The sequence below is a fragment of the Mixophyes fleayi genome, chromosome 6 (genome assembly GCF_038048845.1).
Source record: "Mixophyes fleayi isolate aMixFle1 chromosome 6, aMixFle1.hap1, whole genome shotgun sequence".
Classification (NCBI taxonomy): domain Eukaryota; kingdom Metazoa; phylum Chordata; class Amphibia; order Anura; family Limnodynastidae; genus Mixophyes; species Mixophyes fleayi.
The window spans coordinates 170,341,621-170,580,513 of NC_134407.1; the positions used below are offsets into that span (position 1 = coordinate 170,341,621).

Sequence of the window (238,893 nt, forward strand, 5' to 3'; positions counted from 1 at the left end):
AAATAATTGCTCAAAATTCGTGACAGCTCTGTCGTAAAATGAGGTACAAATTCCACGGGGAAGGCCATTACCGGCAATTGCATCAAAGTACAGAGACTTCTGTAATGGTGGATTCCAGTGGGGATGAGTTAGTATTGTGTGAGGATAACGTGCACACCAATGAGGGTGAGGATTAGGGTGAGGATGATAACAGTGTAGATTGCAGGTGCTGGGATCTAGATGAGAGGAGGGAGGTAGTTGATGCTGGTATGCTTATTAATATTTGGGTAGAATTGCATGTTGGCAATTTTATGTTTTTCTACAGTAAACTTTCACCTTTATTAGAGAGGTGTTTTTTTTTCTTTAAAAAGGTAATAGCTTTTTTTTTACAATTTTGTTTCCATGACTTAAAACCACTATGCGCATGAACATAGGCTTTAGCAGATGACGTAGAGGGATTAGTACCATCATGACTGGTACCAGCAGCTGCTTGGTGCTCCTGGTCTTCTATGGATTGTGACTGGAGAGTGACAAGAACACTGTTACCTCTGTTTCTGTATGACCAATGGCACTGAGATTGGAGAGTCACAAAAACAATGTGACTGGAGAGTGACAAGAACACAGCAACCCTTGTTTCTGTGTGACCAATAGCACTAAGACTGGAGAGTGTCAAGAACACCACAACCCCTCCTTTTTCTGTATGAGCAATGGCACAGTGCAATGTCACTGGAGACTAATAAGAACGGTGCCACCCCTCCTGTTTCTATATGAGCAATGGCACAGAGCAATGTTACTGGAGACTTATAAGAACACTGCCACACCTACTGTTTTTTTATGTATGAGCAATGGCACACAGCTATGTCACTGGAGAGGAGACTGATAAGAGGAACACTGCCTTCCCTCCTTTTTCAGTGTGAGCTATAGCACAGTACAATGTCACTGGAGACTGCCAAGAACGCTGCTACCCCTTCTGTGTCTGTCTGTGAAATGACGCCGGATCTCCATTGAGGGCGGTACTTATAGAATCCAAAACTCGCAAGATCCGATGACGCAATGATGATGCAACAATGACGATTTACCTCATTTTCAGTTCAGAGGGAGTGCGAAAGTACTAAGCTGAGCCGTCACGGTACTTGGATCTACAATATTCGGGTGGGCTCGGTTTTCGGAAAACTGAGTTCGAGCATCTCTAATTGTCAGTGATGAGCTGGGAGAGTGGTGCTGGGCTATAATGTCAGTGCTCGGCATCAGACTCTGAGACCGCAGGGTGCCGGAGTTGTCTCTCTCCCCCACCACTTACCTGCTAAGGTAAGATGCAATGGGGCACTGCCTCCAAAGGGGGTTGGGGCGCTCCCTAGGTTGCTCCAAGTGTATTGAAGTATAAAAACACCCAAAAGAAAATTATTTACTAATTTTCTATTTACTAATTATTTATTTTGTGCTGTCAGAGAAATACAGGTGTGTCTCCAATATTTGTGTATCCAAGCCTATAATAACTGGTCTGCTATTTCTTTCGACAACCCAATAAAACAGATAAGTGTGTTTTTTGTAGCTGGAGTGATGTAAAAGCACAAAAAAAACAAAACATGGAAGAGTGTCCATGAATTTTACATGAGCAAAAAATGTTGAGTGAAAAAATATTGAGTTTTGCCAAAACTTTTTGGAGCACTGGCGCACAAAGGCTAACTGAAATTACAAATGCTACAAATGGATAGACAACTGTTGTTAGGCTTTGAGTAAAAATAATTCCACACATAAGAGGTGGATTTTTTGGTCTTATGCCCAGGCATGACAATGGCTTTCTTCTGCACCAGTAGAACTGCTTCCACTGGTGCATAACTTACACAAACAACATCATCCTCATCAACATGCTCATTTGTGCCATCATCAGCTACACAAATATCCCCCTCATCCTGTTGCAATTCTAAAGTGACATAATCAATTTGTGTTTCACCGGCTACACTTGGGCTGCTCATCCACACTTCTGCAGAAATGCTAAAAGGAGGCTTCTTTATGGGTACAGTATCAGAAACGTCAGGCTTACACGGTAAGCTCGTGGATAGACTCTCCTTAGGGATTTGTGTCATTTTTGAATCTGAACATACATTTTCCGCTAATGCCTTACTGTTTCCTTCCAGCTCGGCTTTTACACATAAAAGTAGTTGGCCACCACTTTTTGAGTCAGAATGACAAAGTGTGAAGATACCAGGATTATCTGGCCCAATGCTACCCACTTCACGCTTGTTGGCCACCCATGGGTGCCTTTCTATTCCAGGAAAGTCTACCCAGTAGGATTTGTATAGTCACTCAGGCAAATGCAGTTAGAAAGTAAACCAATACATTTATTGTAATAACATCAATCACTAGATTATTATGTACCCACAGAAAATAAATGCTAGGCAGCTTTATCACATTATCAATCCCTTACCCCTCTAGCTTAAGGAGCTAGAGTCAACTGGATGTCCTGACATGACGACAAGAAGATCTGCAGATTTATTTCACTGGTAGAGAACGACAACTCTAAAAACCAGCCACCCTGCAGCTTCCAGTCCCAGAGTGAATATCTTCCCTACCCCCCCTGGAGTGGCTCCTTATATCTAGGGTCAAATTTCCACAGTCCTTTCCCTCAGCAAACCCTTGGGTCTCTCTCTCTTTAAACATTGGTAGGTCCTGGATCAGAGGGTTGGAGGGGGAAGTGGAGCTGAGCCGTGCTTCCACAGAAGCCCCCTGCTGGGATGCAGACAAAACGTCTGGAATAGTCCATGGAGAACAATGGATACTAATTGGCTTCCCTCACCTCCAAAGATAGGGTAGCAGTCAGAGCTTCCTAAGATTAACCCCTTACACTACTTTGTGGTGTCACAGGGTCCCCAGCTGTTCCATGTTTCCTGTAGAGGAAGGAGGGGGAGAATGAATGCAGCTCAGCCCCCTCACCTGTATCCTGGTCACCACCTGATTTTTACCCATAACCCACTTGGCTTCACTTTAAGGACAATGAATAACAACCTCACTGCCACATCATCAATATACAATACACAATATATATATTTACAATGAGCAACAATATCCCCTTATCCACAAGTAATTAGACACTGCAGTTGTAGTCTGTTGAGCTGGGGAATAAAAGCAAGGGCTATAAAAGTATTTGCTATAATCCACATCATGTGAGAAACAAGAAACCGGATGGTTACAGTGTTATCACACTTGTTTCATCACAAAAGTTATTGCTTGGTCATGACTGACCTTACAAGAAGATGCCTCAATGACAGTTGCTGAACTAGCACTCATAGAGAAAAGCGAAGGGCTTATTCTTTCCTCGTCACTGTGCATGAAACTTGGCTTGTTGAAAATTTAATTTTTTGTGCAGTTAACTTTGCCTGTATTACAGGTCTTTTTTTCTTTACCAAGGTAAAAGGTGTTTTTTTTAGATTTTTGTTTCCCTGCACTTTAACATAGGCTTTAGCAGATGACACAGTCTGATTACAATAATCATGAATGGTGCCAGCAGCTGATTGGTGATCCTGGTCTTCTCTGTACTGCTGTGAATCCCTTTTGATAACACAGTACAATGTGACTGCAGATTTTGAAGAACACTAACAGCCCTATTATTTCTATTTCAGTAATGACAATTAGCATGGAGCAATGGCACGTAGACTGTAGACTGGCAACAACACTGGCACCTCTCTTGTTTCTGTGTGAGTTATAATAACACAGGACAATGTGACTGCAGATTTTGAAAAACACTGACAGCCCTATTATTTCTATTTCAGCAATGACAATTAGCAATGGAGCAATGGCACGCAGACTGTAGCCTGGCAACAACACTGGGACCTCTACTGTGTCTGTGTGAGCTATAACTCAGTAGAATGTCACTGTAGACTTTTAAGAAAACAGCCACCCCTCCTCTTTCTGTTTTAGATATGACACTGCCCAACTGCACTGGAGACTGCCGCGAACCATGCTACCCCTTTTGTGTTTCTTTGTGAAATGGTGCCAGATCTCCGTGGAGGGCACTTCGATGTCAGCCTTGGCCAGGGCCGGACTGGGACTAAGAATCAGCCCTGGCATTTAAATTACACAGGCCCACCTGAGGCCCAGTAGGAAAGAAATTGTGTGCCGCCGCACAGCGGCGGCGCCGAAAAGGGCGTGGCCACATTGTGGTGTGGGTGTGGCCAACATGGGGCATTGATACATACATTATAATAAAACATTACATTTATCACACCCTCCCATCCACATCACGCCATCTCCCCAGACACATTATGACACCCCCAGCCCACTGTACTTATCTATGCTTCTGGTGCTGCTGACATCCATCAGCATAGAGTGAGCAGGGAAGCTCTTAGTCTCACGAGATTACCACATCTTGTGAGACTTAGAGCTCCTCGGCTTGCTCTGCTGGCTGTGTCCTGTCCAGGGACTGGGAGCAGCTATCCGCTCATTCCTCCTAACCAGAGCTGGATTAACGCTCGGTGGGCACGGGGTATTTAAGACAGGGGGTCCCTATTATGTAACATGGTTATCATATTAGACAAAATGTTAGACAAATACACAGGCAATACTGTGTGCAATACTGTTAGTTGCACGCAGCTTTGCCTTCACAAGCAGTACAGTGTGAAGTGGGACTTACCTCCCAACTGTCCTTGTAGTCGGACCAAATCTCACTAAACGAGACAGTCACCAAAATTTGGGAATTCCCCACCAGTGTTCTTGTCACTTTCACCACCTGTGGCTGCTGGTGTCTTTAGTAGCTGCTTGTCTGGATCCTCGAATGCTGGAGGCCCTATTTTGAAAAAAAAAATGGGTACATGTAATTTAGAAACCTCCAACCAGCCCTGGGGGTAAATGTATCATACCCCGGTTTTCTCAACTCGCGGGAGATCGTAGTCTTCGCAGCTTAAATTTAAAGCGGCGCTGCCTTGTAAAGGGAGGTTTCCCTTTACAAGGCAGCGCCGCTTTAAATTTAAGCTGCGAAGATGCCGATCTCCCGCGAGTTGAGAAAACCGGGGTATGACACATTTACCCCCCGGTGTTTAATCAATGCAACCCATGTTTTATAATTAGGCCTCCCTCCAGACTAAACATTAAAATACTAGCATTCACGTTTAATAAACCTATATACCTCCCTCCAAACAACCCCAACAATAAATTAAATCGCATTTACGTTTAAGAAATATACCTATTTCCCACAACCATCACTGTCATTAAATAATTCCTATTCACATTTAAAAATAGACGTTATTTTTTTCCCAAACAGCCCCACTTTCAATTAATAGCCCCCAAAACATATTATGCCACAATAGTGCCCCAGTTCGTACAATAGTACGCCCAAATGATATTTGTCTCTTATTTCCCCCCCCAGTGGCATACTGTTTCTTATTATTCCCCCCTTCCCCGAGTGGCATACTGTCATGTCTCTTATCCCCCCCCCAGTGGCATACTGTCATGTCTCTTATTCCCCCCCCAGTGGCATACTGTTTCTTATTATCCCCCCCCCCAAGTGGCATACTGTCTTGTGTCTCATTTCCCCCCCCAGTGACATACTGTTTCTTATTATTCCCCCCCCCCCTCCCCGAGTGACATACTGTCATGTCTCTTATTCCCTCCCCTTCCAGTGGCATACTGTTTCTTATTATCCCCCCCCCCCCAGTGGCATACTGTCTTGTCTCTTATTTCCCCCACCGTGGCATCCTTTCACTTCTCCCCATTTTCTATGTACAATCCTCCTCCCCCCCTTTATTGTACTCACCTGCATGTCTCTACTCGTTTCCGCTGTCGTCTGCCTTTTTCTGCTGTCCGCTCCTCTGACAGCTGCAGGACCCGGCCAGGACATGTAGCGCTGCGCGCGACACATTTCCTCTGGTGGCTGGTTCCTGGGGAGGAGCCAGCCACCAGGAAGCCTCAGTGACAGGCTGTACGACTCTGACTGCCCTGGACGCGATCATGTGAGTATACAAATGCTCACATGATCGCTGCGCAGGGGAACGGACCGGCCCAACTGACCATCGGCCCTTCTGGCAAATGCCAGAAGTGCCAGATGGCCAGTCCGCCCCTGGCCTTGGCACACTACAGCAATGCAAAATCTTCAAAAACTTTCCCGTAAAGCAGAACGTCACTGGCGTAGATTTCGCACCTCTAATGACTTCTTCACATATACTTCTATCTACTGCTCATATCGAAATGCTCTGGACACTGCAAACCAAACATACTTCCAATCTCTTATCTATGCTCAGGCTTCTAACTCCAAACGCCTTTTTAACACATTTAAATCTCTTCTCAATCCTCCAACCCCAAACCCTCCGTCTACTATCAGTGCCCAGGATCTTGCTTCCTATTTCAAGGACAAGATTGATAAGATCAGACTAGAATTGGTACCCTCTCATTTGACCCAACAAATGAAGAGGAAATTTCTACTCTCTTCTTATCCTCCTACTCTAACTCTTGTCCTCTTTATCCTATTCCCTCGCAAATTGGTAGATCCCTGTCTCCTGTGCTCATTTCACCTCAAACTAAAAGCTGCAATCTCTCGCTCTTTACTCGTATCTTTCCATCACTTTACAAGCACGCAGTGATTACTCCGATTCCAAAAAAACAAGATTCTGACCCAAACTCTCTCAAATTACCATCCCATCTCTCAGCTGCCGTGCCCCTTCAAGTTTATAGAGAGACTTGTCTACACTCGCCTCACACACTTCCTTTCCGCAAACAACCTGTTGGATCCCCTTCAATCTGGCTTTCGTTCTCAACACTCCACAGAGACTGCGCTGACTAAGGTTGTCAATGATCTGATCACTGCTAAAACTAGACGCCATTACTTTCTCCTAATTCTCCTGGATCTCCCGGCTGCATTTGACACCGTTGACCACTTTCTTCCCATACAAACGCTGCAATCCCTAGGACTTCAAGACACTGTTCTATCCTGGTCCTCATCCTACCTTTCTAATCGCTCATTCACTGTTAATTTCTCTTGGGCCACCTCTGCTCCGCTTCCATTATCAGTTGGAGTACCGCAAGGCTCAGTGCTAGGTCCTCTGCTGTTCTCTATCTATACCGCTTCTCTTGGAAATCTAATAATTTCCTTTGGATTTCAGTATCATCTCTATGCGGATGATACACAAATTTATCTATCCTCTCCTGATCTCTCGACATCTGTGTTGTCCCGTGTAACTGACTGTCTTTCTGCCATATTGTCTTGGATGTCCTCTCGCCGACTGAAACTTAATCTTTCTAAAACAGAGTTACTAATATTCCCACCCACCAACAAGAGCAAACCTGACATTTCTATCTCTGTTGATAACATGACCATAAATCCCAACCCACTCGCTAGCTGCCTAGGTGTAATCCTTGACTCACACCTATCCTTTATTTCCCCCATTGACTCTATATCTAAATCATGTTACATACATCTAAAAAACATTTCCAAAATTCGCACATATCTCACACAAGACACTGCAAAAACCTTAATTAATGCACTTATCATTTCCCGCATTGACTATTGCAATTACCTCCTTACTGGTCTTCCCCAAAACAGACTCAAACTACTACAATCTATTTTGCATGCTGCGGCAAGATTGATTTTCCTTGCAAATCGTTATTCCTCTGTTGAATCACTCTGTATGTCTCTACACTGGTTGCCTGTTTTCTAATATAAAATACTTTTACTAACCTACAAGGCCATCAACAAAGCTGCACCAACATACAACTCCTCTCTTGTCTCAAAATATCTCCCAACTCGGCAACTTCGTTCTTCACAAGATCTGCGTCTCTCATCCACACTCATTACATCCTCCCATTCCCGGTTACAGGACTTTTTTTTGGGCTGCATCCACTCTATGGAATTCTCTCTCTCGCACATTAAGACTCTCCTCTGGTCTACAAACTTTCAAGCGTTCTCTGAAAACTCACCTTTTCAGACAAGCTTATAATATTCCTCAACCACCCTCTTAACCTCACTACATTACCGTATTACCTCCCATTATACAACTACCCCTTGACCAACATTGTTGTGTGACAGGATCATTTAGCTTATGAGTCACTTTTACCTTTGCAGTCTGGCTGGGCCGACTGCAAATGTAGACTTAACCTCATGTTTCAAACTCCCATTGTCCAATAGATTGTAAGTTTGCGAGCAGGGCCTTCTCACCTCTTTGTCTGTTTTACCCAGTTTGTTTATTAGTTTACTATGTTTGTCCCCAATTGTAAAGCGCTACGGAATATGTTGGCGCTATATAAATAAATGATGATGATGATGAGGGTGGTACTTAAAGAATCCAAATCTCACGAGATCCGATTACGCAACAATGACAGTTTTCCTGGTTTTCACTTCCGAGGGCACGCAAAAGTACTGAGCCGGTTCAGCTCGTTACTCGGATCGGCGAAGTTCGGGTGGGTTTGAGCATCTCTAGTATTAACAGACTGACAAAAGGATCAATAGAGCCCTGCTATCTAATCACACAGTAATGTTAGTTTGATGGTCAGAAGGTTGTATGAGAATTAAAAGAGAATATATCTTAGTTTAGATTGAATTCTGTAGAAGGATGGTAATCAGGTAGAATAGCCTAGGGAGGTTAAGAAGGTGGTTTGGAATTTAATAAGCTTGATTAAAGAGGTGAGTTTTCAAGGAATACTTGAAGGCTAGAGGTAAGTCTTGACACAAGTGATGAGTGTGGATGAGAAGTGCAGAACTTGGGCAGAGCAGAGTGGTTGAGTTGGGTGATATTTTGAGACAAGATAACAGATATGTGTTGCTTCAGTTTTATTATGTTAAATTAGATTGTGAAAAGTATAGATAACCAATGAAAGGACTGATAGAGCAGTAGTAGCAGATTGTTTTGCAAGGAGAATTAGTCTAGCTGCTGCATTACAATAGATTATATGGGTGTAAGTCTGGTTAGGGGAAGACCAATTAGAAGGGAATTGCAATAGTTAATGTGGAAGATTATGAATATATGATTGTTTGCAGTGTCTTGTGAGAGATACATGGGTATTCTACAAATGTTTCTTAAATGTATTTAACACCGTCTTTTATTTTTAATTAACAGGTTGGATATGGGGAATAAAGGCCAGTTCCATATCAAGGATAACAGAATTAGCGGTGTTAACTTCTGCTGAGGTGTTCTGAAAAATATATTGCTTATCTCTTGCTGGATGATTCTGGATGGCTAGTACAAATATATGCAATGATGTTAATTATCAGCAGCACAATATTTCTATAATTAATTAATAGAAATCTTAAATATATGGTAAATGCTTTCATTAATAAGACATTATTCTCTCTTGTGTATCTGACTGTATTACACAACATAATGTATTAAAACAGACTTTTGTTACATTATTAGAGTGTGTACAAATAGAGTAATACCACTTCTGCTTAGAGTACAATGCAGAAGTGGTATTCAATGCATTGAATCCAACTAACACATACTGTACACCATCAGTCATACATAAACACACTAGCACGCCTGGTGAAGGTACTACTCTTTTTTAATTCTTAAAATTGCAATAACTTTCCGACTTTGCATTCTTGAATGTGTCTTTTCTTCTATGCGCCATATTGTACCTGCCCACGTATACAAAATAATTTTAAGGAGATTGCGCAAGCAACATCCAGAAGGGGGCATATCCTGCTCTGCTCAACAGAACATGTTTAGCACCACCCATGCGCGTATCTAGTACCGCCAGGGGCGCAGTTTGCCTCCAGAGGGAGTTTGTAAATGGAGGGCACACCTCCAGAGCCTCTATAGTAGAGAAGAGTTGAAGGGATGTTTCTTTTAGTTTACTCTTTTATTTACCATGGGTTACACAGGTTAGGGATATAGTGGCCCCTTTGGTGGAACAGTGGTACTGCAAGCTGGATACATCTGAAAAAAAATATATAGAAAAGGGATGGGCGCAAGTAAACCTAATAAACAATATGGTTCCAATTATTATAGTTGATAAAGTTGCAGCTGTCAAATCAGGCTCTGTAACCTGTGCATCAAAAAAGAAAAGAAAAGAAAAGAGAGCGTTAAACTTAAAAACAACAATAATATAAAATAAATATAAACATTTAATATAATATCTGAATATACAAACCCAAAATCAAACAATTGACATCCAGATGAAAACTAAAAAAATATGGGATATAAATCCCAGTTGGTAAAAGAATTGCAATAGGAATAAAACTTAGTAGCTCAGTCCAGCTCCCTACATAAATTTAAAGCCACTTTCAAAAAACAAAACGAATGCATGACTAATGTGGTTGCAATAAATGGATTCAATAAGCAACTAAGACATCAAACATCAGACAATAACTTGAGGATAATTGTCAGGAGCTGCGGCGGCCTCGGGCAACGCCGCAACTCACTTCCTGCTTCAGTGAACGTCCTGGCCGTCTCCATGACGACCGGGGTGTCACTTCTGGTTTCTCGGGCCCGACCGTTGCCATGGCAATGGCCGGACGCCGAGAGTAGCAAGTGGTGCGCCCCGGCAAGTTAAACAGCCGGGCGCATGCGCTAGGATAGCCTGCGGGCTAATTAATGTCAGTAAGCCTAACCTGTGATGCATTTCAGGGCTAAGCCCTGATTGGCCAAAGTCTGTATATAAGGCAGGGAGGGCTTAGCCTCCCTGCCGGTTATAGCGTTCAGTTGCATGTCAGCTAGCCTGCTCCTGTATCCTGTTGGTGACAACCTGTGGATTGACTTCTTGTGTATGACCCCTTGCCTGGATTTGGACCCTGCCTGTGTTTCTTGTGACCCCGACCTCTGGCGTGTTTACCGACCTACCTGTTTGCTCGTGACCCTTGACCTCGGCTTGTTTACTGGATCTGCTGTCTGCTGCCGGCCCTTGACCCTTGCCTGGACTTCACTCCGCTTTCCTGGGTTCTCCCTAGTAGGTACGCACTTTACGACCCTCTGGTAGTCTGCGGACAAGTCTGTCCCCACCACTAGGGGCTCTAGTGAACACCTGACTGGCAGAGCAGACTCAGGGTTGTACTGTACCGGCTAGAGGGGTTCCTAACAATAAGATGGAGAGATTCAAATAAGCACAGCTATGTGTGCACCTGATAGTAATTCCATGGAATAAATATCTCTCAAAGACACATTGGTATGTCAGTGAAATATTAGTGGAGGAGTATAAGTCTGTTTCACATTGTATTAATGAAGAAATAGTCAAAGTATCACCACCATCTCATGGCTAAGGAACAAATTAAACACAGCTACGTGTGCATCCAATTAAGGAAAAAGGAACAGATCTCAAAGGTACACTTGCCAGTCGTTGAAAATGGAACTGCTCCGTTCCTCCAAATATCCAGTGATATATGTAAATATGCCGTGTCGATGTATGTCCAATATCAAAGGATCGAAAACTGATGATGCAAAAATAACCCCGGGGTTAAAAGAAGGTGATCCGCACCAATCTCCAACTAGGATTAGAAAAAACCGATGCGTTTCTCGGCACTCTCACGGCCGTTTTATCAGAGGTATGAGGCATTATGCTATAAATAGCCGACTCCCATAATCACATGTGGCACGATTCACCAATAGAATGTCCGGTGGTCACACGATGCTAAGCGACCAATCTGAATAGATTCCCATTCATAATTATCGAAGACACGATCCACTTATAGCTGACAGTTCTGCCTTCGGGATCAACATTGTCAAAATGACTCAAACAAACAAATATATAAATAAAATAATTCATTGAATCACAAAAAAGAAGGCAATAAGCCCCGAATAAAACAAAATCATAACCCATATTTGGCTTAAACTAAAATAGACTCAACTCTCAATTTATATATAATAAAGTAATATACACATAACCATTGATGCAATAAATAATGATGTAAATGCTTAAACAAAATAAAGAATAAATAGAAATAGAAATAGTAAGAAAAAAGGGGAAAAGAAAGACTCAAAAGCTCTCTACATCGAAATTGAAGATAGCTTCATTAAATAAAATAACAATACAATAACTCGCATGCCGAATAATTAAATAATAAAAAAATAATGAAAATATAAAATAAATAAATAATAAAAATAAAAATTGAAATGAAAATTATAATAAAAAAACTAAAAAATATATAAATTAAACCTTGTTAACTAAAGTAATTCAATAGTATCAACTCTATAGTATCATTAAGACCTTGTGGGGTCAACATCATAAGTCTAAAGATCCAAAGGCCTCCCGTTTGCATAATAAGTGAAACCTATCACACCTCATGGTGGTACTAACTTGTTCAATTGCCCTGAATTTTAAACCCGTGAGGAGACCCCCTTGACACACATTGATATGATTAGAAAGATGGTGAGATCGAACATTTTTAAGTATATTACGGCGATGTTCCTGAAAACGCACCCCCACAGATCTAATCATACGTACTACATACTGAATCCCACATTTGCAGTTGATCACATATATGACATATGTAGATTGGCAATCCAATGATTTATTGATTGGAAATCTTTCACCTGTTGCGAAAGATTCAAAATTAGTACACTGATGATCAGCAAACACACGCGTAATACATTTAAGTTTGCCACATCTAAAAAAACCTTGTATCTACCTAACCACCTTTTAGTCTTCAGCTTGATAGGAGATAATGTAGAGACCAAATCAGAATTCCTGAAGAAACTTAGCACTAATCTTTCCTTTAGGTTTTTCGATCTCCTAAATAACATAATATTGTTCTTCTTAATTAAAGGACCAATAAATTCATCTAGCTCCAATAATGCTGCATTTTTCTTCACAATAGATTTGATTTCACCAGCAAGGCTGTTGCATTGGGTAACAAGAACAAGTGATTTGTCCACACCACGTTTAGATGAATGTAAAAATAAATTCGATCTATCAATCTTTTCCATTTCAACAAGAGCCTTATCCAGAATATATCTGGGATAACCCTGTTCAAGAAATGATTTATAAAGTTTAACAGAACAGGTTTTGTAATCATTAACATCTGAACAATTTCTCTTAAGACTGATAAATTAGCCCTTAGGAATGTTATCACGCCAGGGCTTATAGAGGCGGCTCTTATAATGTAGAAAATGTATTTCATTAATCAATCAACTTCTTTAAAATAGTTCTCTGTCACAATTACGTCCTGAATATTTTTTAAAGTAACATCTAAATAATTGATAGTATTGGGATGATGGATGCTGGTAAATTTCAAGCCCAAGTCATTCGAATTAAGGTGAGAAATAAACAATGAAACAGAGTGAGGGTCCCCATCCAAAATGAAAAAAAGGTCATCTATGTATCTGCCATAGAGGACCAGGTTCGCCCCAAAGCTTGAATCTCATATGAATTGCTCCTCAAAAAGCCCCATATAGAGATTAGCATAGCTCGGTGCGAACCTGGTCCCCATGGCTGTGCCCAACACGTGTAAATAAACCCGGGAATCAAATAAAAAATAATTGTGGTTCTAAATGAAGTTAATAGATGACAATATAAATTCACATAGCGCTGGATCACTATCATGGTTTCTTGTCAAAAAATATCTCACTGCTTCCAAACCCAACTCGTGAGGTATATTGGAATAGAGTGATTCAACATCACAAGTAGGAAAGATATAATTAGATTTCCAACTAACATTTTGAATAAGTTTTAGAAAATTGGTAGTGTCTTTGATATGTGACCTTAATTTCATAACAAATGGTTGAAGATGAAAATCAACAAAAAAAAGACATTACTAGTAAGAGGACCCACTCCCGAAATTATAGGTCTCCCAGGAGGTGAGAAAATGGACTTGTGAATCTTAGGGAGGTGGTAGTACATAGGTATCACCGGGTATTGAGAAAATAAGAACGAGAATGTTGCTTTGGATATAATCCCTTCAAATAGAGCTGTGTCCAACAAATGTTTTAATTCTCGCTGGAATCGCAATGTCGGATCCCCAGAGAGTAACATGTAAAAACGCTCATTATCTAATTGTCTCATGACTTTCTTATAATAATCTGACTTATCCTGAATTACAACACCACCGCCTTTATCGGCTGGTTTGATTATAATTGTAGAATCTTTTATTAGACATTGAAGGGCAATTCTCTCTTGACTAGTTAATTTATCTCTGATAGGTTCACACGATGACTTCTCAAAACTTTCCTAAAATCTTCCATAGTGCTCTTGTAGAAACTATCAATAAAAGGACCTTTATGCTGAAAAGGATAAAAATTTGACTTTGTTTTGAACATCCTGTCTGGTACTGAATTGAAATCATACAAATCTAGTACAGATAAGGAGCCTGCAGTATCACTTTCAGCTCCTAAAGATTACAATTTTGCCAATGCCACTTGATCATCATTATCCAAAATAATCGGAACGGGATCATGCTTAGTTTTCTTTATAGCCTTGGAAGCAAAATAGCGCTTCCTACTTAGGGTCCTGATATGTTTATTGAGGTCCACAAATAAATTGAATAAATTCGGTATTGATGCCGGGGCAAATTTTAAGGCCTTTTGTAAAAGTTTAAATTCTGACTGTGATAACATCTTAGAAGACAAATTGAAAACACCCTTGCCAGTTATATAACAGTGATGAACTGTGTTAGTGGCGCTTCACTCGGGTATGCCGCCCTGCCTGTATCAGTGAAGTGTCACCAAACACTTCATATAACATAACAATATAACAATATCAATACATACATTTGGCGCTGCCTTCACACACACTGGGAAGGATCAGCATTACCTCTGAGGGCTTGAAAACTTCCATTGTGAAGTAAGCGCATACCCTAAGGGGGATTCAGTTTGGAGTGGAAACACGGGTGTTGTGTGCAGTAGCTTCATCCACACACGGGTTTTGATTCTAGTGGGATAATACAGATTGGACAATTTGTGCTTATGATCTGCACCATTAGTTTTTTCTTGTATTATATATCCTCTTAGCCCAGAGACCTGAAACCTGAACATAGAATTCATATGTGCATTTATCATCCTTTCCAGTGTGTGTGAAGGCAGCGCCAAATGTATGTATTGATATTGTTACCCTTGCCAGTTACTTGCGACTCATGTCTCTTATTTGATTTGAAGAGCCCTCCTCTGAATCCTCTAGCTCTTCTTCTCTTAGTCTTTTGGGCGTGTGTATATCTGAGCCTAGTGCTCCTTGAGCATAAGTAAGAGGATGAAGAGGATTCCACTAATATTTCACTGACATACCAATGTGTCTTTGAGAGATATTTATTCCATGGAATTACTATCAGGTGCACACATAGCTGTGCTTATTTGGATCTCTCCGTCTTATTCTCAAGTTATTGTCTGATGTTTGATGTCTTAGTTGCTTATTGGATCTATTGCAACCACATTAGTTATGCATTCGTTTTGTTTTTTGAAAGTGGCTTTCAATTTATGTATGGAGCTGGACTGAGCTATTAAGTTTTATTCCTATTGCAGTTCTTTTACCAACTGGGATTTATATCTCATATTTTTTTATTTTTCATATGAATGTCAATTGTTTGATTTTGAGTTTGTATATTCAGATATTATATTAAATGTTTGTATTTATTTTATATTATTGTTGTTTTTAAGTTTAGCGCTCTCTTTTCTTTTCTTTGATTTTTGGATACATATAAAGCCAAAGTCCAACATAGTACTTGGTAGACAGGAGCTGCAGGAGACAAGCAGCGTCTACAAGGGAGATGCTGCAGAGCAGCTGGAGGCAGATCATGACAGCACAATTCTAAACTCAAAGTGCCGTGTGTGCGACTCCAGAGCTGCTGGTTGGCCACCGCTGCCCTAGATTCTTCATACAGCTCTTCCAGGAGGACAATCTAAGTAGCTTAAGCTTTTAAATCTTAGGGGCAACAATTCCTATACCACTCTAAATATGGGCTTCTAAATTTATCAAAACAGTTATTTTCTCCAAAGTCTTATACAGGTAATACTCTTTTTGAGTATTACTAGGTTTAAACTAACCTTCTTTTCTTTGCCCAATTATGAAACATGATTCGGCACAATGTACAATATGGCATTGGACACACCTTAGTGAAATTAAAGTTTGTAGAATATTTTATTAATTACATTGCAGGGTAAGTAAATATATTGGGGGAATGTATACTACCAAATTAACACAGAAGTCTGATTATCTTTAGACATATATGCCATTTTGCCTCCCAACAAGCAAAGCGATGTACCCACATTCCTCATACATGTTAAGCAAACCTCCACACATTCTAACACAGTGATGGGCAAACCAGTCCTCAAGGGCCATCCTAAGATTTCTGTCTGTAGAAACAGGTTGGATAATTACTGACCCAGCCAAATAGATTAACTCAGCTGTGCATGATTAAAGAAATCCTAAAAACATGAACTGGTGATGGCCCTTGAGGACTGGTTTGCCCATCACTGTTCTAACAGATCTCACTAAGTGCCATCAGATTTCGTTACATGCCCATCAGCCTCTCACATGCCCCTTACTTACCTGTCATATCTCCCACACTGGAGTCCACGCAGAGAAAGGAGGAAGGGCACGCTACATGCACTACTGCTCCTTCCCTGATTGGATTGCCTGTCATAACGTGACCTCCCTGCGTTATACAGAGGAGGTCACATGATGTAGCTGCTCTCAGTCAGCTGAGCTATCAGATGTTCACAAATCTGTGACTGTCAACACGCGGAGTATTGTGCTTGGGTGATACTCCTGGCCAGCCGTCAGGAGCCACAATTCTAAACTTAAAGTGCCACGTGTGACTCAAGAGATGCTGGTTGGCCGAGATTTTCCATATAGCTCTTTCATGGGGGACAATCTCAGTAGCTTAAGCTTTTAACTCCTTGTGGCAACAATACCTATGCCACTCTAAATATGGGCTTCTAAATTTATCAAAATAGTTCTTTTCTCCAAGTCTTATACAAGTAATACTCTTTTGCAGTATTACCAGGTTTAAACTAACTTTCTTTTTTTGCCCAATTATGAAACATAATTCAGCACAATGTACAATATGGCATTAGACACACCTTTAGTGAAATTAAAGTTTGTAGAATATTTTATTAATTGCATTGCAGGGTAAGTAAATATATTGGATAAATGTATACCGTTTATCACAGAACTCTAATAAACTTTAGACAGCAACATTATTGTTTTTTCACACCCAATCCCTTCTATTGGGTTGGGTGTGAAATGATGCATATAAAATAGACTCTTTTTATGACTATTTCTTTTAAATGTATTGACATCTGCTTTGAAAATATATTCTAATGCAGCTAGTACACTAAACATACCCACACTATTTTCTGTGTATTTACTGTGAACGCCACTTCCAAATCACTTTATTCTATAACAAATGCTCTCTGATACCTACTGTATAAATGCTGTTGGAATTAAATACAAATTCTGGATGCAAAAAGAGAAAATATACACATGCATAAAATTGTGAATTTGAGAGGCAAGCATGCTACTTAGATACATTTGCAACCCATTTATGGTACCTGCTGTGACAACTCCCACAGGCTGTTGATTCTTTAGATCCAGTGTATCTTCACTCTACAGGTTTCTTGCTTGAGGAAGTTTTAACACATTAACAACTGTGTACCGGGAGCATGTGTATTAAACGGGACCTGTCACTTTTTAAATATATTTTGTATAGTTTCTTTTGCACTAATGAAGTGTAAAAAAAAATCTGAATTTTTCTACACTCCCTCCGCTTTGGTGACAGCAATGAGAAACATCCCATATTGCATGAAATGCCCTGAGAGTCAGGCAGCACACAGTGTTTTGCTGACCAGCTGACATTCACCATTTAGTTTTTCTGCTTTCACTGATTATTGTAATTAGATAACTACCTGGGATCAAGCATAAACCAGTATACAGCCCAAATGAAGTCAGTGCATGTCTCCCAGGAGGAATAAGCATAAAAACTTTCAGAAAACTTACATAGTGCAAAAGGCACTACCTAAAAAAATATATAACATGTGCAGGCCCCTTTTAATAGTTTTATTCTTAATTGACTTAATATTTTCAGGAGCATGACTTTCATAGCATCATTATACTACCTTTTAGTTAGAGATGTTCATTGACCCATGTGTTTTGGTTTTGGTTTGGATCTGGATTAGCTTCGTGTTTTGGTTTTAGGTTTGGTTTTGGCAAAACCGCCCTTACGTGTTTTGGTTTTGGATCTATATTTTTTATAAAAAGTAGCTAAAATATGCTAAAATCACATAATTTTGCTCTTTTTTTTTGTTCCTACATTATTATTAACCTCAATAACACTAATTTAAAGTAATTTGCAGTCAATTTTGACCACCTTACAAATCACAATATATTTTCATACACTTTTGGACAAATACTGCAGCGACATGGCTGGATGCTAAGCGACAGAGTAATGACTCAAATACAGGGCAGTTCCTAGCACATCTAGGAAACATTGCCACACAGCAGTGGCAGAAATGAAAAGTGGTGCAAGATGGAATTTTCCTTGGATCATGAAAAACCAGTTATGGTTCATTTGATCGCTCCACTCTTTTCTTGGATAACTGTGGTAATTCTACAGCTAATACATGGACACAGTGAAGCAGGCAGTCATTTACAAGGAGCCCCTCAAAGGTGGGAAAGGAATCCCCGATATCCCCACCATGCTGCAAGCCTTCTTTGTCTGCAACTGCTTCCCCAGAACTCTTATTGAAAAGAACATTTGCTCTGCTGGGAAGTCCATGTCTCGCTTTTTCCTCCTGCCTCTTTGGAGGACCCTTGGTTGGGACAAGTGGGACAACTCCTTCCCTTACAATTGGACTACACCTTGGTTTTACCTGGATGTTGGACAATTTGTGAGGGAGCACCATCTGCATGGACTTAAACCAGAGTTAGGAAAGCTAACTAAAGACATTATGGAGTCTGTTCCAGGGCTCCCTGCTGCAACAACAAAACACGTGTGGGAGAATGTGGACTCTAAGAGGCTGACTAATAGACACAAAGACATTGCATGCACTCCCGGAACCTGTGCCGATATGTCCACTGCCCCTTCTGCATCACTAGAAGGGAAACAGCACATCATATTTTTGGGGACTGCCCCACTACACAGGCACTGTTGGATGCCTTGGAACATGAACTGAAGGACAGTGTGCCCAGAACTTGCCTTTCATACCATTCAGTATTTTATGGATTGTTTCCTGGGACCCACACCATTGGGGCAATCCAGGGGGCCTGGCACCTCATGAACTGCTTTAAGGATGCTATTTTACTTGCCAGGAATCTCCTCATCTTGAAAAGAGAGAAGAGAAAAATCCAGGACTGTCGTAGCCTGATCCACAGCCTGCTAAGAGACTATAACACCATTGACAATCCTGAGGAAGAGGAAGATGATTAATTGTCTGTTTTTTTCTTCTCCTTCTCCCCCTATGTGTCTGTTTATTCAATATAACCGTGGGCTTGGGTCTCTCCCTCCCTTACCCCCTCCAACCCATTCCAAAACCCCTGTTTGAAGTTTTGTTGAATGTCTTGCCTTAATTTATGCACCCTTCCCTATATTTGTGTTTGTCTGAATAAAGCTTTGGTCATCTGTGTGCTGCTGTGAATCCATTTTGATAAGACAGTACAGTGTGACTGCAGATTTAGAAGATCAAGCCTGCCAGCCCTAATATATGTTTAGTTCAGCAATTACAATTAGCAATGGAGCTCTCCACTTTCTTTGTAACCTTTATAACACCGTACAATTTGACTGCAAAATTTACACCAAGCCTGCCAGCACTAGTATTTGTATTTCAGCAATGACAATTAGCAATGGAGCAATGGAGCTCTCCTCTTTGTGTGTAACCTATATAACACTGTACAATTTGACTGCAAAGTCAGAAGTAAAGCCTGCCATGCCTAGTATTTGTATTTCAGCAAAGACAATTAGCAATGGAGAAATGGAGCTCTCCTCTTTGTGTGTTACCTATATAACACTGAACATTATGGGACTGCAGATTTAGAAGACCAAGCCTGCCCTATTAATTCTATTTCAGCAATGACAATTAGCAATGGAGCAATGGAGCTCCCCTCTTTGTGTGTTACCTATATAACACTGTAGAATATGATTGCAGAATTACACCAAGCCTGCCAGCCCTAGTATTTGCATTTCAGAAATGACAATTAGCAATGGAGCAATGGAGCTCTCCTGAATGTCACTGTAGACTTTGTTGAACACTGCTACCTCCTCCTCTTTCTATTCTATCTATGTTGCTGCCCAACTGCTCTACAGACTTCTGTGTCCCTCTGTGAAATGGCGCTTGATCGCCGTGGAGGCCGGTACTTATAGATTTCAAATCTCCCGAGATCTGAGATCCGACGACGTAACAATGACGTTTTGCCTCGTTTTCAATTCCGAAAGAGCGCAAAAGTACCAAGTCGGCTTGGTACTCGGATATGCTAAGTTCGGGTGTGTTAGGTTCCCGGGGAACCAAGTCTGAGCATCTCTAATTATATGTAATGTGTTTGTGTCATGATTCCCTGAATGTATAGTGCTGCGTACTATGTCAGCAGTTTAGAAATAAAAGATAATATTAATTTCTGACTTATTATCTTTATTTACAATGTATTCATGTTATTATTCACTGTTTACTTTGTTTGCATTATACTTTTATTGCTTATCTTATTTGTGTGCCACTATGGGGTCTATTTAACATAACAGGGCAGTATGGAACATTCTCTATCACCCAATTTGCTTGTGTAGATTCTACTCCAATAATGTTCCCCTTAGTTCCCAACCACTCTTTTAGCCAATCATGAGTCTCAGGGCAATATTAGCCACCAGAGAGCTGCGAAAATCCCACAGCTGAGCAATCCCACAACTGTCCGCGCGACCAGCTCGCCTATGTCCCAATGCTGTATATTTCACTTTAAATTTATCTAATTTCTTTTTTTTTTTATAAACCGACCACTATTCAACTGCAAAATATAAAGGAGTCATTTAAAATGATACTCTTTCTTCAAACAATACAATAGAAGAAACACTGCAAATAAAAATCACAAAATAATATCATATTGTTTGTCTACTGAAACATTTCAAAATTAATACTATTGTGTATGATAATATACAATTGGAATTCATGATGTATGCATTGCTTAAAGTGACATTCTCAGGAAAATATTACATATGTATCATATCTGTGTAACAGAATTACTGTATTAGCAATGTATCATCAATAAGAAAGTTTATAGTTTATTGAGCCATTATGCTCTATTATGACAAACAACTCAACAATGTGTTGGGTTTTCTTTCATCTGAAGAACTTGGCAACTCTTAGGTGATTTTATGTTATTACTCAAAGGAATAGATAGGGTTTTATAAGAGTAAAGCCCTGAGGCAACTCACGGCCGGTAGAAAGAATCTTTTATATGAACCATTATATTGTGTACTGTATAAATGTCTTGTTGAATAAATGAATGCTTGAATTGGCAATAAAAGAGTAATACTCATCACATTGTAAACATAAATAATATTATTGAAGTAAAAAGTATTCATAGGAAGTGTTCTTAATATATATATGTTGGATATGTGAAGACCATGTGGTTAATAAACTAAATTATGTGCCATTTCGTTTTATAAACTGCATAATGTTGATGCTTCTTTCTTCTGCACAATAAGCCTCTTATAACATGTCAAAGTATTTACTCTAATATTGAAGTAAGACTTGGACACCATTATGAGTTTGGCAAAATGTCACACTTTAAACTATAATTGAAAGTAGGTGGCAGAGAAGCAAATTGTGACCAGCTAAACAGACTAATACTAAAATAAAAAAGAGCAGATGGCCAACTGGCCCAGAAACCACTAAAACCAATAATAAAATCCCTTAACAATGAATGGCTGGCACTTAACCTGGCTACACAATGGCGTGTCCACACAACCAGGTCAAGGGGTCCCCCACACAAAGGACCAAGAGCCAAAGTACCTGAAGGAGGAAGTAATCTGCAACCAGTTATTTTAAGCGTCTTGTATTAGCTGCTGACCACAATGCTTTTCTGCCAACTGTGCCTAATCTCAAAGGACTCTCATTACATGCTCCCATTCCTGTTTACAGGACTTTTATCGAGCTGCACCCACTCTATGGAATTCCCTCCCTCGCACAACAAGACTTTGCTCTGGTCTACAAACCTTCAAGCGTTTCTCTGAAAACCCATCTCTTCAGGCAAGCTTATAATATTCCTCAACCGCCCTCTTACCTTCACTAGGTTACCCTATTACTACCCTTTGCACAATTTCCACAAGACAACAATCCTTTGACCACCTTGCTGTGTGACTGAATCATATAGCATACGAATCACTTTTTTCCTTCGCAATCTGGCTGGACCGAAATGCAATATGTAGACTTAACCTCATGTATCCAACTCTCATTGCCCCATAGATTGTAAGCTTCCGAACAGTGCCCTCGTACCTCTTTGTCTGTATTATTGAGTATTGTCTATTACTGTGTTTGTCCCCAGTTGTAAAGCGTTACAGAATTTGCTAGCTCTGTGTAAATAAATGATGATGATGCTGATGAAGGAGAGTGAAAGAAATTTGTAACACGCATGCATAAAACAAAATGGAGGGATTTTGTGCAGCAACGGAGGCAGGATTTTCCAAGGAGGTGAATTATATAGGGAAACCGAAAAATTTCCGATATGGATCTAATTGGCTGATGGAAAATGGACTAACAAAACTTTAGCCCTTAAGAGGTAAGTGCTTTTATCATCAGCAAACATATTGTGTTTAAGTGCGTTCGGATATGTCATATATATTTCTTTACCCATAAGATTCAAACAGGTTGTGTCACATGTCGGACCCGTGGACCTAACACTCGGGGTTCGGCACACTCATCTGCCCATGCTCCCTGAGCATCCTGCAGGTTCTGTGGCACAGCAGCTCCCTCTGATACCACTATTCTGCTTTTTAGGACTGCGCATGTGAAGACCCAGTTTTTTTTTACCTCCTCCTCCCATTCATTGGCAGACTAATTATCCCTCAGTATATTTAAGGGACCTGCTCCACAGGTAAGGTGTCTGTTCTTTGAGTCAGATCTCTCTCTAGCACTCGGACATGGCTCTGTTTGCTCTCCAGCTCCATACCTGATGCAGACTATCGCTACCTGCTTTCAGCAATTCTGCAGCTAGCCACAGTAGTCTCCATATATGCTGCAGATTATTACTCCTTGTCTCCAGCCACTCTGCAACAAACCACAGTGGTCTCCCTACCTGATGCAGATTATTACTCCTTGTCTCCAGCAACCCTGCAGCTAACCACAGTGGTTTCCATACCTCCATAGGCCATAACTCCCTGTGTTCTGGCAGACTCTACAGCCATTCCCAAGTGGTCAATACTTCTGCCAATCTCCTGTGCTCCTAAATTTCATCAGCCTTCAGACCATCAGGCCTTCTTCAATCTCTATTGGATCATCACCTTTTCCCAGCCTCTGGGTTTTTTCTATTGGTCTCATCTGGCACTCACTCAGAGGACCATGTCCTGCGAGACAGAGGCCACAAAGTCCACACCTCCTTGCTGTTGTCCCTGGCAACAACCATCTGTCTCGTTAGACTCCGCACCTCTCGGCTGAGTAGCGCCAAACCAGACAGGCTACATGAATCTGATCATCATAGTGACTGTGACAGGTCGGCATAAGACATTATGGGGCGTATTCAATTGTTTGCCGTGACCGCCGGAAAACAAGCGCGTTAAAACTATTACCGTTTATACGGTAATCACTCGCTCAATTTCAGCTCGCAGCTCCCTGAGCAGCGAGCGAGTAAATTACCGTATTAATGGTAATTACGCGCAATATTACCGTATAAACGGTAATAGTTTTCGAGCGCTCGTTTTTCGGCGGTCACGGCAAACAATTGAATACGCCCCTAAGAGTAATTGATCTGCCTAAGCAGACTGCATGGGGGAGTGGATTTACTTAGTATGCAGTTTGCAAACCACTACACATCAGTTGCAGTTTTCGGATCCAAATCGCAGGATTTACTATCTTGGGGTTTAGAGGCTAAAACCTCAAATCTCAAACTTCTGATTTTGTGAACAGCCTGTGTGGTAGTTTGCAAAACCCCTAAACGGCATGTGCCTTGTTTATATAATAAAATAAATAGTAGTACCCCCTTTATAAATGAAAATAAATAGTAGTGTCCCTTTTATGAAAGAAAATAAATAGTAATGTCCCCTTTATGAAACATTGGTTGCACTTAGCAAGGTGCATACTTACTTTCTGCTATCGTCACACGTATACAACCTACAACCTGTTTCTCTGTCCAAATTATTATTACTTTAGAACCACCCCATTCATAAAAGTTTGATATTTTCTCAAACAATTATTTTTGGTTTAGCCTCATTTATGGCTTAAATCAATCGTTAGAGTGATCGTTAGGACTGTCTTTATTGCATGTCTCACTTTTTTGTGTTTGAAGCTTTGATAACATTGGCCTTCTCTGGTGAAGCCCAACGTGAAAGCTCTAGCTGCTTTCATTAAAAGAATAGGGCAAGACCCAGAGATTTCCAGCCATAGCACAACTAGACACATGTGGCTACATAGAAAAATTGTGTAAGGTCCCACATGTACCACTCAATTGTGTTAAACTTACACATCAAACAATGACTTTTGCACAACTGGGACACATTTTTGTAAATAAGCCAATAAATTCTCTAGGGTGACTCCTTAGTTGCTGAAATGGACCCATACACCCGAATATCTGATATTTCACAATGGTAACCCTTTCTTTGACCCTCGTTAAATACTGTGCAGAAATCCAGTGCAACCCACATATGTTACTTCCACTAGTCTAAAATGTACTTGGTTGAGCAGAGCTAATATCTGATTGGTTTATATAGATTACAGCATATTATTAAATATGCCTTTATTTCTTGCAAACCCCCCAACCCCCCTCTCCCACACACATATTTTATTTAAGAAACAGCATAATTATGTTTTCTATTAGTCTTCACAGACTTGTTAGTATGCACTACACTACAATGCTGGCAGCATATTTACTTATAGTCACGTGGTTAGCCACAGGAATCCTTTAGGTCGATTTAATAAATTAAATTGTGTGTTAAAATCCCATTAGATTTATTTTGGTCCATGCATTCTACACGCATCTCATTCAGTGAAACTTAATAATAATTTACATATTTTCTGCACTCTTATTATTAAATACAACCAGTGTGGTTCAATGTCACTCAATGCTTTTGTGCAGAATAAGGTCCGGCGGCCCTACTTTTAGCAACAATTAAATTTTTTTTTTATTGAGGAACTTGAATCAGAGCAGAGATGAGCAGACAGTGTACAGGAAAGAAGGTAGATCAATTAGGGGGTCAGTGTATATTTTAAATTAGTTTATTTAGAGGGATGTATATTTAACATTTTGACTAGTACTTAATCCTCAGCAAACAACAAAATACAAGTTGGACGCATGAATGTTATTTCATATAGAGACATTTTGACACTACAGCTTCTCCTCCTCACATTATGACACTCAGGGTTGGTTCAAATGGTGGGCAGCTTCCTCAGATTGCGCTTGGCTGTGACTTCTTAGATTAGTGCCACATTCTCACGGAAAAACTTACATGGAGGAGCAGCAGCCAGCAGCTTCACATGTAAGGAGCTGCTCGCTGTTTCACCTTGATGTCTGTGGATGGCACTACGCTTTAGATAAATGTGATGCATTAAAATCTCTGGATGAGTGACATTATGTGGTCGGATTCTGTGTGAGCGGATGGGCAGGATCTTGGCGTGTCTCAGCTCTTGTCCCTCCTCCGTTGGTCACCTCCCGATCAGTGGTCAGATGGTACCCGAACCTTCCAGCAAGCTGTGACCTAGCATGGGATACTGCCCTCAGAATGTCCCAAGTGGATGACCTGGCAGGTCACATCATCTACTTCTGTACACTGTCTGACAGAAACATGGAGAGCAGGAGACATAACTTCAGAAGTGTTAGTTCTAATGTGTGCTTCCTTACATTACCTTTATAAAATGATACCAATATATCCCCCCTCTCCTGTCCCTATACACCTATACCCTCTCATAATACTAATTTGCCACTCCTCTCATGCCTCTATACAAGTATACCTCTTTCTAATACTTATCTAGTTCCCCTTAGGATGCTGAGAAGGGGGCAGCAGTGGGGTCACACACCTTTGTCAGCACTACTGGATGATCGGGACCCCAAGAAGTTACTGTACAGGGACTTGAAAATTCTTCTTGGTGGCCATGTTAACCAAATCATCTTTAAGGAATTGCGCCTCCCCAAAGAAAAAACATTGGCAGAAAGTTTTATAGTAGAAACACTACTACAGGACCATTTAAGAAAAATGTATGTTTTCCCCCTTCTTTCGCCTAGTTGTGCTTTGTCTCTGCTCAGCTCTCACTATCTCTAAACTCTGCTCTCTCTGAATATAGTTGACATTGATTCAGTTCTTTTTTCACTCTGTCATTTTCCCTTTGCTAAGCTATTGCCTTTTGCTGCTTATTCACACACTGTAGCATATTCCCTACCACACCCTGACCTACAACGGCCACTGACACCTCATACTGTTCCCTTACGGATCCCCTTCAACAAAATGGCCACCATATCCAGTAAAATAGCCTCAGACATACCCAGCCATATGTTGTAAATTGTGCTTCTTTCATACACTGTCCATAGCACACAGGGAAGTTCTTTGTGGAATATTAACTTTATATTTAACTGCTGTTAAATCAGCATACAGAAAGAACACATCTGGTATGTAACATGAACCTGAGAAGAAACTAGAAGATACCATTTACAACAGAGTACATTACTATAATACAGAGAAACAACACAATAACACATTTGGGAACTTGCAGTCCCACCAGTGTAATCACTCATGCAAAATTAAGTCTGAATTTGTTGCTATATCTCAGCACCATATATCTCTAGTGCTCAATTGGGGATCTAGGGGCGATACCACACAAGATCAGACAATAGGACTTATTAGTCCTATTGAAGTATCTTCCCTTCCACCATGATCTTTACCAACTCAGAACTAGTTGCCAGAACTACCTTGTTCAGCCAACAGGGCCAGTACTATATGATTTGAGGGTAACTGCTGACCATCAATTAAAAGTTTCTGCACTCAATAACAATCAATACAATATATATTGCACTTACACACAATTTACACAATGACTACTAGAGACATTTAACTACACAGCTATGTATTTGTGCACCATAATTCTGTGCCCAAAACACATGTCCAAACCTTATGCTGGCTCTAAGTCACTGCTTCACCACACTTTACCACACACAAGATCACCACACTTGTCTCCTGTTTAATGGGAGGAATTTGATGCTGTTAGGCTGGGAAGAACGTCTGCGGGGGAACGCCCGGCTATATGGCATTGGAGAAGACATGCTGGCGGAGTTGGCTCTCAGCTTTCTGGAAGGTGATGCCCTTTGCACTGTGTTTCTCTGCACTCCTGACCATCGGAGGACAGTCGCTGACATCTTGAAGACACTGGGTGACTTGTATGGTGACCCCTCTTCGGCTATGACGATGCGACAGCGGTTCTTCACTCGTTTTCAACGGGAGGATGAGACCATCCCACAATTTGACATTGCCCTGCAAGAGATACTAGTGGAACTCCGGAAGAAACATGACAAGGGCTTGGGAAATCCAGAACGGCTCCTGAAAACAATTTATTACTGGGCTCCGAAATGTTTTCCTTCGGAACGACCTACGGGACAGTGTTCGGATGGTGCTGGGAATATCTTTTCACCAGACGCAAGCAGATGCAGTGGCCTGGGAGATGGAGGAGGATTATTTTGGTTCATTGACTGTCACCTCGCAACAAGCTCAACTCTCCACACAGGCAGTAGTTCAGGCCGTGCATCCACTGGAGGGTTGTGTAAAGGAACTGGTTGACGTGATACGGCAGATGAAGGAAGAGATGGGCCATATGAAGCAGGAAATGGCTGAGCTTAAGGGGTTCTGCTGAAGAGAGAGACCTGAGCCCCGTAGGGAGGGGTCCCGCCAAAGGGACCCTGAAGGCCCTCGCTGTTACTAATATAGGCATCTGGGGTATCTGGCCTGGAACTGTCCCAAGGCTGTTCCCTGGTCGGCTTTAAACTAGAATCCCTTGAAGATACAGGGACCTACCACAGGGGAGTACGGACCAGAGCAGTGCATTATCAATTCGGATGAAGTAGTGGCCATCCTTCATGGTCACAATCAGGGTGACCCTGATGCTATCTGGATACAGGGTCGCAGGTCACCACCATGACCGTCGCCATGAGCAGGTCTCCACCAGGGCCTGGATCACGGTCACTGCGGCAAACAACTTTTTTGTGTGGTGTACCATCACCTTTGACCACAACCCATGTCTGCTGATCTTATTTTAACAATAGCCCTTTACAATATCAGAGCATTATCTTCTGACTTTTTTGAATATTATGATTATGCATGTATGTCTAACACGGATTTGATTTATGTTCTGGCCAGAACCATCACATATGTTTTACAATTTTGAGTTGTATTTTTAATTTTGTCAATAAAAACCACTCTTATCATATTGCACACATTAATTAACATTGCAGAAGCACACCCGATACACAACCTCTGTGCGCCCTAGAACCTTCTTCTATCTACTTTCCATTTAAGCGCGTCCCATTCCACTATTATTGCCTTATCGTGGCAAACAACCTACCCATCCTGAAAAATATTTTATATCTGCGCAAACACCAGTTAATATCGGTGATGGCTGCCAAAATGGGGACAATGTAAACGGGGGGGACCCCTCCTCCCTGGTTGAACTGTGAAGAGACCACAAGAAAAACTTGGGGTAGTCCCCATGCGCCTGTACATACAAACAATGGTAGTGAATGAGTTAATGAGTATTTAATGAAACATAAACACAATGGTGAAGTGGAGGCATAAACTTACACCTTCTAATGCTGCAATAATATAAAACAAGCACAGTAAACATTCAGCAATCCTGCTGGTATGCATAAAAGTTCCAAAGAACAGACAGCCGTCTGTTTGATACTCTTCTAATAGAAAAGTGGTTGCCAAGTCTGAAAACAATTAAAAATTCGCCATGTGTATAAGGCCCAAACAACAATGGATATTGTAATCTCGTTGACTGTAAAAAACAAGTATCCGTCCAAGGTGCACAATGAACAGTTAGTTGAAAACAATGTAAGTTGGTAATTGCTTCAAGGGTGCTAACAGCTCCGGTAAACCACACAAGGAATAGGGAACAGAGAAGGGGGTTAACTCACCCCGCTTCTGCAGGATCTAGTCCACAGGTGTCCGTATGGGGAAGCCGCTGCGAGTCTCCGTCCACGCTGTTAGACATCCAGCTGCCGAGTGAAAGTTGGTAGTTCGCGCATGCGCATGCGGTTGTGATTATCCAGTCTGTGTTAGCGTGATGCCGGCTTGTCAGTGAGAGATGTGAATGCTGTTGGTTATTGGTAAATGCGTTTAGGATAGGTATCCTACGCTTTTCACCCAATGAAGGGCTTCCTCAGGGATGTATGGGATAGAAGGACAACTTAGCCTCCTTTTATAGTTTTTAAAATGGAGTTTAACCAATGAAGGTCTTTATAGACCATATGTATTGATGAGTAGATTCTAAAATAGCAGCAAGCCTTACTTGGTATGCGTAGGCTAGTATGGAGTCAATATAGAACAAAAAATGTCAATATGTGAAAAAACATATATGAAACCAGGATGTTAAAAGGTGTATAAAGGGATTATTATGAAAATGATAAATATGGTCCAAGTTGAAAACATATATTAATTAAAGAAAACTGTTGAGCTCAAAATCAATATTTAAGCCTCGTGGTGTTAAAGTCTTTAATGTATAAATCCATTTACTTTCCTCACATGACATGGATCGGATGAAATCTCCTCCTCTCCATGGTTTTTCCACCTTACAGATGCCTAGAAATCGAAGCAATGAGGCATCCTTGTTGTGAAGGAGTGCAAAGTGATTGGAAACACTGTGTGTCTCCAAACCTTTTTGAATGTTTCTTTGATGCTCGCTAATGCGGGTATGTAGATCTCTTGCAGTCCTACCTACATACTGCTTTCCACAGGGGCACTCAAGCATGTATATCACCACCTTGGTGTCACAGGTGATTTTATCCTTTATGGTATGTGTGGCACCAGTAGCAGTTGCAGTAAATGTACAGGTGGGTTTAGTGCCCCTCATATGACTAGTCCTGCATGCTAGACATCTTGTACAGTAAAAGAAACCTTTCTTATCTTCTCCCAGCCATGTGCTAATGGGTGTCTGTCTTGTAGTAGGAATACTGCTTGTTACAAGGACATTTTTAAGGTTGTTGGCCTTCTTATAGATGAACCTAGGTTTATTGGGTAAAACCTCCCTCAATTTGTCATCACCCAGAAGGATATTCCAATGCTTGCAGACAATTTTTTCTATTTTTTTGGAATCACTACTGTATCTGGTAATGAATGAGGGGGCGTCCGATGGTTCTCCAGATTTTATTGCCTTCTTTGTTAGGAGATTCTGCCTTTCCTCCTTCCTGACTTCACCAAGAGCTTTCTCTACAGGGGTACTGTCATAGCCCCTTTGTAGGAACCTATCCTTTATAAGGTTGGCTTGGATATCATATTGTTCTATGGTGGAACAGTTCCTCCTGATTCTGGTGAATTGACCCTTGGGAATGTTTCGCAGCCAGTTAGTATGGTGGCTGCTACAGGCCGGGATGTACGAATTGCAGTCAACCTCCTTAAGGTGTGTTTTTGTTGCAACTTGGTTATCTTCAATGTAGATCTCTAAGTCTAGGAAGACAACTTTGTCTCTGATGTAGTTAGCTGTGAATCTCATATTTAGGTCATTAGTGGTAATGTAGATGGTCGGTGTGACCTGGTTGGAGATAGAGCTGTGCAGGTGGTCCCTCGGTATGAAGGGCATTGTGGTGGATGACGGCCCTGAACAATGGCATGAGCCGGTGATCCTCGGGATGAACGTCCTACGTGGATTGGACCAAGTGAAGCTGAAAGCTCAGAAATGCCACCTCCTGAAGGATAGCCTGGAGTACCTAGGGCATGTGGTGTCCAGTGAAGGGGTGCAAACTACCATTGAGAAAGTGTCGGCAGTGACGAATTGGCCTACCCGAAAACAGTGACTGAATTGCACGCTTTCCTGTTATAGGAGGTTCATAAAAGGATTCTCCAAGATAGCTGGCCCTTGTTTGGTCTGCTACAAGGGATCACCTCTGGAAAAAAGTCGGGCATCGAAGCGTGGGGTGCACCCCAGGAAATGGCCTTTTCCCAGTTGAAGGAGGAGTTAACCCGGGCCCTTATCTTGGCATACGCGGATTTCAGCAAGCCCTTCATTCTGTTTATGGATGGAAGTCATCAAGGGCTTGGTGCAGTCTTGGCTCAAATACAAGACGGCAAGGAACGGTTCTTCACTTAGGCCAGCCGTACTCTTCATGAATCAAAAAGGAATCCCGGCCAACTATGGTTCTTTTAAACTGGAGAGCCTAGCGGTTGTGTGGGGGATGACCGAAAAGTTCGCCGAATACCTGACGGCAGCTGATGTGGAGGTGGTGAAGGACAACGGTGCATTAGTAAATCTTGAGATGGCCAAGCTGGAGGCCCTGGAACAATGGTGGCGTGCTCAGTTTTCGCATCGGTTCCGCTATCATACGGAACGGAGTAACGAGATTGCTGAAGCTCTTTTCAGATTCAGTCGTTACTGTAGGGCATTCTAAAGATGAAGAGCAGAGGGGGTATACACATCTATGCAATTATTGTGCAGATTACACAATAAATGACCATTTGGCCTCATATTGCGATATTGTGTACACACCCACGATCATGTTTTATCATACCAAAACACCTCACATCGTTTGATTTGGTTTTATGAACTTCGTAAAAAAAATGATGAACGATAGAATGATGTCAGGCAAATTTGGAAGTATGTGTGCACTCATGAACGTCTGCCCAACCCTTCTGCTGATAGTTCCTCCAACAGTGTTGCCTTGTTGTCATGCAGATTTAAAGCTACAACATTGTATACTATGTGCTCTGTAGTATAAACGAAAAATGTTAGCACATGGAAATAAAGTGCCGGTTTCATAGCGAATCAATAGAAAACATTCCTTACATGCTCTTTATGTAATCTATTTGTTCCTGTATCCAAGTGTATACAACATGAAATGAAAATACATGCACAGTCACTTGTTCTCAATAAAATCTCATATATTTACTGATCTGCTATGTGTACTCCTTAAATGTTGTTTTGTCTACCTGTATGTATTGCTATATATATATATATATATATATATATATATATATATATATATATATATATATATATATTCAAAATAAAGAGGAAAAACACCACACATAGTGCAAATAATTTAAATTTATAATAGACATATATTAGTGCTGAGTGGACTTGTGCCAAGGTGTAAAGATAGTAATCTTATCTGATATATTCAGTGTTGTGAAGGACACAATCTTCATAGGCGGATGTAGCTAATCCCCAGCAGGAATAGTCCAAAGAAACTGCAAATTTGAAAGCAGAACCAAATATGGTGTAGTATGCTCAGATTCTATTGGCATCCACTCTAGATAATTATACTAAAGTCAGACTGCTCTAAAAGATCCAATTTATTCACACAACAAAAGACAAGCAGCTGCCCGTACATTTAAAACATTAAATATGCGCCTATCTGAAATCCACAATATCAGCCCAGATGATAGAATAAGGGGCGAGTTCCTGGCCAGATGTAAACATCCCAGAGCTGTCTTCAGATGGAGGAAAGCAGTCCACAAATGCTGTCGCGTTTCGTCTGAAAAGACTTTCTTAAAGAGTCATAGCGCCACTGATGATGTACAGGTTTAAATAGTTCACCATATGTTTAGTCAACTAATCCCAAGTCAAAATTCTGGATGTTCACGCTGGTGTTTCCCAGTCTCTCCTGTCTCTCAATAACACCCCCGACACGTCACTTTCGGTAATGTAACATAACGTTACTTCTGGTAATCTGAAACTTGTTTATCAGGACTAATCCTATCAGAGAGAATGCCCTATATGTCAAATTAATCACACACATCATGCAAAATCAATATACATATATTTTAAAAGTAATTATGGGGACAAAACACCAATATTCAAATCTTTAATATCTAGAACCGGTCGCCATTTTTTAGAATACCAATGAGTCGACTACTTATACTTCTAGGCTTCATTTCCTTAAAGATCATAATTTCTTATACACATTATATGACGCCATTTTGTTGAAGATATTAAATTAACATACAGCCAGAAGAAAGCTCTAATACATAATAGCGATTAAAACAATGATAATACAGACATAAATTCAATATTATAACTAAAACATATAGCCATAGAAATGTATAAAACCTACTAAATATAAATACATATACAATAATCGATTCAGGAATATTCAGACATCCAATCTGATATCTAAACACAATATACCCACTAAACATTAATAACATTATTTAATATATATATATATTAACAATAAAACTTATCTAAAAAGAGAAAAGAAAGGAGAAAAAGATAGAAAAGACAATTGATCAGTTGATTAATGGTAATCTCAAACGCCTCATTCAATCCCAAAGGTGTCAAAATATCAAGTTTATAGATCCAATACATTGCACGCCATGCAAGTTTATTGCTCAGACTGCCACCTCTCTTACCCAAAGTGACATGTTCAATCGTCTTAAACCTAAGATCATTATAAATCGCATTATGGTGTTTAATTAAATGTCTAGATACTGAAAGCAATTCAGATTTTTTCTTGATGGCTCTAACATGCTCTTGAATTCTCAGTTTTAAAGTTTTGTGTTTTTTTCTACATACTTCAGGTTACAAAGGCATTCTAAAATATATATTACTGTAGAGGTTTGGCAGTTCATCAGCTGTTTTGTTTTAAACTCATTAGATTTAGAAGAATCTGAAAACGCATGCCACTTTATCTAGAAATGTCACTTTTTTATTAACTATCTTTTTTAGCATACTTGGCGCTATAAGAGCCTTCACATTTTTTGTTCTTTTAAAGATGATATCCCAGGCCCAAGACAGGATTTATCTTTATTCTCTCCTAACGCTTATTAAGGACAAGTGTAATCTTTTTATCATCTCTCTTAAATTCTGTTATGAAAGGAATCTTATCTCTCTCTCTCTCTTATTTTTATATATTAACATATCCTTTCTCTCTGCATTCCTTGTCTTTTCCAAAGCATTATGTATTAACTGATCAGGATAGCCCGTCTTTAAATACATCTACATATATCTGTATCTGTACATCACACACATTTTTTACTGTACAATTCCTTTTAATCCGAATAAACTGTGAATACAGAATGTTATCTTTCCATTTTGTGAGGTGACATCTATTATAATTAGAGATGGATGGGCTCGGTTCCCCCGAGATCCGAATCCGTCCGAATTTAGCCTATCCGAGTACCGAGCCGAGCAGGCTCGGTACTCTCCCGCCCATTCGGAATCGAAGTCGAGGCAAAACGTCATTGTGACGTATTCGTATTTCTGAGCTTGGTTCTCGCAAGATTTGAAAAGCATAAATACCAGCCTCCACAGCAATCCATCGCCATTTGACAGAGGGAGAGAGCAGGGTTAGGTCACAGGCTATATCAGCGCAGGGACAGAGCAATAATTGGACACATTATTGTTTCTATTCTATACAATTCTAATATTAATACCAATTGTTGGAGCAGTAAGAGAGGAGGATAGAGGAGATTTTTTTTTTTCTCAATTTCTGGCACTCTAAGTGCTTTTGGGGTGTCCCTTATTCCCCATTGTTTTGCAGTAATTTTTCTGGCGGTCCAAAGTCATATTTGTCAGCAGTATCTAAAACAATATTTTACACTACAAGTGCTTTTGGGGTCTCCCATATTCCCCAGTGTTTTACAGTAATTTTTCTGGCTGTCAAAAGTCATATTTGTCAGCAGTATCTAAAACAATATTTTGCACTACAAGTGCTTTTGGGGTCTCCCATATTCCCCAGTGTTTTACACTAATTTTTCTGGCTGTCAAAAGTCATATTTGTCAGCAATATCTAAAACAATATTTTGCACTACAAGTGCTTTTGGGGTGTCCCACATTCCCCAGTGTTATACAGTAATTTTTCTGGCTGTCAAAAGTCATATTTGTCAGCAGTATCTAAAACAATATTTTGCACTACAAGTGCTTTTGGGGTGTCCCATATTCCCCAGTGTTTTACACAAATTTTTCTGGCTGTCAAAAAAAGTCATTTTTGTCAGCAGTATCTATATAAGACAATTTTTGTCACTACAAGTGCTTTGGGCTCATTAAAATGGATTCAAAGCAGTCCACATATGAGCAGAATCAGCAACCAGGGTCTGTCACCAGTCCTGATGGTAGTGTTCCCAGTACGTCACCTGGGAAAGGCGATGTAAAAGTAAATAGTCTTTTTAAATCAGTGAAAAAAACACACACCAAATTTTTTTTACCGTGTTGAAGCGAAAAAGAAGTGTAACTGAGGAAAAGTTAACTGCCGATAAATTTTTTTTTGCCAACATGCCATTCTACACACGCAGTGGCAAAGAAAGAATGAGGCCTTCGCCTTTCTCTATTAGTGGCAGATCCAAAAATGTTACAGAGCCGTCTTCTTGTATGGTCACTCGTGACCAAGCAAGACCAAGTAATTTGGAGTCTAAAAATGGTGCACAACCATTGTTACGCGTCAAAGCCGAGCTGCAAGAAAACAGTAAGGCATTAGAGGATAATGTATGCTCTGAATCAGAATGACAACAATCCCTGTGGAGAGTCCATCCACCAGAGGTATGTCTAATCGTGAGCATTTTGTTAGTGTACCCATAAAGAAGGGCCCTTTCAGCAGTTCTGCTGATATGTGCCTGAACAGCCCGAGTGTAGCCGGTGATACACCAAGTGAGGATGACACTGTGGAATTATAAGAGGATGAGGGTGAGATTTGGGTAGCCAACGAGGGCGATGATGGTGATGCGGTTGTTTGTGTAAGTCCTGCACCAGTGGCAGCAGTGTGGCACCAGTGGCAGCAGTTCTGGCATGTGAGGTTCTGGCACCAATTTGCACTTTCCAAACACAAGCAGGGATGACGCAGGTGGCAGACCACAACAGTTTGTCATCTGGGCTGGTTTGAAGGATTTGACAAAAAAATGTGTTACCTTGCCCATAACTCCAACCAAACCTACTATTAACATGCAAAGGATGGTGGGGGGCCTATCAGGGATTAAACTGTATTTTTCCTTATTTGCACTAATAAGGTTTGGGTGTAATATACACCCAAAGACGAGTGCTCAATTGCTAAGAGTCATTGATGAAGAGGAAGACAAGCAGGCTTGTCTACAGAATTTGCAGGCAAATTCTACTGTGTTATATAGGTAACACCAAAAGAGAAGAGCTCCATTGCTCCATTGCTAATTGTAATTGCTGAAATAGAAATAATAGGGCTGACAGTCTTGATCTAAATCTGCACTTACATTTTATTGTAACATAGCTCACTCAGAAACAGGAGAGATGGCAGGGTTCAGTGCTAATCTTCCTCAAACGATACTAAGGTGTTGGGGGGTAGATTGCAGGTGCTGGGATGTAGATGAGAGAAGGGAGGCAGATGATGCTGGACTGCTTGTTGTTATTTTTTTTAACCTAAGTTTCTGATTTTCCCAAAAGCTTTCCAAGAAAAATGACGCAACATGGATGAGGATCCCAGATGGTTAAGGTCCCTACCTCTACTGAGTGTGGCTTTAAAAACGCTACAAATGGGTAGACAACTATTGTCAGAATTTGTGTAAAAATAATTCCACACTTAAGAGGTGGATTTCTGGTCTTATGCCCAGGCATGACAATGGCCTTTTTCTTATCACTGGCAAGAACTGCATCAATTTTTCTTTGAAAGTATATGAAAATCATATTGTGACCTAGGAGGTGGTCAAAATTGAATGGAAATGACTGGAAATTAGTGTTGGTTAGGTTAATAATAATGTAGGTACAAAATAATACTTAAATTATGTTATTTTAGGCCAAAAAAAATTTAATTTTTTAACAAATTGCAAAACAAAACCTAACAAAACCAAAACCAAAACACGCAAGGCCGGTTTGGAAAAACCAAAACCAAAACACGACGGTAATCCAGATCCAAAACCAAAATCAAAACACGGGGGCCAGTGAGCATCTCTAATTATAATGTAGTATTGACTTTTTTTAATAAAAATATTACTTTTAATCTTTCCTTCTTCTATTTCCAAAATCAGATCCAAATATTCTAGATGATTCAGATCAGATTTTGAGGTATTTTTAATTTATTGGACCATGAGCTTTCCAGAGATGAAGTAAAACTGCTAAATAAGGGTCTATAATTTGTACTGTATTTGAGTGTATCTAATGATTTTGAACATTTTTTGGACATTAATAAGTGGAACTAATATATGTATATTAAACATTTAAATGATTTGCACTATATGTGGTGATTTTTCTCTTTATTTTGATTTTCAGATGTGACATTTGCAAACAAGTGTTATTAAGAGAAAAAGCTGCCTACTACATTTATAGAATTAAATATTGCTTTGTGTTTATTGCATTTTTCACAGATTGCATCACCTAGCGCTGAATTGTCTTATTTTTGAACTAGATAGAACCGAAGAGTCATTGGAACAGTATTCAGGAGGTGATAGTCTGCTGAGAGTTGTCACTAGATAGCAAGCTGAACCGAAGGTGGTGACAATTTGAAGAGGAGTTCCACTGAGCAGCGAACCGTAGAGTCACTGGAACAGCGAGCAGCTTTCAGGAGGTGATAAGTCTGCTGAGGGGTATCACCAGATAACATGCTGAACACAAGGTGGTGACAGACTGCAGAGAAGTTCACTGAACATTGAACTGAAGAGTTTCTTGAACAGTGAGCAGCATACAGGAGATGGAGATCTACGGACAGGTAAGTATTCAAGGTATGTGCTGGGGAGCACTGGGAACCACGTCTTGCACTTCCAAGGGAATGGACATAAATAAGAGGCACCTGGCTGCTGTGTCAGGTGTCTTAAATATACTGTACAGCAGAGGGAGCCAATTACAGCAGTGGAGCAAGGTTATAAAAGAAATCGGGTCTGTGCATCCAAGATGGCAGCCACGATCAGGAGAGCGCGGAGCTCAGTGCCGGAGGGGAGCCCTATGTGGAGCAGATAACTATGCCGGGACCCGACCATGGGTTCGGCGTGTGACAGAAGTGCTGGTATGGAACTTTCACTTTGAAATTAAAGGTCAGGTTTAGGATTTTTGATAGAGTGAAATAAATTTTAGATGCATTTTGACACTATATAGTACAATATAAAACATATTAAATGATGCAAAGCTATCCCCCCTGTGTCTAATTACCTTTCCTCTGTGTCCACATCTCCTTCATGTCTTCTTTGTGTACTTACATCTTCTCTCATATCGCCATAATATTATAATAAAACTTTCCAAAATAGCTTCCCTTGATCTTTCCCTTATCTGTTCTCCTTCTCTGTACTATGTGCCCCTGTCTTCATTGCAGGTATCCCCCTCTTAGAGGCAAACGCTGGAATATTATTAGGGGGCTTTCCAAATTTCCCCCTAAAAAATGAGGTACTTTTCACTGTGCACATGTGTGTGTGTGTGTATGTGTATATATATATATATATATATATATATATATATATATATATATATATATCTGTCCCCCCTCATCATATCTTTGTTCCCCCTCATCACACCTCTGCTCCCCCTCATCACACCTCTGTTCCCCCACATCACATCTTTGTTCTTCCTCATCACACCTCTGTTCTCCCTCATCACACCTCAGTCCTTGCTCATCACACCTCTATTCCCCTTTTAACAAAATACTTTACTTACCTTCCTATGGTCTGGTGTCCTCTTCTGTCTGCAGTTCCTCCTATCGCAGGTCCTCACTGACAGCGTCAGGACATGATGATGACATCATGCCAGACAGTCAGTGAAGAGGAGGGAGCCATATGCTCTTAGATGGAAAAAGTAAGCTAAGAGGGGGTGTTTCCAGGCTACTGGAACCCCCCCCTGCATAAGCACCTGTCTCTCTCCCTCCCAGCCTAACTACTCTACCCTGTGCCTCACATCCTGCTTCTCTTGATCCACCTTACTCCATGAACCTACCTATCAATCCCTGTTACTGCTCCTTTTATTCCCTTTCACTAGTGAATTTACATCTTTGCTCCTCCATCATCACACTGCACCCTGCTTCATCACACTGTGCCCCCTCCATCATCACACTGTGCTTCCTCCTTCATCACACTTTTGCCACTTAATCACATTGTGCCCCTTCATTACACTACTGCCCCCTTCATCACTGTGCTGCCTCTTTCATCACCCTGCTCCTCTCCGCGCTGCTCCTCACTGACAGTGTTGAGTCGTGATGATGATGTCATGCCCAACAGTCAGGGTGGAGGGTGGCGCCGCCAGCACCAAGTAAGTATTTCCAGAGTCGGTGCTCATCCCCCACCACCACCTTGCTTACCCCACTTTCCATCAGCCCTGGCTACCTGTAAGGAAGTGGGGTGAAGAAGTGGCATATCCATTGTGATGATTATTTAGTATATCTAGTGACTGATTGTTATTTTCTGTTGAATTCATGTATGACAATGTATTATGCAATCTTGTAATGTAATCTCAACGTGTGCTTTGCTAGATGACATGAGTTTGAACTTATGCAAGTGTCAATAATCTTTTGAAACTAGCCAGGCCCGGGATTGATAAGGGTCTTGGAGGAGTTTGAAACCCCAAAGTTGTAAACCATGTAGCTACTCAACAAGGAGCAGAGGTGAAAACTTAAGGTCTTGTGAACATTCTGATCTCAGGACATCCCTAGCTCACTTCGACATTTAAAAGATCAATCTGTGGTTATTGACAGCTAAAATCCAAAGGTGGGGGGTGATAGCTATGTGGAAAAAGGTTAAAATCTACTGGCTTAGACAATAGTGTGTGCATTTTTATGAGGGGTCTATCAAGACTGAAATGTCCCATGTTCCTCAATTGTGTTCTCTCACACATCAGGCATTAGCGAGTAATTAGTAATTCTGATTTTATTTCCTATTTTATTTTCTGAAACTTATTTGTGCAAAATATATTGTATGTCTTGTTATTCATTTTTGTAACTAAGCCTTGGAACCATTTATCAGATTAAATAAATTTAATCTAACGTGTTCTCCTTGATTCTTTGGGAATTTAGCAAGCCTAGGCAGGCTTATGCTGCATGTGTATGTGATTTAATTGTGAAACATTAATAAGTGGTATTGGTGAATGTAAGGAAACCATAATAAATCCTTTGTGGTGGCAAAAAAAGGTATATTCATTGCTAGGTGACTAAGGTGATGCCAGTCACGGCCAGCTGTGCAGATTGCTGTATCTGGGACAGGCTGGGCGTTCGTGACATCCATGTACACAGGGTACGACATGAATTCTCTACTGAGGTCCTATATAATTATGTCTTCAAAATATACAATTTTTTAAATATTTATTTTACATTATATATGCACATTAAATATACATCTAACCATAAATGTATGCGGTACAGCCATGATTGATGTTGTGAGGTGCTTAACAAATTTTCAGACAGAGAGGAGTCTATAAATCCAAACAAGTAAAATAAGATGGACTTAACTATATTGACAATTTAACATTTGAGCCTTCCAGCAGTATTTCCGCATACAAGCGATATAAGTTAAATCATTTTTTTCTAGCTGAACAATTTTTTTCACTTTATTAATGTTTCCCCTCAATCCGTTGATGTATTCTTGCACCTTTGTCATCTCTTTGGCTACATCGGTCCCATCCGAACTTTCGTCTGAAATGACGATGATGTCTATGTGAAGAATGGAACTGAAATGTAGTTTAGTTTCATGAGTAATAGGACACAACATTTATTTTTAACACTCAATGAAGTACTAGCATTTGCTCACCTTGGACACTGCTTGAAATCACTTTGTGCTGAAATACTGTTGTGATGGTCCATACTAACTATATCGAAATATAGACATTTTACTTGTTTATAATTGTTACTTACCTTTTTCGGCTTCTTCTTCATTGGCTATGGCTTCTGGTTGTTGTTGTATCTCATCTGTTGATGTAGATAGTTAATCATGCATTCTTCTTTCTATAAAGAGATAAGACTGTTTAGTACAAAATCATTATTGGCATAGTTAATTACATCATGAACAAGTTTTTCCCAGGTTTTAATACTCCCTTTTTTAATGTTTGTTTGTATTTTCTTTAACTTCCCTTGTTCCTTGTTTTTAAGATCAGATCATCACTTCTATATCTGGAACTTGATTCTTCTTTTTCCCAATTTGTCTCCTTATATACTAATCAATCGTTGCATTATTATTTCCTTTCTGTAATTTATTTATTTGTAATACTTTTTAAGCAATCAGAGTCATTTTGGTCCAGAATATTTTTACATCATCGCCATCTCCCTCAGACTCATTGGTTTTGCTCTTTTCCCATCATCTGCTGACAACACTTGTTCTTCTTCCCCTTCAACTCTGCCATCAATATTTCTATCTCCTTCCATATTGTGACCTTGCTGGCGATGGTCTGGCTCCTCTGTTTATATCTAGAATATTCTCTTGCAAAATTGGGCAATCAATTGGTATGGACTAATCCCGGCAGTTCTAGCAAAATAGTGGGCGACCATTCATTAAAGTATATATTTAATATCATGGTGCAGAAAAGCCCAAGTAAAGCCCTGTCATGCTGCTATCTTTTGCTTATATGACATGATATGTTTATTGAGGCATTTTAGGACTTGACGCTACAATTGCCTTGCCTTTGAGTCACCCCTGACTGCAATTAATAGATTAGTCGGATTACCCAGGAAGTTTTGTGACTCATTTTTTTTCTCACTGGAAACTAGGATGTGAAGTTCAAACAGTCCACAATAATTATTCCATCCTTGCTTTCAGGTGGCATAGTAGTTAATCAGCTACAGGGAGCAGTAAGTCATATCTCTTAAAAGACTGAATTCTCAAAACATACGCATTGTAAATTCTTTCCAGTGACTAAAAAAGGTGGACCGTCCTAATAATGTCACTACATATGACAGCTAGTTATGTGAATGTGTAGTGAGAGAAAACAGCCAAGCCTTTTTGGGACACTGATGGAGTATGGTAAGTATGTACAAACTGGACTTCTCAATAACGATGCAAACAACTTGAGATGAGTGAATATTCCATGGATCATTTCACTAACGATAAAAAAAATAATTGATTTGTAGCAACTTGTCCATTATTCCCATTCTAAGTTCTAGCACAGCGTCAATGAAAAACATATTTTGTATTTAAAAATAAACTTAAATATTTATGATTAAGTATCAAATACGAGCTGATTTTCTGTGATTCAGTTCACATGTTGACTTGGTAGCACTAAAATGGCCAAATTCCATCAATTACTGAATTATGTAATATGCTTCAGTAATCAACATGACACTTTTTATTACCAAGGTGTCACTTTTTAGGTATCGTATGTTGGCACATGTTTGTATAAGAATGAAACACAGCATAACATGGCATTTCTAGCCATATTTTAACATGTGGATTTCTGTCTAAACCTTTAAACTAAAATTTAGGCTATTATATCATTTTGCTATGTGGCATCACTAAAAAATGTTTTAGATTATTTTGTTATTAGTTTGATTAGTTGTTCAAACTCCCATGTTATACTCTTTTGACTTCTGAAACGTATGGAAATTTCCTCCTGGTGTCCAATAAATACCCTAGCCTTTAAAAATGTATAAACTGAGATACATGTTCGATTCCCGACCATAGCCTCAGCTGTCTGAAGTTTGTATGTTCTTCCTGTGTTTGCGTGGGTTTTCTCCAGTTTCCTCCCACACTCCACTGGCTGCTAACAAATTGACCCCAGTCTCTCTCTCTCTGTCTGTGTCTGTGTGTGTGTATGTTAGAGAATTTAGACTGTAAGCTCCAATGTGGCAGGGTCTGATGTGAGTGTGTTCCCTGTACAGTGCTGTGGAATTAGTGGCGCTATATAAATAGATGATGATGATGATGATGATGTGTGCTGACTTGTGTCTACGCTCTGTAGGTGTATGTGATTGTTATTATAGTTGAAACTTCTCTATTCTTTCTCTCGTGTTTTTTGAATGTTAATTTCCTCTGAATATCCTGTGTCTTCGTAAAGTGAAATGATTCATCCCTCTACTATCAGGGAGATCTGAAATCTAATATACATATACAACCAAAGTAATAATATAAGATACTGTGCAGAAGTATTGTCATAATCTGTAAAATTTGTTTTATATCGGTGGTTCTTTAAATATGACTTCTGGGTGTAAAGTTTTGCTACAGGATGAATGTTCTGGTATTTTTCTTTTAGAAGCAGAGATGCAACAAATCATTTCTCTTTAAGAGGGATTGATTGACCACTTCAGACCTCAGGAGCGTAGAAGAAGGGAAATCCCAGGAATTTTCCAGGTAATAACATTGCCTAATAATGTTGCTGGAATCCTTAGCTAAGTTATTTCATGGCAATCCACAATGCAGCTCACGGGCTTTAAAAACAGTTAGGAGAAAAGGATTGCAATAAATGATTTAAGGTCACCTGTACAGATTTGCCTTCTATAAAGCTACAGTAATATAATGCATAATAAAGATTATCTGAAAACAAGCAAAAGTGCCCCACAGAGTATATGCTGGTGGTCAAGAATATTGTCAGGATATGGAAGGAGTTTCATAGTGCGTGAAGGACATGGTCCAAATTTACTGAGTGGGTGGGCTCATGCAAAATAGTGGGTGTAGTTACCATTCTATCCAGCATATTAGTGGCATTTTCTATTCAAGACTAAATGATTGATGCTCTTCTTCATCAACAATCACCATCATTATAGTCGGTAAGTCTTGACCTCTACACACATTAATTAGGAGAGGGATCTTCAAAAAGCTGATACATTCTGCATAATGCGTAAAATCGCTCTGCGCATTCCCAGAAATGAACCATATGTTCTAAGCTGTAGCTGTAGATTTCCAGTGACTAAAAAAGTGACACAATCTTAATAATGTCAAGACATATGGCAGCTAGTGGTGAGAATGAGTGGGGTACAACTTTCTAAGGCGAAAATGCCAACACCAATAATACTGACAGTAAAATGCAGACACATTAAATAATGACAAGTAAGAAATACCTAACATTATAAACAGTGACAGATGCTAAATCCTGTCACCGTAAATACCTATATGTAAGAAATTCCAACACAATAAAATGCCGACAGTATGATTGCTGACATTGAAAATTCTGACAGTCACACTGCCTGCATTAAGGGGGCAAAGTGAGAAGGTCGACGGCTGTATAGCCGCAGGACCCCTCAGTCGTATATTGTCGAAAACAAAGGAATCATCATCAACATTTATTTATATAGCGCCAGCAAATTCCGTAGCGCTTTACAATTGGGAACAAACATTGATAAAACAATACTAGGTAATACATATACAGACAGAGAGGTAAGAGAACCCTTCTTGCAAGCTTACAATCTATAGGACAATGGGAGTTAGAGACACAAGGGCATGTGCTACATCATCTTGCACAATGGACCAGCTAGAATGCAAAGGTAAAAGTATTGAGTGGGCTGTGTGTGTTGCAACGTTGGTCAGAGGGTTATTGTCTTGCGTTAGCTGTGTAGAGGATGGTAATAGGGTAATCTAGGGAAATTAAGATGGTTGTTGAGGAATATCATAACCTTGTCTGAAGAGGTGGGTTTTCAGTGAACGCTTGAAGGTTTGAAGACTAGAGGAAAGTCTTACTGTGCTAGGGAGGGAATTCCACAAAGTGGGTGCAGCCCAGAAAAAATCCTGTAACCGAGAATGGGAGAATGTGATGAGAGTGGAGGAGAGACGTAGATCTTGTGCAGAACGGAGGTGTCAAGTGGGGAGATATTTCGAGACCAGTGAGGAAATGTATGTCGGTGCAATTTTGTTGATGGCCTTGTATGTTAGTAGAAGAATTTTATATTGGATTCGTTGAAATACAGGCAGCCAATGTAGAGACTGACACAGTGGCTCAGCAGAGGAAAAACGGTTAGTAAGAAAAATCAATCTAGCCGCTGCGTGCAAAATAGATTGTAGGGGTTCATGTCTGACTTTGGGAAGACCAGTAAGGAGGGAATTGCAATAGTCGATGCAGGAGATGATGAGTGCATGAATTAATGTTTTTGCGGTGTCTTGTGTCAGATATGTGCGTATTCTGGAAATGTTCTTTAGTTGTATGTAACATGATTTAGATATAGAGTTGATGTGGGGAATAAATGACAGTTGTGAATCAAGGATTACACCTAGGCAACGAGCTTGCAGGGTGGGATTTATGGTCATGTTATCAACAGAAATTGAAATGTCAGGCAGGAAGCTTTTGTTTTTGGGTGGGAATATTATTAATTCAGTTTTTGAAAGATTGAGTTTGAGTTGGCGAGAAGACATCCAAGATGAAATGGCAGAAAGACAGTCAGTAACGCGAGACAACACAGACGGTGAAAGATCAGGAGAGGATAGATAAATTTGTGTATCATCCGCATAGAGATGATACTGAAATCCAAAGGAGCTTATTAGTTTTCCAAGAGAAGTGGTGTAGATAGAGAATAGCAGAGGACCGAGGACTGAGCCTTGTGGTACTCCAACTGATAAAGGAAGCGGAGCAGAGGTGGATCCAAAGAAATTAACCTTGAAAGAGCGATTAGATAGGTAGGATGAAAACCAGGATAGGACAGTGCCTTCAAGACCTAGGGATTGAAGCGTTTGTATGAGGAGAGAGTGGTCAACAGTGTCAAATGCAGCAGAAAGATCCAGGAGAATTAGAAGAGAGTAATGGTTATTATTTTTTGCTGTGATCAAATCATTGACAAACTTGGTCAGCGCAGTCTCTGTGGAGTGTTGAGAGCGAAAGCCTGACTGAAGAGTGTCCAACAGGTTGTTTGCTGTAAGAAAGTATGTGAGGCGAGTGTAGGCAATTCTCTTGAGAAGCTTGGAGGGGCATGGGAGCTGGGAGATGGGGCGGTATAAAATAAAAAAAAAAGTGTGGGGTCCCCTCTTTAAAAACTATTAACCCTAGCGCTGGCAGCCTAATGCTGGTTGCAGTGAAATCAGGAAAAAAAATGTGTGGGGTTCCCCCACCAATGACAGCGTGGGAAACCCCCTTACATTAAAAATAGACCTCACATCTGTGTTTTTTTCATTAAGCGTTCCGGTGCTTGAGAAGCACAGTACATTCATCTGTAATTGTTTTTTTGTTTTTTTTCAAGCATGCTCCTGTGGAATATTTTGGGATCCTTTGGACTGAAGGCCAGAAGATGTTTCAAGCCATTTTGTAGTACAAAAAGAGTCTTTGGACCAGAAGAAAAGGAGATTATTTTCATGGACTTTTGGATATAATTTGTATTTTATTTAAAGGGTTTTATTATTTTTATTAAAGTAATGTGGTTATAATGAGGGTGTAGTGATTTATTTAACATTTTACTTAGTGGTAGGGTGTCAGGACATGGTGGTACTTGTGGTTCTCCAAGTGCCGCTATGCCCTTGCTGCCATGGGTATGCTGGTGCTTGTAGTTTTACAAGCACCAGCATGTCCAGATTGTTAATGGCAGCTGGGCTGGCTAGGACTTGTAGTTCCACAAACTAAAATTGTGTTTTCTTTATTTTTAACACTTTCTTGTGCATTATTACCCTACACCCACCACCACAGGGGTGTAGGAAGGGCTCTAGTGATTTCAGCACTGGGCTGTAAATTCTTAGAGGGGGGCCCGCATGATATTTTTGCAGACCCCACTCCCTACGGAATCCAGCCCTGTGCTGAACAGCCTGGGATTGGTTGTCATTATGGCAGGGGAATCCCCAGCTGCGTGTCCTCCTGCTAAAGTGCCATCCACCCCGGCTGGTTTGCCTAGTGCTGGTTGTGGTGAAATTGGGAAGACCCCACATTGGCTGGCAACGCTAGTGTTAATAGTGGGGGACCCCACACTTTCTTTTTATCAATCTGATTTTGACATTATACAGCCGCTGGACCCGCTTGAATTGCCCCCTTAATGCCAGCAGTGTGACTGTCGGCATTTTCAGTGTAAGCGATCACACTGTTGGCATTTTCTTGTCTCTGCATTTCTTACATATAGGTATTTACGGTGTCAGGATTTAGTACCTGTCACTGTTTATATAGTTAGGTATTTCTTACTTGTCACTATTTTATGTGTCTGGATTTTACTGTCAGTGGTATTTGTGTCGCCATTTTTCGGCATAGGAGATATAACTACAGCCTATATGAATGTGTAGTAAGAGAAAACAGCCAAGCCTTTTTGGGACACTATTGGAGTATGGAAAGTATGTACAAGCTGAACTTCTCAATAACGATGCAAACAACTTAAGATAAGTGATTGTTCCATGGATTAGTTCACTAAGTATAAAAAAATAGATGTTTTGTAGCAAATGGTTCGATTATTCCTATTCCTAGTTCTAACACAAAGTCATTTAAAAACATATTTTGTATTTTTAAATATATTTATATATTTTAAAATGATCAAATATCAAATACGAGATAACTTTCTGTTATTCAGGTCACATGTTGACTTGGTAGCACTAAAATGGCCTAAATCCATTCATTGCTGAATTATGTAATATGCTTCAGTAATCAACATGCCACTTTTTATTACCCTGTGTCACTTTTTAGGTATCGTATGTTGGCACATGCTTGTATAAGAATTAATCACAGCATAGCATAACATTTCCAGCCACATTTTAACATATGGATTTCTGCCTAAACTTCTGAACATAAATTTATTCCACTTTATCTGCCTCTGTTTTTAGATTTATATATCATATATTTTGCTATGTGGCATCACTATAAAGGCATTTTTGATTATTTTGTTGTGAATCATTGAGAAGCTCAGACCCATATTGTATGCTCTTTTTGCTTCTGAAACCTATGGAAATTTCCTCCTGGTATCCAATAAATATCCTAACCGTTCATAATGTACAAAGTGTGTGCGCTGACTTCATTCTACGCTCTGTAGGTGTATGTGATTGATATTATAGCTGAAACGTCTGTATTCTTTCTCTTGTGTTTCTTGAATGTTAATTTCCTCTGCTTATCCTGTGTCTGTGTAAAGCGAGAATATTTATCCCTCTACTATCAGAAAGATCTATAATCATATAAACATATACACCACAGTAATAATAAAAGATACTGTGCAGGAGCATTATCATTATCTGTAAAATATTGAAAAATATAATATTCACATTTGTACTAAATGGGTGGTTCTTTAAATATGACTTTTGTGTGTAAAGCTTTTATAATGAAGATTAATGCTACAGGATGAAGGTTCAGCTATTTTTCTTTTAGACATAGAGAGGCCACAAATCATTTCTCTTTAGGATGGATTGATTGACCACTTCAGGCCTCGGGTGTAGAAGAAGGGAAATCTGAGGTACTTAACATTGCAGAGTAATGTTGTTGATCATAGTGATATCTTCAGCTACGTTATTTCATGGCAAGAGCCTCTCTGCAATCCACAATGTAGCTCAAAGACTTTAAAACAACTTAGGAGAAAAGGATTATAATAAATGATTTAAGGTCACCTGTACAGATTTGCCTTCTATAAAGGTACAGTAATATAATGCATAAAAAAGATCATCTAAAAACAATCAAAAAGTGCCCCACTGAGTATATGCTGTTTTGTGACATCATTTCTCTATGTTTGTGGTGTTTGGAAGTCTTTGTATATTTTCAATAGGACAGCTGTTGTACCATTCAGTCATGTTCCCTATAGTTTTTTAAATGTGTGACTGGAAAATATTTTGGTGGTCAAGAATATTGTCAAGACAAGGAAGGAGTCCCATAGTGCATGAAGGACATGGTCCAAATTTACTGAGTGGGTGGCTCATGCAAAAATAGTGAGTGGGGTTACCATTCTATCTAGCAAATTATTATTATTATTATTATCCTTTATTTGTTAGGCGCCACAAGGTTTCTGGGGCGCCGTACACAGTACAAACAGTAGACTATACAGGGTGAAACAGTACAAAACAATAAACAAAAATAACAATACTTCAGAAACTCCAGGCTGGCTGATGCAAAAAACGGAGCAGAAGAACAGGTAGAGAGACATAAGGGAAGAGGGCCCTGCTCAAGTGAGCTTACATCCTAAGAGGGGGAAAACAGAACAGGCACAGGGGGAGCCAGATGAGGCAAGGGGGAGAGCGAGTTGAGAGTGAGTGGAGGGGTTATGTGGATGGCTGGTATGCTTTAAGGAAGAGGTGGGTTTTCAGTGCCCGTTTGAAGGAGCACAGAGTAGGAGAGAGGCGGATGGAACGAGGGAGTTCAATCCAGTGAAGGGGGGCAGCACGGGAAAAATCTTGGATTCTGGAATGGGAAAAGGTGATAAGAGTTGAGGAGAGGCTTCGATCATTGGCTGAGCGCAGGGAGCGGGCAGGAGTGTGAATCGAGCGGAGGTTGGAGATGTAAGGTGCGGTAGAGTGGGAGAGAGCCTTGTAGGTGGTGGTGAGGAGTTTGAAAAGGATTCTGTAGGGGAAGGGGAGCCAGTGTAAGGCGAGGCAGAGAGGGGTGGCAGAGGAGGAGCGGCGTGAGAGAAAGATGAGTCTCGCGGCCGCATTGAGTATAGATGGGAGAGATGGGAGTGGGGGAGGCCGGTGAGGAGGAGGTTGCAGTAATCCAGGCGGGAGATGATGAGTGCCTGGATGATAGTCTTAGTGGTATCCAGAGAGAGAAAGGGATATTGTATAGTTGGAAGCGACAGGCTTGGGCAAGAGCATGAATATGGGGGGCAAAAGAGAGAGAGGAGTCGAGGGTGACACACAGGCAGTGGAGTTGGGTGACAGAGGAGATGGTGGTGTTGTTGACGACTATAGAGAGGTCATGGTGGGATGGGAGTCTGGACGGAGGAAAGACAATGAGTTCCGTTTTAGAAATGTTGATTTTAAGAAAACGCTTGGACATCCAGGAGGAGATGGCGGAGAGGCAGTCAGATACACGAGAGAGGAGAGTGGAAGAAAGATCAGGAGAAGAGATGTAGAGTTGAATGTCGTCGGCATAAAGGTGATACTGAAGACCGAAGAAGGAGATGAGAGCACCAAGGGAGGAGGTGTAGAGCGAGAAGAGTAGAGGGCCGAGAACGGAGCCTTGCGGGACTCCTACAAGGAGGGGGTAGGGGGAGGAGAAAGAGCCGGACGTGGATACAGAGAAGGAGTGGTTAGCAAGGTATGAGGTGAACCAGGCATGGACAGATCCGGAGAGGCCGAAAGAGAGAAGAGTTTGCAGCAGGAGGGGGTGGTCCACGGTGTCAAAGGCTTTGGAGAGGTCGAGGAGGATTAGTAGGGAGAAGTGACCCTTCGATTTGGCCGATAGGAGGCCATTAGTAACCTTGGCCAGTGCAGTTTCGGTGGAGTGAAGAGGACGGTAGCCGGATTGGAGGGGGTCAAGGAGGGAAAAGACAGAGAGGTGTCTGGCGAGGCGGCTGCACACAATCCACTCAAGTAGTTTGGAGGCATAGGAGAGCAGTGAGATGGGGTCATAATTAGCGAGAGAGGTGGGGTCAAGATTGGCATTCTCCTATTCAAGGCTAAATGATTGATTTTCTTCTACTCATCAACAATCACCATCAATAGTCAGCAAGTCTTGACCTCTACACACATTAAATAGAGGAGGGATCCTCAAATTTCCAGTCTAGGTATTTTGATAAAGCATATCTAGGACCTGAATTAGTAAGGCACGTAAATGCTGATACATTCTATATTATGCCTAAAATCGTTCCGCGCGTTCCCAGAAATTAACCATACATCAGAGAATGCAGCAAAATCCAATTCATCTTCGAGTGTAAAGGACCCCTACTACAACCTACTATTTCAGGGGCGGAAGGGGTAGGGGAAAGGACGTATGCACATAGTCATAGTACAGCAAGGATGTGCCAAGCTCGAGCGCACACATCGGTATCCGATTAAAGGTTTGGTCATCTCTTAGGTATGTGATTTTCAGTCGTATCACTTGCTCCACCTACAGGACTGGTTCATGTGCCGATTAAGTAGTGATGACAGCTGTGTATGCACGTTAAAACATGTGTTTGCAATCAGGAGCAACTGTAATGTATTTTACATACAGTAGACATTAATAACATCCTAATAAATGTATTTCATGGGGGGAAAAAACTACTTTTTTATTTTTTAATGTTTTGCCATTGACTACATTGATAATAGGTGATATTAACTGAATTTTTGTTTTTATTTTTTTATTTCATTTACTACATATGTATTGGATGTATCCTTCAGTGTTTTGTCTATTAGAGCAGAGTGGACCTAGACCTGTTTTCATCAACAAACGTATCTTCAGATTGCATTTTAATGGTGTTCAAAGCATATAGGTCAGTGTAGGATCTGCATATAATGACGCTGGGATGCAGGTTTAAATGTTTTGATCAAAATATGAACTAATACCTAATGTTTTAAATTTGCTAGATACACACAGATATGCAGTGTAAAGGATAAGCGCTTATAACTTTCTTTTTGTTTTCTATACATATATTGGCATTTATATTGCTACGCAGCTGGTACCATATACAATATGGGAAATACCGAGCGCATGCTTGTTTTTTTCTCTGCTTTTGTTTCAAAAAATTGCCTTATTGTCATAGCAGCTGTCCATAAAGCCTATGTAAAGGCACATTTGGGTGTTGATCACAAGCCAGCCCTTGCTAGATGTAAGCCCATATACCTGGGAGGTTGGTGCATCTGATTTTAAATTCATTTTAATGGTGTTTAAAGCATATAGGTCAGTGTAGGATCTGCATATAATGAGGTGCCCTTGACGCTGGGATGCAGGCTTAAATGTTTGATCAAAATATGAACTAATACCTCATGTTTTCAATTTGCTAGTCATACACAGATATGCAGTGTAAAGGATAAGCGCTGGGATATGGGATATACCCAGCATGGGCTTGTTTTCCTTCTCTGGTTGTATCTTCAGATTTGCTCCTTGTTGCATATGAACATACCTATAAATGATGCAGATTGCACACATTTTGCGTTTCTTGAAGGGTGAGGCCCCAAGTTTATAAATATAGTAACTGCACTAGGCTTGGAATATAGCCACAATCCTATGCTAGAAATTAAAATAAAAAGCATCCCTCAATTATTGTGTGCAGAGTGCATCCCCCTCACTATTTCATGATTGTCAGACATTCATGTCACACAGATGTTTCCCTGAACATTTTCCAGACAGATTTTGTCCAGCAAAACACCCCATTGGCAGCCAAACATTGCTTAGTAATGGCCCCATTTGTCAGTCGTATATTGCACAAAAATATCCCCATTGTAAACCATATCTTGCAAAGATACATCCGCCTGCCCGGTCATTTAACTGAAAACTTAGCTTCCCACATCCTAGTACTGTTAACAGGTTTGTTGGTCTCCTGTCTCCAGGTTAAGAAGTCATCACTGTAACAGCAGTAGTACAGTCGAGATCAGGGGTGGCCAATCAGTCAGAGACTAAAAACCAAAAAATATCTATATATAAAGCAAAGAGCCATGCCCATTAAACCCCTCAGACTTCCCTACATGCCCATCAGATCTCCCAACATGCCATCAGACCAACCCACATTCCCTGTTACATGCTCATCAGACCTCCCACATGCCCTTTACATGTCCATCAGAATTATCCACATGCCATCAGCCATATAATACCAGGGATACCACCAATGTTTGCTTTTATTTCATAAACTGCATTACAAAAATAGCAGAGTATGAATAATTTCAAGGGGCAATGCTGCTTCATTGCAACAATTTCAAAACTGTTTCTGATTGAGCACTTTAATATAGCTCAAATAGGTAGATGAAAACACTAAAAAGTACCTGTATTGGCTTTGCTTACAGGGTTTGGATAGCCCCTGTAATTCTGCTGTCCTACAGCTCTACTGCTATTTTATGATGGCAGTTTAAGGGGTTTAATGATTCCCCTTTCCACTTTCCACTTTGTACCTTAATTCACTTAATAACATGAATTCATATTCTATGAATTAATTTTTTTTTTTTATACTGTGCTATGTTTTAGTATGAAATTATTTACACAATGGAGTTCCTAAAGTGGAAAACAAAAATAGGTTGTGAATGGGATGTGATTACTAACAACTATAATGTTAGTGGACATTATAAACTCAGATACTAATTGCTTTCTCACTTATTACTTGTTATTGTGTAATGAACAGATAGATAGGTCAATTGTATCTGCTTTTACCTTTTACTGAAAGGGCAACCAGTCCAAATGTCACTGAGCCTGTACACTGTGAATTAACTCGATAACAGAATCCTGGGGATTAAACGATCAATGATGTAGTTCTGATGCTTGTCTGAAACTTAACCCTAAAGAACAGGTTCTCATTTAAGATGACCTTTTCAGTAATTTATACGTATAACTGTAAGTGGCAACAAATCTAAAGAAGAAGAATTGCACTGAGGGACTCTAACAGATGTACAACATGACATTGAACATACAAATATCCACTTATTTAGAAGATAACTGTACGGAATTTGCATTGTTCAGCAATGGTAAAGTCAGCAATGAAATAACAGCTGACTGCGGCCTTGCCATCATCATTTGGCATCCCTTTGGCTTCTCTGATTTGTTGCTCTAGCTCAGCCAATCAAAAGAGCACTATACTTATGTCACTATTTCTTGAATCAAGAAAAACTCTTTCCATAGAAAGAATAGATACCATACAAAGGGTAATAGAAACCTTTGATATTTACATTTATTCTCATTGGTGCCACTGTACGAACACTGCTACTGAATTCTTCTGAATACTGAGGATCTTTTACTTGGTACATTAATAGTGCTTTATGCAAACTCCTTAATGTTTATTTTCTCTGCTCAGGTAACACTTTACGGGGTCTATTTATGACCCTTCGTTTTTTTCACTTGATACTTTTCAATCCTTATCTCCTTGATAAGGATTGAAAAGTAACGGCAATGTATTAAAAAACTTCTCAGGGACAGCAGTGCCGATAACATGCTGTCCCTGAGAAGTGACTCACCTGATCATCACAGTCTTTTCTCAATTTTAAAGGCTGCGGCGATCTTCTCTTTTTTTTTTCTTTTTTGTTAGTGCGCATAGACCAACCGAAAACTTGGTGCATGCGCACTAACATCCTGGAAGGCAAACAGTACGATAAGTGACAGGGAGGGATCACATGATCCCTCCACACATGCGCTGGCCAGCTCTGCTCTTCAGAGCGAAAGCTTTCAGATATGTTAATGTACGCCAGCTTCAGATGGCGTACATTAACATGCAGAAAAAGAGAAACTTTTCTGTATGAAGACTTTCATACATAGCAGTTCTGAGCACTTCCTGTAGACTGTTATGGGGAGTGCTCGATAGGAAATGCAAAGCAGCAGATATCTGAGATATCTGCTGCGATGCTTCAATAATACATAGTGATTTTCATTCCCCCCTGTGTTAAACCCCCCAAAACAACAGTTTTGGGGGGTTTAACACAGGGGGAATGTTTGATAAATAGGCCCCTACATGTCTAAATCTGGGTACCTAATACATGTACCAAAGAGGTGCAATATCGCACGTCCACTATCAAATGCACACTCTGGGGTATGTGTTCCAGCTTGGAACGTATTAACTGGAAGTGCAAGCGTTTTGGTTCCATATTTTCCTGGAAAAGGCGTTTTGCCTGTTTTCAGATATGATTTTGGTGCAAAAAATCAAGTCCTGTTTTGTATCTACTTGGAACCCCAATTCTCGAATCTGTGGGATTTCTCTGAATCCGAACCGTTCATCTTAAATAAACATATATACATATGACCAAAAATGAATGTTGTATGGGCAGGGAAGTATGTATTAAATGCCTCTGATCATGTAAACCTCAGTGAACACTGTATACGATTTTTAAATGATAGAGCTATATAGAGAGCCTGATTCATTAAGGAAAGTAAGACAGAAAAAGGTGTAAATTTGATAGGCTGCCCGTGGTCTGCCTGACAGAAAGTGTATGCTGTGTTATTGTGACGGAACAATAAAGCATTGTTTTCAGGAAGAAGTTGTCAATGTGTGCATCAGTTGAAGGTGCCTGTGTTATATGTTGTGTTTTAATTACTATGTTAATTACTTCAGTTTATATTTTCATGAAAAACGAATCACTTTCATATATTGTACCTGTAGAACTTGCATGATGGCCTCAGAGGTCTCAGGTATGATCATACCCAGAGCTTCCAGTGAAACAGTTGTGCAGCCAGTGTCCTTCCAGTGCCCAAAAATCATTGTGTAGCAACCAAAGTCTCTGCTTTGCTGATTTGGGTTTCCTTAAATGGGTGTTCTCCTTTTGTATGAGGGGATTGACAAGTTGAAGCATCTTCTTTATGTAGGATCATTCATCCGCAGGACATTCCTAAAGTCCCCAGGATTATTGTCTCGTATATCCTGGAGCAGTGGCATATGTGAAAAGGACTCTCTCCTCAGCAACCAGTCCTTTGTCCAACAACTATGATTCTTTCTTTTTCTTTACCTACGGTTATTTGTTTGTAGTGTTGTCGCCATGGCTACAAGTAAATAAGCATGAGATTGACGTTTATTTGACAGATTCATTATAAAACAAAAGATTGTTTCCTTGTGTACAGTTGTGATGGAAGTTAATCAAACGTAAAGTATACATAAAGCAAAACAAAGCAATGAATGACGATGATGCTATTTCCCTTTATGTTTTGTTTGTGTGCTTGTGTGCGCTGAGGTGCAGTACATTATTTTAATTAGATTTGCATATTGCTGGCGGGGCGGCAGATATCTCTAGGGCGTGTGCGAAGTCATGATTGTTTGAGTACATGGCTATGAGAGATGAAAATAACAGATCTAACGGTAAATTATGTAGCTGTGTATGTATGAATCTGCATGCTCATTGGGACTTTAAATTGTTGGTAAAAGCATTACAAAAATCACATCTGATGAAATATTTTATAGTGAGTACCCAGCTTAAGTCTGTACTGTTATAGTTCCTATGCGCTTGGGAAATACTATACTATTGAAGTTGCTATTATGGAGGGTGGAGGATTCCCTCCCCACAATTTTTCCATTTGGCAGCAATTTGAAAAACACATATAGACAAAGGCAACACAGATAATATTTATATGCTATATTATACATCACCAGGCTGATTGATTATTTTTATCATTAGAGATGAGCAGTTCAGATTCTGTCTGATCTGACAGATACGAGATTTGGTGTTCCGAGTGAATCAGAGTCATGACTCGTGCGCCAATTCCAGATCTCAAAATGAGGCAAAGCTTAATTTCCGGGAAAATATTGATCAAAATATAATATCAAATTATATCTTCTATATATAGCCATCTCTCATTTTCTCATGTGTCATTTTAGAATAGACAGCGTGTAGGGAGGATGTTAGCTGCAGTGACCTGCTCTGTAAATAGTGTTTAAAGTTAAACTACACAATACAGTGTTAGACAGAGTGAAAGAGGGACAGAGGACACAGTAGAACAGTTGTGATTATTGTAAAGCAGTTCTGTATGGATCAGTCTGTTACGAGCCACGGCAGTGTCCATAGCCGCCGCAGCCCGCTCTCCTCACTGTCTGGCATCCCGTCCATCTCCTTGAAGACCGGGATGTCACTTCGGGTCGACCGTTGCTAGGGCTGTTTTGCTACGGACGTCTAACCTCGGCCTGCCTCTGACCACCTGCTCCAGTCTGGACTTGAGACCCCTGGTTCCATCTGCACTGTGGCCATCTTGGATGAGCTTTTACTAATCTGAGCCTCAGTCCTGGGGGCATCTGAGTAACAAAGAGAGGAAGGCAGAGAAAGAGGCACCGTCCTGTTCATCATCTGCGTTTTTTTCTGCGTCATTGGATATGGAGGAACCTATGCAATTAGGAGCCTACAGTCTCTCTGCAGAGGAAAAAACCAGAAGATGGACTCAAGGTCTGTGCCTTTACTGTGGCATCAGAGGACATTTTTCTCCCTCCTGCCCTAACAATTTGGGAAAAGAGTTGGCCTAGGAGATAAAGAGGAGGTTCACCTAGGTCTGCAGATAATCTCCTCTAAAAATGCAGTTTTGGTTCCCACGCACATCACTTACGGTGCTCATTCTGTCAATATCTCAGCCTTTATTGATATTGGTGCCGCTGGAAATTTTCTGGACATTGGATTCGCCAAATCTTCTGGAATTCCCTAGTATCAGTACGGTTATTACTATATGTGGTATAGATGGAGGATCACTCCCAGGTGGCAAGGTCTTGTATGAGACTCCTCCTTTACACCTGACAGTGGGAACCCTTCATTTAGAAACTCTGTCTTTCTACCTTATTAATTGCCTGTCTGTACCAGTGATATTGGGGCATCCCTGACTGCGCCTTCATAATCCTGTAAGGAAGACTGTATTCACTCTCCGGTCCTGAAACCAAGGCCATGCAGGAATACATCAAGGAAAATTTACAAAAAGGCTTTATTAGGCCTTCAAAATCTCTGGTGGGAGCTGGCTGTTCCTTCTCCAAGAAGGATGGTGGACTGCGTCCCTGTATTGATTTCAGAGGTCTTAACAAAATCACTATTAAAAACACCTACCCACTTCCTCTCATCTCGTTTCTGTTTGACCAACTTCGAGGTACTACCATCTTCACCAAAATTGACCTTCGCGGGGCATACAATCTCATTCGCATCAAAGAAGGAGATGAGTGGAAAATGGCTTTCAATACCCATTCCGGCCACTAGGAGTATTTGGTTATGCCATTTGGTCTCTGTAACGCACCAGTGGTCCTCCAAGATCCATTAATGATGGTCTACGGGAATTCCTTGATCAGTTCGTTGTGTACTTGGATGACATACTGATATATTCCCATTCGCTGTCTCAGCACCGGCTCCATGTTCAGCAAGTACTCCATAAATTATGGGACCATCATTTGTTTGCCAAGCTTGAAAAATGCGAGTTTGAAGTTCATTCCTTAAATATATTATATCCTCTACCGGTTTTTATATAGACCCCAGTAAAGTTCAAGCTATTCTAGATTGGGTGTGGCCCATTAATCTGAAAGCTGTACAAAGGTTTTTGGGCTTTGCCAATTACTACCAAAGATTTATTTAAGATTTTTCTGATTTGGTGGCTCCCATTGTTGCCTTCACCAGAAAGGGGGCAGATCCTGGTAATTGGTCCTCAGAAGCTATTAATTCCTTTGAGGCTCTAAAAAAGACATTTATCTCTGCCCCTGTCTTAAGACATACTAATCCTGATCTGCCTTTCATTCTGGAGGTTGATGCCTCTGACATTGGTACGGGCGCTGTGCTCTCTCAAAAAGATCCTGGTAATCACCGACTGTTTCCTTGCGCCTTCTTCTCACACAAGTTTTCTGCTGCAGAGTCCAACTATGATGTTGGTAATCGAGAACTCTTGGCCATCAAATGGGCTTTCGAAGAATGGCATCACTCGCTGGAAGGAGCCATCCATGTCATCTCAGTCATCACTGACTATAAGAACCTTCAATATATTGAATCAGCAAAATGGCTGAATCCAAAGCAAGCCCATTGGTCATTGTTCTTTACTCGCTTTCGTTTTGTTATCAGTTATAGACCAGGATCTAAGAACACTAAGGCTGATGCTTTATCCAGAAGTTTTGTCTCTCATCATGCACCAGTTCTGAAACCACTGCAAATTAAACCACCTTCAATTATCCATGCAGGTTTAGCCCAGGACTTGGGTATAACCCTTCTCAGATTCCAAAAACTGGCTCCCTCTGAGACACCCGCAAACCGCTTATTTGTGCCGGTCCACCTTCAAAAGGCTGTCCTCACTGAGGCCCAGGACCATAAAACCGCCGGACATCCTGGTATCTGTAAAACCACATAAAATCTCTCATGCTCTGTTTGGTGGCCCACCATGTCTTCAGATGTTCGAGACTATGTCCTGTGAAATCTGTGGTAAAAAAAACAAAACCCCTAGGAACCGCCCTTCTGGTCAGCTCATACAATTATCTGTCCTACAAGACACATTTGTCTATGGATTTTATTGTTGAGCTCCCTTCTTAAGATTCATGGCTGTGATCCTATTTTTTATCCATTTGATATATTATGAGCAGTAACTTTATTTGGACTTTGAGCTCGCTCTAGTAATTCATGCTTCACATTGGACGTAGCTTAATCTTTTATATCTGCATATTTATTCATGTTTGTTATTATATATGTTTTATATGTTTGGGATGCATTGCATTTTATATATTTCAATCTTTTCAGCACCGTGCTTGATTCTCAGTCAGGTCCGGCGCTGTCACTGTTTTCTTTACTCCAACTGTTGCCTGAGTGTCTTGAAGTCGAAGAACCGGTTTAAACTAACCCATAAGAAGAGTGTTTTCGAGTATTAATCTCATATTGCTCATAACTAATGACCACTAGATGCGATCGCTACTATGTTAAAACCGGGTGAAATAAGGATTAATATGAGACCAAACTCTATATATTTTAAAGGAACTGAACCATAAATACCTTTACTGTAATATTATCTGTGTACTATTTATAAGTGTACTGTAAGTGTGAATTTAAGTATGTGTGTTGTTTACCTGTGCTATTGCGTCATTAGACGTGGCGTACTAATTGCAATCGTACAGTAAACCAATATTAATTTATTTAGTCAACTTTATACTTCCGCAACAATTATTATTGCTGATAAAAAACAATATAGTAGATGTCTGGTTTTGCGTTATTTTGTTTTTTACGTATTATGTAATGTGTTATAGATTGTTGCTGTATGTTTCTTATACACTACTGTAAATGTCATGTACAATGCTGCAGACATTTTGTGGCGCCTTATGAATAAAAGATAATAATAATAATGATTTACTATATCCTTGAAAAAGACTGTGTGTTAAAATCACTTTATAATATGTTTAAACTATCACGATATAAAAACTAGAGATGGTCACTGACCCCCGTGTTTTGGTTTTGGATTCGGTTTTGGATCTGGATTACCGTCGTGTTTTGGTTTTGGTTTTGGTTTTGCAAAACCGCCATTGCGTGTTTTGGTTTTGGTTTTGTTTGGTTTTGTTTTGCTATTTTTTTGGAAAATCCATGTTTTTGGGCCTAAATTAACCCAATTTAGTGCTCCAACTGTTTTAGAGACAAGTAATCTAATTGTTGAGGTAATAAATCATCCAAAAAACCAGTTTAATTCTTCGTTGGTAGGCCTTCATTTATTCTACACACAAAACAGATTGTCTTCCTCTCCATCTATGCATATTGGCAATGCAGCCATCGTCTTTGGATGTATATTACACCCTACACTTATAGTTAAATATGTAAAGAAATGGAAAAAGACAGTTTGCTTTCTGTCTCTATAGGCCCCCCTCAACTTTTTTAAAAAAACTAAAAATTCAGCCATTATAGACTGTACAATATTAATTAACATGGAGAAAGCCAGTTTGGTTTCTGTCTCTCTAGACCACCCTCCACTTGTATAAAATACCAAAAAATCCAGCCGTTATAGACTGTACAATATTAATTGACATGGAGAAAGCCAGTTTGGTTTCTGTCTCTCTAGGCCCCCCTCCACTTGTATAAAATACTAATAAATTCAGCCGTTATATACTGTACAATATAAATTGAAATGGACAAAGGCAGTTTGGTATCTGTCTGCATCAGATCCTCTCTCCACTAGGAGTAAAATAGAAAACTATTCAGCCGTTATATAATCTAGAATATAAATAGAAATTGAGAAAGGCAATTTGGTATCTGCATCATAATCATCAATATCATCATTAGCGCCCTCGTCGCCTACACAAATCTCCCCCTCATCTTCTTCTAATTCCAAAGTGGCATCCTTAATTTGTGTATCACCGGCTACACTCGGGCTATTAAGGCACACATCAGCAGAATGCTCACGATTAGACATCCCACTGTTGGATGGACTCTCCACAGGGATTGTTGTCATTTGTGAATCAGAGCAAATATTCTCCTGTAGTGCCTCACTGTTATCTTGCAGCTCGGCTTTGACGCGTAACAGTAGTTGTGCACCAATTGTAGGCTGGGTAACTTTTTGGGATCTGCCACTAATAGCCAAAGGTGAAGGCCTCATTCTCTCTTTGCCACTGCGTGTGTAGAATGGCATGCTTGCAATTTTTTTTTTATCGTCACTTAACTTTTGCTCAGTTACACTTCTTTTTCGCTTCAATACAGTAAATTTTTTTTTGGTTTTTGTTTTTTGCACTAATTTGGAAACACTCTGTTGTTTGACATCGCCTTGGCCAGATGACGTACTGGGAACACTAACATCAGGACTGGTGACAGAACCTGGTTGCTCATTCAGATCATATGTGGACTGCTTTGAATCCATTCTGAGCGCAAACCACTGGGGAGTGCTAAAAATTATTTGGTAGATACTGCTGACACATATGACTTTTGACAGCCAGAAATATTAATGCACAATTAGGGAGGACACCCCAAAAGCACTGAGGAGTGCTAAAAATTATTTAGTAGATACTGCTGACAGATATGACTTTTGACAGCCAGAAATATTAATGCACAATTAGGGAGGACACCACAAAAGCACTGAGGAGTGCTAAAAATTATTTGGTAGATACTGCTGACAGATATGACTTTTGACAGCCAGAAATATTTATGCACAATTAGCGCTGGGGAGTGCCAAATATTAAGAAAAAATAATAAACCTCTATCCTCCTCTCTGCACTAGCGATTTTGGTTAGAGCAATTGCAAGAACAATATTGTATTCTCTGTCCCTGCTCTAATCAGCCTATGACTACACCCTGCTCTCTCCCTCTGTCAAATGGCGATGGATTGCTGTGGAGGCTGGTATTTATGCTTTTCAAATCTTGCGAGAACCGAGCTCAGAAATACGAATACGTCACAATGACGTTTTGCCTCGACTTCGATTCCGAATGGGCGGGAGAGTACCGAGCCTGCTCGGCTCGGTACTCGGATAGGCTAAATTCGGACGGATTCGGATCTCGGGGGAACCGAGCCCGTCCATCTCTAATTATAATAGATGTCACCTCACAAAATGGAAAGATAACATTCTGTATTCACAGTTTATTCGGATTAAAAGGAATTGTACAGTAAAAAATGTGTGTGATGTACAGATACAGATATATGTAGATGTATTTAAAGACGGGCTATCTTTCTTGGCAAATGTCATCATTCACATGTTGAACCTCAGCCTCAGGCATTGAATTTAGAACAGAATTGTCATTTTTTGCAGTTGTTAGATTTGCCTTCCGTTGATGCCCGACTTTCAAATTTCCTCAACAACATTCTATGATTTCTCATAATATTCTGAAACATCAGTTGTATAAAAATTAATATTATTATTTGTTTTTGAAACTGCCTTTATAAATGACTGGAAACCGACTACACATATGCATGAGGGGGTTAGAGGCTTTATGTCACGCTTGCTCCCTCCCCCACCTCTCTCAATTCTCCATCACACCTCATTGCTCAAACCCAAAGCTCACTGTGCAATATCACACCTTACACTGCTCCCCTAGATGTTCAAACTGTTCCCCTCATGCCTTTGACCTTTCCAGCGCTCCAAATTATTTCTTCCACTACCCTAATTTATCCCAGCAACTCAATTGCCCCCACACACATACACTTACCATAATTCTACCCCAACAATCACACACGCACACAGTTACTTCAGAAAACAGTGATTCTTCATGGCTGCAGCTCCTCCTCCTCCCTATGAGTCTGACAGCTGCTGCTCAGTAAGTGTACCCCCACCCCCATGCTCAGGCATCACTTTCCCTGACAGCCCTGAGAGAGGTGGAAGGAGGCTGCAGAGAATGAGCCGGGCGCACTCCTTATAAAAACAATGCAGCCAACGCTCGGCAAAAGGTCATTGTGGCAGCAGTTGGTTCCGCCCCTAGGGCAATCTGCGCCTAATTTATGCTATTTACCTTTAAAAGCATTCAGTATATATAAATAGCTGCTGCTGCTGCTGATGATGATGATAATGGTGATGATTCAGTTGTTCATGTAAAAGCATCAAGTAAACGTTGAACATCAAACTGTCCAGTCTAGTTTCCTTATTATAAACAAACTATTCCCTTGCGAAGTTGCAAGTCACTCTGGCAAATCTCATGGGCAAGTGATGGTCTCATGTGTCTGGATGGATGCATCATGCACAGAGAGCAATAAGCGGATGTGCCGCTGTCGATTTAACCAAATAATATGATTAGGCGCTAGGTTTAAACTTTTATTACTTGGAAACTGCCAAATTAGCAAATGGACAAATGGACAAATATATAAACTGGGAACAAGAAAACAATAAGTTTCAAAATTTTGAGGCGCCCTGCCAGTTGGAGGCCTGTGGAAATTTCTCCACTAGCCCCTCCTCTGGTAGGGCCTGGACGCAAATGACACTTACCACCTGACTATGAAATGAGAGGTGGAATGAGGAGTGGAATGGGCAGACTAATGTATCCCAGTAAGGGCAATTTGACGCAAATATGACCGATTCACATCCTGGTTTTGGAATAAGTACTCTTGTTTTTAGAGATACAGTTTGGCCCCCTGCACATTTTGATCCAGAAAATTTTAGAAAGCCCCCTCCCAAACTAAAAGTAAAAAATATAGAGAGTTTATTAAAAATACATTTATAATTTTGTTTGTTACACATTTGTGTGTGTTTTATATTTAAAAAGCAAATGCATAACAATAAGAAATATTTGATAATAAAAAATGTGACAAAGGGGTTATGGAATAGTGTGGTGAAAGAATTACAATTATTTAATTGCCAGGAAACATCAGTGTTTCAGGAATAATAAGGGCAATTAAAGAAATACTCCCATGTGTGTTCAAATTTGAGTTAGTAAATTCTCATGTATAGAAAAAAGTGCAATTGCTCCAAACACAAAACAAAGCAAAAATTATATGCAATTCTGCTTAAGGGCTATTTATGTCTTGTAAGTAATTTACTACAGTATTCACATCTGAACAAATCTTGGGAAACAACTGGGATTGAACTAGAAATGCTCACTGACCCTTGTGAACTGGTTTTGGTTTTGGTTTTGGATCTGGATTAGCCTCGTGTTTTGGTTTTGGCAAAACCGCCCTCGTGTGTTTTGGTTTTGGTTTTGGATCTGTATTTTTTTTAGAAAAATTGCTAAAATATGCTAAAATCACATAATTTTGCTTTTTTTTGATCCTACATTAACATCAATAACACTAATTTCAAGTCATTTGCAGTCAATTTTGACCACCTCACAGATCACAATATTATTTTCATACACTTTAGGACAAATACTGCAGCGACCTGGCTGGATGCTAAGCGACAGAGCAATGTCTCAAACACATGGCAGTTCCTAGCACATCTAGGACACATTGGCACAGAGCAGTGTCAGAAAATAAAAGTTGTGCAAGATGGAATTGTCATTGGACCCTCGAACCCACCCTTATGTTGGATCTTAAAAAGGACATGCACACTTTAACAAACCAAGCACTTCAGCCACAAAAGTGCCACTCCTTGTGGCTGAAGTGCTTGGTTTGTTTTGCCCCCCATAAAACAAGGTAACAATGGGCTTAAGGCACCTAAGGTAACAGTGCTGTTAATGAACTCTACTGTGGCACAATGTTGTGTCATCATCCTTAGCCTCATCCTCACCCTCATCAGTGTGTACATCATCCTCACACATTATTAATTCATCACTGCTGAAACCCACCATTACAGAAGTATTTAGATGTAATTGGTGGGAAAGGCCTTCCTTGTGGAACTTGAAGTTCATTTTTATAAACATCATCTTTTCCACATTTTGAGGAAGTAGCCTCCTATGCCAATTGCTGACAAGGTTCACAGCTGTGCTGATAACTCTTTCCGAGTACACACTGGAGGGTGGGTAGCTTAGGCAGTGCAAAGCAATTTGGTACATGGGTCTCCAAATTCTCTTTTTTTCCGCCCAGTATGTCAGACCAGATGTCAAAATTTGGTGCTGAGTCATCTGCATCATCCCTGGGTCTCTTGGGAATGTTAAGTTTTTTCCTAGCAGCAGTTGAGTGAGAAATTGAAGGAGGAGACGCCGTCCTGGCACGTAACACTTGAGCTGTCATCTTGCTCACCAGGAGCTCCTTGCATCTCTTCAGATCTGGGTCAGTTGGAAACAAAGAGAAGACATAGCTCTTAAAATGAGGACCAAGCACGGTCCCCAAATTTCAAGATCCGATTTCAAGATTTTGATAACTCTTGGATCCTGGCAAAGCGAATAAAGTACTTGATCTACCAGTCTGACATACTTAGTGTAATTGCTTTGTTTAATCTCCTCCTTCAGTTTCTCAAGCTGCTTTTCCAAAAGTCTAATTAAGGGAATCACTTGACTCAGGCTAGCAGTGTCTGAACTCACTTCACAGGAGACTAATTCAAATGGTTTCAGCACCTTGCACAACACGGAAAGTATTCTCCACTGCACTTGACTAAAATACATACCTCTCCTTTCCCTGTGCCATGGCTTGTGAAGTAAGCATAAAAAGCATATACAGGGTGGAATTTCACCTTGTCACCACCTCTTGCTTTAGTTGGTGGCAGCAGGGCAAATTAAATTGCTCTTGTAGCTGCTGCAATCTCCTACACGCTGTTGCCGAATGCCTCAAATGTCCAGATATTTTACGGGACACAGACAGCATCTCCTGCACGTCCCTGACATTTTTTAAAAAGCTCTGCACCACCAAGTTTATTGTGTGAGCAAAACAGGGAATGTGATGAAATTCACCCAGCTGTAATACTCTCACAATATCCTGTGGAGAGTCCAAGCGGTATTAGCCATGTTGCAATGACATCCCTTAGTTTTTGTAACAGATTGTCAGCTGTATGCCTCTTACATCAACTATACTGGACAGTGTAGTGAGAGGAGAGCAGATCCTTGGCTACACACGCTAAATGGAGTAGACTTTGTGGTTATCAGCCCGCCTGCCATCTGCTGACTTGGACCCGCCTGGGTCGCCTCTTGTCTCCCACTGCCTGGACTCGCCTGCTGTCTCCTGCCCTCTTCCCCATCCATCCTCTACACGTGGCTCCTCTCTGACAGCCGCCGCCGTCTCTGGTACCGCTTCCTGCTCACCCTTATCCGTCCGCTGTCTCCTGCCGCCTGAGCTGCCTGTGGCTCCTGGTCACCGCCGCCTGGCCTTCCTGACAAGTTCCCTTGGACACCCACAGCCTTGGCCTGCCTTCCACGCTGCCTGCTGCCCGCTGCCGTTCCTGATCTCTGGCCCTCCTGAGGACTACAGCGACCTGTGGTAATCGGCCCTGCACTCCTCTGGACACCCGCTGCCTGAAGCTCCTGCTTCTAAGTCTCCTGGCAATCACAGACGTCACAGACTTTCTTCCAGCGACTTTGTCTCATCTCAGACTTCACAGAATTTCTCCCAGTGACTTTGTCTCATCTCCCGGGTTTGTTCTCATTCTCATTCTCCTGTTTTCACCCTAGTCCATATTGTACTGTATTTATTGTTCTCGGCTTCCTTTGTAGGCCTTATTTTTATTTTTTTCCACTTGTATTTCTTTATTTATTTCTTTATTTATTATATTTTCATATTTATTTTCTCCATTCTTTATTTTTATTTTTCGCTCTCTATTTTTATTGCATTTACTGTACTTATTTTTATTTTTCGCTCTCTGTTTTTATTGCATTTACTGTATTTATTTCTATTTGCATTTCTTATTTACTTATTTACTGTATTTAATTATTTCTATTTGCTTCTCTTATTTACTGTATTTAATTATAATTTAATTATTTCTATTTGCATTTCTTAATCTATTCCAACAGCATTTTATTTCTCCCCTGGTACTCCTCTGCTCTCCGTCTATTGGCCTTTCTTGTCTCTTTGTTCCCCGTTCACGCCTCTCTGTCTCATTTAACACGGCTTGCCTTGCCTAGCCTCTTTGCCACACCTCTCCCCACCGTCATTGTCATTGTTGGCTATTACTTTATTTAACTCACTTATCTCATTTCCTCTTGTTTACCTTCTGACTCCCCATGTCCATTGTCATTTTTGGCTATTACTTTATTTAACTCACTTATCTCAATTCCTCTTGTCTACCTTCTGACTCCCCCTGTCCTCCTCTCCCGCCCCTCTGCTTCAGACGATTCTTCGGTCCCCCCTACTTCTTCCACTCCTCCCCCACCCCTCCCTCACCTCACCATGCCTCCCTGTTCACTTGCCATACCCATACTCTCACCTCGCCCAACTTCACGCTCCTTTCCCCGCACTCCCCCGCGCACCGCTAACCTTGCCAACCTTATCCCCATCTCCCCTCTCCCCTCCCTCCCTTTCTCCTGTGCCCTCTGGAATGCTAGATCCGTCCGCAACAAACTCCCCTCTATCCATGACCTCTTCTTATCTAACTCTCTTAACCTTCTTGCCATTACCGAAACCTGGCTCACCGATTCCGACACTGCCTCCCCTGCCGCTCTCTCCTATGGCGGCCTCTCCTTCACCCACTCCGCCAGACCTGGAGACCGCCCAGGCGGAGGAGTGGGCATTCTCCTATCCTCCACCTGTACTTTCAGACTCATTCCTCCTGAACCCTCCCTCTCCTTCTCCTCTTTTGAAGTCCACTCTATCCGTCTCTTCTACCCCATCCATCTTCGCGTCTCTGTCATATACCGCCCCCCTGGGCCCTCCTCCCTTTTCCTTGACAACTTTGCTGCCTGGCTCCCACACCACCTCTCCTCTGACATCCCCTCCATTGTCCTTGGCGACTTCAATATCCCTATTGACAACCCCACCGACCCTGCTTCCGTCAAACTCCTTGCCCTTTCTTCCTCCCTTGGCCTCTCCCAATGGACCTCCTCTTCTACCCACTGTCTTGGTCACTCCCTTGACCTTGTCTTCTCCCACCGTTGCAGTCTGTCCGACTTCTCTATCTTCCCCTTTCCACTCTCGGACCACCATCTCCTCTCATTCTCTCTCTCCTCTACTCCTGCACCCCTCCCCCCACCCAAATCTACCCGGTCCAGGCTCGATCTCGACACCCTTGATCCTGCTATTCTATCCTCTTCTCTCGAAACTCTCCCCTCTCCCCTTTCCACCCTGTCCTGCCCTAATCAGGCGGCCTCCCTCTATAACCAAACCCTCTCCTCCGCCCTTGATGCGGTTGCCCCTGCCCAGCCCATCCACCTTCGCTGCTCCAATCCCCAACCCTGGCACTCCAAACTTACCCGTTTCCTCCAAAAATGCTCTCGTACTGCCGAACGCCACTGGAGAAAATCTCGCTCCCTGGCTGATTTCCTCCACTTCAAGTTTATCCTCTCCTCCTACAGCTCTGCCCTCTCGCTCGCTAAGCAATCCTTCTTTAAATCCCTCATCACCTCCCAGTCCTCCAACCCCCGCCGCCTCTTCGCTACCTTTAACACTCTCCTGTCTCCCCCACCTCCCCCCCTCCCTTCCTCCTTATCTGCCACTGACTTCACCTCCTTTTTCTCCTCTAAAATCGTGGCCATCAGACTTGAAATCTCCTCCTCCACCCACTCTTTCGCCACCCCCCCTCTCGCCCTTCTTGACCCCACCTCACTCTCTAATTACCGCCCCATTTCCCTTCTCCCATTTGCCTCCAAAATACTCGAGAGACTTGTCTGCAACCGTCTCTCCACCTACCTCTCTGAACACTCCCTCCTTGACCCTCTCCAATCAGGCTTCCGCCCCCTCCATTCCACTGAAACTGCCCTGGCTCAAGTTACGAACGATCTCCTCTCGGCTAAAGCCATGGGCCACTACTCCCTCCTGATTCTCCTCGACCTCTCAGCGGCCTTTGACACTGTTGACCACCCCCTCCTGCTTCACACCCTTCAGTCCATTGGCCTCTCCGGTACCGTCCTCTCCTGGTTCACCTCTTACCTTGCCGACCGTTCCTTCTCTGTTTCCACCTCTGATTCTCTCTCCCCTTCTTCCTCCCTTCCAGTCGGGGTCCCTCAGGGCTCTGTCCTTGGACCCTTACTATTCTCACTATACACCTCTTCTCTGGGTGCACTCATCAGCTCCTTCGGCCTCAAGTACCACCTTTATGCTGATGACACTCAACTCTACCTTTCCTCTTCTGATCTCTCTCCCTCCCTTCTTTCCAGGGTATCCGCATGCCTCTCTGCCATCTCCTCCTGGATGTCCTCTAGATTTCTTAAACTCAATCTTGCTAAAACTGAACTCATTGTCTTTCCTCCCTCTCGTACCTCCTTCCCCTCTGACCTCTCCATCACTGTTGACAACTCATCTATCTCCCCTGTTCCCCAACTCCGCTGCCTAGGTGTCATCCTCGACTCCTCTCTCTCCTTTGCCCCTCATATTCACTCTCTCGCCCAATCCTGCCGTTTCCAGCTTCGCAACATTTCCCGCATTCGGCCCTTCCTCTCCCAGGATGCCACCAAATCTCTCGTCCACTCTCTGATTATCTCCCGCTTGGACTACTGCAACCTTCTCCTTATCGGCCTCCCCCTCTCTCATCTCGCTCCCCTTAGATCTGTACTTAACGCCGCTGCTAGGCTTATTTTCCTCTCTCGCCGTTCCACCTCTGTATCCCCACTCTACCAAGCCCTTCACTGGCTCCCCTTCCCCTACAGAATCCTTTTCAAGCTCCTCACTCTGACTTACAAGGCCCTCGCCAACTCCACTGCTCCCTACATCTCTAACCTTATCTCTATTCACACTCCCTCCCGCTCACTGCGATCGTCCAACGATCGTCGCCTCTCTTCCCCTCTGATTACCTCCTCTCACGCACGTATCCAAGACTTCTCCCGCGCCGCTCCCCTCCATTGGAACAAGCTCCCCCGCTCCATCAGAACTTCCCCTAATCTGTCCTCTTTCAAACGAACATTAAAAACCCACCTTTTCCTTAAAGCCTTCCAGTCTCATGCCTAAACTCCCACCGGTCGGCTACCTCTCTTTCTCATCCCTTCTTCCCTTCTCCCCCTTCCTCCCGTCTCTCCGTCTCATCCATGTGTCTGTCTGTCTTCCCCTCCCTTTAGATTGTTCGCTCCTTTGAGCAGGGCTCTCCTACCTTCTGTTTCCATCACTTTTAACTGCGCTCTCCAGCTACTCAGCTCACCTCCTCTCAGTCCCTCTGCCCTCTGTCTCCTCTCGCTTCTCTCCACTCCCCTCAGTGACTCTCAACCTGTCATCCATGCCCACCCTCTTGGGCCATAGTTACCTGCCTGTACTCACTTTTCCCCTCCCTCCCTCTCTTTCATGCTGTGCCTGAGCCCCCAGAGTTATAGTGCTTACTGTTACTTGTACTGTGCTGTTTCACCTTGTACTGTGCCATTGTTTGTCCTTGTACGGCGCTACGGATACTTTGTGGCGCCCTATAAATAAAAATTAATAATAATAATAATAATAGTGAAGCCAGTGAAACACAGAGTAGCCTGCCTCTGACAAATGTGACGAACTTGGGTACATGCTGCTGCTGTTCCTGCTGGTGAAGGCGAATCAACAACCCAGTGGGCTGTCACAGTCAAATAATCTTTAGTTTGCCCAGTTCCGCTTGTCCACATATCTGTGGTTAAGTGTACAGTGGGTAGAATGGCATTTTGTAGCCCAATAATTACATTTTTACGAAACTGCTAGTAGAGCTGAGGAATAGCTTTTCTACTGAAATGGTGTCGTGATGGAATTTGGTAACGGGGACACATGAGCTTAAGTAACTGTCTAATACCAGCTGCATTAATAGAGGATATTGGATGCAGATCTGATACTAGCATAGTCGGCATGGCATCTGTGATCCGCTTTGCGACTGTGTGAGAGCTTTCATACTTGCTTCCTCTTGCAAAGGATTGTTTAACAGTCAATTGTTGTAAACTACTACTAGTCTTCTTCTTGGTCTGCTTCTGGGATGAAGATTCCCCTCCAGCAGCAGAAGCAGCAGCCGCAGCCACAGTAGTGGGACTAACGCTCAAGAATTATACTTAGGATTCCAGGATAGTGGAGGAGTCATTTCGCCTTAGCAACCTGGGGATATTGATGAGGACGGTGTTGTGGGTGTAGATTGGGTGTAGATTGCAGGTGATTGCAGCTGAGAGAAGGGACCTAGCTGATGATGGTCTGCTTGTTGTTATTTTTTTATCATAAGTTTCTGAGTTTCCTAACAGCTTGCCATGAAGTCGCTTCACATGGCATAACATGGATGAGGACCCTAGATGGTTAAGATCCCTACCTCGACTGACTGTGGCTTTACATGCGCAACAAATGGCTAGACAACTGTTGTCATGATTTGGGTTAAAATAATTCCACACATAAGAAGTGAATTGTTTGGTATTATGTACAGGCATGACAATGGCCTTCTTCTTATCATGTGCCAGGTTAAACAGTTAACCTGCCTGGTCTCAATATTGCCACTTTAACTTTAAATTCATTTAGGTCGCACTGACTTCAGATAGTGGTGCCAGAGAGCTGGCCAGTCGGAACGAGGTCCTGTCATCTTTCTGCCTCCATCGGATATCTGCAGAGTTGTTTAGGAGGTAAGTCTGTCAATATTGATGTAGTTGTTTCCTGAAATCATTCTTTTTTTGCAGGTCTTCTTGTCGGATTTATCGTCATCGCGGAAGCGATTACCACCGCTTTATAGACTTTGGTCCCCACGTGAGGCTCACTTAGCCAGCGCGGCCTAGCTCCCCCTTCCGACCTCGCCTGTCATCATGGAGGAATGGGGTGGATAATGATGTAACGCTCTATGCATTCCATAAGTGTTCTCATGCAAGTCCATATTTCGCAATGGACCAATATTGTTCTGTTTCAATATAAGTCCCCAGTGATTTCTGAAAGATGCTAGCACCGAAATGTTGGGTCAGATACATTTAGATGACAGTTTTTTAAAGGATATTTTCAAAGCCTGATTAAAGATTCAGGCTTATTCTTGTCTCTCCTATTTGTTTATCATCAAGCTCCCGCCCAGGATGACTCATTTACTTCAGCATTTACCATTCGAAATGTGAAAGTAATAATTAACAAGAATTGAACATAATATTTTAACAGAATACATCAAGTTAATGTTTTACTTTGCAGACTATTCCCTTGTATTTTAAAATGAATTTCAGTTTATAGCTCTCCATGATTCCCCCTCCTTGTATCCTAGGCTGCAGCCTAGTCAGCCTACTAGCTAACCAAGCCCTGGTTGTTTTCTTAAATACAATATTTGGTGAACACTTTGGTTATTTCACGATTCTGACTCAGTAACATCACTTTTTTTTTAAAAAAGAACATGCTGTAGAGGTTCTTCCCTTTATTAAACAAAGAACATTGCATATGTCATTTTTCTTTTAGTCATTATATTATCCTCATTATAGACAGTTTTTAATAACGTTATCAAAGGCACAGAAGAGGGGAAGTAACTGAACAATTCTTGTCATAATAAAATATTTCTAATGAAGTTTAGTAATAGTTAAATAAATCTAATTTTACATATCATTTTCAATATATTTTGTCTCTCTCCACAGTTTAATAAGTCTTCGCAACATGGAATACATGTAGTAAAAGTGTTGCAGTTGACTCAAAACAATAGTTTTGTGTTTTAGTTAATGAGAATAATATATAGATACATACATGTCAGTTCAGGAACTGAAAGTCTTAATGGGGACCCTGTTTATGCTCAGAACAGCAGAAGGGGACATCTGAAGCAGATGGATCGGCATCTCCTGGCCATATAACCTCTGCATCCACTGCAGTGCCTACAGTGCTATCCCTGAATGAATTTACATACATTGCTGGACATTTGATAAACATTTACAAACATTTGTGGATACATAATCATTTCTTTATCTGCCTAGATTAACAGCTTCTACATATTCATAGAATAATCTGAGACAGTATCATAGGCCAGGCGATCGGGGCATATACCCGATCCCCGGCATACTTATCCACTCCTGCCGTCCGATCAGTCCGTGCTGGGTGCCGTCATCTTTCCGGGTCTGCGCATGCGCAGACCCGACCTGTCAATTACACTGCTCCTCTCCCTATTGGTTGGAGTTTAGGCTCCAAAATTTAAAAGGCACCTCCTCCTTGTCCTCAGTGCCTGTTCTTCATGTTACATTCTATGCAGTTCTGGCTCCTGTATTCCTCTTCGCCTGAAGAGCTGACACTCTACACCAGGGTTGCCCAACCCGCGGCCCGCGGGCCGCATGTGGCCCAGCACGCCTGTAAATGTGGCCCAGAAGGAGTTTTGGTTGTGGCAAGGGGGCAGCGCGCTCTTAATGGAAAAAAAAAACCTGCAAAAAAAAAAAGTAAAGAAACTACTTACCTTGCGGTCACGTCAGCTGGTACTCCGGCTCCCTCCCTTGTCTCCTCCTCCGTGCGGCGCTCGCAGTGAATGTCGGGCGTGATATCATCACGCCCAACATCCATTGCAGAGTGCAGCACAGAGGAGACACCCGCGCGAGAAGAACAATCAGCAGCACAGAATTGGAGAAAAGAAGAGAAGAGGAAAGGAGAACAAGCCGATTAAAAGGTAAGTTAAGGGGGATTTTTTTTATTATTTCAAGGGACGCTGACAAGTAAATAAAAGTCACCTGGTCCTGGAGCATCATGGACCTTATCTCCCTGCTACATACTTCTACTTGTATTACTAATGGGGCATTTTATATTATTCTCTTTGGCCCATTATAAGTTGTTATCCCTTAACTAACATAGTGGTGTAATTAGCAAAACAGGTGACAATTTGGGGTCACAGTGGTGTATATGTCAGGTACGGCAGGCCTGGTCATGGCACCCTGATATACAATGCCTGGCTTAAATTCACTTTATTGATATTGCATCGAAACAATACAAGAAGTGATTATAGTATAATAACTAGAGAGGATTTTTTGAACAGGGTGATTGAAAGGTAAGTATAGGGGGATTTGAAAAAAAAGTGATATCTATATATGTATATATATATATATATATATATATATATATCACTTTTTTTCTCATATTTATATATGTTAATTGTTAACTATGTTTTCTATGGTTTTTTGGATGATCAGCTATCGTTATTGTTAGTGCATCTTATGTGCGACCCAAACCAACTCGTCGTCTGCCAATGTGGCCCAGGGGAAGCTAAAAGGTTGGACACCCCTGCTCTACACGCTGCAACGTATCTCAACTGTTCCTGTGTAAAATGCTGACTGCTGAACCCTATACCTGCCGCCATTCCAGTGGTAATCAGTCATCCGCAGACCTGACACTCTACAGCGCTCCTCTTCTATTCCTGCTTAACCTGCTGGCTACACGCTACAACGTATCTCCACTGTTTCAGTGTAAATTGCTGACTAATGAATTCTATACCTGCCGCCATTCCAGTGGTAAATAGTCGACCACGGAGCTGACACTCTCCTCTTGTTACTAAAAGGAGGGTACCACTGCACTAGGTATCGCTATTCCAGTGTCAAACTATAATTATAAATGTTGGAATAATTTACTGGGTGGTGCACTATTACACAAATAGCTATTATTGAAGCATGAAGAGGATAGGAAGAATTGTGTATTGGAAGGCACTCAGCGATCTTCTTGTTAAAAAGAAAAAACTTTTACTTTATTAATATACTCCAGTAAGTATATGAAAATATCAATATCAAATATCATCATATACTTACCATATTATATGGAGATTCATTCCCTTATTTAGACTGCTGTAGTATTTTAAATAAACTGATACAGTTCAAGAAATCTCAATTCAGTATTCACATACTGTTTGTTTACATGCTGATAAACGGGAAATGTAGATCCCCCAATCCTCTATCATTGGGAATGGCTAAACATAAATTCTATCAATAGGATAGGCTACTTCAACTATCAATCACGGAAATCATGAGACACGGAGTCTCCGCCTATTGTAGAGTGACACGTCAGATCAGTGGGCGTGAACAGCTGCATAAATACTCTCAATCTCCCTCATTTCTGGTTGCCTTGAAAAAGCATGTTTCGAAACGCGCGTTGGCATTTACCCTGCTGCTGCTAACATTCACTCCTTGCTACCTGCATTAACCTAAACTATTACCCACCCTTGTATGGGTCATTTAATAATCTAAATGTGTGTGTGTGTGTATGATTGCCAAACGGCACTACCGCTACTTAGTAGGTGAACTAACAGACATATCAGGTGCCTGATTGGTAGCAGTATACTAAGTGGGTGTATGCAGGACTGCACAAACGGCACTATCAATATTAGTAGGAGAACTACAGACATATCAAGCGCCTGTTTGTTAGCAGTTCAGTAGTAAATTACAGGGACAAAGGATTACTAGATTATACAACCTAATTAATACTAGTCAGAGTTCCTTTTAGCCCCAGTAATACTACTTAATAATAATATATATTAATACTCAACTTGGTGTGAGCTTATATAAACATGAGTGTTTATTAATGTGATTGTATATGGGATATACTTATATAATAAAATGCTCCTTACAGTCAAATAATCATCAGAGGTCTGAGTCAACATATAAGCTCATTACCTTATAAATTGTGTCAATTATAATCATATGACCATTGGTTCCAATCAAGATAACCATAGTACACACAGCATACATTTTCAGTTGCAATGGTATCTTAGGTAGTCAAATATAATTAGAATAGGAGTGACTATTATATACTGATTATCTTTATATATATTGATAATAAGTAGCAGGGCATAGCAATTCAATTTGCTATTTTAATTCACTTTAGTCACTTAAATATTTCGCTATTCAATTAGGAGGTATATTTTAAGTATATTAATAAAGTAAAAGTTTTTTATTTTTAACAAGAAGATCGCTGAGTGCCTTCCAATACACAATTCTTCCTATCCTCTTCACTCTCCTCTTGTTGGCTTGTTTCCCTAATATTCCGTCTAGTTGCTTCTAGATGGGCCGTGACCTGCAAGGAGGTGCAGTTAAGTCCAAACGACCTTGCGGCTGGTCCCTGATGAATACCTCCTCCTTGTTATACTTTGCGCCTTACTGGGAGTTGTATCTAGACTGCAGCTGGGTCCCGTTCATTTACCATTCCTGCTGCAGATTTGAGACCGAGGCTCGTGACAGACAGGCTGTTATGAGCCTTTAAATTATATCTATATTCTTTCAGGGAAATACTTTTCAATTCTGTGCACAGGGTACTTGCCATATCATATGTTGTGTGCTATTTTTTTTAAGTGGTTATCTGATTTTCCTCATGAAATGTTCATGTTTCCATCATTTTACTCTGGCATCTGAACATACTTAGAGGGCTATGTCACAGCTGGCTTCTATTACACCGCAGGTACTTTAGATTTTCTAGATATCTGTTTTTTGCTTGAACTGTTGTGTCAATACAGGAAAGAACGTGTTGCCATTAACTTTACTTGTGAAATTTTTCTCTGTAACCTCTACAATTATATTAAATGGTAAGTCTGACCATATAACCTGTAATGTTCTGATAACAATTACAAGTGACAGTTTCTGAAAGATGAAAGCAGAATTATCTATTTGGTTGACTGCAGAGGTTGCCTTCTATTGCTCTTTATCCCCCTCACCCCACCCCGACCCTCCCTTTCAGGTTCTTTGAATATTATATTATTTTTCTAGGAACAAACTGTGCAATTCATCAAATGTTTTTATTAGAGGGCTCGGATTGAGCTAATTCGAGCCTACCCAAACAGTGCGGATCCGACGGGATCCGAGCACTGTTCGGGTATTTCCAGCGGCCAAAAGAAATGAAAACGAGACTATGACGTCGGATCTCGCGAGACTCGGATTGCATAAATTCCCCGCTTGTGGCCGCCATCTTCAGTTGGGCTCAGATCATTGAAGAGGGAGGTTGTAGTTTGGTGCTCCTGTGTCCTGTGTCCTGTCACTCTGTCCTGCTTAATCCAGTGGCTACTTAGTCCTGTGCTCTGTCCTGCTGATCAGTCCAGTGGTGCTTTGTCCAGTGCTCTGTCCTGCTGAGTCCAGTGGTGCTTTGTCCAGTGCTCTGTCCTGCTAAGTCCAGTGGTGCTGTGTCCTGTGCTCTGTCCTGCTGAGTCCAGTGGTGCTGTGTGTGTCCTGTGCTCTGTTCTGCTAAGGCCATTGTTATTTAAAAATTATTAAAAAGTTATAAAAAAAAATAAAATATAAAAAAATTATACTAAAATAATAAAAAAAAATATAAAAAAATTATAAAAAAAGTATATAAAAATTTCTACTGCAATATATAAATACGTTCACTGTTCCTGCAGTCAAGAAATATTAGTACTGCAATATATAAATACGTTCACTGTTCCTGCAGTCAAGAAATATTAGTACTGCAATATATAAATACGTTCACTGTTCCTGCAGTCAAGAAATATTACTACTGCAATATATAAATACGTTCACTGTTCCTGCAGTCAAGAAATATTAGTACTGCAATATATAAATACGTTGACTGTTCCTGCAGTCCAGAAATATTAGTACTGCAATATTTTGCTACGTTCACTGTTCCTGCAGTCCAGAAATATTAGTACCAGAGATTAATCTATAATGGAGTACAAAAATTTGGAGGGTAAAGTAGGGAAAGATCAAGAACCACTTCCTCCTAATGCTGAAGCTGCTGCCACTAGTCATGACATAGACGATGAAATGCCATCAACGTCGTCTGCCAAGGGCGATGCCCAATCTCCTAGTAGAGGGCATGTAAAATCCAAAAAGCCAAAGTTCACTAAAATTAGCAAAAAAAGAAAATTGAAATCATCTGAGGAGAAACGTAAACTTGCCAATATGCCATTTACGACACAGAGTGGCAAGGAACGGCTTAGGTCCTGGCCCGTGATCATGACTAGTGGTTCAGCTTCACCCAAGGATCTAAGCCCTCCTCCACCCCCCCACTCTAAAAAATTTAAGAGAGTTAAGCTGTCATCAACAACACAGCAAACAAGTCTGCCTTCTAAAGAGATGGCATCACAAATCCCCAAGGCGAGTCCAAGGGTGTTGGTGGTTGCGAAGCCTGACCTTCCCATTACTGTACGGGAAGAGGTGGCTCCTTCCATCATTTGCAGCACGCCCTCTTCATATGCTGGAAGGATCACCCACAGTCCAGTTACAGATTTGGCTAAAAGGTGTGAATGTTGTACACCGGGAGGAGGATATTGATGTAGCTGGCGCTGAGGAGGAACTCGACGAGGAGGATGTTGATGTGGTTATCTTAAATGAGGCATCAGGGGGGGAAACAGTTGTTGTCCATGGGAAGAAAAAGCCCATCGTCATGCCTGGCCAGAAGACCAAGAAATCCACCTCTTCGGTCTGGAATTATTTCTATCCCAATCCGGACAACAAATGTATGGCCATATGTACCTTATGTAAAGCTCAAATAAGCAGGGGTAAGGATCTTGGCCACCTAGGGACATCCTCCCTTATATGTCACCTGAAGAACCTTCATAATTCAGTGTTTAGTTCAGGACCTGTGGCTAGGACCGCCAGCAGTCCAGGGACACCTAAATCCCTTGGTCCTGTTGTATCCACACCAGCAACACCCTCCTCGTCAATTTCCTCCACGATCTCGATCAGAGATAGTCCTGCAGTCCAGTAAAATTAGTACCAGAGATTAAACTACGTTCACTGTTCCTGCAGTCCAGAAATATTAGTACCAGAGATTAAACTACGTTCGCTGTTCCTGATTGGTTTGTTAAAGTGCGAATGTCCTATTTCAACAACATCAGGGTGGGTGGGAGGGCCCAAAGACAATTCCATCTTGCACCTCTTGCAAACTCTTGCAAACTGCCATCCTGTCTGCCACTGCAGTGCCACTCCCAGATGGGCCACGTGTTTGTGCCGCCCACTTGTGTCGCTTAGCTTAGACATCCAGCTACCTCGGTGCAACCTTTTGGACTAAAAACAATATTGTGAGGTGTGAGGTGTTCAGAATAGACTGAAAATTAGTGGAAATTAATGTTATTGAGGTTAGTAATAGTGTAGGAGTGAAAAAAAAACAAAAATATGGATTTTAGCACTTTTTATGCTTTTTTTAAAAAAAATCAGAACCCAAAACCCAAAATCAGAACCAAAACCTTTCGTGGGGTGTTTCGGCAAAACAAATCAGAACCCAAAACCTCAAGCTAATCAGAACCGAAAACCCAAAACCCAAAACACCAAAAGTGGCCGGTGCACATCCCTAGTTTTTATGTATCATATTATTCTCATTCATTGTCCTTTTTTGCCTTTGTGCAATTGGGAGCAACTTGGGATCACTTTTTCTTCAAGCAACCAATCAGCAAGCTGAAATATCATATTGTTGAAAATATGAATAAATGTTTTCCTGACTTAACATCATTTTAGTGGAGGTAATGGCTCTTGCGATTATTGATACAGGCTCTCCATGGAATTTCCTGCCAGTTTGGTCATTTACAACTAATCCAGTGTATTTTCATTAACAGTATACACCGTGCTGCATTAGTAAATAGCAATACTAATGGTATTGACTACCAATATAGCATAACTGCATGTTTCTGTTAATAAAACTGCAAAGACAAGGTCAAAGAATTAGTTACAGAGAGCAGGAGGAAAGATTGAAAGTGTTTCTTGCCCCATGTGTGTTACAGTGAAATTGAATGATAGCATTCTATGCTGTCTTCATAACCATCATCAACACAACATAGAACAATTAAGATATTCTGCTTTTACCTCGTTAGTTCAGTGTCTTTACTCGGGTAGATCATTTTGTCACTTCCGTTATGAAACAGGAGCTAATTGTTTTTGTTACTGGCTGATACCCAACTGGTATTGACAACTATCGTGAGCTCCTTTGCTGACTACTACTTAGGTCATAAGACATTGTAATGGGCTACGGGTTGCACTCCATGTTTGCTCTATTGAAGCTTTATTTGGATGGTTCTACTGTTTGGTAGTAGCACCCTTTTAGCTTCGGCATACAGTATTCACCAATGGTTAATACACTTGAGAAGGTCTGACAATCTTCTTTCATGGATTTATTTCACCAAGTAGACACTGATTTGTTTTTTTTCCACCCTTTATTTGTGTTTGCCTGCAAGGAGTTTATGGGCTCTTCTAAAGAGAGACAAAGTGTATCTGGTCATTTCATTTGGTTTGCACCATATGTGGTTGAGGATATGGTAATTCAGAGGTCTGCATATTTCTCTTTTGAGAAATCATTTTATTGGATTGGCCTTACTACTGGCCTGGGAAATCCAATGAATAGTAAACACTTTGAGGCTCGTGCCGAGTTGGACTCAAATGCGTCCAAAAAGTAAGTAATGAAAAGGTACATGTAAAAATAACCTATTTACGTCCATATGCTGAGTCATACTAATCTCAAGATACAACCAGCTACTTACACCAAGTACACCCAACCAGGTCATAAGCACATTTTTTATCATTTGTTTTAGTAGGAAAACACATTCACTATTAGGCTTGATTTAAATGAATGTATTAAAGAGTATTAAAGTCATTTAGTACAGAGAGACAATTAAGGAAGCATCAATTTTGTACTTCTCCATGACATATATATTATTGTCAGGAAAATTCCGCATTTTTACATCCCTCCTTTATTTCTTACTGATGAATGAAAATACCTCTAGATTTGACTGTCAGTAACACTGCACAATATACCAGGATGGTGGACTTCACATGTAACACTATAATTATAATTCTAATATTAGAATCTTGTCTATGAAATGTGAAAGACACATGTTTAGTTTATAATATTATTGTCTCATAATCCTAAAGTGTAGTAATGAAATTTATGTTAGTTGTTCAGTAGTTTTTGTAGAACATTTTAAAAAGATCAAAAATCTTCTTCATTAAAACCATAAATAAAACCCATTTTTGATGACTGAAATATCTCTGAGTTGTCCCTTAGATTTTTATATATATATATATATATATATATATATATATATATATTTTGCTAGACACACACAGATATGCAGTTTAAAGGATAAGCGCTGACAACTTTCTTTCTGTTTTGTATACATATATGGGCATTTATATTGCCACGCAGCTGGTACCACATACAATATGGGATATACCGAGCGCTGGCTTGTTGCCAAGCAGCTGGTACCATATATAATGTGGGATATACCGAGCGCGGGCTTATTTTTCTCTGGTTTTGTTTCATATATATATATATATATATATATATATATATATATATATATATATATATATATACACAAGTTAACCCGTGCATGATACTCATGCATTCTAGTCAAATCAAGCTACTTAAGGTGTTAAAAAGGTTCTTATCATGCATTTGGACCTAGCCCAGGCCTCCTCAGGGTAAGAGCATTACTTTCCGGCGCAAGCGCCCTTTTTAATGTGTGTTTATGAGGTAAAATGACCTCAGGAAAATGAGTTTGACCCCTCAACTCGTAAATTTAGCCTTTACTACCCCTCCCACGGGGGGATGATGGAAGTTAACTGACTTCACTATTCTAATTTTTTTGTCAAATAATGCCAGTATACCAAATTTCAGGTCAATTGGATGAGCCCTTTCTGAGAAAAAAGTTTTTTCCACACACACTAACACACGCCGCTATACATGTGTGTTCATGAGGTAAAATTACCTCACGAAAATAAGTTTGAGCCCTCAACTCGTAAATTTAGCCTTTACTACCCCTCCCACGGGGGGAAGGGGGGATGATGGAAGTTAACTGACTTCACTATTCTAATTTTTTGGTCAAATAATGTCAGTATATCAAATTTCAGGTCAATTGGATGAGCCCTTTCTGAGAAAATAGTTTTTTCCACACACACACACACACACACACACACTAACACACGCCGCTAGGCATTTACTTTTATATATTAGATAATGCTAAGAATTTAGTAGGTCAGTATATAACTCCGCCCAGCAGGTGGCGCTGCAGCTTGGTTTTTTTTTTTCACACACAGACTAACACACGCCGCTAGGCTTTTATATTATAGATATATACAATATATATATATATATATATATATATATATAATACAAGTTAACCCGTGCATGATACTCATGCATTCTAGTCAAATCAAGCTACTTAAGGTGTTAAAAAGGTTCTTGTCATGCATTCGGGACATAGCCCAGGCCTCCTCAGGGGAAGAGCGTTACTTTCTGACGCAAGCGCCCTTTTTTAACGTGGTTTTGTCCACATGTCACCACCTCATCATTTTTCTCAATCACCTCATCCTTCATCTTTATCGCCACATCTATCAAGATGTCTATCCAGACACAGGGATCTCTCTCAGCGGTCTTGAGTATCACACTCCTCTCGCTCTGTCACCCCCGGCAACCACCAACCACTCCCCACTGTCACTTCTCCTTTAAGTAATATATATATATATATTTATTTTTTTTTAAATCTTTATAAACACTTTTAACAATTAACAAATTAAATTAACAAATTAAAAACATCTTAGTATACCAAATTTCAGCCCTTTCTGAGTTTTTTTTCCCCACACACACTAAGAATTTAGTAGGTCAGTGTATAACTCCGCCCAGCAGGTGGCGCTGCAGCTTGTTTTTTTTTTTTTTCACACACGCACAGACTAACACACGCCACTAGGCTTTTATATTATTAAACCACTTATATATTATTTTTGCCTTCACATAGCTTTGCCTTAGCAATTATGCCACCGCCGAGATATTTTGTGAAGAGGTGACATTCTTATTCAGGAAGTTTTCGGTTCTCCTGAATAACTTATCTATCACAATTTACTTTAATCAGAGTTAACATAAACTACAATGTTCTCTCTTTTATAATCTATGTAGCATTTTGACTAAACTGTCGTGGGAATTAGTAAGAGCACAGACACCTGAACTTATTAAGTGTTATTTAATATGGAAAATAAATCCACAATTCTTAAGATAAAACAATTAATCAAATGACATACAAAGAAATAATGCAATGGTTTCTTGTACAATACAAAATAGTAAAATACAGAATTGATCATGTATGATCAAGTTTCTGTTACTGGGAGAAGCAAAAAATGGGACACTCTTCATATTGACTCCCCAAAAGTGAACAATTTCTTAGAGTTACACAACAGTTTTAAATCTGCTACTGGGCTCTTTAGCCCCCCTTCCTGTAATGTCAGAATTAGAGAATCTGTAAATGCAAATGAGGGTTTTATAGAAAATAACTATAATCAACGCTGGGATAGTAGTCTATGTCATTGGTATTAATTAGTAGTTGAATTCACGCAGATGAAAATAGATCACATTTACTTGTGCAACATTCAATATTTAAAAAACATTAATAATTAAAACAATATATATACATATCAGTGCACTGATGATAACCCTTGAGCTCTTGATTCAAATAAACAATATAGTCCCGTAGTAATTGTAACTAGTTCAGTTAAAGTGTTCTTTGAAAATATCTGAATTGGATAAGAAATACTTGTATTTAGCAATCCTCGGAGTAAGATCGTTGTAACAAATGATCGACAAATGGGGAAATATATCAGTCCCAACATATAAAAGTGAGATAATACTTTCTCAAACTTCTTTGGTAATTAGCCCAATAGAGATGTCTTCCTCACTTATAGGAGTATATCGGGTAAAACTGCAAACAGCAGAAAGGTATTACACAAATAGTATTAAGAGGAAAGTCATCCAAAACTGATATGAGCAGATTAAATAATGTATAAATACCGTAGGTACCTTCCATGTGTGTTAGACAGATACTAGATCCAGCATGAATCGACCTGCTGAGGTGCTTGAACTGCCGTTAGGCTGTAATCTCCAGTAACCCAGGAGGCACAAGGCACCAGATGATCAGCAAGCCGAGGAAGTGTAGTAGTCTGCAAGGCGGAGAACTCCGGGGTCCAAGTAGGCAAACAGCCAGGAGATTGGATCAGACATAGAGGTGTAACAACTGCAGGCACAGGATCTAGATATGCTACAGACTGTAGGTGTAGTATTGCTAGTGGTGCAATGGAATACAGACATAGGAGCTGGATATGCCACAGAATGTAGGTGCAGGATTGCTAGTGGTGCAATGGAATGTAACCATAGTAAAGCAGGAGGGTCAAACAAGCCAGGAGTCAAGCCCACATAGTCCACCACATCACCAGGGAGAAGGCAGAAGAGAAGTCACAACAAAGTAGGGTCTGGGTCTTAAGATGAGGTGCAACATGAAGAGCCAAGCAGAGGTCAAAACCAGGAAATCAAAGAGGGTTCATAAACAGGAAGCCCAGCAGCAGTAAAGGCAACAGAGGAATTGCTCTTTATAGGCCAGGAACAAGTGTTAATCATCCTGGAATAATGAGCTAAGCTTGGCAGGTAGGAGAACAGTCAAAGTACCACAGTGGCACCTTTGGTGGAACAAGGCAAAAGTTCAACATTGTTCTTGGCAGACAGGAGCTGCAGGAGGCAGATCGTGACAGTAACTAATGATTCTGCATTTTTATGTACAAGTAGAAATAGCAACTTTATTACTGGTTAACAGTGGAGTGCTGAGAGATTTCTCTTTATAAATTGAAATTCATTTTAAAATATAAGAGAATAGATGTTCCGAGAAACAGATGTTACTGGGTGCCAGACAAACACTTGAGGACTTCCTGTTGCCCAGAACCTTCTTTCCCACACTATCTATGCAGATCTTTGTGTACTAAATCCTACTCATAATATGTTTACTGAATTTCGTTACAGTTTACTTTTAATTGCATTTTAAATTCTCCTCTCTAATACTATAAATACTATAATACTATACTCTAAATTTAGAGTTAGGAGTAAATCCAGCTAAAAGGTGTCATTTTTGTAATTTTGTAAAACCATGTTGCTCTACTAGGGAATCTAAAATGTGCAGATCTATAGTTGTGAGGAGGAGGTTCATAGCTTGTCTGTAAACCACATTGTAAAATTATAGCTCCCCAGTATTTGTGTGCTACATGGAAAAGAATGCAGTATTTTTCCTGCATGCATAAAGAGCAAACAAATAGCATTTGCACCTCATGTGCGGCAACATGGCTTTTCAGGTGCAAATTTGCATCCATTAGCTGCTCTTAATTTTAAATGAGACCCATAGTGGGAATTGCATTATATTTACAAAATTAAAGAAATTATAATTTGCAATAAATAAACTTTGAGATAAAAGATTCCTGAATTGATTAGATGAAAGCAGAATAATTGGTCTAATGGAATGGAAGTCAATTTTACCAAACAAGACACACATATACACTCCACAACTGGTTAACATACAAATTAGAAGATATACAGTATAATAATATAAATCACAATTCAGTTCACTTCATGCAAAGTAGGTTCTCTTTAAAAAGATCCCATTGTGGAGTGAAACATTAGTGTCTATACTCATACCAAAATTGCTCATTTTTCCTTTATGATAGATACCCTATTGTTGTGTGCATGTTGAGGAACAACATTTTATGTCTCACGATGGGAAGAGCTAGGCAGATCAGGACATTTCTTGCTGCCTGCGAACCAGCTGCATTAATGTGTCCTCCTGTCTTACCGTAAAAACAAGATTTTGTTTTGCAGGATGAGATATTCACTTGAACATCAAAGGGCTGAGACTGCACACTTAGGTAAAGTTCTTGGTTTGGAGATGAATGGCAAAGCCATATTACCCCCGCAAAATTACTTGATTATAACATATACTGGGAGATGCTGTCGATTGAGTTTCAGCCACAGCTTTCAGTGGGTACACTTTGTATGGTAAAATGAATTTATATATCTGCAATTACCAATGTTGGTAAAAGATTGAATCTTAAAATTCTACTCTCATGACATTTAAAGTTTCACCTCACTATAAAAAGGTTTTTATAGGGGGTGGTACTCAAAAGGTTAAATTAAATTTTTAAATTAAAATTTTGTTAAATTTTTTAAATATTCTTTGGACAATACCTACCATATCAAAGCCATATCACTTGCATTTTGACATCAGTTCTCTGCTTTTATTAATTTGATGGCATGGGTTTGATCTGAGGACAGGGAGAAATGTCTATCTATACTATTTCACTGATGTGAGAGAAAACTCAATCTTGTTGTTTTCATAGAGAGTCATTTGTGCTCAATTATATGATTAGAGCTTGAGGTCCATCAGGAGCTGCCTGTATCTGATTAGAGGGTTTGGTATTTATTTGATATGGGGTACTGTATGGTATGTATGGGAATACATTATTTATTGACCTCCTGATGCTTTCATTGTGATGGCACGCAGAAGAAACTTGCATAACCATGCATAATCATGTAGTAATTATGCAAATACGATTGCTGTGGGATCACAGACTGCAAACAGAAGATCAGTAATTAATGTAAAAAGTATAAAGGGGCAAACTAATAGTTCAGGGTTTATTTGCAGCTTGTTATTGAGTAGCAAGGTCATAGATCTAATAAGACATAAATAAGGGGCTAACAACAGCGGTTTAGGAAAAAAAAAGCAAAAATTGTAGTTAATTAAGGGCAAACCTACCAACTTTTATTACCTCCCCATCGGTAGATTCTGGAGTGCAGGTCAGGTGTCAAGTGTGGTAAGGGGTGTGGTGATGCATCAATATAGCCCTTCCCCCCTTATTCATGTAATTTATCCCTGTCTCCACCAGGTTCCATGAAGGTGCCTGTTCTTATGGAAGCCTCCCGGGCATTTCAGGAGAGTAGGCAAGTATGAGTAAGGGGGTGTCAAGAAGTGATAATAGGTAGGACTTTCAAGTAACATTTATTTTTTTTGGCATGACAGTCTGTTGATGAAAAGCAGTCCTACAAATGGCCGAGAAAATTATTTTCATATTAAAAAGTTCCCAAAAGCAGAATGTGGACATACATCTATAAAAGCATAGGTCAGTCAAACAAAAATTATGCCTAGCACATTTGCTTCTTTTAAATGTCACAAATCACTCTTATGGGCCAATTGAATCAAGTGCGCACATTTTTGTACCCAAAATTTAATTTACCAAGCCTGATGTTTCACCCAATTCAATTTAATTACTTGTTTACCAGGCCAGGCTTGAAAAGTCTCAGGTTTGGCGAGTAAGATAGTTGGACAAAAGTTTTACATCCAACTATAAGCAGTATTTTGCCCAACGTACTGAGGAACTGCTGCCAGCTATTGTAGGACTATATGTTCCTGCAAACATTAACAGCCATTGACTGAAAGCAGCAGCATTCCCTCACTCAAAAAAACAAAATCGTGACCAAAAAAAGCTCCTCCCATGATCCACCTAAAACCATGCTACAATTTGTGCAAACCACAACCAGATCTGTCCAACGTTACCCACATTGTCATGAAACCACACTGACTTTCTGAGAGGGCATGTCCTTTTCTGATTTTGAGAACTTGGACTGTCTGGTCTGCTTGTCCTAAAAAGTTCGGTCCTCTGAATGATCCTATTGTTGTTATTATTAAATTGCCACTGACACTCATGTATCAATAGAAAAATTATATATGTGTTCTACACTTTTCTAACACAAACCTTTGTTTCCTATTCTGAAAGGGAGCAACTCTTCCATAAACACTGGACAAATAGATAGTACAAATGACAAACAGTGGATTAAGGGAGATGGTGCTTCTATTACAGAATTAAGTGAAATGGAGATATAAGAATAGATGGAATTAGACAAATGGTTTCACATATTCAGCAATAACATCTGTAGGACAATCTATTGCTGTGACAATATAAATCACTGTTAGTCAAAAGTCTTTCTGAAGAAGTGGGAAAGTGCTCACGAAACATGTAAAGATGGTGATTTTTCACTTGACCTGTGAGGACTTTTGGGGGATATCAACCCTATAACTGCAGGGTGGGGTACGGGTTTGCGATGATGATAACACCGACACACATGAGACCTACAAGAAAAACACGATTTAATCAAAAAACGACAGGTATATTAACCTACTTACCTTGAAAACGACTGTGCACATTTCCGATGGTATCAGAAGCCTGACATGACCTTCTTCAGACTGCCCAACTATCTGGCAGTACTGTGTAACGTGAGTACGCCCTTGATGCCTTTAAATTTAAAGCGGCAATGTCGGGACCCTGATTAAACAGTGTCCCTGCAGGGTTCCGATATTGCAGTTTTAAATTTAAAGGCATCAAGGGCGCACTGACGTCACACAGTACTGGCGGAGAGCTGGGCAGTCGGAAGAAGGTCCTGTCAGGCTTCTGCTGCAATCGGAGATGTGCACAGTCGTTTTCAAGGTAAGTAGGTTAATATACCTGTCGTTTTTGCATTCAGTTGTGTTTTTCTTGTAGGTCTCATGTGTGTTGGTGTTATCGTCATCAAGTAAGCAATGACCACCGTAACTGCAGACTATGAGGGAATCCAAAGGCTGTTACAGACTTTCAAAAATTCAAGTGACTCAGTGAGTGCAAAATTTAATGTTGATTTAAATATGTAAAGTGGTAATGTAATATTTTAGCATTTTTCTATTAGAATAAGGTTACTCAGGAAAAGTCCTGGAAGGTCTGAATGGTTTATAGGACATGCATTTGAGGTTTAAAGGCTTATACACAAGAGATATAACTGGTGACCCTCTCAGCCTTTTGGCTAAGATAAGATGTAAATGTCCATATATGCATGGAGCTAAAAGGCGGTGATGTGCCTTCACCTTGCCCTTTGGCCAAAAGGTCAGTTGCCTAAAACCCTGTCAGGATCTGCCTCGCTTCCTCTGCAGAATTGTGTCAGGATGCTGCTTCATCTCAGCAGCTCCTGCCTCTTGAATTGGACTTTATTATTGTGTTTCACTGAATGTGTTATCGGCAGTATCTCTGATCCACCAGAGGTGCTGCCATTGTGCTTTGCTTCTCTGTCTTTTAGGAGTTACCTTGCAGCACCAATTATCTCATGCACCTGGGTGTTCCCTATTTATACCTGCCACTCCTTGCATACCTTGCTGGTCATTGTTGTTCCATGTTGCTGTGCTGTTCCTGGGATTTCATCATATTACCTGTTTAACAGCATCAGTCGTGTTCCTGGTATTTGCTTTCTCCATCTCCCTGCATTTCTCATTCCTACACCATCTGGTTTGTACCTTCCAGCAATAAACATTGTGTGTTTCACCTTATTTTTGGCTCCTTAGCTGTGATTTCTGCATTGAAGTGTGACAGTATGACCAGCCCAAAAAATAGCTTTGGAGCCGTGTGATAGATTCTGCTTCAGATTTTTATTCCTGTGACTTTTCCTGCAATTTTTTTCATTCACTTACTCCTGCAACATGTCTGCCTTACATATCACTGAGCTAGCTCTGCTACAGACTCTACAAGCAGATATAATTTTATTATGATCTCAGCTGGCTTAGTTTTCTGCCTTACTTATGGGACAATTAAGGAAACTGTCAGATTTTGTTTCTCACAATTCAGATACTCTTGACTTGCCTCAACCAATCGTCTCTGCTCCTGAATCAGTTCAAACATCATCTTTTAATAATGCTACTATTAATTTACTGTTTACCAAGAACTATGGTAAAACAAACTTCAGATTCACAGGTGGTCCACACCCCCATCTGACCGAAGAAGAGCGGCGACGCAGAAGAACTTATAAATTATGTCTCTACTGTGCCAGTAATATACACTTTTTACAAGACTGTCCTCTCTGCAAACCACAACAGCCTACAGAACCGTCTTCTGTTACACCTCTCCTCATTCTGGATTTGTTTGCGCTTCACTTCCTGTTTCCACATTACAGCCTGTCCTGCTCCCTGGGATGAGGCCTAGCCCGTAACTTCCAGCTGCCTGTCCTGAGGCGCCAGTTTCAGCCGCCAGCCCAGAGATGCTAGTTCCAGCTGCCAGTTCAGAGGTGCCAGTCTCTGCCCCCAGTGCAGAGGTGCCGGTTCCGGCCACCAATCCAGAGGTGCCAGTTTCAGCCGCTTGTTTTGAGGTGTCAGCTTCAGCCGTTTGTCTCGAGGTGCCAGTTCCAGCTACCTGTCTCAAGATGCCAGTCTCTGTCGTCTGTCCTGAGGCACCAGTTTTGGTCACCAGTGTAGAGGTGCTAGCTCCAGTTGGCTGTCCTGAGGTGCCAGTCTCTGTAGCAGTCCAAGGGGCCAGTTCCGGCCACCAGTACAGAGGTCCCAGTTTCTGCTGCTTGTCTCAAGGTGCCAGTTGCAGTCGCTTATCTTGAGGTTCCAGTTCCAGCCGCCTGTCTCGAGATACCAGTCTCTGCCGCCTGTCTTGAAATGCCAGTTCCTGTCCCCTGTCCTGAGGTGCCAGCTCCTGTCGCCTGTCCTGCAGTGCCAGTCCCTGTCGCCTGTCCTGAGGTGCCAGCTCTTGTTGCCTGTCCTAAGGTGTCATCTCCTGTCGCCTCTCCTACCATGTGTGCCAAGTCCAAGCCATTCTTTTCCGTGTGTGCCAAGTCTGAGCCTCCCTTTGCCAAGGGTGCCAAGTCTGAGCCGTCTCTTGCCGATGGTGCCAAGACCGAGCCATCACCTTTCTTTGAGAGGCATCTATCCCAATTTAGAGCCCTTCTGTGGTTTTGTGCTTCACATATTCCCTCCATATAGAGCCTCAATAATGACCCTAAGAGACAGGTACTTTTCCTAATATCACATTTTAGAGGGGAAACTTTGGAATGGGCAAACCCATTTATTGAGACGTATCATCCCATCCTATCGGTCTTACAATCCTTTCCTGAGGCAGTAATCGGCAAGTTTGTAACATCTCCTGCTCTGCCATCTTGTGGGGCCTCTGTACATTCGGCAATATCTCATCTGGCCAAGAGATCCCACTGTGCTCCACCCAATTGGTTCAAGCTGCTGTTCCGGATAATCCTTGCAAGAAGTAAAAGCGAAAGAAGAGAGCAGGGTCTGCGGTGTCTCCACTTCCCTCTGGAATGGTCTCCATTGCCTTCCCGCCCTTGGACGAGGACTTGCATGCCGGGCCATCATAGTGGACTATGACTCAGACACTTTCAACCCCTTCTGGTAATACGAGTGTCTAAAATCCACCCTAAAGAGAGGGTGTACTGTCAGGATCTGCCTCGCTTCCTCTGCAGAATTGTGTCAGAATGCTGCTTCATCTCAGCAGCTCCTGCCTCTAGGATTGGATTGGCCTTTATTATTGTGTTTCACTGAATGTGTTAGCAGCAGTATCTCTGATTCACCAGAGGTGCTGCTATTGTGCTTTCCTTCTCTATCTTTTAGGAGTTACCTTGCAGCACCAATTATCTCCTGCACCTGCGTGTTCCTTATTTATACCTGCCACTCCGTGCTTACCTTACTGGTCATTGTTGTTCCATGTGGCTGTGCTGTTCCCTGTTGTTCCCTGCCATGCTCCTGGTTCACCCTTTCAATTGAAAATTCAGCCAGGTTAGGTTTTATCAAGTCAGCCAGCAGATAATGGGAGAAACCCTATGAGTATTGAGAAGGCGACCTCTGTATTAACCTCTGGGGTTAATTTCCTTTATATTATTCAAACCAGATGTGGGGTGAGAATTGATTTATTGAGCCAGTTTATATTGATTTGAGAAATATTTAGGATCTAAAACACTTATTAGCCAAGAAGTATTAGTAGAGCATCCAGTGAATTTTAAAAGCACATCATATTTAAAGATTTTTTTTTTTTTTTTTATATTTAGCTGATATGTCAGAAATAAAAGTTGTTTTAGGTGTTCCTTACTCCATAGTAAAAATAGAGCATTTGTGCACCTTTCAGCCCTTCTTCTAGCAATCTAATACTGTTTCTCAAAGGATCGGTAGCACCCCGTATATCTAATAACTACAAATCTAAATGATAATTCAGGATATGCTCCATATCACTAGTGCGACAGCTCTAGGCCCCTCCCCCTCTCTTATACCTATAGTTACATCGCATCACCCTTTCCCTGGGATTTCTTCATATTACCTGTTTACCTGCATCAGCCGTGTTCCTGGTATTTGTTTTCTGCATCTCCCTGCAATCCACATTCCTACACCATCTGGTGTGTACCATCCAGCAATAAACATTGTGTGTTTCACCATAATCCGGGCTCCTTAGCTGTGCTATCCGAGGTGCAGCCAAAGCTGATATTGCCTTAAAAAGCAAAATGTATGCAAATAAGTGGTGTAGGATACATTGTTTGCACAGAGTATGCACTTTAGAATTGATCACCATTTTTTTTTGGTCACACAATTTTTCACTTTCCCAAGCCTTTTGGCCAGGGCAAGGATAATTTTTTTACATTTTTTTCTGACAAACTGGGGCCTTGCAGCACTTATTTATTTATTGTACTGGGCACGTGCACATCTTTTTTGTGTTTTTATCATGTTTGTTGGGTTTGCAAGGTACAACCTCTATGGACCACCATTCTCTCCATATTCATTGGATGCCCAATTTTTGGGGAGGGCAGAAGACATCAGTATCTGAAGGAAGGCTCATACTTCCATGGGGAAAAAATGGGCCCAGTTGAACCTAGCAGCAGAGGTGGGTCTGAAGACATTTACCCCATATGTCTTTATGAATGTGGGGGTCAGGGATGTCAAGGGACATCCCTTTGCTTTGCTGAGCAGGGGTCTGAAGACACTTGTCACCCTAAGGGGTCTTTTGGCTCCAGAGGATGGGGCAGAAAGGGGCCCTATTTCTTTTGGAACAGGCTCAAAGTTCCAGCCCCCTATGCAATGTGTGTTTACAGAAGGCCCCCAGTACCTGCAAAAGATATGTCCCCTAAGAAGCATATCTAATAATGCTTCCATGTCTCCTAAACAAAAAATAAACTAAAGCTTGCCCTATCTGTTCCACCTATCCAGACTTATGTTTACAAAATGTGTAAAGAAATGGAGTATACCTGATTGTTTTCACATATTCTTTTGGTTTAATACAGAATATATTTCAGAAAGGGGATGGGATAAACTTTGTTACTGATTATTGGGAAAATATAGTAACTCTCCTGATGACATTTTGTAGGCAACACACACATCTGTACTCTGTGGAAAGGAAAAAGAACATTGTCTGCAGTGTAGAGGAGACTAGCCTGCTATAGTTAAGCTAGCTGACATTTCATTTATCCAAATGTCTGCCACAACTTGTGATAATTTGTTCCCAGAACTCTTAGTTCCTGCTGGAAAGACAAAATTCTTTTGTTTTCCACAAATGTTCAGCTAAAGTCTACTACAAGATAATTTACAATTGCAAGGTATCTTTTGCAGAAAGTGAGGGTATTACATAAGACGTATATGCGCATATTATTTAAATATTTTATCTGGTGCTGGAATAAGATATCAATGTCAGGTCAGGGCTGTAGTTAAGGCATAAAGAGCCTGATTTATTAAGGAACACAAATACCAGTATGTGTCATATTTTGCATTAAATAGCTCTGTGCATGCTCATAAATGAACTATACACAAGAAAACGTAAGTGTATGCAATTCATCTTTGAAAGCAAAGGACACTTACAACAGCCTGCAATTCCAATGACGGAATGTGGAGGGGACTGGGCGTATGCACGGAGTCAATGTAAAGTAAGGTCGTGCCAATCTTGAGCGCATGCAGCAGTGTCCGATTTAGGCATCTCTAAAGGGACACGTTTTTGAGTCATATCGCTTGTACCAGCTATTGGTCAGGTGTAAGTGCCTAGTGACGGTTACGTATGCATGCTAGAATATGTGTTTGCAATCGAGACCAACTGTAAAAATGTATTTTTAGAGTAGACATAACATCCTGATAAATGTATCTCATGGACTTTTTTTTTTTAAAATAACATTAATAACTATTTGCCTGATTCATTAGCGAACGGATCTGGGGCCTGATTCATTAAAGAACTTAAATTAAGAAGTTTCTTATTTAAGTCTCCTGGACAAAACCATGTTACAATGCAAGGGGTGAAAATTAGTTTTCTGTTTTGCACATAAGTTAAATACTGACTGTTTTTTCATGTAGCACACATGTTGTGCAATTGTAATATATTAATAAAGACACACACACACCAATTAATCTGATTCATTATACTATATTAAATAGCAAATTTAGAACAAAAAAATGTGTAATTTGCAAATTACATAAATCTCATTTAACAGTTTTAAATCGGCTTGGATTTTTTTTTTCGTATTTCAAAATTTTCCGGGAGGGTCTCTGAATTCTTGCAGAAATTTCCACCAAAGAAGTGGGTCTCGAGCCCTTATTGAGGTGGATTCGGGAGCTGTCAAAAAAAAAATTACTATATGTCTACTGGTTTTTAACAGCACACAGGAGTTAGCAGAGACGTGTACTGTTACATAACTTTCACATTACACCAATGTGTAATGAGATGCAAACTACTTATAGCAAGAGTCCAAAGGCTTTTTGTTTGCAGATTTATATATATATATATATATATATATATATATATGCACATTTCTGTCGTGGCCAGGGAAAGGGGCAGGAGTGTATTTTTTTTACAAAACTTAGTAGGCCCATCATGATGGAAACCTGTGACATTTTTAAGTATGTCTAGTTTCATTGACCATGGGTGAAATCAGGGGCTTCTTACCAGTACAATGGACGTCTAAATGTGAGTAAATAATGTAAAAGCTTTAATGTCAATACTTACCATCTACCAGGGCCTCCGCCTCTTGGCTGGCCGCACCACCTCGCCTTCCTCCACCACCTCTGTGATATTCACCTCCTCTGCTTCCAACACAGCCTCTATCACTGCCTCCACCTCCTGCTGAGGCTCCGCAACCACCTCCGTCTCCACCTCCTCCACCTGTGGATCCCCAACCGCCTCCGCCTCCTCCACCTTAGGCTCCACCACTGCCTCAACCCCCTCCTCCTCCTCCGCCTGGCGTCGGACACGATGTCTATGGTCTGTTAGAATAATTATAACATATAAGTGTATTTATTGTTCAAAGATCAATCCGGTTAACAATTATATAGATGTAGTCCATAATAATGTGATCAGACATTGTGAAACATTTATTTTGCACCACAGATAAAGAACATTTTTACAAAAAGGATATAAACATGACAGACACACACCACTTTCACATGGCCTGTAACAATGCTTGCTTTAGGCTTAGGGATGTGGACTAACTCAGTATTAGTTTACGTCACTCGCGGATTGTCTGCCTGTCATTCAACCATAGTATCCTAGCAAGGGGGAAGGGGGTGGACATTAAGCGATGCGATGTATACGCCACACTTAGCAATTAGGATGAAACATCTACACCTGGACTTGCAATTCAATGTGTATTTAGAAGCAGCTGGACTCTTCCTTCGGTCCTGCTGTTTGTGAATTATTTGTTGCAGAGACATTTGTTTGTTTGTGACTTCTAAAACATTATTGCAGTGAGTAATATTCGATATGTCTCAATAGATATTACATAGCTCTTTACTAATAGGATTTTAACTTTTTATACAACAAACAATGTAAGTGTATTTTTTAGTTTATATTAGTCATGTATTCCTGGATATACTGGTGTAAAATGCCACATTTATAGCAACAGTCTGCTAATGGGTTTCCCACACAAAACCCAGGAGTAAGCACACTGTAGCATTTTTGGGCTGAATAATTGAAATGTCTTTCATGAATAACTTTTGACCAAAAAGAACATGTTACATATCCACAGCAATGTATTGACCCTAGTCTCTCTCTCTCTCTCTCGCTCTCTCTCTCTCTCTCTCTCTCATGGAGCAGGGACTGATGTGAGTGAGTTTTCTGTACAGCGCTATATAAATAAATGATGATGATTTAAATGCAAAATATAAGTGATAATACATTTAAATAAGCCTAAATGGCTTTTTGCATACTCCAAATAACTTTAATGTGTTAGTTTATACTTGTCCACCTGCAACATTTACTAAATACACTACTTTATCTTGCTGTATTTTTCGCTGAATCCTTTATATCAACTACAGTAGGCAGAATTCCAATGCAGAGCTGAGCTGTGCCATATTCAATGAAGATGGATATATTCCACTATATCTAAATGATTTAAATATTTTGGTAAAAATCACAGAAGGGAGACATAAGGATAAAGCAACATATTAGTAATAGGTATACAAAATCAATAAGTTAAAGGTCTTCTGAAGTGGGAAAACACTGTTAATTTTATGTCAGGAACTAGAAATAATACAATTGGTGAATAGTGAAAATATCTTTGTACAACAACATATTCCATATAGACAAACCACATAATTCTCTTTTGTGTCACGCTCTTCTTCTCAGTAGTCTGGCACTGGAGTCTGTTGGGTATAATCTTTTTGCAAACCATGAAATTAGAATATGTTGATAATATTACATTTTTACATCCCCGTAAGCAATGTCATTATTGATTCAATGTTTTATTAACCATATAAAACATGTGGAAATGTTTTATTAAAAATAAGTATATTATCTTAAATCTCAATGACAAATAATTGCTTATTCATGCATTCAATAAAATAGTTTTTTAATTTTAAATTGCCTTCCGCATTATTTTCTCTTCCTCTGTATAACCAGTATAACATTATAAACAACATGACATGTAATATTATCAAGGTATACATTCCTATGTTTAATCCTTATGTAAAACTCTTTTTACCTGCCTCCATTGCCTCAGGAGATGTGACGTAATGTAACGTAAATGGTTTACAACGTGTGTAGAATACGGAGCGCGAGGTGCGCTCAGAATCCATGCCCTAATGAATGAGACCCATGATGTATGTCTAGACAGACATAAGGTAGCAGGGATTTTGAACGGCTACAGGTGTCATTATATGCTGAACAAACTGTTGTCCCTGCCATCCTGACAAAAAAATTTGACATTTGTTTCAGCTTTACTGGAGTGAAGTGTCATGTAAATACCAACCTCATCACAATAAATACAGTGGTCGAAGTAGGCTAGTATATGGTGGTATGCCTTACCTGCACTCCTCCTGCTGCCTTCATTGTAAAACTATCAAACTCCATCCCCTTACATTTCTATGCTGCTTCTAAATTTTCAATTCAACCAATTCAACCACTGTATGTATATATATATATATATATATATATATATATATATATATATATATATATATATATGTATATGTATATATATATATATATATATATATATATATATATATATATATATGTATATATATATATAAATATATATATTATATATATATATATATATATATATATATATATATACACATACATATTCTTTACTTATTGCTGTGTACATGTATTTGGTGCTTTGAAACAGCATGAATTGTTATGGCTCATTGACATGCTGTGTCCATAGAGATTGTAGATTATTATCATGCTGTTTAATGTAAAGTATTGAAGTACACTGTAAATGAAATGGTTGATAGGATATTATATGTCAGTGCAAGTAGCTCTTCACCATATAATAGTGTATAGGCTATTAATGCAGACTTTGTAGCCTGCATTTCTCAGCGATGTTCAGCACAAATAAGCAGCAAGTGGATGAGATCTGTGATGCTGTGACCAGGCTCAGGGGCAGAGAACAGATAAATTTAATATAGAGAGATTAGGAGGGAGGAGAGAATCAATGCACACAGGGAGGAGGAGGATCTACCACTACCTGAGCATTATTGCCATTCAAAAGAAGCACAAGACACAGAATAGCTGTATCTAGAGATGTGAGTGCAGCAATGCAAAAAATCTTGACTGGATAAGGGTACAAAGTATTCTATACAGTATTACAAGGATGCAAACTTCTCTACATAACAACTAATAATATGTAGTATATGAAGTTCTAGACTATAGGCTATCACTATTTTGACTTGACAGCTGAAGCTTTGGCTTTATACATTGAGTGATACATTTCAGAGAGCTGGATGGGAGCTTTGAAGTTCTTTAAAAATCATAAAGAAAAGGAAACCTAAATCTGAGGAGTCACAGAAAATAATCCACAGGAGCATAGTGTCCAGACATGGCTTTGCCATCAAACCCCTTGAGAAAAATAGGAGAAAATATTTTGTTGATTGTTTTATGGCTCTCCCCTGGAATGGTAAGTATGATATGTTTATATTTATGTGCCATTATATGGTGTGTGGGTGTTCTGTATCTGTTAACCCTTTTCTCTATGAAATGTATTTCACTCCTGCAAAACTATAATCAATTACCTTTTAGGTTACATAGTTGCGGTCCTTGTCTTCAATGTCTCTCTGACATATGTACAAACAAGTATTTTGCTTGCTCCTGCTTTTCCCTGTAACTCTTTTTAATTTTCTGAATGTATAGTATGCTTAATGGTCCGATCATTTCCAAATGCAAAACTGGAACAAACGTGATATGAAGTTTGTTTTTGACTATAATCGGGCTTCATGTTTTTATTGGGGGGGGGGGGGGGGGGGCATCAGATATGGTTATACATATAAAATCATTTTTTCACTAATCATGTTAGTCTATGAGAAACAGAGAAATGAATGCTAGGAAACTATCCATTCTGTGATTTTCAGTGGCACAAAACAGGATTTGCCTGGGAAGCCCCTATTATAATTTTGTGGGTACTGAGTGGGTTAAGTGCTTGACTTACCAACCAGCTGTCCTGGGCTTGATGGAAGCATTCTATGTATGGAAATCATTCACAGTTTGTGACAGCTCCTTGACAATCTGGCGCTCACAATAGATGAGGAAAAAAATTGACATCTTATATGACGTTAAATTTGGATCTAAATTGTAGACCCAATATATTATAATTATATGCATTCTCCTTTACAGTATTCCTGGATCCTATCATTTGTTCATCATAACTTTTTTTTAAGTGACTGTTCCATATATAGTTTAAATAGATGCTTTTTAATGTACCACCCACACACCAGTGCTGGAGAATATGTTGCTGCTTTATAAACAAACAATAATAAGTCTTGGAAGCAGTCTGATAAGACACTAAAGCTATCCAATTTACTATAGCTCAGACTTAACAACATATACCTCTCTAGCTGTTAGTGAACTACAAATACCAGCATGCTCTGCTAAGCAATAAGCTACAGAGAGCTATATAGAGGTATTAAATGCCTTGACGTTGGCAGGTAAGCTTATGGCATTGTAGTTATATTCTCCTATTTATGTATATGCTGACACATTGTAATCTATATATTGTTTGTTTTAGAGCGCCGGAATATCTTTTCTTTTGTATATGGAGGTATTGAAATGTCTGTGTATGACTGCCTATCATTTAGGAATGGCAGACACAGTGCAACAGATTGCAAAACATATTTTTCCTTGTCTTTTTTTTTTTTCAGCAATGCTATATTGGCGTACTATGTGATGACTCAGTTATGGTGGATTGGGGAATTCTCTACTTTTAATGACCATGACAAAAACTGTGCCTGGGAAAGCACTATAGTCAGAGAGAAATATGGCAGCTTATTTGTAGCCGATGTTATAATGACCTACAAGGGGTTGGACAGAGGGCCACTTTAAAGGTCTCACTAGCTTTGCCCTGTGACAAAGTGCCTGTTTTGAGTCTTGATTTGAATGCCAGCTGTGGTGGCAGTAACCAATTAAGTGAAAAACACACAGATGCAAAACTCACGTATACAGTAACTATGACAATAAGAATAGATACGGGCCAATTGTGACATAAAAGCAATTCAAAGGAAAAAGATGCAAAAGGGCAATTTTATAAACATTTTCATGAACAATGGAACCATGAACCTAAGTATGTGCTGGATGCAAAAATATCTCTCCCATTCATGAATCATCCCACTTTTATGTGAAGAGCAGGGCAAGTCATACAATTGCATCTACTGGTATATTCTTAATGTTCCATTCTTTATGACCCATACTTGAAAAAGTATTGAAAGCAACAAGTAATGTGCTTGCTCTACTGAGTATGATAAATTTCATCAGAGGTTTTCCTCCTTCATGATTCCAGAGTAGCAATTACATTCTGTCCTCTTTAGAGTGCCCATTCCTCTTGTTCCTCCACAACATCTCCCGTGGAGCTAGTCATAGCACACTTGTCGATTGCAGGAGGAATGGCAGTGTGACATTTACACCCACTCTTCTATCACTCTCTCTTCTGTCACTCTTCCAGTACAGTTACTGAAAACATGAATGGAGATAAGTAAAAGAGGGGGAGATTACTTCCCTTTCCTTCCTTGCTTTTGGACTCACGCTGCTAATATAATGGCTGCAGAATAATTGTTAATTGTATCTTACGACCCTTCCCTTTGCATTCAATGGTTCAGAGACATGATGCCGGGACTAGAGAAGGAGGAACAGGCTTGAGGGTTAAGACAATTTCACCTTGCCTTATGATAGAGGTATATCTGTGTTAGTTTAACACCTGCTCTGTGACTAAATGTATGGAATGTTCTTCGGTATATTGGTTCTGTGCAGATATTACTTAATATGTAATTTAAATATACTGTGAACCCTGGAATCTTGGTTTCATGGGTGTTATATTGATTTATGTGTAGTGTGGCCTCTCCTTCTATCTCTGGTGCAGTGCCTCCACTCAAATCGAGTCTTCTGGGTTTACAAAAGGATAGATGCTTTCACCAGGGATAAATAGAGGAATACATTTAATATGGCTAACACGGGATTTTGGACATTGTCTTAAGAAAAGTAATAAAGAGTAACAAAGGCTAAAAGCAATAAATTATAGATGTAACAGAGCAAACTGACTGTAAATATACTTTAATGAGATCACCAATGGACAATGGCAGCAGTAAAATATAATGCAATCTGCATGTCAGGATTCCCAATGTGAAGACCACAGAGAGAATGTAAATAAAATAAAGTGGTTCATTTTAAACACAGGTCACACAGGTAAAAATGATATGTAGTAAATAATAAGGCAACTAACACAAGTCCATAGAAACAGTTGAACCAGGATTCCAGTTTATCTGTAAAACAAGAGTACTACTAGATTAGTCAGAGTAAGCAGGTTTGGCTGGGAAACTGGAGACCAGGCACAACAGGATGACTGCGGGTGCGAGTTGTCAGGTTAACCAGGTTTAGCTGTGAAGCTGGAGACTCTGGTTTTCCAAGTTTGACAGGTGACTGTAGGCATATGATGTCTGGATTGCCAAATTAAGCTGAGAGGCTGAAGACTCTGGTTTTCTAAGTTTGACAGGTGACTGTGGGTATAGGATGTCTGAATTGTCAAATTAATCTGGGAAGCTGGAGACTCTTGTTTTCCAAGTTTCACAGGTGACTGCAGGTATAGGATGTCTGGAGGCACCAGATGATCCACGGGAGAATCAGACAAAAGGAGGGTCAGGCAAATAAGAGGTCAAAAGTTGAAAGATCCACAATAATAGCAGGGATTAAGAAGGAACAAGGTCAAACAAATCCAGGGTCTTGATCACAAAGAGAGGTGCAAAACGTAGGAGTAAGCACGTGTCAAATACCAGGGAGGAAGTCAGGATCAGCTCACAGGAGTTTTCACAGGGAGACCAGCGACAGTGACAATTGATGAACTGGTGATGAAATGCTGAACTGCAGCCAGGGGCAAATTGTAACATTGCAATATTAATAAGATGCTATGCGTACATACAAATAACTTCATATAGCCTGGCTCTAACTAAATAAATATTGTAACTTCCTGACAGTCTCAATCTAAGCTCACATTGCAGTTGACATTAGCATGCTGTTGGCCAGGGTTAAGTGTCTTGAAGTACTAGCAATTAGTGCATCAGTGCATTTACAGGATTTGTGGCTTTAACAGTTGGAAATCTCTAGCAAATGCGGGAGACAGACTTGGACATTATAGATAACCTTGGCTAAAGGGAAGTGGCCATGAACTTTAGAACATAAGGCCCTTGTGGAACAATATAACAGAGATGACTTGTTACTCAAGCTTAACAAGTATCCCTTCTGTCTCAGTCCTTCTCTCTATCTTCAGAAGGAACTGCATCCTGAATAGAGAATAAACGGTTGCTTTAATGGTTTCCCATTGTCTCTCCTTTACAGAACACTCTTAATCACTGGTAAAATATCTCCCACCCTCCCATTTTTGATTAAAGCATCTCCCGCATTCAGAGCAGAGATGCCCTTAATTCTCCTCCTTCTGGGCTGCATTTGTTGGTACAGCTGGACATCCTATCTCCCTCATTTAATGGTGCCAAAACTGTCTCCATCCCCAGGGCAAACACCTTCTCCATCCTCATGTCCCAAGAGCACCGGGACTCTTGGGACATGTAGTTCCTTCCTGGGCCTGCAAAGGCAGGGTTAAAAGGGTTTTTCTGTATCAAAATTATGGGTGTTGCTTTGCTCATGGTTGCAGTACTTGCACAGGGAAAATTATATTATTTTAGGGTTTGATTGGAAGTGACAGCAAGCCTCTCTATGAAACAGCCGGTGTCATCATAGTGGACAATTATTATTATTATTATTATTATTATTATTATTATCATCATCACCATCATCAACCTACTTATTTCCAGAGACTGTTTAATCATTCACATCAGTAGCTTCCCCAATTGAGCTTACAACTAACTTCTGTACCACAATATAGGCTAAACTTAGAAGATAATTAATCCACCAGGATGTATTTGAACTGAAAGAAAAAAATGAAGGACCTGTTTGGGACATGGATTGTGCATATATAAGCACAATTAGATGACTGCTCCTAGGCCCATTAGAAAACATGATTGCAGGTGTCAATGAAAAAGTACATGCTTATACTAGTCTTGGTAAATGAACCAGCACAAGTTTTAAATTAGGTTTGTTTAATGAAGTTATATAATGTATAACACTGGATGTCAGTTACAAAAACAATATACGAATAGTGAACTCCCCACTGTGAGGGATATTAGAAGTCACCATGCAAATGCAGGCTGTAAAATATATTGGTATATCGCCATGTTCTTATGTCAGAGTGTACAGAATACTGGAATAGATTTTAGAAGATATGATTGCACTATGGGCATTTTACACAAATTCAATGAGGTTTATTTACAATTGTACAAAAGTTCAAAAGTGCAGTGCCAATGCTGTTTTGTGATGTTATATGCCTACTTTTTTGCAAGGTGCACCAAATTGTATGGGAACATGCATGGATTTGCAGGTCAAAATAACCATATCCTGGGTGAGTGAAGCACGAATTTACCAACATTTGCACCCAGATAGCATTACAATTTTGTTTTACAGCACAAGGTTATTTACATGAGATAAAAGGTGGTGGGGCATATTTAAGGCAGCCGTCCCTTATTTATGAGAGAGCACACCCCTTGCAAAAGGATTTTCTACCTCCACTGAGGTCAAGATTCTTGTTTGTCGTATATTTGCAATGGGACGCATTTTTCACCTTCAGTCGACTGGAAAAGCGCATTTCTGTGGGGCACAAATTTACAAATACACAGAAGGGACACATGTAATAAAGTCAGTTCTTGTTAGGTATGCACAGAAATAATAAGGTTGTGTTGTAGTGACAAACAATATGGAGTTTATTGCAGAATAATAAGCAGACAGGAAAAGCATGAACATTTAAGTAGTGCTGGGAAGAGTAATTGGCACAATGATATGCAGGAATCACGCAATAGCATGACAGTCATTGTATAACACTGCAAATAAACAATATCTCTTGAAGTTATATTGGAATATGTTATGCAGTCTTTAGGCAAGGCAAGATGATGCAGAATGTCTCATGAATAGTTGCCACAATGAAATGCAGGAATCATGCAATAACATGACAATTATTATGTAACACTAGAATAAACAGTTGAATAGGTTGCAGATGAAGACCAGTAGACTGGAGCCATGAGATAAAACAGCAACAGAATTAAATGATCCAAAATAGGTTTCAGGAGTCCAATATGAGTAGAACCAAATCCCAGCAGATTTGTGCAACGGAATCCAAACACCATAATACAAATAACGTAGACCAAGGAAGCAGTGCAAGATCAGGAACAAACTTGGACAAACAAACAGGAGTCAAGAAGCATTCCTATCCAACTCTATCAATGGCTAAGCATGATGGCAGGAGGGGTATTTAAATAGTGCAGCTCACCCATTGGCTATTCAGGGAAGGCACACTGCAACTGCAGCTCAGACTTGATTGACAGAAAGGATGCAGAGAACAGCCAGCGGAACCCTAACAGTTCTTATGATCCCTCACTCTCATGATTAATTTAGCACACTAATGAACCTAAACTAAGCCATTTTTAGGAGCAAAATGGTAAAATTAATGGGTGGTCCTGGGGTGTTAGTAGACTGATCTTTGATCTCTTTTTGCCATGCAAATTTTCATGTGGATCCGCACAAAGGCTGATTTTTCAGTTTCAAGGACCGGAAAGGGGGCATGCTCCTTGCAATGCTCTTGGTGGATGGATAGGCACATTGACACAGATAAGGAAGAAGGATAGGTCCGCTGTAGATGAGCCTTATTGTGTGTAATTGTGATGTTCTCTTAAAACTGTTTACTCACTGAAATTCAAATGCTGTAACTGTCTTGCATTTTCTGAGCGATTTTCAGCATAACACTGGTTGCCTCTGTGAGGGGGGTGCTGTATTCTTGCGGGGGTCCATCTTCAATAGTAATAGAAGCTGCAGTGACTAGGGGCCACACCTTCATAAAGGCTGTAGCCCCATAATGAATAGCTTAGGCCTGGTTCCCCCCATGTCTGGAGGATCCTGCTCTGCGGGTTTCCCTATTAATAGTGGATTCAAACTCATGCTGTTTAGATCTGGGGCTGGTTGAGGAATTTGGAAACACATGACTGGATTTCTTACCATTTATTTACTAGCAGAGCTTCTCTCATGCATTTAAGTATCCCATTTAGTACTATGTAAACCCCATTGAGGTTGAACAAAATTTGCAAACACATGTGAACCTGTCCAGTTTATATCAACCATGGGTATACTGCATGTGAACGCATGTGAAATGCATATGCAAAGGCATAGGGCCTGATACATTAAGGAAAGCAGAAAAAAAGGAGTCAATTTGCTCCTGCACAAACCATTTTACAATGCAAGTGGTGCAAATTAGTTTTTTATTTTGCACGTAAGGAAAATACTGGCTGCTGTTTCATGTAGCACACAAATACTTGATTTGTTTTTACACTGAAATTTAAAGTTGATCTAATACATGCCCTACCCCATCTATAAATCTGTCCCCACTTTTTAAATTTACCCTCCCGCTACAAAGTAACATGATTTGACCATGGTGCAAAGTTACTCCTTTTTTTCCCTTTACTTTCCTTAATGAATCAGGCCCCTAGTGTTTATATATGTTTTCACATGTGGTTTGTTACGCCAGTGTGTAAGCGGTCTAGGTTAGGCTTTTCCAAGTTTTGTTAGATAAAATCTGTAACATAGTAACATAATAACATAGTTGATGAGGTTGAAAAAAGACACCAGTCCATCAAGTTCAGCTTATTTTGGATCTCCTGCGATCCCTCACTTATTTTTGAAATTGATCCAGATTAAGCAACCGTCAATCTGTTTCAATCTGGAAAAAGCCTTCCAGCCCCAAAATTGCAGCCCTATTTTTTCCCTATATCCCTGTATCTGTCATATACATTAAATTCTATAAAGTGAATGTCAGAATTACATATTTTAAATTGCTAATAAACCTGTTTGTTATTAAAAAGGTAATGATTCTCTTTATCTTGTTATATAATATATAGTAAACAAGCATATAGGTAAATAGTAAAAATACAATGTTTTTTTACTACAAGAGAAACACAAAATGTGAAAACCATATTTACTTTATAACAACACTATATATAGTTTTTATTTTTCATTTTAAACTGGAGGCCAGCTCTGTAGAAAAGATTCATTATGTGGCATTAATCTAAACCACTTTGCATGATTAGCATAGATCAACTATCATGTTTTTAAATTAATTTAAAATAAAAATAAACCTTACAGGATATGACTTTTAACTTAAGTAACCTTTTAGCTCACATATTTTCTCTGTCATATCTAAAAAACAGCACCTAAGTCTTGTACAGACGTATCGTGCTGAAACTTTGCTATTACTTAATTTTTCCCATTATCTCACACCACTTGCGGTCTCGTCTGACTTGTCTCACACTAGGCAGTCTTGTTGCTGCTGAATATTTGCACAGTAAGTAGGCAATCAATTTAGTCTTTTTCCATCAGGATTTCTATTTCTGTTACTGAAACCGAAAATTACAAATACAGTTACATAAGAGTTACAGATTCATATAATGAATTCAATGACACCATATAGTAATTTCTGATAATTAGAGCTCTCTCATATCAACATGGTTGGTTCATCTCATCTTTCCCTTCTATCTTTTTTCATAAGGTTCGCTCCACACACCCAGAATGTGCTCTTGTTCTTCATGTCCTAGAGCAGGAGGCTGAATGCTACAAGAGAATACAATCAGATAATGAAACGTTACTCAGCTCTGGAGGTAAAGGTCGTGTTTGTCAGAAAAACAACAAGAAGTAAAACATGTATAAAATATTTTTTTTCTATGATGGACTGCAAATTCTTTCAGTAGACACATCGGGCCTGAATCATCAACGTACGTATTCTGAGCGTAAACCGTGTTATAGGTGTTCAAGAATTCAACAAGGCACGAATCTAAAGATACATGTGCTGTTGAATTCAAGTGTAGGGTCTGCTGTGCTCTACTACAAAGGATGATGGGCTTGAGTCATTAAGGAAAGTAAGGCAAAAAATTTGTGAGTTTTCTCCTGGATAAAACCATGTTACAATGCAAGGGGTGCAAATTAGTTTATTATTTTTCACATAAGTTAAATACTGGCTGTTTTTTCATGTAGTACACAAACACTTGATAGCTTTATTTGTACACTGAAATTTAAAGTTGATCTAGGACATGCCCTACCCCAAATATAAATCTGTCCCCACATTTTAAATTTGCCTCCACCTCTAATTAGGGATGTGCACCGGCGACTTTTGAGGTCTCGTGTTTTGTGTTTTGGATCCGGATTTTCGTTATTTTTGAGGTTCGGATTTGTCTCGCAAAACACTTGACGAAAGGTCTCGGTTCGGATTTAAGGTATTGGATTCGGATTTTTTTTGAAAAAAACATAAAAAGTTTAAAAATCAAGTTTTTGGGCTTATTTTCACTCCTAGGCTATTATTAACCTCAATAACATTCAATAACAAGCATTTCCACTAATTTACAGTGTATTCTGAACACCTCACAATATAGTTATTAGTCCAAAACGTTGCAACAAGGTATCTTTCTGGACTGCGTAGAGGAGTGGGTCACCACAATATATATTAAAAACCCTGAACTTTTATGATTCGCACCAATAAATGTACCTGGACTGCGTAGAGGAGTGGGTCACCACAATATATATTAAAAACCCTGAACTTTTATGATTCGCACCAATAAATGTACCTGGACTGCGTAGAGGAGTGGGTCACCACAATATATATTAAAAACCCTGAACTTTTATGATTCGCACCAATAAATGTACCTGGACTGCCTAGAGGAGTGGGTCACCACAATATATATAATAAGAAAACCATCAACTTGTATGATTCGCACCAATAAATGTACCTGGACTGCGTAGAGGAGTGGGTCACCACAATATATTAAAAACCCTGAACTTTTATGAATCGCACCAATAAATGTACCTGGACTGCGTAGAGGAGTGGGTCACCACAATATCTTAAAAACCCTGAACTTTTATGAATCGCACCAATAAATGTACCTGGACTGCGTAGAGGAGTGGGTCACCACAATATATTAAAAACCCTGAACTTTTATGAATCGCACCAATAAATGTACCTGGACTGCGTAGAGGAGTGGGTCACCACAATATCTTAAAAACCCTGAACTTTTATGAATCGCACCAATAAATGTACCTGGACTGCGTAGAGGAGTGGGTCACCACAATATATTAAAAACCCTGAACTTTTATGAATCGCACCAATAAATGTACCTGGACTGCGTAGAGGAGTGGGTCACCACAATATCTTAAAAACCCTGAACTTTTATGAATCGCACCAATAAATGTACCTGGACTGCGTAGAGGAGTGGGTCACCACAATATATATAATAAGAAAACCATCAACTTGTTTGATTCGCACCAATAAATGTACCTGGACTGCGTAGAGGAGTGGGTCACCACAATATATTAAAAACCCTGAACTTTTATGAATCGCACCAATAAATGTACCTGGACTGCGTAGAGGAGTGGGCACTGGGCACCACAATAAAATATATAAAAAACCTTCAACAGGTCTGCATTACACTACACATACGGCTGCTCCTCCATCCTCTCCATCATATACATGTTGGAGTTTTAGCGTGTGACAACCTCTTGTTTTTGATAATGTCAGTGCATTTTGAATATTTTTCAATTTGCCCCACACCACTGAATGTACTTTATCTATGATACGCATCTATCTATCTTGACTGCGTAGTGTGGTGGCCCCGGTACACAATTTGGTACCGGGGCCACAATAAAATAAATACACCCTCCACGTGTCAGAATTCCACCAAACAAGTATCTGGACTGCGTAGTGGGGTGGCCCCGGTACCCAACTTGATACCGGGGCCACAATAAAATAAATACACCCTCCACGTGTCAGAATTCCACCAAACAAGTATCTGGACTGCGTAGTGGGGTGGCCCCGGTACCCAACTTGATACCGGGGCCACAATAAAATAAATACACCCTCCACGTGTCAGAATTCCACCAAACAAGTATCTGGACTGCGTAGTGGGGTGGCCCCGGTACCCAACTTGATACCGGGGCCACAATAAAATAAATACACCCTCCACGTGTCAGAATTCCACCAAACAAGTATCTGGACTGCGTAGTGGGGTGGCCCCGGTACCCAACTTGATACCGGGGCCACAATACCTCCTCCAAACATGCTACAGACAATTCGTCATTGAGATCCCATTAAGTATGTTAAAGACAGACAGGGTCCAAGTGTTATTAGTTGACTTTGTAAAGAAAAAAACTGTCCCTGTTGCACATAGTCGTGCAATGAAGACTTACTTTTTCATTTAAAGGCACGATCTTTCAAGTGTAGTGTTTGTAAGTCTAAGTCATATTATACTTTTGGTAAAATTGGTTTTTTTTGTTCCTCTTTATGGTAATTAATTAGTAATAGAATTAAAGTAGGAAATAGAATTAAATAGAATTAAAGTAGGAAATAGAGTGGTATAGAGTTGTAGTGTGGTATAGATAGAGTGGTCCACACAATATAATAATAAAACCCTCAACTGGTCTGAATTCCACCAAACAAGTATCTTGACTGCGTAGTGTGGTGGCCCCGGTACACAATTTGGTACCGAGGCCACAATATAATTTAAAAACCCTCCACGTGTCGGAATTCCACCAAACAAGTATCTGGACTGCATAGTGGGGTGGCCCCGGTACCCAATTTGATACCGGGGCCACAATACCTCCTCAAAACATGCTCCAGACAATTCGTCATTGACAGACCCCAGACAGACAGGGTCGTAGTGTTATTGTTTGACTTTGTAAACCCAAAAAAATGTCCCTGTTGCACTTGCACATAGTCGTGCAATGAAGACTGACTTTTTCATTTAAAGGCACGATCTTTAAAGTGTCAGAAAGAGAGAGAAGACACAGGAGAGGAGAGTTGTAGCTGGGGACCTGGGGTGGAAGCTCCCAGGCTCCCCCAGCATTGCCTGGAAGTCTGAGCGTGGTGACTGAGCCAGGGCAAGGAATGTGTGCCCTGGATGAGGGGGAGAACTCCATGCCACTATAGTGAACCCAAGAGAGAGGGGGACACTGCACATGGAAGAGGCCCTGGAGTGAGGGCTGCTACAAGAGGCATGGTAGCTGTAGTGTCAGATCCTGAGGCTGAGAGTACACAGAGTGACGTGTCAGAGCACAGGAGACATTATCCCCGCAGAGGAGGGATGAGCTGCAGTTGAGAGGTCTGCTGTTGAAATAGGACATGCACACTTTAACAAACCAATCATTTCAGCGACAGGGCCTACCAAACAACTTTGACTGAAATGATTGGTTTGTTTGGGCCCCCACACCAAAAAAGCTATTCATCTCTCCCTGTACAGACTAAACAGGCTCTACTGAGGCAAGATGTCGTCCTCATCCTCAACCTCTGATTCCTCTCTCCCTACAGTGTGTACTTCCTCCTCATCACACATTATCAATTCGTCCCCGCTGGACTCCACAACCACAGGTCCCTCTGTAGTATCTGGAGGGCAGTGCTGTACTTCATTGAGGAATTGATTATTCATTTTTATAAACATCATTTTTTCAACGTTGTGAGGAAGCAACCTCCTTCGCCGCTCACTGACCAGGTTCCCCGCTGCACTAAAAACTCTTTCCGAGTACACACTGGAGGGGGGACAACTCAGGTAAAATAGAGCCAGTTTGTACAGGGGCTTCCAAACTGCCTTTTTTTCCTGCCAGTAACAATATGGACTGTCTGACATGTCTACTTGGATGGTGTCAGCAAAGTAATCATCCACAATTTTTTCTATTGTGACAGCATCCAATGCAGCGAGAGTAGACATGTCTGCAATGGTTGGCAGGTCCTTCAGTCCGGACCAGATGTTATCAGCATCCCCGCCAGTGCCTCTTTTGGGAAAACTGAGCTTTTTCCTCGCAGCCATAGATGTGGAAGAAAATGAGGGTGGAGCTGTTGGCATGTCACGGTCCTCTTCAGAGGACAATCTCCTGACCAGCAGGTCTTTGCACCGCTGTAGATTTGTGTCCGCCGGAAACAGAGACACAACATACGCTTTAAACCGAGGATCGAGCACGGTGGCCAGAATGTATTCCTCTGACTTTAAAAGAGTGACCACCCTCGGATCCTGGCAAAGCGTACGAAGGGCTACATCCACAAGAGCTACATGCTTGCTGTAATCGCAATGGCTTACCAGCTCCTCCCTCACTTTCTCCAGCTGCTTCTGCAACAGCCTGATCAGGGGAATGACCTGACTCAAGCTGGCAGTGTCGGAACTGACTTCTCGTGTGGCAAGTTCAAATGGCTGCAGAACCTTGCACAACACGGAAATCAGTCTCCACTGCGCTTGACTCAGGCGCATCCCCACTCCTTTGCCTATGTCGTAGGTGGCTGTGTAGGCCTGAATGGCCTTTTGCTGCTCCTCCATCCTCTGCAGCATATAGAGGGTGGAGTTCCAGCGCGTCACAACCTCTTGTTTGAGGTGATGGCAGGGCAGGTTCAAGCTTTTTTGATGTGCCTCTAGTCTGCGGTAGGCACTGGCTGAATGCCGAAAGTGTCCAGCAATTTTGCGGGCCACCGCAAGCATCTCCTGCACACCCCTGTCACTCTTGAGGTAATGCTGCACCACCAAATTAATGGTGTGGGCAAAACATGGGACGTGCTGGAAATTGCCCATATTTAATGCCCGCACAATGTTACTGGCATTGTCTGACACCACAAATCCCCATGAGAGTCTAAGTGGGGTAAGCCACTGGGAGATAATTTCCCTCATTTTCTCTAATATGTTGGCAGCGTTGTGCCTCTTATTAAAGCCTGTAATGCACAATGTTGCCTGCCTTTGCATGAGCAGCCATTTTGTAGATGCTGCTACTGATGCAGCTGTTGCTGTTGCTGCGGAAGGGGATGCATCTACCCAGTGGGCTGTCACAGTCATATAGTCCTTCGTTTGCCCAGAACCACTTGTCCACATGTCCGTGGTTAAGTGGACAGTGGGTACAACCGCATTTTTAAGAGCACTGAGGACACTTGATCGTACTTCTCTGTACATTTTTGGTATCGCCTGCCTAGTGAAGTGGAATCTCGAGGGGATTTGGTACCGGGGACACAATACCTCCATCAACCCTCTAAATCCCACTCCACTGATGGCGGACACCGGGCGCACGTCTAACACCAACATTGCAGTTACAGCCGCAGTTATACGCTTTGCAATAGGGTGACTACTATCGTATTTGGTGGTCATGGCAAACGACTGTTGGACGGTCAATTGTTTGGTGAAAGACTTAGCGGTCTTACGACTTCCCCTCTGGGAAGATGACCGACTAACAGCAGCAACAGCAGCAGTGGCAGTAGTAGGCGTACCGCTGCAGGATTCCTCGGATGAATCCCGTATTGAGGAGGACTCAGTCTGGCTGGTGACTTGGGCTGCAGGACTGAATCTGATGGAGATTGTGGAGGAAGTTGACGAGGAGGGTGTTGCTGGTGTGTATCCAACTGGACCACGGGATTTAGGTGTCCCTGTACCAATGAGGGTCCTAGCCCCAGTTCCTGAACTAACCACTGAACTATGAAGGTTATTCAGGTGACGTATAAGGGAGGATGTTCCTAGGTGGGCAAGATCCTTACCCCTGCTTATTTGAGCTTTACATAAGCTACATATTGCCATACATTGGTTGTCTGGATTTGGATAAAAATAACTCCAGACCGAAGAGGTGCATTTTTTGGTCTTCTGACCAGGCATGACGATGGGCTTTTTCATCCCATGGACATCAGCTGTTTCCCCCCCTGGTGCCTCATTTACAATAACCACATCACCATCCTCATCATCAAGTTCCTCCACAGCGCCAGCTACATCATCAATAGCCTCCTCCCGAGCCACCTCTTCCCGTACAGTGATGGGAAGGTCAGGCTTGACAACCACCAACACCCTTGGACTCGCCTTGGGGATTTGTGATAATTTCTCTTTAGAAGGCAGAGTTGTTTGCTGTTTTGTTGCTGACAGCATAACTCTCTTCAATTTTTTGTAGGGGGGGGGAGGAGGAGGAGGGCTAAGATCCGTGGGTGAAGCTGAACCACTAGTCATGAACACGGGCCAGGGCCTAAGCCGTTCCTTGCCACTCCGTGTCGTAAATGGCATATTGGCAACTTTACGTTTCTCCTCAGATGATTTTAAGTTTCTCTTTTTGCTACTTTTTCTTAACTTGGGCTTTTTGGATTTTACATGCCCGGTACTACGAGATTGGGCATCGGGCTTGGAAGACGACGTTGATGGCATTTCATCGTCTATGTCATGACTAGTGGCAGCAGCTTCAGCATTAGGAGGAAGTGGGTCTTGATCTTTCCCTACTTTATCCTCCAAAGTTTTGTTCTCCATTATATGTAGCACAAGATACTGCAGAATGTGTGAACTTGGTAATATTGCAGTACCAATGGACTTATAATGCTGGATTGGTTTTGCAAATTTGGTTATAATTATTATATATATTTTTTTTTTTTAATTTTTTTTTTTTTTTTACTTTTTTTTTATTTTTTACAAACTTGGGAATAATGGGGAAATAACTATGCCCTTAGAAGCACAGAGCACAGGACACAGCACCACTGGACTGAACAGGACACGGCACAGGACCCAGCAGCACTACGGAACTCAGCAGGACAGAGCACAGGACACAGCACCACTGGACTGATACTGCAGAATGTGTAAACTTTGTAATATTGCAGTACCACTGGACTTTTACTGCTGAATGTGTGAACTTGGTAATATTGCAGTACCAATGGACTTATAATGCTGGATTGGTTTTGCAAATTTGGTTATAATTATTATATATATTTTTTTTTTTTTAATTTTTTATTTTTTTTTACTTTTTTTTTATTTTTTACAAACTTGGGAATAATGGGGAAATAACTATGCCCTTAGAAGCACAGAGCACAGAACACAGCACCACTGGACTGAACAGGACACGGCACAGGACCCAGCAGCACTACGGAACTCAGCAGGACAGAGCACAGGACACAGCACCACTGGACTGATACTGCAGAATGTGTAAACTTTGTAATATTGCAGTACCACTGGACTTTTACTGCTGAATGTGTGAACTTGGTAATATTGCAGTACCAATGGGCTTATACTGCAGGATTGGTTGTGAAAATTTTGTGGTAATTAAAAAATATTAAAGTAGTTTTTGGTATTTTATAAAAAAAACTTTTTTTTATTTTTTTAAACACAGGGGAATATTGGGGAAATAACTATGCCCTTAGAAGCACAGAGCACAGGACACAGCACCACTGGACTGAACAGGACACAGCACAGGACCCAGCAGCACCACTGACCTCAGAAGGACAGAGCACAGCACACAGCACCACTGGACTGATACTGCAGAACACAGCACAGCACAGCACAGCACAGCACAGCACAGCACAGCACAGCACTAAACAGCACAGCACAGCACAGCACTAAACAGCACAGAACTAAACAGCACAGAACTAAACAGCACAGAGGACCACCTAACACACCCTCCCTCTACCCTGATCAATGCCCGAGTGAAGATGGCGGCGACTAGCGGGGAATTTATAGGATCCGAGTATCGCGAGATCCGACAACGGGATTATGAGTCAGAGCCTCAGTTTCACTTTTGAATTTGGCGCCAATACCCGGATCTGTCTCGGATCCGACTCGGATCCGCAACGTTCGGGTGGGCTCGGATTTCAGAAATCCGAGCGCGCTCATCCCTACCTCTAATGCAACATGGTTTTGCCAAGGTGCTAAGTTACTAATTTTTTTAGCGTTACTCTCCTTAATGACCTCCTTAATGAATCATGCCTGATATGTCCAATCCCTATGTGGATTATAAATCTGCAAGAGATAGCACAGGAAAATAAAAAATATATTGAATTAATGTCACCTCGGAATAATAAAGGCATTAATAGATAAAACAGTTTTTTTTTTGTTTTTTTTTTAAAAGTGTTTTTTTTCTTTTATTATTATTTCTTTCCCCCCCATGAAATACATTTATTAGAATATTATTAATGTCTACTGAACATAAAATAAATGTTTACAGTTGCTTGTGATTGCAAGCACGCTTTAGCATGCATATGAAACTGTCATGGCTACTGATCAGGACTTAGACTAACCCAATAGCTAGTGCAAAAGATACAACATAAAAGTAAGTAATTTTGCATGCCGCATCATTCCGAGGGGGAAGATTTTCTGCAGAAAGCTGCAGACTGCTACAGCTGGTTTTACACAACTTCATGCCCAACTACTTTTGTTGGATGAGATCAAATGGGACTTGCAGAGTTGGTTGAAATTCTGGATGAATTTCAATGGTATCATCATCATCATCAACATTTATATAGCGCCACTAATTCTGCAACGCTGTACAGAGAGTCCATCACTCACATCAGTGCCTGTCCCATTGGGGCTTACAGTCTAAATTCCCTAACACACACACAGACAGACACACAGATTAGGGTCAATTTGTTAGCAGCCAATTAACCTACCAGTATGTTTTTGGAGTGTGTGAGGAAACCGGAGCACCCAGAGGAAACCCACACAAACACAGGGAGAACATACAAACTCCTCACAAATAGAGCATGGTCAGGAATTCAACTCATGACCCCATTGCTGTAAGGCAGAAGTGCTAACCACTTAGCCACCGTGCTGCCCCACATATATGACTGTATGTGTATATTATGTATGTGACTGACTTGGGCCAAGAGGTGATGCTTTGCCAGAGATGTGCTGTGGAACCTATCCCACTGGATTTACTTGAACTGGTTTCCTCACTTGTTGGACCTGCTATGGTTAAGGGGACCATGCTGCACGTATCCCACTGGAATTATTTGAACTGATTTCCTCATTTGTTGGACCTACTATCGTTGAGGGGTCGTGCTGTATTTAATCCTGTTCTGCAGAATAAATCATCCTTCTATTTTTCCTCTAATAGCGTGTCTGAGTGATTTGGGAACCATGTATCTTCACATACATAGTATCCGTATTTGGCTTTGCACACAGATTTCTGGTTGCCAGTTTGATTGCACACAGACGCTGCGGGTCCATTGATTTTGATGCTTATTTTAATGGGGAGTGGTGAGCCGTTCTGTGGCCTGAATCCTGGTGCTGCTCTGGTTTAGTGCATAACCTGCTGGTACTGAAGCTTTTCCCCATAATCGTAGCGGTGGAGCTGTGGTCATCGCGTTTAAAAGGACTTAATGCAGTATTTTGTTGTGACAACCTAGGGGTCCTGCAGTACATTAATACGCAGAGCATTTTGTCACTGCCTGCAGTCAATTTATTGTGTGATCTAGTGTTCCACCATTTAGAGCACAACATCACTTTTAAGGCAAGGATAGACAATAACAATGTGGATGCTCTTCTTCTGTTTGGCAGATTGTCGATCCGGAGAAGGTCTCGCGAAGATGTTTTTGGCCCCTTCCACCAGGAGAGCTTATTGTGCAGCCTGGCAGCAGTGGGTCCACTTCTTGGGGTTGCGGGGTTGGCACAACTCAGGTCAGAGCGCTGACATGTTTGCCTTTATTTGGCCCAAATACCAGGAAGGCGTCACTGAGACGTCCATGACTGCTTCCTTGGCGGGCATATCTTTCATGACTCGTCTACACAGGTGTGCAGATTTTACCAAAGAGTTTTTGATAACTAAAACTCTCAAGGGGTGGTCTTTGGTATGCCCAGGGGTAGAGGATGCTAGATGGCCGGTTGACACCGGGATGATTATAACTAATAATGATTATGAAGCCCTTATATTTTGCTGTGGTCAGACTCCATAGGGGGGAGCCTGCTTGTTTAATTCTAATGGGGTTCCTCTTTTCGAATTTCAATTGAAAGCAATTTTTAAGTGATCTTTAGCACACATAGTTTTAGACCCCACTCTCTGCGGCACTCACTCCTTTAGGACTAAGGCGGCTACAGCCATGGTCGAGGAGGGGTCTTCCATTACTGTAAAGATGAAAGTCAAACGCATACAAGACATAGATTAGACCAAGGAGATAATGGCTGTAAGACATGACCAGACCCTTTTACTCCTTCAGGAACCCAGGACTTTGCTGCATATTACTTTAAGCCAGGGCCTGAAGGGATTTTTTTCCTTATTTTTCCGGCCTGATTTAGGTGTTATGGGTTTTTACCTTTATACGAATTACTGTCCCCCCATCCTCCCCTCCTTCTAACTTCCCATTGGTGGTTACATTCGGCACTTCTGTGGTGGTTGCTATTGGAACATTCGTTATTTTCTGGATTTGACAGGGCATTATTTTGTTTCTTGTTCCAGGCTCACCGGTTCAGAGGATACAAATATAGGCGATAGGTCATTCTGAAGTATACTTGGCGTCCAAGCACCACTAAGAGGGACAACTTCTCCCATCCAGTAAACAGTAAATGGCTGGGTAGGAGGGGACTATGTCGGATGCCCATAATTCCTCTGTGAGCAGAGGAATAAGTGGCAGACACAGTACAACTGACATACTCGTGATTCACCTGGGGGGCAATGATTTGGGCAAAGGGAAATCCTTGGATTTGTTAATCTCCACTCGGGAGGGTCTGTGTGCCATACAGGTGCAATGGCTGCAGGTATGTCTATGATGGGAGGACCAGTATATATGCCCCTATTATGAAGACTCTCCTCAAGAAAATAAACCGGTCTGCTGGGAATATGGTCTGGTCTTTTGTTGGTGAGCCGCGTTCTTTCTGCTCGCGGCTCAGGGAGCGGCGAACAGAAAGCAGGCTTAAAATTACCATATTAATGGTATTAGCTTTAACGCCGCATTCTGAATAGAATTCCGCACTTAGTATTGGGAACAAAAGCACAAGTAAGGTTTAACAACACCACAACAAGGTGCTGTAGTTCAGATACTAAGTTATCATTATGAGACAGCACTCACTACCTATTGCAGTATAAGCTAATTACAGCCCTTCCCTCTCCCCTGATAAAGAAGGGGGTTTGAACTTACCACTCTTCCCTGCTCGTCAATGCCTTTTATAATAGGGGTATCGCTTTTCTTGTAAACTATCCGTGCAGCAAGTGGTGAAGAACAACACATAGCTGTGAAAGCGATAGCAGGTCAAACCCATAATTTAGTAAGATGATATCTAAAACAGTTGGATCTTTTATTCAGTGCATCCGTAAGCTGCAGACACTCTCAAACATCAATAATGATTTTTTTTATAGCTCAATGGAGTTTACAGATTAATCTATTGATTTTATTTTCAGCAGACTGCAAATTGGTATGCCATAGAGAGAATGAATACAATTATTAATAACATGGCTTCATATGTTTTTTTTTTTTTAAACGTTAAATGGTTCATTTAACTTTATCTTCTCTTTTACATCACAGGATGTCTGACGGAGTGGGATGGTGTTAACTGTTGGTTTGCAGCTCCATTAGGACAGGTAGTGAACTTGTACTGTCCAGAAAGCCTTCAGATGTTTCTTCAAACAAAAGGTAGGCCAGTATCATAGCTCTAGAATTCCCTCTACTTGCTTCCAGAAGGGTTTGCTTCATTTCTATATTAATATAGCCACCAGCATGTATGGTAATATATGATTTAGCGCTTTGCAGGGAAAATGTCCGCCAATGAACTGTTTATAAACAACTGAAAAAGCACATCTTATTTTAACATTAATCTTAAATGCCCTTTTGGGGCCAGCTGAAATACTGGGAGGAGTGGATGTGTATTGTATTAAGATTTTCATAGTGGAGATAGACCACTGCTTTTCACTCAAATGTTACTCTTCTATTGTATATGAAAAATACACATTCACCATCATCATCACCATTTATTTATATTGCACATACATAAAAATGTATACACAACTCTTGAAAAGAGGAATCATTGCAACACAGCAGATGTAGAAATTCCAATACAATAATTCATTTTTTTCTTCAAGTTTTGAACATGCCAGGCAAGTTCAAGACCCCCTTGTTTCAAAGAGAGGAATCTCATCTATAAGAGTGTTACATGTTTTTTAGCATAATATTCCAATAGTATTAAATTCTAACCAGTGCCACCAGATTCGCAAGTCCTTTTTATGTGGCAAATTGGAAGGAAAGTACCTGAAGTCACTCCAATAGAAATTCATACACTCATATAGATCATACGTTTTTCTTTCTTCCATGTCCAGAACTGCGCTGGGGGATCTATATGAGTTTTAGCGCAATGTGTCAAAGATACAGCTTTTATTACCCATCATATTTAAGCAGCATTTTATAAAGGCAATAAGCAAATGCACATACAAAACCCATAATAACATATAATATTAGTTCACCTAGGAACTCCTTCAGAGTGAATGTAGTCAATTTTAAACCTTGGTTGCACTGCAGGGAAGTTGGGCAAATGTAAAATGTGCAGAGGGTGGCACATAATAACTCAACTCTATGGGGCATATTCAATTAGTGGATGAACATCATGGCTATGCGTGGCTGCGCATTTTTTATTTTAATAGGGTACCACAACATGGCAGATTTCCCTTTGCAACCCTTTTGGGGGCGAAGGCAAATCCACGTTTTCGGGTCTGTTCCAGAGGCACTTCGCGTTTAATTGTATATGCCTCTTAATTGCAAAAATAAAGCTACAGCTGTATTTGTGTACTACATGAAAATTTAGTCAATTTGTTTCCTGCATGTAATAAAAACCCTTACAATTTCACCTCTAGCATTGTAATATAGTTATATAATATAATGCAAATTTGCACCCTATTGTTGGATTTGCTCCCAACTCTAAATGAGGCCCTAAATGTTCAAAGCCATGCAATTACACTCCATGGGGGGAATTCAATTGACAGCGTTGTTCGTGAGAATAACGCGGCCCTGCCCACTATTACCGTTAGTACGGTAATTTTGACGTAGATTTTTGCTTGTGGGTCACAGAACTGCGAGCAAAATTCAGCGTTGAAATTACCGTACTAATAACGGTAATACTGCGCATTAAAACAGTAGTAACGGTAATAGTGCGCGGGCCACGTTATTCTCCCGAACAGCGCGGTCAATTAAATCCCCCCCTCATGAATCATTTTTATGCAGCTTTTATAATGTGCTTGGTATGATCAAAAATCTTTTTTAGAATTATCGGGAATGAAAATACATTCCTTACCTGTGAGTACATAGGTCCCTCCTGTTCTTTCCAAAAGGAAATTGATATGTGAGGTTTCATTAATGACCTCACACTGAAATGGTGTGGTATTGATCATAAGCTGGATTTATAAAAGTTAACCCTTGTTGCCAAGTGTTTACTTTTAAAATATGGTCTCTCTATAGCAAAATTTGATAGCATGGAAGGAAGGATAGATAGACACCAATATTACATACTCCACAAATAAAAAATTGAACAGATTATAACCTCTTACATTTATTTATTATTATCTTTTATTTAAAAGGAGCCACAAGTGGTACACAGCACCATACATAGGAGGTGAACAGAATAGACATTTGCAGTAAAACAGCACACACAGACATCTATGAAAAATACATAAATACACTATACATCTCTCTCTCTATATATAAGAAGAAGTTTGTTTGTTTCAAATATGTTCCACATATTTTATGGTAAACTTGCCAAATGTTAGTATTGAAAAAGTAAACTTTTAGACCAGATTGTGATAACGCTACAATGCGACAAAGTGACAAGCAACAAATATTGAAAACATAATTTTTTGATTGTAAACAATTGTTTGACTGCTGGAAGGGAACCTCGCTACAATACGACATAACAACAACACTACAAAGCAACAAATCTAATTTTCTAAATCACATTTATGGTCTATTTACTAACTGATTGGCTAATATATAAAAACTGCTACACAATACAAATCAGACCCGCGCAACACCGGCTGACCATGCTTGTAGTTATATAAATGCCAGTCAGCCACGCATTCAAAGAGTACAAGCATAGAACATAGCATTGCAGATCAAGCAAATGACTAGACAGTGAGCATAAGTGAAAAGCAATCTCCACATAAAGTAGAGCTGTGTCCAGGAGCATAGGTTGAAGAAGCTGGGGTGGGGAAGCAGGCCTAGAGGTGTTGAGGACTGGGTAGAAAGTGTAATAGTCGAAAGAGAACACAAGGAAAAGGATCCTGCCCATGAGCGCTTACATCCTCAAGGGGGGATACCAGACTTCTTCCACTGCCACTTTCAGGCTCTCCAGCTATTATTGGCAGGGTTGCTCCTAACCCTTACAAGGGCTCCCTGCATTGTAGGCTTTTTTCTGAAGTCTTCTGGTTGGAGTTGCTCCTAGCCCTTAAAAGGGCTCCCTGCTGCCATAATCTTCTGCTCTTGACTCAGTGGTACTTCTCCGACGATGTCCTCAACTTGCCTCTCGTGGGGTCCCGGACATCCCTTACCTCACCGTCACCGGACTTCCCCCATGGAGCCAACAATACAAACAGCCATAGTGGAGCCATGATTGGCTCCCCTTTCTCTGGGCGCCCATTGGTTGGTAGCAAATCATAGCTGTTTCACCGGCGCCAGCACCGATATCTGCAATGAAGACACCGGACTGACCTGCACCAGATCCATGGACAGATAATTCCAAACTTCCTTTCTTCTGGTCTTTTCTTTGTTCTTCTACCGGCTTCTTCTTCTCTTTTCTGTCTTCGCCCTCTTCACGGGCACCTTGGCTGGATACACTCTCACAAGAGTATGGTCTCATAACTGCGACTTAGGCAGCTATGGACACAGATGCATATGTGCCGGTCATGATCTGTATTTCTTGTGGGTGCTGAAGACCTGGTGAATATATGTACACTGATGATAATAAATTAAGTAATAGTACTTAATTTATTAATGTGTCTACTATATTATATGAGGTTGTAGCCACCAATTTGTATTACTTAATTGATATTTTAATTTGGTCTGCTCAAGGAAAGGAAAATGACAGATATTTGCATGCAGTTTAAATTAATATCTAACATAATTTAACATAGGGACACTTCCACTTTATTTGTACACAGACAACAGGCTATGAATTGCTGCCTTAAAGGTCCTTTGAAGGAGTGAAAAAATGACATTTACTTCAGCTTTATATATAACTTATTTTTAGGACAGTGGATATATGAATTAGTTTCTACTGAATATTTAGAATTTAGCGACATTTATCTAATTTTTGTTCTGACTTTGTATCAGTTAATTGATCTTTTATTTTTACAACAAGTTGGCTCTATTCTTTATAGTTTTATATATTTACTATATTGCAGTTCATATACTGTATCACTGGACTGTGACCTAGGGTGAATGGGACTTCCTTTAGCAGGTCAAATTAATTTAAATTTGTGTACTTTGTCCATTCTCCCAATTTTGCAGTTACTGTACTGCATTGTGATCTATAGCAGTGCACTGGAAAACTCATTCAAATGAATGGGACAGCTCCAGGATAAATAAATAAATAAAAACAGCCCCCCTCAATCCATATCCAGCATTAGTACCTGACAGGTTTAGCTTGTCACACTATAGCAGGGAAATCTGCCCTGCTGGGCCCCCCTGCTATAATGTGATCCAGCTAAAGTCCATTTAGCACAGATCTATGACCTCTGTGGTGGCAGTGAGTGCAAAAAAACAGTAGCCAATAACGGTAGCAACAAGTCTCATGATGAAAATGCAAAGGCTTTTTCTGGCTGTCAGTAATGGATAAACATCAGATCCCTGGATTGGCAACTTTGTCTCGCCTGTGATCCCATTATAGTAGAGATGTTCGCTGACCCCCATTTTCTGATTTTGGTTTTAGATCTGGATTAACTTTGTGTTTTGGTTTTAGTTTTGGTAAAACCGCCCTTGCATGTTTTGGATTTGGTTTTGCTTTTGGATCCCTATTTTTTTCTAAAATCAATTTTTTTTTTTGTAAAATCACATAATTTTGCTTTTTTTCCCCCTACATTACTATTAACCTCAATAACACTAATTTCCAGTCATCTGCAGTCAATTTTGACCACCTCACAGGTCACAATATTATTTTCATACACTTTCGGACAAATACTGCAGCAACCTGGCTGGATGCAAAGCGACAGAGCAATGACTCAAACACACAGCAGTTCCTAGCACATCTAGGAAACATTGTCACACAGCAGTGTCAGTAAAGAAAAGGGGTGCAATAAGGAATTGTCCTTGGATCATGAAATCAGTTATGGTGCATTTGACCGCTCCACCCGTTCCTTGGATAACTGTAGTAATTCTAAAGCTAATACATGGCGACGAGCACTGGACCCCCCCCCCCCCCGCCCCCCGACATGCGTATTTTTATCAGACCCAGACCAATCCAGGGTGCCAGACAATGCACTAAAAAGAGCCATTGTAATTCACGGCAAAAAGCAAGTTTATCACTGAGCTTCAAATCAGCCCAAATTCACAAAAAATTATAATATAGTTTGGTACCTTTGACGTAAAGTGCAGATTACAAACACTTTGTGCAATACTGATGAAACAGCAGCAAAGTGGAAGGTAATACAAATACACGTCTATTTAGACATCCATGCTTACATTACTTCTGCAAGCAATGCTGTTCTTTGTTAATAAAACTGTTGTCTTTATACCGTTCAAGAAAATTAAAAATAATCCTCCACCCTTCTTTGGATGTTGATAGTTGATAGTAGGATCAGGTGGAGTTACAGCAGAGATGTCACTAATTCTGGTCAATTCCTTTACAGAAGACAAGACAAGGGGGTAAATGTATTATGGTCCGATTTTGCAAATCCAGCAATTTTCTCGGGAGAGTTGAAACTCTGAGATGTTTGAAGCTGAGATTTAATGTTGGCTGCGTGTTGTTACCTATTTATATTGTACTTGTAATATGAGGGATGGGTCTTAGGGACCCTGGTCCATTATACTGGGGTCACTGTGAGGAGTCCCTATTTTCATATTACCCTGAACTCATGATTTCAAATGGATTACAACTTTCCTGTTTGATTAGAAGACGGTAGAAGAAAGGACAAATATGTAATATACAATTGTTAAAAAGGGTGTTTTGGGGGAGTCTTTTATTATAATTATATGAAATACTGCGTGTTTGGCACTTTGGTCAGGAAGTGGTGGATTCTTAGTGTCAACCAAAACTAGCACTTGCAGAATAGAGGCATATACTCTAATGGACACCCTAGTATTGACCAATTATCCCTGCAAGATAGTTTCAGCTTAGTTGCAGGGAGTCCACAGGTTGAGACTCTCAGGTCTGTCTATTGGTGTGATGGACTGTTACTAGCAGGTTGGATGATAAAGGAAGCCTAGGGCTCAATCAAATATCAGATGAACGGTCAAACTAGCTCATGTCAGTAACACAAGAGAGCATACGAGAATATCAGAATAATGGAGCAAGGATTGAGGCTTATACTGTCACTGCAAAGTGCTCAGAGTGCTCTTTAAGTGCAAGCACTTGGTTTGAATTCTGGCACACCAATGACATCAGAGATCACCTGACTGCAGCTTCAGGAAGAGAATAAAAGAGTAAGAGAGATGCACGACTGCACCTATACATTGCAGTATGAGAGCATCACAGCGTTGACATTGATGGATTCATACGTAACAGTATTCCCCCTCATAAGTATAGATACTGAACATCTTAAAAAACGATTTATAAGGATCTTTTTTGTAAAAATATTTAAGAAGGAGGGCAGAATGGATAACGGAACCGTTGAAGGTGCGTTCTTCAGGTCCAGACTCCTTCCAATCATTGAGAAGCTCTAAAGTGCCTTTGGATACTCAGAAAATCCAGAATCTAATTGACCTCATAGTCCTCTTGTCTCTGTGCAGTAATGGAGGATGGAGGAGAACTGGAGAGAAAAAATTACCAAACGTTTCAACAAAGAAACATGAGATACGTTTCTAATGCATAGGGAAGAAGGAAGTACTAGGCAAAAGGCCTCAGGATTAACTACATCCAGAATCTTGAATAGTCTAATGAACTGTGAAGCAGACTTAATAATAGATACCTGGAGGCAGAGATTAAGGGTTGAAAGCCAAACCTTATCACCAGGAACCAACTTGGAAACACATCTCATTTTATCGACAGTTGCTTTGTAACCAAGAGATGCTTCTGTTAGTTTCCATTTGACCTGAGACCAGATATTAGGAAAAGAGGAGAGACTTAACTGCAAGAAGCTGAAACTAGTGAGATTAATGGATTCATGAGATTGATTGCTGTGGGCAATAAATTCTGTCCTGAGTAATAGATTAAACCAGTTATTCTTATAATCAAATCTGCCTTGCACCCTGTGAGCCTTGCACCGTACATTTTTGCTGATTCTGACTTTGCTCGTTTTGGACACCTGAAGCCTAATTGCTTCATTCAGTTTGAAGATCTGTTATGAACTCCAGGGTTTGTCTTTTTGAGGTAGTGGGAAGGGAGGTTAAATAAAACTTTGATAAGTTACTTGTACTTCACACAGAAGGTTCAGACTGAAGCAAAGTCCTAAATGTCCGGACAAAGTCAAGGCCACCAGTAACTCTGGGAAATTAACTCCAGGGTTTTGTTTTGATATTTTTTTTAAAAAATGCATATCCAGGAAATCAGTAGGAGTATACTCAGAATAACAATTTGGGCAGAAGATTGGATAGATGTAGGTTCTCCAATTTGGGAGACCAGAAGTTGTGATAACCAGAATGCACATTGAATCTAGTACTGGTTTGAGTTTGGAGGAAGGCTCAGAGTTGGTGGGATCAAAGGACTGTGATAATGCATCAACTTTACATTCTTTGTGCCACATCTGTAGGGGACCAGGAAATGGAATCATGACAACCATGAGAAAACAATTACCATCTTGCTTGGCTGGGGTTTAGGGTTTAAACATTGAGTGTATTGTAAATAAAGATTCCAGTGGTCGGTTTAAATAGTTACATGGAAGAGAGCACCCTCAAGCAAATGTGTCTATTCCATTAGCATTAATTTTAATGGACAAGATATGTCAGGTTGCTTTAAGATGGAAGCAGTGGCAAACGCTTCCTTTAATAGATTGAATTGCCTCAGGTGGCCAATTTGCTGGGTTAGATTATATCTGGCTTAAGGCAATGATGCAACCAGAAAAGTGTACCTTTTGATAAACTGAGGTAGTAATATTAAATTCCCATAAAGCACTGGGCACTGAGGTCAACCCTTGATTGCATTGACCTTATCAGGATCCATGTGAAGATCATATCCAGAAATTATGTAGCTAAGCAAATGAAAAAGTACTTGTTCAAAAAGACACTTCTTCAATTTACAGTGAAGATGGTGTCTTTGGACATGACTTAGGATCTCCTTAACATGATTTCTGTGACTCTCATTGTCCTGAGAGAAAATCAGGATGTCATCCAAATATACTGTACAATGGCAAGTAAGTAGGGTACATCATGAAATATTTCATTAACAACACTCTGGAAGACAGTGGGAAGGTTACACAATATAAAAGAGATTGCTAGATACTTGTAATGTTTGTTCCTGGTGTTAAATTCCATCTTCCCCTTTTGTAACGGTCTAGAGACTGTATCTGAGTTGACCGGCAAGAAGGAGAGTAGACCACTTAAGGTAAATTAATATAAGAATGATCAAATGGGTCGCTGCACAGAGAAGCAAATAAGGAAAATGATTCTGGTAAAGGTGTAGTTGAGGGAAATCTGAGATGAGTACACAAATAATGGATAACTGGATGCAGGGTATGGCAACAGCAGCAGGAACTTGACTACTGGCAGGAGCACAATAATCTGGCAAGGAAGACAGGAACAGGGAAGGCTTATAAAGGAAATCAGAGGGTCGAGCTAGAACATGCTGAAACTTACATGCTGTCACGGTCGTCTGAATTTCTTGATCCGATTCGGGACCCTTGGGACTAGCTGGAGCAGGAGTGAAACAGAACTTAGCAGCCTGGATGAACTTCTTGCTCATGTTCGTGCTGATTGTAGAATATAGCAGGGGAATTAGCAGTCTGGAAATGTAGACAGGAACACTGCACTTGTAATGCAGTCAGGAACACTGCACTTGTAATGCAGTCAGGAACACTGCACTTAGGAGTGCAGACAGGATTACTGCACTTGTAATGCAGTCAGGAACACTGCACTTGTAATGCAGTCAGGAACACTGCACTTAGGAGTGCAGACAGGATTACTGCACTTGTAATGCAGTCAGGAACACTGGAGCCAAGAACTATCCTCTGGAGAGAAGTGTGTTGTTCTGGCAATGAACAGATCACAGCAGCAGGTTTAAATAGGATGTCCCAAACAACTATTGGCTGATCAGTTCATGTGATCACAGCTTCTGAATCTGGTTGGTTTGGACTGATCACCTGACTGCATCCAAGATGGCCGCGCCCATGCAGCAGGACAGACAGTATGTGTTTGTTTACAAATGAAGGTGTGGAGAACGGGAATGCTGCAGATGACCAGAAGGGACCCAGGTAGCCGTGATATGACAGCGGCGGATGAGGTAAGTGCGGCTAAGATCCCGATTTGTGACACATGCTTCTTGTTAACAAAAAAGATGCCAGCAGCTGGAGGTGATCAAGTTATTCATTGAAAACCTCAATGAAGGTTTGAAGACTAGAGGAAAGTCTTACTGTGCGAGGGAGGGAATTCCACAAAGTGGGTGCAGCTCGGAAAAAGTCCTGTAACCGAGAATGGGAGGATGTGATGAGAGTGGAAGAGAGACGTAGATCTTGTGCAGAACGGAGGTGTCGATTTGGCAGATATTTTGAGACAAGTGAGGAAATGTATGTTGGTGCAATTTTGTTGACGGTCTTGTATGTTAGTAGAAGAATTTTATATTGGATTTGTTGAAATACAGGCAGCCAATGTAGAGACTGACAGAGTGGCTCAGCAGAGGAATAACTGTTTGCAAGGAAAATCAATCTAGCCGCTGCGTGCAAAATAGATTGCAGGGGTTCAAGTCTGACTTTGGGAAGACCAGTAAGAAGGGAATTGCAATAGTCGATGCGGGAGATGATGAGTGCATGAATTAATGTTTTTGCGGTGTCTTGTGCGAGAGATGTGCTTATTCTGGAAATGTTCTTTAGGTGTATGTAACATGATTTAGATATAGAGTTGATGTGGGGAATAAACGACAGTTGTGAGTCAAGGATTACACCTAGGCAACGAGCTTGCAGGGTGGGATTTATGTTATCAACAGAAATAAAAATGTCAGACAGGAAGCTTATGTTTTTGGGTGGGAATATTATTAATTCAGTTTTCGAAAGATTGAGTTTGAGTTGGCGAGAAAACATCCAAGATGAAATGGCAGAAAGACAGTCAGTAAATAAACCTATTTCCCTCCCTCCAAACAACCCCAGCAATAAATTAATAGTATTTAAATTTCATAAATGTACCTATTTCCTGCAACCATCACTGCCATTATATAATTCATAGGCAAATTTAATAAAGAGACCTCATTCTTCCCAAACTGACCCCCACATTCAATAGCCCCAAACCACCCCATCTTAAATTAATAGTTCCTACTATTACATTGCCTCACCATCACCCCACAAACAAAATAGCACCCAATAATTAGCCACCACTTACCTCACACACACTACATTGCCACAAGCCCCCTGTGCCATCATATACTACCACAAGCCCCTGTGCCATCGCACACACACATTACCACAAGCCCCCTGTGCCATCACACACACACACACACATTACTGTGCCCCTTCATCATGACCATGCTGTGCCTCCTTATGATCACACTATGCTCCTTCAACACAACCACACTGTGCCCCCTTATGATCACACTGTGCCCTCCATGCTGCTTTTCCCCCTTCACCCGGCCACCATTCATCACACTGTGCCATGCTGCCTCCCCCTTCATCACTCTGTGCCATGCTGCTTCCCCCTTCATCACTCTGTGCCATGCTGCTCCCCCCCTTCTTCATCACTCGGTGCCATGCTGCTTCCCCCCCCTTCATCACTGTGCCATGCTGCTCCCTCCCACTCCTTCATCACTCTGTGCCATCCTGCGCCCCTCCTTCTTCATCACTCGGTGCCTTTCTGCCCCCCCTTATTCATCACTCGGTGCCTTTCTGCTTTCCTCCCCCTTGCTTCCGTTCCTTACTTACCTTTATATTGGCTTCTTTCATCTCTTTTCTTCTCTTCTGTCTTCTGTCTTCTTGTGTGGTTCCTCTCTGCGATGCTCCTCACTGAATGTCGGGCGTGACGTGATGAAAATTATTTAGGTAACAAAAAAAAAAAAAAGCTGGCAGTGAGGGCCTGGGCCAGGCCCCTGGCGTGTCCGGCCTTGGGTAATTATTACCCCCCCCCCCCCTCTCAGTGGCCCTTACTATACCTTAAGCATACCTGGAGTCAGTAAAACATTCATAATGCCTTGCCATATGCAAGCACACAGGCATGTGTCAGGGCTGTGAGCTCTCTCACCTGCAATAAAAAGAGGATAGATAACATAGACAAACATAGAAAATTATGTTAGGTGTATCTTTGATATCTTTGTTGAAGTGAGGTCAGCGGTGAATGTAACCATGTTCTACCTGCTCATTTGAAAAATGTAGCAGATAATTGGGATTAAGTACAGAGCATTTAGAGATAGGAATATTAGGTGGAGAGTATTGTTATACTCATACTTAATAAACCTTATGGCTGAAAGGTGTTTAAGAACAAGCTCAGAAAATGCTGGCGGTAAAGTAATAGTAAGTATAGATTATAAAACAATGTTAGCAGAAGCTTCTATTATTATAATTTTAACTATTTCATACAAAGGGAAAATGCTTGTGCTACAGGATCAAGCAGTGTGCTGTAATAAGTTAAAGGACTATGTATATCTTTGTTTCTGTGTCATAAATCTGTCATCTGGTAATTATAGATATGAAGCACTAAAAAAATCTAGTTTACAGGTAAAGTTACAAAAATACTTTTTCAATGTTGTACATTAGTGAAAAAACAGTACAACCCAGTTTCCGCAATCTTTTTCAAAGAAGTTAATGAGAGTTATAGTATTGAGAAGAAAATCATTCCTATAATTATATACATATAAGACCAATAATAACAGGTAAAGGCTCAGTGATAGGTTCATTAGAAACACCCAATGTTGTAACAGTTTTATTGTTAGAGGGAGAGAGCCTAAGTTATCAGGTCTTTCATTCCTGAATATGTAACAGCGATTTCTCTTAATCGCTCAAAATAGTCTGCTACTGTCTTGTTGACAAGCATTTATGCTAGCAATTTGTGCAGCACTAGATGATGAGTCTTCCCCTCTTGCTGCTCCATCCTCTACATTATAAGTAGAGATGTTCACTGAGACCCACTATTCTGCTTTTGGTTTTATATCTGGATTAACTTCGTGTTTTGCTTTTGGTCTTGGTTTTGGCAAAACTGCCCTTGTGTGTTTTGGTTTTGGTTTTGGATCTGGATTTTTTTTTTGAAAAATTGCTAAAATCACATAATTTTGCTCTTTTTTTGTTCCTATATTATTATTAACCTCAATAACACTAATTTCAAGTCATTTCCAGTCAATTTTGACCACCTCACAGGTCACAATATTATTTTCATACACTTTCGGACAAAGACTGCAGCAACCTGGCTGGATGCTAAGCGACAGAGCAACAATACAAACACACAGCAGTTCATAGCACATCTAGGAAACTTTGAACACAGCAGTGGCAGAAAAGAAAAGTGGTGCAAGATGGAATTGTCCTTGGGCCCTCCCACCCACCATTATATAAGATATTGAAAAAGACATGTACAGTTTAACAAAGCGAGTGCTCCAGCGAGTGCAACTTTTATGGCTGAAGTGCCTGGATTGTTAGGGCCCCTAACAATGGGCTTAAGGAACCTAAGCAAACAGTGCTGTTAATGAACAAGTGACAAGTCATGCACCAGTGGAAGCAGTTCTTGCCAGTGATAAGAAGAAGATCATTGTCATGCCTGGGCATAAGTCCAAAAAATCCACCTCTTATGTGTGGTATTATTTTTACACAAATCCTGACAACAGTTGTCTAGCCATTTGTAGCGTTTGTAAAGCCACATTTAGTAGAGGTAGGGACCTTAACCATCTAGGAACCTCATCCATGTTACGCCATTTGAAGCGAGTTCATGAAAATGTTTTGTGAAAATCAGAAACTTATGCTAAAAAAATAACAACAAGCAGTCAAGCATCAGCTATGTCCCTTCTCTCATCTAGATCCCATCACCTGCAATCTACACCCCCCAACACCTTCCTCATCAATATCCTCAGTGATCAGAGTTAGTCCTGCATCCAAGTTGCTAAGGCGAGATGACTCCTCCCCTATCCAGGACTCCTCACAAAAATCCTTGAGCGTTAGGCCCACTGCAGCTGCTCCTGCTGCTGGGGGTAGATCTTCAACCCAGAAGCAGATCAAGAAGACTACTAGTAGCATACATACCGACTTTCTTCAGCTCTCTTCCGGAAGCCTGCCAGTGGAGGTGGGCGTGAGGGGGGCGGGGCGGCCAAAATTGCGTCATTTTGGCCCCACCCCCTGTAACGGCATGACGCAAACGCGCCATTTGACAGCTGGGGGCGGGGCTTAATGCCGCGATTCACCGGGAATTACGGCGTTTGGGATCTAATTCTGCCCAATTCACTAGGAAGTGGGGCACGTGAAGTGGGCAGAATTCGGGAGATTGCTACACTCACCCGGGAGTCCGGGAGACTCTCGCAAAATGCGGGAGTCTCCCGGACATTCCGGGAGAGTTGGCAAGTATGCTAGTAGTTTACATCAATTGACTGTTAAACAATCCTTTGCAAGAGGAAGCAACTTTCAACCAGTCGCACAGTGGATCACAGGCACCATGGCGACCATACTAGTATTAGATCTGCATCCAATATCCACCATTAATGCAGCAGGAATAAGACAGTTAATTGAGGTCCTGTGTCCCCATTATCAAATTCCATCTCAACACCATTTTACTAGACAAGCAATTCCTCACCTGTACCAGGGGGTTACAAAAAAGAAAATTATTTGGCTATAAAATGCCATTCTACCCACTCTACAATTAACCACAGATATGGGGACAATCGGAACTGGGAAAACTAAAGATTATATGACTGTGACAGCCCACTGGGTTGGTAAATCGCCTTCAGCAGCAGGAACAGCAGCAAAATGTAACAAACAAAGCTAGATCTTTCAGAGGCAGGCTACTCTGTGTATCATCTGCTTCACTAAGAGGCATACCGCTGACAACTTGTTTTAAACAAAAAGGGATGTCACTGCAACATGGCTTATCCAGCTTGGTCTCTCCTGAGGATATGTGATTTCTGATTACGCCACCAGCATTACAGCGGGAGGAATTCCATCACATTCCCTATTTTGCTCACACAACCAACATGGTGATACAGAACTTTTAAAAAAATGACAGTGACATGCAGGAGATGCTGTCTGTGTCCTGAAATATTTAGGGTCATTTTCAGCATTCTGCAACAGCATGTAGGAGAATGCAGCAGCTGCATGAAATAGAATTTGGGGGAATGTACTTTAGTCCATTGCAGTGGAGAATACTTTCTGTGTTGTGCAAGGTGCTGAAACCACTTGAAGTAGTCACCTGTGAAGAGAGTGCAGACACTGTTTGCTTGAGTCAAGTGATTCCCCTAATTAGACTTTTTGAAAAGCAGCTAGAAAAATTGAAAGAGGAAATGAAACAAAGCAATTCCGCTAACTATGTTGGACTTGTAGATTAAGTACTTTATTTGCTTCACCAGGATCCAAGAGTTATCAAAATTTTAAAATCGGATCATTACATTTTGCCAACTGTGCTTGATTCTATGTTTAAGAGCTATGTCTTTTCTTTCTTTCCAATATCTGACCCAGATCTCAAGAGATGCAATGAGCTCCTGGTCAGCAAGCTGACAGCTCAAGTGGTACATGACACAATGACGTCTCCTCCTTCAGCTTCTCTGGAAACTGCTGCTAGGAAAAAACGTAGTTTTCCCAAGACACCCAGTGGTGATGCAGATGAGTCAGCACAACATTTTGACATTTGATCTGGTCTAAAAGAATTGACCAAAAATCATGACAGCTCTGCCATAAATAGAACTACAAATTCCATGAGGAATGCCATTACCGACAATTACCTCAAAGTACACAGACTTTTGTGATGGTGGATTCCAGCAGATATGAATTAGTATTGTTTGAGGATGATGTACACAATGATGAGGGTGAATATGATGACAGTGTAGATTACAGATGCTGAGATCTAGCTGAGAGAAGGGATCTAGCTGATGCTGGTATGCTTGATAATATTTTAGGTAGAATGGCATGTTGGCAATTTTATGTTTTTCTACAGTAAAATTTTCACCTTTATTAGAGAGGTGTATTTTACTTTAAAAAGGTACAAGATTTTTATTTACATTTTTGTTTCCCCTACTTGAAACCACTATGCACTTGAACATAGGCTTGAGCGCATGAGGTAGAGGGATTTAGTATCATCATGACTGAGATTGGAGAGTGACAAAAACAATGTGACTGAAGACTGGAAAGTGACAAGGACACTGCCACCCCTCCTGCTTCTGTATGAGCTATGGCACAGCAGAATGTCACTGGAGACTTTTAAGAACACTGATAGCTCTAATTTTACAATTTCTGTTTCAGCACTGAACTCTGCCACCTCCCCTGTTTCTGAGTGAGCTATGGCACAGTAAAATGTGACTGGAGACTTTTGTAATACTGACAGCCCTATTATTTGAGTTTCTGTTTCAACACTAAGTAATGCCACCTTATATTGTGAGCCCTGGCATAGTACAATATGACTGCAGATTTTGAAGTACACTGTCAGTCCTATTACTTCTATTTCAGCAATGACAATTAGCAGTGGATTAATGGAGTTGTCCTGTTTGTGTGTTAGCTATATAACACAGTACAATGTGACTTTAGATTTAGAACAAGACTGCCAGCCCTATTAATTCAAATTCAGCAATGACAATTAGCAATGGAGCTGTCCTGTTTGTGTGTCAGCTATATAACACAGTACAATGTGACTGCAAAGTTAGAACAAGACTGCCAGCCCTATTAATTCTATTTCAGCAATGACAAATAGCAATGGAGCGCTCCTGTTTCTGTGTGAGCTATAACTCGTTAGAATGTCACTGGAGACTTTAAACAACACCCTCTTTCTTTTCTAGCTATGACGCTGCCCAACTGCACTAGAGACTGCCAAGAACTTTGCTACCCCTTCTGTGTCTCTCTGTGAAATGGCGCTGAATCGCCGTGGAGCGCGGTACTTATAAAATCCAAAACTCGCGAGATCCGGAGACGTAACAATGACGTTTTGCCTCGTTTTCAATTCCGAGGGCGCACGAAATTACTGAGCCAAGACAGCTTGGTACTCGGATCTGTTAAGTTTGGGTGGGCTCTTTTCCTGGGGAGGGAACCGATCATGGACATCTCTATAGGGTCATTGCCCCTTATGGGCAAGATTACTGTCACACGGCGCTTATTCGGCTTCCATAAACAAAGACTAAGGGCTAGATTTACTAAGCTGCGGGTTTGAAAAAATGGGGATGTTGCCTATAGCAACCAATCAGATTCTAGCTTTCATTTATTTAGTACCTTCTACAAAATGACAGCTAGAATCTGATTGGTTGCTATAGGCAACATCCCCACTTTTTCAAACCCGCAGCTTAGTAAATCTAGCCCTAAGACACTCACCTGTGCCTCATTAGCAGCCCTCAAACCCTTAGTCTGATCTGCACATGTGCAGACTGAGCACCTGTCTGTTGCTGGCAAGATTCCTATTGGTCTCAGGTTCTGGCTCTAAACTTGAAAAGGCACCTCCTCCCATTCCTCTGGGCCTGTTCATCAAGTTACCTGGCTGTTTAGGTTCCTACCTATTCTGTGTGCTCTCACCTGGATCGTCAGTGCCTCTGCTGTGTTGCTGTTCAAAGGCTATACTGCTCACCTGGATCGTCAGTACCTCTGCTGTGCTGCTGTTCAAAGGCTATACTGCTCAAACTGCACTTACCTCTGCTGTGTGCTGTTTGTGGGTCTGATTGCAGAACCCACCTTTGCAAATCGCGGTTCAGCCCCCGGATGCAGTGATCTATCGCCAGAACTTCAATAATCCAAGAAGGCGAATTCTCCTCAGGCTGCAGCCATTTCTTTAAAATTTTAGAAAGCTCAGCTACTTGCGCTCTGACCGGCTTTTCTTTATCATAGCACCATTGGTGATAGCGCTGGGCTCGGCCTGGCCCGGAAACTCCAACGCTAACCAATATCTCAGACGTTAGGCACAAATAATCAGAGGCCCGTTCCTCATCTAAATCCATATAAGCTCGCTGAGCTTCATCAGTCAGATATGGCGCCAACCTCTCAGCCCAATCTTTAGGAGGCCATTTTGCCCCTTTTTGCAAGTCTCTCAAAGGACACCAGATATGCTTCTACGTTATCACCTGGTGACATTTTCTGGAGAACTGGACCAGGTGGTTCATTTCTGTCATGCCTCACCTGGCTTAACTCTTTCCTTAAGAGCCTTGTGTTTTCCACCTGTGCCTCAGCAACTCGTAGCATCTGAGCTTGCTGCTGTTGCTGCGCAGGGGCCACATTCATGAGGGTTCTCAGTACTTCCTTCATGTTGACGTCTGCGCCGGTTGGGTAGAGGAAACTTGCTTCCCGGAGCATCCCACTCCTGACACCACTTGTGGCAAGAGCCCACTACTGCTGAAGCACATGCGAACAACTTCTTCTTTTTATGCAGCTTTATTGAAAGGATGGTTAAAATGTTTTTGACACTGTATGACTTTCACAGCAATTATGGAGACCCTAAACACTATCTAGACATAGACCAGCTCTCTCTCAAGACCAGACAGCTTCCCCAGCGTTGGTCTCAGTGAACAAATGACACAATCAAGCTTTTATACATGATGCTCCTCCACCAGCCTTAGCTTGATGGGCAGGGGACACACCCACCTTCTCTTTAAGAGGAAACTCCCATCACAGGCTCTGTTTGCACTAACAGACACACCCTGTCTGTTTGCTGAGAGGAAGGAGCTTCCAAATCATGTAAGTTAACCAAACTTTAAACTACACAAGTTTTTACCTGGTTTAACCTCAATCTAGGTGCATAACTGCGCCAATGTTTTATTCTGCTTGTATGCTTTCTCTACATCTTATCGGATAAATGCCTCCCTTTGTTACAATAGCAACCAATCAGATTCTAGCTATCATTTAAATAGTATATTCTAAAAAATGACAGCTAGAGTGTGATTGGTTGCAATAGGCAACATATCCACTTTTTTCAAAACTGCAGCTTGATAAATTTTCCCCTGGGACTCCTCAATATATATATATACTATACATTCATCATTCCTGCATAACCTGCGGTACAATTTTTTAACCAGAAACAGAATGTAAATGTATTCCTAAATGTATTCCTATATGTATTAATAATATTACCACCATCATCATATTCAACATTTATTTATAAGGCTCAACAAATTCAACAGCGCTGGACAGTCATTATACAAATGATATGGGTATGAGTAAACAAATAAGCACAGTAACAAAACATGGGAGTTTAAAAACACATACAAAGTGTAATTGTAAAGGTGTAAATAGACAAGTACAAGTTAAATGAAAAATTATAACAGATGTGCCAGCTGTAGGCCTATTTCCTTAGTCAGCGTTGATCTGAAACTATTTGCAAAGATTCTGACCTCCAGGTTGAACCCGCTCCTTCCTGACCTCATTCATCTTGACCAGGTGGGTTCCATCACAGGGCGTCAAGCCCCCGATAATACTAGAAGGATTATTCATCTGATTCATACGATTCATAACGATAACATTCCTTCCCTTCCCATGGCGCTTGATGTTGAAAAGGCGTTCGACTGCATCTCCTGGTCGTTCATGGAGGGGGTACTCTGATCGATGGGGTTCATGGGCAGATTTTTGAAAGGTATCTTGGCCCTCTATCATTCCCCTTCAGCCACTATTTCTGCTAATGGTCTGACCTTGATGCCCCTCCCTATTTTGAATGGCACACGCCAAGATTGCCCCCCTCCACACTTATGTTCGTTCTCATCATCGAGACACTGGCCTGCCGCTAGGATATGAGACAACCGGGAGATAGCGGATATACCTGTGAGCCCCTCTACTCATAAGATTGTGCTCTATGCTGACGACATCTTGTTGTCCATCACTCATCCCACCACTTCTGTGCCTCCCCTCTTGGTCGAGTTGGACCTATATAGCCACTTTTCAGGCTACAAGATCAACTCGGACAAGATAGAGATATTGGACTTTAATGTTTCTAACTCTGATAAGATATTCCTGGAGCGTTCCTTTCCATTTCAATGGCATCTCCAAAAAATTAAGTATCTGGGAATCTTTGTCACTAAACATTACCGGCACCTTTTTCAAGCAAACTTTCACTGTCTTTTTGACCAAATAAAGCTAGATCTCACTGCTTGGTTACACCTTTACATTTCTTGGATTGGCCGCATTAATGCCGTCAAGATGAATATCTTCCCCAGATTGCTTTATTATTTCCAGACTCTTCCCATTCGTATCCCACCCTATGGGGCATATTCAATTGTTTGAATATTCCGCCGCGTTAAAATTATTACTGTTATTATGGTAATAGTAAGCTGGATTTCAGCTCGCGGCTCAGGGATCTGCGAGCTGAAATCCAGCGAGAAAACTACCGTAATAACGTTTTCCCCCCGCGCACTATTACTGTAATAACGGTAACAGTGCGCGGAGCGTGAGATTTTCGGGTTTTTCCACAGACAATGGAATATGCCAATCGGTTTCCTCCAATTTCATATTACTAAATTAGTTTGGTCAGGTAGACTTAAAGTTCTTCAGAGATCCCAGCGGGAAGGGTACTATGTGCCTTCGTTACTCTGTAGAATCCTCCCTGACACTTCTGATCAATGCTGGTGAGGGTGCTTCCACGAAGGCACATTCCTTCATATTTAGTGGATGTGCCCAAAACTGATACATTTCTGGACCGAGATCAAACGTTTGACCCAATCAATTCTTCAGGTGGATATTCCCCTGGAGCCCAAATTCTTTCTTTTTCCTCTGGGAGCTCCCTCGTCAACCTGTCATCAGAATAAACTAATTAGGCGCATTCTCTCCACGGCTACTTGCCAAATAGCAGCAGACTGGCGGCAGCAAACTCCCCCCTCCTTGATGACCATAGTAAACAGAGTTTGGCAGACCCAGCGAATGGAGTATATGACCAGGATTATCCGCAACTTCTCGAGAGCCTTCAACAAGGTTTGGGACCATTTGGCTGTCCTTTGTCCAGGCTTGCTCACCCTTTACATAACTATTATCATTTCTTTCCCCTTTAAAGTTTTTTTACCCCTCACATTGGATCGAGCCACTTCTCCCCTCTCCCCCTATAACTATTTTCTCTCTTTCCCCCTTCTTTTACTTCTCTCCCCTCTGTACGGAAAACTCTTGGTCAGTCTTTCTTTACATATATAACTATATGGTTGACATGTTGAGTCTATTTCTATGCTGGTCGTAGACGCTGTTTGTTTATCTTGTTAATTATAATTTCTGTTTTCACGTTGTCAGTTGTAAACTATTGCTCATGTGACCTTGCAAAAATAAAAACTTTTAAAAAATTATAACAGACACACATAAAGTAAGCTAAGTACATGGGATGGGGTAGAGAGGGCCCTGCTCATGAGTGTTTCTAAACTAGAGGGAGGGTGAATTGGAGACATGAGGAAAAAGTGGGACAGAAGTGAGTATCACAGGAGGAGCAAGTAGAGGGAGTAATCAGGGAGAGTCATGGAAGAGCAGGTGGATGGAGTGATCAAGGAGTGGTCATGGAGCTAGGGCGACACAACAGAGATCCCTGAACAATACTGAGTAAAAACTAAATAGGCTGTATTTAGTAACCTTTAGTAACCACATTATAAGGAACAGTTTTATCTGTCAGGTGATGTAAATATCTGGCAGCTGATGGGTGATAGAGGGAGGTAACTGAGGCAATAGGAAATGTCTCTTATATAATGGTGATGGTGACTAGTGAAAGTATGGTGCTTTTGACCCAATGATAACTAGACCCTTAAAACATGCACCTACAGGTACATTTTGAGGAAAGATGTCATGAGCTTCTAACCTGTGTCCTACAGCTCAAATTTACAGAGAAATTCTTAGTGCTTGCTAGGCCAAAATAGATAGATCCCCCGACCAGTGATAAGGTAATCTCTGTTAGGGGAGACCTAACTGTTATTTGGGCTCCAAGCCTGTGCAATGAGTGGGTTTAATAAACCAAATAACAATGGGCTCAGCTGCAAATCTTTAGGGAGGGGCTCAAATCTCACAGTGAAACAAGGTAATATATTGAACAAATTTGATTACTGACTCATAAAATTGCAATACACTGCATTTATTTAGCTTAAGCAAACTTTCTAATGTATTTCTCTGTTGAGCCCTTAACGGTTTGCAGCTGAGCCCACGATTACACTGTTTAATAATAGCAATAATATTAGTAGTAGTAGTAATATCTGTTCATTTATATTGTGTTTATTACAATACCCTCTATTCCAGTAATCCAGTGTAGTTCATCTCAAACAATTATGTTTTTACATATAATGCCACACAACTTTTGTATTTTAAACATTCACCTTCAATATATTGTAACGTATACATCAGTGTAATTAAAAAAGTAGGTAGTGAGATTTGCAATCTGAATGCAGAGCCCAAGCTGTATCAGGATACAGTTATTCATACCTGTAGAATAGAAAACACATATTTAGATCTATGCCAAGAGAAGTGGTTTGCATTAAAATAAGGGAAACATTCCAAATGAAAATCCTCAAAATCTGGGATCTGGGAAGGCAGTATTTGGCACAATTAACAATTTCAGTGCCACATCCACAGGATTTATGGGAAAGGTCGTCCCACATGTTGACATGGCTGTAAATCTTACAGATGCAGTAAGTGTGTTCTTGGCTGTAGCCATTGGCATAAATAAGTTGTCTTTTATAGAATAGCTCCTAAGGTATGTATGTATGTAAGTATGTTTTGTGCAATGGCAATAAATGGCATTGGTCGAGTCAGCAAAAGGGCATAAATTTCAACCACAGCTTTATTATCACAGGTGCAGTAACAGCAAACACAACAATACAGAATTGAGGATAGTTAGCTATAGTACAAAAAATATTTTGCTCAACAGAGGGTAGAACATATAACAAGATAGCACACTGCACTCCTTTCTCTCAGTAGGGCTACCTTATTCTGATTTTATAAAGAGCATAAACCCACCCAGTGTGAGGAAGGGGTAGATATTGAAGAAGTTAACCCCCTCCGCGGATGTGGAAGATCCCAGCATGCTAGGCCAATCATAAGGTGTTAATGAAGCTTGCCCTACTTGTAAGTCAAATGTCAGTGAACATTAAATATAAGAGGGTAGAGTTACAGGAGAGGACTAGGCTCAATACTGACTATTATGCTAAAATAGATAAGTATAAATGCTAAATATTATAGTAAAATGGCTAAAAATAAATATTAAATATGATACTAAAAAGGTTAATTATAAATACAAAATATTATACTAATAAAAAATGGAGTATAATATGAAGAATTAATGATGAGCAGAACAGAATCCGGTTAGTCACTCAAAATTTCTTGTGCTCCCTGAAACGAAAAGTGAGGCAAAATGTCATATTCACAGTCTCCCGGAATGTCTGAGAGACTCCAGAATACTGGGTAGGTCTCCAAGACTCCCTAGTGGAGTGAACAGAATGAGGGTCTCCATGACGTGGTATATTGTCCTCTGCATCAAAATTACAAAATTGTGACAGGGGATAAAGAAAAAGTTGGCAGTACTCCTCAAGTATCTGTACACTAAGTATACTGTTATAGCAGAAGCACAGCTATAACTACTAGAAACCCATGCATAGGCCACATGGTATTATTAGACTAATCAGTAACAAATAAATGCTGGACTCCTCAGAAAGAGACAGCTGTTATCACTAGTGGCCAGAGATAATGGATGGAACCTGCTTAGCAGCAGAGCACCTCATGCTGTAGCAGAGTCAGCTTTTCCAGTCTGTAGGGAGATGTAAGCAAGGCAGATAGGTCACACTACGCTATGTATCTTAGGACTGTACTAAATATAATTTAGCCAGTGCCCATTCATTTGCAGCTATTGATAATATTTACATTATGGCTGTGGTAAGATTTTAGAGAATATAGATCCCATTAATCGGACCTGTTCTCATTTGTGAAATGTAAAATAAGATTCCACTTTCAACTGTATCCTGTTAGTACAATGCATTAGGTTTTCTTGAGATCGAAAGGGTGAGAACGTTTTAACTAGGGTTATAATTAGAGCTTGGCCTGATTTTAGGTTTAGGCTTATACTTATAAGGTTCAGGGGGATTAAGAATTTTAAGTCAAAGTTAACCTAATGTTTCTTCTTTTACATTTTTCCCATCACATTAGTCAAGTAGTTTACTTGAAGAAGAGATTCACCTCTTTGTTACAAAGTTGTTAATTAAGAAATGCTTTAATGATCTGTTCCATCCATGCTCCATTACTAGAAATTTCTGGGTCCAAGATAATACCCCTTTAGTTTCTTTACCAAACTGATTTCCAAGAACAATTTCATGCAATTGTCAATGTATTGTATTAATCTAAATGCTTGAGTTTAATTAAATTTAATATGAACTGTAACTACTAACCTACAAATTAATCTGCACCTTTTCTTTCCATAGTTGCCATCAGTAGGAACTGCACAGAAAATGGATGGAGCTCTCACTCCCCTCCATACTTGAAAGTCTGCTTCTTCAATAGTAGCAATGAGACAGAAAACAAGGCAAGTGAATGGTTTTTTTTACAGGGCCAGATAAAGAGCCACATGGGCCTGGAGCTGACAATAATGAAGGGATTATTGTAAGCAAGACCGTTCTGCTTGAGGGGGTGATGCCAGCATCATGGAGAGCATGGGTAGTGCTTCCCTCCATCCACATCCGTATGTCTCAGTCACAATAATGGATATGGGAAGGAGGCTACTTGCCTGTATTAGCACAACTAAGCTAGGAAGCATGAAGTTTAACGCATCCCCTGGTCCTGGACTCTGCAAGGTGGTATAGGTTTTGCTGAAAGTGACTCAGAGGTTTCAGTTCTACAAGACAGTCACCGGCAAAGTAGTGGAAAACAGAGAGTTGTCAGATAGTCTGAGTTCAAGCCAGCCAAGTAGCATGGTACAGAATCATAACCCAGAGAATGGTAAGGGGAAGCCAAAGGTCAAACCAGGAGGGTATGGAGCAGCAAAAGAAGAGTCCCAAGGATAGTAGCCTAGCAGGGTCTGCAGCCAAAGGAAACACTAGCAGGGAATGGGAGGTAAAGGCTGGAGCTAGGAACAAAGGTACGCTGAAGTTAGGTATAGACCTGATACTCTGGCACCCTAATGGTGCCAGACTCTGCTTTACACAGGGACCAGATGAATCTTATAGGGACTTGGCAGCTAATGACATAATTGACTCCCACCAGCCAAATACAGAATTCGTCCCGATGCCTAGTTCCGAGGACGTAGAGGCGGCCGGGAGGAACAGTTGTCCATCCCCGAGCAGCAAGCGAAATGTGGGGACGACACCTGACAGCCTCTCCTCTTTGCTTACATGATGAATGCACCCCTACTCGGTTTGTGCAGCATTTAAGGAAAATAAAGAGTGGCAAATACCTCCTAAAGCAGGGGTGGGCAAACCAGTCCTCAAGGGCCATATAACAGTTCATGTTTTTAGGATTTCTTTAATCATGCACAGCTGAGTTAATCTATTTGGCTGGGTCAGTAATTATCCCAGCTGTTTCTACAGACAGAAATCCTAAAAACATGAACTGTTATATGGCCCTTGAGGACCGGTTTGCCCACCGCTGTCCTAAAGGGTTGGGTATGATCTGTTGATGGTGAACTTGTCAAAGGTCAGACTGTCGTCACCAAAATGTGGAGACTTCGACTCCTCCACATGTTCAATGTGTCTGCATGGTTAAAATGCCTACATTGTGACTGTCGAGAGTTGCTAAAGTCGACAGTTACAATGTCGATATTCAAACGGCAATGGCATAACACAGTCAGGGCACCCGGCGGCTCAATACACATAGTAAAATGGTGGTGCTATTGCCGGTTGAAAATCGGCATTGTGATTGTCAACTTTAACAACTGTCGCCATTTTAAACATGTTGACATACTGAACCTGTCGACAGTCTGAACTTTGGCAGGTTCAGCGACGACCGATTGACTACCTCCAATTCTAAATATTTCTCATGTTCCTGGCTGAGCAGGACAGTTCCGCCAAATCTGAACTATTGGTATATAGTAACTATTGGTAAATATATATATATATATATATATATATATATATAATATATATATATATATATATATATATATATAAATATATACACATATATATATATATATATATATATATATATATATATATATATATATATATAGCATCCAGGTGCTTGGCATTCATACAGAACATGTGTACATTACCCTGTTGCCTTCCTCAGTACTTCTTGTATAGATAGCGCAATAAATAGATTCCAGTTGAGGCAGCACTAAAAGATTTAAGGCATATTGTAATTTGTATGAAAAGGGTGTATTTAACCCACTCCAACGTTTCAGTATATTACTTTCCTCACATGATGTCCTTGAGGAAAGTAATATAATGAAACGTTGGAATGAATTAAATACACCCTTTTCATTCAAACTGCAACTTGTCTTAAATCCTTGAGTGCTGCCTCACCTGGAATCTATCTATCTATCTAAATCCCTGTGGCTAAACCACTAACGATGGGCCTGATTCATTAAGGAACTTAAATTAGGAAGTTTCTTATTTAAGTCTCCTGGACAAAACCATGTTACAATGCAAGGGGTGAAAATTAGTTTTCTGTTTTGCACATAAGTTAAATACTGACTGTTTTTTCATGTAGCACACAAATACTTGATAGCTTATTTGTACACTGAAATGTAAAGTTGATATTTGTGTGCTACATGAAAAAACAGTCAGTATTTAACTTATGTGCAAAACAGAAAACTAATTTTCAATATGGTTTTGTCCAGGAGACTTAAATAGGAAATATCTTAATTTAAGTTCCTTAATGAATCAGGCCCCAGGTCTTTAATGTGGATTTAAAATTGTAATTGCCACTTGAGTCGACAGGAAAAAAGCAGAATTTGATTTTCCGTTTAACCACTGCAGAAAGTGGTATAATATGAATTAAGTAGCACATTCAGAGACAGTTTCTTTTACTAAGTCTATTTTCCTCCCACACTCCAAAAACATACTTGTAGGTTAACTGGCTGCTATAAATATTGACCCTAGTCACTCTCTCTCTCTGTCTGTGTGTGTATGTTAGGGAATTTAGACTGTAAGCTCCAATGGGGCAGGGAGTGATGTGAATGAGTTCTCTGTACAGCGCTGCAGAATCATTGGCTCTATATAAATAAATGGTGATGATGATGAGATGAGGATTTGTAACAGAAGTAACACCATGCACTTCCACTACGTACTCCGTCCATTTGTTCCAGAAGTGTTGACCCTGTGTTCTGCCTGTGGAGTATGTTTTATCCTCCTGCAATGGTTAGCTAACCCAGCAGAATCAGCTCTCTCACCTCCATAGTGTTCAGTGGAGATGACTATTTTGTATCCCAGCTGCTTACTGCCAGAGATTCAGGGACCAGCCTTTTCCCCCATCATACATGTTCTGGCAGTGAAACACTGCACACCTGTACTAGAACGGCTGCCGGTTTCAGGGGGTTTCCCAGCAATTACCAAACTGAGCTGCCCTCTTGAGCCCTTCAGACAAGCCTTCAGACAACATATAGCACTAAATTTGATGCCTCCAGTGCACCACTCATTGGTATCTGCAATTGAGGACCCAGGCTGTCACTGGTGAAATGTACTACACTACTCATGCAGATAGATGGGGTTTTAACCAGTGCCCTCCCCAGACTTACACATCAACATGCCTGTGCCTTACATGACTTGCACATTCACATGTTTGTGCCTTCCCCTCACTTGCCCACCCACAACATTTCTGCCTTCCACTGAATTCTGTACTCACATTGTTATTCCCTCACCTGGCCTGCGCACCCATACAGCTGTGCTTTCCCCTGACATGGGCACCCACACGGCTGTGCCCTCCCCTGATTTGTGCATACGCTTATGCCCTCCTCTGACTTGCGCACCCACATGGCTGTATCCTTCCCTGACTTGTACACCCACGCAGTTGTGTCCTTCCGTGACTTGTGCAACCACATGCCTGTGCCTTCCCCTGACTTGGGTACCCACTTGCTTGTGCCTTCTCCATTCTTGCAGACCCACATGTATGTGACCTTCCTTGACTTGGGCACACTCACACACCTGTGACCTCCCCTGACTTGTAAGAAAATGCAAAGAAATTTTACTTAAAATGCTCTTGGCACACAAAGACTTTCTTATACTTGTTGATTTGGACCCTCAGAGGCATTTGTATTAATGAAGCAGACTGCAAACAGTGCGTTCCACTGCAGACACAACTGTATACATGGCCTGTACGTTTATTGTTACACTGATGAAGACTACAAGATTCAGTGTAACATAAGATGTTTAAAGGTATGATTTAATACATTTTGCAAGGGATTTACTAGCATCTGTTATTACTTATCCTTCATCAGCTTTTTCATATATTTTTGTGGCCTGTTTGGTGTGCAAAGAATGATATTTGACATATGGACTGTATCAAATACTGTCTGGACATATGTCTTTACTCTAATTATTGTTCCCACTAAAAAAGCTGGTCGTTATATTTTTGAGCAGGAACACTATGAATTTGAATCAGTAATGAGTTGGATTGCTATATGTTTTTATTTCACATTGCATATTTATGATTTGTCTTAAGGTGATGATACATATGTTTTGCAGTTATATGCAGTGGGCAACTGCTCTGAATGTTGCATTCATTTTGATACTATTAGTAACATTCAATTAGTTACACTATATGCATTACTAATGTGAACAGTAAATATTTTGAATATCATTTATGTAGTAAAATCTTAGAACAATGAACATTTATGTAGTAAAATCATATAACAAGGGAAAGGACTATTTAACTCTTTGAATAAGAGTGTAAAATTGTTATACGGAACATCCTATTACAGGGGACTAAAGTATCAGCCTATGATCCCCACAGTATGGAATGCAGACTCGTCTGCTAATAATAGTATATTTTTGTGTAACTAGAAAATCATATTGAAAATAAAATTAATGTTGGTATTTTTTCTAATTAATAACTAGAATTAAATAGATGTTCTAATTAATTAATTAATTAAATGATCCTTGTCACAGATTTATCTGATAGATGTAAATTCAATTTATTGTTGATATTTCTTTTGTACAATAATAGAATTAGATTTTTATAATGATATTAAGAATTAATACAAATAATTCTTTGCGTGGTCTTTAGAGGCTATAAATTAAATGAACACTGAAATGAAAAGAAATTAAAATTAAATTAAATGCAACACATTTCTGAAATTGGGATCCCAAGCGTTGAAGCTTCTATTTTTGAGAAAAATAGCTCATAAACAGCATGATGAACCATGGTGATTTGATTTGAAATTCTGCCGCTATGGATCACAGTTATCAGATTCTGTTTATGAGTTTCCCCCTATCTCTTAAGGAATACATGGAGCGAATTGTTCCTAATTATGTTTAGTTGGGATTAGAAAAACATATGTATTTCTGGGTAGATTCACATTATGATGTAATAAATTAAATTTTTATAGTGTTCTTCAGATTTAAATTATGAAGCTAAATAAGCGTTATTCAACTTTTACAAGAGATTGGACTGGATCTACACTATGATATGGGACACAAATTGCTGGTACCAGCATAATCCTTTTTCACTGATATACATTTTGAAATAAAGTTTTATATGTTTAAAGCTAATACATGTATAGTTTTTACTTTAATTTTTAGATATACTAGGCATAGAAGGTAAAGCTAAACTGAGCAATATTTTAGGAGAAAATTGAATTGATTAAAAGTGGTGGCTCTAAAGCAGTAGGTGGGTAAAATTGAATGTGGAATTTTTAGCCCATTACATTTTGTGGAGCATTTGCAAGCTGAAAAACTAGCTGCAAAATGATTTTATATGGTTGGGTATGAACGTTGAATTGTGCACATCCTAAGAACAATAGGTTACACTTTCATTTTATTAAGACAGTGATTTCTTAATTCATCTTGCCTCAAGTAATCAGCATCAATATCAATATATCAATAAAATTGAAATAAAATAAAATTCCCTGCTCTTTTACTTTGAAAGATGAACAGAAATGATGTTTTTGCTGTAAAATGAAGTAACTTAGTGATGCTGGAGGTATACTTTCTTACATACCTTTGTAGATTGAGTCTATTAAAGTCAACCTTATTCATTTGTGTAACCCAGTGTTTCCCAACTCCAGTCCTCAGGGACCCCCAACAGTGCAGGTTTTCCAGGTCACAAGTGATATAATTAGGACCACCTGTGGATCTTTCAAAATGTGTCAGTTAGTAATGAATACACCTGTGCTCCAGCAAAGAGATATGGAAAACGTGCACTGTTAGGGAGCCCTGAGGACTGGAGTTGGGAACCAGTGGTGTAACCTATAAAAATTTGTATTAACTTATATGGATTATCCAATCGGTGCTAAGATGAGTTACAATGCCTCCGTGACATCAAGGGTTCCCTGTGAATTGAGAGACAGCATTAACCTGTATATTGATTCAGCCTACAAAATTTTCCTCCACTATGTTTAACGCACTTGTGACTTTAAGCTGTCCAAAATAAATATAGTTCATTAAATTTTTTTAGCAACTTTATTAAAATTATTGGTTTCCTAAAACGAAAGTGAGGTGGCAAGAATGGTTTTAAACTTGAATTCATGACTTCACAAAATTCACAAGTAAACTTATTTAAAGATAGTTATTAACAAATTCAAAATGTTTTCTTTATGGGCCAAATGTCTCTTTAAGTGAAAATATTGACCAAAATGCTGAGCTCTCAGTCTAAGTTCAATTTGTTACTGAAACCTGCATCATGACATTAGCTCCATATTGTGCAACGTATACTATGTGCACGTCAAAGGAAAATGTTATGTCAAATTTTACAAGCCGTAGACAGCAGTTCCCATAGTAACTCACAATATCTAATTATATTTATACTTCTTTATCCACACGGGGAAAAGATAGTGACATATGCAACAGATCTCAACATCTTTGCTACAAAAATACATTGTATGGTTAAGTGAAACAATGCACACGGTACTCACTAACTTTGTGAGTGCTGTGTTAGTTGCTGTTAAAAGAAACAACCCAAAAATGCTTCCTATACTGTCTCATGAACAGGTACAATTATATGATTGAAAAATATACAAAATAGGATACTTCACTGCCATAGTATTAGCTTTCTCCTCCTCTCTCGAAACTCTCCTCTCACCTCTTCCCTCCCTGACCAGGCGTCCTCTCTCTACAACCTTCCCCTCACTACTCCCCTTGATGCTGTTGCCCCGGCCTCCTCAATCCGCCAGCGCCGCCTCATTCCCCAACCCTGTCACTCCAACCTTACCCACTTCCTCCAAAAGTGCTCTCGCACTGCTGAACGCCTCTGGAGAAAATCTCGCTCCCTGGCCGACTTCCTCCATTTTAAATTTATCCTCACCTCATTCTGCTCCGCCCTCTCCCTTGCTAAACAATCCTTCTTTAAGTCCCTCATTTCTTCTCACCCCCCTTCCATCCCGCCTTCCCTCTCTGCCTCTGACCTCACCACCTTTTTCACTTCCAAAATCGAGGCCATCAGACTCAACATCCCGCTCTTCCCCCCCTTTTCCCGCCTCCTCCCCCCAACATCCAACCCTGGTGCTCCTTCTGCCCCACCTTGGGTGAAGAAGTTCGCTCACTTAATCTATCCTCTCCACCCTCCACTTGTCCTCTCGACCCTATCCCCTCTCGCCTCCTTCGCTCTCTCTCTTCCACTGCTTGCTCTTACCTCGCTCACCTCTTTAACCTTTCACTCTCCTCTGGAGTAGTCCCCTCCTCATTCAAACATGCTCTTATCTCTCCCATCCTCAAAAAACCTAATCTTGACCCCTCCTCCCCTGCTAACTATCGCCCTATCTCACTTCTCCCCTATGCCTCCAAATTACTTGAGAGGATTGTCTACAGCCACCTCACCAAACACCTCTCGGACTACTCCCTCCTCGACCCTCTCCAATCAGACTTCCGCCCCCTCCACTCCACTCCACTGAAACTGCCCTGGCGAAAGTTACCAACGACCTCTTATTAGCCAAATCCAAGGGTCACTTCTCCCTACTCATCCTCCTCGACCTCTCTGCAGCCTTCGACACCGTTGACCACCCCCTCCTGCTACAAACTCTTCTCTCTCTCTGCCTATCTGGGTCTGTCCTCGCCTGGTTCACCTCATACCTTGCGAACCGCTCCTTCTCTGTATCCACGTCTGGCTCTTCCTCCACCCCCTCCCCTCTCCCTGTTGGAGTCCCTCAGGGCTCTGTTCTCGGCCCTCTTCTATTTTCACTCTATACCTCCTCCCTTGATGCTCTCATCTCCTCCTTCAGTCTTCAGTATCACCTTTACGCTGATGACATCCAACTCTACATCTCCTCGCCCGATCTCTCCACCTCCCTTCTCTCTCGTGTATCCAACTGCCTCTCGGCCATCTCCTCCTGGATGTCCTCGCGCTTTCTCAAAATTAACATCTCTAAAACTGAAATAATTGTCTTTCCTCCCCCCAGGCTCCCCTTCCACTATGACCTCTCTATCACTGTCAACAACACCTCCATTTCCTCTGTCACCCAACTTCGCTGCCTGGGCGTTACCTTCGACTCCTCTCTCTCCTTTACCCCCCACATTCAATCCCTTGCCCAAGCCTGTCGCTTTCAACTTCGCAACATTGCCCGCATCCGACCTTTCCTCTCTCAGGATGCAACCAAAACCATCATTCACGCTCTCATTATCTCACGTCTCGACTACTGCAACCTCCTTCTCACCGGCCTCCCCCTCTCCCACCTCGCCCCCCTCCGCTCTATTCTGAACGTGGCTGCCAGGCTCATCTTCCTCTCTCGCCGCTCCTCCTCTGCTTCCCCTCTCTGCCTTGCCCTACACTGGCTCCCCATCCCCTATAGAATCATCTTCAAACTCCTGACCACCACATACAAGGCACTCTCCCAGTCTACTGCCCCCTACATCTCCAACCTCCTCTCCATTCACACTCCTGCCCGCTCCCTGCGCTCGGCCAATGACCGTCGTCTCTCCTCCACTCTAATCACCTCTTCCCACTCCAGAATCCAAGACTTCTCCCGAGCAGCCCCCCTTCACTGGAATGACCTCCTTCGCTCTGTCCGTCTCTCTCCCACTCTAAGCTCCTTCAAACAGGCACTAAAAACCCACCTGTTCCTCAAAGCCTACCATCCTTCCTCCTAAGCCGCTCTCCCCTCCCTCCTCCCGTCCCCTCTTGTCTCCTTTACATCGACTGGCCCCCTTTGTACCTGAGTTTTGTTCACCCTCCCTTAGGATGTAAGCTCATTTGAGCAGGGCCCTCTTCCCTCCTGCGTCCTTACCTACTCTTCTGCTCCGTCTTTTCTGCATTAGCCTGCTTGGAGCTTCCGAAGTTTTGGTATTTTTGTCTACTGCTCAGTAATATTTTACCCTGTACTGTCTATTGTTTGTGCATTGTACGGCGCTGCGGGACTCTTGTGGCGCCTAACAAATAAAGGATAATAATAATAATATTAGTGAATAAAGAAAAATGTCTTTGGGGAAAGTGGGCATTAACTATGGCGCACTAAATTACAGGACCCTTCACCAGCTCTACAGTGCGTGTTTTGCATACATGAATTTGTTGAAATTTATAGGTGCACAATTGCTAAATAAAGATAGGCTTTCCAACATCCCTGTGTGTCGAAGAAGAAAATAAGGACATTGCACAGGGCTACATTTAGGCTAAGCTGTAAGAGACTTACCTGGTCCTCGCTCCTGTTCCCCATCTCAGCTGCCGCTCTGTTCTTCCGAGCAGGTGGCATGGCTTGCGGTCATGTGACACAGGGGCAGGAAATTTGAATTCTCTTATATGTAGAACGGTCTGACACACTGCCTGTGTCAGAGCAATGACTTACCACTTGGTGTCTGGCTCCCAGTGTGTATCCTTAGGCTGCTTTCTGGTGTCTCCTGTGTATGACCTATTGGCTTGCTAGACCTCTGCTCCTGGACTTCTACCTTGCTGCCTGTGCTCCCATGTATCTGACCCAGCTATTCATATTGACTACTCTGCTGCCTGTGCTCCTGTGTATCCGACATGGATATCCATACTGACCACTTCTCTGTCTGAGCTGAAGTGTATTCAACCTGGAAACTCTTCTGTGTGCAGTGTTGCTTCAGTGTATCTGACCCGGTGTTCCACTGATTACAGCCTACGACTCTTCGGTATGTGCTGTACCATTTCAGCTTCTAACTCCTGCTTTGCCGTGTGTGTTGTACTACACTACTGCTACAGAGTCTGCTCTCCTTGGTTCAGCCTGTTCTTTTACCTACCATCTATCACCTATCACGTCAGTGGGCTGACCTAAGTGCTGCGTTATTGGTGAAGACCGGGGGGTTCTTAGGGAAGGCCAGCGCTAACACTGACTGATAGAAATATCTGTGAGACATAACATAAGCATACTGAACTGCTTTCAAATGTAGGTTTGAACCAAAAGGCTTTTAGTGGGTATATCTGATAGTCCTGAGAAGTATATGTGTTAGAGGGAAAGATTGCACTACCCATGTTCCCTCTATAATATATGCTTCCCCACCATTCTCACCCTGTCACATCTGACCCATGACTCCTGTCCCAGAAGTCAAAGTCCTGACTGTGCAGGACAATTTCAAATAAATTGGGACTGTCCCAACAGAATCAGAGCAGGTGGCCCACTGAGCTGCTTTGTCCTACCAGACAGCATTCAAACTAGAGATGCTCACTGACCCTCGTGTTTTGGTTTTGGTTTTGGTTTTGGATCTGGATTACCGTTGTGTTTTGGTTTTGGTTTTGGATCTGGATTACCGTTGTGTTTTGGTTTTGGTTTTGTTTGGTTTTGTTTTGCAATTTTGTTTAAAAATCACCTAATTTAGTGCTCCACCTGTTTCTTGGATAAGTAACTTAATTCTAAAGCTAATAAATTAGGAAGAAAACAGTTTCATCCCTGGTAGGCCAGCCTTAATTCTGCACACAAACCTGATTGTCTTCCTCTTCATCTTAGTCTATTAGCAATGCAGCCATCGTCTTTGGGAGTACATTACACCCTACACTTATAGTTACACCCTATACTTATAGTTAAATATATAAAGAAATGGACAAAGGCAGTTTGATTTCTGTCTCTATAGCCCCCCCCCCCTCCACTTGTAATTGAATAGAAAAAAAGCAGCCTGCATAGACTGAACAATATAAAAAATAAATGGACCAAGGTAGTTTGGTGGCTGTCTGCATCAGACTCCCTCTCCACTAGGAGTAAACTAGAAAACTATTCAGTCGTTATAGACTCTAGAATATAAATATAAATTGAGAAAGGCAATTTGGCATCTGTCTGCATCATAATCATCATCATTATCATCATTAGTGCCCTAGTCGCCTACACAAATCTCCCCTTCATCCTCTTCTAATTCCAAAGTGGCATCCTCAATTGGTGTATCGCCGGCTACACTCGGGCTGTTAAGGCACACATCAGCAGAACTGCTGAAAGGACCCTTCTTTATGGGTACACTGTCACTAACAGAATGCTCACGATTAGACATCCCACTGGTGGATGGACTCTCCACAGGGATTGGTGTCATTTCTGATTCAGAGCATACATTATCCTCTACTGCCTCACTGTTTTCTTGCAGCTCGGCTTTGACGCGTAACAGTAGTTTTGCACCTTTTTTTGGACTCCAAATGAGTCGGTCTTGCTTGGTCACGAGTGACCATACAAGAAGAAGGCTGGGTAACATTTTTGGATCTACCACTAATAGAGGAAGGCAAAGGACTCATTCTCTCTTTGCCACTGCGTGTGTAGAATGGCATGTTGGCAATTTATTTTCTTATCGACACTTAACTTTTCCTCAGTTACACTTCTTTTTCGCTTCAACACGGTAAATTTTTTTTGGGTGTGTATTTTTTTTCCCTGATTTAAAAAGACTGTTCTTTGACATCGCCTTTCCCAGATGTACTGGGAACACTATCATCAGGACTGGTGACAGAATCGGGTTGCTGATTCTGCTCATATGTGGACTGCTTTGAATCCATTTTAATGAGGCCAAAGCACTTATAGTGCCAAAATTGTATTAGATAGATACTGCTGACAAATATGACTTTTGACAGCCAGAAAAACACTGGGGAATATGGGACACCCCAAAAGCACTGGTAGTGCAAAATATATATTTTTTTTTATACTGCTGACAAATATGACTTTTGACAGCCAGAAAAATTACTGTAAAACACTGGGGAATATGGGACACCCCAAAAGCACTTGTAGTGCTAAATATTGTTTTAGATACTGCTGACAAATATGACTTTTGACAGTCAGAAAAATTACTGCAAAAGAATGAGGAATAAGGGACACTCCAAAAGCACTTGGAAAAAAACCCTCCTCTATCCTCCTCTTACTGCTGTAACAATTGGTATTAATATAAGATTTGTCTAGAATAGAAACAATAATGTGTCCAATTATTGCTCTGTTCCTGCGGTGATATAGCCTCTGACCTAACCCTGCTCTCTCCCTCTGTCAAATGGCGATGGATTGCTGTGGAGGCTGGTATTTATTTTTCAAATCTTGCGAGAACCGAGCTCAGAAATACGAATACGTCACAATGACGTTTTGCCTCGATTTCAATTCCGAATGGGCGGGAGAGTACCGAGCCTGCCCATCTCTAATTCAAACAGAAGTAAACCTGGTTATTGTATGTTTATTAACTGTCTCTACATTGCATTATATAACTGGGAAAAACGTATTCTTTATTTTAGGTGGCTCCAAAGAAGTTGACTATTGGAAATAGTCAAATAAATAATATCTTTATACCCTGTGCGTTTTCAGATTTACAGTTATAGGGATCATGCACAGTTGGATATGTTGCATATTGGATAAAATGCGTGCACATCCATTCATATGCAAATTTGTTACTTGCTATTCCTGACATAAACCTCTTGCATGTGCTAGTGTTGTAGACCTGGACTGAGCATATGCACGTAAATGTGCTTCTTCATGCGTACGTCATTTCCTGCTTACATTCAGGGTCCAAATGCATCCAACTGCACATAAACTGCATAATCTCTGAGTTATAATGTCATTAAGTGCTCATTTGAGACTTCAAGGCTTATGTATTGCAAGGAATAATGTACTTCCTATAAGGATTTATTATGGATATTAGAAGCATCTTGGATTTCTTGACCTACATTAAAGCAAGTGTCCTGTGTCCTTCTGAATTTATATGGCCTCAGAAATCCTCTAATATCTTTAGAATTTAGAGTAGGGAATGCATTGTCCCATATATATCTATTTATAGCTCAGTGAAATGAATAAATAGTTAATATATGCTGGCACTGAAGTAAAAGGTAGCACCATGCATTGAGAGGTTGTGAAAACACTTAGAAAATATGATATGTGACAGGTGTTTTTTTGGAGGGCAAATGTCTCACATTAAGACATATACACACCAAAAATACATTTAAACGTGTGATGCAGACACCACAATCATCCTGATATCGTCTTCAGCCTTCAGCGCTATACAAAAGACTCATTTGCTATTCCCCATAGAGAAACACAATTAAAGAAAAACAAAGATAGCATTAAAGTACTATTCTTAATTAAATGTAAATGTGGCAGGCCCTTGTGAATATATGTTATGCACAAACAATGGATAAAAATTACTTAAATTACATTCTATAGTCATAGATGCACAGTATTAATGTATGTGGTTGAAATGGCTTCATTTAGCCACCTAAATACCTAGACTATATACAAATATGATTGTACTAAATTGTAGCATTGTCACCCACACCTTAAAACAAGAGCTAAAATGGAACCATGTATACAGTAATATGACATCAAGGGAAAAGGCCAAGGGGAAATAGCTGAGAGAAAGGCAAATCTTGATATGTAACATTACCTGAAATGAATGTAATATTCTTCTCACTTCGCAGCTTGAACAGATTCCTATATACTGTCATGGTTACTTTCTAGGAGAAGAAAGTCAAACATCAAAGCAATGTGCAATCAGGGTTTCTCAACCTTTTTAACATGTACAAAGGCCTCCTTAATGTGTGGTCATATATTTATAGTAGCCTGTGTAAATTTATATTGAGCAAATTATTATGTATTTAAATGCTTTAAAAATGCCCATCTTGTTACTTTTGCATATGTATTATTATTATCTAATACATTTAACAGCATGTTGTGTTATATTTATCAGATTGAAGTAGACCTTAAATATATCTGAGGCAACCCTTGGGGTACACATACCTGAGATCCTAGAATGTAAAACACAATGGAGGTTATTTACTAATAAATTACAAATATACAGTGAGGCAAGGTACACACTGGAGTTTTTTCGTCCAATCGCGGGTAAATCAGCTGATATACGACCTGTTCGGTCGGAAGTCGGGTTAGTGTGTATAATTACAGGATGGTCGAAAGTCATCCCAAAGTGTTAATTGCTGGCTCATTTGGTTGGTCATATTGTTTAGTATTTTCCTCCAAAACACCTAACGATCATGTAGTGTGTATGTACTCATGATTATGATCTCCATAGAGTTTACAGAGTCATGGTCTTTTCAGCCGATGCCAGCAATGAACATGTTCTGGTGACTAAATGTAGAAAGTGCTGTAGATGGATTAGTTTGTTTGTTCTGAGATGGAAAATTTTGTTTCAGAGTCAAAGAAGCTAACAAAATTCGTAAGGACATGTGGATAGATATAACAAGGCGGTTAATCAATGTGACAGGAATGAATGAATGAGTGACTATTGTGTTATTATTCTTTAAAGGACTAGAGGACCAGACGAAGAACACAGACTTGAAGATTAATCGTGTCAGTGTGTATGCATGAATCACCAAGCAATCGGACCTTCAGTCGTAGTAAACTAGTTGTAGATAACGTGTGGGTCAGAAAATTCTTCAGTGTATACCTAGCCTAACCCATAATAACCAATGAGCAGTTAGTGATTGATCCAATGCAAATTAGACAACAAAAGCAAATAGTTATTTGTTTGCTATGGGTTATGAGACAGAGATAGGAAGTGTATTTGAATGAGCTCTAACTGTGATCTGCCAACTATGTCAGTTGTTGAAAGGACAATTTTTGACCTGTCTTTTCATATTTCAGAGGGGACATTTCTACACAGTGAAGATTTTGTACACATGCGGATATGCCACCTCCTTGTTAGCACTTGTCAGCGCCATAAGCATCTTCTCTCTCTTCAGGTGAGTATGACTTAAAACTGCATTTTCAACACCTTTTTAGCATAGATGCCAATTGGATAAAATGAATAATTGATTTGATTTATCCACCAAATAATTCTAAAAACAAATGATTGAAAATCCACAAAATGTAATACTGTATAAATGTAATAGGAATGTGGTAGTAAGACTTTCCAATAGAAAATAATGAATAGGTTGGTGCATTTAATGCATGCTGGAATAGTACACTTGGCAGTGGTTGCCACACTGCTCACAGTTGTGTAAAAAATATATATATATATATAGCTAAATAAATACAATTAGCATTACTATATTATTTGCGGGTGAGATGTCATCAATTAACTTATTGTTTTGCTTTTTTAATTTTTCAATATTTTCTCATTTTCTTTCCTCCTCATAAGGAATTGGTCTTTAATATTAAATCAGAATCAGTATTGATGATACTGCAATAAGCCACAAGCATGGGGGAGCTTTCTGGGTTTTTTTCCTGCACACCTGAGACTTCTATTCTGAGGCTGTGAGTGTCTTGTGTGTGAGGAAGGGGTTCTATACCCCCAGATCATCATCAGCAGCAGCTATTTATATAGCGCCACTAATTCCTCAGCGCTGTACAGAGAACTCACTCACATCACTCCCTACCCCATTGGAGCTTGCAGTCAAATTTCCCTAACACACACATACACACAGAGAGACTAGAGTCAATTTGAGAGCAGTCAATTAACCTATTAGTATATTTTTGGACTGTGGGAGGAAACCAGAGCACCCGAAGGAAACCCACACAAACACGGGGAGAACATACAAACTCCACACAGATAAGGCCATGGTCGGCAATCAAACTCATAACTCATAACCCAGATATAATCATGTTCACACAAAAAACTGTTTAATTGAGAACTACATTTTGTACTTATTCCCCCACTCCATGTCTATTTAAGTTGTATTCTTTAAATATATACTCAAGGGTCCCTTCCTACTACCAACATAATTAATAATGATTGGAAGCATCTGCTGCTGATTATATCCACTGCTCTATCTGTGTATACTTACACACTTAGGAATGGATAGAGGAACATCCTGTGCTCTGCACAGCTCTAGGTCCCAGACTATATCTCCGTCATTTCTTACTATAAGCAGTGGCGCACGCAGGGGGGGTTTCTGAGTCTCTAGAAACCCCCCCCCTGCGCTAACTAAGTGGCCACTGTCCTATACAGCAGCCACGGCGCTGTCAAAGAAGCGTCTGCGGCGGTGCTGTATCGTATACAGCACCGCCGCAGACGCTTCTTAGACAGCGCCGCGGCTGCTGTATAGGACAGCGCTGGCGAAACAGAGCGCGGGCGCATGCGCAGCAGCTTTCTCTCGTTTTTTTGGGGTTTTTTGGGTCGGCGGGGAGAAACCCCCCCCCCGACAATCCTCGTTGCGCCCCTGATAAGCCTCCATCGAGTAACATAAAGTAAAAGACAGATTAGATGAAAATTGAATTTCTATTGATTATTAGCCATTCACGTGAGGCTCGAATCAAACAGGATACTTTGTTATCTCCCAGTAGGCTTCTGAAACTGATGTAAACCAGCAAATACTTTGCATTGCATTATGATGGAAAAATGGTTAGATCCGTAACGCTGATAAGAATAGACCCGTTTCTTGACAAGCTTTTTAATCAGAATAGAAATATAAAACCTGATAGGAAAATAAGTATTCATAACTCTGATTTCCTAATCTCGAGAGCCCTTCCTTCATGAGAATATTGTTATTTTAATGTCACAGTTTCGCATTGGTATATAGAATTAGATATCTGATTGACTCTCACTCATGGTTTCTGTCTTTCCATTAGATTGGTGTAATATCTGAGGAATCACAGGTGTATTATATAATGAGTCCTGGGATAGAGCTCTGTGACCCAATGAGCTATAGGAACACAATATTCCTCTTTTGGAACTGCTTAATGAACCCTGACAGCTCTTAAAATGCAAATAGCTGTAATACGAATAGAAGTCCTAATTCCTTTCCTGGCAGACGGACATCTGCACAAAGTGATAATAAAGTGGTTAAACCTCGCTGGGGGGAACAAAAATTCAGTCATGTGTTATTCATTAGTGAATATTTCTTTCCTGTCTAATACATGTCTGGCTGACAACCACATAATTAGAGGAGAAAATATACAGTCTACAGACAGCACTAGCAATAGCCTTTAGTCTGGGATCCAGGACTTGGGTTTAATCCTCCCTAGGGTTCTATCTTTAAATTGAATCAATACAAACATTATAGAGATTATTTAAATGTAATACTGTGAACTGAATTTACAGTATGGGCCCCTGGTGTCTTGGTGATTAACAGATAGTTGTCTGTTGATATAAAGAATCACTTTAAATATTGATTTCCCTTTTTGACAGTTAAAATGTTATCACAAAAACATTATAACTGATTTATTCCTGGAGAAATCAATTTATGTACCTTCCTGTTCTATCTGTCTGTCTATGAGCTCTGTCCATATGAACGTGCAGAATTCTAGGATCTTGGTTGCTTCTGTTCCTTGAAATATTTAAATGCTATAACCATCCTAGTTCCTCTCTGTGTTGTTTTCTTGTTTCACTCATTGGTCTTTCTTGCAGTGATATGCAATACGAAGGATCATTTGCAAAAATGCAAAAGCAAAAAATATTTCTTGAGCAAAGGCACCTATTTGTTTCATGTGTACCTAGGTACACACCCACATTCCTGTGTTTGGAACAGCTCTTGGAAAATCAATCTGCATCTAGCTATGCTTGATTGCAAGTCCAACTGGTAATATCTGTATAGTGGAAAGAAAGAAAATGTAACTTCAAAGCTCATCTGTGAGGATTTGAGATTTTCTATCTACGGGGGAGCACACAGCAAAATGTATGGATGTGATATGAAGAGAGGTTGTCACACGAGATTACACTAAAGTATTTGACACTGTAGGCAAAAAGCTGAGGGTACAGCTGAGTATACGAAGTGTGGGGTATGGTAACATGCAGTGGAATACAGAGAGTGTGTAGGCACTGCCTGGGCAGCACATAATGAGTACTAAGGTGCACAAAGGTGTTGGCACTGGTTGGACACACATAGTGTGAAATAAGGTACATGGAGGGTTTGGCACTGGTTGAAGAGCGTATAGCGTGTAATGAGGTACACGCAGGTGTTGGCACTGGGTGAACAGTGAATAGCATGTAATGAGGTACGCAGATGTGTTGGCACTGATTGCACAGTGTATCTCGTACAGTAAGATATACAGAGGTGTTGGCAGTTGGCACAGTATTGCTGTAGAACAAAGACAGGCAGCAAGTGTAGTGAAGTACACACACACAGATGACAATAACTAGCAGGCGGAATTGGCACAAGCAAATACATTGGTGAGGAGTCTAAGACTCTCACCGAACTTTACTTGAGATACCCTCAAGAGGATATGGACTTCGCTCAGTGAGGAACCTGGTTGTAGCCCATTGCAGTTGGTCCCCTCCATGAAAGCAGCAGACTACTTAGCTGGTATAAGGACTCTGCCGAAAACACATCAGATGGAAATGCGGGTATGGGTGTGTTGCTGTTGGGTAGACGGGACACAGGAATCAAAGAAACACGAATGGCTGCTAAACTTCCTAGTATAGTCCTGGAGAGGAAGTATTGATGTTGGACACAATTGATACTCAGGCACAGAGGAGTGCACTGTGCAGGTTCTCATAGTGTCATAGTGAATGGTTCATTGTGATTTCCTGCATGTGTCATCAGTACTCAAGGTTAGTTGTAAAACCCATTAAAGTTATTATGTCATCTCTAGCCTGAGGCTGAGCCCAGATGGGTTCTGTTAAGGATTCTAATTGGCTTTTCTCCCATTTTGTGGGGAGGAATGTGTCATGAAAAACAAGCACTGCCCCCTAAATGCTACTTCTTATCACTTCTTCCCATTTTACCCATTGCTGGGAGTTTGTGAGCATTAACCAACTTGCTTTAACTGTTTATTCCCAATGACCTCCTTTTTGTGGCACAACTCAATGAATCAGTGTAACCAAAGTCCCAACACTAAAATGAGAGTGAGGGGTGAGTACTGGAAGTTGACTTACATGATAATGGGATGAGACTCCTGCAGTAGGGCTATTTAATGCAGCCTAGTGTGCTAGAAACTACAATTTCTAGTATGCCCAGGCAGCAAGCAGCTAAGAAATTACAGAGCTCGCTGAATTGGGCTTTATGGCACTAGATTAGAAGAAATAGGAGGAGAAACATGGAAGACTGTCAGACAGGGAGTTAGGAGTGGTCATAGTCCATTCAGCAGCCAAGAGGAGCCATACTTGCACAGATGCAAGGGTCTGGATGGCTGGGAACCTGCCATTAGTGAGAAAAACCCAGCAAGTTTGACGACTGCAAGTTTGAGAGTCCTGAATGTGGTCAGATGAGAAGAGACCCTGCCCAGCACTTGAAGTGCTGAGGAAAACAGAACATACAGGCAATGTGAACACTGTGACAAGTGAGGCTTCATGGGACGAACGCACTTAAAGGGCGACAGGGTTTGTAATAAGCTGAACACTAACCTGAAGTGGTTAACATTGGGTTGGGCCCGACCAATGGGAGCTCTCGGGGGAGGGACCTTGATTGATATAGTAGGCTGCACTTCCTGTACTGCCTCATTCCTACAGCATGAGATCCCACCCACCCACTCCTCGATGTGTACATTTCTGGGTTAATGTTGCGGTAGGAAGGCACTGCGTTCAGCGGCTGATTTGTAGGCGCACAGGTAGTTGGTCGTAGGTCACTGTTCCCTAGGAGGCACTAGTAACTCCCTTTTTGGTCCTTCGGTGAGGAGGGTCCCTGTACGGCTCGGTGAGGGAGGGCAGCGTGAGTTTTAAAGGGGCAGTCACTCTGACGCCAACTCAGCGCAAGTGATGATGGGATTTGTTCCCCTGTGGATGTGGACGTACGGCGGTTTGCGCCAGTCCACTTGTGATATAGTGTTACCAGCTTGAGAGCTGTTTCGCAGTGCCCTTTCTCCGCCACCATAGGTTTAGTTAAATTCAAATTTATAATAAAAGTTCTGGCATTTTTAATAACTTATCCAAGTCTCCGTGTGTTTATTTGCATGCAAATGTTTAGTTTCTTTCAAGGTGTGATGTGAGGTTTATGGGGACATACACAGTGAGCCCTTTATGTGCATGAGAGTCTAAGATCCAGGCATAATAGTACAGAGAGTACAGAGAGTACCCCATTATGAGAGACTGTATGAGAGACTGTAAGAGATGAAACAGTCTTGAGACCCTATAGACAGAGTCACCAATCTTGCAAAACAAACTACCAAAATTGACAGACAATGGGAGTCTGCCGTAGCCAGAAATTAACTTGCCAAAGCTGCTGTAAAAAGTTGCCAGAGAAGCAGGGGAATAAAGCATCCTTGCACTACATTCTCATTGTCTATTGATATTGCATTAATAATAATTATAACTGTCATTCATCTTTTATTGTATTGTTCATGGATTTGTTAATTGTATTCAAATATTGAAATATTTATACGCCTTATATTATTTCATTATTCTGTAATTGATTACTACTACTTAATTTTCATCTGCCTGTCAATCTACATCATGGGTTTATATGACTAGAGGGTCCCCACACATGCAGGTTTTCAGCAATGTCTCTTTAAGGTGTCGGGACACAGGTGTGGTAACACATACTTACCAACTTTTTTAAGTTTGTGTCCGGGAGACTCTCTGTAGCAGGTGGGCGTGCGGGGGGCGAGGCGCCAAAATCGCGTCATTTTGGCCCCGTCCCCGCGATGTAATGACGCAAATCGCGGCATTTGACAGCAGGGGGCGGGGCTAAACGCCGTGATTCGCCGGGAATTGCGGCGTTTGGGATCTAATTCTGCCCACTTCACTAGGAAGTGCCGCAGAATTCGGGAGATTGCCACACTCGCCCGGGAGTCCGGGAGACTTTCGCAAAATGCGGGAGTCTCCCGGACATTCCGGGAGAGTTGGCAAGTATGTGGTAACAGGGTGCAGTGGACACAGATGTCTCAATGATTTGGGTGCCCGACCATCTCTATAATTGTAAACTCTTTTATTAAATTACTTCCTCATTCTAGCACAATACTTGGTATCAAATAAATTAATTTAAAATATTTACAGCTATGTTCTCAGTTCTTAACCAGTTAGCAAGAATATGGTTGCATCACATATTTTTCTCCATTAACTTCTCCTGCAGAAACTCTTAACATATCTAGGTTTTAGTAAGACAGTTCACCTATCTTGAGTTTTAAAGCACAGTTCATATCTCCTCAATCCTTATGAACATAGACAGTTCATTAAATGCTGTGTATCAAATCAATATCAAAGTCACCGTACATATCATGTAACATACCAGGCTATCTCAACATAGTGGTTCCAGACATCCACTTGCAGGTCACATGTCAGGCTTTCCCCACTCTCCATCTGCAGGCACACTTAGGCTGTCTACTCTCCTCCTTCCAACATAAGCATGCTCCACACTTGACACTCAGTGCAGCTTTACTGTTTGCACTTGTAACACATCTCCCTCATCTAGTGCAGAGTCACTTATGCAGCTTTATACTCCTCCTCAGCGATGATATTACACTCACATGCTTGACTCAGCTTAGGTTATGATACTATTCTCTACTGTACTCTCAGTCATACTCACCCTTCCTCTGCGGGGGTAAATTCCCTTGATCTGGCACCCCTTATGTGCAGATCTCAGCCCCTCCTGGGTCATACTCTCTCTGGTACCTTCTCTTAGTCACATCAGATGCATCTGCACTGCTTCAATGCAGCATGGCTACCCTCACCATAGGGTCACTCCGATATGTCCTCATTCAGGACAGGCTTTTTATTATGGGAACTCCTTCCCCTTCTTGTGGCTCTCTGAACCTCGGGACTCCTTCACCTGTTTATATGCAGCCATGCTCTGAGGTAATTTTCCCCAAAATCATTCCCATTTCATTTATATTCACTTAATTATGATGTTCTTTGGCCCCTCATGTCAGCAGACCATGGACCTGTTCCCGAATTTGCCAGAAGATTTTGGGACCTCCTCCCCTCTGTCCCGGATCCCTGTCTGTCACACTCTCCCTGTCACGGGAAGAGAGGTATTCACCAGGGATCCCCGCAAGGGGATATGGTCTTGGCTGCTCTCTAACTGCAGGTTGCGGTCCTCTAGGAGGCAGAGAGCAGGGTACAAAAACCCAGACACAGATTTGATTCGAGGCTGAGCTGGAGCACCGGAAAGTAAGTGCATAGATAGATCTGCGGAAGGAAATGGAATGGCAGCAGTGCACTGGATAGTGAAGATCCTAGTAGGTAAAATAACACAGGATCTATGCTGATGCACAGTGCTCCGAGGAGCAGGTCACAATCAGGGTTGAGAGGTAGATGACTGAAATTAGAGAAAGATGCGATGAGCTGCAGAGCACAGGAGCACTGAGATCCCGGTGGACAGTATAGTCTAAAAACAGGATCGATGATGATACACAATGCTCTGTACATTAGCCGCAGATCTTGATCATGGAGCAGGAAACACGAGTACAACCAAGAAGTGACAGCTGCAGGTAACTGCAGCGCTGAGATCCTGATGGGCAGTATGGCCTGGAAGCAGGATCGATGATGTTGCGCAATGTTCTGCAGGTTTTCCACAGGTTTTGATCATGGAACAAGTAACATGAATACAATGGAGAGGTGGAAGCTGCAGGTAACTGAAGCTCTGAGGTCCTGCGGGGCTGTATAGCCTGGAAGCAGGATCAATGATGATGCGTGATGGGCTGCAGGTTTTCCACAGGTCTTGTTCGTGGAACAGGTAACTCGAGTACAAACGATACCAATAGAAGATGACTGGAGTAGGAGAGAACAGCGTCCTCACAGGGGGTGAGACCTGAAGATCTGACAATGGAAGGTAGAAGGAAGTGCTTTAAATAGTGAACTGACCTACTGTCAGCCAATGAGAATCTAGGGGAAGCTTGAAAATGCCGGGCTTGCACATGCGCAGCAACTGCCGGCCAATATCCTCCAAAAGGAACGCCAAGCACACCAAATGATAGCGGTAGTCAAGGGAAACCATAATAACATTAATCCTAGACAGAATAGCAGGTAAGATGTGTGATTCTCCTCAAACACTTCTCTTTAGCTGATACCTGCCTTATGTTTCAAAGCAACTGTTCCTTGTGTGTCTCCTCTGGGTCCTAGTGCAGGGGCCACACACTCAGTCACTGGGCGGTATGAATTATAACACCAAAAGGGGCGTTACACCGATAACTACCAGCAATATGTCATTCATTTACATCTGGTGGTCGTTTCAAGATCGATCACTTTTGCCTTTCTATTTTTTTCAAAAATTTTTAAATATATAAAATCAGTTCACATTTCAATAAAATAACCTAAAATGCAGTGACAGGCAGCATCCTTTCAACTCAAGCTAAATAAAATAAAATAAAACCATATTGTCATATTTTGATGGATTTTTATTTTGTGCACAGGAATCTTCACTGTCCCAGAAATTTCATACATTTGAACTTATTTGTGTCTTTCATCATACGCGGAGCTGCCGTGTTCATTAAAGATGCCATATTTTTTGCTGATGAGGATGTTGACCACTGCACCATGTCTACGGTAATAGACTGTAATATCTGTAACACTTGAGATATGGTTATTTCTACATAAAAAATATATTGGAATTGTTTATGCTGGCATGACCTACATGCTTATTTATTTTACAGACAAACTGTAAGGCAGCCATCGTTTTCTTCCAATACTCAGTCCTTGCTAATTTCTCCTGGTTACTCGTGGAGGGAATGTATCTGCACACATTGCTCACCCTCACATTTACCTCACAAAGAAGATATTTTTGGTGGTATATTGTCATTGGCTGGGGTAAGTGCTAATACACAAAGCAATTATTATTGTGATTAATATATATATTTTAAAAGCAACATTAACAATTTCTTGTGAAGTTTCTGTATTAAGCAAAAAGGAAAGAGCCTACTGGTTTCAGTGCTACATCCAATTGAGGAGGTGGGTGTAAGCATTAGGGGAGTGGCCTAGTATCCTAATTTTTTCTTTTAGTATATTGTTAGGGATGTGTAATTCATAGCAACAAATCAGCAATCATCTTTGATGAGTTTAAAGGAGTTTAAACTATAAAAGCAAATGTTTGATTGGTTGCAATGGGTTACTGAACGTTTAATTCCCAAAAGAATTTGAGCCATTGGCACAATAATTTAGCACCAACCTTTTTGAGTGTGCTTCCCTCGTTTTATTTTACAAATTATTGTGACACAAACTAACGAAAATTAATTTGAAAAAAATTGATGAAATGCATCGTTCTTTGTACTTCTAGGCGTTGGTATTCCGAACTTTAGTACGACCTCTTATAGTAAAACTTCTTTGCCTCGTAAATATTCTTGCATACTATCATAACTTCCTTTTATGCTTATATCTATGCCTAGAAAGATATTTGAGTCTTTCTTAATTTATCTGTAAGATCATGCACATCTCAGTGAACTTTTTTTGAATTTAGATGAGGTCTACAGAATAATATGCAGTAATATAAGTGACTAAAGAGCTCAGAAGTGGAATCACTATCTCTCTCTTCCTCTGAGAGAAACCATGACTGTACTATCCAATCATCTACCCCTGTATTGATGTCATGTGTGAATATTATAAGCTGGTCTGAATTCTAGTGCTGTATTTTCTCTTGTGCGTATGATTTATGTTTAATGTACAGCAATGTCACTTACCCGTTGGGTTGCTTTTAAAACATGAGGCAAATATCTTTTGTCTTTCCCTCTCTCCTCCTTCTTTTCCGCTTGATTGTTTCCTTTATCTGTGATAACCTGGGCTCATTTTTTGTCATGCTATTTATTTCTTTATTTTCACTGCTTGTATCTTTTATATATTCTGTCAGTCTTGTTCAAAATAAAACATAGATTCTTTTTGTGAGAGCTGGGAAAGTAGTTAACATTTTCACCCTTGAGTAGAGATTCTTTTGCTATATGGTTATTTGGTATTTTGATCAGCTGACAAATTTGTCAAATGTATTAAATTGTTAATAAGCTGAAGCCATTATTTCCCACCAGCAGTTTCATCAGCAAAATGAGAGATTAGGATGACCCTGGGTGAGGCAAATATATGGTTATTAGGTAGGGTCCTATAGCAATAAAGTACTCTCATGTTCAATCCACTTCTCTGTTGACTTGTTGCTTAATCATTTCATGTCATTTTAAGGCACAAAAGGCCAAAAGACATATTTTTAAATGGTCATATTACTTAATGCATATTTGAAAAACTTGCAAAATTTCCATGGATTTGGAAGTTTAGTTAGTATTTTTCTGTACCTGTTAGATATTTCTTTACAGTATACTTTAGAGTATAGTGAGAATGTGATCATAGTTCTTATGTTTGAAGGTTACCTTTATAGTTTGCTTGTCTTCTTCAGGTCTTCCAGCAATTACAATTGCAGTTTGGATAAAAACAAGAATCAGCTTTGATGATAATGGGTAAGAAATCTTTTTTGCTATAATACTATTCTACCCTTTGGACACAAAGGGCATCATTTAAGGTTAGGAGTAAATCCAGCTAGAAGGTGCACTTTTGCTCCTTGGTGGAACTATGTAGCTCTGAGGGGGAGGGGATTTTAAAATGTGCAAGACAAAATTAGAATTGGGAGAGGGATTCACATCTGTCCAGTATTTCTGTGCTACATACAAAAGCAGGGCTTACTTTTCCTACATGCAACAAAAATAAATTTGCACCCCTTGCATTACAAAATAGTTTGTCAGGTACAGATTTGTAACCTTTATTTGTTTTGTTCTTAACTCTAAATGAATCTCACAATGTCTGCTATTATTCTATATTATAGTATGTTGTATATATTTAGCTTTTTTTGTGAACACAATGGTTATTATGACATCTTACTATATTATACATATACAGTGGTTATTACTATTGTAGCTTTTCTGCACCAAGGGCAAGGGAATCTTCTGTACTGACCCTGACCAATGTACTAAATTTTGGGGCATGTGGATAGCTCAAAATGGCAAATTGGTTTGCAGAATATAATAATCCAGTAGAAGAAGAGCATTTATTTTAGTAAAACATAACAAATTGTGAAAAGAAAATTATAAGGCAGTGAGAAGAGATTATTTAAAATATGGGCAAAATATCTCAGTTAGTATAATTTTATTAATTGCTACATGTTCACTACTATCATTGTTGTACAAATGCTTGCTTTATTGTGTGTTGTAAATGGAAAATTTGTCTCCTCTTGGCCGCTTTGCATGTTCAACCATCTTTTTGTGGGAGCTGGGCTTTGGGACAGTAGTCATTACCATTGACCAGAGGTGGATTGGCCATAGACCGTTTCAGGACTTTTACCGGTAGGCTGATGGCATCCTGAGGCTGCCTGGAGGCAATGAGACAATGACTGTGTGAACATTGTGAGCTGCAGCAAACCCTGCTCAGCAGACCTGCAGGTCAAGCCTGCAACCTTTATTTATTGGATATGTGTCTGAGTAAGACTGGCTGCTTGATCCATTTCTCAGGGTTTGACCAGCTATACCTTGACAACCCCTGCTGAGTGAGACATGGGCAGAGAAATTAGAGTGATACAGGCTGAGAGGAAAAAGAGAGACAGGCCGAGAGAGACAGACTGAGAGCTTAGGCAAAGACAGCTGTGAGATAGTGACTGAGAAAGAGAAGGAGGCGGAGAGGCAGCTATGCGAAAGAGAAGCTGAGAGGTATAAGCAGTGGCAGGCTGGGCTGGGGGGCAGGGGGGCATCTGCCCCCCCTGGCTGGTCCCATGGTGGTCTACCTTGGGCCGGGTCACTGGGTCATGTCTTCCCAAATTGGCTAAAATTAGAATAGAGGGCTTAGATAGAGACAGGCTGAGAGAGACAGCTATGAGAGAAACAGACTGAGAGACAAAGGTCACTTCGATTTATTAACATTTATTTTATGCTCTCTATATTGTACGTCAGTTACCAGGATGCAATCTGTATTGTATGGTGATCACTGGGATGCTCACTGTATTGTATAGCAGTTACTCAAATGTTCTCTCCATATTGTATATCAGTCTCTGAGATGCTTTTTGCATTGTATAAGGGTAACTGGGTCGCACTCAGTATTCTTGTATTTCAGTCTCTCAAATACTTCCTGGATTGTATATAGGTCCCTAAAATGCCTGCTGTGACTCTGCCTATCATTGCGTGTTGCATTGGCCTTGTCTATCACTGATGTATCTAGCGATAATGGTTTGCTAACTATACCTAATTTTTTATTGGTCCCGCCTACAGTTGATTTGGTCCTGCTTACATGAGGCCACTTTTTCAATTTTCCCAAGGGCACTTTAATTTACTAATCCGCCCTTGCCATCGACCATGATTGAAGATTATTTTGTTATATTGTTATTTAACCTGAAGCTGGCATATTGGTCAAATATGTTAATAAAGCTATGGCCATTATTTATTGCCTTCAGTTTTCTTGTTTTTATTAACTCTCCTCCTGCATGATCAAAGAAGTAGTTGGGGTGGAGGAATTGTGGTTTGGAACCCATGTGCCAAAATCCTCCGTCACCTATAAGATAGCGGAGATGATCTCTGCTTCACTTTTTAGTAAAACTGCATTATGTGTAATAACTAAATATTATATATGATTCTATTCTGGGGCATATTTTAACATAGAGCTCTAAATATTTAGGAAAAGGAAGTAATGAAAATATTATGGAGCAGAGTGGTGCTATATGTAATATTTAGTCATCACATATAGCGCAGTTCTTTATTCTATATTCTCACCCCCAACTCCTTGTCCAAGTATGCCCCCAAATATATAGCTAGACAAAGCAACCTAGAGGGGAGCACGATTACTTGCTATGTTTTTAGTGCAGACTGGCAACTTTAATAAATTATAGGAAATAGCCTTAGGTCCACCAACAGCATGTCAAGATTGAAGCTTTGCTCTTCATTCAAAAAGGTTTTAAAGAGGTGCTGAAAGGTAATACATTCTCCTGAGTCTCAGGGACTCATGCCCAGAAAGCCCTAGTTTCGGAAGTAGTGTTTTGTGCGCTTGCGCAGAAGTAAAAACGCATACTATAGACCAAAAACAGAAATGACTCCCTCACTGTGCAAAAGTGTCACCCTTCTATCACTTTAGTACCCCTTTCAATAAAATACAGTTTTTATTTTTCTCCTAAAATAGTTTTTTTTAGCATAATTTATGAATCATTTATCATTTTTAATTATTTCAAGTTTTAAAAATGTAATATATGATGAAAAATCCAGTCACAGATTTCTAAAGCCATATAAAAACATTTATAAACACCTGATAGCATGTGTTTATTTATTTATTATTGATTGATTATTGATTATTTATAAAATGTCACCATATAACAGAACACTATACAGAGAATATTTAATCATTCACATCAGTGCCTGCCCCATTGGAGTTTCAATATAAACTCCCTACCACACAAACACACTTTAGGGTACATTGTAAACAATAGCCAATGAGGCAGCAGGTTTATGGACTATGCAAGATTTCCTCCAGTTGTTCCACTTTTCTACCAAACATAGATAAGGCCCTAGTCAAAATCCTGGAGAAAGCCCTGGTCATTGATGCAGGGCTCAATGGATGCTGGGGTGGGGGGTCCTCTGACAGCGGGCATTGGCAGGGGATCTAGATCACCTAGCGGTTGATCTACATTATAAGGATTATTGGGGATGACATTGGCGTAAATGAGGCTGGCCCATCTGGTGTTCTGCTTCCCAGTGGAAGACCCCTCTCCCATGACTAACAACTAATGCTCCTGGATCAAATATCTGTTCCTTGCCCTCGCCTCCCTTCCTCTTATTTTTCTTCCTCACCCCGTCCATTCCTTCATTTCTTCACTCAATCTCAACCTCACTCCTCCGCTTTGCACACTGGCTGGTGCACATAGACCAGAGTATTTTCTTCAAAGCTAGTTAAGTATCTGGGGGGTGTGGAGGTTTATAATTAGATATGTTCACTCGCCCCCCTGTTCTGGTTTTGGTTTTATATCTGGATTAACTTTGTGTTTTGGTTTTGGCAAACCGCCTTTGTGTGTTTTGGTTTTGGTTCCCTATTTTTTTTTTGCTAAAATCACATAATTTTGCTCTTTTTTTCCCTACATTATTATTAACCTCAATAACACTAATTTCAAGTCATTTGCAGTCAATTTTGACCACCTCACAGGTCACAATATTATTTTCATACACTTTCAAACAAAGACTGCAGAGACCTGGCTGCATGCTAAGTGACAGAGCAATGACACAAACACACGGCAGTTCATAGCACATCTAGGAAACATTGCCACACAGCAGTGGCAGAAAAGAAAAGTGGTGCAAGATGGAATTGTCCTTGAGCGCTCCCACCCACCCTTAAGTAAGAAATTGAAAAGGACATGTACAGTTTAACAAAGCAATCACTCCAGCAACAAGCTAACAATGGGCTTAAGGCACCTAAGCAAACAGTGCTGTTTATGAACTCTACTGTGGCAAGTCATGCACCAGTGGAAGCAGTTCTTGCTAGTGATAAGAAGAAAGCCATTGTCATGCCTGTGCATAAGACCAAAAAATCCACCTCTTATGTGTGGAGTTATTTTTACACAAATCCTGACAACAGTTGTCTAGCCATTTGTAGCATTGTAAAGCCACAGTCAGTAGGGTAGGGACCTTAACCATCTAGGAAGCTCATTCATGTTATGCCACTTGAAGCGAGTTCATGGAAAGCTTTCGTGAAAATCAGAAACTTATGCTAAAAAATAACAACAAGCAGTCCAGCATCAGTTACCTCCCTTCTCTCAGCTAGATCCCAGCACTTGCAATCTGCACCCCCAACACCTTCATCATCAATATCTTCACAAGTGATCGGAGTTAGTCCTGCATCCAAGTTTCTACGGCGAGATGACTCATCCCCTATCCAGGACTCATAAGAAGAATCCTTGAGCGTTAGGCCCACTGTTGCTGCTCTTGCTGCTGGGAGTGGATCTTCAAACCAGAAGCAGACCAAGAGGAAGACTGCTAGTAGTTTACAACAATTGACTGTTAAACAATCCTTTGCAAGAGGAAGCAAGTATGAAAGCTGTCACCCAGTTGCAATGCAGATCACAGACGCCATGGTGACTATGCTAGTATTAGACCTGCATCCAATATCCACTCTTAATATTGCTGATTGTCCCTGTTACCAAATTACATCACAACACCATTTTACTAGAAATGCTATTCCTCACTGTGACTGGATCACTCATAAATAACTTATGGTATCAATTTATTTAAGGGAAATAGCGCAGGGTGCTGATTTATATAAATTGCCAATGCACTTATTTTTAATATTGAATATATTCTGAGATAGAAAATCGTTATTTCTGAGCCCAGGATAGAAACTGTTTTTTCCTGTTTTCACCTTACTAAAGGATATGCCTTATTTCTGATGCATTTATCTGATACAATAGGCCTTTGTGGATGGAGGTCTTATGTGTTTTGGGATGTACTTAGTATGGAAGTGTCATTGTTTAGGATTTGTAAGGTTGCTAGTGGAAACCTCCAATTAGGCATATGTGCAAGAGAGTCTGATAGCAGGAAGTGCTATCAAAGTTTTGTGATGAAGTGTCATGCTTGCTCTGGCCAAAGGCCCAGCAGAGGGTCGTTACTGTGTGGCCTTTTGTCCAGAGTGAATTTCATTGATAAGTGTAAATTTTGGTAGCCTTGAAATGCATGTAAATATATGTTTTGAGAAGCAGGGTACATCCTGATTCTAAAAATAGACTATTTCTGAACTGTATAAAAGGCATCAGCTTGTATTTGAAAATTGTTCTTCTGATTTCAACATTGAACCTGATCACACTGGTACCTCAAACCAGTGTCAGCAAATAAACATCTTCCTTCAAGACCTGCTTGAAAACATCTTCAATGCTGTATTCCTGTGATCTACAGATTAGACCCTAAATCTAATCCGTTCTCCGGCTGTCTCTGAGGTTTGGACCCAAGCGTTTCCAGTACCACTGCTCTGCCTGCTACCCAGCAGCCATGGTCAGTGTGATAGGCTAGGGGGGGAACGAAAGGGAGCGGTGGAAAAGTAAGCCCAGCCGGTTCCCAGCAACAGCAGACAGGGTGGCATAGGCGGTCCATCCTGACATCACACTCACCTCTACCAGAAGGTTCGTAAAAATGTAATTATTGGGCTACAAAATGCCATTCTACCCACTGTTCACTTAACCACAGATATGTGGACAAGTGGATCTGGGAAAACTAAAGATTATATGATTGTGACAGCCCACTGGGTTGGTGATTCACATTCACCAGTAGGGACAGCAACAGCATGTACCCAAGAACTTCCCATTTTTCAGAGCCAGGGTACTCTGTGTATCATCTGCTTCACTAAGAGGCATATTATTTATTATTATTATTATTATTATTTTTATTATTATATTTATCGTAGATTTGTAAGGCACCACAGTGCTCCACAGCACCATACAGTAGGGAAGACAGGGACATACGTAAAACTAGAACAGACAAGGCAGACAAAATGAATGGAGACATGAAAACAAAGGGTATGGAGGATCCTGCTCATTAGAGAGCTTACATTCTAAAGGGATGAGGGCACAGCTGAAACAAGAGGAGCGAGTGTGGCTCACAGTGGAGATCGGGATAGTTGTGAGGGTGCATTAGTGTGAATAGTGTTATCGAGTATAAGGTCACCTCTAAAAAAGAGATGGGTTTTCAAAGAGCATCTAAAGATTTGAAGGCTGCGGGAAAGTCTGATTGAGCGTGGTAGTGAATTCCATATGTGGGGAGTAGCACGGGAGAAGTCTTGAAGGCGGGAGTGAGAGGTGGTTATCAGAGAGACGAGACAAGGTGCAGGTCAGAGGTAATACCGCTGACAACCTAAGGGGTGTCATTGCAATATGACTTATTCTGCTTGGACTCTCCTGAGGATATGTGATTTCTGATAACGCCACCAATATTGTTAGAGCATTACAGCGGGGGGAATTCCATCACATTCCCTGTTTTGCTCACACAATCAACTTGGTGGTACAGAACTTTTTAAAAAATGACAATGACATGCAGGAGATACTGTCTGTGTCCCAAAAAATTTAGGGTCATTTTCGAGATTCTGCAACAGCATGTAGGAGAATGCAGCAGCTGCAAGAAGAATATAATTTAGGGGGAATGTACTTTATTGCAGCACAGTGGAGAATACTTTCCGTATTGTGCAAGGTGATGAAACCACTCGAAGTAGTCATCTGTGAAGAGAGTGAAGACACTGTTAGCTTGATTCAAGTGATTCCCCTAATTAGAGTTTTTGAAAAGCAGCAAGAGAAATTAAAGGAGGAAATGAAACAAAGCAATTCCTCTAATTATGTTGGACTTGTAGATTAAGTACTTTATTCTCTTTGACAGGATCCAAGAATGATCAACATTTGAAATCGGATCATTACATTTTGGCAACTGTGCTTGATCCTAGGTTTAAGAGCTATGTCTTCTCTTTCTTTCCAAATGACCCAGATCTCAAGAGATGCAATGAGCTACTGGTCAGCAAGCTGACAGCTCAATTGGTACATGACACAATGATGTATCCTCCTTCAGTTTCTCTGGAAATTGCTGCTAGGAAAAAGCTTAGCTTTCCCAAGACACCCAGTGGTGATGCAGATGAGTCTGCACAACATTTTGACATTTGGTCTGGTCTAAAAGAATTGCCCAAAAACCGTGACAGCTCTTCCAAAACATGAACTACAAATTCCATGAGGATGTCAGTGTAGATTGCAGGTTGTGAGATCTAGCTGAAAGAAGGGAGCCAGCTGATGCTGGTATGCTTGCAATTATTTTGGGTAGAATGGCATGTTGGCAATTTTATGTTTTTCTACAGTAAATTTTCACCTTTATTAAAGAGGTGTTTTTTTCTTTAAAAATATGCAAGTTTTTTATTTACATTTTTGTTTCCCTTACTTAAAATCATTATGCACTTGAACATAGGCTTTAGCACATGAGGTAGATGGTTTAGTATAATCATGACTGAGACTGGAGAGTGACAAGAACAATGTGACTGAAGACTGGAGAGTGACAAGGACACTGCAACCCCTCCTGTTTCTGTATGAGCTATGGCACAGTAAAATGTCACTGGAGATTTTTAATAACACTGTCAGCCCTATTATTTGAATTTCTGTTTCAGTACTAAACACTGCCACCTCTCCTATTTCTGGGTGAGCTATTACACAGTACATGTATCTGCAGATTTTGAAGAACACTGCCAACCCTACTATTTATATTTCAGCAATGACAATTAGCAATGGAGCTGTCCTGTTGGTGTGTGAGCTATATAACACCATACAATGTTACTGCAGATTTAGACCAAGACTGCCAGCCCTATTATTTCTATTTCAGCAATGACAATTAGCAATGGAGCAATGGAGCTCTCCTGAATGTCACTGGAGACTTTGAAGAACACTGCTACCCCTCCTCTTTCTTTTCTAGCTATGATGCTGCCCAACTGCACTAGATACTGCCAAGAACCGAGCTACCCCTTTTTTGCCCTTCTGTGAAATGGCGCTGGATCGCCGTGGAGGGCGGTACTTCTAGAATCCAAAACTCACGAGATCCTATGACGTAACAGGGACGTTTTGCCTTGTTTTCAATTACAAAGATGCGCAAAAGTACCGAGCCGGCTCGGTTCTCAGATCTGCTAATTTTGGGTGTGTTTGGTTCTTGGGGAACCGAGCCTGAGCATCTCTATTTAAAATAAGTTATATAAATATGTACACACACACTATGGTACTTGTTAACTACATGGGAACCACTTGTAGTGGTGGAGCATGATCTTTGCTTGGATGAGCTGGATTCTGGAGTTGGTTCCAGGAGTGGCTGCTGCCTCTGGGTCCGCTGACCAACTTGTTCACCTGAAACAGCAGTCCAAGTTAAGTGGGAGAACTGAAACAGCTGTTGGGACTGCCTCTTTAGCTCTGGTGAGCATAAATTACTGACAGTGTATGTTGTCATTATCTCTTCAGTTGTGGTGAGCATGGGTCTTTGCACACCTGTAATTTAGGGTGTGTTTCTCTGACCTGATTGGACCTTTGGAGTACCCCCTCCCGTTCTATGCAGTCTTTGTCAGTGATAGAAGTTACTCTGGACTCCTGAACAGCCTGCTCTCTGAGATTCTTGAGTTACTGGTTTTTGCTTCAAATCTGACTCTGTAACCTGGCGAACATCATTACTACTACAACTCTACTTTCTGGCTTCCAGTTTACTTTCAATTCTTCTGTGAGTACTGCAGCTTGAACAAATAACTGCTTATATGAAACAATTGTTTGCTGGCTAAGAAGGAAATATTTTTACATTACTCTGCCTGCTAATACTGCACCAATGGGCTTTGAGCTTATCTCAATTGCTTAGACTTTTCCTGCCTTCAGGTGATCAAGAATTTTAGATATCCTCCAATGCCTTTTCTTTCTTTGAATTACCTAACACCATACAAGTGGAAGCACTACTGTTGAAATTTTATAGTGGTAACTAAATAATTAACAAATTAACATACTTGGGCATAGATCCTGCTTTACCCCAGGGCAAGATATTTGGGCTTTTCAATACATACCTGTTGAATGGACATTCCAAGAAATATCAAAGGTAAGAGGTACTCACCTAGGAACCCTGACTCCCGTTACGCATTGCATAGACATATGTAGAACTAACCTGCGGCCTTGTGCCATAAAGAGGGCCTCAGTCCAGTCAACACATTCTTTCTGTCTTGCTCATCTCCATCCTAACTTGATGCCATACAGCATGAACTAGATAAAGTGCGCACTGAGACGAACACCCAGCCTCCTGAACCGCGGGGCCCTCTCATTTCTCCGGGACTAAACAAATATAATTATAATAGTGGGACTTCATCCCCAGAAATCCTGGAAGTCTTGCTTCACTCTATACTGGTCAAGAAAAGGGGAGTCTCATTCAGCTAACAATATTGCCTGTGTTATTAAGATTTTATTGGCCTACCAACCATCCACTTAACCTCTCATCTCTTCGGTTCTCCCCTTTGCCTCACTGGCTCCCTTCTGTGCCTGATTCTGTCCACCCTCCCTTAGGATGTAAGCTCGTATGAGCAGGGCCCTCTTTCCTCCTGTCTCCATACCTGTTCTTCCAATCCGTCTCTACTGTATTTGCCTGCCCGGAGTTTACGAAGTATTGGTATTTTATGTTTAATGTTCTGTACTGTTTTGCCCTGTATGGTCTACTGTTTGTATTGTGTACGGTGCTGCGGAAACCATGTGGCGCCTTACAAATAAACGATAATAATAATAATAATTTTAGTAGTCGCTCACTCATAGATATGGTTTTGCCGAGCATGTTGTAGCAAAGGTAAGGAAAATACAAGTATATGTAGGAAAGTTGTTGCTGCTCTGTTAACTCTGTTATTCAAGTTTAAATGATGCTGCATAGCAATTGCGTTCATAATATAAAAAATTAAAGGTTTTTGTACTTCTTAGCAAGTTGGATGTGTATAAGGGGTATGTCTGACATCAAGCAAACATATCTGCTACTCATTCAGACCTGGCCACTTATGCAACTCTGAAAATAGCATACTTACACTTGCATGCTACTCTTTCAATTTACAGTTACGCTTATGCTCACATTCCACTCTGAATAAGGCCCTATATCTCGGAGTCTTGTGATTAACTTCCCTGGATGGTGTGCATAAATATACCTTTTTTTTTTATTACTCAGCGAGTATTGGGCACTTATTTACCTAATGTGCCTGGCTGCAGAAAAAGAAACTGATTATTTCTGAATACTCAACTTGACTATATATTTCACTCAACATATCCAACAGGATAGCTAAACACACAAAGTTTGATAGCGTACACTGCTGGTTTTCAAAATCTGAGTTTTCACTACCATCTGGTGGGCAAAAGGAAATATTGCAAGTTTTTTGCACAAGGAATGAAGGGCCTAATACATTAAGGCATGCAAAACCATCATATTGGGCCTGATTCATTAGGGATAGTAAGGCAAAAAAAATTCTTCTGGACTAAATCATGTTACAATGCAAGGGGTGCAAGTGAGTTTATTATTTTGTACATAAGTTAAATACTTTTCATGTAACACACAAATACATGATGGCTTTTTTTTTTACGCTTAAATTAAAAGATGATCTAGGACATGCCCTACCCCAACTATAAATCTGCCATCACATTTTAAATTTACATCCCCATCCAATGCAACATGGTTTTGCCAAGATGCAAAGTTACTTTTGCTTTACTGAATTCACTTTAATGAATCAGGCCCATTTTGTGTTTTTTAAAAAAAACGCACATAACTCAAACATGCAGACATCCGTATTTAAGAAAGAGCAGATGTAAAGATACGTCTGTTGATGAATACAGGGCAAACTGCGTTCTGCTCTAGCAGACAATACACTACAGGATACGTCCAATGCATATGTTGATTTAAAATCCAGAAAAAATACACAGAAAAAAATGCTATTCAATTAATGTCACCTGTTAATAGTATGGGGCCTGATTCGTTAAGGAACTTAGACGAGAAATTTAATAAGTTTTCTTACTTAATTTTCTGGATAAAACCGTGTTGTAATGCAAGGGATGCAAATTAGTTTATTATTTTGCACACAAGTTAAATACTGACTGTATTTTCATGTAGCACACAAATACTTGATAGCTTTGAAACTTAAAATTGATATTTATGTGCTACATGAAAAAACAGCCAGTATTTAAGTTATGTGCAAACTAATAAACTAATTTACACCCCTTGCATTACAAAATGGTTATGTCCAGAAAATTAAGTAAGACAACTTACTAAAATTCTTGCTTAAGTTCCTTAATGAATCAAGCCCATAGTCATTAATGACAAAAAAATAAAAAATATTTTTTTTCCATGCCTCCCCCATAAAATACAATTATTAGGATGTTATGAATGTCTACTGTACATAAAATGCATTTTTGCAGTTGTTCCTGGTTGCAAACACATGTTCTAGCTTACATAAAGGACCGTCATCACTAGTAAATCGGCACTTACACCAGACCTTTAGCTGGTGCAAGTTATACGACTAAAATATGCATACTTTTAAAACGCTCAAAGCTTGGCCTTTACTGTACATTGACAATGTGATATGCCCATTCCCCTCCTTCATTGTTCTGCCCAAGAAATTGTAGGATGTATTAAGGTTCCTGTCATGATAGCTGGAGTTTACAAACCCTTGAGATTTGCCTGGCTTGGTTCTATTCAAATACAAAAGTGGAAGCTGCTCAAATCAATTTATAGGCCATAAGAGGTGCTTGAAAGGGTGGGGTTATCCTGCAAGGAACATACACACATTTTTTCCCCCAGCACACTGCTATAGCCAGCAACAGATCTGCCATTTCTACTGTAGATAAAAATGCAAAAGTCTTTGTTGCACACATTTGCAAATGTATGTTTAAGCCATCCTGCCACGCCAAGGCGCTTTTGCTAATAGGATGGTCCTACTCTAAACAATGAGAGTCCCATATATTTGGGCCATACATATGTGTTTTTAAATTGAGAGCCAACTTACCAAAGAGGTACCCCAGAAGCCTCCAAACAGCAATTCAGTGCCAGTACCCCCTCTCAGCTACTGACACCAACATGCCTCTCAGACAAATACAAAAGTGGAAGCTGCTCAAATCAATTTATAGGCCATAAGAGGTGCTTGAAAGGGTGGGGTTATCCTGCAAGGAACATACACACAACATTTTTTCCCCCAGCACACTGCTATAGCCAGCAACAGATCTGCCATTTCTACTGTAGATAAAAATGCAAAAGTCTTTGTTGCACACATTTGCAAATGTATGTTTAAGCCATCCTGCCACGCCAAGGCGCTTTTGCTAATAGGATGGTCCTACTCTAAACAATGAGAGTCCCATATATTTGGGCCATACATATGTGTTTTTAAATTGAGAGCCAACTTACCAAAGAGGTACCCCAGAAGCCTCCAAACAGCAATTCAGTGCCAGTACCCCCTCTCAGCTACTGACACCAACATGCCTCTCAGACAAATACAAAAGTGGAAGCTGCTCAAATCAATTTATAGGCCATAAGAGGTGCTTGAAAGGGTGGGGTTATCCTGCAAGGAACATACACACAACATTTTTTCCCCCAGCACACTGCTATAGCCAGCAACAGATCTGCCATTTCTACTGTAGATAAAAATGCAAAAGTCTTTGTTGCACACATTTGCAAATGTATGTTTAAGCCATCCTGCCACGCCAAGGCGCTTTTGCTAATAGGATGGTCCTACTCTAAACAATGAGAGTCCCATATATTTGGGCCATACATATGTGTTTTTAAATTGAGAGCCAACTTACCAAAGAGGTACCCCAGAAGCCTCCAAACAGCAATTCAGTGCCAGTACCCCCTCTCAGCTACTGACACCAACATGCCTCTCAGACAAATACAAAAGTGGAAGCTGCTCAAATCAATTTATAGGCCATAAGAGGTGCTTGAAAGGGTGGGGCTATCCTGCAAGGAACATACACACAACATTTTTTCCCCCAGCACACTGCTATAGCCAGCAACAGATCTGCCATTTCTACTGTAGATAAAAATGCAAAAGTCTTTGTTGCACACATTTGCAAATGTATGTTTAAGCCATCCTGCCACGCCAAGGCGCTTTTGCTAATAGGATGGTCCTACTCTAAACAATGAGAGTCCCATATATTTGGGCCATACATATGTGTTTTTAAATTGAGAGCCAACTTACCAAAGAGGTACCCCAGAAGCCTCCAAACAGCAATTCAGTGCCAGTACCCCCTCTCAGCTACTGACACCAACATGCCTCTCAGACAAATACAAAAGTGGAAGCTGCTCAAATCAATTTATAGGCCATAAGAGGTGCTTGAAAGGGTGGGGTTATCCTGCAAGGAACATACACACAACATTTTTTCCCCCAGCACACTGCTATAGCCAGCAACAGATCTGCAATTTCTACTGTAGATAAAAATGCAAAAGTCTTTGTTGCACACATTTGCAAATGTATGTTTAAGCCATCCTGCCATGCCAAGGCGCTTTTGCTAATAGGATGGTCCTACTCTAAACAATGAGAGTCCCATATATTTGGGCCATACATATGTGTTTTTAAACTGGGGTACCTCTTTGGTAAGTTGGCTCTCAATTTAAAAACACATATGTATGGCCCAAATATAGGGACTCTCATTGTTTAGAGTAGGACCATCCTATTAGCAAAAGCGCCTTGGCGTGGCAGGATGGCTTAAACATACATTTGCAAATGTGTGCAACAAAGACTTTTGCATTTTTATCTACAGTAGAAATGGCAGATCTGTTGCTGGCTATAGCAGTGTGCTGGGGGAAAAAATGATGTGTGTTGGTTCTATTCAACCCAGAGGTGCGCAGTCTAATGAAGCAGATGGTTTTCACCAGGGACTCCCACAAGGAGGTATGGACTTTGTGGCTTCTGCCTCGCAGGTCGCTATCCTCTGCGAGAGTCCTGGTAAGACCTTTTGGGAGAACCTAGATGTCTAGGAGTAACTGGGAGGATAGCTGAGCAGGCAACAGGTGGTAGTGGGTCAAAAGGAGGAGACCATCAGTAATCAGTGGAGCAAGATACTGTAGTGTGATAGTCTGTGGACGGATTATACCACTGCAGACAGTGAAACTGGATACTATAATGAGACAGTTTGCGGGCAGGTATATTACCACTGCGAACAGCGTAGCAGGATGCAGAGATGAGATGATCTGATTTTATTCGAGGACAAACAATCATACGTACAAATAAAATACAAATAAACAGTCAGTCAAGTAAAAACTGGTTAATAGAGTGTAAGCAGTGGTTGAGTGGAAATTTAGATTTGGTGGTGTGAAAAATATAATGGGAATGTAAGTGAATGGAATTTGAGTTTTAAAATGAAGGCAGTAGGAAAAGTGGCTGTATGATAACAATGTATACACCCTCACTTTGACCACTGATTGTAAGTAAATACAGCACCAAAAACATAAAACACAAAATTCCAATGCGGGGCTTGGATGCCCAGCATTGCCGGCAGAAGTTCCACGCAGCTCCTAACACAAGTGTACTAATTATTACACTTGTATGGTTTGGATTGTATTACTTTTGCTGTGTTTTCTCTTTAGATCTATCTAGTTTTGAAACAATATTGTTGTTATATTTTCTGCTGATTTGCTATTTCTATTGTGTGATTATTATGTATGTGTTCATGTGTTTCTCATGTTTATCACATGTTTAGTTGGGCTGGTGAGCTTGCTCCTTTTCAGTCCCACACCCACATACTCAGAGAGCTATGGAACCAGGATTTATTTGTTGTCCTGTGGTTTCCTATGTTTCTGTTCTAATTCAATTTTAGTAGCAGTCTCAAACCAGGTGCCCGGGTTCAGTATGCTACCTTAGTGTTTTAAGTTTATATATACTTTTGCTCTTAATTGGGCAATTGAGGTATTGTCTATGTTCCCACTCTCATCCACATCCTCATCTTTCACTGTGCTGTCATCCTTTCCATATTTCTGGCTAACTTTGAGGTTTAACCTTGTACAACATAATTTTTTACTTTCTTCTTATCAATGTTAAGGGATTAAATATTCCCCAAAATAGCTCTGTATTGTTTAAAAACATCCACAAGCTTAACAGCAATTTTGTTATTCTACAAGAAATGCACTTTAAATTGGGTGGCCATCCCTCCCTGATCACAAATCGGTTCTGGCTAATTTGATAAGCAACAATACTCCTTTTGTCCTCCTAGACTCAAAAGTTGTTACTGAAGGCCCTTTTCTCATTTCTGATTGGAAACTCAGGCACCTGTTACTTTTCTTTCAACACTTTTTCAGGTCCTTATTTCACATGCGCAAAGAAATACACCTAGTTGGTGGTGATTTCAATACCATTCTTTTTCCTACCATGGATAAATCAGCCACCAGGACGTATCTGAAGCTATCCCCTCACACAAGGACCCTACAAAAACATATGGCTGAGGCTAGCTTATTTGATATCTGGAGGCTATTATATCCATCTTTCAGGGATTATACATTTTACTTTTTCCCTTACAAAACTTTTCATATATTGGTATGTTCATTCGACACCTGGTACAGGTAGACATACTTAACAACACCTTGGCCTGACCACTCTATGCCTTCAACATTCCTTGATTTTCTAAAGAATTCTTGTGAGCGTCTGTCACGAACGCCCAGCCTGTCTCAGATACAGCAGTCTGAAAAAACTGTCAGTGACTGGAGTCACCTTACCAATAAATACACCTTTTCTACCACCAAAAAGGATTTACTTATAGAGTCCTTGTATTCACCAAAACCACTTATTAATGTTTCACACTTAAATCATATACACATGTAGCATGAGCCTCAATTGGCTTTGTAAGTTTACAAAGAATCATGGAGAATATGCTAGATTAAATGTATTTCATAAAAAAATATTTTCAAGACTTAAGTACAAAACAGTTAATAACAAGACATACAAAATAAGTAGCACAAATAAGTTTCAGAATTAAAATAGGAAATTAATCCAGAGTCAGTAACTTACTAGGTTAAAACTTAGCGGGAAAGGAGTACACTTTGGAGAGATGGCAGATTCTAACCTAGATACAGGTCTCCTCACAGAATGAACAATATTACTGGGTCACGCAACGGATTTTAACTTCTCACACTGCTCCCACCCTCACCTTTGGAAATTAACTCTCTCAATATGAGGGCAGATTGATTCCCAGAATGACACAGGGCTTTTTCAAATGAGTTATCGATGTCCTGAGATAGGTCTGGAATTTTAAATGGCAGGACTTCTCACCTCTGCTGGTTCTGCCTGGCTAGCTAGGTTATTTTACACATCCTCTGTAAGTCCCCAGAGATGCTATCTGTCCCTGGGCCTGGTTAGGTTCAAAAGACCCTTGTCAATTGCCCAAGTCACTTATGTCAGTGAGCAAAGCATACTTTGACAATACATTACAAGGTTACATACAATATACACATTCTCATATATGAATATTCAAGGGAAAGTAACAAACAGTGATTAGGTGCAATAACTAATTGCCACAGTGTTCTTCATGGAGGCTGAATGAGACTTTTCTTAAAATACAACATTTTAAGGAGACACATTGTAACGAGACACGGGCATTAAGATTAGATTTTGATCAGCATGCAATAATCATTTGTTCAAATTGTTTGATCTAGATCAAGTTGGCTTTGTACCTGCAAGACATGCCCTCAACAATGCCATGAAGACTGTAACCCCCATTTCCTATATCAAAGCAGCATTCCCTGAATAAATGAAGTATGTTTTTTAGCATAAATTACTGCGACAGGCTATAATAATAATTTTGGTAATTACTATTTTTATATAAGTAGTTATGCAATGTTTGCACAGTGTCATGTGACTACTATGGCTACTACAGTCACATGGCACATGACCTTGTAAACGAGAGCAGAGAGGCTTTGGGACACCCCTTTGAGCTCGATCTGCTCTCTGCACTGTAAAATACTATCCCTCCTCTGAAAAGGAGATATCAATTCGTAGGAGGACAGCTAAGAAAAAAAATATGTTAGGTTAATATGTAAAAGACACACAACTTGCTATTTAAAGAAAAGTATATACACTCAATCATCAAATTTGTTCTGGAGAAATTATGGACACATAGGAACATTCTTACACATTTTGTGGGATTACCCATTCATTTCTTGATTATGGAGTGACATTCAGAGTTCTTAATCACTGAAATAATTAATATCCACTTTTCCTCAAGTGTTATTGTGTAAGTTTTTATTTATTGTAAGTACTTTTATTATTAACGTCAAAGTATTAAAGTAGTAACAAAATATTTCACAAAAGGGAAACAAACATGTAACATGTAATTGAAACAATACAATGCTATATATATATATATATATATATATATATATATAGTGTGTGTTTTGCAAACGTTTTAGGCAGGTGTGAGACACTTGCTGTAAAGTAGTAAAGTAAGAATGCTTTCAAAAATAGAGGTGTTAATCGTTTATTTTAATCAATTAGCAAAATGCTAAGTGAATGAACAGTGCAGAAATCTAAATCAAATCAATATTTGATGTAACCACCCGTTGCCTTCAATACAGCATCACTTCATCAATTCTTGTAGGTACATTCAAACGGACTCAGCAGGAAGGTTGTTCCAAACATCTTGAAGAATTAACCACAGATCTTCTGTGGACATAGGCTTGCTCGAATCCTTCTGTCTCTTCATGTAATCCCAAACAGGCTTGATGATGTTGAGATCAGGGCTCTGTCGGGGCCATATAATCACCTCCAGGACTCCTTGTTCCTCTTTACACTGAAGATCGTTATTAATAACATTGGTTGTATGTTTTTGGTCCTTGTCCTACTGCAGAATAAATTTAGAGCCAATCAGACGCATCACTGGTATTGCATGATGGATAAATACCTGCCAAGATTTCACAGTATTGAGGACACAATTACTCCTGACCAAATCCCCAACTCCATTTGTTGAAATGCAGCCCAAACTTGCAAGGAACCTCCACCACTCCTGCCTGCAGACACTCATTATTGTACCGCTCTCCGGTCTTTCGGCTCAGAACTGGAAAAAAACAGTGGGACCCAGGTACACCCATCTACTGTTCTGAGAAGTTTATAGAATATTTTAGGCCAAATGCCAACCATCGACACAGAAATGAGGCCAAGCGACTCAACTATGCATGACAATATAGGAACTGGGATGCAGAAATATGGCAGCAGGTGCTCTGGACTGAGGAGTCAAAATTTTAAATATTTGGCTGTAACAGAAGGCAGTTTGTTCACCAAAGGGCTCTAGAGTGGTCCAATAATGAGTGCAGGCAACAGTGAAGCATGGACTCTTACTATACCCTAAGATTTTAGGGTAGTCAATGTACAGCAAGGGAGTGCCAAGCCTGAGTACACGTTACAGCATCCGATTCAAGCGTTGGGCATCTCATGTGCATGTTTTTCAGTTGTATCCCTTCCACCAGCTATAGGTCTGGTGTAAGTGCCAATTACTAGTGATGACAGATGCGTATGCATGCTAGAACATGTGTTTGCAAACAGAAGCAACTGTAAATATGCATTTAATGTATAGTAGACATTCATAACATCCTATTAAATGTATTTAATGTATTTTTAAACAGGTGACATTAATTGAATTTTTTTTTGGGACTTTATATTCATCATAGGTATTGCGTGTGTATGTCCGATTTATTTGCTTTTTCTTTTACAAAAATCCACGATACGATAGCTTTGTGTGCCTTTATCAATCAGGTCCATATTAAACTCATATGCTGGCTTGATTTTGTTTTGTGCACCAGACATCTGTTACATGGTTGTGCTTGTATTATTCTATATAACTATTTTTCATGAATGACCTTTGTTTGTATTCAACTGTAGGAAATCAGGAGATTTAAAAAAAATAAATATGGGTAATTTAGGAAAACATTTGCACAGAAAATTAATTAGAGTTTAATATACACTGTCTATTTTATATACCTCCCCACAAGAGATCCGGAAGGGGAGATCCAGGGGGAAGTGTAGGGTGAGTGATGATGTTATTCATCTGATCATAGCCCACCCCACCCCGCACTGCGCGATTAGTGTCAGGGTGTGAACCCATGATAACCTGTATCACAGTGAATCACATCATCATGGCCACATCCCGACCACTTTGCAATAAGATTTAACTGGATCCAGGAGGATAGCCTTCTCTTTTGGGAGTCCAGGAGAAAGCCACCAACGTTGGGAGTCTCGCAAACATTCCAGGAGAATTGGCAAGTATGGCTTAATGATCATGCTATATCAAGAGATCACAAGTACCAATCATAACACCAAGAACAAAATAAATCAACATAAATTTATCCTTTATCCTATTATTTTACACCAGTTAGCTTATTTCAGGTCCATTTATATTATCCTCTAGTACTGCTTTTATGCACATACTTTTTGGTTTATTGAGTCTGTGACTAAATGCTACTACCTAATTACAAAATGCTTTTATTCATTCAGATGCTGGGATGATTATGAAAATGATTACTGGTGGATAATCAAGACCCCAATCCTGGTTGCAATATTTGTAAGTATAGGTTATATTTTATGTATTTCAGTTGAAGCAGGACTGTTGAGAAACTCTCAGAATTTGTGGGTATTTATAAATAAATTATATTCCTAAATAGTTTTCATTAAAATTGATGAGTGTTTAAATGATACAGCCTTTTATATATATATATATATATACATATATATATATATATATATATATATATATATATATATATATATATATATATATATGAGAGAGAGAGAGAGAGAGGGAGAGGAAGAAATATATATATATCTGGTGGGTACATGTTATAATGTTATATTAGTGGTAGAAGTAAATGCAATCATAGTGAAATGGTGCGATGTTCTGAAGATATAGTCTACAAGTTCTGCTTTTGCTTTGCTATTCCCCCAAGCAACACCACGCTATATTTGTAAACTCTTATTTAATAATGGGAATAAGAGGAACAAATGTTCTGTAACACATAGCACCCAATTAGTCAGAGTTTACACTTGTCTGCTGAAATCTGATTTGTAGCCATTGGATATACAACATCATTTCTCTTTGCATCATGTTACTAAATAAATCTCAAGGAAATGAGTTCTCCACTGGTGGTCAGCTAAATTGACCTAGACAAAGCCTCATCCAAGGGAGGGCTGGCAGACTTTAGCCCAGGGGACAAGCACACAGCACTGGCACATAAGTAGCGGCCCATCCTTAAAAGGTGGTTTTTGGTACAATATATATTTATCTGTATAAAAGGAGGCTATTTTAGTGTTGCTTAATCAATATATATATTTTTATGCCCAGGCCCAGAGCTGGATTATGGCTCTGGGGGGCCTTGGCACTTTAAACAGGGCAACCCCCTATGATGTAGCATGGTTATCATTTTAGACAAATACACAGGCAATACTGTCTGCACTACTGTTAGGTGCACACAGTTCTGCCTTCACAAGCAGTACACGGTGAAGCAGGACATACCTCTCAACTGTCCTAAGCGAAACAGTCACCCAAATTCGGGACTGTCCCACCAGATTCAGGACAGTTGGCAGACTGTCGTGCTCTCTCCTACCTGTTGTTGTCACTTTCACCACCTGTGGCTGCTGGTGTCTTTAGATCAGTTGCTGCTTGTCCGGATCCTGGAATGTTGGATGCCCTATTTGAAAAACAAAAATGGGTACATAAAATTCAGAAAACTCCAAACAGTCCTGGGGGTAAATGTATTAACCTCCGGATTGTTGAACTCCCGCGAGTTCGCCATCTTCAGCGCTTAAATTTAAAGCGGCGCTGCTTTGTAAAGGGAAACTTCCCTTTACAAGGCAGCGCCACTTTAAATTTAAGCGCTGAAGACGGCGAACTCGCGGGAGTTCAACAATCCGGAGATTAATACATTTACCCCCTGGTGTTAAATCAATAGCACCCATGTTTTATAATTAGGCCTCCCTCCAGCCACAACATTAAAATAATAATATTCACATTTGCTAAATAGATCTCTTTCCCTCCAACCAACCCTGACATTAGATAGCGAACACATTTAATATATAAACCTATTTTCCTCTCTCCAAACAGCCCCACCAATAAATTAAATTGCCCCCCACCACCCCATAAACAAAATAGCACCCATTAAATAACTAGCCCCCTTCTGCACTCCTCCAATAAATAGTCTACCTCCCACACTAAATTAAGACCCCCCTCCCTGACACATTATATTGACATGCTACACACACACACACATACACACACTATACTGACATCTCACACACACATTATACTGACATGCTGCCCACCACACACACACATTATACTGACATGCTGCCCATCACACACACACACATATTACTGACATACTGCCCATCAGACGCACACACACACACACATTTTACTGCCCATCACACACATTTTACTGACATGCTGCCTATCACACACACACACATTTTACTAATATGCTGCTCATCACACACACACACACACTTTTACTGATATGCTGCCCATCACTTACCTTATTCATCCACGCGCTGCTCCTCACACATGGGACGGCACCTGTCACATGGTGTGCGTCCCATGTGACACCAAGGCTCTGAGAGAGAGGGGAGGGAGGGAGAGAGAGGGGAGGTATGGGGACGGATCGGAAGGATCCGCGGCCAATGATAGTAGGTGGCTGGTCCCGGAGGAGGGGCCACCAAGCAATAGAGACTTGGGCCGGTCATTGATCCAGCCCAAAATAGACTTCTGCTGTCCGGCCCAGGGTGCATATGCCCCCCAGCCCAGCCTGCCCCTGGCTTCTTCTTATACCAGATCTATTCTTGCTGTCCAGTTTTGCGGGATATGAAAAACAGAGATTTCAATAATCTGTTTATATGGGTAAGTGCTTGGCTTAGCGCATTAAGATGTAGACAAATGTGCTCCTTCTGATAGTAGGAGGTGAGTAAATAAGGGTTCTCCTTGTTGGTTGAAGTGTGTAAAACACTGTGGGGTAAATGTATGAACGTGTGGGTTCTTCAACACCCGCGTGTTCAGCGATTAAATTTCAAGCGGCGCTGCATTGTAAAGGAAGCGCCGCTTGAAATTTAATCGGCGAACACGCGGGTGTTGAAGAACCCACACATTCATACATTACCCCTGTGTGTCTAAAAAAATAATCCAGTCAAATGGAGTGAGGAGAGACAGTTATTTATAGTCTCCACCAATTTAAGGAAGCTAATCAATGTTTATCACTGATGTCATAGCACCACAGTACAGTTCCAACTATATGGAGATAGTGGGCCTGATTTGTAGTTGGGATGTCCTAGATCAGCTTCACATCTCAGTGAAAAATAAAGCTATCACGTATTTGTGTGCTACATGAAAAAACAGCCAGAATTTTCCTTATGTGCAAAATAATAAATTAATTTGCACCCCTTGCATTTTAACATGATTTGTCCAGGAGAAAATGTACTCCTTTTTTTGTCTTAATTTCCTTACTGAATCGGGCCCAGTATGTTCTCCATGTGTTTACATTGGTTTCCTAGGGGTGCTCCTATTTACTCCTGTGCGGCTCCAAAGGATAGCAAATGGCGTGAGGGATCTGCACTATGCAGGCCGTAGCTTATACCAGGAAGGCTGGTGGGGGGGTGTTTGAAGTAGAGATGGGTGGGCTCGGTTTCTTTGAAACCGAACCCACCCGAACTTCGGGGATCCGAGAACCGAGCCGAGCCGAGTTGGCTCAGTACTCTCGCGCCTATTAGTATTCCAAAACGAGGCAAAATGTCATTGTGACATCGTCGGATCTCGGTTCTCACAAGTTTTAGAATCAATAAATACCCGCAACCACAGCAATCTAGTGCCATTTGAAGAGAGGGACAAAGAAGGGTTAGGTCACAGTATAGAGCAGTATAGAGCAGGCATTTTTCTGAATTTGCACTACAAAGTGTTTGGGGTCTCATATACCCCTTTCTAAAAAAAGCTGAATTGTCTGAGTGCTGAACTCCTAATATAGCACAGTATTTTTCTGAATTTGCACTACAAAGTGTTTGGGGTCTCATATACCCCCTTCTAAAAAAGCTGTATTTTCTGCAAAGGATGGTGGAGGATTATTTTCAAGAGTTAATTGAAATCGAACTGTCAGACAGTCCCTTTCCATACTGGGAGGAAAAACAAGCCATTTGGAAACCCATGTACAAACTTGCTTTGCAATACCTAAGCTGCCCACCCTCCAGTGTGTACTCATACAGAATTTTCAGCACAGCCGGGATCCTTGTCAGTGATCGACATAGGAGGTTACTTCCTAAAAATGTGGAAAAGATGATGTTCATCAAAATAAACTACATATTCCACGAGGAAGGCCTTTACTGGTAAATACATCCAAGAATTGACACTTCTCTAATGGCGGATTCCAGCGGAGATGAATTAATAGTCTGTGATGATGATGTATACACTGATGAGGGTGAGGATGATGCTGAAGATGATGACGACAACATCATGACAGTGTATAATTCATTTCACAACACTGTTGGTCTAACATGCCTTTAGCTGGTTTAATGGGGGCCCAAACAAACCAAACACTTTAGCCGCAAAAGTGGCAGCCCTTGTCGCTGAAGTGCTTGGTTTGTTAAAGTGTGCATGTCCTTTGTAAGATCCAACATATGGGTGGGATGGCCCAAGGACAACTCCATCTTGCACCATTAATATTTCCTGGCACTGATGTGTGTTTCTGCCATTACTCTAACAAGCCCATTGTTAGCTTGTTTAGGGAGGTCCTAGCAGTTATTAAACTGTATTTTTCTGAATTTGCACTAATAAGTGTAGGGTCTAATATACACCCAAAGACGAGTGCTCCATTGCTAACAGTCAATGATGAAGAGGAAGACAAGCAGGCTTGTCTGTAGAATTTGCAGGCAAATTCAACAGTGTTACATTGAATAAATAGACACATAGTGGGAGAAGGAGAAGAGGGAGACAGAAAATTAATCATCTTCCTTTTACTCAAGACTGTCAATGGTGTTATAGTCACTTAGTAGGCTGTGGATCAGCCTGCGAAAGTCCCAGATAATCATCTTCTCCCTTTTCAAGATGAGGCGATTCCTGGCAAGTCAATAGCGTCCTTAAAGCAGTTCATTAGGCTCCAGGCCTCCTGGATTGTCCCAATGATGTGGGTCTCAGGAAATAATACATAAAATATCGAATGGTATTAAAGGCAAGTTCTGGGTACACTGTCCTTATGTTCATGTTTCAAGGCATCCAACAGTGCCTGTGCAGTGGGGCAGTCCCAAAATAAATGCTGTGCTGTTTCCTTTCTGGTGATACAGAAGAGGCAGTGGACATATCGGCACAGGTTCCAGGAGTGCATGAATGTCCTGAGAGGCAGACATCTCTGGATAGCCATCCATGCAATGTCTTTGTGTCTAGTAGTCAGCTTCTTAGAGGCCACATTCTCCCACACGTGTTTTGTTGTGTTTGGAATCAGCACTTTACATGAAAGGTACCTAACTAGATTATAAGTTTGTGGGAATTGGGGCTGATTTGAAGCTCACTGATGAACTGGCTTTTTGCTATGAATTTCAATGGCTCTTTTTAGTGCATTGTCTGGCACCCTGGATTGGTGTGTGTCCAATAAAAGCACGCATCCCAGGGGGGTCAGCGCTCATTGCCATGTCTTAGCTGTAGAATTACCTCACTTATCCTAGAAACAGGTGGAGCGATCCAATGAACCATAACGGTTTTCATGATCCAAGGACAATTCCATCTTGTCCCACTTTTCTTAGGAACTGCCGTGTGTTTGAGTCATTGCTCTGTCACTTACCATACAGCCAGATCGCTGCAGTATTTGGCTGAAAGTGTATGAAAAGAATATTGTGACCTGTGAGATGGTAAAAATTGAATGGAAATCACTGGAAATTAGTGTTAGTGAGGTTAATAGTAATGTAGGTACAAAATAATAAAGAAATTATGTCATTTTACCCCAAAAAATGAAATTTAATAAAAAATAGCTAAACAAAACCAAAACACGCAAGGGCAGTTTTGGCAAAACCAAAACCCAAAGCTAATCCAGATCCAAAAACAAAACCAAAACACGGGGGTCAGTGAGCATCTCTAGTTTGAAGGGCTGCGGTCGTGCATCATCATCATCATCATTTATTTATATAGCGCCACTAATTCCGCAGCGCTGTACAGAGAACTCACTCACATCAGTCCCTGCCCCATTGGGCCTTACAGTCTAAATTCCCCAACACATACACAGACACACACACACACAGACAGACAGACACAGACACAAACTAGGGTCAATTTTGTTAGCAGCCAATTATCCTACCAGTATGTTTTTGCATCTCTAGTTTGAAGGGCTGCGGTCGTGCAGCAGATTACTGCGGGTGGGGCATTCTGGGAGGAGAAAAGGGAATATGAATAATATAAGTAATTGAAGGGTTAAAAGGAACGATACTGAAGGGTGGGGGGTGGAGGGAAAAAAGAAGTGGGGGGAACAAATGAAACAAGAGAAAATGATGGCGAAAAGAAATAAGAGATAAGAGGAAAAGAAATGAAGACGAACAAGGAATAAAAGAGAAAAGCAAAGAGCAGCTCAAAGCACACAAGTAATAATAAAAGAAATATCACAGCACATAATCTTATCCCTGGTATTTCCTGAGGTAAAAGAAGGAGACTTACTGTTCTTGTTTTACCACACCCCTTGGAGCCTATTGGGTAATTAAAAGCAAGCCAAGGAAAACTCTAACACTTGAAGGTAAATGCAATGTAAGCCTAGAAGCCTGGCGTTTAAGTGCATTCACCCCTATGCAGGTCTTTATTTATCATTCTAATCAGTGGTTGAAGTGGAAAGTAAAAAAGTGTTGATTTGTACATTTAGAATCTGTGGTATGGATAATGTAAGTGAATTTAAAAGTTTTACAATGAAGGTGATTTTTATTGATGAAAGCCAACTGAATACAATGTAACAACCATAATCAACTCATATTACAACAAATGTCCACTTTTTTACTAATTGGATACCTCCTTAAAAATATCAATAACAATATTAAAAAAACAAAACAAAAACAAAAAACACACACACACACACACACACACACACACACACCAAAACAACCTGTAACTTAAGCTGTTGGGGGAACCAATGTCCAGAAAGATGGTCCTATTTGCCATTCTCTCTGAGCTTCCCTTAACTGCCCTATTATAGATAAGCATGTCTCCTGTAAAAAGAACACATCTGCATCCAAATACTTCAGATGGTTATAGACTTCATGCCTAGTTTATCTGACCTTAATGCTATTCACATTACTGGAGATCTGCTAAAGAAAAATCTGCCATTATAGCAAGAGACAAATAGAGCAGCAAAAAAATGAGTCTCATCATTATAAGTCAGAGTCAGAGCCACCTTGCCGACCTCTCATTTCCATATTGGACTCTACTTGCCTCTTCTCAGGAACAGACCTTCTTTTAGTTGGTGGGTCATCTTCTGACTCTACAGCCACTCTTTTCAACTTCTGCTCCAATTCTAATGCATCCAACCAACAGGCATCACTATCCGACTCAGATAACAGCTTATATCTATTGGACGTAACTGTTACTTCTACATATGCTCTTCCCTGAATCTTTTCCTTTTTCCCTGGTTTTTGAACAGGACTCAATTCACCTTCAGGCTTACGAGAGGATTTATCTTTTTTCTTTCTCCTATTCCCTACACCTTTACTCTCTTCACAAACAGACACTGTTGTAGAAGAAGATGGTTCAACTGGCTGTTGATCAACCTGCAGAACCATTTCTGTTGGTTGTTGGCCACTTTCTGGTTTGTGACGCTCTTGTATGTATCAGCCATCTCCGACTGAACTTCCTGCTGTGTTACTATTGACACTGACATTAATGCCTCCTCTTCCAAAGCCTCTTGTTCTACCACCAAACCCTCATCTGGAGAATCCTTACAAATGTTATGCCAGGCATCTGGACAATCCTTATGGGGTGGCCAATTCTTCCACATAAATTGCATCTAACATTCACACAGGTAGCACTTACATGGCCAACCTCACTGCACAGATTACACTTAAGTATTGTGCGAACATTGGCCACATGACCAGATTTCCCACATTTAAAACATGTCCTGGGCTGAACCGCATAAAAACATACCCCTGTCTCACGTCCAATAAAGAAAGAATTTGGCAGATGGTGGGTTACATGGTTATACTGCCTCAGTTTTACTGAAACCCTCCAACCACCAGTCCAGACACCATCAGTATCTTTATTCTTTGTCAGGTCTGACACTAGATCACAATGCCTCCTGAGCCAGATCACAATGTCCTGGGGAGGCACTGCTTCATTCCAAAAAAATATTTTTACATTGACTGTGTCTGGCTTGGAGATTGGAATATAACTAAACTTATTAAAACCTTCTGCATCCCTAAACTTGCTGAACTTTGCCCAGAATCTATCCAGATCAGACATAAGTTTAAAACTCACATCATACCCCTGTCTATCATGTAGGTTTATTACTGCCAATATATTTACTGGTACAAAGCCCATTTGGTAACACAATAACTCTCGTATGACATATCTTCTGTCTGGCAACTCATCTCTGTTACCTTTGTTCCTGAATCGGACCACATTCCTCCTCCTAAAAGCCTGACCTGTATAGTTCGTATTAGAACTAAATGATGGTGCCTCGCGGCTCCACGCATTCCTAGGAGGAACCTGACCAGATCCACTATTTGTATTATTTCCTTGTGTACTATTCTGTGTATGATCCAGTGCAGATTGACCATTTACTGTTGTGGGTATATCTGCTGATACCTGAGACTGTCCCACTCCAGATAAAGGGGGGAAATCTAGTGTTGTGTATTCTCTACTGAGACTTCCATCTCATCTATCTCAGTATTCTGATCCCCTGATTGCTCCACTGATTGTTCTATTTTTGTGGAGGTTTCAACATCCCATATTGATTGTAAACCTTCCTCACCTTCATTTACTATCACCTCTTGTAAATTACCATCTGTATAATCTCATCGGTAGCAACACCATTATTGTCCATAATATTTTCAGCACTATCATTATCTATGCTAGGAGTCTCTTCTATACAATGCTCAGGTATTTCTCCTCTTTCCTGTGTCCCACTGGTTGCATCTCTCTGCTGGGATCCACTTTCCTGAGGGGTGCTGACATCTTCATTCAATTGTTGTTTAACAATGTCCCTCAGGACCGGAGGCCTTTGTACTTGGCCTGCACTTTCTCTCTGCTGCTTTACCACTGCTGTCTGTCCCTTTTTGTACAAGTCTCCTTCCTTAAAGGAAAAACTGGCCTCTTGCAACACTGGTCTTTTCTGTAGAAGCTGCGCATCATCTGGGATGTCTTCCGACTCAGATTCACATGAAGATCTGAACTCCAGCTCCATTTTCTGTCCGTATTTTGACACCTCTTTAAATGCATCAAAACACTTCTGATTTTTATATACTTCTCCAATAGGTCCCAGCTGCTCTAAAACAGAATCAATGTCTCTTACAACAATTGCAAGGACTTAATGAATTGAGTTTACCATCATATAAAGCTTCTTTGCTTGGAGTTATAGCTTTTAGTTTATAAACACATTCAATCTGCTTTTGTATTGTCAGCTTTGCTTTCGTTGCCTCCATTCTTTTTACAAGTGCAGGGATTTTATCTGTTAGGTGCAGCTCAGGTGCACGCTCTGCCCCTTTAAGACTCTGAGTCTGCCTTGAGATTTCTCCTGACTGTTTAAAACCACTGAGCCCCTTTGATATTTCTGGCCTTGGAGAATGTCTTCCCTTAGTAATGTCCTTTTTCCTATATCACTGCTCTTTCCTACCACATGTCTCCCATTGACAGGTATACAAGGCTGCTGAGTTTTGCAAGTTGTAATTGCTATCACTGCTGCTCCTGTATGGTTAGAATCTCCAGATTGCAGCCTGGATCCTGGGTGTGTTGTAGCTGCAGCTTTACCAGCACTTTGCTTTACTGGCACCAAGGGCTTCTCTGCAGATTGCAGTTTAGTGGGGTCCATTGACACAGGCTTTGTCACATTATTAGTGTTCCCAAGATCACCTCCACCTAATTGGGGTCGAGTGCGACCTGGGCGCACCAGGCTGGTTACAAGTACTTGCTGTTGCAGGTTTTCCTGCATAGTCTGTCTTTCCAGAGATGTTCTCCTCTGTCTCTGGGGAGGATGGGGCTGTTTACACACCAGGTGAGTTAGCTGCACTTTGTTTGCCCTCATGTGCACTTTGCAGTTTTTGTTGTGTACTTTCCTTTGCTTTATCCAGTATTTGCTGTATTTCTTCTTGAGGCTGCTTCATTCCCTTTGTTTGCAGCTGTTGCATTTGCTGTTTCATTTGTTTGCTGTTAGTTTAACTTTCCAAACCTTTGTCTTGTTTAGTAATTACACTTACTTTCTGTGTCACATTCTCTTTCTTTCCTTCATCTTTTCCTTTCTCCTCAATCACTGTACTTGTACTGGTAACATTCACCACATTACCTGGCTGAGCAATAACTTGATTTTTTGAAAGTACAGCTGTATGGGCCTGGGAGTTTTCTCCCAGAACAGGCCTAGAGGCCTGGGGAGCTGGGCCACCCTGGGCTTGCACCAGACATCAGACAAGCACTAGCCACACTTTCTACCAGGAGCTAGAGGGAGGAGCTACAATGAAGGCAGTATGATAAACCATCCCACTCCATCCACTGTTTCTAATATTTAAGGCAGGGGAAAAAATAGAATAAAGTCAACATTAGTTTGAATACGAAATGCATTACAATATCACTCCTTCTATATAGGACAGGGTTGTTTAATAAGAAATAATCATGTTTACTGCTTTGCACTGAACTGTTCTTATATAATATGATGTTGTTATGTATATAAACTAATATATACTCATCTCTTAACTTATGCCTCAGCTAAATTTCATCATATTTCTAAATGTGATAAGAATTCTTATGCAGAAAATCCGATGTCCAGATATCAGTAAAAACTACAAACAACAGTATCTGTGAGTAATACTCATATTTGTGTTTTCTTTATATAATGTGTCACTAATATAATAAAGTGATTATTTATGGAAGGGTGTGGGGAGAAAGCTCTCATATTTCATTATTTATCAGCATATATATGTTGTATTTGATTAGAGATGAATATCAAGTTTGTATAACTGGAGGTCTTCCAAGTTCCAAATAAGGGATGAAGCTTATTTTTTAAATGTATTTATTCAATTGCATTAAAATAGAATGATTATAAAATGAAAGTAGGTACCTTGACAAGTAGATTGAGTGCACAGGTCAATTTGAGACAAGACCATTACATAGTTATGTCCTAATTCTTCATTGAGCATCTATAATTGAAGAAAACGTGACTCCTTACACACTCTAAAGATATCTGCCATCCATACAGCAATATGCAAAACTAATTTGAATAATGGGCTGCACCTCACTGCACACAAACACACACACACGCGCATTCAGGAAGAGGAAATAGCATCATCGCCATTCATTGCTTTCTTTTGCTTTGTGTATAATTTATTTTCAATTAACTCCTTTCCTTAGTTATACAATGAGCCTGACATATAAAAAAAAATAATCTTGTGCTTGTTGCCATGGCAACACACTGCAAACAGTAAACAGGATAGAAATGAGAATAAAAAAATTGCAGCTGTTGGACCATGGACTGGTTGCTGAGGAGAGAGTCCTTTTCGCATATGACATTACTACAGGAGGTACGGGAGAATAATCCCGATGACTTCAGCAATTTCCTGTGGATGAATGATCCTACATTCCAGGAGTTGCTGCAACTGGTCACCCAACTCATACAAAAGGAGGACACATATTTAAGGAAACCCATTTCTACAGAGTAATGATTGGAAGGACACTGGCTGATCTTAAGTACAGCATAACTACTTCACCTCAAGCTCTGGGTCTGATCATACCTGAGACCTGTGAGGCTTTCACACAAGTTCTTCAGGGACAATATATGTGGGTTTGAGAAATACTCATATTTTAAACATTTGTTAAAACAAAATATAAACTGAACTTAGATTTTCTTTACCATATTATCTATAACAAAATCAAACTTTAAAAAATATATAAAAATAAAAGTCACAGGTGCTCATATTGATATTGTTCAGTATTTTCCAATGAGGAAGAACTTCTACTATATTGCAGCATACTGGCACTGCTGCTTGGTTAGTAGTACTGTAAATAGGGGGAGTACTGGACTGTTTTTCTAGGAGCTGATGTTGCCTGTGAGGAGGGAGCGACAAAAGAGGGGATGGGGCAATTCTGTACAACTCTAACTCTGTCAACCCCATGTACAGGATGAGTTTCCCTTTGTTGGTCCTATAAAGCACATTGATAATTAAATGTTCACCTCTGCCCTGTTTTCCTTGTCTAAACATTTTAGTTCTTTAGCTATTGCTGCACACAACAGGTCACACTCGTCTTATTTTTCCATCAGCCCGTTGACTATATCTGATGAGTCATGACCTCGGCATGTTCCCTGTTCCGTGGCCTTTTCTTTACCCTCCTGCCAGGTTATTGACCTTGTTGCTGGATGGGTTGCTGAGTGGCTTCAGAACTTGGCTGTGTGGGAGCAGGCGTCTTTATCGTATCCTCCACTACATCAGAAAACTCCTCCTCAATGAAGACAGATGTCTGTGTAATAAAAATATAAAGTATAACAGTATCATAACAATAGATGCATGCATTGATTTAACATTACAACAGTCTTTCTTTTTCAGGTCCCATCAAAGGTTGAGGAATGGTAAATTATCACTGAAGAATTTATAGACATGTGGAATTTCCCAAATTGTAGCATTGCCTTAGATGGGAAACATATCACAAGTATGCCACTCTCTAAAACAGTTTTCTATTTCTACAATTAAAAGTGATTCTTCAGTATTAGCCTGATGGCCGTACTGGATGCTAGATGTGAATTCGTCTTTGTGAACATTGGACAAAATCGCAGTGTCTGATAATGGGGCTTTGGAACAGATGCTCTTCCATAATTTTTTTTAAAAACAATTCATTTGCCAACACACAGACCTTAATTTGCGTTTGTTAAAAACCTTACCTTCCCCCAAAAAAGCACTCACACCAGAAAGGAGGATATTCAATTACAGATTATCAAGAGCAAGGCGAGTAGTGGAGAATGCTTTTGATATATTAAGTAACAGGTACAGGATTTTTCATACCGCCAATAATCTTCACCTTGACCAAAAAGACAAGGTGGTGATGGCATGTTGTGTGCTACACAACTATCTTAGGACTATGTTGAAACAAAAAAAGTATGGATTTAAGTTTCTGGGGAGTCTTTAATTTATTTGAAAATCGTGTGTGTTATATTTTACTTTTTTGGCATAATGGACAAGGATATCAATCTTGTTAAATATCTTGGCCTTCACTGTCCAGGCATTGGAAAGGGCTCCAACACTTTTCAGCATGGGGTTGGTAGCCTGTATAAGGGGGGTTTACATGTTCATTTTTACACTCACTTGGGCTCCAAGTTATAGTGGAAGCCAACCCTATTTGTCTAGTGGTTGGTTGAGGATTTTGGCAGCATGGCATGCCTTTTTTTTCCACTTTAAACAGTGTTTGACCTGTGAAATCAGTGCTAATTTAGGGGTTCATTGTTTCTTTTTTGTTTTTTAAATTTGCAGATTTGCATTAAATTCACTGCAATCCGCAAATTTGGAGCCAAACTTCAGAGGTATTGCAGACAGAAATGACCATACATAAAATACCCACCGACACACTACTTCTGACCAATGTTCTAAGATTTAAGTAATGAGTCCATGAACTCCCCTTAACTGACGAGACAGTCACAAGTGACCAGCGTGGTATAACACTTTTGACTGGCGGACCAATGATTAGAAATCCCAGAGATTCTTGGCCATAATCATTTAGAGGAATCAGTGCTAGTGTGTGGGTGGGTCATTTGAATGGGTATTTTTTATTTTTATCCCTATGTGGAAAAACACAGAGCAAGCAATAATAAATTCTCAATTTATTTTATATATAATGCAGTAGTGAACAAGAATTTATGTCAAAATTGTGTATTTCTGACTATTTATTTTGCTCTTTCAATATAATGGGCAGGAGTCTGTGGACCTATTTCCATTATACTTGGACCACTGAGGTGGAAAGTTGTCCCTCCTGTGGACCCAACCGCGCACTATGTTTTGTGCCCCCCCCCGTATGTTTTGTGCCCCTCCAACCCAGCACTGACCATCCCCTAGGGCTGGTTTTCATTATGGCATATTAAAGTAATAATTGGATTTTCCTGACTAAAGGTTGATAAAAAACATTTCTTCAGATTTCTTTGGAAGTGATAGGCGAGTAGGTGTTGGGAACCCCAACAGCCAGCACCACAAAACCGGGAGTCTGCTCTGAAGCCTGGTGTTTGCTGGAGCCCCTAGTGGTGGGGACAGACTTGGCTGCAGACTACAGAGGGTCGTGAATTGCGTACTGACTTGGGGAACCCCAGGAAAATGAAGTGAAGTCCAGAAAAGGGTCAAATAGGTCACAGGCAAACTAGCAGTGTCAGTATCCAGGCCAAAGATCAGGGGTCACAAGCGAACAATCCAAGAAAGGGGTCAAAAGGTCACAGGCAAAAAACGTAGTCAATTCCAGGCAAAAGGTCAGCAACAAAAATCAGATCAACGGATATAGAGAGAACGAGCAGGGTAGTATACTGGGAAGCAGGGACTATAACCGGCAGGGAGGCTTTGCCCCTTCCTGCCTTAAATACAAGCATGGCCCAATTAGAGTGTAGCAACACAGGGGGAAAATAATTAACTGACCCCTTTCTTAATTTGCGCACGCGCCGGCTGCTCTGGATGCCGGAGCGCGGCGCTACATGCAAAGAGCGTCCCGACCGTTGCCTTGGCAACGGCCCGGACAATGCGGAAGTGACGTCCCGGTCGTCATGACGACGGCCGGGACGTGGAGGAGCGAATCGTGGCGGTGCCCGGAGCCGCCGCGGCTCTTGACAGTAGGGTATATTTTATCTCTATAATAAGCACAACAAAATCACAGTAACGGCTGAACATATATATATACTTTATATCGGCCTCATACGGCCCGAGTCAAATCCTAAGGCGTCCCCTAAAGGAGGTACACAATCTGGTCCCTATCAGACACAGCCATTTTAAAACACAATGAGCCTGATTCACTAAGGATCGTATCTACCGATTTTGAGTGTAACTTACGCAAAATTACTCTGTGCATGCCCGGAAGCAGAAGTTACCGCTGTGAATGTAGCCTTTTCCATGCGCAAAGAGCACTTACTACAGCATCCAACTTCGGGAGTGCAATGGTGTGTGAAATGGGAAGACACCTGTAAGGAATCCTCAAAAAAGGTAGTTAACTGCATATACGAGCGAGTCATACTCTATCGCAGAAGTTCACACATCTTCAGACGGAAAACATCTGCCACATCAGGATCTAGTCCAAGTCCTTGCTGACAGCTCCGAACAAACACAGATTGATAACCACGTCATCTAATGGATGTTTGTACCATTCTCCAGCATATACCTATGTCATGCACTGCATACTAATATGAATGATTTCAATTGAAATTGTAGTAAAATTGATGTTCATACATGCTAGCTGATGCTGGTATGCTTGGAAATATTTTTGGTAGAACGGCATGTTGGCAATTTTATGTTTTTCTGCAGTAAACTTTCACCTTTATTAGAGAGGTGTTTTTTTCTTTATAAAGGTACAAGCTTTTTATTTACATTTTTGTTTCCCTGACTTAAAACCACTATGCATTTGAATACAAGTTTGAGCACTTGAGGTAGAGGGATTAGTATAATCATGACTAAGACTGGAGAGTGACAAGGACTCTGCCACCCCTCCTGTTTCTATATGAGCTATGGCACAGTAGAATGTCACTGGAGATGTTTAAGAACACTGACAGCCCTATTATTGCAATTTCTGTTTCAGCACTAAACACTGCCACCTCTACTATTTCTGAGTGAGCTATGGCACAGTACAATGTGCCTGCAGATTTTGAAGAACAAACAAACCCTATTATTTCTATTTCAGCAATGACAATTCGTAATGGAGCAATGGAACTTTCCTGTTTGTGTGTTAGCTATTTAACACCGTGCAATGTGACTGTAGATTTAGACCAAGACTGGCAGCCCTACTATTTCTATTTCAGCAATGACAATTAACAATGGAGCAATGGACCACTCCTGTTTCTGTGTGAGCTATAACTCAATAGAATGTCACTGGAGACTTTGAAGAACACTGATACCCCTCCTCTTTCTTTTCTAGCTATGATGCCTCCCAACTGCACTAGAGACTGCCAAGAACCGTGCTACCCCTTTTATGTTTCCCTGTGAAATGGCTCTGGATTGCCGTGGAGGGTGGTACTTATAGAATCTAAAACTCGCGAGATCCGACGACGTAAGGATGATGTTTTGCCTTGTTTTCAATTCTGAGGGTACGCGAAAGTACCGAGTCGGGTTGGCTCGGCTCGGCACTCGGTTTTGCTAAGTTCGGATGGGCTCGGTTCTCGGGGGTATTTTTTTAAATTTATTCATTATGTATCATTAACATTTTGTTTTTATTCAGATCTTCCTATACACTGTAGTCAGAAAATGTAGGTTGTCCTTTGTTGCAACATTTGAACACTCTGTAATAGTTTGCATGTTACAAGGTAAGTGATGTTTTTTCTTTGAAAGCCGCAGAAATAATGGCAGCTTTTTATGTTGCCAACTAACAAATATACATGTTCTTGGATATGCCCAAAACCTGAATAGAGATATGTGCACATATTTTAAAGTTAGTTACCTCTCCAATGCTGCATGGTTAAGCCAAGGTGCAAATGAGAAATTTTAGGATGCTTTGCTTGCCGTAAATAATTAGTCACCTAGACGCAAGTTTCTCATTTTGGTCAGTAACAGTCCCATCATATTATGTTAACCTACTCCATTAGTATATTTGGTATGTAAGTCATGAGTAATTTCTTTCTCTTTCTTGTCACCCTTCATACGAGATAATGCATTCCGATTCCGCCCTTGGCTCCTCACTCCTATTTTGAACCCACACACAGAGAAGGAAGTTGCATACAACTCAGAACATATGGCCACCAGATCAGTTGGGGAGAGCACATTTGGCCTATTAAAGGCAATGTTTAGATGCCTTGACCGGTCTGGTGGTGCTCTAATGTCTGCGCCAAGGACAGTATACAACGTCATTGCTCTGTGTGTGATGTTCAATAACATCGCCCTTAGAAGTGGGTTGAAGAGGCCGAGGTTGCTGGCAAGAAAGTGGAAGACGCTTACCCCAGCCCTCCTGAAATGGTGGAGTCATTCCGCTATAAGCAAAATGTGTTATCCACCTACTTTTAATGTAAGTGTTTGTTACACTCTTGTATAAATGTCACTTTTAAAGTCTATTACATAAAAAAACAGAGACTTTGGGGCATATTTATTAAACTGCTATAGGCAACATCTCCACTTTTTCAAACCTGCAGTTTAGTAAATATACCCCTTGGTCTGAAATGGCCTGGCTCAGGCTTGACTACTCATGGTCAGACATGTTTTTGTCTAAAGAGAAGAATAAAGACAGAGATTAGTAACAATATCTAAATGTCCTGTAAGTGTCTGACATAGGCCATTGTACGCATCAATGGTTTAAAAAAATATTTAGTCTCCAAAATGTTGCACCTCATAAGATGTGATGATCTCACAAAATAGCAGGGCTGAATGATTGACTCATCGGCTCTAATATAGGGCATGCAGGTGGGTTCTCCTGTGCTTGACTGTGTATGAATCGCTAGGTGTTTTCATGCATCTAATTGCTTTGATACAGTTGATGACCAAGAATGATTTACAGATGAGGCAGACATCCTAAATACAGTATTAAAGGGATCCATGAGTGACGTGCTTATGTCCATACTTGCACTGAGAAACAATCGGTGTGCGGAATATTGAACAGTCATTCACTTGCACACATGAGGGCTGGCACGTTTGCCCGTGCCGAGCTGCGGGTACTCACAGCAACTATGGACAATTTCTACCAGCTTGCAGCTCGGTATGTAATCAATAAGTCTAAGCTGTTGGCATATATGGCCATCTGCAGGTGGCTGCAGATCCAGTTGAACCGCAAGTGGAGAAACCTCAGAAGGAGATAGCCAGAATGTGGATTTGAAAGAAGAGATTTGTAGACATGTGTTCTCTATTAATTGCAATTGTTTTTATTTTACAAACACAGTTAGATGGGCAACGTTACAATACAATATGGTAGGTAATAGCCTTCATTTGACAAACTACAAGGCCTGCTATGTAATAGTGAAATTTTTGATTCACTATGTGATTAATATAAACCACCCAGGTCAAGTCCATCTGTAAGTGGTGTAGAGGTGTGTTTTTTTTTAGCAACTTAATTTTCTATGTATGTGGTTGGATATTTCACAATGCAACCTAACATTATATGGCTGTCTCTGTAAGTGTGCGATAACCTTTAGAAATCAGCTTATGTGTCATAATTTTTCTGATAGACTGCTTGACCGTGCTCCACCTATTAAACCTCCAGCGGCGAAGAATTGGGACAAGGGTGGAGCCGAAGAAGGAGGCAGAGGAGGCCATTGATCTGGAGGAGGGCCAGGAGGAGGAGGCTATTGAAGAATGTAGGTATCTTAAAGTAATAATGTTAGATATTCTGTGGGGTTGGGGGGACATCATTAAAGTGTAGTCATCAGAAAGCCTTGCTTTCACATATGTAATTTACCCTAGACCTAGGCAACGTTTGCCATTTCACAGTTGGGCCTCACATGATGAACCTAATAAGGGTTTGTTGTCAATCAACCCCCCTGCCCCCCCTCCCGACCACCACACAAATTTATACATATCTGCATGTGCCTCCAAAAAATATTCGTTCTCTGGCTACTACTGTGTTTAGATAACATGAACCTTTGCCGAGAGTTTCAAGTTATGTAACACTTCAGATTTCTGCTAAGCCCAGCAAATGTGTATAAAACAATCGCCCATAGAAGTAATGTATGTAGTCAAAATGACTTAAGCTTGCTAATCTAGTTTTTTTCCCCTTTTCTTTTACAGCTCAAGAAGACAGCAATATTGGCAGCCCCCTTATCTGCTTTCCAGTCCCCCTCACCACCTGCAATCCCTCATCCCTAAAATTTTTAATTAAAAAAATATTAAAACATAAATAAAAATGTAGAATGTGTAGAAAGTTTTATTGCAATTGATTATTTTAAACTTTATTTTATGTTTACTTAATAATTAAAAAAAATAGCTCGTGTGTGTGTGTGTGTGTGTGTGTGTGTGTTTTCCAAATCAATCAAAATGTGTATTCTTGTAAATTTGTGAAGGGACACAAATATACATTTGTCCCTTTCTATTGGATATTAATTTCCTGACATTTTTAAATATTAGGACGTTTTATGATGAATAAAGTAATCATTAGCTTTACACACACACTATTATGAGCTCAAAGCCATTATGCCATTGTCATCATATGGTATACAGCCACAATATTGCCATACTTCATTACATTTTTACAGACAAAGTAAAAAAAAAAAAAAATGGTGGGCCCCAAAACAGCTTAACCAACTATGGTGCTGCCAGCCTAGGCAGGAACTAGTAAAAAATGGGGTGCCAAACAGTGTGCATTGACCCAGGTATCACTATTACCAGCTTTGCCAGCCTGGGTTGGTGGCACTGTGCACATCCTCCCTGGATGACCTAATCAGTTCCTTCGGCCTCCAGTACCAGCTCTATGCTGCCGACACTCAACTCTACCTCTCATCTTCTGATCTCTCCCATTCCCTCTTCTCTCAGGTGTCCAGTTCCCTCCCCATCATCTCCTCCTGGATGCCTTTTAAAACTTTTCAAGGCCTCTCCGGTCGGCAAATGACTGTCTACTTTCCTCCCCTCTGGTAAACACATCTCACAGACTATAGAGCCTGTATAGGTTCACACAGTAATTGAAAACGCACTTGTTTCGAAAAGTCTATCAGTCCACTTAGCAATTTCACCATATAATATATCTCTCCCTATTTCATGTTCCATCTCTCCAACTCTTGATTCTTGCCCCTCTCATTGGCTCATCCCCATGTGTCAACCATTTGACTGCTCCTTTCCCTTTAAATTGAAAGCTTTAGTGAGCAGGGCCCTCTTCCCTCTGGTTCTTATTACCTTTAACTTTCGCTCACCAGCTACACTGTGCACCTCCTCCTTGGGCTTTCTTCCCATTCATTCCACTCCTCCATTGTCTTTGCACCTCTTTCAGTGGCTCTAAACCTCTTAGTTGTGCTCAAGCTAATGGACATAGGTTTCAGCCTGCGCTGAATATACCCCTTGCACCCCAGTAGTGTTGAGAATTGTAGTGTTATTTGTTCACTGTATTGTACTGTTATACCATGCATGGTCTTGTTGTTTGCCCTCTGTAGAGCGCTGCTGACCTTATCTGGCACCCTATAAATGAATGTTAATAATAATAATAACCAAACCAGTCTGTTGTACATATAGGGCCTGATTCATTAAGTAAAGTCCTAATTTTTTACTTAAGTTTTCTCCTGGACTAAACCATGTTATAATGCAAGGGGTAGATATTAGTTTATTATTTTGCACATAAGGAATATACTGACTTTTTTTCCTAGAGCAACTTTAAATTTCAGTGTACAAATAAGCTATCAAGTATTTGTGTGCCACTTGAAAAAACAGCCAGTATTTTCCTTATGTGCAAAATAATAAACTAATTTGCACCCCTTGCATTACAAAATGGTTATGTCCAGAGACTTAAGTAAGACAACTTACTAAAATTCTTGCTTAAGTTCCTTAATGAATCAGGGCCATAGTACATAAATTAACAAACACAATTTTATGGCTTTCTTTTTAATAATTTTAATTTCTTTCCTAGGAGACTAGCAAAGTCCACTCTTCTCCTAATCCCTTTGTTTGGAATTCATTATGTTGTCTTTGCGTTGTTTCCTGAACATATTGGTGTCTGGGCTCGATTGTACTTTGAACTTGTTCTTGGATCGAACCAGGTAATTCACTCCTTTATAGGTTTAGTGATAAATGTGTGTAACTATCCTTATACACTCACTATAATCGGTGGAATAGTTGACTTTGAGTTACGTACAAAAAATATTACAGATTCAGGTTCCCTAGGATTTCTAAAAATGAAATGAACTGTTTTTCAAAGTTGTACAGTGGATTGGAAAATTAACTTACACAAATACTTATATATAAATATATATAGTATATTAATACTTTAAGGTTAACAAGAAAAAATAATTAATGAAAAATAATGATTGTCACACAAAAAATCCTTCTACCAAAGAGCGTATATTTCTAACTTAGGACCCATTTTTAAAACTGTTAATACCAACCTCAAGGTGGAGCATTTAAAATATTTAAAAAATATATTAGTAAAAAGTAAACCTCTTCACACAGTCCCAAAGGATTACTAACCTAGGTTCCTACTGTGTTGCAATCTGATGGTTTCTTCTATGTGTTGTGTGGACCCAATGCTCCTCTGCTTGCTCCTGCTGGCAGTATGGCTCATTTAATAACATTGATTTAAGGCGCAAAATTTGCACTAAACCAATGAAATCAAACTGACACTTTCTGCAATTGTCTGTTACTAGACAGATACATTAATAAACCACACACCTCACCCATCAATACCAGCCACACTACAATAAGAGCCATTCCACACCTTCCTTCTTTCATCCACAGCTGTATGCTGTAGGAGACAGACTACACTGCTCACCTCATTTGCTGCCTGCTCATGTTGGATGGCACATGCATATCAGGAGGTGCACGTATAACTTGCTTCCAGAGAGGGCAAGGCTGACACACGCAGAAAGGATGGAAAAGGGAGCAATGTGTGTGATTTTTTTAATAATAAATCACAATATTCAATGTGGCTGGTTGGGCAACTCATGCTGTTATATAGGGGAAATGTGAACTCCACAAAAAATGAGAAAGGAAGAAAAAGTACAGCGCTGGGAGTTGTCTCTCACTCTAAACACAAATGTGACACAGATACTGAAAATGTAAAAAACAAATAAAAATGTAATGCACAACCATAGATGAATTATATACATAAACACAATTTTTACTGTAACAACACATTCCACTCTTAAATCTATTTCAAAAAATAAAACCATGCCGGCATGTACATGTAACATATATTATAAGTAACCCAGGTCATTTCTAACAACCCATAAATCTCCTTTGTGATAATCAGAAAAAGAATGCACACTGTACCAGCCACATCAGTGTTAGCAGATGGTTGTGTATAAAATATAGATGTGTGAATGTACAAACAGATGATGTTCAAAAAGTCATCTGTTAAAAAACACTGGTTATGAATCGATAAAACACAGCGTGCTATAGTGTGATTGTTTGTTTAATGGGAGTACCCAGGGCCTGATTAAGGGTTCCAGCCGCCCCAGGCTAACACACCGGTTGTCCTAGGTCAACTTTAAATTGCAGTGTAAACATTTAGCTAGCAAGTATTTGTGTGCAACATTAAAAAACAGCCAGTATTTAACTTATGTGCAAAATAATAAACTAATATGTACCCCTTGTATTGTAACATGGTTTTCTTCAAGTGAAAACTTACTTATTTTTTTAATTCCTTAAATTAATGAATCAGGTCTACAGTTTGAAAACACATTAAAATGTCACTTAAGTAAAAATCCACATTCAATGTTAGACAGATTTTGCTGTTCTCTCTTACCTGATCTTGCAGCGTAGACTACCTGATGTCCTCTCTTGCTTGTTCTTGACGTATTGTTGTCAGTTGGCTTCTGAAACCTTGGGGTCCTGTATTGAAAATGTGCAAGCCAGCTGTTGAATATTCCTGACAGAAAGAAATAGTGACACGCAGTGTTTTCAGTAACATACCAGTCAGCAAGTGCTGATACTTCTCCCCAAGCAGCAGCTGGAGAGCTTACTGAAGAGACTGTCGGGGGGGGGGGGGGGGGAGGGAAGTGGGCGAAAGGTACTGCTTTCATCCCTTTCCGCGGCAAGTGCTGGCAACTCACCCCAGAATGCAGCTAGATATAATATTCATGGATACTGAAAGTGTCTCACTTGGTAAACAGAGGCTCCAATAAGTAATACCTTCCATTAAGTGATGTCTCAAATGGAGGAATGGCTACAACCGAAAAAGTAGCAATAATCGCTTAAGAAGCTGTTAAGTCACATTACCAATGCAGTAGTCTGTATAGTGGAAACAGCTGAAAGCATGATTTCACTTAGTGCAAATATATATGCAATACCCCTTTCCCCAGAGTGTCATTGGAGAGAAGTGTGTATACTGCCTTTCACTAAATAGCAATCTTAACCATAATATCTTCTGCAAAGGGCCTCCACCTCAGTCAGGATTCAGTAGTATCTTCATTGGGTAATATTGATTGAATATGCAACACCAGAGGGAGACTAAGGGAACCCTCTGCCTACCTACTTATGACCTCAAGCACACAATTGAAATCTCAATACTCCAAACTGGCCTTTAGAAACCACACTGTCAAGATTATTTGCAAAGGTGTGGACCACTAACGTTTTAATTTAATTTTCTTATAAAAAATATATTTCATCATAGTAAAAGGTTTTAGAGGTCGGTAAATAACAATGGAAACAATTGAAACACTATACAAGAATTATCAGAGCAATAGTGTAAAATAGTCTATTCTCTACCACATTAAGTGTTACCTCTGGCCCACTTATTTATACATTTGTTGAGAGCTTACACAAAACTCTAATCACTTAACAACTTCCTATGATAATGCACTATTATTAGACTTTGCTTCAAGCAGAAAAGCATAAATCATGCCATACTATTTGAAAAATAGATATGAAAGTTCATATCTTTAAAATCAGGGAGCGTCAAAGATGTTGATCCTTTCTACTTATTCAAATACTATATGGATGAATCAGCAAAGCACACATGATTTCTAGTACTAATACTTGTTATCTTTTTCCTTGCAGAATAATAGATCTCTCCTTATGACTTTATGAACAACACTACTTCTCTTTCAGACAAAGTCAATCCAATATGGATACAGAAACACATGTAGCAAATGTGGGCTGTTCCCTCCTTTTTACTATGATGAAGCAACTCACTGTTTCCTTTACTTCAAACTGTGTCACAATTCAGACTTGTAACGATTTCCACTGAAAAGTATTAGCTTTTATGGTTTTGTACACTTTTTCTCCTTAGTGTCTCAGTTGTAAAGTTCCTAACTATCTCTCCCTGCACTACATCCTTGATACTAAAACATAATCCAGCAAAATAGTTTTTACAAGAAAAACCTTCGGTCTCCCCACCAGTTCTCTGTCTAATTAACAATAACACAAGATTCAGTCCATTTAAGTATGTAATATAGTAATCAGTTACTACTTTTCCCACTGGTCTCTGGTTTCCACTATCAACATGGCTCCTATCAGGTATGGAGTCCGGCAGCTGCAACCACTACTCACCAAATGGTCTCTTCTCTCTCCTAACTTCCTCCTTCGACCTACTTCTATCCCTGGTGCTTTAGTCACCAACTCCACTTCTTAACTCTGACAAGTCTTCTCTCTCTCTCATTCTTCATCTCCTGTATCCTGGTTCATACTTGATCCTCTCTCCATTCTCAAGTCCTACCTCCCTTCTTCTTCCCAGTATTCCTCTCTCTGTTTCCCACTCTGCACCACCTCTACATGACTCTGGGTGGCAACATTCATCCCCAAGCATGCTGAGAGATGTAGTTCTCGGACATCACTGCTCTGTACAACTGCACATATGCTGCATATCACAGTTGCCGGCACTACATATATAATATTAAAATCAAAATCGTTGAACACTTGAAATTCTAATATGTAAGCAAATATATTGCGGTAATTTCTTCAGCGCTATGATAAATCTGTAGCTACAATCCAAGCACTGCAAGTGAAACAGACTAACCAACGGGGTCCATTTAAACAGTAACTCATTGATTTAATAATCATATGCAGTTGTGGCAACCAGTTGCTAGCTCTGTTCTCAGCTTAGAATAAATGTATAAAAATACTATATCAATTCAAATCACAAAATCAAAATCATTGTTACATTATCTCTTTTAGTTTGACAAAGAAATAAAAAAAAACACAAATTGAACAATAAACATATACATATACAAAAACTGCAATCTAACTGAAGAGACAGTCCAATCAAACACGCTGGGAAATAATAAGAGAGCATCATCATTTCTTTATATAGCGCCAACATATTCCGTAGCGCTTTACAATTGGGGACAAACACAGTAAACTAATAAACAAACTGGATAAAACAGACAAAGAGGTGAGAAGGCCCTGCTCGCAAGCGAGCAAAGATTTGTTCAAAATGTTCCTACTGAAGAGTTTCTCACACTGTGCCCTCATTAATCATAGAATCCGAAGAGTTTCTCACACTGTGCCCTCATTAATCATAGAATTCGACACTTACCAAACATCAACTTTCTGATGTTCACACATCAATATTTTATACAAATCCAGCTGCTAACACTGATGTAGCTGGTACAGTGTTAAATATTTTTCTGATTATCACAAAGGAAATTTATAGAGGTTGATAGAACTGACCCGGGTTATGCCGGCACAGTATTATTGTAATATAGATCTAAAAGTGGAATGTGTTGTGTACAGCATCAATTGTTTTTATTAGAGATGTTCACTGACCCCCGTGTTCTGGTTTTGGTTTTGGATCTGGATTAACTTCATGTTTTGGTTTTGGCAAAACCACGCTCGTGTGTTTTGGTTTTGGTTTTGGATCTGTATTTTTTTTAAAAAAAATTGTTAAAATATGCTAAAATCACATAATTTTGCTCTTTTTTTTGTTCCTACATTATTATTAACCTCAATAACACTAATTTCCAGTCATCTGCAATCAATTTTGACCACCTCACAGGTCACAATATTATTTTCATACACTTTCGGACAAATACTGCAGCGACCTGACTGGATGCTAAGCGACAGAGCAATGTCTCAAACACACGGCAGTTCCTAGCACATCTAGGAAACATTGCCACACAGCAGTGTCAGTATAGAAAAGTGGTGCAAGATGGAATTGTCTTTGGATCATGAAATCAGTTATGGTTCATTTGATCACTCCACCCATTCCTTGGATAACTTTGGTAATTCTACAGATAATTCATGGACAAAGTGAAGTGGGCGGTCATGTACAAGGAGACTCTCAAAGGTGGGAAAGGGATCCTGGATATCCTCACCATGCTGCAAGCCTTCTTTGTCTGCAACTGCATCACCAGAACTCTTATTGAAAAGAAAATTTGCTCTGCTGGGAAGTCCATGTCTCGCTTTTTCCTCCTGCCTCTTTGGAGGACCATTGGTTGGAACAAGTGGGACAGGTCCTTCCCTTGCAACTGGACTACACCTTGGTTTTAGCTGGATGTTGGACAATTTGTTAGGGAGCACCATCTGGAGGGACTTAAACCAGACTTGTGGAAGCCAAAAACTGTCCACAAGCTCTTCAGAGCTAAAGACATTATGGAGCCTGTTCCAGAGCTCCCTGCTGCAAAAACAAAACACGTGTGGGAGAATGTGGCCTCTAAGAGGCTGACTAATAGACACAAAGACATTGCATGGATGGCCAGCTGCCTCTCAGGACATTTATGTGCTCCCGGAACCTGTGCCGATATGTCCACTGCCCCATCTGCATCACCAGAAGGGAAGCAGCACAGTGTATTTTTAGGACTGCCCCAATGCACAGGCACTGTTGGATGCCTTGAAACATGAACTTAAGGACAGTGTGCCCAGAACTTGCCTTTCATACCATTCGGTATTTTATGGATTATTTCCTGGGATCCACTTCATGGGGGCAATCCAGGAGGCCTGGTGCCTTATGAACTGCTTTAAGGAATCTATTTGGCTTGCCAGAAATCACAGCATCTTGAAAAGGGAGAAGATGACCATCCAGGACTGTCGCAGGCTGATCCACAGCCTACTAAGTGACTATAACACCATTGACAGTCCTGAGGAAGAGGAAGATGATTCATTTTCTGTCTCCCTCTTCTGCTTCTCCCCCTATGTGTCTGTTAATTCAATAAAACCTTGGGCTTGTGTCTCCCCCTCCTACCCATTCCCCCATCACTGTTTGAATGCCTTGCCTTAATTTATGTACTCTTCCCTATATTTGTGTCTGTCTCAATAAAGCTTTGGTCTTCTGTGTATGCTGTGAATCCATTTTGATAACACAGTACAATGTGACTGCAGATTTAGATCAAGACTGCCAGCCCTATTAATTTTATTTTAGCAATGACAATTGGCAATGGAGCAATGGAGCTCTTCTCTTTGTGTGTAACCTACATAACACCGTACAATTTGTCTGAAAATTAAGAAGACCAAGCCTGTCAGCCCTAGTATTTGTATTTCAGCAATGACAATTAGCAATGGAGCGATAGAGCTCTCCTGAATGTCACTGTAGACTTTGAAGAACACTGCTACCCCCTCCTCTTTTTATTCTACCTATGATGCTGCCCAACTGCTCTACAGACTGTGCTACCCCTTCGATATCCCTCTGTGAAATGGCGCTAGATCGCCATGGAGGGTGGTACTATAGTATCCAAAACTTGCAAGATCTGACGATGTAACAATGACGTTTTGCCTTGTTTTTAATTTCGAAAGCGCGCAAAAGTACCAAGACGGCTCGGCTCGGTACTCAGATCTGCTAAGTTCGGGAGTGTTCGGTTCTCAGGGAACCGAGCCTGAGCATCTCTAGATTTTATGTATGATTTATCCATGGTTGGGCAATAAATTATTATTGTTTACATTTTGTACTTTTCTTTCTGGTAAGCTGAAGCTGCTCATACCAGGTGCAGAAAAGCAAACATAAGGAGGCCCCATGATGTTATGGGGGCTGCCGCTGTACAGGAAAACTCCCAATATGGTTTTTGTCCAATCTGTCCCTCTCATGGAGTGTAAGACTGAAGCTTGTATCTTATTTTGAGTCTAAAAAGTTGACAAAGGTGTAACTGGTCTACACAGTAGTTTTTTTAGTACAGATTTTAAAATATGTTGCAATTCCCCACCTGCCCCCTTTGCCATTAAAAATAAGAAACAGATTAGAAAGCTTTAAAGATGCCTGAGAAAACATTGGGGAAAAAATAGAACAAACGGAAAAAAATAATATGTTTTTGAAGTTTAAAACAATAATCAAATTCATTACATATACAAAACAACAGCAAACAGTTCTATCACACTGCAGTGCCACTTAATTATATAAGTGGTCCCATGCTGTCTCTGTAGTTAGATATATCAGTAATACAATCACTCAATGAAACACAGTCATTGCAATCCGGATCATAAGGCTTAGCAAAATATTCTTGCAAGTTGTAGGATGACTTGATTTTCCAGTCCATTGATTATTGGGGTCTTTGTGTCATAAAGAGAAATAACTAAGGAAATATAATCTTTCTGAGCTATTAATCTGTTGTTTTCTGTTATTACCAGGGCTTTATTGTGGCCTTGCTGTACTGCTTCCTCAATGGAGAGGTGAGAATTGGTATCATTATAATGTAGTCGTGTATAAAATATTGTTGGACTTATTCGTTTCAAGCTATTGTTACAAACTATGTAACAAACTTATTTGTTATAAACTCACCAGTCAATGATTGTAAAAGCATTTATGCATTAACAATTCTATGGAAATTTGGTAGCTCTAGTTTTACAACAATAGAGTTTTGATAAGTGAGACTTTGCTAATTGCTTAAGCTGGAGGTCACTTTCCCTTGCTCACACAGCCGCAGGTATTCCCCTGATTCCAGTAGGTAATAACATTCTTAGATATGTCTTAGCCAATGCTCGCCTGATGCCTGTGTCTCCTTTATGTACTAATCAATTCATAGTTACATGTTCGGTTCTACTACTATAAATGATGAGCAACAAGTTGCACTTAAGAGTCTTTCACCTTCAGATAACTTGAATGCATGTTATATACTTTTCTGTAACTTAACAAAAGACGTGGGGCCTTATTCATTAAGGAAAGTAAAGCAAAAGAAAGGAGTATCTTTGCACCTTGGCAACCATGTTGCATTGGAGGGGGAGGTAAACCACTTAGCCACCGTGCTGCCCACGGTGGCTAAGTGGTTAGTACTTCTGCCTTACAGCACTGGGGTCATGAGTTCAATTCCTGACCATGACCTTATCTGTGAGGAGTTTGTATGTTCTCCCCATTTTTTGCGTGGGTTTCCTCCGGGTGCTCCGGTTTTATCCCACACTCCAAAAAACATACTGGTAGGTTAATTGGCTGCTAACAAATTGACCCTAGTCTGTGTGTGTGTATGTTATGCAATTTAGACTGTAAGCCCCAATGGGGCAGGGACTGATGTGAGTGGGTTCTCTGTACAGCGCTGCGGAATTAGTGGCACTATATAAATAAATGTTGATGATGATAGATTTGATATCTAGCCACCTTGCTGCCATCTATGCCTCTTTTTATGCATACCAATACTTTATTGTCCCTTAAAGCTGTTGCTTGACATTGAGCACTATTGCTAAGTCTACTGTCTGTGAGCACTCCCAAATCCTTTTCCATTATAGCTTCACCTAAATTCTTCCCATTTAATTTATAGATTGCATGCTTGTTTCTGATCCCTAAATGCATAACCTTACATTCATCTATGTTAAACTTTATCTTCCACTTGGGCGCCAAGTCCTCCAGTTTTGTCAAATCCCACTGTAGAGAAGCTACATCTTGCTCTGATTGTATTACCTTACAAAGTTTAGTGTCATCTGCAAAAATGGAAACTTTGTTCTGTAAACCATCACTATGGTCATTAATAAATATATTAAAAAGGAGTGACTGCAGCACAGAACCATCTTAAAACCACAGTACACCTCTTAAAACTTTTGACCAATTAGAAAATGTTCCATTTATTACAACTCTCTGTTCCGTATTCTCCAACCAGTTTTCAACACAAGAACAAATGTTGTTTCCTAGATCCAGCAATCCTGAATACTATCCCTTAATTTACCTTCCAGTAGTTTCTCCACTAGTGATGTCCGGCTTACAGGTTTATAATTCTCTGGTTGTGATCTCATTCCCTTTTTTAACAATGGCACCACAAGAATAGTAGTGTAGCTATTTCTGAATTTAGTTCCATAAGAACCTATGGGTGTATGCCACCTGGACCTGGAGCTTTATTTATCAATGTGACCTGTGACGGTTGTGTCATTGATAATGTGTTAGGAGAAGGCGTATGTGTTCTGGAGAGCGAGATATTTTAAACTGGGCTTGTCTGTAACTAATTGTGTTACTGCACTAGACACTTAGAAGAAACAATGGGGTAACTTTACCAGAAATTGAAGCACATTATAGTGCAAATAGCATGAAAATTGAGCATAAACTACATTTCTAAAGAGACATTGAAGCCCTACATGCATGAGGGCCTAAAATAAATGAAATAAATGATTCCATTATTATATCTAATATGTGTAAAACAATAATAAACAACATAATATGTGAATATCAAATTAATTTCTATTCTGAAAATAAATTGGAGCATGTAGTGTCCCGGAATGGCCGTAAGGCATTACGCTGCAATTTTTTTAAAAAAATATCAGTTCACTTTTGCTCACGCCCCATAGAGACTTGAGCAAAAGTGAGCATTAGTTTTTACCGCATATATGGTAAAAATGCGCAGCCCCGTTGTTCCTCGGAGCATCGATGCTACATGAATTTGCCCCAAATTATGTCACTAAGGTGCCCCAGTTTTCAACTAGTGTTGATTGGCATATTGTTTGTAAATATATATTTACATATATAATAATTGCAGGTACAGGCTGAGATCCAGCGGCACTGGGGCAAGTGGCAAAGATCATTGGAGAGCAATGTGTTCAATCTGGTGACACAGGACTTCACTGCATAACTTACCATACACAATCAACCAATCTATTTGTGGCGAGGTTGAGTAAGCAGAATGGTGGATTATGGGTACAACCAATGTCACTGTTATATCTTATGAGTGGAGCAGTTTTATCAGAACTGAATAAATCATGATGAAGTGTGTCTCCAATGTTGCAGAATATAAATGACTGAATATTATTTCTGCTATCATTTGTCATATTGAAAGGAGTCTGGCCATTAATACTTGAAGTGTGAACCTTCAATAGCAGAGTTAGCTTTAGTGTATGATAAACAGAGAGTGTTATACATGCAGATAGCGGGGAAAAATTGAAACACCTGGGTACATTATTAACGCTTGCATATAGAAAGCAGGTGTGGTTCATATGTTAGTTAAGTGAATAACATCCCAACACGGTCAGTGCCATGTATAGAAATGCTGGACTGCACAGGCTGCCTATAATTATGACCAGCATGTTTGCAAGAGGAGACTTTAGTGAGTTTGAAAGGGGAGTGATTATTGGGCCATGATTTGGCAGGAGCTTCATTGACCAAGTCAGCACAACTTGCAGTCGGTTTATGAACTAAGCTGTCTAAGGTGATGTTAGCATGGAACACTTTGGGAAAAACTTCTTTATTAAAGGGCAACAGACAGGGGCAGTAGCACATTTTCCAGAATCGTGGTATTAATGCATTTACCTGGTCACCACTGAGACTTTTCTATTTTGGCACATTTTGGGGGTCACATTCCAACAAAAATATGAGTAACTTATTTATGCACTACCCACACAAATTATACTTTGTTTTTTGTTGTCTCAGAAGACTTTGAATTTTCAGAAAATACCATTCGTTTACTTATACCTCCTACCCCAAAAAAACTTTGTTTGTTTTTTTTTAATTGAAATTGTAAGAAAGTAAATTAAAAGTAAATGTGTGTTTCTATTTCTAAACACAACCAATAAATACTTTGTGGCTATTGTTGTGGCATCATTTCACCTTTCCAAATCAGCAAATATCAGGATTCGACACATAGTTTTTCATAATAAAATCCTCACTTGATAATGATAATGCTTTTTTCTTTGCTAGTTTGCATGGTGTTGAATAGTATGCATAATGGACCTGATTTATTAAAGAATGCAAAACAAATATATTGTGCTTTTTGTAAAATGCACATATATCGGGTATATGCATGACCGTATTCAACAAGGAGTGGATCTGAAGATACATCTGTTGATGAATATGGGTCTAGGTCTGCTCTGCTCTAACACACAAGACACTGTAGTATACGTCCAATACATATATGGAGCATCAAGTCACAAAAGAACACACATAAAAGAAAGAAAACTATTCTTTGATTGTCACCTGTTAATATATTAATAAGATAATATTGAAAAATAAAAAAGTTGCCCCTTCATACATTTATTAGGATGTTATTAATATCTACTATACATAAAATACATTTTTACAATTGCTACTGATTGCATATTCTAGCTTGCATACACAGCAATCATTACTAGTAATTGTGAGATGCTCAAAGCTTGAATTGGACACTGCTGCGTGCGCTCAAGCTTAGCATGCCCTTACTGTACATTGACTACTTGCATACACCCATTACCCTCACTGTTCCGCCCATGAAATCATAAGCTGTAGTAAGGGTCCTTTGAACTCGAATATGAATTGGATGTTGATGTGTTCTCTGGAATATGCTCCGGTTCTGGGCATGCACAGTGCAATATTACGCAAAATACAGCACATATCGGCATTTACGTTCTTTAATGTATCAGGCCCAATATGTGTAGGAATAATATGGGTAGCCCACTTTTAAATATATTTAACCTACGCAAATGAGAATATTGCTAAGTTTATTGAAGCCAGGATGTGGAAGATCTCTTCATTATAAGCCCCCCATCTCTGGTCTTCACAAAACTTACTGTAGGTTAGGGTGCTATTGTCTGCTGAGCACCAGACAACAACTAATGAGTGGATACATTAAGAGGGGAGTATCCATAATTAATTGGAAGCAGGGAAGGGCTCTTAATGTTTTCTGTAGTGTAGGTTATTATTGTCTTCTAATTACACCAGACAATAACTTCTAAGGGGCTATATCAGTTGATGATATGCATATTTTTCTGCAGTGGAAAGACTGAGCTCTGGAGAGCTAAGTGACGTCATCTTGCACTATCGCAATAGCGTCATCATTTTGGCAACTCCTCAACTGGCTCCCATGGGCAATAAATGAAAGTGATGATTTATGGAAGTATGATTTTCAATTATTTGAATTCCTTCAATGCTGAAGATGAGTGGGGCTCTTCCTTTACACTATCGAACCATAGCTCCGGGATAAGTCCAACTCATCCTTAGCACTGGATAGTTTAAAGTGCAAGGCAAAACAATTACGCAACTGATGATAATTTAACAACACAGTTTAACAACTTGAGGGGTTGATAAAAAAAACACATAGCTTGATATCATCTCCAGGACCCAGCCTGCAACATTACACCTGAACTCTCACAATTACTGGTTGAATAATTATGTTAATGGTATTACCAGCACCCCTTTAAGCTCTTTTATTATCCTTGGATTTATCCCATCTGGCCCCATTGATTTATCCTCTTTCCATTTTGAGAGTTCTGTTAGGAACTTCTCCTCTCTAAATGTACTTGTATCTACCTAATTTTTATGAATATACTTGCAACTTAACTGTGACCCCTTCCCCTCTCTGTCTGTAGTGAACACTGATCAAAAATAATCCTTTGTTTTTCTCCTTTCACTTATATACCAACAAAAAAAGGTTTGCTCCCTTTGCCTACTGATTGGACCATTTTCTCTTCAGCTTGTGCCTTTGCACATTACCTTCTTAGTCTCCTTCTGTGTAACAAGATACACCTCTTTGTCTTTATTATTCTGGTCTGCTTATTTTTCTTAAGGTCATATTTGTTGCTTTCACAATACTTGCCACTTGTTTTGCAAACCACAATGACTTAATTTTCCTTTTGCTTTTGATACAAAGGTTTGTTGCTTTAATTTTTCCCACCTCTCCTGCACTCCTTTTAAGTTCTTCCACTCTGCCAAAAAGTCGCCTACACATTGTCACGGCTCTGAGGGTGTTTTGCAGATCCCTTGCCTCTACTATAGAGGATGGTGGAGGCAGAACACAATAATATTTTCAGGATAAGTTCACGGCTTACAAGCATCAATAATAACACAGGAGAAAGTAGTAGTGCTGCAAAGTATTATATTGAATGTTGGTACAACAGGAATGGAAGGAATTATATATATATATATATATATATATTGGCAAAGATGAATACACAGCAATTCGTTGTAATGGAGACATTAATCACATATGCTACTCCAAGGTCGGTAACCCTTGGCAACAGCATGAGATGAGATGATATACAGTTCAACGCAGTGATGATAAACAAGAACACTAGGATCCAATAGAGAACCACACAGCAGATGATTGTGAATCACTGGTACAGCTAACAGTCCAAACAGAGTAGTATATAGAACTTAGCTGATCCGAGAGTAGAGATGACTCAACATAGCAGGTGGTACTGGAAACACTGTGATTCTTATTAAGTAGAACAGCAAGCGTTAAACATCACCCAAGGACTTGGATGAACACTGACACGTGCAGTAGAATGTTGCCTAGAAGTAGCAGAGACGTGAGTAGTATCTGAACCATGCGTGGAACTACAGGTAGCAGGATTCGTTGTAACTGCAATGGTAAGTTCGCTGTAGTATGAAGCAAATGAACAGAGACACGTAACTTGAGCCCAAGTACTAGCCACCGGCACAACAAGTAGTTCACAATAACAGTCCAGTAAACAGGTAACAGCAGAGTAAGGATAACCCGTGTCAGACATGGCACTACAGGTGACAAGTAACTTGATAGTAGCTTTTACAGCGAGATGCAGCGATCTTAGCCAGCCAGACGTAAAGGTGAACCAATAGATAAGACACAGGTTTAGCAACAACTCACGATACTCATTCAGCGTGCAGATGAATAGCGGAGAGGAGTTCCAGCTTGCAGGTGAACAGCAGTGAGGAGTTTGCAGCTTGCAGGTGAACAGCAGTAAGGAGTTTGCAGCTTGCAGGTGCACAGCAGTGAGGAGTTTGCAGCTTGCAGGTGAACAGCAGTAAGGAGTTTGCAGCTTGCAGGTAACAGACACATGGAAGGAGAGGTATACAGCCAGATCCAAATGCAACCAGAGTAACACGAAGAACAGGCAATGAACCCATAACCTTGGGAGGTTAATATAGTGCTCCAGGACCAATGAGGTTCAGGAGGAGGTCCAGATCACAGTAGCCAGGAACACCTGTGAAAGTAATGTCTCTGAGGCAGAAGCAAGCAGAATCATGGTTCTTAAAGGGAATGTCACAGACCCGGCACCTAACTATGGGACTGGCGTGTGACAGTACCCCCCCTTTAAAAAGTGGCCATTGGACACTTAGCGATGACTTTCCGTGGAAACTTGATATGAAACTTGCGTAATAGTGCAGGAGCATTGATGTCAGAAGCATTTACCCAAAACCGCTCTTCAGGACCGAACCCCTTCCAATCCACTAAATATTTGATTACTCCTCGAACCACCTTTGAATCCAGAATTTGAGTGATCTCAAAGTCCTCCTGTTGAGAGAATTCTGGTACTGTTGAAGAAGATGTTGCAGATGAGAAACGATTAATAATTACTGGTTTCAACAGAGAAATGTGGAAGGAGTTTGAAATATGAAGTGAAGCTGGTAACTTTAACTTGAAGGGCACTGGATTGATGACTTTCAAAATTTTATACGGTCCGATGAATCGAGGGGCGAACTTCATTGAAGGAACTTTAAGACGAATGTTCCGGGTAGATAACCAGACTTTATCACCCACTTTAAGAGCCAGTACGGCCCTGCGTTTCTTGTCTGCCACTGTCTTATAGCGGGCAGAAGTTTTCTTGAGTTGGGATATAACTTGGCCCCAGGTAGAAGAAAAGTTCCGCAGGAGTTCTGTGGCAGCAGGAACATGGGTGGGAGGGAGGTTTGAAAACTTGGGCAAATTAGGGTGTAACCCATATACAATAATAAATGGAGTAGAAGAAGTAGATTCATGAAACAAGTTATTATGAGCAAACTCTGCCCATGGTAGAAGATCCATCCAGTTATCTTGTGAACCAGAAGAGAACATACGAATAAAGGTTTCAAGGTCTTGATTTACTCTCTCTGTCTGCCCATTAGATTGTGGATGATATCCGGATGAGAAAATGAGCTGGACTCCTAGTGCCTTACACAAAGCTCACCAGAATTTGGAGGTAAATTGCACTCCTCTGTCAGAAACAATCTCTTGAGGGCACCTATGCAGTTGAAAAATTTCTTGGATGAAGTGTTGCGCCAGGATTGAGGAAGAAGGCAAGCCCACAAGTGGTACAAAATGAGCCATCTTTGAAAAGCGGTCCACCACGACCCAGACTGTATTATGACCTCTACTGGTAGGGAGATCAGTTATGAAATCCATGCTGATGTGAGTCCATGGTTTGGAAGGTATATAAAGGGGTAACAGAGGTCCCATAGGAGCCAGGTGAGAAGATTTGTGCTGTGCACAAACAGCACAGGAAGCAACAAAGTCCTTAACATCACCACGAATGGATGGCCACCAATAGGAGCGGCAATTAACTTGTAGGTTTTCTGAAACCCTGCATGGCCAGAAAATTTAGAAGCAGGGTACCAACGTAATAATCTCTTCTGGAGTGTTTTAGGAACAAAAGATTTACCAGGAGGAGAAGATTGAGACACAGTAGAAGCTAGCAAGCACTTAGGATCCAAGATGGGGCGATTAATAGATGGATCTGAATCTGAAAAAGTGTCAAAGGCTCGAGACAAAGCATCCGCTCTTTTATTCAAATGTCCAGGTTTAAAAGTGACATGGAGATTAAACGAGAGAAAAAGAGAGACCATCGAGCTTGCCGAGGATTGAGACATTGTGCCGTTTGTAGATACAGCAAATTTTTATGGTCAGTGAAAATAGTTACTACATGTTGCGCCCCTTCCAAGAAGTATCGCCACTCAGATAATGCCAATTTCATAGCTAGTAATTCTTTGTCACCGATGGTGTAATTTGGTTCTGCTGGTAAAACATTTTGAGAGAAAAAAGCACACTGCAGCAGGCGGTTGGTAGATGAACGTTGGGAGAGGACTGCTCCAACACCAACTGCTGATGCATCCACTTCTAAGAATAAAGGTTGTGATAGATTTGGTTGTTGGAGAATGGGCACTGAAGAAAAACCCTTTTTGAGATAAGAGAAAGCCTCTAAGGCCTCCACTGGCCACTTCTTTGGGTTAGCCCCTTTTTTAATGAGGGCTGTAATGGGAGCCACTATGCTGGAGTAATTTAAGATGAACTGTCGGTAGTAATTTGCAAAGCCTACAAAGCGTTGAATGGCTTTGAGTGTATGGACTGAACCTTTTCTGGAACCATCTGTAGACCCGATCCGGAAATGATGAAACCTAGAAAAGGCATAGAAGCTGCTTCAAACGAACATTTCTCCAACTTGCAGTACAGATGATTCCTGCGAAGCCTAGTTAGTACTTCGGCCACATGCTCCCTATGAGTATCCAGAGTCTTAGAAAAAATGAGAATATCGTCTAGATACACAACAACGTAGGAGTAGAGAAGATCCCGAAATATCTCATTTATAAAACTTTGAAAAACGGCTGGCGCATTACAAAGTCCAAATGGCATCACCAAATATTCGTAGTGGCCATCGAGGGTATTGAAAGCGGTTTTCCACTCATCTCCGGACCGAATACGAATTAGATTATAGGCGCCTCTGAGATCCAGTTTCGTGAAAATCTTAGCTCCTTTAATTCGGTCGAATAGCTCGGTAATCAGAGGAATAGGATAGCGATTCTTGATGGTCACCAGATTAAGGCCGCGATAGTCAATGCAGGGACGAAGCGAGCCGTCTTTCTTTTTTACAAAATAGAAGCCAGCCCCAGCCGGTGAGACAGATGGTCTGATAAAGCCTCTTTGGAGGTTCTCTTTGACATAAATGGACATAGCTTCAGTTTCAGGTTGAGAGAGAGGATAAACTTGACCTCTAGTTGGAACTTTGTCAGGAATTAATTCTATGGGGCAATCCCATGGACGATGAGGTGGCAGAGTCTCTGCACAAACTTTATCAAAGACGTCAGCAAATGATTGATATTGAGGAGGCAACATAGAAGGATCTGACGGTGAAATGACCTCGGAGGCACGGAGTGGTCTTACTTTGGGTAAACAATCTGAATGGCACCGAGAACCTGAGGATAGGATCTCAGACATATTCCAGTCTAGTTGTGGTGAGTGAAGTTGGAGCCATGGAAGGCCCAGGATGACTGGGGATGAGGTACAAGGCAATATTAGGAAGGAGATCATTTCAGAATGTAACGCTCCTACACCGAGGAGAAGAGGCTTGTTCCGGGTACGAATTACCCCTTTTGAAAGCTGAGATCCGTCAATAGCTGTAATGACGACAGGAGTTTCTTAAGGAACAAAGGGAATGGACCATTGAGTAACTAGACCTTGCGAAATAAAGTTCCCAGCAGCACCTGAATCGATTAAAGCTTGGGTATAGTGTCTTTTAGAGTCACATAGTAGAGAAACAGGAATGGTACAAGCAGCAGAAGAGGAGGTTTCTTCAAGCCCCAATCTGACCTCCCCAGAACAGATCAGGGTTTGACGTTTCCCGGCCTCTTGTGACAAGAATTTAAGAAGTGACCCGAGTCACCACAATAGATACATAACTTGTCTCGACGTCTGCGGTCACGCTCTTCAGGGGTCAGCTAGGATCTCCCAATTTGCATGGGCTCATCAGTTATAGAAGAATGTGAGACAGGATGTGGCACAGGCCCATGGATTAGGCGAAGAGCTACCTCCTTCTCCACCGTTCTCTCTCTGAAGTATAGATCCACTTTATTACATAAAGATATTATGGCATCCAGGGTAGTAGGAAGTTCATGGGCGGCTAATGCGTCTTTTATGCGGTCAGATAACCCCTACCAGAAAGCAGCCGCCAATGCTTCATCGTTCCAAGACAATTCAGAAGATAGAGTGCGGAATTCAATGACATATTGTGCCACTGAATGATTTCCTTGGCGTAAACGAAGTATAGCCATGGAGGCGGAGGAGAGTCGGCCAGGTTCATCAAAAATCCGACAGAACGTCAACAAAAAGGATGCATAATTAGAAAGAAGCGGATCATCCCTCTCCCACAGTGGGGAGGCCCAGGCTAAGGCATGGCCATTTAGTAGCGAGACCACATAGACCACTTTAGCTCTATCAGTGGGAAAATTTTGCGGTTGAAGCTCAAACTGAATTGAACACTGATTGAGAAAGCCACAACATAATTTAGGGTCTCCATCAAACTTGGCCGGAGAAGGTAACCTGAGCGTAGAGTAAGTCACAAGGGAGGCTTGATGTCCCGAAGGTTGCTCAGGAGGCGAAACAGGCACTGCTGGTTGATTTGTTTGAAGCGTGTCCAGACGCCCAGCAAGTGTCTGTAGACATTGTAGCAATTGACGCTGTGTGTTGCCCTGCTGTTCAACTTAAGCAATTAGATGCTGTAGCATATCCTTCACAGAAGGCTCCACCGGGGGATCAGACATTTGGGCCTGTTCTTACTGTCACGGCTCTGAGGGTGTTTTGCAGATCCCTTGCCTCTACTATAGAGGATGGTGGAGGCAGAACACAATTATATTCTCAGGATAAGTTCACGGCTTACAAGCATCAATAATAACACAGGAGAAAGTAGTAGTGCTGCAACGTATTATTTTGAATGTTGGTACAACAGGAATAGAAGGAATTAGATATATATATTGGCAAAGATGAATACACGGCAATTCCTTGTAATGCAGACATTAACCACATATGCTACTTCATAGTCGGTAACCCTTGGCAACAGCATGAGATGAGATGATATACAGTTCAACGCAGTGATGATAAACAAGAACACTAGGATCCAATAGAGAACCACACAGCAGATGATTGTGAATCACTGGCACAGCTTATAGTCCAAACAGAGTAGTATATAGAAAAGGGTAGATTTGCAGGTCACCATCTTTAACTGAAAACAAAAGCTTCAACCACAACAGGATCCTGTTGCAGTTAAGCATAATGATTATATATGATTTTGTATTTTCAGTGCTTGTCAACACTACTGAATTCAATTGTAAATTGTAAACTATGGAAATGGAGGCACGTTGGCTTCCACTCTGGCATACTTTGCTGAAGTTATCATTCGTTTGTTGGGATGAGATGGGGGACAGTGCTCCGTTTTTAGATAAGTACAAGTACTACAATACAGCACCGCCGTGGACGCTTCTTTGACAGTGCCGCTATATAGGGGCACTGTTTAGCCCCCGATCTTCGCAGAGGGGTTTTTGTAGAACCAGAAACCCCCCCCCCCACTTTGCGTGCGCCCCTGGTACAATGCGTACCAATCATACAGCTAAAAAGGGTAGATTTGCAGGTCACCATCTTTAACTGAAAACAAAAGCCTCAACCACAGCATATAACTCTCACCTCCTGGAATGTAGGAGATTTAATTACCCCAATTAAAAAAATAGAGTTGGAAAATATTTTAAGACGTCAGAACATAGAGTCTGATAACCTCAAGAAACACTAGAGATAAGATATTACTTTCATCTGGTATGCATTTAACTGCAATTTTTATATACTTAGAGTTCCTCACATATACCACACTATCAGGCATCAGCTTTTGCTAATTTCGTCACAGATTTTTATTAAGATGACAAACAACAAGTTTACTAATACATTTCCACTTTGTATAATTTGAAATGCATGTAACTTCAAATGAAAGCCACTGCTCTTCATCAAGTTCTTCATCATGTAGTTTTAGTAACGGGGAGAACCCCATGTGGGGCTGACCATCTTCTTCACATATCTCCAGTCCCCAGGCATCATCTCCCAGCCAATCCCAGTACAGCTGACCTTGGAATAACCTTACAGTTTGGGATTGTCCCCGTGGGAATTCTACAAAGGAAACTCTGGCTGTTCATTGATCATCTGAGCTAGTTGTTCGAGTTCTGCCTCCTACTAGCTCCATTGTGAATACATATTGCAATTCTGTGTCTTAATCGCATCTGCAACTGGACATTCTACAGCAGTGAACCTCCTATCCAATGGGAGCTTGTTCCGAGTCTTCTCTCCTGGTGTGCCTACAGGTACCCAGATTCCTACCACACTGGTAGAGAGCTTGTGGCCAGGCAGCCAGGACCATCAAGAGGAGGGGATCTGATCAACAGAATAGCCTAGAATTCCACATCAATCACTGGACCTGAAGCGATACTTCACAAGTCTGTGATTTTAACAGTGGAGAAGGGAATTTGCGTTTAGAACAATACACCCTCTCCGGTTGATTGGAAATTCCTGTACAGTTTGTCAGTAAACTCTGGGATTACAGCACATAAAAAGAATTACAGATAATTGGATCTACAGTATTCCTAGAGAACTGGTGCATCATCATTGGATTTGGGACAATTTTAGGACCTTTTGTTTCATCGCTACAACTTGTATGTGATGATAGATATAAATATATATAGAAGTTAAATCCCAAAGTTATTGATTTTAAATCATAGTAAATAATATTTAATAATACTTCACATTATATTTAATAATAATTCAAAACTCCTTAGCATATAAAAACATAAATTTTATTATGAACAATTCTTTAGAATTAGCCTTGTGATGAAAGCGCTCTAAAACTGCACTGAAACGCATCAAGGATTATAATTGATGGCTGACACAGAGGCTGCCATAAAGGAGCTCTGCTACATGGGTGGACAAACACTCATCTAAACATCAGCAAGAAACTAATTTGACAGCCTTAGAGCTGTATGGTAATACTCAGAAACTGCTCCATGACATGAAAAGACTTTTCAGCTAAACAAGCAGCGATGTGACTATGGAGAGCAGCATAGACTGAGATCGATGTTCCACACTGAGCAGCTGAAGTGAAAGCTGCAAGCCGACTAATGAGTCACAGATGTTGGAACTAATCACAGGCTGATTTACCCAATGACAGATAAGGATCCTTAAACAAAGGTACTGTATTGTGGAAACTAAGTAGATAAAATAAAATCTATATCATCTTGAAGTAGATCAAGATCTTCCTCATTTGAATGGAGAAATGATTGTTCCAGGGGAGTTTACAAATGAATAAACAACATTTTGGTTTTCCCCAATACAACTGAGCCATAAGCGGTAATTACTGGATGCCACACAGTCTATCATCTCACTGAATAGCTATCCATATAGATTGGGACTAATGCATGAATAACCTTTGATTAATATTACCCGACCAGCAGAGTGCAGTCATTGAGAGACCCCATATCTAACGAATTATTTGTTATTTTAACCAGGATTTCATATATTTTATGTATGCTATGGGTTGTTGCAATACTAAAGAATTCTTCATAATACAATTGATGTGTTTATATACAGAGCAGTTGTGACAATTATATTGTTAAATATCATTTACTATTAATTAAAATAAATTACTTTGTGACTTAACTTCTATCTATATTTATGCTATCTTTCATCACAAATCCTACCAGCGTAGTCTTCAGAAATAAACCATATGGTTTTATATTTATTTGAGGTTTTGCACAAACCTTGGACGACATCTGCTTAGTGGATCTTTGACATATTAGCATTACTAATTCTAGTGAGTCATTTTTTTAGCGCCTGTGGAATGATCCTACATTTTGGGGATCATTTTATAAAGTCCCTTCAAATAATAGATCGATCATTCCATAATAAGCTATTATAAAATGACGGCATAGCTTTCGTTCTGTGTATTGATTGTGGCCAGAGTACTCTTCTAGTGAAACACACACAAACAATTTCTTGTTTTATACTTTGTTGTAATGTCAGGATGGTAAAGTACATGACAATATAAAAGTTCCATACAGTTTCTTGTGACCCTAAACACTAAATAAACAGAGATTAGCTCTCTAGACACTGGCCAGCACTTCTAGCATTGGTCACACTGAAGAATAAAAACCTGCAGGTGTTTATACTTTATACTCCTTCCACAGCAATAGCAGGATGGCCAGGTCACATTCCCACCTTCTTTTTAAATAGGAGTTCTCATCAGCTGGCTGCTCTTGTTTTGATTGCTCTGACTGCAGACATACCCTGTCAACTTGCTATTAGTTGTCGGAAAAGACACTTCCAAACCATTTCAGTTAGATCAGACTCTATACTATTATTTTATCACACATATGGGTTCCACCTGTTTATCTTTAAACTAAGTGCAGTGCTGCACAAATGTATTACCCTGCTTGTATCCTTTCTCTGCAGATTGCCATCTAAATTGCTCCCTTTGGTACATATTCCTCCCCCTAGCATCACCAAGCAGGAAGGTGTGGACTTTGCGAGCTGCACAAATTCTCATGATAATGCATCTGCAGTTACACAATCCTGGGTCTATATTCTACTGAGAACTTGAAAGGTTGCAGTGCCAAAAACAAGTGGGTTAGCTTGGCATATACCTCCCAGATGTTCTGCATCCACTGGAATAGTGTATCATCTTTTATTAACGTGAATTCTCTGCCTAATAGTTAATAGTGCAGAGCTTCTGTAGCCAATTTTATGGAGGCATATTTTTGCTCTTTTGGAAGTAACTTACGACTCAGATACAGGACAGTATTTTCTATTCCATCCTTCGCCTGCGATAAGACTGCACCTAAGCTGACACTGTTGGCATCAGTTTGGAGAAAGAACCTCTGGGTAAAGTCAGGTGCTTGTAGAAATGGAGATGAACAGAGGGCTAAGCTAAGATCCGGCCAAGCAACTTCTACAAAGTAACACCAGGTTAATCTATCTGGAAAACCTTTTTTAACATGTTCGTAAGTGGAGCAGCACCAGGGGCGAAATGGCTTAGGAATTGTCTGTAGTAACCAACTAAACCTAGGAAGGTTGTTAACTGCAGTTTCTTTTCCGGTCTTGAACAATTTTTAACTGTTTCCACCCATATAGTTGGGGTTTTACTTGCCCTCACACAGCAATGTACCCCAAATATTTGGCTTCTCTCATGGCTATGGTGTTTTGAATTAGCTGTTAATTATGTAGACCTCAATGAAGCTAAGACTACCTCAACCCGATGTGACTCCTAGTCTGGGGTATAAATTAGTATATCACCTCAATAAGTGGCTGCATAAGCTGTGTGAGATCATAGCAATTTAGCCTTTGACTTGGCTGTCAAAGTGAGGGGAACTTGCCAATGTCCCTTTGTTAGATAGAGTAGTCACATAATTACTTCCAGCTAGATTTTCTTCCAGTTCATCCACATGTGACATCAGACAGGCATAGAAATGGGACACACTGTTTCAGCACCTAAAGTCATTGCAGAACTTAATGGTCCCATTGGGTTTCGTAACAAGCACAATGGAGCTGTTCCAGTCACTGCTCGACTCCTCAATAACGTGTAGCTGGAGCATATTCTCAATCTCCTTTCTCACATCAGCCTTTCCAGTCTTTCAAATGCAGCACGACTTCTGCTTTACAATAACTCCTGGTGGAGTGACAATGTTGTGTTCAATGAAAGTAGTGCACACAGAAATGGAAGAGAAGACATCCCTTTTCAGACATATCATTTCCTCTGTCTGTTGTTTGTGCTCAATAGGCAAAGCTGGCTCTATGAGCACTTCAGACTTTTCAATGACAGTACTCACTACCTGAGGAGAGGTGTTCTCATCATACCAAGGTTTAAGCAGATTGACATGGTATATTTGCTCCTCCCTTCTCGTCCCCAACTGATCGACCCTGTAATTGACAGGATCGAAAGCCTCTAGGAATTCATATGGACCTTGCCAAAGGGCAAAAAGTTTGCTTTCTTGGGTTGGAACCAGGACTAGGACTTTGCCCCAGGCTTGAAAGATCAAACTACAGCACTTTTATTATAATGTCTCTTCTCTTTCCTGAGCCTCTTTTAGATGTTGTTGTTCAATGGGCGCTATCTTTCCTAGCCTCTCATACATTTTGGACTCAAAATGTACCAAATTTGGCTCCCTTGGTCCTTGCTGCTCCACCCTTCCTTTAGCATATCCCAGATACCCCTGGGCTATCTCATGAAAATTAATTAAAAGGACTAAACCCTATTGAGGCCTGAGGTACCTCACGGATGGCAGACATCAAATAGAGAATAATAGTGTCCCAATATTTTTTTTCCTCTGCCACTGCTTTCCAGAGCATGTACTTTAATGCGTGGTTAATACCCTCCACCAAGCCATCCATTTGTGGATGGTATACAGAGGTGTGAAGAGACTTTACCCCTAACAACTGGCATATGTCCTTCATCATCTTGGAGATGAATGGGGTGTCCTGGTCTGTGAGAATTTCCTTTGGTATTCCCAAGCATGTGAACATCAATACAAGTTCTCTAGCTATTGTGCTGGACTTTATGTTCCGTAGGGGAACTGCCTCTGGATATCTGGTCGCATTGTCATGCACCACTATTATTTATTGGTGCACACAAGTGGATTTCTCGTCCCCACAATGTTCATGACTATCCGTTCAAAGGGAACTTGTACTATTTGTATTGGGATTAGAGGTGCCCTGTACATGGCTTCTGAACAGGTTCTCTGACAAATGGGACAGGAGCGGCAAAATCTTTTCAGTGCATGCATACACAAATTTATCTATCCTCTCCTGATCTTTCACCATCTGTGTTGTCTCGCGTTACTGACTGTCTTTCTGCCATTTCATCTTGGATGTCTTCGCGCCAACTCAAACTCAATCTTTCTGTAACGGACTTACCTGATCTCCACCGCTTCGTCCGGATGCCGCACTTCCGGGTTCGGCGGTCACATGACCGCAACCCAGAGGCGGGGATTTTTAATCCCCGTCAGCATAAAAACCTCACTCTGACACTCGCTGAGTGTCAGAGCAACACTTACCTGTTCCTGGCTCCTGTACTTCGTGGATTGCTGTGTCTTCCAGTCTCCAGTGTCTTCCTGTGTGCTGATCTCTACCTGTTTGACTACCCTGGCTCTCCTATCCCTGTGGACCGATCCGGCTTGCTGACCATTCTTCTGTTCTTGTGACCCGTGTACCGAACCTGGCTTGTTGACTCCAAATTGCCTTCTGATTCTGTCTGAATCCATTCCTGTGTACCGAACCGGCTTGTCTGACTCCGCTACCTCTACTCCACTCCGCTGTACTACATCTTGGGGTGAACCTGCGGACCGCGATCTGCGACTCCTGGCAGCGAAGCCCATCCCGCCTTGCGGCGATTCTTGGTGAACACCGGGGAGATCATTAGACTACGCACCTCAGGTAAGCCAGCGCTAATCAAGATTAATAGTAGAAGTATCCAGAATATGTTACAGTTTGTTCTGACCATGGATGCCGCAGCTAAAGACCTGTTGAAGCATTTAGTGGGAAGGATGGATAAGCAAGAAGCTAACCAAGAACAACTTTTAAAATTCCTCAATAGTCTATCTACTCGGTAGGATGTTGTCCAGAACACCCTAGTGGCTGGTGGACCACCTGGGCCGGCAGTGGCCCCTGAACCTCAGGTCGTAGCAGCAGCTTCTTCCTCGCAGTTACGGATACCCAACCCACCCAAGTTCGATGGGGACCCCAAGTATTGCAGAGGATTTTTAAATCAATGCTCCATACAATTCGAGCTATTACCAGGGAACTTCCCTTCCGAAAAAACGAAAGTGGCCTATGTGATTTCTTTATTGTCCGGTCAAGCCTTAGCATGGGCTTCCCCCTTATGGGAGAGGAATGATCCCATTCTACATAACTTCAGCGTCTTTTTGTCCACTTTCAAGAAAATACTTGATGAGCCAGGAAGGGTGTCCAATGCCGCTTCCGGCTTATTACGTCTCCGCCAGGGAAACCAGTCTGTGGGACAGTATGCAGTCCACTTCAGAACTATGGCCTCTGAACTTCGCTGGAACGATGAGGCCCTAGTAGCTATGTTCTGGCAGGGATTTCAGACCGGATCAAGGACGAGCTGGTATCTCAGGAACTCCCTACGTCTTTGGATGATATTATCTCTCTCTGTGTCAAGGTTGATTTGCGTTTCAAGGAACATAATTCTGATAAGGAACAGTCTCGGTGTAGTATGATTCGCTTGGCCCCCAACTTCCAAACCCCTGTTCTTCCTCCAGAAGAGCCCATGCAACTGGGGAGGACCCGCCTGTCAGTCGAAGAAAGGGAGAGGAGATTTCGGAACAAGTTGTGTTTATATTGTGGAGAGAGCGGCCATCTTCTGAGTTCTTGTTCTAAATGCCCGGGAAACGACAGGGCCTAACGAGTTCAGGTGCTGTATCGTTGGGCCTCTTCTCTCAGTGTCAGTCAGTTCCCAGTAGTAATGATTGCCTGTCTATTCCCATTTCCCTTCAGTTAGGACAAAAGACTTTCTCGCAGTCGGCTCTTCTTGATTCCGGAGCCGCAGGAAATTTCATCTCTGCCGCAGTAGTTAAACAGTTCGTTATTCCCACACAAGCTTTGGAACAACCCATCTCTCTGATGGCCATTGATGGGGGAAGAATTCCTGAGGGGTCCATTCTGGTACGCACCATTCCCCTCCTGCTTCAGATAGGAGCGCTTCATCGGGAGAAGATTTCTTTTCTAGTAATTCAGAAATCTACCAACCCAGTCATCCTAGGACTTCCATGGCTTCGTCTCCACTCCCCCACCTTAGACTGGAAATCAGGTCACATATTGTCCTGGGGACAGTCCTGCTTCTCTCACTGCCTTCAGAGAGTGGTTCCTCCGAATAGTCCCAGACATTCCCAAGAATTTCCTGTGACTCTTTTGCCTGAACCATACCAAACCTTTTCTGATGTTTTTTGTCAACAAGAGGCTACTAGACTTCCTCCTCACAGAATCTGGGATTGTGGCATTGACCTGATATCTGGTAAACCCATTCCCAGGGGCCGTGTTTACCCCCTTTCCCTCCCGGAGTCTAAGGCTATGGAGGAGTACGTCCAAGAAAATCTAAAAAGGGGCTTTATCCGCAAGTCTGCCTCCCCAGCTGGGGCTGGCTTCTTCTTTGTAAAAAAGAAAGATGGGGGCCTCCGCCCTTGCATTGATTACAGAGGCCTGAATGCCATTACCAGCCTCGGACTGGCCTGCCAGGGAGCCGCACTATCCACCGGTAGGCCCCGACACCTGATAGCCCCACCCACTTCCTTGGTGGGGCGGAGCAAAGTAAAGATGGTTCTGATCGATTTTCATTAAAACAGAGAGCTCAGACTGACAACTATGATAGCTGTGCACCACTGCTGTCTGCTCCCCAGCCTCCCAGCTGCTGCTGTGAGCCTCTCAGTGACAGGCAGCAGCTGTCAAATGAGATCAGAGGTGAACTGCAGGGGAATGACTCATGTGATCATGTGATCGTGTCTCTGCTTCTCAGTTCATCAACGTCCTACTGCAGCTGTAAAAAGAAGGAGGCTCTAGTATTAAGAGATGCTGTGTAAGTATTTCTATTTCTCTCATCTTCCAATTATTTGTCCTACTTTATGGAAGTGGAAGTAGAGGATATCTTATGAAAATACTGGCACCTGAATATTATTCATTGTATAGCTCAGTTGTTCCCAAACCGTTTGCCGTGGCTCCCTGGGGTGCCTCGGCAATCTCACAGGGGTGCCTCGACCAGGGCTAGTGGTAAGCAAGGCGGGGGACTACTTGGTAATTATTGTGGCTTAGGGGTGCCTTGAACAAATTATGGAGGCCCTAAGGGTGCCTTGAACTGAAAAAGTTTGGAATCCACTGATATAGCTAGCTATCTATATACCACTGTATACCAGAACACTTAAATTATATATAATTTAAATTGAATTATTTCTTATTTTATAATGCTAATATCATGTTAATATTAAAAATAATGGGACCAACAAATAAACGTTCATGTTATTTCACACAATAGTGCCCCCAGTTCATATTATGCCACACAGTTGTGTCCCAGATCATATTATATCTCAAAACTGTGCCCCCAGTTTTATCCAACATAGTTGTGCCCCCAACTCGCATTAACCCTCATAGCTGTGTCCCCATTTCATATTATACCTCATAGTTGTGCCCCCAGTTCATGTTACATCTCTTAGTTGTGAACTCAGTTCATGTTATGCCTCATCGTTGTGCCCCCATTTATGTAAGCTACGTTTGCATTTGAAGATTTTACTTGATTGTCAGCAAGAAGATAGTTTTGCAAGAGAGAACAGATAAAATAATATAGCAAATGCTTTCAGGTATGTGTGAGCAACTACTCATGTTGTCCTTTGTTCTGATGCAGCTTAAACTCCTTTACTTGATATTAACGGTGCTTTGGTAGACTTGTTTTTAACTAAACAGAACTCGTTCAGCGGCAGCGCTCAGCCTCTCATTGTAACAGGGAGAGGAGGGTTAGTTTCTGACAATAAAAAGCACTACTTGTAAACATAAAATTATACTGTTAATGGGGAGGCTGTTAAACTAAATTAAAAAATCTCCATAACTGTATGTTACAACCATTATGATGGTTAATTTATATGCTTTCATTTAAAAGCTGCTGTTTAATTTTCTATTTCTAATGTATATTTTTGTATTTAATCATACATGTGTTTATCGGTATAAATAAAGGTTATTTATTGATTGATACACATTTCATCTCTATTTTCTTTACATGATACATGTGAAATTGACCTTATTTGCAAGGTCCGCTTTTTCTTTATAGACTACACTTGGTGCTATACACTGTCCTCCGTGGGCAGACCACACCCCCTTAATGACTGGCCACACCCCCTCTTGCAGTTGGCCACACCCCAATGTAGTAGGCCCCTATCACCGCATTCCCCCGGTAGGCCCTTTATGTCCCAGTCCGACACTGCTTTGGTACATGTGAAATTGTGATTTTAAATTAAATTTATCCCTACTTATTGAGGGCCAAACTCCAGACCAATTAGGCATGTTTTGGATTCAAACTCATGAGCCCAGTTCTTTGAGGCAGAAGTGCTACCCACTAAGGCAACTTGCTAACATTACCTTCCAGACACTTACAATATTACATCAGCAGATGTGTTATATTGCAAAAAGAGTTGAACGCCATTTTTGGGGACAATGCTCACAGTTGGCCTAAGCTGATTTTCACATGTCACAAGGCCTTACCCAAATACTTCCTGTAAAATGTCTCCCTAATCTGACACGCATTAGATGGTAAAAATTTGGATTCTGAAAAAAATACTTTAGCACTAATAATGACATTTCCACATCCATAATACCAAAACAAACCTTGTTACAGGCCATTTGAAAGTGGGGTGTGTCTGTCAAATTTAATTCCTTCTATTAAAGATTTTCTTTATAACTGTATTAAAATGCTTGTTTCACAATGTCAGTTCACATTATTATCAGGCTAGATGTTTATAATTGAGAAGCAGATTGAAGTTTTTACCATAAGCTTATGTGCATTGGAGGAGGCGCCTGAGCAGGTGGAGGAGGCAATTGAGGAGGTGGCGGAGGCGGCAGAGAATGTGAAGGAGGAGCCAGTGTTGGAGGTGGAGGAGGTAGATGAGGTGGCCCTTGTGGAGGAGGTGGCTGCCACACAGGCAGTGTTGGAGGTGGCGATGGGTGAATGTAAGTATTGAAATGAAACCTTTTTCCTAATTGTATTCCTTTTGAAAGACATTGTAGTTGAGTAAAAATCATGATTACCCACATGCCATTTTCCCAATAGCTATTTATCCATTCCACAGTTTACAACCATGATGGCCATAATAATAATTTTGGGTGATTCAAGTAAACCCCAACCCTGGCCACCACACAAATGTGTATGTATATATATATATATATATATATATATATATATATATATATATATGTATAAATATATATAAATACATCTGCCACCCAAAAGTATTAATCCTCTGTCTAGTACTGTGTTTAGCATACCATTAACCTTTTCCAACAATGTAAAGTTATGTAACACTTCATGCCTCTGGTGATCCCGTCCCAAACAAAGTACACCCTTTTGAAGTAGTATATGTTTGAACAATTAGCTAAGCATATTTTTTTTGAACAAATTTTTTTTTTATATATTGCAACAAAATTATTAGTTCATAAAAATATTTATAATGTTGTGTTTTGGAATATTAAGGTTAATAAAATTGTTATAAAAAAAAGGAAAAAAACGGAAATTGTTGTGTGCCTTTTGTAATTTAATTACAAGAAATGTGTCTGGGTTATTTTAGCCAATAATGGATGGACATTTAGAACATACCTTAATATTTAATTTACATTGGTCCCTTTGCATTACATCATAATGTCTTTCTTCAGTTATTTATTTATGATGGTACCAGAAACTCTGAGGTGCTGTGCAGAGAACAGGCCCAATAGATCTTACAGTCTAACAACACACACACTTTCATTGATGACGTTAATGAAGTTGAGGGAGGAAATAAAAAAAAAACACGGGAAGAACATACAGGGCAAAAATCCTTAAGAAAAGTTGGTATATATTTATAATTGGAGTAAGACATGTCCTAGATCAACTTTCAATATATCAGTGTCGTACCTGAAAAAAGAGCCATTCTTTTACTTTGGTTCCAAAAAGAAAAAATATTATTCAACACTTTTACAAGGTTCAAAGTTCCTCTAATTTTGACTTTACTTATTTAATGGCCCACAAAGTCCACGTTGCTAAGGCCATGTTTGGGAAATGAACTCATGACCCCAGGGCTGTAAGGCAGAAGTGCTAATCACTAACCCACTGTGCTGCTGCGGTGTTGTCTGCATTGATTTGTAGGGAAGCTGAGTACATAACATACAAGCGGTAGATGAATAAAAAATAAAAGGTTTGCAGACAATATTTGCATTTACCTCAAAGGAGCATGCCCCCTTAAAATCAGCCCCCTCCACCCCAAAAGTCTAAGAACATTCGTAGTAATAAATGGCAGCATGCAGATAATGTGAATAATGTGCCCTGTGGGCCATATTCATTTTGGATCCAAAAACATTAAGAACTATAAATGCTCCTTCGCCTTATAAAGTTGCATATGAGGGGGAGATACATCGAAAATATGAGGACAGATTTATCATTGTGGGGGAGCATTTAGTAGATGACTTTTGAACAACTATAAAAAATGAAGCTATCATGTGTTCGTGTGTTACATGAAAACAAACCATTACTTTACTTAATATCTAAATACTATCCTAATTCTAGCCCTTGCAAAAACAAAACATAGGTTGGTTTGGGAAAAGTTCCTCTTGTGTTTTTTTCATTAATGAATAAGGGCCACAAGCTGCACACAGACACTACGGCCATGCTTGGTATTTGAACTCATTATGCCAGTGTTGTGAGACAGAAGTGCTAACCACTAAGGTACCCATGCAGATCTTAACTGGCATCTATTTTTGGGTAATAAGAAGGAGTACTATTATCTAGCTCTTACATCTGTTGCACACATGCTGTATTGTTGTGCTTCTAGCTCTAGTCTATAGAACGTATTTACATTTCCAACTGAATATTGCCTTAGTGGTTAGCCAATCCACCTTCCAACAATGGAGTCATGAGTTCAATTCCTGACTCATGACCTTTATCTGGAGGTTGTATGTACTTTACTATGTATCGATTATGGAAGAGTACAGTACACATTTTGTAACGTTAATGACATAAATTTTTATAATACACTAATGTTTATTTTAATATGCATGTTTATTTATGTTAGTTAATTATTATGCAATTACTTTGCATCCACATTCTTAGTTCAAATCAAACTCATTACACGATCTTTCATGTAGGTGAATAAGAAGGTGGGTTGATTTAGCTCATTAAAAACACTTCAAAGTCATTTGTCCCAGGTTATATAAACATGTAAGTGTTCAAACAAATAATTAGGTTACAACTGTCCTGCATAATACAATCTGTTTATGTTTTTACGTGTGTAAACAAACTCTTCGCACCTCTCACATTGCCGTTATGTCACTCCTTATCTTTAAATAAGAAGCGGATCTTAAGATAGACTAATTGCTTAAGATCCGAAGGACTGAAGGTGGGCGTGTCTTTAAACTTTTCATTCATTATTGAATTGCGAGTTTCTTATCCTTCAGTTTGTTGTTAAAATACTCATGGTAACTTCCGCACAAGATAAGATCAGTAATGAATCAGGCCGTCAGTGTCTATTTTGCTGATCCTGGTATTCAGCACCATTTGCTTCTCAGCTAATCCTGGCATCCTGTTATCAAGTATCCATTGCTATTCAGCAGATCCTGGCATCCTGTGCTGATAGTCTATCAACTTATCCTGGTACCTATTATCCAGTATTTGGTTTTTTTCTGCTTCCTTCTTGTTGGCTTTAACATCATCTGTCAGTCTTGCGTGGTACCCACCCGTAGAACTGCTACCTGCGGGATGAAGCAGTGAAGCCCAAATCTTCATATTGTTAGACTCAGAGCCTCCGTGGTGGGTGTGTCAAACCAAGCAGGCTGCAACAAATCCAAATAATCTGTATGAGTTCCGTGGCAGTAAGAACTGGCCACATGGATTCTACAGAAGAAATGCTCCAACATCTCTTGGTTGGAGTGGACCAACAAGATGCTACTCAAGTTCAGTTGATGCAATGTCACCAAGGTCTCTCTACCATGCTATTCTGGGTAATCGGCCTCCTCCTCTGCCTGTAGCCAAACCTCCTCTGCTGTGGTTGCTCCCACACATGCTTACACTTTGCTGCTTGCTGCTCCTGCCAAGTACGATGGAGACCATAGAACCTGCTGTAGTTTTTAGAATCAGTGGTTCATCCAGTTTCAACTACTTCCTCATAATTTCCCCACTGAAAGGGTTAAGGTCGCATTTATTATTTCTCTGCTCTCAGGTCAAGTGCTAGCATCAATACTGGGTAAAACAAAGAGGTAAGAGGGCCATGCTCGCAAGCTTACAATCTATGGGTCAAAGGGAGTGTGA

At 40.6% G+C, this 238,893-nt stretch overlaps 1 protein-coding gene across 2 annotated transcripts; it reads left to right on the forward strand.

Annotated features, from left to right (window-relative positions):
- The first annotated feature begins 97,235 nt into the window (after positions 1-97,235).
- LOC142094744 (vasoactive intestinal polypeptide receptor 1-like) lies at positions 97,236-216,889 on the forward strand. Of its 2 annotated transcripts, XM_075177184.1 has the most exons (13): positions 97,236-97,625; positions 105,846-105,960; positions 117,558-117,665; positions 140,812-140,912; positions 155,469-155,566; positions 164,049-164,181; positions 164,289-164,442; positions 166,007-166,067; positions 185,587-185,653; positions 196,001-196,092; positions 205,988-206,117; positions 213,568-213,609; positions 215,892-216,889. In XM_075177184.1, exons 1-13 carry the CDS (start codon positions 97,548-97,550, stop codon positions 215,982-215,984), a joined length of 1,272 nt encoding a protein of 423 aa, XP_075033285.1. In that variant the 5' UTR covers positions 97,236-97,547; the 3' UTR covers positions 215,985-216,889. The 2 variants fall into 2 exon arrangements, with proteins under 2 accessions (XP_075033285.1, XP_075033286.1); XM_075177185.1 differs by lacking the exon at positions 205,988-206,117.
- The last annotated feature ends 22,004 nt before the right edge of the window (positions 216,890-238,893 follow it).

What these genes read in the sequence shown, in the direction of transcription:
- LOC142094744 (XM_075177184.1), top strand. Translation starts at nt 97,548, where the DNA reads ATGGCTTTGCCATCAAACCCCTTGAGAAAAATAGGAGAAAATATTTTG. An exon ending in TATGGCTCTCCCCTGGAATG is followed by an intron (nt 97,626 to 105,845) that starts GTAAGTATGATA and finishes TTTTTTCATAAG; the next exon opens with GTTCGCTCCACACACCCAGA. An exon ending in ACTGCTTCCTCAATGGAGAG is followed by an intron (nt 213,610 to 215,891) that starts GTGAGAATTGGT and finishes TAATAATTGCAG; the next exon opens with GTACAGGCTGAGATCCAGCG.